A 282,095-nucleotide genomic window follows, 5' to 3' on the forward strand; every position below is an offset into this window, starting at 1 on the left:
GCGCGAGGGACCGGAAGCCCAGCAGATGTCAGCCATCATCACTGCCCGTTAGTTACTCTGCAAGGCATCTTCCGGCTTTGGAGGCTGTGCCATGACAGCAAAACTATTTGGGACTGTGAGACGTGCTGGAGTAATGTTAGCGGGCGGTATCTGTCCAGCCTGGATGGTTAAATAGGGCTTGTAGCATGGTGGTTTAGATGCGTTTAGATCAGTACTACTTCTTCTTCTCACCCCGCCCCGCCCCCAAGGGGCAGAGGGAGAAGCAGACTCCCCGCCGAGCAAGGAGCCCACCGCGGGACTCGGGACTCGGTCCCAGGACCCTGGGATCATGGCCTGAGCCAAAAGCAGATGCTTCACGAACTGAGCCCCCCAGGCACCCCAGATCAGTACTTCTGCTGAGATGAAAAAGTTCTTTTAATTACAGGATAAATTGAATTGTAGAATAAAGAGAAACCACCAGGATTTCTAGCAATGCTCCCAGACATTTAGGATTCAGGCTCTTCTCTTTAGGAAAAGTCCCATCTGTTATTATATAACTAGATTTGAAAAAAAAAAAAAGAAAAATCCAAACATATGTATTAGGCCTTATCCCTCTTGGTTCATGTACACGCACGTTCTCTCATGTATGTGGCCACGTGCCGGGCCCTGTGTTAGCCGCTTTACATACATTGTCTCATCTGATCTCTTACAGCCCCAAGAGACAGATGTGACTTACCCCTGTGTTAGTGCCGAGGCATTGGAGGCCCAGGGCCACGCTGCTGGTGACCAGTAGAACCAGCACTAATGCCCACACCTTCCACTTTCTGGACCAACTGGCCGGAATAGGGAGACCTGGGCTGGGAGCCGGCCATGCCCAGGAGGACACAGATCATCTCTGCTCCGGTTCCTTCCATAAATCAGCTCAGAGAGGGGCTGCCTAGAGAAGGAGGTACTTGCTTGTCCACAAGACCAGGACTGTCGATCCTGACCTTGACACGTAACTTTCTAACCACGTGTACGGGGAGGTGAGGCCCACGTGCATCAGGGTTCCCGCAGACTTGCTGCATTTGCTAATTGCCGGCTCAGGCTCCAGCCTCGGCCTGGCCCGCAGTCAGTATTTGTCTTGATAATGACAGCGTGGGCTTCTAGCAGCGTACCAGTGTGTTCTTACCGGTCCCAGCAGCTCCTGTTGACTCATCCTCCCGTCTGCAGTCTTGCTGGCCATTTGGAAGAGGATGTGGAGGAGTTAAGACGGGGAGGTGTCACATTGTCAGTGAGACATTTCTAATTTGTGATGGATGGGTTTAAAGCCAAATCTCTCTCCTGGTTTTTCCTGTTTGCTACAGCACCCCTTGAGGAAAGACATTCTCTGCTCCCACCCAGTTGGCAGGGCCAGCTTCCTGAATCTCCCGGGTGTGTCTTAACTGCCAGTGCCAGCGCCTCCTGAAAGCCCCACTCTCTCCCTCCAGTGGTCACAGTGGAAGGATCATGGGAGAAACAGAAGGGAAGAAAGAGGAGGCTGATTATAAGCGACTGCAGACCTTCCCTCTGGTCAGGGTAAGCCGCAGGGGAGGGAGGCAGGGAGGCCGGCAGGGCCCGCACAGCTCGGAGTGAGACAAGGAGCTCGTTCCCCGCAGGACAGCAGGAGGAGGAAGTGAAAGGCTCTGTGGGCTCGGGTCTGGAGGTCTGGGGGTCAACAGTGCTTCGTTCTGTCATCCCTTCATTCATTCGACAAGTCTTTCCTGAGGCCCCCTACTACGTAGTCTAGGCACTGCAGTGATCAAGCCAGAGAGGCCTGGGTCACATGAAAGAGAGGCTTAAGGAACATAACTCAGGTAATCAGTGCTGTAGAGAGAAATAAAGCAGGTGTATGGAGCTAGTAGTGGAGAGAGGTTAGCTTCTGGGAGGAGTTCTCTGAGCTCTGACTTGAATAAAGCTGGGGAGATAGGCTCGCGGATATCTGGGGAAGAGCATTCGAAGCAGGGAAAAGGAGCACAGAAAACCCTAGGTGGGAGTGAGCGCAACATTTTGGAGAAACAGAAAGATGGGAGTGCTGAGATGGGTGACGGGGCGCGAGGCCAGGCCTCACAGGCGGGCCGGCCACCCCGACAGACACAGTGACAAACGTGGATTCTGTCCTGACTTCAAAGGCGAACAGTGGATGCTTTAAACCGAGGAATAACGGGATCCGTTTCTTGTTCTTAAAAGCTCACTCCAGCTTCGTAGGAATGGATTTTCGGGAACAGAGTGGAAGTGGAGAGACCGTCACCGCAGACTGCAGGGGCCCAGAGAGATGAGGGGGTGGCTGGGGTCCAGGTCACGGTGTGGAGGTGCACATGGTCACACTCGGGACTGATCTTGAAGGTCGAGGCAGTAGAAGACACTGGCGACTTGGGTGGCAGGCACAAGGGCACGCGATAATCCAGATAACTCCCAGAGTTGGCTTTTTCTGGAACTTAGGAGAGAAAATGGTGTCAGTTACCAAGAGAAGGAAGATGGAGGAAGGTAGGCTTGTGGGGAGAGTCGAGTCATCTTTTAGACATCTCAGGGATTTGGTCAAGTAGACAGCTGGACGTCGGAGTCCGGAGACCCCGAAGGAGGTTGTAGCTGGGAATGAAAATGTGGGAACCCTCCGCATGTAGAAGATGGACAGAGTTACAGGATGGGGTGGGAGATTGTGGAGAAGAGAGAGGGCTGGAGATGAAGCCCAGGACTGTCCTGCAATCAGGGTGGTCAAGGGGAGATCCAGCAAAGTTGGCAAGAAAGAGCAACCATGGGAAGAAAAATCAGAACCATCGAGAGCAGCCGAGGTGTCTCTTCAGGCTTTCAGAGTGAGATCCAGCTGCATTCTGGGCCTGCTTCTAAGTTATTTTCCATAACCCGCCTCTCTCCTGCCCGGGCCAGGCTGCTGGCTGGAACGCGGTGTTCATGAAGCTTCATGCCCTTGCAGAGGGGCCTGGGTGTGAGAACCTGCTTGGTTCCACTGGACTCCACACCCCAAGTCTGGAGATGGGTCGCCTCTCTGGGCTATGCCCAGGGCTGTTCTGGGGCAGCTCCCCAGTATCCGTGCCTTAAGCTTGGGACAGAGAGGCCCAGACCACAAGGCCAGGTCATGGGCTAAGCTGCTCTCTGTTTGTCCCCCTGCCCTGTCCCTAGCACTCGGACATGCCAGAGGAGATGCGAGTGGAGACCATGGAGCTGTGTGTCACGGCCTGTGAGAAATTCTCCAACAACAATGAGGTATTGCCGTTGGTACAGGCGGCCTCTTGTGCCTTTGGTGACCCCCGTGGGTGAATCAAGCGGCCCCCGTCCCCACATCCAGCTCTAGAGAGCCATAATGGGACCTGGCTAGCACCTTCCTTGGAAGGATTTGAAGCCCGTGGAAGGCCAGGAAGGGAAGGGTCTGGTGCTGTGTCCCAGCACTGGTCTGCTGGTCACTCCCAGCCCTAGAGGGCTCTCCGTGATGCCCCTGCTCAGGCTTCCTGTCTCAGGCAGGTGTTTCTCTGCCCAGTAGATTACCTTTTTTCGCTTTGGCTCCATCCCAGTAGAGAACAGGACCCAGCCAGGCATCAATTCATGTATCCATTCATCCATTCCGAAAAGATGTGAAACGCCATTTCTCACACTAGTCGCTGTTCTAGGTGCTGGGGACATGGCCAGGAGGCATTGACGTAGGAACGTTGTTCATCAGTCTGGTGATGACTGAGAAAGTAGCATGGCAGCCGAGAAGAAGCCAGGCCCTGGCCAATGAGAGCCTGGGCTTTGAGCCAGCCAGGCCTAAGTTCAAATGCTGTCTCCAGCCCTTGCTGGCTCTTTAACCTGGGAAAAGCCATTTCTCAGCTCTGCGCCCCGGTGTCCTGATCTGTAGTGGGGAGTCAGATGCTGTGTCCGTGCTGGGCACTCGGGAGGAGGTGTGTGCCAAGGGGGCGCAGGCCAAGCGCCTGGCACGCTGCGGAGAGGTGCTCAGCACACAGCTGAGCCTGAGACTCCCCCAGGCTGCAATCAGGGTGGGTCCTCTGCCCCTCCCTAGACTTCTCAAAAGAAGCTTCTTGAAAGAGCCAGCACAGAAAGGAGTGGGGGCTGTTGCCATCAGTGAGGGAAGCAGTCCAACTTCTCTTCCAGGAGCCCCTCAAACCCATTAGGGGAAAGCTTCTCTGTTCCCTGAAGACAAAGCTGGCGGCTCGCAATGCTGACAGTCGCATACAGTCCGGAGTGCTGTCAGGCGTGTCACTGCTCAGTGTCATGTCCCTAGCGCAGCCTGCCGCTGCGGACACCAGAGACAAGCGCTAAGTGGCAGAGCCCACACTCGGACCCCCGGCTCTGTCTGCGGACCCGTGTCTGCTTCCCCTCCCTCTCCGGTGTCTTCGTGATGCTTGGGGTCATGTCTGTTCTTCTGTTCCTCTGTAACAGCCCCGCCGGTTGGGGGGGGGGTGCTGTGCATGTGGGGCAGTGTGGAAACCCTTCCTGAAGGTTCCAGGAGCAGGAGAACAACAGGAGGGCATCGGGCTCTTCTCTTGCCAAGATTCCCAGAGAGGGGGCTGACCCGTGCCCTCCCCTCCCCGCCCCTCCTGATGAACGTCCTCTTGACTCCAGAGCGCTGCCAAGATGATCAAGGAGACGATGGACAAGAAGTTCGGCTCCTCGTGGCACGTGGTCATCGGCGAGGGCTTTGGGCTGGAGATCACACATGAGGTGAAGAACCTGCTGTACCTGTACTTCGGGGGGGCCCTGGCCGTGTGTGTCTGGAAGTGCTCCTGACGCGGCCCCTCCCCAGCCCCCGGCCCAGGGGGGCCCAGTACTGCCGGCAGGTGTCACTGTCCTGGTCTTTATCGGCCATAGGCAGATGGCCCCAGAAGCAGCCTGTCTGCTCATGGGACACTGGCAGCGTCTCCCCTTGTCCTCTGGAGAAGTGATGCCCCCCGCCCCCAGAAGCCCCTTCCCCGATCTGACCCCCAGGCTGAACAAACCACTGCATCTCATGGGGCTGGTAGCACCCTAGTCCCCCAGCTTTGGCCTGAGGACCAAGCAGCCTTCCCCGGTCCTCTCCTCTCCCCACCCCCAGCTGCCAGGCTGTGAGCCTTTTGTACCTGCCTCCACCCCTGTACTTGCACTTGGTAGCCCGGGGCGGAGGGTGTGGACATCACTGAGCCTCTGCGAGGCTCCGGGGCCAGGAGTGCACTCGCCACGAGGCCTGTTTGCAGGGAATCCTGGCCTGCTGGCTACCAATCATCAGGGACCGCATGCTAATTTGTACTTCTTATCTATCTCTGCTGGGTTTTCTATATTCTTTTTTGAGCGTGGGGAGAAGGGTTTTAGTAGAAGGGTGAATCCTATTTTACACAGCGGTCTTATTTATATAAATGTCTTGGTTTTTACAATTAAAGTGACCAAAAATGGACCTTGATCTATAGCCTCTTGAGGTTTTGGGGGGATGGGCTCAGCATCCCCGGGCCGTGGTGGGTCTCGGGAGCCTTCCGGCTGAACAGCAAGGCTCCTGGAATGTGCGCCCAGGCGCAGCCCCACTCTCCCAGGCCCTGCTCCCTCGCCATTGCGTCCCGGCTGGGGGTCACAGGCTGTTGCTGGGGCCACGTGGACACTGACCGAGACTCCCTCGGTGGCCAGCTGCCATCGCCTTAAAGACGTTTTCAGTCTCACATGATGGAGTTTTAGTTCGAAGGTGTTCGTTCAGCGGCTGCTGAGGTCCAGGCCCCGGGGCCGGGGACTCAGGACAGAAAAGACCCAAACCCTGCCGCCTGCACGTTCCCGGTCTCACGTGGTTCTGGAGGAACACTTGAACTCAGTTGTTTCAACCAGACAGGAAAAGTGATGTGACCGGAGCTAGGCCAGGGCCCTCTGGGAGGAGGAAGGCGAGCCGCCACACCCAGCCCAGGGAGTGAGGGGGGCCTCTGGCGGCTGAGGCCTGAAAGTGACTCTTGAAGGGCGGAAGGGGGAGCTTCCTGGGGGAGGGATTGTCCCAGGCCAGGAGGCAGTGGGAGTAAAGACACAGGCGGCAGAGTGATTTGAGCACGAGGGGGGCCCACTGAGGGGCTGTGAAGCCCCTTCTGCTCAGGGGCTGTTCCCTCCATTCAAGTTCTCAGACCCTCAGGTACTGGGCGGAGCTGGGGCAGCCTGTCCTCTGCAGCCCTAAGTGCTCCCTGCTCAGGGGACCTTCCTGTGATGGCCCACCGGGGACACTGAGGCCTGGCAGTCCCCGCCCCCTGCGCCCTTCTCCCTTCTGAGGCTGAGCGTGTTTGTCCCCAGGTGTGCCAGCGGGTGTGCTGGGCCGTGTGGTGCGCTCGGGCAAAGACCAAGTTGGCTGTCGGGTCGCTCATTGACATAAGTGCTTGCTGAGTCGGTGCCCTCGGGGTCCTGACCTGAGTGCCGTGGGGCAGACGAGAACTGGACGTTGAGGTCCCCGCAAAGGCTGACCCCAGGCCGGAGAGATTGGGGCGCACAGAGAGGAGTGACAGGAGAGGGGACGCCGAGGCCTGGAATGGCTGGGGTTTATTAACCCGCCGCCTTGCATCTGTTCTCGCCTCCCATCTGCCTCCGCGGCTGCCAGGCAGGGAGGCTGGCTCAGCCTGCGACCGAGGTGGCGGGGGCGGCATTGGGGAGCGTGGGCCCTGAGGTCCACCGATCTGGCTCAGGCCTGGCCCTGCTTCCTAACCTCTCTGTGCCTCGGTGGTTTTGTCTGTAGAATGGGGATAAGAAGCACCAGCCTCCTGAGGCTGTTGGGAGTCTCCGGCCTGCCTCTGGAGCAGGAGAGCCCCTGGGGCTGTGTGCGGTTCCCGTCTGCCCTCCTGATGCCCAGCCCCTCGGGCCGGGGGGGAGACTCCATGAGCTGCGCGGTAAGCGGCTGGCCCTCGTGGGCATGTGATACAGGCGTGCTCCTCGGCTCCAGGCCGCGGACCCGCTCCCCACTTGTCGCCCCACTTCTGCTCCCACAGAAGGCCTGGTCACTGTCGGGCCGGGTCTCAGGTGACCGGGCACTGTGGCAGCTGTGTCTCCCAGGGATTTCTTCCTTCTGCTCGCGGAGGCCAGCGCCAGCCGTGGTCACCCCGGCCTTCCTCGCAGGGCCCTCCCCACCCCCGGCCAGTGGCCCAGCAAGCCTCTGCGGGCGGGGCTGAAGAGGAGAGGGACGGAAGAATGCACCGCCCTTGGCAGTGAATGGCTCGAGGTCCGCTGAGGGCGACAGACCCGGAACAGAAAAGCAGGATGCACTGAAGTCATCCACGAGGAGGAGAGAGGCAGCGCTCACGGACATAGAGGGTTCAGGAAAGGAAGCAGCCCACTGCCCAGGGCACGGGGAAAGCTTCCGGAGGAGGGGGCATTGAGCTCAGCACTGGCATTTTCCAGGGGTGGGGAGGCAGGGGAAGGTGCCATCTGCTGGGGGAGCAGCGTGTAGCACGCGGCCCAAGGACACCGCTGAGAGGCTCGGGGGAAGGGGCAGTTGGGCTGGAGTTGCCCAAAGGGCAGGAGGGGAAGGGAACGTGCGGAAGGTGAGGATTTGGCTGGGGTTGAGGAGGACGAAAACACCGTCTGTTGAGTGTGTCCCACTTGGCAGGCACCGGGCTCCCTCCCACATAACCACGGTGTCCTGCATCCTCGGCAGACCTCCCAGGGGCAGCCACTGTCCCCGTTTACAAATGAGGAACCTGAGGTGGAGAGGATGAGGCGTCTTGCCCCGGGTCCAGCGGGGAAGCCACGAGCCTCCCTCGTCCCTCCTTGTCTCTGCGCCCCGCCCGGCAGAGAGCTGGGTCCCCACGTCTGTCAGGGCCTCAGTCTGCCCACTGTCCAGCAGCTGGCGGCTTTCTCCCACTGGCCTCGGGCCTCCACCTGGCCCTCTGCTCAGACCAAACAGCCCCGGGCAGCTGCTTAGTGGAAGCAAGATACAGCCCTGCAGCCCCGCAGTCCTGCAGCGCCGCGGTCCTGTCTCTGCTGCAGGGAACCGGGCTCACCCGCTCACACCTCCGTCCCTGCGGCCAGGCCCAGCCGGAGTCAGGGTGGGAGACGCTGGCAGCCTTGTTGAGAGGCCGGCTGCCAAGGCTCCGTCCCTCTGCCTGGGAGAGCCGCGAGCGGCGGCTGGGCCCCATCAGGCCCCTGCCGCCTGCCCAGTGCTGCTGGCACAGCCTCCAGAACCACAGGCCCTCCAGAGTGGGGGTGCTGGGGGGCCATGGGGCACTGGGGCAGTGTCTTGGAGAAGATGAAGGGGGAGGACTTGGTGTGGGGTCCCTGGCGACCACCACATGCCACTGCCAAGGGGACAGGCTGCCTTTGAAACGCTCCGTGTGGCCTCATGAGAATATTTCATGTCCTCTTAGCAGGGAGGCCGAGAGGCTCCAGGAGCCCACTTCACCTACTTCCTGCCTCTCTGGAGAACAGGCAGGCAGGGGGGTGTCCCCCGGGGTTGTGGGGTCCCAGCACAAACCAGCATAAACCCCCTCACCCCCCCAAGCAGGGGTGACTGAGCCGGGAAGCAGGCTTCCAGCTCCTTAAAGAGAGAAGCGGGCAGCCTGAGTGCGCCCTGGGGACCCTCCCCCGGTTCAGGAGGGGGATCGTCAGGAGGGGGCTCATCGCCCTGTTCTATTTTCCTTTTGTTCTCCTCATCTCGTATTTAAAGCAACCACCTCCCACTGCCAGCTGCTGTCTTCAATCCTTCGAAAGGGCCCGCTAGGGGTGGGGGGGTGGAAAGCGAGCACGCTCAGGAGGCGGGAGCTGAATTCGTATTAATAATATTCCCAAACCACCAAGCATGCCAGGCACTTCCCTGAACATTTTCCAGACTCGAGCTCATTTAATTCGTCCACCCACTCTGAGGCGTACTGTCCACGCCCCTCTCTCCACATAGGCCACCGAGGCGCAGAGCGGCGAAGCTCCAGGTCACATGGGATTGGGGAGGCAGAGCTGGGCTTCGCCCGAGGCCTGGAACCCCAGAGCTCCCACACCTAAATCTCTCCAGCGGTCTGCCCACTGTCTCCTCGCCTGCACAGCAGGGCTCTCGGCCCCTGCGCTGCCTCCTTCCCAGGACGACTGTCAGGCCCTAGGGAGATGCAGGCCACGGACATGGAAGTCCTTTCAAGTAGGAAGAGCCAGTCCAGAATTTGGGTCAGGGTGTGTCTGGGGTGCGGTCCTGCATCCCTGGGCCTCCCGGTCCCTGTAGACATCGGCCCACAGCACTGGAGCTTGAATCGCAGGGTAACCGCGCATGTGCACATGTGCACGTGTGCAACCACACTTCCAGTGACCAAGGACCCCAAAGACCTGGACTAGACACCCCCCACCACCACCCTGAGCCAGGGAAGAGCCAGTCTCAGTGACAAGTGCCTGTGCGGGCTCCCCGGTTGCCCAAGCCCTCTCGGAACTGTGTCTGTCCTTCCAGCATTAAAATGGCCCCGGGAAGTAGGGTCCCCGCCACCACCAGCAGTGGGGAAATGGCTTCGCAGGGAACTTGTGACACACCGGCGGCGAGGACTGGCCCCGGGCTCAGGTTTCCCTGTTGCACACCCACAGCCTGGGAGACGTGGTGAGAGTGACGGGTTCTCCGGGACACCTTCCCCACTGCACCTTCCGGATCCCCCTTCTAGACCTTCACTCCTTGTCCCCAGTGCGTCGCGTCTTCTGTCACGGTGTCTACGTCTGCTACACTTGATCGACTTGATGGCAGGGACCGTGTCTTCTCTGTCCAGCACACTGCCTGCTACGTATCAAAGATGCTTTGTGATGAGTGAGGGAGTGAAAGGATGGATGGATGGACGGACAGATGGATAATGAATGGATGGGTGGGTAGGTAAATGAGCGATAAGTGAGGCTGATGGATGGTGATGGGCGGACGGTCGGACGGATGGACAGTGGATAATGGATGAGTGGAAAAGCCCTGAGAAACCGAGGGCAGCAGGCACACGAGGCGGGCATATCCGCCATGGCTGAGTCAAGGCCCGAACCTTGTCCCTTGAGTTCTGATACCCTCTGCCAAATGTTCAGACCCCTCACGGGAGGCCTCAGGTTTGTTTGGGACTCACAAAGTCACTCCCCTTTGCCCTGGTTCCGAAGAGACATGTAAAATCCAGAAGCAGCGTGAGTGGATTCCAATGGGTAGAAGAGCATTGCAAAGCAGGAACAGGGTGCTGGGTTTGCAGTTAGACCTGAAAACCAGTGCAGGCTCCACCACTTGCAGGCTGCGTGGCCTGGAGTGAGTCCTTTCGTCTCCTGAGCCCCATTCTCCTGTGTAAGATGGGGAGAAGTCCTTGCCCTCCTACCCAGAGGTCACTGTCACTGGGAGAATGGGGGATATGGAGCCGCAATTGAAAGGGGGCATCACAGGTTGGGTACTGTCATCGAAGCCTCTGCTAGAGGGTTGTCATTGGAAAGTGCAATGACAACTTGGCTCCTACACATACCTGGGTTGGCCTTTGATGACCATTTTCAGCCTCACCTTGCATCCTAGTGGTCTTTCCAACTGTTGCTCAGCAAATATTTGATGAGCTCTGGGGAAGTGCTGGGCCCTGGGCAAAGGACATGGGTGCCCACTCTGGTCCCTAACCCCCGGGGGCACACAGGCTCTAAAGGGGCTTCTAGGAGAAGCCTGTGCAGGCAGAGCTATGGGCAAGCCAGGGGACGTGTGTGCCAGGCCCCCTGGAAAGCTTCACCCAAGCCTTCCTGATCGCCCTGGTGGGGGCAGAGCCTCCCCTTCGAGCACTCAGAGGCTGGAGCACTTGTGGGAGCCAATGGGCTTTGCATTATATACCTGCTTACCGGGCTTAGCACAGGGTTGTGTATACAGCTGGTGCTCAGTAAATGCTTATTATGTGAACACCCTTGTGCATTTATTCATTTGTCAGATCTTTCAGCACATTCTTTGTGCCAGGTTCCGACGGGGCCGGGGACACAGGACAGCGTGACATGCTTGCCACCCTTCAGAGCTGGCAGCGAGGTGGACCTGAGAGCCAGCAGGGACGGCTCTCTGTGCAAAGTGTCATCCCGGGACACAGGAGTGCCAAGGAGGGGCGCAAAAGCCAGACAAGGGACATTTGAGCTGGACCCTGAACTAAACTGGACTTGGGGTTCAACTCACGGGGAAGGGGCTGAGGCAGAGCTGGGAGCGTGTGGATGAGCTCTGGGAGAATCGCAGGCAGAGCGGGGGGCAGGGGTACGGGATGGGGGGGCAGGAGATGAGAGATGGTTCTGGAGAGGCGAGCAGGGGCCTTTGTGGGCCTCACTCGCTGAGATGAGGAAGGGAAGCAGGTGGCCGCGGAGGTGGTGACAGCATCCACAGGCAGAGTCCAGCTGCCCCGGAGATGCCGGGCTGGGGGCTGGGGGCTGGGGGGGCAGGCTGACACCAGGATGGAAGGAAGGGGCCAAACAGAGGGAGGCGACAATGTGTGGTCATTCACCAAGCGCTGGGAACGCCCGTGTGAGGAGGCGTGCCTCAGTCTCTGAGGGCTGGTCCTCACTTTCCCCGCCAGCTCAGAGCCCCCACGGAGTGGGAAGGGGCAGCACCCCCTGGGGACACACCAGCATCTTTGGAGGTTTGTCCAGGGCTAGGGCAGGGAGGGAGACATTCTGTCACTGAGTCATCCGGAGGCCAGCTCTGCCTTCCCCTGGGCCCTTCTCTTATCAGCACTGATAACTGACCCCCCACCTGGCCAGGCCTCTCCCCCCACCCCGGCCTCCACTGCATCTCGGGGCACTTGGGCCCCCCCTGGACGACCCATCTGGGAGATGATCCCAGCCGCAGCCGGGGGGCTCCCAGAGACGCCGCCTCTCTCTGGCCGGCCTCGCTCACAGCCATCAGCGCCCCCTTCCAGGCTGTCGGCCCAGCCCAGCTCCAAGGCCCTCCCATGGTTTCCATAGTGGCACCTCCGCGGCCAGTGGCCCTGCAGCTGCGCTTGGCTTCTTCCTCTTGGGCCCCTTCAGATGGCCTTGTCATATTCAGGGCAACCCATGCCTGGCCCCCCACCCCTGCTCTGGAGCCTCAGGAGGTCCTCGGCTTCAGGAGCCAGGGAGGCTTCTGGATTCAACCTGCCTCCAGGAGCAGAGGAGACGCCAGGCCGCAGCCTTCCAGATGGCCGAGGGCAGACACCAGACACCCCTGTGTGGCACCCACGCCTGTCCTGGGGGAGGACAAGCTCCTCCAGGTCACCCCAGAAAGAACTTCTCGCTGACTAACAGCAAGAGTGGCGAACGGAAGTTGTCCAACTCCTGGCCGATGCCACGTTCCGCGGCCAGAGATCAAGCCTCTCCCACTGCCGCATCGGTGTGTGACGTCTGGAGATCCCTGTGCGGCCGGCACAGCTCAGACTCCAGGATGCGGGCTGCTCCCTGTGATTCAGGCTCCCTTCTTTGCTCTCCTCCTCGTCCCTCTTGAGTGTTCCATCCGCTGCTGAGCCCTGGGACCCTGGAAACGGCCAGTCCCTGCCATTAAGCCGTGTTCCCTACCCATCGGGGCCTTGGCCACAGACCTCGATAACTGGTGAGAGCTGAGCTCCCACGAGCTGGGCGTGCCGGGGAGAAGCCTCCATACCCAGACTGGCCCAGAGGGTTTCTTGGAGGAGGTGGCGTTTGAGCTGGACCTAGGAGGCATTAGCATAGGTCCCAGGGTGGTGAAGAGGGGTCAGGCCTTGTAGCCAAAGAAGCTGGGGCTGAGGAGTGGGCAGAGCTGGGGCTAGGGCTGGGTCAGCCAGGAGTGAGCCACGGGGTGTTGGGGTGGGTGGGGTTCTTGCGGGATCGTGGCACCACGGAGTCGGGATCAGTGGCCCTTCCTCGCAGCCCTGAGGGCTCAGGAGAGGCAGCTAGGAGCTAGTAACCTGCTCTGTTCCGCAGGCGCAGGAGAGCTGGGCTACCTAACCCAGCCCCCCACCCCCATCCCACTCCCCCCTCAGCAACCAGAAGGACCACGCTACTCCCTAGCTTTCCCCCACCTGACAGTTTCCCCGCTGCCCCAGGATAAAGCCCAACTTCTTGCCCTGGCCCACCAGGCCCAGCGTGGCCTGGCCTCACTGCCCATCAGCAGGGTCCAGCTGCCTTGACAGCCAGGGCCAGGCCTGGTCCTCAGGTTGGCCGAGCTGCCAAGCCACACCCTGGGGCACCCACCCCCACGGTGGTGCTTCCACACCTATCAGATGAGCTGTACCCCAGCACGACTGCCGGACTCCCCCTGTTGTAAGAGGTGCCTACCAAGACGATCGTGGCCTTGGCTGTGGTCAAGTCTACCTGCATGCCCCCCGCCCCACATTCCCCACGCCCCACCCCTGCCCACCCCAACGCTGTCTCCTCTTTGCAGTCTGTCTCAGGGATCCCAGCTGAAGCTAACCCCAATGTGTGCCAACAATGGTATACCGTCTTCAAACCCGTGAGGCGAGACCAGGGAGGGGAACTCGCTCTGCCACGAGCTGGCTGTGTGTCCCTGGGGCCAGCCACCCCCGTCTCTGGGCCCATCGCCTCCTCTGTGGCCAAGAGCTGATCTCCCACATAGTACAATTCAGCCCTGCTCCTGTTCAACCCCCACCACCCACCCCCAGTCCACTTCTGTGCGGTCCTATTTCTCCAAGATGCGTTTCCTCCTCTATCGCTAGGAGCCCCTCTGGGAGGCTGTTCTCCCGGGGTTGGCGGTGCGCGGCGACCTCTTGTGGCCACATGTGGGCATAACATGGCTCTGCTGGGACTGTTCCCGCCGGGTCCACACGAGGGCGCTGGGAGGGCAGGAGGGGCTCTGCCTACCCCTTGCTCCTCTCCCAGGCCCCCGCCAGGCCCGCTCAAGTTCATCAGGCCCAACTGGGAAAAGATGGGGTGGCGCTGAGTCAGCTCCAACTGCCTTCTGATCGTCATTCACAGACTTTTATTAGGCATCTGCTGTATGCCCTGCCTGTGTGGGTGCTGGGGCAGCGAAAAGAGCAGGCGGGTCCCCATACTCCCTGGAGTTAGGGACCAACGAGGCCCCAGCCCCTCAACTTCAATCTCGGAGCCCCGTATCCCCTGGAACCGCGCCGGCTCCACAGTCCCCACAGGGCCAGGCTGCAGGGGTGGGACCTGGCCCAGGGCAGACCTCGGAGATGCAGCCGTTCCCCACCCACCTGCGCCTCCACCCAGTCCCACCCCCGCCCTCCACCGTCACCCCTCGGTGCAGAGGCTCCTCCCAGAGCTTCCACGGAGACACCCCCCCACACTCGGAGCACCTCCTTCCACGCTGGGGCGCCTCTTTTGGGACATCAGGTTGGTGCTGACTCTGACTTTACCCTCCAGGGAAGGGGCCAAATGATTAGAATGTGGGAAGCTTTTTTATGGAAGATCCTTTTGTAGAGCGAGGGAGCACTCTAAAATTTATCTTTTCAGCCCCTTTGGATTTTCTGCTTAGAGGGTCCCCCCACCCACTCCGGCCAACACAGGCAGAGGGCCTGGACACAGAGGAGAATGAAGGCAGGGCCAGCTCCTCACAGTCCCCAGGGAGCCCGCCTGGAGAGCAAGAAGGGAGACCCCAGCACGTCTCCATTCCGTGCCTGGAGCGTTAACTCCAGACCAGAGACCCCCTGCCCTGAGCCTCAGTCCCCCTGGGAAGGGACATTTACCAGGCCCCACGTACCACCCACAAAAGACCAAAACAGGACTTTTCTTCCACGGCCACTTGCATATCTGTGATTGCACCTGGAGAGGCAGAGTGAAGACCCGAAGGCACAGAGAGGTTAAGTACCTTGCCCAGGGTCCCACAGTCACTGGGAGCTGAATAGAGGGGTGAGTCCAGGGTCTTCAGAGACCCCATACCTTCTTCGCTGGACCATCTGTCTTGACTTTTGAAAGGCCCTCCTGTGGACCACTTTTGGAAGGAAGCCAGAGGAGGGAAGGCAGCATAAGGGCCAGGCTCTGGGCCTCATTATCATTCCGTCCGCACCGTGGTCCATCAGAGATGAGGAAATGGAGGCCCAGGGAGGCAAAGCTACCCACCTCCCCCCTCCACCGGCCATGCAGGTCTCTCACAGGTGCAGGATTCTGTCTCTGGTAGTGTGGGCAAGAAGCCAAGACACCCTCCCCCCGCCCCCACCAGGACCAGCCGGTCTCTAGCCTAGCATGAGGCTTCCAGCTGCTGGGACCCCGGGGCAGAGGGCCTTTCTGTCTCGTATCGGGCTGACCCAGAGTCAGGAGGCCCCTACCCGCCTCTGTTACTTCTCTGACTTTGAGCAGCACAGTTCGAAAGGGCAACTTTTCTCCTGGCTAGGGGACCCTCTGTGGCCAGCTCTCTTGCAGCCCGGGGAGGGGGAGAGCCAGAGCACAGCCCAGACGGCAGGTCTCCTCAAGCTCCCCCTGCCCCTCGATGGCCCCGCCTCCCACCCTGCTCTCCCTGGGCAGATTCCACCCTGGCGCTTGGCTCAGAGGGGGCCAGTAGAAAGGGCACCTGCTTTCAGACCCTCCGGCCTCACCATCCATCAGACGCTTACCTTGGACAAGTCACTCGGTTTCTCCAAGCCCAGCTTCCTATAAAGGTGACGATCAAACAGACCTTCCTATAAAGGTCTCAGAGTAATTTAACTGAGCTTACAGGTGTGAGGAAAGTGCGTAGGGCCTGGCCAGGGCGTGTCCTTCTTTGCCTATCTTCGGGGACAGAATCCTGGAATTCTGGAGCGTTCGCCCAGCCATGGGCCGACAGCTGAATAATGAATGTCAGGGTGATATGAGGTGGCCCTACTGACAGAAAGCTCTGCGGAATCTTCTTCACGGGCCGCAGCCTGGGGAAGCAGTAAATCCAGAGTCTCCTCGTCTGAGCGCCACCCCCCCCCACCCACACTGTCCTCCACACGGACCGTATCCCCCTCTTCCTCCCAGAAACCCCGTGTCCAAAGTAGACCCAGACTGCGCCCGCTCTGCCTGTGAGCCTTCCCTGCGCCAGCCCCAGCCAGAGCCTTGTACGCCGACCCGTCTCTGATGGGGGACAGGGGACAGGACCAGTAGTGAAGGCAGCAGAGGGCACAGAGTCCTGTGAAGGGACACAACCCCACCCTCGCATCTGGGGTGGCTTTCTAGAGGAGACATCATGGTCACTAGGATTTGAAGGATTTAAGAGGGTGCATGTGAGTTAGTGGCGTGTTAGCCGAGACAGGAAAAGTGAGATGGGCCACCAGGTAGAGGTCACAAGGGTGTGGAGGCTGGCCGGTGCGGGAACCGTAGTAAGTTGCCGAGGCTGTAACTGGAAATTGAGGAGAGAAAGCAGCAGACTGGGGACCGGGACATGGGGGAGGCTTTGGGTGGGGCTTGCTGGCCTGAGTCAGCCCAAGGTAGGGGTCCCCTAATCTTGCCTCCCAGGTAAAGGACAGGGACCCTTTTCATGTGCCCTGCCCTGTGTTCACTTATGCCCTGGACAGTGAGCCCCAGGGGCCGTGGGAGGTGGCTGGCAGGCCATCGGTCCGTGGCTGAAAAGGATCATGTGTTCTGTGGGCCATCCAGGTGTCGCCCTGTCCCTCAACTTCTTCCAGGACGCGCAGGAGGCCCCAGCCGACTCCAGCCCTCCAATCAATGCCTGTTCTCACACTCCGCTCGCGCTCTGCAGCTGGCCGGGTCCAAGTCCTGGCGCCCCACTTACCAGCAGGAGCCCAGACCGCCTGTTCATGTTGTGTACTTGCTGGGTCTCAGTGTCCTTATGGGGGAACTGGAGTCAAGAAGACCTGTGTGCTGAGGCTCATAGGCCGTGCTCATCGCTGTGAGTCCCCTTCCCTGTGTGGCAGGACCTCCCTCCCTACCGAGGCCAAGGGCAGGGACCTAGGCTGGTGGTGCCCTGGTGGACACAGCCGGGGGAGGAGGGCGTAGGCACAGAACCAGATGCAGGTTGGGGGGGGTGGGGTCAGGGGAGGCCATGGCATCCACCCACAGGGGCAGTCTGGGCACGTAGCTGCCAGGGCTAGGGGTGGGCATCTCCCTGGGGGCCACGGGGCTGCCCTGCCAGGCAGGGAGCTCAGTGAGAAGGAGTCGGGAACCAGGAGCCCTGGGAATCCAGGCTGCGCTGCTGTCAGGGACGGATACGTTTGCTGATCCCTAGGGTGGGTGATGAGAAGGAGCAGATCCATTAGTCACTTTGCCGGGATGATCCTTCCCTCCCCTCAGCCACCCCAAGTAAGGTTATTGCGCCCATCTTACAGGCCAGGAAACGGAGTTTCACCTGCCCCTGGCCAGTTATAGAGAGCAGCCAGGTCAACAGAATCTGGGCATGGGTGTATCTGGATCTAGGGAAAGTGGCAGAAATCCAAGGTGGTGTAGAGCCAGAGCCCAAGGGAGTCACCGCTTTAGGGCAGAATGGGGGGCACTGGTCCTGCCCACACCCCATCCCCAGCCATTGAGTGGGCTGAGCTCAGTAAGGGACAGGAGCCAGGCAGCCTCTCCCAGGACTGCCCCCCGCCCCCAGCACCACCTCCGGCTTTGCTCCTCCTGCAGCAAGCAACCGTGTATACCCCTCCAACTCCAGCACAGAGCCCGAGCTGACTGGCAGCCCCCCACATCGGAGGGCACCATGAGCTTCTTTGTGCCCAAACCAGCCTGGGCAAATATGCGTGGTGCAACCCCCCTGGAGCAAGAGCCAGAAGGCCAAGTGAACGGGGACAGAAGAGCTCTGGTCAGGGCCGCGGGATGGGGGTATCTGCCGGGCCTCCCCCTGGTACGCACGTGGTTCTTGTGAGCCCCAGGGCAGGCACGGGCCAAATGGAAAGAGAAAATGTGCTCTGGGTTGAGAAAGCTCTGGTTTTATCAGTAACCGGCTCTGTGACCTTGAACAGACCAACCACATCTCTGAGCACAAATCCCATCAGATTTTTTATCTGTAAAATGGGGACAGCGAGGCCTACCGGGGATGGTGGTTATTCGTTCCTTCTGCTGGTGTTCCCTGAGCACCTGCGATGCTAGGTGCTGGGGAAGTTGCACCAGGAGTCACTCTTACTAGTCAATGGTGGGCACCTTCCAGAAATCCCAGTTCCCAGATGCCAGCCAATGGCCAGCCCTGAAGGCAGGCCTTTGTCCCAGGCCTGCTGTGTTCATTCTTTTCTGTATAAGGTGGAGAGGGGAGGCCATGAGGCTGGGGAGACAGGCGCCACGCCATGGGGGCCTTCTAGGCTGGACCAGACTTGACCCAGGGCTTGATGGAGCCATGGACAAGTGGTTAAGCTAGAGGCAACTGAAAAGCTCCAGCCTGTGCTTAAGGAAGATTGTTCTGGAAGTTTTGTGGAGGCCAGCAGGAAAGTGTGGTGTGGGGAGAAGCCAGGAAGCTGCAGAAATCATTCAGAAATCAACTCTGGAACTGGGGTTCCTTGGGGACAATGACAGCATGACAGGCCTTAAGGGGCAGAGGGACTGTCCAGTGGGGGAAGGGGCGGCACGGAGCTGAGGGGTCCCAAGGGGGAAGGTTGGAGCCTGGGGAGGGGTGCCGGATCCAAGCAGTGGGTCCTGGGGGGGAGGCTGGCCGTTAGGGGTGAGGTGTGGGCTGGGGCAGGGACGCAGTTTTGAAGAGTCTGGGATGCGGGTGACAGCTGGGAGGGGCCGGAAGAGGAAGACCGAGAAACTGCCTGAATTTCAAATAACCACAGCCGCTTCGTCCCCAAGAGGAAAGCAGTCAAGAATCCAGCACAGGAGAAGGAAGAGGAACAGAGAAGAGAAGTGGGGGGTGAACAGGATGCAGGGGAGAAAACAGAGGAGTTGGGAGCGTTCCAGACGCGAAGGAGAAAGAGATGCGACCTGCAGGCCCCTCAGAGCCTGTGTGGCAAGAGCGTGGGAGCCAGGCTGGGGTAGAGGGAGGAGGGAGGCCGTAGCAGGCTCAGGTCAGCCCCCGACTGCTGACTCACCACATGCGATGTCCCCCGGGTGGCAGGCAGGGGACTGGGTGCGCAGACAGGTACCTCCCTGTCCATCCTGGGGGCAGGGCAGCTTCGGGCAGGGGCGGCCAGGGCCCAGGTGGGGGGGCGGGGGCAGCCAATAGGGCTGAGCCCGGGATGGTCTCTGGAACGGATGCCTGCCGTGGCCACAGGAGCACCCCAAGGCTTGCCTGAAGCCATGTCATTCCCAAGTGACAGCCCGAGCAGGACAGAGGACTACATATGGCCCCAACAGTCCCCACCCATGTGCCACCAGAGCCAGCTGGATGGACCCCCCCAACACCTGGGGAAGTACAGACCTTCAGGAAGTGGGCCGTGGGGGCAGAGAGGAGCACAGGAGAGCGGAACAGACTGGGTCCCCAGATCGAAGTGCCCTCAGCCATGGGCAGAGGCTCCCGAGTCCCGCCTTCTATCTGGGAACCACACCGAGTGACTCATGATGGAATGTTCTTCCCCATGCCAGCTGCCGTGCTGACAGCCGGGTGCTGCGTGAGGAGGGCCCCTCTGAGGTTTGTCCCTGCATGTCCCCACTGTGAGGACGGCTGCCCCTGGGGTCCCATGCAGCTCAGCTCATCCTGACCATGGCCACCTAAAGGGCAGGGCAGGATGGCATTCTGGACCCTTACCCAGCAGTGGAGCAGGCTTGTGTGTGGGGGGGGTGTAGCCCTGGAGGAGCGGCCTGGGTGAGTGGCAAGTGGTGGAGGGTTTGTTGACATTGGGGAGGGGCTGGGGTGCTGCTGTGGTGTCTCAGGTTACCACAGGGGACAAGAGCAAAGAGTCCAGTGACAAGGCTGGGAGAGGCGGTCCCCACACTATGTACCTGGTGGGTCTGGCCAGGTCCTCTGAGCTGAGTGGTCCCTCTGCTATCCCCTCTGTCCCCTGGCTACTCCTCTCTCCGATTCAGGTCACTGTCCCTGGCAGCTTCCCTGACTCCCCAAATCTGGGCGAAGGGAGTCACAGCCAGTCCCTCCCTTACACACGATAGGCACCGTGCCAGGGCCCACAACACATTTAGGGCCTGCAGACATGTCTTCATTATTTTTTCAATGAGAAGAAAAAAAAAATGAATACAAGCCAGCCCGGATGATGTTCCCTTTTATACCAACACAGCCACAAAATAGAACTTTTAATATTTTTGTGGGGGTCAAATAAATAATCTTTTTAAAAAAAGGAAAGAAAGGAAGAGGCTATCTTTCAAAAAAAACCAAAAGATATTTTTATGGAGGAAGGGGCCCAGGAAAGTGATACGGAGGCCTTGATCATAGGGGCCCCAGAGGCCTGGGTTCTGGGGGGGGGGGGCACTGTGTGATCCGATCACTCACTTCTTTCTCCAGCAGGGCCGGGTCCTCCTCACTGGCCAAGCAGGCATATTTTGTAAATTAAAAAGTAATGGACGTTGACACAGCACTCACTCTGTGCCCGGCAACGGGCTAGGCTTCTGGGAAGTAGACACATCGGTGTCCTCCCCATTTTACAGATGAGGACACTAAGGCTGAGAAAGCCTACCTGATTGGCCAGCGCTGTTCACCGGGAGCGTCTGAGTGTCAAGCCTGCGCTCGGAACCATCAGCTGACAACGTCCCACAGCAGCTGGAGCAGCAGGTGTGGGTGTCAAGAGGCTGAGAGTCGTTTTGAGGAGAGACGACCTCATGGGGATATCAGGCCAGTCCCTGTGGATAAGTCCATGAGTCAGGAGCCGTGGAGGCCCCAGCGCCGCCCCCGACTTTCCTTCTGACCCCAGAGGCCCGGCAAGCCATTCCTCTATGCGTCCAGGCGCCGAGCAGGGGCCAATGAGTGGCCATCCAAGCTTACAGCGAGGGCCGGGCACGAGCCCTGCCCGTGTGCCTGTTGTCCCTAGGGGCCGTGGGTGACTGTTATTCCAATTCCAGAACACATCGTGGGACGTGCCTGGGTAGAGGGGGTGGGGACCGTGGGAACATGGTGCAGGAGCCATTGCTTCTGCCTCCGGAACCTGGAGACAGGGAAGCAAGCCTCTGTGGGAGAAGCGCCATCTGAGCCCATCCCTGCAAGCTTCGTAGTGTCTCGTCAGGCAGAGAAATGGGGAAAGAGCATTCTAGGCCGGCGCAGAGCCTGAGCGAACGGGCGGGAGTGCGGAGGGGGGGGGGCAGTGCGCACTGGGTGAGGCCAAGGAGGGCTCAGCTCTGGGGAGCACAGGGGGGGAGCCAGGGAGTGGGGTGTTTGAAGATCTGAAGATCGGGGAGCTGCGGTCAGGCAGGCAGTTGATGTGTGTTTATTGAGCCTGGCCCTGTGATAGGCGCGAGGGGACAGAGATGACCTCAGGCACAGTCACCCATGAGAGCCCGGCTGGCCTGATCGCTAACCTGGATCCAGCACCCTTCCTTCCTCGGACTGGCCTTCCCCTTCCCCCTTCCATAAAACAGGCTTTACTGCGCTTGTCACCAGGTGACAGAGCTCTTTGAGGTACTGGGATGAAAGATCCCATAAATATGAAGCCCTGTCGCCCGTCGGGGCAGGGTGTGGTAGGGAGCCCACATCAGATCCCCGAGCAGCCCCTGGGGGTGCAAGGGCACCAGGATGCTCTGAGGTTACCCACCCTCCCCATAGCTGCCAAACGTGTTCCTGCTGCAGGTAAGCCTGGCATTAAAGTCCTCCCCATCCTGCCCCCAGCAAGGATACTGTGCTTGGGGTGATTAAATGACAGACGCCGACACCCTGGCTGCTGACCTAGGCTAACAGCAGTGGGGAGAAGTGGAGGTGGCCTTGGCAGCAGCAAGGCAACTGGAGGCTCCACTGTCGCCCATGTGTTCCTCTGACATGTGCACATGGAGTCCCCAGCACATGAGTCATGGAGCAGGCACATAGGTACCTGGGTCATCCCACCTCCACATGAGAGCCGGGGTCTCTGGAAGCCCAGAGAAGCTCCCTGACGTGACCATGGCCATGAGTCCAGGACCGACCAGCAGCCCAACCTCCTCATCTTCCCAAAGATCTCCCATAGCAAAAGCCCTTCGTATCGAAGCAGTTTCTCTACTTGCTTGACCCCACGCATGAGGAAAGAGGCCAGGGGACCTTGCTGACTTGCCCAAGGTCACACACAGGATGTTATTATTTCAGGTGAGGAAAATGGCTCTGAGAGGCCAAGTGGCCACCCCAGGATCACAGAGTAAGCGAGGAAGACACCTGTCTGGAACCTGGGCTGCTCCTTGCTTTTTATCGTTGGTGCACTGACGTGACATTTCTGACACGCGGGGCCACCTTCTCTATTAAGCAGAGCAGCCAGGGCACGCAGAGCCCACGGAAATGTTTTCATTTTCATCCTTTTAACATCAGAAGAAAAATTCCATATAATAATAATATTTACGAATGAATCACACCTGGATGGTGGTCATCTTTCTACCTATGGGATCCTAACATACAAGTTTAAATACTTTTATTATGAAGGAAGGGGCCATCAAGGCAAAAGTGCCCCGTGACAAAGAAAGCCATCAATCATGTGGCCCCTGCTGCCGGAGCTGCGTGGTCAGCCACTGAGACCTTGTTCCAGGGACCGAAGCCATCCGCCTCCCACCCTGCCACTGTGGGAAGACTGGCCACAGGAATGACAGCTGAGCCGGAAAGAGCCCCCGAGGGCTGAAGTTGCTGAGTGAGTCCGGGGAGACAGCCAAGGGGCCGAGAGAGTGGGGAGACGGGTCTGCGTGTGAGGACTGGCACCCATGATGAAGGTCAGGGTGGGCAGAGGGGCACGGCACAAACACAGGAGAACCGAACTGTCTCTTACCTCTTTCCTGGGGCTGCTGTAACAAGTCAGCACCCATTTTGTGACTTATAAGCAACAAAAACATATTCTCCCACAGTTTGGAAGGCCAGAAGTACAAAATCAAAACCTCCTGGACGGAAATCCCAAGTGTCAGCAAAGCCAGGCTCCCTCCCGAGGCTCCAGGGGAGAATGGGGTCCTTGCCTCTCCCAGCTTCTGGGAACGGCCGGTATCCCTGGTCTCATGACAACACCACTCCAGTCCCTGCCTCCGGGGTCATGCCGCCCTCTCCTCTTCCCTAACGCTCTGTTTAAGAACACTTGTAATTACATGTACGGCCACCTTAATAATGCAAGATATTCCCCTTATCTCAAAATCCTTCATTTAAAGGTGTCTGCAAAGACTCACCACTTTTGCTAACATGCACAGTTTTGAGGGATTAGGACCTAATAACCTTGGGGCCATTATTCACCTTCCGCTGGCCCACGGAGGTGACATGGTCTAGGAGGGACCTCTGCCTCCACCAGGCAGAAGGCAGGCCCCAGGAAAGGGTCCTTCCGCCAGGATCCTAGGAGAGTGAAACAGGCCTGCAGGGAAGATGGTGAGATACAGACACTCCAGTGAAACTGACAGGATTGGGGAGATAAGCGGCGGGTGAAAAGGTGTCCAGAGAGGCCCTGGGAAGCTGGTGGCCCTGCATCTGATTTGCACTTTCATTTCACACATTCCACCCTCAGCAGATACTCAGACATGAGCCACGCCCGGTGCGTTCGAGGTCCTAGAAAGCCAGCCCTGTCTTCAGGGGGTCTGCTGTCTACCCTTGTCTTCAGGATACTACCAGGGCAGGTGAGACCCCTCTTTTCCAGGGGGAGCAGTAGACGCCCAGGAAGGGGTTTTGTTTTGCTGCAGTCAGCTTAGCACAGGGCTTCACTCTTCATGCCCCTACCCTCCTTTGCCTTCCTGTCCTGTCGCAGTGGTTTTGTAATTTCTTGTCTCTTCCTCTTGGTGCTTTTAAAAGTGAAAAAAGCACAGTTACCCATAGAAGAACTTGCACAGGAAAAGACTCTTCCCGAGCAGTGCCCTTGCTACAGCTGTGAAGTTGGCCGGTGGCGGACTGCTGGAGGCGGGCAGCATTTGACTCCCTCCGTTATCTATGTATCTATGTATCTATCTACACACACTTGAGTGAGGCCGAGGTAGAGGTAACCAGCCCTGCCTTCTCAATACCCAATGTAGCAAATTCCCTCCTTAAATTGGAGAAAAACTTCGCTGTGAAGCTTGGGGGGTGGCGTGGGGTGGGGGCAGACCCACATGTGACGGAGCCTCTGGCCCCGTCTGGAATCCCAAAATCAACCCTAAAGCAGAAAAATCAGACTCGGATGTAAAGACAAGCTCCTAATCTCAATTCTGCCTCCTTCAAGCTGTGACTTTAAGCAAATCACTTAAAACCTCTGTGAACCGGTCTCCTGATCTCTAAAATGGGTGCAGAAATGCCTGGCTGAAAGGATTACGCATGCGCCAGGCATTCGGCAAGCCTTCAACAACCGTAGGAGGATCGGTCCACTAAGGGCTAAGGACTCGCTCCCGGTCCAGATGGGCCTGAGGCCAGGGGTCTTCTACTCCCCTTACTCCCCACTTCCCCGGGCCATCCTCAGAGAGGCTGTCTCCCCCGTCACGATGCCTTTAAGGCCCTGGCACCCCGGCCGGCGGAGTCGGCTTGCGGAGCACTGGGACGCCGTGGCCAGTAGGTCACGGGTGGGACGAGGCGCAGAAGGCAGCGCTGGGAGCGGGATCAGGTGTTTAGCACCACCAGGCCCGGAGTCAAGTGCGCAGCCAGGCCCGGCCGAGCCCCCACCTGCGGGCTCCAGCAGCGTCCTCCAGATGCCGCCGCCGCCCCCGCGCCTCCCACGCGCGGACTCCAAGCAAGGCGCACGGGGCCCCTCCCCCCGGGCCCACGCGGCGGGCGGAGCGAACCGGAGCCTTTGTGTTCAAACCGCCCAATGGGCGGTGGCAGTGGGCGGTGACGTGGGCGGGGCCCGGCCAATGGGCCGCGGCCTGTCAGCGTTGATTGGCAGGCGCACACATACACACTCGGCCACGCGCGCGCCGGCCGGCCCCACTCGCGCAGCGCGGTTCTGCGCGGGTCGCATTGTCTGCCGCGCCGTCCCGCCCGCTGGCCTCGTCCGGCGTCGCCGCTGCCCGCGCGCCCCTGGCCTCTCACCGAGCTCCGCTCGCGGGATTCCGACGCGGGAAGGGGGCGCGCCCGGGCGGCGCAGCGGGCCTCGCACGCCCCCGGCCCCGCACGGAGCAGCCGCGGCAGCAGGTAACCGCCGGCCGTGGGCCTCTGGCGGGTGGACGTGCGGGGCAAGGGCGCGGGGCCGGCCTCGCTCGCCTCCCCGCGGGCCCCCGGCTCCGGGCGCGCCGACTCCGGGGTCAGCGTCGGGCGGCTCCGGCCAGGGCCGAGCTGCCCAGGCCTGGTTCTTCCTCTCCCGGCCAAGCTGGGCCGGGCTCCAGCCCCGCCCGGCGCACGCCCCTGGGCCGGTTGGGAAGGGCCAGCGCCGCGCCGGGGCCAGCCGCCCTGACTCATCTCCGCAGCCCGCCCACTGGCCGGCGCGGAGGGCGGATGTCTCCAGGCGGGACTTCCCCGCGCAGGACCTCCCCGCGAGGAGGGGAGCGACAGCCGGGCCACCTCCGACCGGCCCAGGGCAGTGCCCGTGTTTTCGTGCCAGGCAGGCAGTTTCCAGGGACAGACAGTTCCCTGCCTCTGCCTGTCAGACTCTGGGAATAGGAGGAAGGCCCATTTTGTTCCGTTCTTAAAAAAAGAAACCAAACAAACAGGAGGCGGGAGTGTGACTTAGAACAGAGCGGCAGGGAAGGCGCGTGGTTGGTTTAAAAAAAAAAAAAAAAAATGAAATGCCTGTGGGTTCAGCCCGTAGGGAAAGTGAAGGGAGAAGGGAGTAGGCACCGGGAGGGTTTTACGGGTCCCACGAGGCAAAGTAGTGTGAAAAAACCCCCATGGAAGATGCCGGAGGTCTAGGTTAAGTCTGCAGACTGGCAGCATCCCATCTAAGTTTGTGGCGGGGGGGGGGGGGGGGGGGGGGGATGGGGGAAGGTGCCGTTGAGAAAAGGATGTGGTTCAGCTCGGAGGTGGGGAGGGATGTTGTGTTCGAGGGTTTCTTAACTGGTGTGTTTGTGTTGGGGAGGGTGGGTTCTCTGCTGATATGCAAAAGATTTGAGCTCGCAGAGGCTCTTGTTTTGGAGGATTCCGGCCTTCACCTTTCTTACCTTTGAAGCCCAGACTCCGTTGCAAACTGCTTGGGGGCTACCAGAACTGCGGGAAAGATGGGGAGGGTGGAGGAGGGTGCCGTCTGCTCTGTTTTCACTAGCCCCTTCGACCCGCGCCCCCACCGCCCTGGCTCTGTCTGAATATTTATATCCTTGCCAACAGCGGCTGGAGTTTGGCAGAAACATTGTTTTGTTTCTGTCCCAGGGTGAAGGCTTCATTCCCTTCAGCCTGCAGGGTTAGGAGGAGGAGCCTATCTGGGCACGTGGAGCTTTCAGGTGGGAAGGGCCGGCAGGGGTGGAATTACCTTATAAGGAGTGGAATAAGGGCAAGGCCCCAGGTCAACTTCCTGCTTCTGCTACCACTGGTCTTTGCCAACACAGGCTAAAAACCACAGAGGGATGCCAGGTGGGCATCCTACCTGGGAGGATGCCAGTAAGACCAAGACATGGAAGTGCTTGTTTTTTCAGAAGAGAACTTTCTAGAATTCTCCAGCTAGACTAACCAGACCTTCTGGTTTCCACAGTCTTGAGTGGGAAATGCGAGAGTCGGTGCCCTCTGTAGACATAGGGAACAATTTAAGTATCACCCAGGAAGACCAGAAGGGATAATAAGTCACAGGTACTGGGGACTCTTGAGGGGGCCCCATATGTAACAAAAACTTTGTAACGTGGGCAGGCAAGGGCACCACATTGAGACTCTTCATGTTGGTCATCTGGGATTTTGAATTTGGGTTTGTTTTTTTTTTAATCTCCAGAAGGCTTCTTAGTCCTCCTCGGGTTGTAGAGCGCTGCCTTTTGCCTGGTTTCCTCTCCTTGGCCTCCACTCAGTCCTCCATATCCGTTCCAGAGCCTCGAGTTCTCACCCCACGCGCTGACTTGTTCCCTCCAGCAGAGACGACCTAATCCCACCCCGCTCTACCTCCCCTCTTTGTTTGTTAACAAGTACTTGTTGTGTGACAACTCTCTCTACAGCCTGTTCTGAGCATATTTGAGGCTATTCAAGACTCTAGTTGGGGACACATGACACATTCCGAAAGCACCTTGAAAACTTGACAGTAGAGGGGAACGACTCAGGCCATGCCACCTGTCATTCATAGAGCTAGGTGACAGTGGGCAAGGTCACCGATCCCCCCCTCCCCCACCCCGGTGTCCCAGGATGCTCTCTTGGACGATGGCAGTAGGCGTGTCTCCCATGCTCACAAGGATCAGAGATGGCTGTGTAAGGAGCCAGGTACCTAGGAGGCCTTTAACAAAGTATTTTGTCATCACCATCCCAGTCCTGTCAGGATGTCGTCACTGGGGGAGACAGCACACAGACCCCTTCAGGGACTTACTAGGAAAAAGTTTTCTCTAGTTCAGGTTGGAGTGGCACCCTGAATCAGAGAGCATAGCCACAAGGAAAAGAAAGCGTGTCCCCTCCAAGAGAAAGAGCTGGAATGAGTGTGCACACAGCTCTAGGGGGGAGGGCAGCATCACAGGCTGGGCGAGGGAGCAGCGATCAGAGGCATTCGGTCAGCATTGGGGTGGAGTGCCTGTCGCGTCCTGGGTGCTCTATTATGGGCCAAAGGTTGCAGAAGGTCCGGTTCTGCCTCATGTGCAGCTCAGCATCCGGTTAGCCAAAAACAGGAGAAGCTTGTAGAAAGCAGTGGGAGAGGCCTCCCGGGGCCCGAGTGAGCTTGAGCCTGGGCGGGGACACCAGCAGGTTGGGTGCCGGCTGCCCCATGTCCCCACCTGTCAGGCTGGGTCGAATGCACGGGGAGGGTGGGCTGGTCCCTGGGAGCCAGGGAGGCGCTGAGGACAACCCTCACGTGGCCTCCTTTCTCTCCCAAGAGTCTCTTCAGGAGGGTCCCCAGCCTACCTTGCCATGTCTCGCCGAAGCCAGCGCCTTTCACGCTACTCCCAGGGTGATGATGACGGGGGCAGCAGCAGTGGAGGGAGTTCGGTGATGGGAAGCCAGAGCACCCTGTTTAAAGACAGTCCTCTCAGGTAAGGGATTGCCCTCGTCCTCCCCTGCCCCCACCGTGGATCACGCTGAGCAGAGCAGAGGACTCGGGCAGGTCGCCGCGCTGCATCTTCCCATTGTCCCCTCAGTGGGCAGGGATCAGACGCCCTCTTCCAGTTGAGCAGGAACCTTCACGCCTTTGAAGATGCCAGGACCTAGCCCTGCTGTTCCTTCTCCCTGTGTTGTGAGCCCGGCCATTGCCCTCATGTTCAGAGGACAGGACGTGGGGAGAGGTAGCTTCAGGATTGGAAACCCCAAAAAGCCAGAAGCCCCAAAAGGCCAGAAACCCCAAAAGCGCAAGTGGGGTTCACAGGAGCCCCTTCTGCTATGGATGGGTGTGCCCTTCTGGCCCTTGTCCCCAGGCCCCCGTGTATGGTCTGTAGGGCTGCAGCAGGAGAGGCTCACGTCGGAGGGGCACGGTGAATGAGCTGAACCAGGCGCCTGCCCCGTCGTGCCCCGCTGACAGATAGCAGGACCACATAGCAGCTCTCAAGGCTTCTGCTAGTCCCGGGAGGCCCTGTCGGGTTGGTCTGGGTTTCCAGGAGGTGGGAGAAATTGCTACTGTGGTAAGAAGCCCAAGAGGAAACTGGCTTCAAGGTTAAGGACCTGGCTTTGAATCCTGACCCCATCACCTAACTGCTGGTGAGGCTGAGAGACTGTGGGAGAGGAGGAAGCACCGGTGGTTGGCACCTAGCTCGGAAGCTGTTTCCTAGCAACGGGGCTGACCCCCCCTCCCCACTAGAGACGGGCAGAGTGGCTTGCTTTCCTGTTCCTCGCTGGGCTCACCTGCCTGTTTCCGGCCTCCTCACTCCTGGTTGACCCCCCACAGGACCCTGAAGAGGAAATCCAGCAACATGAAGCGCCTGTCCCCAGCGCCCCAGCTGGGCCCCTCCTCTGATGACCACACCTCCTACTACAGCGAGTCGGTGGTCAGGGAGTCCTACTTCGGCAGCCCCCGGGCCGCCTCCCTGGCCAGGAGCTCCATCCTCGACGACCACCTGCACAGCGAGCCCTACTGGGGTGAGTATCTCTGAGACTTTTCTCCTCGGGCTTTGCTTCTGGTGGAAACGTAAGGTCCCAAGTGTTCCCTGAGTGGGTTCCTCACCACTGCTGGGCCAGAGGAGGGGTTCACTGTCTTCAGAAACCCTCAGAAGGGGAGCCAAGTGTCTGAACTCGAAGGCCATATCAGCAAAGCCCTCATGGGGCTGCTCCCGGCCAGAGACCCTCCTGTGGACCCAGGGAGCTCAGGAGAAGCGAAAGGCAGTGCCGTCTGTCCGTCAGAGGTGCTTCTCGGGGTGTCCCCACGAGGCCCTCTGGCACAGCCTCCTGGGCGCAGCTCTCGGCCCCTGGAGAACCCCACACTCTTGCCTGCGCAGGTGAGGACCTGCGGGTACGCCGGAGGAGAGGCACGGAGAGCAGCAAACTCAACGGGCTTGCTGAGAACAGGAGCTCCGAGGACTTCCTGGGGTCCTCCTCCGGCTACTCTTCCGAGGATGACTTTGCAGGTAGGCCAATGCCTGGGGCGGAGGCCAGGGGGACGTGGGGGGGGCCCAGGGAAGGGGCCCCCTGACAGCCCGAGAGCGCGCGGTATCTGGCAGGCCTCTCCACAGACCAGCCGGGCATCCCCCCGTGCCACCGTGGCTCCCGAAACGCAGGCCAGGGGTGGCCCTTAACACACTGTGGCTGCCCTGTCCCCACCTATCAGAGCAGCCTGTGGTCAGCTCCATCGTGTTTGACTTAGTTTCCAGCAAGTACTTCATGTGGGACTTCACATCGAGAAGGGGCTCGAGGCCTTTAGTCTAGCTGCGAATGGCAGTCTGAAGGACAGGTGGCCAGGGGAGGGACGCAGACGAGGGGCCCAAGGGAAATAAAATGTCAGAAACCTACCCCTTTGCTCCTTTAGCGGGCGTTTACTGACCGAGAGGCCAGGCCCGTGTGATGCTCCCGGGATGCGAAGGAGAATGATGCGGGGCTCAGCTCACAGTCTAAAGGAGACAACTGATAGGCAGTCTCCCTGCCCTGGGCCTGTGAGAGTGAGGACAGACTGAGCTATGGCCTCTCTGTCCCGGCAGGCTACTCGGAGACGGACCACCATAGTTCGGGTTCACGGTTAAGGAACGCCGTCTCCTGGGCAGCCTCTTGTCTCTGGACGCTTGTCACTTCTCCAGGTGGGTGCTGGCTGCTCTGTGCACCATTATTTCCATTCTCTACAGCTGCCCCTTCCCCCTGGGATGGGGTAGCCCATCGAGAGACCGTCAGGCCATCAGGGAAAGCTCATTCTAGAATAATCACCGGAGACCAGGAGCTGCAGTAACACTCTGGCCTTCTCAGGGTGGCAGCAGCTGTGGAGCTGGATGGAGGGCGTTGGCAGACTAGGCAGGTGGGATCAGAGGAACGGGGTCACCTCGGACGGGACAGAGGTGCCCCGGCAGCTCAGTGCTGGGGGTCGGGGCGGAGAGGGCGGCAGGTGGACAGAGCGGCGATCTGAAACCATGACCTGCAGGCCTCTGGCTCAGGGTGACACTTAGGGCTTGCCGGTCCCTCTTCTAGGCCGGCTCTTTGGCCTCCTCTACTGGTGGGTTGGCACGACCTGGTATCGCCTGACCACAGCTGCCTCCCTTCTTGATGTCTTCGTTTTGACCAGGTGAGCGCGACCCCCACTTTGACAAGGAACCCAGAAGCCCAGGGACAGAAGGGACCAAGAGAGCTCCTAAACCCACGTATGCTCTCTCTGAAGGTGGTCGTCCCAGTTCACACGTAGCTTTTATCACTGAGCAGGGAGTGGACCCCCCAGAGCAGCCCCTCTTTGCCCGACAGATGAGGGCCCTGGGTCAGGTGTTGTTTTCCAAACCAAGAGCTCTTCAGGGAGGATTCTGGAACTACAGGTTCCTTAGATTGTCTCTGCTAAATGCCAGCCCGCGCTGGCCACTTCCGTGTCTGCCGAGCACGGCTTTCCTCCTGTTGGTCAGGTTTTAGGCTCCAGCCAGCAAGTGGTGCGGCCCAGAAAGTTGGGCTTTCCTCTCGGCCTCATGGCAGTCTAGAACCCAGTGTTCTCTGAGGCGTGTTTCCAAAGCCAGGCGTAGGTGCTGCGTGAGGGGGGCTGTGGGTTTACTTCCCAAATCCCGGGCCCAGCAGAGCCAGGAAAGACCAAGCCAGGAAGTCGGGGTCCTCTGGCCGTAATCCTGGGTGGCCGGCTGGCCGGCTGGGCTGAGCGGAGGGGCAGGGGTGGATCTGTGTCATCAAAAGGAGGTTCGTTTTCTGAAAGAATGCTGTTTAAGGAGTTCTGTTGTTTTTGTTGTTTTCTAGATTGCTTGCTTAGAGAATCTCTGTGTATGAAAAGGTTTTTCAGAGACCCCACTTCGTTTGTTTTTAAATAACATCCATAAAATTCAGAGTGTCAGAATTCTCCCCATTATTCCAAGAAAGTAAAGTTCTAAAGTGTCCAATCCAGCCCAGGGAAGATGGGGCACTTCAGGGCACCCCGTCCAGCTCGAATTTTGCGCTTGGGAAAAGCCTCTGCAGACTCCCCATGGGGATGAAGGGGCCCGAATGCCCTTTTGACACCTCTGCACCCCTTCTCCCCGCCCTGCTGTCCCCTCCTGTGGTGTAGGCGCTTCTCATCTGTGAAGACATTCCTGTGGTTCCTCCTGCTGCTGCTGCTCACGACTGGCCTGACCTACGGTGAGCTCGCCGGGCTTGCAGGGGCGGGGCAGGATGCGCGTGCCAGGCTCAAATGGAGCTGGCGAGCCAGAGGGGCAGGGCAGGGTGTGGGTGGGGGGTGGCGCTGAGCGGCAGCATGAGAACCAAAGGGACGGTGATGACCCACAGGGAGGGGAAGGAGACAGGGTGAGTGGGATCAGACGGAGCCTGGGCAGCCCAATCCCTTGGCCAATCCTGTCTGGCTCTCCCAGGCCCTCACTGACCCATGTGGCATGCGCAGGGCACCCAGTGGGTGAAAGGGACTATGCCCCGGTCCACTGATTCTTGTCCTGTTTGGGTGGCTGCGCTGGACTGCCTTGGCATGTCTAGAGCATTCTTGGAGCCTTGTGGCTCGGGACCTGTCCTGGTATAGGAGCACTGTTATTAGTAGTCACTTTCCCTTCATTCAAAAGCAGGATGTCGTCTGGGTGAGTGAGTTCTTGTCACCACGTCTGGTTCGATCTTTAGCTGTCTTTGAGATCAAAACGGTAAAGTAGTAAAGAGAAGCTTGCCCTTTTTAAGATAGCTCATTTACAAGATGCTTGACGTTGTTCCAGTCTCTATCCTAGGATGATCTCGTGTGTTTTACGTGGTTGTAACCATTGTGTGTTCAGCTTGTAATGAATGGAGCAGCGCCACTGGGGGCCCACAGTTCCACAGGAGCTGCCTCTATGGCCTCTGGGCTGTTCCCCCCCCCGCCCCACCCCGGCTGTTTTAATGATTGTGCCCATCTACAATTAATTGATAGAGACCATGCTTTATTCTATTTTTAGAGTTGATTTTTTAAAGTTTTTATTTATTAGATACAGAGAGAGAGATCATAAGTAGGCAGAGGCAGGCAGAGAGAAGGGGAAGCAGGTCCCCCACTGAGCAGAGAGCCTGATGCGGGGCTTGATCCCAGGACCTTGGGATCATGACCCAGGCCGAAGGCAAAGGCTTAACCCACTGAGCCACCCAGGTGCCCCAAGAGTTGATTTTTTTTTTTTTTAGCTTTTGTTTATTTATTTGAGAGAGAGGGCGACAGAGATGCGAGAGAGAGCACAAGTGGGGAGGAGAGGGAGATGCAGGACTCGATCCCAGGACCCCGGGATCATGACCTGAGCCGAAGGCAGACGCTTAGCCCACTGAGCCACCCGGGCGCACCTAGGGTTGGTTTTATAGGGTTAGTGTCGCCTCAACTTGTATTTATTGAATAGCGAGGTGGAAAATTTTTCCAAGTGTTGATTTCCTTTTTGTTTCCTGTTATAAGAACAGCTTGTTCATGTCCAGTGGAAACTGGGCATCACCCGTAAGATAATAATGATCTTTTACAATTGGATCGTGCTTTGTTCACGGGTTACCTCCACTGAGTTTCACCGGGGCCTTGCGGGGTTGATGGAGCTGCTGTCCCAGTGGCATCATGGAGAGGCGCGTGGACAGTGTGAAAGGCCGCTGGGGTGGCCTGCGCAGGGAGGGGAGTGCAGGAAGTGAGGCATGTCCACAGGGATTGACTGAAAGCCTGGTGGGCGTGTGCTTCCTGCTGTGCTTGCTCCCAGCCCCCGGCTGAGTGGCAGCTGTGGGCCTACTCGGATGGACACCCATATGGCTTTGCAGGTGCCCTCACCACTGCCCCCCCCACAGACACGCATGTGCAAGCTCAGGAGCGAAAGCTCCACAAGCACGTGACCCCTAAAGCAACATGCACGTGTCACTGTGGCGGTGGCCGTCTTAGGTTGAAAGCACCTTCTTAGCAGGTGACTTGTTTTAGTGATTCTCAGTCACAGTCCCCATGGGAGTTCCCTGGGGAGCTTGTTTTTTGTTTGTTTGTTTTTATAAATAGGATCCCTGCCGGACAAGGAGCCCATTGCTGGACTTCAACTCATAACCCTGAGATCAAGAGTCAGGCACTTAACCAATGGAGCCATCTAGGTGCCCTTTTAAGCTTTTAAAGACTTTTAAAGACTTAAAGAGCTTTTAAGACTCACCTACAGGGGCACATGCTGGCTCAGTTGATTGGGCATCCAGCTCCTGGTTTCAGCTTAGGCCATGATCCCGGGCTCGTGGGATGAAGCCACGTATCAGGCCCTGAGCCTCCACACAGAGTTTGCTTCTCCCACTCCCAACTCCCTTGCTCTCTCTCCAAAGTAAGTAAGTAAAATCTTTTAAAAAACGAAAACACCTCACCTATAGAGGGAGCCCCCAGACCAATGAGTTCATGCTCTAGAAAGTGGGGCCAGATGTTTTGTATTTTGTTCTTTTATTTTTTTTTAATATTTTATGTATTTATTTGACAGATCACAAGTAGGCAGAGAGGCAGACAGAGAGAGAGGGGGAAGCAGGCTCCCTGCTGAGCAGATCGCCTGTTGCGGGGCTGGATCCCAGGTCCACGAGATCATGACCCAAGCCCAAGGCAGAGGCTTAACCCACTGAGCCACCCAGGCGCCCCGATTATTTTGTATTTTAAAAGCTTCCTGGGTGATTCTGATGGCAGTTGAGGGTGGCCCCCGGTTCTATCTGGGATCATTCCTAGCTCCTTACAGCCACATTCTCCAAGTTTTGCCATCCAGAGAAAGATGAGGGCTCCTGAGGTATGTGAGAATGCAGATACTCCGGGGCAGTCCGGTGGAAGCCTCCATCTGAGAATGACGGGAAGCTCCATCCCGCATCCTGATTTCCAGCAGAAAGCCAGCGCACAGGAACGGCAGGCTACCAGGAAGCCATGTTGACTGAGCCGCCGTCTCCAGCAGCTTGTGCCTTCTTGCACACGGCCACTAGCCCAGATAACCCCCTCTCCTCTGTGTACAGGTGCTTGGTATTTCTACCCCTATGGGCTGCAGACCTTCCACCCTGCTCTGGTTTCCTGGTGGGCATCGAAGAGCAGCGGCAGGCAGCAGGACGTCTGGGAGCCCAGAGACTCCTCCCACTTCCAGGTAAGGATCTGGGGGTCCCGGGTCCTCGCCCCGCCTGTGTGTATGGCTGATTTCCCTGCAATTAACACTTTACAGGGCTCTGAGAAGGGGCATGGTCCGCACGGGTAAACTGCTTTGTCTCCCAGGACCCCCCTCTCTCTACTGTCTTGGGTGCAGTACGGGGGGAGCCGTTTGCTTGTGCTTCAACAGGACTTCAAACTGCCCCGAAGGTAGTTGCCATCTTAAGCACCAAAAACCAAAGGAAAAAAAAATGGGACAAATTGTTTTTGTCTACTTTTGTTCCTTTGCGGTATAATTTCATAAATATTTACGAAGCATCCTTTACGAATAAGGTGATCACGTTGGTCAGTTACCACAAGTAAATCACCCCTAAAATCAGTGCCTTAAAGCTACAAGCATTTGATTAGCTCCTGAGTCTGTGGCTTCTCTGGTCTGAGCAAGGACAGGCTGGTCTAGGCAGGGCTCCCTGCCGGCTCTGCAGCTGGCCCGTGCGTCAGTGGGGCGGACCGTACCTCACACGTGCTTCCTCCTTTAGCTCGCCTGCGCTTGTTCTGTGGTTCCAGGAGAGCGAAATCAGGCCTAGATTCAGAACTGTCCCTTCTGCCACATTCAAGGCCGAAGGCCATCTCACAGCCAGTCTACATTCCAAGAGGGGGACAGAGACCCGACCTCTTGTTGGGAGCGCCTGTAAGGCCACACTGTGGAGGGTGCGGATACAGAGAGGAGGGTAGCCCGGGGGCCGGTCCTGCAGCCCAGGCTGTGTCCTCAAGGAGGCTGCAGTCCAGTGGGGCAGTGGGGGGTGGTGACAAGTGCCCAGGTAACCAGAATGTGTGCATGTGACAAGGAAAACTTAAAATTCTTTAATCCCTAAATCTATTTGTATTTTGCTTGTATCTTGCCGAAGCTGATTGGGGTAACCATTTATTTTGGTAGATATTACTTTCCTGACCATCATGTTATCATTTCATAAAACAATGACCTATTTTGGCATTAATAACTTTCCCTTTTGTAATCATTAGTAAAGATGTTAAATACAATTTCAGCACCAGCTTTTCTGTGAAAAGGAAGAGGAGATCTTTGTGCTTGCTTGTATGTGCAGAGACAGGGCTGAAAATCATTGCTTTGTTTGGGAGTGGATGGTGGCTGAGGGCACCAGGTGGATAGGGACACAGGTTAAGAGAGTGGCCTCTTACTGTTTGCTTTTTGAGTCCTGCACATGTACGGCCTACTTAAAAAATTTTAAAAATCAGAAGCAACTTCTGCGCTCAGGAGGCTCTTGTCTTTAACTGACAGTTGACAGATTATATCTTCCCTTGACAAAGCTTTTTGTTTTTAAGCCAGCAGGTTTCTCAGAATTCATGGCACGCTATCAGGAACAACCCCCAAATGACTCCAAATGACTTCTATTCTGTTTCCTTTGTGGGCCTTCTAATTAAAGAGAAGAAAGCAAGCCTTTTCAAATTATTTTGTCTTTTAGCCCCGGTTCTCTCGGACAGACTTAGTGGGAGCTGCTGAAGTCAGCGGCTGAACCCCTCGGCCCCTCACTTTCTGGCATGTGCATCCATGCAGCAGAGGGAAGGGGGCTGGGGTCAGCCCGGCAGGCCACCCAGCCCCTTGCAGGTCCCTCCCCACTGTGTCCCCACTCACCTGGCCGATACCCACTCCTCCTTGGGGACCAGACCCTTCTGGGCCATGTGTGTCCGGCGTCCTGTGCTGAACGGTCGCCACATGTCAGCAGCTTTATGGCACCCCAGCTGCCTGCTGGTGTCCACCCCCCCGCCACCCCCAGCGGCAGGGCACAGAGCATCCTTGAGCCAGTCCTCCGAGCCAGCGTGGGTTCACATTCGCACGTAGCTGGGATTCTCTTTCCTTTCCGTTGGGGAAGCTCTGCGTCCCAGGTCCCTCACCTCCATGGCTTTCCCTCCCCACCCCACCAGGCTGAACAGCGCATCTTGTCCCGGGTCCACTCTCTGGAGCGGCGCTTGGAAGCTCTGGCCGCAGAATTTTCCTCCAACTGGCAGAAGGAGGCCATGCGGCTGGAGCGGCTGGAGCTGCGGCAGGGGGCCGCCGGCGGGGGGGGGCCCGTGGGCCTGAGCCAGGAGGACACGCTGGCGCTTCTGGAGGGGCTGGTGAGCCGCCGTGAGGCTGCCCTGAAGGAGGACTTCCGCAGGGACACCGCCGCTCGGATCCAGGTCTCTGAGCGGGAGCGGGGAGGCGCGTGGCTGGCACCGTGGGGGTGTGGGGTGGAGGGGCGAGGCCCTGCGCACCCTGACACGACAGACAGCACTGTGCCAGCTGACAGCTAGCTTGTCTAACTAAGCCTTAGTTCCCTGTAAAACAGAGGCGCTCCAGGAGCGTGAGACTGTAGAGTGCTGGGCACAGGAGGTGTGCGGTAGACATCAAGGGAGTCACGCGGGTTTCCAAGGGGCACTGGAGCAGAGAGGCTGGGTCTGAAGTTCATGGACAGGCCTGGTTCAAGTTCCAGCCCCACCACGTCCTGGTTGTGAAGTTCCCTCTGCCTGTATCTCTGGGAGTCCTGAGCCGCTCTCCTCTCTCCGACAGGAGGAACTGGTCACCCTGAGAGCAGAGCATCACCGAGACTCCGAAGACCTCTTTAAGAAAATTGTCCAGGCTTCCCAGGTCGGTGGGGCCCTTATCCTGTTCAATGTCTGCCCGTGGCCTGAGACAGCATGGGTCTCCCGAAGGGGCTGCTTAGACACCAGCCGGGGTGGGGGTGTGGTCCCCTGACTTCTGCGGGGGCCGAGCCCATGGGCCCCGGAGTGCTTTGCAGGGACATGCTGGGGCACACTCGAGGAAGGGTGGTTTTCAGGAGGCCTCCCGTGCTGGGTACGGCGTGCCGAGTGCACGAGTGAGGGAATGATGAATGCCGAGGTGTGCCAGCTCGGGGGGTTCTCCTAGGGACCCTGACCAGGCGGTTTAGGTTTGCAGGGGTGGGGCTGTGGGGAAACAAAGACTCCCGCCCTGGGAGACCGGTCGCTGTGAGCCTGGCATTCGCTGCATCTGTGCCTTCTTCCTGCTTACAGGAGTCTGAGGCTCAACTCCAGCAGCTGAAGTCTGAGTGGCAAAGGTAATGGGTGCTGCCGTCTGGCTTAGGCCTGCCGCTCCCCTCCCCGCACCCAGGCAGGCCTGGGGAAGAGCACCTCAGAGCAGAGTGGGGGTGGCTGAAACCTGGCTCAGGAACAGCTGCTGAGAGCCTGGCCTCGGGTGCGAGAGAGGTTGGGTAGGGGAGGCACCGCAAGGAAAGTGGGATTTGTGGGCTCACGTGGAGACTTACCGTTTTTTTTTCTGCACACACGTGCAGGCTGCCTTCCCAAGCCCCAGACAGCTGGATGTGTGGAGGCTGGGAGAGGCCGAGGCAGGGGCTTAGAAAGGGAACAGGAGAATAATTCATTCCTTGGGATCGTAGGCACCGGGGCTGTGCTCTGCAGCCGGGGTCCCCAGGTGTTAGGCCTGACACGCGCCCGCGGGAGGTGGGCACACACTTCTGTCGGGAGCCGGTGAGGGGATGCGCTTGTGTTCTTCGTCACGGCCTCACCCCTCGCCGGAGACCCAAGGCTTACTCTTCTCTCCTCTCTTTGGGAGTAGGATGACCCAAGAGGCCTTCCGAGAGAACTCCGCGAAGGAGCTGGGGCGGCTGGAGGGCCAGCTGGCAGCCCTGCGGCAGGAGCTGGCGGCCCTGAGCCTGAAGCAGAGCTCGGTGGCAGACCAAGTGGGCCTCCTGCCCCAGCAGCTGCAGGCCGTGAGGGATGACGTAAGTTGGAACTAGGCAAAGGCCCTGCTGAACAGCCTGTCCTCTGAGGGCGCCAGTCCTAGGAGCCCGCGCCGCCAAGAGCCCGATCGTCCCGCCGGCCCCTGCTGGGGACCTGGCACAGACGCGGGCTTGCTTTGACCGGAGTTCTTCCCGTTTTTTCTTCAGTAACGTGGACGGTTGTGCCTGACTCTTCCCCCGGTGTCGGTCAGCGGGGCGTGCTGGGCCGGCCCTCCCCTCCCAGGCTGGCTTGTGCTCCTTCCCTACCCCCTCCACTCAAGCCGGCTGCCGCCCTGGCCTGGGCCGCCAGAGCAACAATGTCCCTGTGAGCTCCTCAGAGACCTTTTCTTCCGTCCCTAGGTGGAGTCTCAGTTCCCTGCCTGGGTCAGTCAGTACCTTCTCCGAGGTGGGGGAACCCGCGCGGGGCTCCTGCAGCGAGAGGAGATGCAAGCCCAGCTGCAGGAGCTGGAGAGAAAGATCCTCGCCCACGTGGCCGAGATGCAGGGCAAGTCCGCGAGGGAGGCCGCGGCCAGCCTGGGGCTGACGCTGCAGAAGGAAGGCGTGATTGGGGTGACGGAGGAGGTGAGGACTGGGTGGCCCCCGGAACAGCCCCACCCCTAACACAGCGGTCTCTTCCCTGGGAGCCACCCACCTGCACAGTCCCACACTGTCGGCTTTCTGGTATGTTCCAAAGCCTAAGGGACATGCGAGAGGCTCTCACGTGGGCTCTCATGTGGGCTTTGGGACTGGTCGGGGGGAACATCTAGGGAAGTGGCACATGTGGCTGGACGCCAGTGTGTGGTGCAGGCGGGGAGGGGCCCCCAGGCATGGGCGCTCAGGTGGACAAGTCTGCAGCTCTTGGCAGCCGCCCTGGGGCTCCCTTTAGCAGGTGCAGCGCATCGTAAACCAGGCCCTGAAGCGCTACAGCGAGGACCGCATCGGGATGGTGGACTACGCTCTGGAATCGGGAGGTGCGTGGGACTCCCCACCCTTGGCAGAGCCGGGTCCCCGTGCTGGCGGGCCCTCTGGCATCGGCCCGGGCAGCCGTGGTGCTGGGGCTGGGCCTTGAGATCAGCACACTGTCACTCACAACAAAGGCTAGTTAAGAAGCTTGGAGAAGTCTGGGGGAAGAGAACGCCGTTGTTGGCCAGGGAGAGGCTGACGCTCAGTTACTCTGTAGTCGGATAGAGCTGAGCGGCACAGCCGGGGCCCGGGGCACGTGCCCGCCATCCTCAGAGAGCACCCGGCAGTAGCCATCCCCACCTGGTGCCCTGGGCTGGCGAGGTGCACTGGTGTCTGGGTCTCCCACCCTCCCTCTGCTGCTGGGGTCCCGCTCCAGGTGCCCACACTGCCTTGCTTGCCTGTCCTAGGGGCCAGTGTCATCAGCACCCGGTGTTCGGAGACCTACGAGACCAAGACGGCCCTCCTCAGCCTCTTCGGCATCCCCCTGTGGTACCACTCCCAGTCCCCCCGAGTCATTCTCCAGGTAGGCACCCAGAGAGGGCAGCAGCGGGAGCCCCGAGCAGAGTCACCCGGGTAGCTGGGGGACTCCCGTCTTGGATCACCACGAGATGTGCTCAGGGTGGGCTGTCCTGGTCACCGGCCCTATGCTGACCCAGCTTCCTTCCCCTCCAGCCAGACGTGCACCCAGGCAACTGCTGGGCCTTCCAGGGGCCCCAGGGCTTTGCCGTGGTTCGCCTCTCTGCCCGCATCCGCCCCACTGCTGTCACCTTAGAGCATGTCCCCAAGTCCTTGTCGCCCAACAGTACCATCTCCAGTGCCCCCAAGGATTTCTCCATCTTTGTGAGTACCTTTTGGTGGGGGGCGGTGGCAGGGGGGTGGGGGACTGAGAGGGTACAGGACCCTGTCAGGCTCTACTGAGGATAAAGCTGGGATCTGTTCTTTGGGAGGAAGGAAGCAGGTTTGGAAGAGAGAGTAGCAGGGTGCAAAATGGTACCCCACTCCCAATTACCTTAGGCTGCACTGGAAGAAACCAGGTCCAGGGCTCAGGCCACCTACAGCCCCACCAAGGCTGCTGCCTGATCTGCTGCTGTGGAAAGGGACCGGTAGGGGAGCAGGAAGGAGAGTATTGCTTCCTGGGGGGGGGTGGCGAGGCACTCCTCTAAGTACAAGATTTTTCCTCCATCCCCTGTTCTCTTTTTAGGGGTTTGATGAAGACCTACAGCACGAGGGGACACTTCTTGGCCAGTTCACCTATGACCAGGATGGGGAGCCCATTCAGACCTTCTACTTTCAGGTACAGGACTCTGCTGTGCGAACAGACATGGCCCGTTCACTTTCTCACCCACTCAGCAGACAGTTTCTGAGCACTCAGCCTGGGCTTGGCACCGGAGGTTTGGGGCAAGCAAAAGTGCAGCCCCCGCCTCCCGAGAGCTCCAGGGAGGAAACAGGGACAGCTGTCCAAGGTGGCATCGGAGAAGTACCAGCTAGATGTCAGCACAGCGGAGGGGCCCAGCCCAGACAGGGAGCATGGAGAAGGCTGCCTGGAGAGGGCACTTATCTGAGGGCGGCCCAGCCGGGCCTCAGTGCAGCAGGACTAGGGCGTTTAGGTGGGGCATTTGCCTCAACCTGAGTGGGCATCAGTCTCCCTGGCCCTTGTTAGAAATGCAGACTCCCAGTCTACACCCCAGGAGGTAGGCTGTCGGGTTCCAACGGTCCTAAGGAATCAGTGTTCTGTTTTGTTTTGACGATTTTATTTGAGAGAGCAAGCGAGCATGAGTGGAGGGAAGGGGAGAGGGGGGAGAAACAGACTCCCCGCTGAGCAGGGAACCCAATGTGGGGCTCGATCCCAGGAGCCCGGGATCATGACCTGAACTGAAGGCAGATGCTTAACCGACTGAGCCACCCAGGCGCCCCGGGAATCCATGTTCTAACGAGCAGCCCAGAGTGAATGCCGTGCAGGGGGCTTGAGAGCTACAGCAGGGGTGAAGAACCAGACAAGGGGGCAAAGGGACGGTGGCGAGAAGGGAGGCCGGAGAGAGGCAGGCCTGGCTACCAGGCCAGACACCTTTGGCTCTGATGGGCACTGCCATGCTTCAGGCAGAGAAGCGACCAGACCTTACAGTATCGCTGTAGCTGTGTGCAAATGGTGGTTCGAGGGGACAAGACCAGGGAGGAAGTGGCTGCAGAAAGAGGGTGTGAGGAGGGAGAGTGGATACACAGTCGGGAGGCCAAGGGTCCCGGTGGACAGAACTGCAGAAGAGGCGGGGCGGGGGGAGGCAGGCTGCTGCAACAGCGGCTTTGGCCACCAAGTCTGAGGCACCTGTGGGCTGGTCCAGTGGAGCGATCAGGGCAACTAGACACAAAGACTGAGCGGTCCGCCCCAGGGAGGTAACTGAGGCAGCGGAGTGCTGGGGACTTCACAGGGTTGGGTGCAGACGGAGCCTTGAGAAGGTAGAGGACAGGAGGCTGTGTGGAAGGCCAGAGGGAGACAGGAAGAGTCGGACAGCGCTGTGCCTACTGGCATCAAAGCAGGAGAAATTTGTTCCAAGAGTTCACTCAAAAATTGTGGCTTTTTGAGCATAGAGGACAGAGGCCTGATGAGAACTTGAGAGAGAAAAATCCTGCCCAGTTCAGAGTAAAAGGATTCTTTTCCAGCATCAACATCAAACCTTTCATGAAGGTAATTCTGTCCACTGACAGGAATAGCTCCTGCGAATGTGTCAGTCTGGGATGAACCCTGCTGGTCCTCAGCTACGAGGCCATTTGTACATGGCTGTGGCTCAGTGGCCCCTGGAGGACCTATGAAGCCCCTGGGGCGCCGTGGCTCGCAGGCTGGAGGCTCTGCTCCATGGGCTGCAGACAGGAGCTCTGAAGCCCACTTTTCTGTAGAGGCTGACGGGGCAGGGGGCTGTCTCCCTTCCCACCCTCCTGTCAGTGAGGCTTGAGGACTGAACCCCTTCTTTCTCTACCCAGGACCCTAAAATGGCGACATATCAGGTGGTGGAGCTTCGGATCTCGACTAACTGGGGTCACCCTGAGTACACCTGCATCTACCGCTTCCGGGTGCATGGGGAACCCGCCCACTAAGCCTTCTCTGTGCTGCGGCCAGCCAGCTGGGAGGCCAGCCCCTCAGCGTGTGCCCCTTTCTCTGGGAGGGGGAGAGCAGCACCCCTGCCACTTCCCCACATGCTTGACCAGCACACAGACTTCCAGAAGCAGGAACCCCTGGCCTGATGGAGCTGAGAAGATGTAGGGCTGTCCTAGCAGCAGGACAGCTCGAGGGGGACAGCAAGCTCCAGTGTCCCTTTTCTTTGTCTTCTTTGTGCCAGGCACTGGGGGTCTACTTCCCCCTCTTGGAAGGGTGTATATATGTAGCATATCGTGGGGGATTGAGAGACAGGGAGAGAGGCAGTGAGTGGACAAGTTCCAGCAAAGGTGGGTGAAACCTGTCTGCCCTTTAGCCAGGACAGGGGCTGGCACCGAGGGAGCTGCCGTTGGTAGGCGTGTGCATGAAGCAGGTGCCAAAGCCATGGGTGGGCTGTAAGTGAGGGCCTGGGGCAAGTGAGCTGCCCCCAGCGGCTGGCGGGGAAGTGAGAGCCTCCAGGAGGAATGTGCTCGTGGTACAGGTTAGGATTGAGCCCCAGGCGGGCAGCTCCTTGTACAGGGTAGCCGGGCTCTTCCAGAAGTCTAGTGCCATCAACCTAAGGGAGCTTGACCCATGAGGTCCCCCAAAGGCCTCGCCACACTGTACTTGTTCTGGGTCAAAGTGGGCCCTTGGGCTTTCCAGACCCCTTACAGGGTCTGGCTCCTGTAAGCCTCTGAGGGGCCAGGGGGCCGGCCTGTCTGATTCCCCCTCTGCTGGGGCTAGTTGCTTTCTCTCTCCCGATGCTGAGACCGAGGTCCACTCCGCTCCCCATTCCTGCTAGGCCTGCCTGTGTGCCAGAGCAAGCTTGTCACATTCCCCCAGGGTGCAGGGAGCCCAGACCAGTTTTTTGAGGCCAGAAGCAGCTGCAGTCAGCTTAAAAGGGTGGGGAGCAGGGTATGCCCCCAGCTCTCATGGTGGTCCCATGAGTATGATAGTGACATTGAAGGTGTCACGGTGGCAAGAGGTCTGTCTGCTGTGGGTCCCCATCCTAGTCAGGCCCGAGTGTAAGGGCCCTAATTCTCAGCTGCCCCCTCGGGACTCTTCCGGCTCTTGCTCAGTTCTAGCTCATTTTCTACGGGGGTGGCGGGCTGGGGGAAGAGAGGGCTCTGCTGTATTATGTATATATTCTTCAAGGTCTGATTCTTAACTGAAAAACTTTGGGCTTGATCCCTAGCCCCGCTGTGTGGGGCACGGGCTGACTCAGCTCCTCCTTACCCAGCTGCCACAAGGGGCTGCTGTGGAGGCAGGCGCCCTGGGAGCAGGGCTAAGCCCTAGATGGGCTCCTGGGGGAGGAAGCTGGGAGGAAGCTGGGAGGAAGACGAGGCCCGAGACCACCTGCAGCCCTCTGGCAGCAGCCCCAGCCCTGACAACCAGGTTTCATTTTGCGCTCTCCTGTCACAAATGCTGCACTATCAGTTCTGAACTTTTTATCTCCAGATTCTAATTTATGCCTATGCAAAAAAAATAAATTATGCCCAGGATTCATGGCATGTGTAGTTTTTATCTGGCCCTGGCACAGGGACTCTGCTCTTGGCAAAACAAGAGAACGAACACTGAACCAAAACAATGCCCCAAAGACTGATCCCGAATTTCAGAAACCCTGGTTTCTCCCCTAAAACCCAGCTGGGTTGGGGGAACGGGGCCTGAGGCTGGCTCTGCTCTGGGATGCTGGACTGGGGGGTGGGGGGGTGATGTGGAGAAGGAAGGGAGGCGGCTTTATTGCCCCCCCCCCCCCCGGACATCTGGTATAAGTACGCAGCTTCGCCTGCATCTCTCGCTGCCACTTCAGCGGAAGGTATTAGAATTTACCTGTCTCACTACTGACCACATCTGCCTTCAGTGTGGGACTGGTCTCCACCGCAGTAACTGGACATTTGCCCCTTGTACCTATGCTGGGACGGCATAAGGAGATGGGTTCCCTGAAGAGCCAGAAGCTGCCAGCTCCAAGGGACAGGTCCTGGCCCTCCCCTTCCAATGTGTCCCCAGATTCAGTGCCTCCGAGGACCTGCCTGAAGGGCTGGGGTGCTTCCACAGCCACACTTTCCAACATACTCTGCTTCTAACCATGGCACCTGATCCAGGGCCGGTGCCCACCACAGCTGAGAAAACAGAGGCTGGGACAGGTCAGTAGGGAGGGGCGGGCGTGAGCGGCCGCAGGAACGGGCACTGGGCGTGTATGAATCCGCACTGAGGCCTTGGGCCAGGTAACCCCTCAGCCCTCCGTGCCAGGAAAGAGCTGGTCCGATGGCTCACTCCAGTGACCGCTCCATTTTTGTTACTTCACTCAACACCTGCTCTGCATCTAGAACAGTCAACAAAGGAGATATCCCCCAGCTGCTCCCCGAAACGGCTGCCTGGGACTGAACACAGTCAAGGCTCAGTGCCCCTGCTTGTGTGCTCCAGGCCGGACGCGTACCCTCTGCGCATCTGCACGTGTTCAAATCCTCCGGACCCTCGAGGCACAGCTCTCACCCCGTCTGCCATACCCCCAAAACCCTCATACCATGGCCTATTCCTGTTCCTTTATTCTGTGCCAGGGAGGCCTGTAAGCCAGAACAGGGGTCCTAACTGAACTGAAGATAACCACAGATGCTAGCTGTACATACAGAAGGGTCAGGACTGGCCATTTGAGATGATTAATAACTTTATTCTTTGTCAGCTACAAAAGGGCTGGTGTTTTGTTCCAAAGTGAGAGTTGGTAGGGCTGAGACCCCTAGAGGACCTGTGGAGTCCCAGTGAACCAGAGTAACACGCTGTATTGTCAGCCCCCATTAGCAGGCCGGGTGACCCGAGATCCAGACCAACCACCTGCATGTCTGAGGGCAGAGGCCAGAGCGGAGACCAGTTTCCAAATGTAAAGAAAGTGGTTACTCTTAGAATTCAAACCAAACAAGGTCCCACCCCGGTGAAATCCTGGGGAAACACGGACTCCACAGCACCTGCCACGGGGACCAAGAGCAGAGGGGTGCGCTGTGCTGGAGCCTTCCTCGTACGACGGCACCAGTGGGCAGCAGCCCCTCTAGGGAGAACCAGAGTCAAAAAGCAAGAAGGAAAGAGCACACAAAGGCTGGGGCCAAAGGCCATGGGGCAGAGCTGCCACACACCGCGGATGGGGTGGGTGGGTGGGGTGCTGGCCCCGCTGCTCTGAGCTTCAGCTGCCTTCACTAGGAAAACTGACTGCCACCTGTCTCCTAGATGGTGGCTTCAAAATCAAAGCGCCTAAGTGAGGGAGACACCCAGCAGAGACATGTCAACAGCCCCTTTCTCCCTGCACAATAGCCCACGGCCCCATGGAAGCAGCAGCGGCTGGGTCAGTGGCGCCTCCCACAGGCTGACGCCTTGAGCCTTGCCACACACTCTCTTGCTGAATCCTCGCAACCACCACCACACAGGCATTTTGTTTAACTCTCGCTCCAGATGAGGAAGTAGGTTCGGGGAAGACTGGCAACTTGGCCTGTGTCACATGTGCCACAGAGGCCTGTGTTCTGAAGCCATGTCCTGCCCCTGCCCTGCACCGCAGCAGGGGGGGCTCTGGGGCAGGCACAGCCAGCGCTCCCGGTGGTGCACCTCCACCTGGAAGGCCTGGGCAGGGAACAGGACACCATCAGCTTGAAACAAACTTTTATTTTTTGTGCTGGTCTGGTCAGTCCATGGCCATGGGTCAGTGGTAACTGGAAATAGTTGGAAGGAGGGGAGGTGAGGGGACCAGCAGTCCAGAAGCAGGAAGAATGGAGAAGGGTTAGGAATGGGAGGGAGGCAAGGCTGAGGAAGGGCCCAGCCAGCTGGTGTCTGCCCTGGCTAGAAAGAACATCTCCACCCACCAGTCCACCCTAAACCTAGGGCTTCTGGACAGTTCAGGCCAGGCTGGTCTGGGCCCCACAACGCCCTCACTGGCCTGAGTGATCCCCACTCCATCCCACCCCAGGAAGTGAATCTTCCAGAGGTTTTAATGCTCTGCGCTGGGCCTGGAAGAACCTTTTTCACTACCCCTACCTGCCCTCTCACACCCCAAACGGGGCTCAGGCCCTTCCCTGTTGTGCTCCTGTAGCAGCCATGATGGGGCAACATGGCGGGGCTGTAGTGGGGAAGGAGGGGTTCCAGTCCTGGCCTGACTCAGCAGAACCCCTCACACCCCCACCAGTAAGAGGTGCTGGTGAGCGGGACCCAGAACAAGCCAAACCCAGTCCAGGTCATCAGTGCCCCAAGGCCCAGGAAGATTCCTATCATATAAAGTTCGAGGACCAGAGCCTCCAGCTTAAAATTAACACAATGGGAGTTGCCCTGGCCTGGCCAGGCAAACACAGGATTGTCTCCATAGGGAAAGGAAAACCACCAGCTGTCTTTGGGTCAGGGCAAGGGTCAGAGTTAGGGGCAGGGAGGGGTCCTACAATCCAAGTGCCTCTCTCCTCCACACATCTAGAGGCTACAGTTTAAGAGCTTTTGGCATTACCTGTTTGGGGATGGAAGAGGGGGAAGGAGAAGAGAGAAAAAGGAGGCCAGCACTCTCCATTCTGTTAAAAGCCCCCCAGTCCCAGAAGGAAGGCTCCCTGCTCTGGCAGAACTTGTGAAAAGTCCCCAAGCCCTGAGTCCGGCTTTGTGGAGGGCCCTGGGTGCAGAGGAGTGAGCACAGGGAGGAGGGTGCTCTTTAGCTCCTGAAAGCCCCTAAAGGTTGTCACAGAGACACACAGACGGATGGACAGATGGGCAGGCAGCCAGCTCCTAGAGGCTGGTGGCCAGCCACAGAGGGAAAAAGGAGAAAGACTGCCAGGGCCCTGACCGGCTGCACTTCCGCACCACCATCCTTCTGCACGCACACACGGGCACACGCGCACACACACACGCACATACACACACACACTAAAGAGAGAGAGAGAGAGAGAGAGAGAGACATAATAAAAAGAATAAAAACTAAGGGCCCAGATGTACAAAAAATCTGAGTTAAGGAAGAAGGCGGGGAAGCTGGATGATGGTCAGTCCTCCGGAAGTCTGGCCACCTTCCTCAGCTTATAAATTACAACCCCCCTGGAAAATGGGGGTGGGGGCAGGGAATGATGAGGCTCCAGCTGTGGCCTGGGGGGGGCGGGTGGTGGTCAGAGCTGCTCTGGCCCATGTGGCGGAACAGTGGCCCGAGTACAAGGATCCCTTGGGTGGTGGGGGTGGGCCAGGGAGATTTCAGCAGCCGCTGGCAGGAGTCACGCAGGCCCCCTGGGACTTCACTTTGTGCCGCTGGCCCCCCCGTCGCCGGCCCCCGCTGCTGGGCTTGGGCTGAAAGGGAGAAAGAAGGAGCTTGAGAAGTAGTGGCCCACTGGGAGCAGGGTAGGATAGCAGAGGGGCAGGGGCGCAGGAATAGGGGTAGGAGAAAAGCAAGCAGGAAGGACGGTCCCAGCCTAGCCTGAACAGTCATCTACTATGTGACTTGGAGCCGGGCACACCCCCTCTGTCAGATGGGAGCCAGCACCCAGCCTGCCTTCCTAGCAAGCGGGGCGCACATGACGGTGGGCTGAGACAGAGGCGCTGCAAGAAGCACTAGGACGGCAGGAAGCACCACCTGCCCCCGCGGAGAGGTGGAAAGAAAAAGGCCCAACGTGGGAGAGAGAACAGAAAGGACAGGTCCACACACGCGCTTCCTTCTCCAAATGGGGGTCAGAGAGAGATGACCCCGGAAGGAGCAATATGAGGGGGCAGCAGGACAGAAGCAGGGGACAGAGCTAACAGGAGGCGCTGAGTGCGAGCCGCACGAGTACGGGCCCACGGCCTCCTCTACACCCACCCAGGAGGACCGTCTGCACCTTTCCGACGACCTTCTGGACCGCCACACACACATCCTAGTCCCACACGGAGACCATGCACTCGCTCTTGGGAGATGGAAACCCAGACATTTTCTATTGCTTCATTATCAAATGCTAATCACGACCAACTAAATCAGCTTTATGCAGGCCACACCTCAAAGGTCAAAAAATACTGCCCTAAGAGACAAACAGTGCTCACTTGGCACTTATGTGCTGAGAGTAGGGGGAGACACCTTCTATGCTCTGCAGACGTGGGAGTGAGACCCAGGCTGCCTGAAGCTGTCCTGTCACCTCCACCAACCAGAGTATCAGTCACCCTCCCACTCCCACCCCGAGGTGGTCAGGGGACCAGCCCAGCCCGAGCCACACACTCACCTGTGGCTGGAGACTGCTGGACACAGCCGGCTGCACAGTCCCCACAGAGCAAGCTTCATCTCCAGGTGGCGGTGCCCCTACTGCCGGCCCTCCAGAGGGACCTCCGTCTTCTCGTTTCGTTAAGGGACCCTTTTTTGTTGACTGCATTTTAATTTGCTGGGGCTTTGAATTCATCGGGGAGTTGTTGGTGGTCTGGAGGAGCTGCGGGAGGCGAGGAGTTAAGGATGAGGCCGGAGCTGCAGGCGGTGGCATCGGCTCGGCTGCCCAGGCCCCAGGCCCTGGCCCCCGGGGACTTCCCACTCCCTGGCCCCGCTGGTCCTGAGCAAGGTGGATGGAAAGGGGGCCATGGCAGGGGTGGTGGGCTAGAGAGATGTCTTCATCCCCATTCAGTGTCCCAGGGCAGCCCCTTCCCCCGCTGAAGTCTCACTGCCTCAGCCCAGCCCGCTCCATTCTAGTGCCTGCCCCAGCGGCTCTGCCCACTGACAGCCTGTGCATCTTGGCCATCCCCAACGTGGCCAAGCTCCTAGGCTCGAGTCTGGCCCACCCAGAGCCTTGGAAGGACCTTGAGGCTTCCCTGCTATGCTGGCTGAAACTCCTCAGAGCACCAACTGCATCTCTCCCACTGTGCCCATAACAAGAGTCTGCGGCAATTTTAACTTCAGGCCTCCCAAAGAGACCAAGTGAATGTTTGGCATCTAGAAACATTTAGAGCGTGGCTATCAGGGATCCTAACCAGGAGGGACTGATTCAGCGCCTTCCCTTGTGACCCAGGTTCAATCTCAAAGCAGGAGGGGGGACTGCCATACCCCCAAGGGCACTACAGCACGTGCCGGAAGCTTCTGCCGCTCTCAGTCAGTCCCAGAAGCAAGTGGCCTTCAGGGACATGATTAGGTCTGCACGGAAGGGCCTGAGGAAAGCTGTTCTGGAGGCAAGGCCACCCTAAGGCTGATACCAAGATTTCACACAGACTGTTTGGAGTAAGAGTCAAATCACTCTGTCAAGTGCCCCTACCCAAAGCCACGAGTGAAGTCTGCAGAGGGCATGAAGTGGGCTCCAGGACACACAAACAGCTCAAGCCCCAAGGGAACTCACGCCTAGGCACCCCTGCTGTCCAACCTTCACTCTGACCTGACCCAGTGCTGTAAGGGTAGCACCCCAGCCAGGCCACTGGAGCCTGCACCTGGGGCCTCACAGAGGCCGACCACAGCCACGTCCAGACACCACTGTTTCCTATGAGGACAGACAGGCCTCAATGCCACCTGCTCTCCTCTAGGGTCACCACCAAAGCCCAGGGAGGGCTCTCCGGGGAAAGAGAGAAAATGGCACTGAGGCCACACTTCAGCACTGTTCCAACTCTCCTAAGGCAGGAACTAGCACTTCTGTCCCTGGCAGTTAGGGGGACTTTGTAGGGCTTCCCCTGTTGCGCTCACAGTCTGCAACTGCCGTGACCTAGTGCTTCCTGGGGCTGGGCGAGGAGGACTGCCTGGCCATACCTTGGTGATGGTGCCCACGGCCTTGGTGCGGCCTTCTCGAAACACCAGCCGCTGGTCTATGTGCAGGTACTCAGGGGTCTTAATGAAGCGGAAGTGCACAGTGGCCTTGTCCCCGGTGCGTAGACAGTCCTTGTCCATGCTCAGAATGGTGGCCGTCTGCCTGATGCTCCCACAGTGCACTGCCAAGACAGCCAGGGCGTCACCACAGAGCTGATAGAGCCAGGGGGTCACAATAGAGGTCACTGAGCTCCCCAGTGGCCTCTGGGCAGGAGAAACGGGAGTGAGAATATAGAATATGCTGGAGCTGTGGTCCGCTAAAGGCTTCAGGGGGCCGCGTGTGGCCAAGTGAGTTGAAGGTCCGCTCTCAGGTCTGATCCTGCCCTACACACCCAGTTAGCCCCTGTCCCGGGACCCACGGTCCTGGTTCAGGAATACAGGGCACTCTGTTCACATGTGTGCCTTCTCTAGACTGTCGGCTTCTTGACGGTAGATCCCCTGCCCAGCACTGTGTCCCCAGCATCTTAGCAATACCACATGGAACACAGCAGCATTTTGAAGATGTTTGCTGAAGGAATGAAAGTGAGGTTCTGGGGGCAAGACTGGGTCTCCAGAGCCCGGCCAAGTCGGCACTTGGTTAATGTCTGCAGAACTGAATAAACACGGCAGCTTACGGGCAGGAGAGGGAGACCGACTCTCGGCTGCAGCTGAAAGCTCGGGGTTTGGGTAGCTGTAGTACTCTGCTGGGAGAGCTAGAGCAGAGGGCCTCTGATGACAGTGCCCTTCGACACCTACCCATGGCCTGGTAGCGTGGGCTAATCGTGGTGGGGTGGTGGAGCACAAGGATCTCGGCCTCAAACTCCCAGGATGCTTGGGGATTCAAGCGTGGGGAAACCATCACCATGCCCTTGCGGATGGACGAGCGCTTGATCTGAAAGAAAGAGGGAATACCAGACCTCAGGGGCAAATAATGCCCAGGGCTTCTCTCCTCTGGTCCCAGAGGACCAGGAGTTCTTTCTGGGAATGGAGACCACCCCAACTCAGCCTTGACCTCCTACTGCACTAGATCACAGGCCTTCTAGGGTGGATAATGCAGGGCCGACCTGAGTTCTGAGTGGGAAGCCTAAACACCGCTACTGAGGATCAGGAAAGGCTTTGGGCAGGAGCTGGCACTTCAGCCAGGTTTCGAAGGATGGGTAAGAATTAAGCAGTGGTGAGAGGGCAGAGGTAGGCAAGCATTCAAGTGGAAGGGACAGGGCGAGCATGATGTTGACTGTTGGAGAGGATAAGGAAAGTCCCACTCTGCTGGTTAATGTGGTTGGCAGGGAGGTAGGTGACCCTAGAGCTAACACTTACCCCAATTCCTGAGGGACAGAGGACTGACTGGGAGGAGGACTTGGCATGGACTCCAAGGATCCTACCTAGAGGGACCATCTGCACAGGAGGGTGATGTCTTTTTGATCTTACCACTGAGCTTGGAGCACCTATCTCAGGCACTAGGAGAAGGAAAAGAGTTTTTAGAAGGCAGGCAGTCCTGGGCTCAAGTCCTGGCTCTAGAACTTACTAGCTGTGTGTTCCTGGGCAAGTCACTGGGACTCTCTGAGCCTGAGTTTTCTGACCTATAAAAGTGAGGTCAGTAATCCCCGCCATATGGAACAGCCAGGATGACTAGAAATGGCCCAGAGTCTAACATAAGAATCCGAGGGGAGTTCTTGGTATTCTCGGCACTCACCTTCTTCAGTGCAAAGGAGGCTGTCTGGCCCCCTCGCACCTCCTTAACAGGCATGCGCTTGCGGTGGATTGATTTGACAGCAATGGACAGGAAGTTACCCAGGGGATCTGGGCCAAGCAGCAGTGTGTCATTCAGCTTGATCAGGCCTCTCAGTGTTGTCCCCGACACCACTGTCCCCACACCCTGCAGAGAAGGCCAGGGTCCAGTCAATCGATCCCACTTAGGTCCTCCCCATGACCTACTTGCCGTGATGTCCCTGCGGGAAGCACCCACGCAGCCTCCTACCCTGTTCAGTCCTCCAGAAGCTACTCACCGGCACAGAGTAGGTGTCATCGATCTGAAACTCGGCAGGCTCTTCCTCCCGGTAGCTGGTGCGGGGGGAGAGGAGGTTGAGGAACATCTTCAGCAGATCAAGGTTCTCACCTGTAACGTTGGAGATCTGGAATATCGGGCACATCCTAAGTGGAGGGTGAAGAAAGACAAAGGAGCTCAGGTGGTCAGCTCCTGTGTGACAGGGTGGGAGCAGAAGACCTTCTGGAACATGTGAGGCGGCTAAGGGCCCCCGCTGCCCCCTCACCAGCCTCCCAGGCCTGGACTCCACTCCCTGCCCCAGCCTTCCAATTGCTGGCCAGACCACTCTAAGGCCTTCTTCTTTCATTCAGTTTTATTTCTAACATCTGTCCCCTTGTCTCTGTCCCTCTACCACTGCTATATTTGGGGTTCGTATGGCTGCCTCTTCTTCCTAAAGCACACACATTTTCTTTCTTTCTTTTTTTTTTTTTTAAATTTTATTTATTTATTAGAGAGAGAGCACGCGCACGTGAGGATGTGAGGGGAGGTCAGAGGGAGAAGCAGACTCTCCACAGAGCAGGGAGCCTGATGTGGGACTCAATCCCGGGACTCCAGGATCACGACCTGAGCTGAAGGCAGTTGCTTAACCAACTGAGCCATCCAGGCGCCCGAAGCATACACATCTTAAAATTCTTAAATTGGCTTAGTTCTGCCTTTCCACTTCAAAGAAGTCAGACAAAATTTCCTCTTCCCAACATTTCTGCAGGTTTATTCCTCTCAAGTTCCTGTCTGCCAGGCAGACCAGAGAACCCTCTCCTCTCCCAAAAGCTTAGTACTTTTTTGCTTCCCAGGTATTTCTTTATTCTGATCCTGCTGCCTCAACTCCTTCCCTCTTACCCAACTAACAAATCCTCCAGGGCCCATTTCCAAGGCAGATTTTTCCAGGAAATCCTTCTCTGATGGACACTCCTGACTCCTCCCAGATCTAGGGAGCACTTTTTGCATTTCTGTTACACATAATTACACCTGATTTTCCATCAGTCATCACAACAGCCTCTATGTCTCCTATCCAAGGTTAATCACACTCTTCAAGATCAGGAATTGTAATACTCCCCACTGCTCCCAGAATAGCACCTGCACAGAACAGGCCCAGGAATGAATGGAAACGCACCCCCTCTGCTGGCCGCTTGACGGTACTGAAGGCAGCGCCGGGACACTGCCACAGGCCAAAATGCCGGCCTGCTCCGGGTGCTGCATACCCACCAAGCCAGGAGGCAGATGGCTCCAGAGCACCCCAAGACTCTGGGAAAAGGAACAAACTTAACAAAGTTTGCTATCATCAAGAGAGTATCTCTGACCAAGGAGGTGACCACCTTGAGGACAAGGATTATACCTGAGTCCACTCTGAATCCTCAATGCCTCAAAGACCTTAGTACAGAACATCTAATAAACATGTATGGAACCAAAGGATTCACTAATGAATAAATGCCAAATGCTACTCTGTGATTAGAGAGTTTCTGAGAGACAACAGTATAAAAAATTATAATAACAGTTATAACAAGGGCTGTGTATGTATCACACGGCAGCCAGCCACAGTGCTAAGTGCTTTATACACATCGTTTCTAACACTTCCGAGGACCCTGTGGGGAAGGGAATACTGTTCCCACTTCACTCGTAAAGACACTGAAGCCTAAGCCAGAATTCCAATTTCAGCAAGGCCAGCACATCAGAATCTGGGTTGCCTGATGCAGCTCCTAGGCAACATTGCCAGCATGGGAGAGCTTATACTGAGACCAGAATCTTCTATTCCAACCAATCTCTGCCTGCTCAGCAGTGAGTGCTCCCTACCCCATTACCTCTCAGAGCTGAAGTTGGAGGCCGTAACGATCACATCGTCCTTGCTCTGTACCAACACAGGGATCTTCCGGCAGCCTGGAGACTTCAGCAAGCGCTGTAACAGCTTCAGGGTTTCTTAAAGGTTGAAATGGAACACAATTAGGGGGACACAGCTTTCTCTCTGGCCAGGTTTCCAGGTCAAGACTGGTCCACTCCTTGCTGAGAGAAGCAGGGGACAGACGGACCAGTGTTAAATGCCATGCCTGGAGAAGCAAAAGGAGGATCAACTTGGGGTGGGCACATGCTTGCTAGAGGAGAAGGAACACAGATACGGCCTGTCTGGTAAGGTTACGAGTCTGAAATTTGTCATATTTCTCCAGAGTCTCTTAAAGACCCACATCCTGTAAGAAAGCGGGTCCATGGGGAAGGCAATGTTCTTCTCAGAATGCTCTGCTTCCTGGATAAAAAGTCATCTGACAAAGGATCTCTAGGATATTTACACATCTGCAGAAGCCCTTATGAGGCATTCCAAAAGGACACCTCTCCATTTCTCTTCTACTATCTGTAGGAATGAGGGAGAAATGTGAGGCTTTTCTGAAACATTTGCTGGTAGAAGGCAATCAGACCCTCTGCCCAAATGCCTCCGTATATATCCCGTTCAGATTTTAAAACCCAACATCCTGGCCCTGGGACCATCTGAAAAGAGATGTCAGATTAGGAATCTCAAGGATCCTATATTTGGAACCAGAAGGAACAAAGAGCAGTGGATAATTCTAGGGTGCTTAGACCAAGAGCTAAACAAGGGAGGAAGCAGAAAATTCTGGCTTGATGAAAACTCAGTCCAAGGTCTGAGCACAAGATAAAAAAAGCAGAAGATTTGGGCGGAAGCCCTGGCAGCACCACCAAGGAGCCACAGTGGGTGACACAGCCCCAAACGGAGATTGCTACTAGCCGCAGGCTTCACTTACCTTGCAGGATGTTGGCAGGACACATGTCAATCTTGGTGACCACCACAAAGACAGGCACATTGAGTGCCAATGCCAAGCCCAGATGTTCCTTGGTCATCCCCACGATGCCAGCATTGCTGCCCACCTGCCCCAACACAGAAAGAAAGGTCAGGACAAGGGAGACAAGTTGATGCTGGGTGGGCACAGGGCCTCAGAGAAGGCTGGGTTAAGAGAGAGCTCTCATCTGAGGCCCATCTGAGGCCTCCATCAGAACAGGACACATGGAGCAGAAGTCTTCGGCCAGAAACAAAAGATCTGTTGATGAAAGTGTGGCTGGGTACAGATGGCTTTAACCTCTGATTTAATGATGTGGCCTGTCAAAATCTGAAAAGACTTGGAAGCAATAAAAAAAAAAGACAAACCCAGGCAGTCCAGGGAAACAACTGTCTAGCATCATCAAGGCAGATTCAGTCTAACACCACCGGTCCCCTGTTTCCCCATCTGTAAAATGGAGGAATAATAACATCCCCTTTAGAGGGTCTCCTGAGGTTTAAGTGTCATAACGTAGGTCAAAGGTCCTGTGCATGACCAGCGTGATTTAGATACTTAGGCAATGGCAGCTCTCTATTCCCTCCCAGAACAATAAATGTTTTAAAATATCACCATAGGGGCGCCCCGGTGGCTCAGTGGGTTAAAGCCTCTGCCTTCGGCTCGGGTCATGATCCCAGGGTCCTGGGATCGAGACTCACATCGGGCTCTCTGCTCAGCGGGGAGCCTGCTTCCTCCTCTCTCTACCTGCCTCTCTGACTACTTGTGATCTCTGCCTGTCGAAGAAATAAATAAAATCTTAAAGAAAAAAAGATAAAATATCACCATAAAGGTTGGCTAAATAAACGTGGGCATGGGTGTAAGTGTGCCATACAAAATGTACAAAATGTGCCATACAAAATATACAGACAAAAAAGAGGAAACAGTTATCTATTGTCATGGGATAATCCCTAAGGTATGTTTTTAAGAGAGGAAAAAAAGCAAGGTGTATAGCATGCTACCATTAAAAGGGTGTAGAATGGATCACTGTTTGAAAAAGCGGCTGTGAAGAGCTGGAAGACATCTGGGGAACATCTGAGATCATGGAGGCACGTACAGCCTAGATATTAGGGGACTCTCGCTCATCTTCCCGGCCGCTGTACCAGCAGGAGATAGTTCTTATTTTTGGAGCTGTGTGCTGAAGGATTTGGGGGTCAAGAATCACAACTCCTATAATCTATATAGATTATATAGACAAAACAAAAATAAACATACGCATCTGAGACATAGAAAGATGAACAGAGCAAACGTTAGTGACTGCTGAATCTGAGTGGTGGGTCTATGGGATTTATCATATTATTCTTCCAACTTTTCTGATGGTTTTGAAGCTGGATGGAGAGAATATATCCTCATTTGCTGGTACGATTACAAAATCTCTTGAGGAATACCTAAGAAACTGGAAATACTGGTTGCCCTGAGAGGAAACTGGACAAGGGAGGAAGGGAAACTTTTCACTATAAGCCCTTGGCATCTTTTTGTTTTGTAGCACATGAATACCACATGTACCACATGAATGAATGTTACAAAAACAAAATTAAAGTTGCCGTAACACATTTATATAGTATTTAATACATTCCAGAAGGTTTTCAAGTGATGTTCTCACTTGATCCCAAGTCACAGGTGAGCTGCTATCCCTCCAACACCAACGTCCCTTGCATATTCCCTTCTGCTGACACCAAGATACCTCCTCTTTCTGCCTTCTAATTCTTCTCGTTTCTTCCAAACACCTTTCCTATCCAACCCAGACTTGCTTTTGTTCTTCCCAACTGGGATAAAAGAAGTCTCTATCACTCAGTTGTCTATATATTTTAAAGCTTTTTTCCCGCTCTGGAAATTGATTGTCATGAGGCAATAATAATTTCAGTGTTTTCTACAGAAAATGTTTAATATTTGGATTACTGCCTAAAAGTCAGATAATACAGAACATTTCATCTAGGGTGAAAGTATTTCCTTTAATTGGCTTCGTTCCCTATAGCTCAGTTGGAAAAATGCTCATTTGAGACTGGCTTCTGAACCTTTCTTAATACAAACTCGACAACTGCCCCCAGTACACCCTACGGCTCCTCCTCTGAAATCCCTTCTCATAGAACCGCTTTCCTTAGCCAAGTTGGTGGTGGCCCCTTGAAATGCTCAAGGATATGGGAGATGAAATAGTGCTGAGATCCCAGGAACCTTGGGCAGAGCGCTGACAAGAGCGTTCGCACATATGCTCGGCCTCCTTACTCTCCAGTCTGGGGAGAATTTGCCTGAGAAGCCGTGTTTGTGGGGCAACTTGATCAACTCCGCTCTCAACAGATGCCCGTGTTTACTACACTTATTAATACAGGCAGCTGGAGGAACTGGGAAATGGGGAAAGGCTTGGAGAAGGACTTGCCAAAGGAAAACTTGCTCACTTGTGCTCTCCATGAAAGCTGTGAAGCTGCGTGCAAGGCTGTGGACCCCCCAGACTCCCTCTCTCTGTCCACAGAAGATGAGTGGGACCCGAAGGGAAGCTCTGCGGCATGATCCAACATGGAAGCCTCCGCTCCCTCCCCTTCTCAGGTGAACTACAGGATGAGCTGCTGGAAAATCTTACTAGACTCAACTGCTGTATCTCCAGGCCCAACACGGTGCCAGGCACTCAGCAGCCTCTCCACAAGCACCCTGGACTGGCTTTCACTCCTCCCAGGCTTTGAAAGAGGCCACCTCCCCGGCCCCTCTTGACTGCGGTCTGTGCTCTCCTCCATGTCTTCCAAGGCCTCCCCTTCTCTGGGCAGTGCCACCTGGTGTCACCTCCACAGAGCAGCCTAACCCCAGGAGAAACGTTTCTGAAGGCAGTAAGCCAGCCCCACGAGAGACCCTCCTCTGTGCCTCTCTGGAAAATGAAAGAGGACCGCAAATGGCACCAGGAAGAGAGATCAAGGTACAGCCCTTGAGAAGGTCATAGCGCTCAGAGGACTGGGCATCCCTATAAAATGTCAAAGCCCCAAACCAAGAGGCCTCCGTCGCAGCACAATTTCTAACACTTGCGCATAAGCACCCCCAAACAGCCCACGGAGCCTCCCCTCGTCAGGAGCGCCTCACGCTTACCATGAGCATGCAGAAGTCCGGCAGATGACCTGTCATGCCAAAGACCGTGGTCTTCAGGTATTTCTCATGGCCAGCCAAGTCGATGAAGGTAATCACCTTAGTGGACTTCTCACAAATCTTTGTCCATTCCAGGCTGCCACCGTGGCTGTCCGGCTTGTTCACCACGTTGCCTTCACTGTCAAAGCCCAGAATGTCGTTGCCCACGCTGCTGGTGCGACCGGATTCGATCTCGTGTTTGTGGCGGAAGAGCTTCTGGCGGGCAAAGCCTCGGCCATTGTCCAGCTCCCCGTGTGTCAGGACCCCCAGAAGTGTGCTTTTGCCAGCATCCACGTTGCCTACTACTGCTACCCTGCGTGTACATGAACCCAAACGGCCTTGTGAGAGTCAGCAGCGGAGCAAAAATGAACCCAAGTAACTGGATTTCTAAGGACAGACTTGCCCCTGAGCCCCTCTAGCTCCCGCTCCTCCCATTCATGGCTAAGCGCGTTGGGGATGGCCCTGGAAGGACACCCAGAGCAGAAAGAACTATTCAGGAGGAACTAGGCTCCTGTCCCAATGCCTTTCTCTCTTAACTTCCTCAAGCCTCTTCAAAGCTGCCAGAAAAGAGCCCAAGAACCAAGAGAGGAACAGAATGCTCTCCTCCAAGACACTGGTTTTTAGTCTTACAGGCTGACAGGTAAGAAAACGCAGCCCACGCAACGGCCACAAATGTACGGCTAGCCTCCCACTCTGACCAAATGGAAATATTTAGGGATGGGCAAGTACGGAAATAGCAAATGGGACGATCACGTCTCTGGACACTCCTTCCGTGCCTCAGAAGGGGAAGGAGTAAAGCTGGTATGCCAGGCGCCGAAGGCTCCAGCACCGTTCTCTCGAAGCCCTAGACCAAAGGTCAGGCTGCAGAAAGCCCCTGAACTGTTCTGAGGCCTCCTCACCTGACCTCCAGGAAGTCATTGTCTCCTACTCGTTTCCGGACCAGGTAATCACGCACACGGCCCCCAGCCTCTTGACGTTCCCGCAGGAGGATGACATCAGCCTCTATCTGCTCCGCCATACTCTTCACCGTGGCGTAGGAGGCCTCCATGTCGGCTTCACTGAGCCCATACTCAGTCCCATCTGGTGACAAGAGCCCAGACATCAGCCTGCCAACAAGCCAGCCGGTCAACCACCCCTACCAAAGGCCCCACCCCAGGCACTGGAGAAAAACATGGCTCTCTCTACCAGACACTTCAAAAACTTGGGCATACATGGAGTTAATAAATAATCGTGCCATGGGCTTCCCTTTCAAGCAGGGTGCTCATTAAATAGTAATCACTAAGACTCTCTGAGGTTTTATGCCAAGCCTCATGCTGGGTACTGGGAATACAGGTGCCCTTGGTGAGCTCCCAGCCCAGCAGGAGAGACAGAAAATTAATTAATTGTAATACAGCTTAAGTGCTTTACTATAGAACTGTACAAAAAGAATGTAAAGCGTGAACAACTGGCATTGCCTGGGGAAGCCGAGGACAGCTTTGCAGGGTGCTGACTCCAAGCCGGGTCTCTAAGTATGGAAAACAGACCTACAGAGAGAGGAGTAAAAACACCCTAGGCAGAGGAACGAAGCATGGAGCATGGCAGATCACGGCACATTCAGGGACCAGTAAGCAGCTCGGTATGTTGGGGAGCAGGATGTCACGTGGTGAGAGACCACACAAGAGGTGGGAGCTGTTAAGCAGAGATGTCAGAGAGCAGCAAAACACAGTATGTACCAGGCAGTGGGAAGCCTTGGGGGTTTAGGCAGGGGAGTAACATGACCAGATTGCTGTGGGTTAGAAAGATGTCTGGAGCAGCAATATAAAGGGTGCACTGGCAAGCGAGAGACCAGAAAGGGGGAGCCCAGTTAGGAAATAATACTAATAATCCAGGTAAGAGATCAGGAGGACAGGAGTCAAAGAAAAACGAGGAGAGAATTTAAGAATGATTTTATTTAGGGACAGATTTTTTAAAGGAGGTAGCTCAGGTGACATATCCAGCAAGCGGCTGAAAAAATAAGTCTGAGCTCAGGATGAGGAAGGGCGTCCAAAGGAAAGTCAATGGACCAGGCACTCCCTTGAGTGCTTACTGTAAGGCAATCCCGGCAAGGTGCCTTCCACATGGTGTCATTCAATTTCCACAACTGCTCCCTCAGCTTTTCCTCCAGGCTCAGGCTCTGGGTCTCACAGAGCACCTCCACTGCTTCGCTAGGCTGACCCCCGCAGCATGACCCCAACCTCTCTTCTCTTCTACTGTCTCCCGAACACCCTGCAGTACCTTTTCTTACCTTCTCTTCCCTCCTCCATGCCTCCCCTTAGAAATGAGCTCGTTCTTAAACCACGAAAAGGAAACCCACCCCCTCTTCCCTTGCCCCTGCTTACTAAGCTACCATCTCCCCAGTTCCTCCTCTTCCCACCAAGCATCTCAAAAAAGTGACTGCACCTGCTGACTATTATTTCTGATGACTGCAGAAGAAACTGGTTTTCAAGATATAAACGGACTTCAACCGCTCATCTAATGCCCTTTTCTTGACCCCTCCAGCCTTCGACACTGCTGGCTATCCTACCGTAACCTTTGCTTCTTGAAGCACTTCCCTCCCACTCCACTTGCCTATTGCCTGAACTCTCCTGATTCACCTCTCTACCCTCTGCTTCCTTCTCGGTTTCCTCTGGCTGCTCTTCCTGCTCCTATCCCCTAAATGCCAGTCTTTTCTAGCAATTAGTCAGTGGCCCTTTTCTCTAGCGTCTAAACATTTCCCTTGGGCACCTCATTCTACGGTTCAAACTGTAGTTTTGCAAACCACAGAAACATTCATTTCTAGCACTGTCCTCTTTGCAGAGCTCCAGACTGAATTTCCAGTGGCCTGGACGGTAACTCTTCGAAGCCTGGCATCTAAACTCAACCACTCCACCCCACCTTGCAAACAACAGCACAAAAACTAACAGCCCTAACAAAGCATTTGAGACCTCCCCCGCCCCGCAATCCTAAGTAGTAAGCATTACTGTTCCCATTTAGCAGTGGGATAAACAGAACCCCCAGAGGTCTCAGGGTTGGTAAAGAGCCAAGGGGCTGCGTGAGCTCTTGGGTCTTCTGATTCCAAACCTAGAGCCTTCTCCTCTGGCAAGGATTCCTCCTTGTGCCCGACTAGTTCCTCCCTTGCCTTCCTTCCTTCTGATGACACCACCACCCTCCCGGTCACCCCAGCTCAATGCTCATCCCTCCAGTCCTGCTGATTCTAGCTTTAGGCCTCGCCCTTCCGTCCTTGTCCTTGCTCTCTTGTTGCCAATCCAGTGCCACCAGCCTGTTTCAGGGTCTGTTCTACCTCATCCCTGCAAGACCCCCAGCTTCTCCTAGAACACCTGGGCTCTGTTCCCTGCAGCCCAACCTCCATACACACAAGCTTAAGCTCCTAATCCAGCCACAATTCTGACATTCTCACTTCTAACTCAAAGCTCTGGAATGGCTCCCCCAGCCCAGCAGCATCTGGTTCCAATTCCTTAAAGGAATCCCACACCCCCTCCTCAGTTTTGTCCCAGTGTTAGTGGCCCAGTCGCCACCCCCCATGTTCCCTGTACTTCTTCAGCTTTACACCTTTACCTAGGTATTTGCCATTCTAGAAAGCCCCTCAGTGCGCCACATCCCACCCCTTATAGAGCAGTGTTTTGGATGCATCTACTCCCCTACTATACACAGGCATCCTGAGGACAGGGGGTATCTCAAACATTCCCCGGATGCCCCATGAGGGTGCTTCTCCTCCATCAGGCTCTCTAATGTTTGCAAAATGCAAAACAAATGAACAAAGAGGGAGCAGTTGGGCTGAGGAGTTTCCAAATACATGGCCAACTGAGTCTGGAAATCTTCTGGTTAGAGAAGGGCTTGTTGCAAGTGTTCCTAAGAGGAAGTCTGCTAACCCTACCATTCTTGCCAGACCCCCAAGTTCTATCCAACCTTCCCTGTTTCTGGTAAAACAAAATGCTTTCAGGTCCTGTTCAGGTCCATGATTGCCAGGGGGCAATCATGAGTGTTGCCCTGTCCATCTAGAGCTCCCGGAAAATGCTCCCAGTCACATCACCCTTCACCAGCACGCACTGCATTCCTCACTCTGGAGGAGTAGAGACAAAGGTCAAGGAGAAAAGCTGCAGAGGTCCAATTACCTAACACCACATATTCAGCCATGTCTGTCCTGCCATCTGACTTACCTTTTCTGTACATACTCTCCTGCTCAACATGCGTTTAGAAGTCTTCACTCTTTGACATAGTATTCAGAAACCATCAAGATCTGGGCCCTGCACGGGCTCTCTGCTCAGCAGGGAGCCTGCTTCCCTCTCTCTCTCTCTCTGCCTGCCTCTCCATCTACTTGTGATTTCTTTCTGTCAAATAAATAAATAAATAAATAAATAAATCCTTTTAAAAGGGGGGGGGGGGCGCCTGGGTCCTGGGATCGAGTCCCGCATCGGGCTCTCTGCTCAGCAGGGAGCCTGCTTCCCTCTCTCTCTCTCTCTGCCTGCCTCTCCATCTACTTGTGATTTCTTTCTGTCAAATAAAAAACAAAAACAAAAACAAAACAAAAAAAACCTTTAAAGATCTGGGCCCTGCAACCTGTCTAGCCTTCACCCTCCTGATACTCCCAACCTCACACTCTATATTCCCACTTTACAGAAGTAAAGTAAATATAGTGGGAATATTGGGGCGCCTGGGTGGCTCAGTCGGATAAGCATCCAACTCCTGACTTCAGCTCGGGTCATGATCTCAGGGGGGTGAGAGCCAACCCCCTGTTGGCCTCCGCACTCAGTAGGGAGTCTTCTTGAGATTCTCTCCCTCTGCCCCTCCCCCAACCCACTCCCCTAGTAGCTAAGATAGATACATTTTTAAGAGAATCACTTCTGGCTCACCAAATATTCCACAATCACCAATGCCTCTGTGTTGTGCATGTGACTTTCTCTGCTCACTTACTACTGCTTCCATTTACCTAGAAAACTCCTATTCACCCTTTAGTACCAATTCAAGGAGCACCTCTTCTTTGAAGCCCTTCCTGACTCCCCCAGAAAGACTTTTAACACTCCTCCTATGTTCCCTGAACTTTTAATATAGTAGCTGGCTCTTGTAAGCCATGACTTAATATGGAAAATGGACAAAATGGTTCTTGAAAGAAGTCTCATGGTAAATCAACTATAACTTGGAATCCTTAAAAAATGATTACTGCAAATTACTAATGCTAGGTAACATTTATATAATGCTTACTGTATGTCAAGTATTAACCTTCACCATGACACCATGGGATAGATTCTATTATTAACCCCATTTTAAGACAAGGAAAAGAGCCAACAGGCAAATGCAGACCTACCAGGCTCCAGACCCTGAACTATCAGGTCAGGCTGCCACCTTTTAAAATTAGGAATGTATACTTAAAGAGCACATTACTCTGCTTAGAACTTTTTAACACCTAACTTATCCATACAAAATCTCTCTGAGGTAGGGTAAGGAAGTATGTCATTATCCCCATTTTACAGATGAAGGATGGGATAAACAGAGGTGAAGCACCAAGCACACACAGGAAGTCAGTAATGAAGCTGACCCCTGGGGGCCTCACACCTGGTGTAGTCTTCTGATGTTCAACTTGTTTAACTAGTTATGATGGCCTTCTCCCTCTAAAGAATTCCAGCAGGAAGGAGTCACTGTGAATGTAACAGCGTCCAATTGGTAGATGCAAAGATAACACTTGGGTGTGCAGATGCGACAATGAGCATCTCACATTTTCTTATGCTTTGCCATCGGATGGTTAATTAGTTGTGAGTTGCCAAGGCATGGTAAAATTCACTGAGTCCACATTAAAGAATAAGGGGGAAAGGGTGGCGTCTTAAGAATTTAGATCATCAAAGAACAGTCCCAACACTTGTCAAAATCGATCTAGATGAGGTTCCTTCAATGCTACAAGCATGGCGTGGCCTTGGAGTGGTTCATCCTGTTACAGTAGGCCAGATGTGCACCTGAACAAAAGCTTTCAAAAAGCTACCAACAATGCCCTAGCCACCAAACAGAACAGCTTTTTCTGAACCTGACTCTCCTTAATGTCTTTAGCACTTGACAACGCTGACCAGTTTCCTCCCTTTCTTGACAGGCAACTTCTCAGTTTGCCTATCTCTCTGACCACGCTTTCTTTAAAGTGATAAGCCCTGAAACGGGAAGGTGGCAGCAAGAATGGAATGGAAGGGATAGATAGGAGAGACAGTTCAAAGGACGGCACAGCAGTATTTGGAGATCAAACCTTTCTTCCATGTGTCAGTCTTGAAGCATTTCCATATATTATTTTCTACTGAAGTTATCTATTTATATGCCATCTCTCTGGGACAGAGACCTGATTATAAGTATCCAAAAGTACTTTGCAACAGTATCAAGCCCTTAGAAGATACTTAATAGATATCTGTCAAATACTTAAAGAATGATTTTGAGATTTCTCCATCTTAGACTAACAGGAATTACTACCTGCCTTTACAAAGCCTACATTCAGCAAAGAACTGTTCCTTTAATGATCCATCAAGGCCCACCAAGGCTTCCTGCAAAGATGACAGAGACAAGTTCTGGTACCAGCTAAATCTGATTGTTAATAAGCCCAGCTGCCATTTCAGCAAAGATAATGTCATAATGAAGCAAGGGTAAGTGGGCCTTGTATCGAGGTTATAAACTAGAAACAACCCCCCAAAACTCCCAAAGCCCCAAAAAACAAAAGTCCAAATATAATCTGCAATGCGGACGGTCTTTCTCTAAACTGGTGGGCCCCATTACAATGCAATAAGCAGGCGGGAGGACATTAATCAGCCCCTTCCAGAACAGTAACAAGGCTACATGTCTGACAGGATCTCAGAGAGAAAAAGAGGACTTCTGTTATCACAGCTATGCACACTGAATGGTCACTGTGGTTTAAGCAAGGTAGCCTCGCAGAAGAGAGGAATTCTGGGTGTCCCTTTCTTGCAGATGTCAAGAAGAATCACAAAGGTTCTCTGCAAAGCAGGCCATTAAGTAGCAATGGGATCTGTAACCTGGGCCTGGAGAGGGAAGACCTAGGGCTGCCTAAGGCAGGCTTAACTGTAGATCTAACTACTTGTTCTATTACCTGAGATAAGAAGTTTCCTTGCATTGTACTTTCCCTTTATACAAATTGAGAGTACTGGAGGTAAAAAGAAGCACCTGTAAAACCGCCCGGAAAGTGAATCTTTGAAGTGAAGCATATTATGACCACTAAGGTGGGAATTAGCATTATCATTTTGTACTTTAATGTCCTCCAAACAGTTCTGCGGACACTAAAGAATCACTGCGACTGAGACACATGAACAGGAAGTCAATAAAAGAGGGAAAATGTGCTCTAAATAATTTTGTAAAAATAAAGCGTAAGGAAAACTATGCTCACCTGATCCCTGCCCAATGACATATATGGTCTCTCCGCATCCCTCGTCCATCCTCTCCCACATCTGCCGAAGTAGGCTGTCATACTGCTCTGATGTAGGGCTCACTAGAACCAGCTAGAAGAGAAACCAACAGCCTTAAGACCACACTTACTACAAGAGCACCACAGCCAAAGTAGATCAACAGCCTGACCAAAGACCCTGACTGAACCCCATAGCACCCTGACCTAAAATAGCTACACAACCCCCTCATGCCCTCTCTGCCTCTCCTGAAATAGACTCTGAGCCTAAGCCTTCCATGAGTTAAGTTATATGATGGACTAAAATGAGTATGTCTGAACCACAACCCACAGAAAAGAGGGTGTGAGGAGCCTGCTTCCTGCTGCTTAACAGGAGGGGCGGGACCCACAGTGACTGAGAATCTGGACTGTGGGCAGAAACTGATGAACACTGCTTTACTACCTACATGTCAAAGTCTCCCCCCTGCGGCTTGCAGTTCACAGGACACAGATCTCATGCACTGACATGCACTCCCCCCAAGGCCAATGGTTCTTACAGTAACGGGAGAATTCCGTGCCATCTTGCCTTGGCTGACCTGATTATTTAGGAATCGGCAGTTAAAACCGCTGCAAGACTCATCTTCATCAACAAACACCATTACACTGAGATGAGTATTAGCACCATCACTTTGCAAATTTCTGCCAGTAACATTAAAATAGGAACTACTTATTTGGGGAGGCCAATTACCAGTAGGTATGTCAGATTCCATCCTCTGACTACTTGTGTGTGACCTTGGACAAAGAGCTCAACCTTTCGGAGTCTCAGTTTTTCAACCTACAAATAGATATTATACTACCTACATCCTAAGCACACTGTACAGACCAAGTGAGGTAACATGCAAAGCATCTAGTCCACAGCTCAATAAATGGTAATTAGTTTCCTTTATCAAGTCATTCCTAGGAAAACCTTCTTGGATGAAACTAGCCACTACAGTCAGCTAATTGTTTCTCCCTTTGAAAGCGCTCAGAACTTTTGGTCTTCCCTGCTAACTGTAGCAAGTATATAAACTTAGAGCTTCCAGTCCTTTCCTCAGCAATCAATCTATTCAACACAGCCCTTCTTCCCCTCCACACAGTTTTTCTTTTCAGTATCATCAAAATTTATATATATACACACATATATACATATATATGTATATATATACACACATATATATGTAGGTTCTCAACTTTAAAACAGTAAGGAAGACTTCCCCAGACCTGAGATGAAGTAACACTTCCCTATCCCGGGACATTAAATAAGTTGGCCAGGAAATGAAGGTACTATTCTCTTTGCAACTCTGCCTTGAAATTTCCCACTATGTTTTCAGGATTCTCCAGCATCTTGTCCATGAGTTGATATCCAACTCATCTGCTTTTGAATCAAGTGCATTTCTTACAATTTCCTGAGTTGACTCACTAGGGCTTATACTTGTAACCTGGGTGCTGCCTGGGTGTTTTGCATCACGTCACACCACCTCACACATCTCCTCTGATCATCCCTCTCTCTGAGCTTGGCCATTCTCGTTGTGGCAGTAGACACATCAGACAGGAAAACTAATAAGGCAGATAGCTGGTTTCTAAGTAGATAGTTGAGACTAGAGGGAGAGCGAATAGTTGAAATTTGGCTGCCTAGGTTGCAAGGGAAGTTATCTCCAGTTTGGGTCAAGTTTCATGCTGTTTTGCCACCACAGACTTTGAAAAGTCACAAATGTTTTCAATGTTCAATAAACGTCTTTTTATCGTAACTATCCAACAGTCAGTAGGAGGTGGCATTGGTGTTCTCTCTTCCATAGGCTGCTATTTAATCTGCACAGGGAATTATCAGTTATTCGGCTCACTTCAAACATTTACTGAGTACTATGTATTAGGCACTGTACTAGGTGTCTGTTAGAAAACAAAATTCAATCGAGTACATTTCCAGATCTAAATGGCTTTATTCTAAATTCATGAATCAGGCAGCACTCTACTGAGCAAGGAGAAAAGAGTTCCAAGTAGCTGTACAAAACCCAAAGATTTTATAGGCAGAAAGGGGGTGAGACAAGGTTATCAGGGGAAGAAAAGAAATGATCATCTCAGGCAGGGTTATCTTCCCTTTGGGAAAGGCAGGGGGTCCTATCAGGTAGATTACCTCACTAGTACTGACCCAGAAACTTCACTCCTGGGGAGAGAATGAAGCTGCAACTAAGTACTGCTTTGTAGCCCAGGGGGCAAACGACCCCATCTTGGGCCTGTTGTTATCGCTGCCGTTGTTTTAAACGTCATATACATTTCTCATTTTTACAACACATCTCTACTTTTAAAATGATGCAGCTGGAGAAGCGAGAGGTTAAGAAACTTTCCCAAGGTCACAGAGCCTTTTAAAGTGGCAGGGCAGGAAAGGGAACCCAGCCCTGCCTGACCCTCAAGTTGGCATTCTTTCCTTTAGTGATGTTTAAGCGCCATCAAAACAGCAGTCACATCTTATACTTACTTCTTCATCCTCCCAATGCCAAGCAGAAGCTGAGCCCTTAATTCCTGCCTACCTTCTCACAAGCTCAGAAGCCCCGATTCCAAAGGTCCTTCATTATTCCATTCATACACGATGAGGTCCCACTCCCAGCATGGCGAGGCTATGGGTCCTGCCCATCTTTCAGTTTTGGTTTGGGAAGGAATTCCTCGGACAAGCCTCTCGGCGACTGAGCGACTACTTTCTGTCTCCTACTCCGACACCAGGAAGAGCCCGGCCGCCTTCCTGCTCCCCGTGGGGTGATCGTCCCGCGCCTCCGCTCCCCCTGCCTCGGCCACCTTCCACTCTCGGTTGCCGGGGCCAGTGCAGGGAGACAACCACCCACTCGGGCTCGGGGGAGTCGGCACTGCTCGGGGACGGCCATCGCGCGGGGCGCTCCGGGCGTCGGGCGCCCCCGTTCCACGTGGCGGAGCCGAAGGGTTGTGGTCTCGGCGGGAGCCGGACGGCGGGAGGCCGGGGTAGGCGCCGCCGGGAGAGGACCGCGGTGCGCGGGCCTCGGGGGCCGCCCCTCTCCGGGGAGCCCCAGACGCTTCCCGCACCGGCAGGTGGGCGGGCTCGGCTCGGCCCCTCCCGCCTCCACCCGCGCCGTCGCCGTCGCCCCGGAGACCGCTCGGCCCGCCGCCCCGTCCCCTCAGCGCCCGCCGGGTCCCCTCAGCGCCGGCGCCCGGGCCTACCTTGCTGGTGAGGTCCAGCTCCGGCTCGCCGTTGAGCGCCTCGCCGTCCTCGCTGCAGTCCGAGTCGAAGCCGCCGTGGAGCCGGGCGGCAGCCGCCGCGGCCCTGGCCGCCCCCGGGGAGCTGGGCTCGGGGGCGAACATAGAGGCCGGGACCGGCGACTCCATCGGGGAGCGACTCCGCTCAGCCGCCATCTTTAATAACTTAGGCTAATTCGTAGCCGGCCTCCCCTCCCTCCTCGGCCTATTTGCTTAATCTATGCGCGGGGGGGGCCCGCCCCGCCCCTCATCGGATAATATATGCGAAACTTCTCCAGCCGCGTAGAGGGTGACACGTATCTCTAGCTAAGAAACAATCGACCAGGCCTCCCAGCCACCAATCACTGGAGCCCTTTCAAGTACCTAATGAATAATTAATGAGGTCCAAACCCCAACAACAAATGTCTGAGACGTCACGCGCCCGGTTCGCAGCTCGGGAGGGGCAGCACCGCGTCCACGCTACCTGCCTGGGGCCTTCCAGCCAACGAGACTGGGCAGGGTATGATTGACACAGTAGCCATCCAATGAATGGGGAAGTACACACAACGTTTACCCTCACCTCCCTCTTTTCCATAGGCGGTGCTCAGTTTCCAACTCTTACGGCAAAACAGTCTCCGCGGAGTCCTTTCCGATGATGGACAGGGGCAAGGCCCAATCTAGTCACCGGATAGGTCCCGCGCCTCGGGCCGCGGGCGACCGAGATAGTAAACTGCGCAGGGCGCCTCCCTCCTCTCAATTTAGTGACTCCCTCCCTGGCTGTCCTGGGTAGATCGAGGTTTGACGATCTGGCAACCTCCAGGCAATTTTAATAGAAGGATCGATGCCTGGAATACTGTAGCAGCCAAAGCGAGGCAATTAATTAAACGCTGACCTTAGGGAGAATCTTCCATTCACTGCCTCTGCGGAGAGAGCAATTACAGAGCCAAAAAGAGGCAACCAGCTAAACGCAAGCCAAAAGTGTATCACCACATTTGTGAACTGAAATCTAGGGTCTCTTAGGGTAGTTTCTTATGATTTTTCCAGCGTATCATCAGTTTGTAAAGTCCCAATCCACAATACCATCAGCACAAGTTTTAGAGTCTTTCCCTAAAAGACCCTAAAAGGGAGGGGTCTTTCCCTTTCAGTCTCAAAAGTCTGAAAAGCTTGATAAAATAAGGGATTAGCCAAAACTCGCATAATGCTAGCCGCGGCCACCAGTCCCAGGCAGCAATCAAGAAAGAGAGGCCATCGAGATAGTAACATAGCCAAGATTAAGGGTTTGGAACACAGGATTTAGTAAGAGTCAAGGTTCAAAACGGCCTCCGGTTTCAGAGATCCACCTGAAAGAAAAAAACAGGCAATCTCTGCTTTCTCTTGTTTCCAACTACCTACTTTTGGTTTTGTTTTTAACACAATTAAGTCTTATGTGCACAAACACAGCTGGGAATCTGGGACGAAAAGTCACTCAACTCCAAAGGTCTTGATAATAGCTTTTCGAATGTGTTTTTGTTTTCTTGGTAAATTGCTCATCACTGTCCTATATATTTCTCTAGGAGTAAGTTAAAAACATTAAAATCTTGATTTGGCAGAAAAGCCAAATATCATGCCTTAGTAGTCTAGAATAGTTGGTATTTACCATTTTACCAGCTGGCTCTTCCAGAAAGAGCTCAAGTTCAGAATGTGCTGACACCTATTGGTAGACTAAAAAACTGTCCTTCTCACTACAGGGCTTGCCCAGAAAAAAACTCTCAAGAGTAGGTGCTTCTTGAACCGAGAAATCTAAAATTACATTTTGGGAAGGGAATTCCCCACCCATTTTTACATCCCCTTTCTGAAGACGGGTTAGAGTTCAGGTTCAAATTCTGGGTCCACTACTTACTAGCTGTGTGATCTGAAACAAGTTAATTAACTCTGAGATTCGGTTGTCTCCTCTAAAAAAAAAAAAAATTAAAAAAAAATATATACATATATGAAACAGCCATCTCATGGATCTCACGGCATAGTTAGCAGTAAATAAATGAACAGCGCTTTCAAGCCTCCATTAACTAATCTTATGAAAATATAACTGCAACACTGAGGTGGTTTACAAATTACAATAATTTAAAATAATCCAAAAGTTGTCTGGATTAGGGCAGAACTACCAAATATATGGTAAGCACTCAAGTGTGTGGTGAGTGTAATGGTGTTAGGACAGTCTTGTTAAAGAAATGCCTGAATTATGTAATCTGTTTTTTCAATTTTCTGCACAAAAATCCCAAAGAAGGGCAGCTAGGTTAGATAATGTCTTCCACAAGACCTAGAGGTAGGTAAAGGGGAAGAAAGCTCTTGCGGAACTGGGTGTTCACCTTCCTGACACACAAAACACCTTGAGAAAATCCAGGGAGTAAGGTTTTGTCAGCCACCGTGAGACCAGGTGGAAGCCCGAGGGCAAGAGGACCGCGGTCGGTGTGTTGTGCACTGAAATTCGACGCCGCTGAAACAGGACTCTCCAATCCACCTGAAATGTGACTCCGGGCGAGGCACTTACCCTCAGCGCTCCCGGGGAAGTGCAAGGCGGCCGAGCCCACTAACCAACGCAATTTACGCCCGAATGCATCAGTAAGGTTCTTTGAAATCACCTGGTGAACTGCGCGCTAGACAAACATAACACGGTCAACGCGGGAGTAGCTAGTCGGGTTCTCGAAAGCACTCCGCTGGAGGCCCGGCCCACAGAGGGAAAAGGGAGGGGAAGCCGGCGAAGTGCAGCCGCAGGCCCGGTCGCCGCCCCGGAACGGCGCCGCCGCCTGGGGAGGGGTGGGGAACGGCTGGCATCGAGGCGAGACTCCCTCGGGCCGCGCCGCCCCACTCTACCAGCCCCGGAAAAATACCGAACCTAGGAGCCGAGAACCAGCTCCAGAGGCCACCGCCACAGCCCCCAGACGCCGGCACCCGGCCGCCTCCCCCCGACACCCATTCAACCGACGGCTGGCAGCAGTAGCCTTAAAGCCGGCGCCGCCTGACGACAGGCTGACGTCATACGTGACGCTGCGGCGGGCGGGAGCGGGGACGGCGCAGGAGGGCGGTTCCGGAGCACGCGCCCGGCGAGGGCAGCTGACGTCGGGCTCAGGTGCGCGCGCTTGCCCGCCCGCCCGAGCGCCGCCCAGGTGGCGGCCCGCAGCGCCAGGTGGCGGCCGGCAGCGGTGAGGGGGCGACCCGCGGCGCGGGTCGGGGCAGCGGCGGAGGGCGTGCCGGCTTGCACTCACGTGACGGGCGGGGAGTTGGGGTGTGGGCGGCGGGGCGAGCCGGGTGGGCCCGACCCCACCCCTCGCGGGCCTGCCAGTCGCTGCGCAGGACCTTCCCTCGGGCTGGGGCCGGACCCGCCCCGCCACTTACCCCGCCAGCCTTGTCCTCCGCGGCGGTGTCTCCGACCGCAGGAGCTGATCGGGGCTTGTTTCCTCCGCAGGGCCGCGGCGAGAGGGTGAGAGTCCGCGCCTCCGAGGGAGCCGCCCCCGCCTCGGCCCGCGCCCTGCGGGGCCCCACCGCACCCGAGGGGATGGAGAGCCGACCCCGAGGCCCCAGCTCGGCCCGCGATCCCACGCTGGCCGGCCCTCGCTAGCTGCTCGAATTGTGCGTTTTACCCACCACCTTAGGCCTTGTCTCCTGAGTCTGTGGCGTTTGCGGTTTGAAAGAAATGGAAGAAAAGGAGCGATGTGACCAATTCCGTTCAATCCTCCTGCATTGAGGCCTGGTTGGCATTTGCAGAGAGGAAAATACGGCAAGAAAATTGTGGGTTTTGTTTTGTTTTGTTTTGTTTTTTGAAGGGGAGGGTGGGAGAGGGGAAACAGGGTCTTAGATCCTCTATGATTTTTTAAAAATTCTGCACTTTGACAGTGGTGGCGAAATAACACTAATCCAAAAGTGATCTTTTCTTTCGATGGAGGTGGATTTTTGTTTTTCCTTTTGATTCCAACCTTTCTCTCCGTGACAAAGCATAAATCATGGACATCAGAAAATAAGGTGGACCTCAGGAATCCTGTAAAGACTGAGAAGCTTACATTCTTCCTCTGGAGGGAAGGGTGGGGTGTTTTTAGCCCTCTCTGGAACCTAAAACGAAAACATGAGTTGCGTGCCATGGAAAGGAGACAAGGCCAAATCTGAATCTTTGGAGCTGCCCCAGGCAGCACCCCCACAAATCTACCATGAGAAACAGCGCAGGGAGCTTTGTGCCCTGCATGCCCTCAATAACGTCTTCCAGGACAGCAATGCCTTCACCCGGGAAACGCTGCAAGAGATTTTCCAGAGGTAGGGGACCCCCTTCTCCTTGGCATTTTTACACTTCTTGCTATTTCTGAATTTCTGTGGGTGGGAACCTTCAAACCAACAGGTAATATTAGCTAGATGTTGTTAGCAGGTGTAAGGGACACAGAGATGGGGAAATAGTCACTCTCGATCACTTACACAGGGAAGGCACAGTGCTAAATCCCTCAGTTGTGTCTTCTTGTGTAATCCCCTCAGGGATCCCACGGAATATGTGCAGTGATTTGTCTGAGGTAATATGACAAGAGATGGAGCAGAATTTGAATTCAGGTTTGTATCTGTGTTGTTGACCACTATGCTGTAAGGCCTCTCAAGTCTTGCCCCCAAGAGGTTAGTTACAGTCTGGAAGGGGGAGGGTATCTGTCACCTCTCATCAGAGGTGAAATGCTGTGGGTTTTATAAAGGAAGGTGCTCAGCTCTACAGTGATTAGTTTTTCTATGAGGTTCTGTGGTGGCCTTGGTGCTTTTCCGGGTTGCTTCGTATAGCCCTCCCCAGCAGTTATTTTACTGATAGAGCAACAGGCAGAAAAGTCAGGTAGTTTTTCCAAATGGCTTCTAAGTAGCAAAACTATGATTTGAAGCCTATTCTCTAGATCTCTTTCCCTTTCTGCTTCGTTCTCGATGGCCTTTTTTTTACCCATTTTGTTAAATGCTGCCTGACAGGTTAATAGAAATTCATCTTTTTCTCTCTCTACTTTGATGTTCTAAAATTCTTTTTTTTTTTTTTTTTAGGATTTTATTTATTTATTTGACAGATCACAAGTAGGCAGAGAGGCAGGCAGAGAGAGAGGGGGAAGCAGGCTCCCCGCTGAGCAGAGAGCCTGATTTGGGGCTCCATCTCAGGACCCCGGGATCATGACCTGAGCCTAAGGCAGAGGCTTTAATCCACTGAGCCACCCAGGTGCCCCTAAAATTCTTTTATCAAAGGTTTTGAGAATTAGTTCTGCAGTGCCTGCTCTGCTACCTCCTGAGTATCGGCACGTCAAGCAATAGTATCATCAGTATCCTTTCCCCCTGCTCGTAGGTCGGGCCTGGGTCTAAAGATATGGACTATGATTATAAGCTGTTTGTGGATAATTGTTGTTTGTGGATAACTCTTTGAGTTGTGTTTTCCCTGAATGAAAGAATGCTGAGTATTTGCTAAACACTCACTTGGAACCAGGTTCTATTCCTGGCTACTAAAACTAGCAAATTGGCACTACACTCTCCAATTTACTATCAGCACAAGGTAAAGATCCATCTTTCAAAGTAATAGCAGACCAGTACTTAAGAAAAGGTACTCATTTTCCGCTCCAGAGGGGGAATTCTGTGTAGAACATTTTGTATGGAAACATTTGGTACGGATAAATAGAAACAAAGATGCATGAAGGGGATCAGAGGAGAGAGGAAAGGGAGAAAAGGTGAGGAAGAGAAGATGGAATTTTATAGACAAACATTCACTGGCGGCCTGCTGCATGCCAAGCACTGCTAGGCACCGTAGAGAAAAACTGAACAGCACTCAGCTGCTAAGTACATCCCAGAGCTCTACATTGACCAGACCTTGAGAATGAACTTGAGTGAAGTTAGAACCCCGGAGTTGAGAGCTGTTTGAAAGGGAAAAGATGATCTCTTTGGATCTTAATGGAAAGAATAGTAATGTTGGCAGGTTAAGCCAGATAATTGAAAATTCCCAGATACAAGGTTTTATGCTCTTTTGAAGATGGGGCTGATAATGGGAGAAGTGGGAGAAAAATGTTGACAAATGCTGTAGAGAGAACGTTCATCTGAGCAGTCGGATTTTAGCCAGATAAAAGCAGAGAAATACAAAAGCAGGGTGGAGTTTCAGTACGGTTGTGGATATGAGATGACTCATGTTTGGAACAGAAATGAGTAGGGACTGAGGAAAAACTAAAGCCAGTGGCCCAGCAGCATGGGGATGGGGAAGAGAGGACTCAAGGTGGCAGTCAGTCCGGGATTTGAACCTAGTGGTCACAACCACAATGATGGCAGAAGAGGTCACTGGTTTGAAAAGGATCAGTTTTCAATATGTGAAATTCGAGAAAAGCTCAGAAACTGGGCAGGCATCATCATGCAGCTATACAGATGTCTTGATCTCGCACATCTCATCCTGTATGTGCTTGTGCTTTGAAAAAGGAAGGATGTAGAAGTCAAATGATGTAGTAGCAGCTTTGCTGAATTGTTTGGAAAATCCTCAGCCTCAAACCATTTTCACTAGACTCATCTCAATTGTTTAGTGATTAAACGTTCTTGCAGTTAGGTATGCCTTCTACCCCACCCCCCAAAAAACTGTTAAAATCTAAATAGATGAAAACAAGGTCGGTACCCCTGGAAAAGTCTAATGCAAGCTAAAGGGACAAAAGATTTTAGATATTGGTGAACAACCAGCATTCTTCCACCACAGAGAAGTCCAGCCTCCCCATTAAAAGGTCCCCGAGCATGTGGAAGGAGCCACATTTAAAGGTGCGGTGGTGGTAAATTGCTAAAAGGTGTAGAGTGTTCACCTCTAGAGATGTAAATCATTTTGTCCACGGGCCAGGCAAACACATCATCATCATTGCCAACACGTACAGAGTACATTGATGTGCTGGACCCTGTAATCTGCGCTTTATATATTTAATAATTCAAAGACACATGGTGAAGTTCTGAGACCTACTTTCTAAGGTCACATTTCTTGAGACCTGATAAAAGGAAAATAATAATTAGGAGAGAAAAGGAATCTTGATGAATGTCTCCACATCTCCTTTTTGTTAAAATCTGAAACCCTCACCATAGCCAAACACGGGAGTAACCACGAGGGAGGACCAGGAACTCAGCTGAGGGCGTAAGCATTAGTGAGACCTGGCCTGGAGCCCATCTTCTTACTTGGAGATCACTTCAAATCCCGTGGCTCCAACCTGTGGCTGTTGACAGAAGTGAGAGGCTTGCTTTCTAGTCCAGAACTTCCATCCAAATCACGAACGGCTATCGTGAAAGGGAGTTTGCCAAGGAGTCTCAAGAAAATCACGGATGCCATGGAGGTCAGTGGGACCAGTTTGTCGAACTCGCTGGGAGACCATTGAGTGTATAGGTGGAGCACAGCTCTGGCACTCACCAGCTGCATGGGGCTGTGCAAGTCACTGTAGCCACACTGTGCCTCAGCTTCCTTATTAACCCAGTGGAGTTACGTTCTGTTTAAGACTGCTGGAAGGATTAAGAGATAAAGCTCTTAAGAGTAGCTGACACAGTGGGCACCTGGTTATAACTCAGTAGAAGTGAGGACTGCTACGATGGCACACTAGGTGGACCCCACTGGCTTGAATGCCCGCTCTAGGAATGAGATGGAGGCCATTCTCCGCATTCCCTAGCGTGATGTCATCTAGGCCAACACATGTTTATTCAGTTGCCAGTGCTGTGCTGTGAGGGCTAAGAGAGGAGAAGAGCCGTCCCCTGTGCTTTGGGAATTTGCTCTCTGGTCGGACATGAGTGAGAGAATGGAATTCTTTAATGGTCGTGTAAGGTGCGGATCGTGCCCATCGTTGCAGATAAGCCAGCAGACACGAGCATTAAATCGCACAGTTAGTATTGGTGCTGCTTGCTAGGATAATGTGTGGTCCTCCCCATCTCCCTGTATTTTCTACACAGAAGCCAGGAAGGATTCCATGGAAGAGGTAGGATGTGACATTGACCTTGAAGAAGCTTTCGCATTTGGCTTGGAACAGGAAACAGGATGAAAGAACACAGGCCGCCTGGTCATGGTGTCTGAAGTGCACTAAAAGCCCAAGGAGAGGAGAACGCAGGCCCGGGGGCGGGGGGGGGGTGGGTGGGAGTTAGCCAGTGGGCAGCGGGCTGCAGCAGCAGTTCCTGCGTGAGAGAGTGAAATGGTGACTTGGGGAATGTGGCAGGAACATATAGGTGACTTGGTGGAAGGGGAGTTTCGGAACAAGGAGATCAGTTTAGCAGCCTGTTTCAAAAGCTCAGATATGGGGCAAGGAAGCTCCATTTTGGGAAGAGTGAATGGGAATAGAACAGAGAGGGTTGGAATCTGAGATCGAAAACGTGGGACATTGGAGTGCTTGGGTGGCTCAGTGGGTTAAGCCTCTGCCTTCGGCTCAGGTCATGGTCTCAGGGGTCCTGGGATTGAGTCCTGCATCGGGCTTTCTGCTCAGCGGGGAGCCTGCTTCCCCCTCCCCTCTCTGCCTGCCTCTCTGCCTACTTGTGATCTTTCTGTTTAAATAAGGAAATAAAATCTTTTAAAATAAATAAATAAAACCTATGAAATGGGGGCACCTGGGTGGCTCAGTCGTTTAAGCATCTGCCTTCAGCTAACGCTGATCCCAGGGTCCTGGGATTGAATCCTGCATCAGGCTCTTTGCTCAGCAGGGAGCCTGCTTCTCCCTCTACCTGCTGCTCCCCTGCTTGTCCGTTCTCTCTCTCTGACAAATAAATAATCTTAAAAAAAATTTCTCTTAAGCCTATGAAATAGAAATAATTTATAATTTCATAGGGTTATTTTGGAAATTAAATGAGATACACAAAAAACCATCTTGCATTGGGCATGGCATGGAATTTTTCAATAAATGGCGGTTATTGTTACAGTAAAATACAATTTGGTTTGCAGAGTGAAGTTTAGTGTCCTCTGATCCCCTTCTTCGCTAGCTCTGGAGACAAGCACACGAGCTCTTTTTAAGGGTCTGCTACCAGTGTTTACAAAGAGAGAGGGTAGCAGAGTAAACATGGCAAACATGTCAGTAGACATTTCTCTCCTTTTTCTTTAAGATTTTATTTGTTTATTTGACAGAGAGAGAAATCACAAGCAGGCAGAGAGGCAGGCAGATGGAGAAGGGGAAGCAAGCTCTGTGTTGAGCAGAGAGCCCGGTGTGAGGCTCGATCCCAGAACCCCGGGATCATGACCTGAACCGAAGGCAGAGGCTTAACCCACTGAGCTACCCAGGCACCCTCAGTAAACATTTCTTAAGCACCTCCTGTATGCCAGGCTCTCTTTGGGTCCTGGTGATAGAGTCCCAACAGGATACCCAAGGCCCCTGCTGTCATTCTAGTGTGGGAAGCAGATGTGTCTGGTAGTAACGAGGGCTGTAATTAAAGCAGGTGGAATAAAATACGGTGCCTGGAAGAAACTGAAGATCGGGTGGTCAAAAAAAGCTTCTAAGGCACTAGCATTTGAGACTCAAATAATAAAGGAGCGAACCAAGTGTAGATCTGGCACGAAGAACATTCCACATTGCTGAAATGGTGTGCAGAGGTCTTCAGGTGGGAAGGGTTTTTTGTTTTGTTTTTTTAAGATTTTATTTATTTTATTTGGCAGAGAGAGAGACAAGAGCTAGAGAATACAAGTGGAGGGAATGGTAGAGGGAGAGGGAGAAACAGGCTCTGCACTGAGCAGGGAGCCCGACGTGGGGATCGATCGCAGGACACTAGGGTCATGACCTGAGCCAAAGGCAGACACTTAATCATTTGAGCCACCCAGGGGTGCCAAGAAGGAGTTTTGTGTGTTAAAGTCGTAGGGAGCGGGTGTGTGTGTTAAAAGAAGTGGGGTTGAGGTCAGTAGTGTTCTGAGGGCCTTGCAGGGAGAGGAAGTAACCTAGACTATTTAAGTGCTTTGGGAGCCATTGGAGGGTTTAAGCAGTGGAAGGATATGTTTTATGTTTGAAAAATAATATGCTTACTGTGTATCAAGAAGTTTAAAAAAAAAACTTTTTGTAAGATTTCTTGAGTGTTTAGAGTTGACCTAGTCATGATTCTCTTCTAGAAATGGCTCTTTAAAAAAAAAAAAAAAAGATTTTATTTAATATTTATTTGACAGATCACAAGTAGGCAGAAAGGCAGTCGGGGCGGTGGGAGACGGGGAAGCAGGCTCCCCCCCAAGCAGAGAGCCCAATACAGGGCTCGATCCCAGGACCCTGGGATCATGACCTGAGCCGAAGGCAGAGGTTTTAACCCACTGAGTCAGCTAGGTGCCCCTAAAGATGGCTCTTAACAGCCTCCTGGACTTTTATTCCTGAGAAACTCACCTAATTTCCCTTCCCCTTCACACCAAGGTGGAAGCAATCTACCCCATCCTTCAAGATGGCCTTTCCTCAGTCCTAGGTGACAAGCCTGTAAAAGCAAAATCACAGGACCGGAAACACCTTTAGAGCTGCTGCCCTTGCCTTGACTTGAAGGCTAATAAGGCCTGGCTGAAAATGACTTACGGGCGGGTGGGCAAGTTTACTTTTGTTTGGTACATTCTTCCCCTCCCCCCACCCCAGTTAGTTGTGTTTTAATTGTCTTTAATTTTTTATTCAATCATTCTATACACATGTATATTTGAAATACTATAGGTGGCTTATATGTTCCGGTTTAATATAGGCCTTACAACTTCCTACTACTTTAAATTTGGCTCCAGTTCATACATTTATGTTACCTGCCTGAGCCTCTGCATGCCTTGGAGTGTTTAAGGATTAATGATTACCAAGTGTGCCAGCCTCAAATAGAAGGCATCTAAACTGTTAAAAAAAAAAAAAAAAGGAGCGAGTCCAAGATGGCAGAGATGTAGGAGACCTTAGTCTCATCGGATCCCAGGAATTCAGCTAGACTGCTGTCAAACCATTCTGAACGCCTGCAGACTCAACTAAAGATCTAAGAAGAGTAGCTGCAACTCTACAAGTAGAATAGTGACTGCCTTCATCAAGTTAAGAGATGCAGAGGACTAAATCCGGGGCGATACATGGGAACATAAACCATGGGGGACGGGAGCCTCTGTAAGCTGGCCCAGGAGAGTGATATGGCAGCGGAGCATAGAATCAGAACTTTAAGTCTGCTCCGGTGAGTGGTGTTGCTGCCTGAAAGATGTTTGTGTGGCAAGGTGAGCAGGAATCCTAGCTGGGACAGTGTGGTCTCAGGGGTCCCAGGAAGACCAGAGGTGCTTGAGCGCCGCAGAGCTTCCGGGCATGGGGTGGGGAAGCTGGCTGCAGTCAGTGAGCCCAGGATTGCCATAAACCGTGAACTGCAGCACAGTCAGCTGACCACTCTCCAAGCAGGGGCCCAGTGAGCAGCAGAACCTAGACAAGACCCTCCCCCTTTCCTCCCCAGGGGAGGAGCAGGTGCAGGTGTGCACTGCAAGAGTCTGCAGGGTTTGGGGACTCAAAAACAGGTCGTGTACCTGAGACAGAGACTCCTGGTCACAAACTGGGTGAGCATGGAGTGCAGACAAAGACTGCTTTTCCTTGAGGGTTCACTGAGGAGTGAGGCCCCAAGCTCTCAAAACCAGGGTCTCTCAACACTAAGGTTGAGAGATTAGGAGACTACCATTTTCATTCTGTCTCTAAAGCTGCATGGAAAGCCTTCAGGAACAAAAGACACCGAGAGCAAGAGCAATCCTACGAAAGCAATCCATTTACTTAGCCTGGCCCTAGGCAAGGGTGGTGCATTTCCACCTGGGGCAAAGACACCTGAGAATCAGTGCAACAGGACCCTCCCTGAAAGAAATGAGCAAAAACGTCTGGCTAAGACCAAGTTTACTGATGACACAGAACTGCAAAATGCCGGGGCTAGGGGAAAATAGTATATAGAATTCATGGGTATTTCTCAGGATTCTTCAGTCTTTCAATTTTAATTTTTTTTCTCTTTCCTTTTTCAGCCAGTATGTTATTTTATCAGTTCTTTTTTTAAATTTTCATTTTTTTTTTAATTTTATTTATTTATTTGAAAGACGGAGATCACAAGTAGGCAGAGAGGCAGGCAGAGAGAGAGAGAGAGGGAAGCAGGCTTCCTGCGGAGCAGGGAGCCCGATGCGGGGCTCGATCCCAGGACCCTGAGATCACGACCCGAGCCAAAGGCAGCAGCCCAAACCACTGAGCCACCCAGGCGCCCCTAAATTTTCATTTTTATGATTATTACATTTTGTTCTTTCATTGTATTTAACTTTATTTTTGTTTTTCTTTCTTTACAATTTTGGGATCTAGTTTTCTAACAAACAGAACAAAATAGACACAGGATCCCAAGTATTGCTCTGTTCAGTTCATCTGTCTGATTATATTCTCTTTCCTTTTTAATTTTAACTTTTTTCCTTCAGTTTTGGGTCTCCTGATTTGTTTAGTATGTACTTCTCTGGTGTCCTTGTTGCCATTTTAGTATTTTTTTCTCTTGTTCATCTGTTTTTTTTCTTGGACAAAATGACAAAGAAGGAAAAACTCACCTCAGAAAAGAGAACAAGAGGCAGTACTGACTGTCAGGGACCTAATCAGTATGGATGTAAGATGTGGGAACTAGAGTTAGTAATGATTATACTAGCTGGACTCGGAAAAACACATAGAAGACACAAGCGAATCCCTTTCTGGAGAAATAAAAGAACTAAAATATAATCAAGTTGAAATAAAAAAGGCTATTAATGAGATGCAGTCACATATGGAGGCTCCAACTGCTAGGATAAATGAGGCAGAAGAGAAGATTAGAGATATAAAAGACAAAATGTTGGAGAATAAAGAAGCTGAGAAATACATAAACAACTACTCGATCATAAGGGGAGAATTTGAGAGATAAGTGATACCATAAAGCAAAACAGTATTAGAATAATTGGGATCCCAGAAGAAGATAGTGTGGAAAGTATACTGGAGTAAATTATGCTGGAAAACTTCCCTAATCTGGGGAAGGAAACAGGCATTCAAGTCCAGGAGGCACAGAGAACCCCCGCTCAAACTCGGGAAAAATACATCAGCACCCCAACATAGTGAAACTTGAAAATCCTGAAAGCAGCTTGAGACAAGAGGTCTGTAACCTACAAGGATACAAACATTAGACTGGCAGCAGGCCTAGCCACAGAGACCTGGCAGGCCAGAAAGTACTGGCATGATGTATTCATGGTGCTAAATGAGAAAAATATGCACCCGAGAATACTTTATCCGGATAGGCTGTTATTCAAAATAGGAGGAGAGAGAAACAGTTTCCAGGACAAACAAATTAAAAGAATTTGTCATCACTAAACCAGCCCTGCAAGAAATATTAAAGGGGATCCCTTTAGTGAAGAGAGAGCCCAAAATTAAAGTAGACCAGAAAGGAACAGAGACAATATACAGAAACAGTGACTTCACAGGTAATATAAAGGCACTGAATCCATATCTTTCAGCAGTTACTCTAAATGTAAATGAGCCAGATGCTCCAATCAAAAGACACAGGAGGGGCACCTGGGTGTCTTTGTGGGTTAAAGCCTCTGCCTTCAGCTCAGGTCATGATCCCAGGGTCCTAGGATCAAGCCCTGCATTGGGCTCTCTCTCTGCTTGGTGGGAAGCCTGCTTCCCCCCACCCCCCCGCCCCTCTGCCTACTTGTGATCTCTGTCAAATAAATAAATAAAATCTTGGGGGAAAAAAAAAAAGACAGGATATTAGATTGGATTTAAAAAAAAAGCAAGACTCATCAATATGCTGCCGTCTTAAAGAGACTCGCTTTAGACCCACACACACCTACAGATTGAAAGTAAGGGGTAGAAAACCATTTATCATGCTAATAAAGCTGGGGTGGCAATCGTTACATCAGACATAGACTGTAATAAAAGATGAGGAGGACACTATATCATCATAAAAGGGTCTCTCCAGCAAGAAGTTCTAACAATTGTAAATATTTATGCCCCTAACATGGGAGCAGCCTGTTATATAAACCAATTAATAACAAAATTAAAGCAACACATTGATAATAATATAGTAGGAGACTTTAACACTCTGCTTGCTGCAATAGACAGATCATATAAGCAGAAGATCAACAAGGAAACAATGGCTTTGAATGACCCACTGGACCAGATGGACTTCACAGATATATTCAGAACATTTCCATTCTAAAGCAACAGAACACATTCTTCTCACGTGTACATGGGACATTCTCCAGAGTAGATCATATACTGGGTCACAAATCGGGTCTCAACTGGTGCCAAAGATTGGGATCATTCCCTGCATATTTTTGTACAACAGTGCTTTGAAACTGGAACTCAAACATGAGAAAATTTGGAAAGAATTCAAATATATGAAGGCTAAAGAGCATCCTATCAAAGAATGAATGGGTCAACCAGGAAATTAAAGAAGAATTTTAAAAATTCATGGAAATAAATGAAAATGAAAATAAATGTTGGGGATGCAACAAAGGCAGTCCTTTGGGAAGTATATAGAGGGAAGTATATGTATAAGTATATAGAGGGAAGTATATAGCAGCACAAGCCTTTCTCAAGGAACAAGAAAGGTCTCAAATACACAACCTAATCTTACACATAAAGGAGCTGGAGAAAGAAGAGTATTAAAAAAAAAAAAAAGCCTAAGCCCAGCAGGATAAGAGGATTGATAAAGATTAGAGCAGAAATCAATGAAATAGAAAACAAAAGAACAGTAGAACAGATAAACAAAGTAGGGGCTGGTTCTTTGAAAGAATTAATAAGATTGATGGGGCGCCTGTGTGGCTCAGTGGGTTAAGCCTCTGCCTTCAGCTCAGGTCATGATCTCAGGATCCTGACATCAAGCTCCGCATCAGGCTCTCTGCTCAGCAGGGAGCCTGCTTCCCCCCCTCTCTGCCTGCTGCTCTGCCTACTTGTGATCTCTCTCTCTCTCTCTCTGTGTTAAATAAATAAATAAAATCTTAAAAAAAAAAAAAAAAAGGAATAAGATTGATAAACCCCTGGCCAGACTTACAAAAAGAAAAGAGAAAGGACCCAAATAAAACATGAGTGAAGGAGGAGAGCTTACAACCAACACTGAAGAAATACAAATAGTTATAAGAACATATCGTGAGGGGTGCCTGGGTGGCTCAGTGGGTTAAAGCCTCTGCCTTCCGTTCAGGTCATGATCCCAGGGTCCTGGGATTGAGCCCTATATTGGGCTCTCTGCTCTGCAGAGAGCCTGCTTCCTCCTCTCTCTCTCTCTCTCTCTCTCTCTCTGCCTGCCTCTCTGCCTACTTGTGATCTCTGTCTGTCAAATAAATAAATAAAATCTTAAAAAAAAAAAAAAAGATTCTCTCTCCCCGTCTTAAAAAAAAAAAAGAACGTATCGTGAGCAATTATATGCCAACAAATTAGTCTGGAAGAAATGGATGCATTTGTAGAGATGTATAAGCTACCAAAACTGAAACAGGAAGAGGAAAACCTGAACAGACCCATAACCAGCAAGGAAATAGAAGCAGTAGTCAGAAGTCTTCCAACACACAAGAGCCCAGGGCCAGATGGCTTCCCAGGGGAATTCTACCAGACATTTAAAGAAGAATCAATAACTGTTCTTCTGAAGCTGATTCAAAAAAATCAAAATGGAAGGAAAACTTCCAGACTCTCTTAAAAGGATTATTCACCATGAACAGGTGGGATTTATTCCTGGGCTGTAAGGTTGGTTCAACATCCACAAATCAATCAATGCAATAAACTACATAAACAAAAGAAAGAATAAGAATGAACCTTATGATCCTGTCGCAAGATGCAGAAAAAGCATTTGACAAAGTTCAGCATCCTTTCTTGATTAAAACTTTTCAAGATGTAGAGATAGAAGATACATATCTCAATATCAATAAAAGCCATCTATGAAAAACCCATAGCGGGAGCACCTAGGTGGCTCAGTTGATTGGGTGGCTGCCTTCAGCTCAGGTCATGATCCCGGAGTCCCAGGATCAAGCCCCGCATCAGGCTCATTGCTTGGCAGGGAGCCTGCTTCTGTCTCTGCCTCTACCTCTGCCTCTCTTCCTGCTTGTACTCTTTCTATCTCTCTGTCAAATACATAAATAAATAAAATCTTAAAAAAAAAAAACCCCATAGTGAATATCATTCTCAGTGGGGAAAAACTGAGAGCTTTCCCCCTGAGGTCAGGAACACAGCAGGGATGTCTGCTGTCACCACTGCTGTTCAGCACAGTACTAGAAATCCTAGCCTCAGCAATCAGATAACAAAAAGAAATAAAAGACATCCAAATCAGCAAAGAAGAAGTCAAACTCTTTTTGCAGATGACATGATACTGTCTGTGGAAAACCTAAAAGACTCAACCCCAAAATTGCTAGAACTCATACAGAAATTCAGTAAAGGAGCAGGACAGAAAATCAATGTACAGAAATAAGTTGTGTTTCTGTATACCAGTGAGCCAGAGGGAAGAGAAATTAAGAAATCAATCCCATGTACAATTGCACCCAAAACCATACGATAACCTAGGAATAAACCTAACCAGAAAGGCAAAGGAGTTGTACTCAGAAAACTATAGAACACTCATGAAAGAAATTGAGGAAGGCACAAAGAAATGGAAAAACGTTCCATGCTCATGGATTGGAAGAACAAATATTGTTAAATGTCTAATCTATCTAGAGAAATCTATACGTTCAGTGCAATCTGTATTAATATACCATCAACATTTTTCACAGAGCTGAAAAAAGTAATTCTAAAAGTTGTATGGAAGCAGGAAAGTCCCCAAATAGCCAAAGGAATATTGGAAAAGAAAACCAAAGCTGGTGGCATCACAATGCCAGATTTCAAGCTGTATTACAAAGCTGTAATCATCAAGACTGTATGGTACTGGCCTGAAAACAGACACATAGGCAGTGGAACAGAATAGGGAACCCAGAAATGGACCCTTAACTATATGGTCAACTAATCTTTGAAAAAGCAGGAAAGAATGTCCAATGGAAAAAAGACAGTCTCTTCAACAAATGGTGTCAGGAAAACTGGACAGCCACATGCAGAAGAATGAACCTGGACCATTTCCTTACAGCATGCACAAAAATAAACTCAAATGGATGAAAGATCTAAATGTGAGGCAGGAATCCATCAAAATCCTAGAGAACACAGGAAGTAACCTCTTTGACCTTGGCTACAGCAACTTCTTGCTAGACATGTCTCCAAAGGCAAGAGAAACAAAGGCAAAAATGAATGACTAGGACGTCCATCAAGGTAAAAAGCTTTTTTTTTTTTTTTTTTTAAGATTTTATTTATTTGACAGAGATCACAAGTAGGCAGAGAGGCAGGCAGAGAGAGAAAGGAGGAAGCAGGCTCCCTCCTGAGCAGAGAGCCTGATTTGGGGCTCAATCCCAGGACCCTGAGATCATGACCTGAGCTGAAGGTAGAGGCTTTAACCCACTGAGCCACCCAGGCACCCCAAGGTAAAAAGCTTTTGCACAGCAAAAGAAACAAAAAGAAGATAAAACAAAAAGATAACCCACAGAATGGGAGAAGATAATTGCAAATATCTAGTATCCAGTATCTATAAAGAAGTCATCAAACTCAACACCCAAAGAACAAATGACCCAATCAAGAAATGGGTAGAAGATATGAACAGACATTTCTCCAACGAAGACTTACAAATAGTCAACAGACACATGAAAAAATGCTCAACATCACTTGGCATCAGTGAAATAGAATCAAAACCACAGTGAGATACTACCTCACACCAGTCAAAATGGTTATAATTAACAAGTCAGGAAACAACGGGTGTTGGCAAGGATGCGGAGAAAGGGGAACCCTCCTACACTGCTGGTGGGAATGCAAGCTGGTGCAACCACACCAGAAAACAAAATGGAGGTTCCTCAAAAAGTTGAAAATAGAACTACCCCAGAACCCAGCGATTGAACTACTGGGTGTTGTGATGTGAAGGGGCACCTGTACTCCAATGTTAATGGCAATGTCTACCAGATGTAGCAGTAAGGTCTACAAGAGCCAAACTATGGAAAGAGCTCAGATATCCATCGACAGATGAATGGATAAAGAAGATATGGTGGGTATATAGAATTGAATACAACTCAGCCATCAAAATAATCTTGCCATTTGCAATGATATGGATGGAACTAGAAGGTGTTATGTTAAGCAAAATAAGTCAAGCAGAGAAAGACAGTTATATGATCTCAGTTATATGTGGGATTTAAGAAACAAAACAAGATCATAGAGGAAGAGAGGTAAAACTAAAACAAGGTGAAATCAAAGGGAGACAAACCATAAGAGGCTCTTGATGATGGGAAGTGGACTGAGGGTTTGCTGGAGGGAGGAGGGGTGGGGAGATGCGGTGACTGGGTGATGGGCATTAAGGGGGGTATGTGATGTAACGAGCACTGGGTATTATATAAGACTGATGAATCACTGAACTCTACCTCTGAAACTAATAATGTTAGATGTTAATTAATTGAATTTAAATTCAAAAAATTTCAAAACCTGTAAAAGAAAAGAGTAGCAACAAATACTACCCATGCAAATGAAAATATCAATTACTATTTTCTAATGATAAAATGGCCATACTAAGGCAGGAAGATCAGCAAGGAGGAAGACTGCAGAAGTAGGTGGGCTGGGGGTTTCATAAATGAGACCTCTTGTGGAACATGGTTTGGGTCCATTGACTTTCTGAATGACAGCACGTAGGCCCCACCGCTGCTGAGTTAAATGTTCTGCATAAAAAGAAGGGTAATCTTTAGGACGGTAGGAGCCCAGACTATAATACTTGAGTAAAAAAGTGGTTACCTTGTACTGAATGGGAGACAGAAGCTTCCAGGGGCGGTGGTGGATGGTGCCGTGGAGTGCCGGGCAGGAGGGGTTGGACAACCCACACATCTTAGCCCTCCTCCTTTCACATTTGTAGGTTGTCTCCAAACACCATGGTGACCCCCCACAAGAAGAGTATGCTGGGAAATGGGAACTACGATGTGAATGTCATTATGGCAGCGCTTCAAACCAAAGGCTATGAAGCTGTCTGGTGGGACAAACGCAGGTAATCTGAACCAGGCTCGCCTTGATGAGAACCAGCACTCAGGCATGAGTGGGGAGGTGCTTCTGACGGGAACCTCGGGGAACTGACGCTGTTTCTCTCCTGCAGGGATGTCAGTGCCATTGCTCTCACGAATGTCATGGGCTTCATCATGAACCTGCCCTCCAGCCTGTGCTGGGGTCCACTGAAGTTGCCTCTCCAAAGGCAGCACTGGATCTGTGTCCGAGAGGTGGGCGGTGCCTACTACAACCTCGACTCCAAACTGAAGATGCCCGAGTGGATTGGAGGCGAGAGCGAGCTCAGGTAGCGGTTGTGAGTGGGCCGGGCTCCTTCCTTTGCTGTGTTGGGGAAGTTGAGCCCATCTTTGGTTATTTGACAAAGGAGACGAAATCCTAGCTCCTTGGATCCTCTCCCCACCCTGCGTAGAATCAGGGTCTCAGAGTTGAAAGACCTGTATGTTTGATGGCTCATGAGGGTGTGAAGTCCCTTTGGTAGAGACGTTCCAGCAGCCAGAACGCTGGCTTCTGGTCTGGTGGGACAGGCATCGGAACATTGTCTACGCTTGGACAACTGGGGTGGTCTAGCTGCCACTTCAGAAGAAGGCAGACAGATATTTAGACCGGAGAGGGCTAAATTTTCCTGAGACCAAAGAAGCAGCTATTTATTTATTTGTTTGTTAAACAATGAGAAGTCCTTTGATTACTTTGGGGCAGCTCTGTTCCTCACAGAATAGATGCTGGTGGCAGTTGTATGAGGAGGAGTGGAAATTCAGGGTGGAAATGAGCTGGGCAGCTTGAAGGGGGAGCCACATGTGGAACCCTGTAAGAACAGATCCCTCCAAGAGGGTCGGAGGACTGCCAAGGGCATAAATGAGGTGACTGGGGAGCACATGGCCCCGAGACTGGAATGTGCAGTTTTACCAGCATTTCATTTTCTCTCTCATCTACCTTTGTTCCCGTAGGAAATTTCTCAAACATCACTTGCGAGGAAAGAACTGTGAACTCCTGCTGGTGGTGCCGGAAGAGGTGGAGGCCCGTCAGAGTTGGAGGGCCGACGTGTAACGCAGTGCTACCCAACCTTCCCTCACCTCGGCCCCCCAAGTCCTCTGTCATGTGCTGTGGCCTCTGCAGTGGGTCTGCCCTTGCCACTTCCCCAAACATCTCACTGGGTTCCCCCTCAGATTTGACAGTGCTGTAGGGCAGACAGACGTGTGGGCTGTGACGAGAACCACCATCCAGCATGACAAGGGACAGGAAGGGAGGAGCTCTGTGGGCTTAGGGTAACCTGTGGAAGACCCTTGTTTTATTTGAGGAGAAAGGTGGGTCCTAGCTTATCTTCGCCATTCCTGCAAGAACTTGACAGAGGCTCTGCTGGAGTGCACTGCTGCTGTGACACCTCGAGATGCTGCCTCTACTTCCCCTTTCCTGATCTGGAGACACAGGACGTGCAAAGCCCATGTGACTGGCTGGACGGACCCAGAGTATGAGGGCCTCTCAGGAAACCATCTCCAAAACCCCAGCAGTGGTACAGCATGCCATCTCCAACCCTTAAGGCCACCCATTACCCCCATTTTTGAGGGTGGTTCCTGACCATCCTTCAAGTTTTCTAATGAAACACTCTCTAGTATTCCATGTCGGGTGGTTGAATCCTGCGACATCCTAGTATGACAGGGTGAGCTAGATACCGAAGAGGCTGTGGTGGAAGGCAGCCTGGGGCAGGCGCAGAGGGCCTGTCGCCTCCCCCCAGCATTGTCCCTGCCACTTGACTACACTAATTTCCTCTGGGGCACAAGACAGGTCAGAGGGCAGTGTTCCCAGTTGACACACACTGGCAAAATCAGGAAACGCCTGAGTCTGTTCTCAATATCCACTTCCACTAGTTTGAGAAACAGTTGAGTGAGGAAAGTATTACAAAAATAAGCTCCTGAGAGATTAAGAGCAGCTAGAATTGGCAGAAGCCTAGGCTCCGAGTCACTGTGGTGACAAGAATCAGAATCCTCAAGTTGGGTGTTTACGCGCATTACGTATGGCACCTGGACTCGTCATCTTTATTTAATTTCCTTTACAAATCAGCAAGAATCCATCTACCCCCTACCTCTTTAAATAGTTGTAGCCCACTTTTCTCCTGTAACTTTGGAAAACAAGAGAAGGGGAGGGGAAGTATCCCACCACATTGGGTGTCACCAGGGTGGTTGTGGTTGCCTCAAGGCAGGGGGACAGGCAGAGAGGGCCTGTCTGCCCTTTCCACATGGGTGGTCTTGGTGGGTCTGAGAGCTGCCCCCACGGGCCAGACGTCTCTCCAGCAGCAAAGCCAGCCTGGGGCTTGCATGTCAAGCCTGAGCAAGCTTAACAGGATGAAGCTGAGGCTTTCTCCCCACTGTGACTGGAGTGCATGTTTACACCAGCACTTTTTCTGCACATGTATCTTCAATCCAACGAGGCCATTTTTTATGCTGAGTAACTGAGGCCACCAAGCGGCTACTGCATCACACCTTCTCGGCAACTGGCTGCAGTCTCTTCTGCACTGTTTTCCATACCAGACCTGCTTGGCACCACAGGGAGCTCCTTACCCTTGCACAATGACATTCCAACCACCACCAGCCAGAAGTTACAGCCAACCTGATTGTCACAAGCAGGACCTTGGGTCCATGGGCACTGTCAGTGATAGTAAGCCATTTCCTGGGAGGAGGGGGAAACTCCTCTCCACCCATCTGCTTGGGCCTGTGCAAATGGCACTTCAGAGGAGTCCCTGTGCACTTGGGAGTCCATGAGCCAACAGGATATGCAAAGACGCTTAAACATTTCAGGGCTGGTTTCTCTGTTCATATCCAATTTTGGTGCTTAGGAACAGGGACCCATGCTGATGCCCAAGGGCAAAAAGCCCACTTCAAGGAAGGGGGCAGGCCTGACCCTGATGCCCAATAAGGGGCAACCCTAGGCTTTTTGTTTTTCTTGCTTTTATTCCTTTTTTTGTTGGCCTTGTGCTGGGTTTGTTTACAAAAGATGTATTTTGTTTAACCAAATATTAAAAATGGAAAACTCCGTACATAAATCACATCTGTCTGCCTGAATTCTGTAATTATGTATGTGGAGAGAAAAAAAGTAAACTTTAGCATGATGATCTATAGAAGAAAAACTCAATACCATCATAAGCCATCTTTTAGAGCTGTATGGTGCTTTGGTCAAATCTCTCGCTTCAAAAACCCAGAAAAGATACTCACCTAGCGGGATTTGGTTCAAAAGCCTGATGCATTTTTCAGTTTACAAAAACTAGACTCAACTATCTGAGGAATCCCAATTTAAGTACAAGTTTTCTTTACCAGCACTGACAAGTGACCAGTGTTTTTCTCTGGTTAACAAGGTGAAGGGCACAAAGCAGAGGGCCTGCTGAGTATGAATTCAGATCCAGCATTTCCTAGGCAGTCTGGCAGATTACTTAACATTTCTGTGACTGTTTGCTCCTCTGTAAAATAGGAATAGTACTACCCCCTAAACTGTACAGTAATACTCTGATAAATACAAAAGGCTCAGTACTGTTAAAAGAGCACAGTACTAATAGAAATTTTTTGTTAAATGGAGAAACTGCAAAGTTCAAAGGGCTACAGTTGGATTCATGATCAGCTCAGTGCAGCAATTATTAAAAAAAAAAAAAATTTCTATTTGCTATTCTTCCCTCCCTAGGCCAGAAATCAGTACTATGTCATTCCCTATAAATCCTTTATGACTGTGTCCCTGTAGACTGTACAAGTACATGGACCCAGTCCCTTGTGGATCTGAAAATCATGGCCTGAATTAGGACAGAGATTACTATTATGAGGTTCTTGGCCAGAAATGAAACCCCTTTTTCACTTTTTCAAGTTTGACTAACTTGGACAGTGAGGGGTCGAACTGTTAAAAGATGGTGCTAGCTGAGCTGAGAGGAAATGTGAGGACCAGTCTGAATAAGTGATTTCGAAGTGTGGATCACAAGTACATAGATGACAGTTTCCATTGGAATCGTTTTTAATATTTAAATACAAAAAGTGAGCACTTACTTTGTTTTCTTTTTTAGACAGACACACAGGTCTCTCATAGCCAAAATGGGCAGAGGAAATGAGCTCCTGCTTTGTCCTCCACAGTCCCCATCCTATGGTTGAAACTGCTGCCCGGCCCTCCCTCCTTTCCGACATAGAAATTCACAGTGGCTGCTTTACACTATGGCTGTAACGCATAATGTATTTCATATCGTGTGCATGTCCCTTCCCAACATCTCCATGCTTAAAAACAAAAATGGTCATGGGGATATCCTTCCCAGTGGCGTCAGTTCCTATGCCACAATGGGACAGTGAGATCTTCTGGTCATGAGGGATTTAGTGAAAGGGGTGGGATGGCCAGAGCTGGAGTAACCGTCTGCACTGCTGCATTCTGGTATCGGAGTGAGAACAGAAGAAATGGGACAACGTGGAGGGCACAGTTGCAAGTTGGGAGTCTCTGTGAGACACTGGGGAGAATTCTCCCCACCAGGTTTAGATAGATCAATGTGCCAAAGTTTAAAAAAAAAAAAAAATCCAAATAATCAGCAGTTCAAACACTATTGAATTTTCAAACTTGTCCCATCAAGACAAGTCTAGCAGTAGCAATCTAGATCTTTCCAGGAAGTGAAGGTAGAGCTCCTGGCATTCCTCCTGAGAGCCCTGTGTTAGGCCCTAGAAGTATCTGAAAAAGAAAAGGAAGGGTATAAGGCATCATACAAGCCTAGGGATCACATTTCCACCATAACGGACAGGGCAGACAAGGTCTACAACACACCAGTGAACACAGTGTGGTTCGTAAAAGAGCAGGGGCTGGATCCCAATCTCAACCCAGAACTGCTGGTCTACCCAGGGCCTGGGCTCACCTGCCGCTGCTGCAGTTGTTGCTGTTGCTCCATTTGCAACTTCTCCGTCTCAAAAACAACAGGAAGAACCAGGATCATGAAGGAAGTGGTCCCAATCCACAAGGCTGCCCTGGAAAACCTGCAGAGGCAGTGTGAGCATGATAGCCAGACACAAAACCAGATTGCTTCACCAAGGAACCAGCAACCAAAGCTCTCACACTCCCATGTTTTTGATAGGCATGTTCCACCCAACCCTTGCACCATACTCCTACCAGAAACAAGACCGGCAGTTCTGCTGGCTGTTTATCTAATGCCAGCAGTACTAAGATTCTGTGTTCTTACAAAGCTACTTATACAGCACAGTAATTACCTCACATGATGTGAAACGATCCTCCCAACGACCCTGTCCCATAGGAATTACCACTTTAAGGAAAGGAAATTGAGACCAAGAAAGGTTAAGGTCCCCACCAGCCCAAGGTCACTCCGATCTAAGTGGCAGGCTGGCCTCCAACTCCCGCCTCCTACTCTGAAAGCCCACGCTCGTTCAGTCACCCCAGAAACACCCCAACGTCTTTGCCCTCGTCCCTTACCTGTACATTTTCTGAGCCACAAAGAGGGAGAGATCAAAAGTGGCTCCAGCCGCGGACCGGACCCTCTCTGGGAACATCTCCGTCAGACCCCACAGTCTCTCCGATAGGGTCTCATCTAGCTGTGGTGGAGGCGGCGCGGGTCTTCACCGAAGCAATAGCAACCACCCCGTGTGGATAGGGTATCCCGCCCCGACCCACTGGGGGCCCTAACCCCGCCTCCCGGAGAAGACACCTCCCCTCCGACCTCTCCCGGCTCCGCGACGCGCCTTCGTCCGAATCCCGCAGCACGCGGAGCTCACACCCCCGGGCGGGCCGCTGCCCGCCCGTAACCTCGCACCCCGCCCCACACCACAGGGCCCCAGTACCTCCTCGTCGTCTTCCTCCTCCAACTCCTCCTCAGTCTTCTCGGAATCGCCTTTCGGAAGCAATTCGTCCGGGGACAGGGGCGCCCCGGGACCGCCAGCGGCGGCGGCGGCGGCCATGGCTGCAGGGGAACACCGGAAGCGGAAAAGAGGAGGCAAGTGCAGAGGCCCTGGCGGACAGAGGTACTCTTCCGGGAGCCGAAGGCTGAAGCGCTGTGGAAGAGCGACGCCTCCTGGCCGGCGGACTTCGGCTTTCCGCCAAGTCAGAAACACCTGGGAAGTTTTGTCCAAGTATAGAGTCGTGGTGCTTCCGCGGTAATTCTCTTCCGTTTAGGGTGGGCCCAGAAACCCTCATTTTAATAAGGTCCCACGGGTTACCCTGAGACAAACACTAATGCAGTCTCATTTCCCGGAGGTGTGTGTTATCTGGTAGGTGTGTTACCTGGTAGGTAGACACTTGGAGGTTTATTGGTCTTTTGGTGAAACGTTGAGTGAACAGTAGCAAAGTACTAAGACAAAAGCAAGAATTGGCACTTAAATACTTGAGTACCAGACCTTGTGTGTGTGTATGTACTCATTTAATCGTCACAGCAACCCACTGAGGTAAGTACTATCATCCCTGGCTTAGAAATGAGTAAGCTGAGGCACAGTAAAGGGGTGCGCGGCAAGTCCTTCTGGAGGATAGATTTCTAGAAGTAAGTTTGCTGGCCAAAACGTATGAACATTTAGTACTTTGCCAGATATTAGATAATTGCCCTCGAAATCATATACTTTTCCCACACTGTTCCCAGCATTAGGTATTATCCATATTTTAATTTTTTGGCTTGCTGGATTAAATGCTTTTTATAATGTGCCACCACGCGTTTTTTTGTGTTTTGTTTTTTTGTTGTTGTTTTTTGAGAGCGCGCGCCCACAAGCAGGGGTAGGGACAGAGGGAGGAGGACAAGCAGACTCTCCCGATGTTCAAGGAGCTGGATTGGGGGCTTGACCCCAGGACCCTGAGATTGTGACCTGAGCAGAAGGCAGGCACTTAACTGACTGAGCCACCCAGGTGCCCCTCACACAAGTTCTTAATACAAGGGTGATCTGATAAACACTTCGGCCAGCTGACCATGGAATCAGAGACTCCTGGGACTGAACAGTCCAGGTCTCTATCTGATGCAGGACCATGTCCTTCGTTCTGTGCTTAGGTAACAAGGGGCAGGCATGTTTGCACTTCCTTCAACAGTCCTTGGTCCTTTACAGCTCCTAACAGGGCAGCACTGACTATAGAAGGTTTTTATGTCCAAAAGGGTGAGTTCAAAACCTGGCAAAACCAATCTATGCTGTGGATTAGTGGTTCCCTTTGAATACCTCGGAGGGGCTAATATTTGGTAAGGGGCAAGAGAGTGGCTTCCAGGGTGCTGGTAAAGTTCTGTATCTTGACCTGGGTGGTATTTACCTGGGTATGTTCATTTTGGACACTCTAGCAGGCTGTACACTTACGAATTATGTCTTTTTGCATTTGTTAAAAGCATTTATGTTGGCTTGCACTGTATAAATGCCAGGACAGCTTAAGAGCCCAGTACCAATGGCTTTCAGTTCTTTTGTGGGCTCTTTTAGGAAATGCTGGAAGACCAGCACTCTTGAAGGGAGAGAAAGCAATCTATTTTTTTTTCTTTTTTTAAGTAGGTTCCACACCCAGCCTGGGGCTTGAATTCATGACCCTGGGATCAAGAATTGCATGCTCTACCAAGTGAGCCAGCCAGGTGCCCCTAGAGAAGGCAATCATCTGTGGAAGCTACAGGCATTAATGCCTTCAAATTGAAAGTCACAATACTAATGTGGGGAAGTTTTGGGAAAACTTTAACCAAGTAATTTTGTTTGTATTCACAAGAGCAATACATGATCTAAAAAGACACATGCGGGGGCACCTGGGTGGCTCAGTGGGTTAAAGCCTCTGCCTTCGGCTCAAGTCATGGTCCCAGGGTCCTGGGATCGAGCCCTGCATGGGGCTCTCTGCTCAGCGGGGAGCCTGCTTCCTCCCCTCTCTCTCTGCCTGCCTCTCTGCCTACTTGTGATCTCTGTCTGTCAAATAAATAAATAAAATTAAAAAAAAAACTTTCAATAATTCTGTCACTGCAGAGGGATAAGAAAAAAGGGAACCTTGCAGAAAAGGCTTTGGAGAGATGTGATGGTCTAGAAAAGGCAGAGTGAGAAGGGAGGCCAGAGGCCAGGACCCTACAAAATCAGACATTTGAAGGTCTGTGAGTACGTAGTGGTAATCATAGACTGTAGACAGGTGGTTGCCAGGGGCTGGGGAGGGGAAACCAATATGTATATCCAAAAAAGTAACAGGGCAGCTAAAGCAGCTGAGAACCTGCTTGTTCTCAGAATGCTGTCTACCACCATGTATCCAGAATTTTCCTGCTTGACACCATGATAGCCAACTGTTAATTTAGTTGTTTTGCAGAAACACAAGGTTTCATCCAGAAGCCAACTGGAACCAGTCAGGATACTGACCGCCCCTTAGAGTCCAACATAATGCAGTTAACCCTCCCTTCGTATCTTCCTTGATCTGTTTTTTGGGTCATCTAACTCCTCTCCCTTTTACTCAGACCCTTTCCACTCGCTTTTTAAAAAATCCCTGGCTCTCCTGCTTCAGGGAGGTGAATTTGAGGCTTGTTTTCCCAGCTCTCATTTGGGAGCAAGAATAAACCCTTGCCTTGTTGTACCCTCGAGCCCTCAGTGATCAACTTTACTGTGTGTCGGACACTTGAACTTGGGTTCAGTTACAAAATGGGGAGTAACTGTTTGATGGGTAGAGTTTCAGCTTTACAAGATGAAGCGTCTGGAGATGGATGGTGGAGGGGTGGGGGCACAACGTTATGAATGTATTCAGTACCACTGCACTAATTAAAAATGGTGAAGATGATAAATGTTCTGTGTATGTTGCCACGATAGAAAAAATTTTAAATTAAAAACAAGTAGAAAATCCTAACTAAAAAAAAAAAAAAAAAAAAAAAGACAGTGGGGAAGGGGAGCCTCAAGGGGTTCAAGGAGGAGGTGCTGGAGAGGAAGAAGGGAAATCGGGGGAGTCGCTTTACTGAAGGTTTGGAGGAGAAATGCAGGGAAGACATAAGGCAAGAATGAACCCGGCCAGGGGGCCTGTGGGAGGGTAAGGAGTCAAGCACCGGGAACAAGTGAGTGTGGATGCCCCACGCAGACACACAGCTGACTTTGACATTTGGATGGAGATGGGGTGTTCTGGAACCCCAGCCTCTGGCTCCTCTCCGACCCCATCCCTCAAGTCCACGATTCCGCCTTTCCTTTTCTGTCCTATCAGAATTCACAATTGGTGATATAGCAATTCTTTTTTTTTAAGATTTTATTCATTTATTTGACAGATAGAGATCACAAGTAGGCAGAGAGGCAGGCAGAGAGAGGGGGAGGAAGCAGGCTCCCCACGGAACAGAGAGCCCGATGTGGGGCTCGATCCCAGGACCCTGAGATCATGACCTGAGCCAAAGGCAGAGGCTTTAACCCACTGAGCCACCCAGGCGCCCCAGTGATAATAGCAATTCTTTTTTTTTTTTTTTTAAGATTTTTTATTTATTTATTTGACAGAGAGAAATCACAAGTAGATGGAGAGGCAGGCAGAGAGAGAGGGAAGCAGGCTCCCCGCTGAGCAGAGAGCCCGATGCGGGACTCGATCCCAGGACCCTGAGATCACGACCTGAGCCGAAGGCAGCGGCTTAACCCACTGAGCCACCCAGGTGCCCGATAATAGCAATTCTTAACGTGGGTCAGTGGGCAGGCACAGATCCCTTCAAGAATCGTAGAGAAGCTGTAAGTCTCTCCCATAAAAACACATGTATTAGCCTGCATCTGCACAATTATGCGGGTAGATCCCCTTTCGCCTGTAGGACCTTAAGGACTCCCTCCGATAGCCTCTAATCCTGTGTGCTTCCTGACACCCCCGAGTTCTCGTGCAGCATCCCCAGTAACTGCTCCCCAACCTGACATGCAGTGCGGAAATTCACAAAACTGTTGTATTATCTATAAGGTCTAGTAAATGGCACTATGTATTTGGGTGGCCCCTGGGCAGCAGATCTGGTTCATAAAGTCTAATTTTAACCAGAATCTTAAGGATGTATGTGACTAGAAAGGGAAGAACTTGAAAGTAGATAGCATGGACAGGGGGACGACAGACACAAAGGCTGGGGTCGTGAGATGTGACCACCTTCCTTTCTTTCTCACATCCATCACCCAACACAAACTGATTGGTGGGGGCGCCTGTGTGGCTCAATTGGTTAAGCCTCTGCTCTGGTGGTGATCACAGGGTCCTGGGATCGAGCCCCACATGGGGCTCCCTGCCCTGCGGGGACTGTGCTTCTTTCTCTCCCTCTACCTGGCGCTCCCCCTGCTTGTGCTCTTTGTGTCAAATAAATAAATAAAATCTTAAAACACACACATTGATTGGGACACCTGCGTGGTTCTCAGTTGAACGCCTGGTTCTTAACTTCAGCTCAAGTCCTGATCTCAAGGCTTTAAGATCGAGCCCCCACGTCGGGTTCTGCGCTCAGCAGGGAGTCTGTTGGAGGTTCTCTCTCCTCTCCCTCTGCCCCTCAGCTGTACACTCTCTAAAATAAACAAATCATTACAAAAAATTGATCGTAGCACCACTCCCCTGTTCAAACTCAGCAACAGCTTATTGCCCTTCTCACTCAAAATTAAAGTCCTTCTTCACTGCAGAACTGTCCCACATAACGGCTCCAGTCCTGTCTGGTGGCAGGGAGACTCGGGGACCCACATCTTTGTGACAACCGAACCCGCCCCTCCTGATTCCCAGGGCCCCACCCCTTCCAGCTGTGTCACCTCGAGGGGCCTTGTTTCTTCCTCTAAAACCAAGGGCTGGTAACAAACCAGAATCCCAGGAGATCCAGCAACAGGTGTCTGGCCTCCGAGGGCACTCAGTAGATGGTCGCCACTGATGCCGGGCCAGGACGAAGCCAGCCTTCCCCTGCTGCAATCAGTGGGAGCGCTGACATCCTGCTTACATTGGTATCGTCCCATTTCTTCTGAGTTATTCTCTCCTCGGTCAGAAAGTGAGCTTGTGGGCTGGAGCGTCTAGCCATCTCTCCCAGAGCTGGCCCATGAGGCCGTTCCCCACCAGCCCTTCCCTTTCACCAGGAGCGGCGAGTCATGGCACAGGCTCTCACACTTCTCTGCCCTATGATCCTGGACCAGTTTCTGAACCTCCTGGAATCTGGCTCCTTACCTCTGAGGACACCTGCGTCCAGTCCCCCACTCACAGGGCTGAGCTGGGGGACACTACAGTAGGAGGGCGAGGTGCTGAGGTCCGTCCCACGCAAGTCACGGGCTTTCAGAAACCGCTGCCCGTCGTAGCCGTAGCCAGGCTAGAGCTCTGGGCTCTGCCCCCATCTCAGTGCCCTCTCCCTTAGCTTTGGGAGCTGGGCTCCGCTCCCTCTTACTCATTCCCTCCTCCAGCCAAAGCATCTCGGCTCACATGGACCTAGGCACAAATTCCCTCTCTAGGAATGCGAACTCCCCCCACACCAACCACGACAGACCCCCCACATCAGCCACTCCACGACTCCACTGGGTCCCTGCCAGGTCTGAGCTAGCCCCCAATCTCTGACAGACTGATGAGGGGAACAGAAGGCAAGCTGAGGACAAAGCAGAAGCTGACACCCCACAAACCGTTCCCCCATGGGCTGTATGTGACAGTCCTCAGGCACCCCTGGCTGCCCCAAATGAAAAACAAATCGTTACCCTGTAGAGATCACAGTCCTGCAAGACCTGAGCCTCCTCAGTTTACAAAATGTCCTCGTGATTGACAAGGAAGGAGCTTTCTTATCAACAGTCTAACTTGCAGAGAACTGTAACTCAGTTCTTGACGTCCTGACATCATCTTCCCCTCCCTACAACTGAGGGAGGCTGAGGCAGAGGGAAATGTAAATGAAGCTAAATTTCTTCTAAACCTAAAGCTCACTGGCCAGGATGTGTGATGGCAGGAGTGGGATATTCCTCCAGGAAGCACCCAACTATCTCACGGTTAATGCCTCGCCAAAAGGAAAAACCACCTTAACTTGACCATAGCAAAGCCTCTGGGATCCTGCGTGTCTTCTTTAACACAGGAAAGTTCTTTCAAACCCTCCCTTTTTCCTTACATCCCCCAACCCCGTAGTATATAATCAGCCGCCCCTCACAACCCTGGGCAGCAGCTCTTTTCTGCCCACGGGTCCTGTCCCCGTGCTTTAATAAAATCACCTTTCTGCACCAGAGATGTCCTAAGAATTCTTTCTTGGTCATCGGCTCTGGCCCTCACGTCTATTCTAAAACTTCATCAGGACTGCAAAGGAATTTGGGCAGCAAGACGGTTTCTGTTCCCGGTAGCTTCGGCGGATGCTCAGAAAGCTGGAATGCTTTTCCTGCCAGGGTGACATTTCCCCACCACTTTAACTTTTTAAAACTGTGTCTCTGGACAGCCAACGAGACGCTTAGACTCCAGGCTCCACTGACTACTTCAAGACCTGCTGCTTTCATTTCTCAGTCACTTTGGCCACAGACAGATGATATACCATCATTTAATTGTGAGAAAGTACACAGGAAAGTAGCACAAAAACAGAGTTTTCGTGGAAGCCTGGGGCTCGCCACCAAGAAGCTGAAGCCAGATGAGGGGTGGATTTGGAGAATAAATATTCCTTAAGGGATCCCCAGGGAGGTGGTGCAGAGCCAGGAGGGCTGTTCATCCAAGGGCCCCAACACAGGACTCTAGAACTGCTGGCGCCACGTCCTAGATACCAGCATCAAGGGTGAGGCAATGAACTTCAGCTGCTGCGGCCAGCAGCCTCTGTCCAGTGAGGCCGAGCCTGGGAAGGTGCGTACGAACGTGAAGTCACCACTGGACAGCACCCCAGGGCTTGTTCCGGCCCACCGCCCTGGCCTGGGGTCCCGGTTTCCACCAGCACGTGGTACCTTCCTGCTGCCAACCCAAGGGGGCCAGGGCCTGCTGGATCTATTATATGACCCTCTCTCCCAGGACCTAATCCCCTAGTTAGGCTACAAAAGACCCTCAGCCACATCCCACTCCTCTGGTCGGTGGGCTTCTCCCTTTTCTCCTGATGAAGGCCTTCACGGGCTTCATTTCCTCCTACGGCTGACGCTTTTCAGCTCCTCCAGCTCCTTCTCCATGAGGTGGGACTCGGCGGTGGTCTCAGACAGCTGCAACGAAGCAGGAGGCGGTAATAGACTAGCGCCCTCTGGGCTGTGCCATGACTCCAAGGTGCCCCGTGCCCTGGAGAAAGGCCCCCCTGGCCTCTCTCTACCCTGCCCCCCCCCACCAAGGGAACCCCTTGGGGAACCCCGAGGGTCTCCAGTACACAAAGAACAGCCCTGACCCTCCCTCCCAACATTGTGGTCACGCGTTCACTGCCTTAAAGACAGCGGGCCTCGGGAGACGATAAAGGCAGACCATGGGCCCTCCTAAGGCTAAAGAATTAGGGGTCTGAGTGGTTTCTGAGCCGTAGCTCACATAATGGTGATTAGGGGGAAAATGCCTGAAAAAGGGTGCCACTTTCCTCATTCGGGTCTTTCTACATACTTGGGGTGGAGGCTACTCAGGACATGGACAGAAACTTTACTCTGAAGCAGAAGACAGCTTACTGCCGGGCCGTGGGGGGCAGAAGGGACGATACTCCTGAGCACTTCTCTAGGCCAAGTGCTTTACTTGGGTTATTAACTCAGTACGAGGCCACTCCTCTTCTGGTGCCTGTTTCACCCATGAAGACACTAAGCTGCGACACACAGAGCCGTGAAGGAATTTGCTGAAGTCACAAAGCCCATGGTGCGGTTGCGCAAGGACCGTGGCGGGCTGGCTCCAGAAGGCAGGACAGCTCTGCCGCGACCCGGACCCATCTCACCCGCACCCCAAGGCCCAGGAGCCTGTGGAGCTTCCGCAGCCACAGGAAACCGAGACCCGCACAGAGTGTGCTCCTTGGCAAGTCTGGGCCCGCTCGATAGGGGCCCCCCTCCAAGCCACGGGCAGACTGTGCTTCCTGGAACGCCTGCATCCCACCCTCCGTTCCTCCCTTTATCCACATTCAGTTCAAGTATCCCACCCTCCGACACGCTCCTGACTCGCAGAACGGCTTGCTCTGTCCCCTGCGCTGACGCTGATGCCCGGCCCGACGCAGACTCCAACTGCTCTCTCCCGCAAGGAGAGTACGAGGCGTCGCTTGCCATCGCCCCCCTCACCATGTCCAGCAGGATGTCCACCTTTAGCCGCAAGAGATTGTTCTCTTCCTCCAACTGCTGGTTCCGCCTGCGGAGGCGCTGGGCCTCCCTCCTGTCCACACCGCCGCTGATCCCCGTCTCTGGCGGAAGGACAGAACGGGCAGTTACACGGGGGCTCTGTTTCCACGGTCTTGGTGGACACCACGGCGGATCAGCCCACCTGCTATCCACTGTCCGTTTTCAAACTTCAGGCTTTGCCCGGCCAGGTTCATAGTGGGGGTGCCGTAGTCGAGGCCCAGCTCCACCTCCCGGGTTGACCGATCCAGCTGTGGACGAGACATCGCCCGGGGGTTCAAGAAGCACATGGACTCCAGTCCCTGCGCCTCTCCTGCTAACAGCGTGACCCTGGCAACTCATTTCTTTTCTCTAATCATCACTGGGCACATTTCATAACTTTTGTTCAAAGTCAGAAAATCAAATAAGGTACAACAAAAACTTTTAATCTTAGAAGAAGGAATCTTCCACTTTATTATACATGTTTCCCAGAAAAACTGTAAGCCGAAATCTGAATTATTTGACATCTGCTGGGCACTTCACAGTTTAAGAAATCCTACTATAATTTTTTAAAAAAGATTTTATTTGTTTATTTGAATGAGAAGGGAGAAGGTCAGAGGAAGAGGCAGACTCCTGGCAGAGCTGGGAGCCCGATGTGGGACTCGATCCCAGGACTCCGGGACCATGACCTGAATCAAAGGCAGTTGCTTAATCAACTGAGCCACGCAGGAACCCCCTACAATCAATTTTTAATAGAGCAGAAAATCCTTTTTAGAGGTAATAAGCCCCTACATTATTCCTTGTTTACCATGGAGCTCTACAGGTCACAGAACAGGCATGAAATGGGGGCGCCTGGGTGGCTCAGTCGTTAAGCGTCTGCCTTCAGCTCAGGTCATGATCCCAGCCAGGGTCCTGGGATCAAGCCCCACATCAGGCTCCTTGCTCAGCGGGAAGCCTGCTTCTCCCACTCCCACTCCCCCTGCTTGTGTTCCCTCTCTTGCTGGGTCTCTGTCAAGTAAATAAATAAAATCTTAAAAAAAAAAAAAAGAAAAGAAAAAAGAAAAGGCGTGAAATGCTAACACCCGATCTGCAGTCGAGCTGGTCCGTAATGTAGTTTTCAGAGTTTCTACCACTCACTCAGCAGCCCTGGGGTTGTGGGACCAGGCCTGGGCATTTCGGGGTACATGCGACCAGCCCTGCACTCCAGAAGCTGCATCTAGAGCTTCGACACACCCCTAAGCACCACTAATGATGGCAAAACATCGTCCTTCAAGGGGCGCCTGGGTGGCTCAGTGGGTTAAGCCGCTGCCTTCGGCTCAGGTCATGATCTCAGGGTCCTAGGATCGAGTCCCGCATCGGGCTCTCTGCTCAACGGGGAGCCTGCTTCCCTCTCTCTCTCTCTGCCTGCCTCTCCAACTACTTGTGATTTCTCTCTGTCAAATAAATAAATAAAATCTTAAAAAAAAAACAAAAAAAAACATCGTCCTTCAAGAATGAATTTGATTCTCAGACACAATTAAAATCAATTCCTGGCCAGGTTTTGGGAATAAAGTGAAAGCAAGTTGGATAATACCATTTGGGGACAAAAATCATCCTGAGAACGACTGTTTTACTAGGTTCTTGAACATGCTCTGATGATGATTTCCAAACAGGAGTTTAAAATGGTTTTTTTTTGGGAGGGGGTACGTGGGTGGTTCAGTCAGTTAAGCGTCTGCCTTCGGCTCAGGTCGTTGATCCCAGGGTCCTGGGATCAAGCCCCACATCGGGCTCCCTGCTCAGCAGGGAGGCTGCTTCTCCCTCTCCCTCCCCGACTGCTTGTGTCCTCTCTCTCTCTCACTCTCTCACTCGCTTGCTCTTGTTTCTGTTCTCAAATAAATAAATAAATAAATAACAAAATAAAACCTTCTTAAAAATGTGTTTTTTTAAACTCGTAACTCCAAGGCTCGCACACTCTTCTGACTGAGCCAGACAGGTACCCCAGGAGTTAAAAATATTTTTAGCAATGGCAATAATACAAATTAGAAGGATGTCTTCCTTACAAGGAAGCCTGCTGGGGCTTCTGCAGCCGCAAGAAACCAGGACCCACGCAGAGTGTGCTCCTGGGCAAGTCTGGGCCCGCTCGATATGGGGCCCCCTCCAAGCTGTGGAACGCCTGCATCCCACCCTCCGTTGCCACTGGAGGACCACACCCTCCGTCAGCCACCAGGCCTGATGCTCCAGTCCCTGCATGCTGGGATGGGCCTCAGTGGTGATACTCACGTTATGCAGGTTGGAGAGAGACGCGGACTTCCGAGGGGGCGTCTTCTTGGGACTGAACGTGTTCCCAAAGAGAGGCATCTTGGGCCTGATGAAGGAAAGGTCGGTGCTCTCTTCTACTGTTAGAAAAAGTCACAGAGACAAACAGATGGGTCAATGACCTTATGCCACCATCCTCTGATCACGGAAACATACATCTTTCCACGTGGCTCTCAGCCCTCCTGGGGAGGGCGCCCATGTTGAGAGCTTGCTAGAACAACGCTCCGTGCAGCCCTTGTGTGAAACTCCTCAACTCACAAGCACCCCGTGTTTATTATTCTTCTTGTAATCCCCCACTGAAGAGAGGAGGTCTAGAAAGACTAAAGTCCTAAGTGGGCATGAGCATTTCAGTGCAGACCTGTGGGGGTCTACAGTTTTGTCACCATGGACAAGGGCCTAACTTGCCTGTTTGGAGTTTTGTCACACAAGGTGACATCACCAGATTTATAATCTAGAGCAGGGAACGCAGTCCTGCTTGTTCCTGGATGCTGGGGACAATCACACATGGGGCAAGAGCCCCTGCACAGACTCTATCTTAAAAAAACGAAGCTCTAGGGGTGCCTGGGTGGCTCAGTCGCTTAAGTGGCTGCCTTCGGCTCAGGTCATGACTCCAGGGTCTTGGGATCGAGCCCATACTGGGCTCCCTGCTCAGCGGGGAGCCCGGTTGTCCCTCTCCAGCTCCCCCGTGCTTGCGTTTCCTCTCTCCATCAGAATAAATAAAATCTTAAAAAGAGAGAGAGAGAGAAATGAAGCTCTATACTTCCAGAGAGAGAATGGTGCCCCTCACTCAGTCCGAGGTCAGAAGGTCTCCTTTCTGTGTGGCCGGTGAGGTGTCCAGCTGAAGGAGGAGGCCCACCATGTGGCAGCGCTGACAACGGCCACCATGTGCTTTTAGCCCATCGCAACCTACTGCCATTCATGCTGGCCCAGTGAAGTCGATTTACCGACACTGCCCATTTGGGGGGTGGGGAGGTGGGGTAGATATTTTCGTATATTTATGTGTAACACAGGAAAGTATACAGATAGTAAATGTATGGCTTCATGAATTTTTACTCCACACACACACACACAAACACACACGCACACACATGCACGCACACCCTCCAGACCAAGATACAGAACATTTCATCACCCTCAAGCCTTGCCCAGCAGCCCTGTATCCATGGATTCGTGCAGGATGTCTTCTGTGTCTGGTTTCTTCCCACTCAGTATCATGTGTGTGAGACTTGTCTATGTTCTGTGTAGCTACACTTTGCTCACTCACATTGCAGTAAAATAGTTGACTGAGTAAGCAGACATTTGGAACTGTTTTCAGTTCTTGTCAATTAGAAACACGACTGCGGAGAACAGGCGCGGACATGAACTTCTGTACGTGTCAGTACGCTTCTCTGACTCTACTCCCGGGGGTGGAACTGTGAAGCTGTCAAACCTTCATATATTCAGCTCTAGCAGGACACTGCTAAATGGTTTTCCAAAGCGGTTGAGACAACTTCTATGTCCTGCCAACAGTGAACAAATTTTTGAACTTTGGGCATTTCCTATCTTTTTCATTTTATTTACTCTGGTAGGTATGTAGTTATAATGATTGAGTGCTTAAACTGTTCAATTACATTGAGTACCTTTTCATATATCCATCAGATGTTTGGATAACCTCGTTTTGTGACATAGTTGTTCAAGTCTTTTGCCACTTTTTTATTTTTTAAGATTTTATTTATTTATTTGTCAGAGAGAGTGCAGACAGAGTGGCAGAAAGACAGCGAGAGACGCAGGCTCCCTGCTGAGCCAATGTGGGACTCGATCCCAGGACACTGGGATCATGACCTGAGCTGAAGGAAGCCGCCCAACCAACTGAGCCACCCATGAGTCTCTTGCCACATTTTTTTTAAAAAGATTTTGTTTATTTGACAGACAGAGATCACAAGTGGGCAGAGAGGCAGGCGGTGTGGGGGGGTAGATTTTGCCACTTTTCTATTGGATTTTCCATCATTTTCTTACTGATTTGTAAGGGCTCTTTATTTATGCTGAATATATGTCCTCTGTTGTAGAGAGAGAATACTGAAAATATTTTCTCCCCATCTGTGACTTGTCTTCTTGCTTTCTTATTGGTTTCTTTTTGATTAAAGAAGTCCTTAATTTTAATGGAATCTATCAATTTTATTTAATGATTAGTGTTTTGTATCCTATTTTTGTATTTGTATCCTATTTGTATCCTAATAAGCAATTTTGCCTACTCCAAGGTCATATTTTCATATATATAACCCTTTGCAAATTTTATTGTTTTAGCTTTCACATTTAGGACTATGATTCATCTGTAATTAACCTCTGTGTAAGGTGTGAGACAGAGGTCAAGGTTCATTTCTTCCCAGATATTACCCTATTTTAATTTATAATACAAGTAGTGGGGACACCTGGGTGGCTCAGTGGGTTAAGGCCTCTGCCTTCGGCTTAGGTCAGGATCTTGGGGGTCCTGGGATCGAGCCCGCATCGGGCTCTCTGCTCAGCGGGAAGTCTGTTTCCCTCTCTCTCTCTGCCTGCCTCTGCCTACTTGTGATCTCTGTCTGTCAAATAAATAAATAAAATCTTAAAACAAAAATACACAAGTCGTTTAAAAAGATCCTTCCAAGAAACTGCAGAGTGAAGATAATCATAACAAAAGCACAATGAACAGAAGGAAACAGAGCTCTCAATTTTCCTACTCCTACGTATAAAATCTTTTCCCACCACATTCTGAGACAAAAGCAGTAATGAATTAATTGGGTGCCTGGGGGGCTCAGTTAGTTAAGCATCTGCCTTTGCCTCAGGTCATGATCTCAGGGTCCTAGGATCAAGCCTGACACCAGACTCCCTGCTCAGCGGGGAGTCTTGCTTCTCCCTCTCCCTTTGCTCCTCCCCCTGTGTTTTTTCTCTCTCAAACAAACAACACACACACCACCCCCCACCCCACCCCGGCAAAAAAACACACAGTAAGGAATTAATCACATCTGACAAGAAGCTGGCCAAAAAAAGGAGAGAACTTCTCAAGACCAGTTGAAACAAGGTTTATATCAACTATCATTAAAAAGATAACTCACTGTACGAATCCATCAGTTAGGAAGACATGCACTCTATGAGAACGTGACGAAAAACCATGCTATTTTCAGTGATGTAAAAATTAATGTCACTAAGATTAAAGATGAAAGTCTAGAAGCTTGTTTGGAGGTTTTACAATAATACAGACGTTCATGTCCGTATGATTTATAAATAAATAAAAATAAAGATATTTGGAGCAGGTGTACTCATGAAAGTTTCATTGGTAGGTGTGTATTTTTAATTAAAAACAACAGTAGAGTGGCTCAGTTGTTAAGCGTCTACCTTCAGCTTAGGTCATGATCCCAGGGTCCTGGGATGGGGGCCCCGCATCGTGTTCCCTGCTCAGCGGGAAGCCTGCTTCTCCCTCTCCCACTCCCCTTGCTTGTGTTCCCTCTCTTGCTGACTCTCTGTCAAATAAATAAATAAAATCTTTAAAAACAAACAAACCAGCAGTAGATTCACAACCTAGGGGATGGCATTTGGGCCAACACAACACAAGGGCTTGGACAGAGAAGAATGCTTCCAGCATGGGGGCAGATGGGACAGCGCTGGGGACCAGGATGCTGAGGGAGACTGAAGCTGCACTACCATGTCATCCAAAACAGTGGAAGGCTCTGGCCTCGTTCTGCTGGACAAAAGTAAAAGGGTGGGAGAGGGAAAGACGATCTGATGACTGTAGAGGGCAGAACAGGAATGGAAAGGGCCTATCTGGGAAGAAAGAGTTTAACTGCCAAAAAGAAAAGAGTGCAGTAACACAAACTAGTATCACTTTCCGCAGAGCCACCATGGGTTGGGCCAGATGCTGAGCACACTGCAGCAACCCTATTAGGTAGGTATTTTCTTTTTCTTTTCTTTTCTTTTTTTTAAAAGATTTTACTTATTTAGGGCGCCTGGGTAGCTCAGTAGGTTAAGCCTCTGCCTTCGGCTCAGGGATTTTATTTATTTATTTGAAAGAGAGAGAGATCACAAGTAGGCAGAGAGGCAGGCAGAGAGAGAGGAGAATCCCTTCTAATCATTAATTAGCAGAATCTCAGCTCTCTGCTGAGCAGAGAGCCTAATGTGGAACCTGATCCCACACCCTGAAACCATGATCTGAGCTGATCCCACATCCTGAGACCATGATCCGAGCTGAAGGCAGAGGCTTTAACCCACTGAGCCACACAGGTATTTTCTACCCATATCAGGGATGAAAAGACTAGACTAGGGCATGGACAAGTTAGCCAGTTTTCCCCAAGGTCCACAGTCATGGTCAGTCGGCTAAAGGTATATATTGCCCTTGTATAAATAACTAGTGGGGTTCATCATAAAAGCATTTTCATTCACCATACTGGCAAAACTTAAAAGATAAGTAATATCCAATGCCAGTGAGGGTGTGGAGAGAAAGACACTTTCGTTTTCTTTAGGTGGAAACAAGATGTTATAATTTCCCAGTCAGGCAAAACGTAGCAAAATTTTAAATGTGCACACTTTTTGGCTGTCAGATCTTCTAAAAATGTATCCTCCAAAAAGAATTGGACATATACACACATATGTTCCCTGCTGTTGGTAACAGTGAAAAATAAAAAACAATCCAAAATGTCTGCCAATGGTTGGTATAGGCAAATACATTGTAGCACATTCTTCCAATGGAATGCAACAGGACAAGTAAAAACACTGAGGCAGCTTTATATGAACTGACCTGGAAAGACTTCCAACGCACTCTAAACATTAAGAAAGCAAGATGCAGAACAATGTATATAAAGCCAGGAGAAGACAGAAAGAAAAAAAAAAGGGAAGAATATATGTACATTAAAAAAATAGAAAAAAAATTTGGAAAGATACACCAAACTCTTCACTGTTTGGAGGGAGGTAGGATGGCTGGCTTTAGTGAAATCGTCATTTTAAAGGTAAAAGGTGGTCAAGTGGTAGAAATTTTATATGTTACAATATCAAATTATATTATGTAATATATTAAATGATATATATTATATTAAATCATATTAAATTAAAGAAATATACTTCTGAGGGTGCTTGGGTGGCTCAGTCGGTTAATCAGCTGCCTTCAGATCTTCATGATCTTGGGGTCCTGGGATCAAGCCCTAAGTCGGGCTCCCTGCTGAGTGGGGAGTCTGCTTCTCCCTCTCCCCTTTCCCTACTCTTGTTCTCTCTCTCTCTCTCTCAAATAAATAATTAAATCTTTTTTAAAAACTAAACAAAAGAGGGATGCCTGGGTGGCTGAGTTGGTTAAGCCACTGCCTTCGTCTCAGGTCATGAACCCAGGGTCCTGGGATCGAGTCCCGCATCGGGCTCCAAGCTCAGCAGGGACCTTGCTTCTTTCTCTCTGCCTCTGCCTGCTTGTGCTCTCTCTCTCTCTCTCTCTCTCTCTCTCTGACAAATAAATAAATAAAACCTTTTAAAAAAAGAAATATACTTCTGGATTTAATAAATTACAATGATGTTCATTATGAAAAAAAAAAAACAAAACAAATGAACAAAAAACCAACTAAAAAGCAGCCCCTAACCTTCCAAACACCTGGAGACGTCTGAAGAAGGAAAAATACTTGGCCAGGTCATTCTTGGAAAGCCTGCCACTGTGCTAAGAGTACTAGGCCTGAGCATATCACTTGGACACAACAGACCAAGTTCCAGGTCTGGCTCTGCCCCTCAGTTGCATCCTAAACCTTGGCCAAGTTACTTTCTCTCCCAAGGTTTTAACAGGGGCACTTCCCTCGTGACCTCATTCTCATAACCCTTAAGCAGAGAACTATCATGAATATATTTCAGATGAGGAAAAGAAAGTGTCTGGACCAAATGCCTTTTAAGTCATAACCAATAATCCACAAACAACTTTGGCTGAGACCCTAAGATCTGGAACACAAGTGTGGACCCTGAGGTCCCAGCTGAGCTGAGCCCCTTGGCACAAGGTAGCGCTCTCTCTAGTGAAACTCCCTAGAGTTGAGGGGGCTCAACTCTAAGTGAAGTTGGTTCCCATCATGGCTCTGCTGCTCAGCCCCACTGGGACACACCCCCTCCCCAGCTTAATGCTCTCTGGGCCTCAGCCTTATTTGTAAACAGGGATAGCAACAATACTCACTTACATGTAGTTCTAGTGTTTATAAAAAGCCGGGGCATCTGATGTTCACAACAACCCTGAGAAATAGATCGAGGTAAGTATGCCTCAGGAAACAGACAACTGAGTGTGAAAGAAGTAACTCGTCCCCATCACAGGGTGGGAAGGTGGTGCAACTGGGCTTCAAATAAGGTCTACTCCTCTGAGTTCATGAAAATCACTTCATCGCTGTGCAATGCTTTACAGTTTGCAATGGGCCATAAAACACATTATCTTTTTAAAATCTAACAAGAAGGGAGGGATTCTCAAAGAATTCAGAGCTAGCCAAGTACGTGCCACACTGATACTCTGCCTCCCCGAGCCGCTGGGCTCAACTAACGGTAGAGAACAAACGTGCGCCCGCACGCACTCTCATCCTCTTCGCAGCCGATCTGCGGTGAGGAATTACCAACCCAGTTTATAATTGAGGAAACCCACTTCGAGGAGGGCGACGATCCGCCTGGGGCGAACCCAGCCTCCGCCCTCTGTCCCGCGCCCTCCGGCCGCTCCAGCGGCTGAGAAGCCCTGGGTCCCTGGACAACGCCCGGGCGTCCCACCCCCTCCTCGGGCTCTGGGGCGACGCGGTGCTCAAACCTAAGCGCGTCCCATAAGGCCAGATCCACAGACACACCAATACTTGCCGGAAACCGCGTGCAGGGGTCCGCGTCACCCGCCGCGACCACGACTCTGGCGTTGCTCCGCCCCCCCCCCGCGGATGTGCGCACGCGCATCCCCGCCCAGGACTTTACCATCGCGGGCGGTGGGGGCGACCGGCGCGGTGTGGTGCACAAGGGGGCCCTACGCGAGGCACCAGAAACGCTTGAGGATTGCGCTAGGAATATTAAAGAGACTCTGGAGGGTATGTCTCCTGGAGCCACTGACATTCCCCGTGCTATAGACTGGGAAGAGGAACTACACTCTCCCCACAAACCCATTGGTCTGGTCTCCCCCGCCCCCCACCCCGAGCCGTCACCGTGGTAACGGCGTCCCGCGGACGCCGCCGAGGCTCACCAAGGTTCCATTGTTGTGGCAAAGGTGGAAGTGGTGACCGCGCCTGGCGTTGCCTTGAGAACGCCAGGACTCACAGTGGCAAAATGGGCCTCTCCCCGACGCCCCTCTTCCTCCTCACCACAAAGCAAAGGGCACCCCTTCCTGGTGGATGTGGGGGCAACAGGTGTCGGATGTCCCATCCAGAACTTTGCGGGGTCCGCTGAACGACCCGTGGCGGAACCGGCCCCAAGTTCGTCAGATTCCGCCGATGTCTTCAGGTAAGACGTAAAGACAGACGGTGACCCGCCCTGCCCTCTTCCGCAGACTGCCACCTCCCCACGTCCCGGCACTGATCTGCTTTTACAAGCAGGGGAAACTGGGGTCCAGGGACCACTTCAAGGTGACACAGTGAACAAGGGCAGAGAACTGAGCGAGGATCAACGCCAGATCTCCTAAAGTCCCAACAGTGTGTATTATTGGTTCCATTTGAAAAATTAAACTAAGAGCCATTCAGGGGATGTTTATTGGGTACGTAGTACGTGAGTGCACCGGGTCATCCATCCAATGAGGACCAGATCCCATGGGTCTCTAGCTGCAAGTCCACTTTTCTTCCAGCTGCACTTCAGTGCATTGAAAAGGGAGAGTTCTATGTCCTAGAATCAAACTGCATGGTCTAACCCATCACTATCCAATGGAAACATACGGGGGCCACATATGTCACTTAGAATTTTCTAGTAGCCATATTTTAAAGAGTTAAAAAAAAATCAGGTTATATTAATTTGAGTCTTTAACTCATGTGCCCCAAATATTATTATTTCAACATATAGTCAATATTAACATATAATTATTTCAACATATAATCAACTGCTTCAGTTTGTAAGTTTAACTTAATTAAAATTAAAATTTCTATTCTTCAGTCACACTAATCAGATTTCAAGGACCTCAGTTGTCACATGTGGTTAATGGCTACCGTGACACACAGATCTAGCCTTTTCCTACCTGTCTACACTAGCTCCCCTCTGCTTGCATGGTATTTCCCCCACCTTTATCTGATTAACTCCTGCTCTTCCTTCAAGCCATAACTGGGTCCATATCTAATTTCAGCTCATCTCACAGCACTGCATTCCTTCCTTCAAAGCAGTGGTTGCAGTTATAATTCACAATTATTTGTGTAATCATTTGATTATTGCATGTCTCCCCTGTAGACATAAGGTCTTTAAAGCTCATTAAAGCAGTAATAAGGTCTGGCTTAGCTGACCACCCTCTCCCCATTAAGAGCACACTGCTGGGTTGTGTTGGACACTCCATAAATCGAGTGGCTGAAGTTTAAACAGAACAGAAGTCTGATTCCAAAGTCGGCACCTTTTTACTTATTTAAACATGCTTAAAATCGTGTAACATGTTAACTTCAAACAGGAAACATCCCAGCTGTCAAATATGTGCTACATGAGGGCAGAATGTTTGTTACTCTTGCACTTGTCTGCCCCCGACACAACAGTGAAGCCCGCAGGGTAGAGAGTCAGCAAAATTCATTTTCTCCCCCATCGTTTTTTCCTCCCCAAGGAGTGCTGGTAAAAGCGTTTCCTGTTTCAGAGAATACCTAAAATGGTATGCTGAAAAATTCAGAAGAGAACAGTATGTATTTTAAACATTTCTTTTAAGAATCATAATAATAGGGGTGCCTGGGTGGCTCAGTGGGTTAAGCCTCTGCCTTCAGCTCAGGTCATGATCTCAGGGTCCTGGGATCGAGGCCCACATTGGGCTTTTTGCTCAGCGGGAGCCTGCTCTCCTGCCCCCCGCCCTGCCTGCCTCTTTGCCTACTTGTGATCTCTGTCAAATAAATAAATAAAAATATTTAAAAAAAAAAAAAAGAAACAATAATAGGGGCACCTGAGTGGCTCAGGTCATGATCCCAGCATCCTGGGATCAAACCCTGTGTTGTCGGGCTCCCTGCTCCACGGGAAGCTTGCTTCTCCTTCTCCCACTCCCCCTGCTTGTGTTCCCTCTCTCGCTTGCTCTCTCTCTGTCAAATAAATAAATAAAATCTTAAAAAAAAAAAAGGGTCATAATAATAGCCAATTCTTCCATTAGGCATGAGGGAGAATGTTAAGCTAAAGCAAGAGGCTTCTTGACAGAGTCGTCCTAAGCCTGCTTCTCAGAGAACATGCCATAATTTTGCAGTCATGCTGGGGAGTGGGTGGGAGGAAAGTGAGAAGCCCAGCAATGCACCTGTCTCCTCCTTACCCTCTCCCCCTTGCCTACGTAGTGAAAGACTAGGAGCTGGAAGGAGGAAAAATAATATTAACCTGGGCCTGAGACAGCCTTTCCTGTGATCCAGCTGACTTGGGACAGCCCCAGACTTCTTCAGACTAAAAGTAGGTATGGTGAGTGGGTCTAAAATGGAATCGAATATTGAGGGTACCTAATCCCTAGGGATCAATTTGCCTAATGGAGAAATACGTGGAAGCAAATAATTCCAGTTCAGAATTATAAGTGCTGTGATGGAGAGATGAAAGCAGAATCCAAAACTTGCCAGAGGAGGGGCGGTAACTAATGGCCTGGAGTGATTCAAGAAGGTTTTCCAAAAGAGCACCTGAGTGGCTCGGTTGGTTGTGCCTGACTTTTGATCTCAGTTCAGGTCTTGATCTCAGGGTCATGAGTTCAAGCCCTGAGTTGGGTTCCATGTTAGGTGTGGAACCTACTTAAAAACAAACTGTTTATAAAAGAAGGTTTTCCAAAAGATACGTCATGTGGGATGAGCGTGGAGCAGAGGGAACGGCAGGTGAAAAGACACAGGGTCACAAGAACATAGCGGAGCAGGGGCAGACATACGGGAAGCATGACTGCGGAAAAGAGGCAGAGCAGAGGGCTTGAGGGCTTGAGGGAAATACAGTGTGGTAAGCCCTTGGGGTAATTTTCCCACTAAACTACCTTTTCTCTCTCCTTCCATTACATAGGAGCTTACTGAGGGCCGATCTGAGTCTTAACTTCTTTAGAACCGGCCTGTGCTCCCAGGCTCTGGCCCTGGAAGACCCGCAGGTGGTAGCAGGAACTCCTGGCCTGTAAGCAAGGACCCAGGAGAACATTTCAGCCAGAGTGTCCTGAAACCAGGAGGAAGAGCAATGACAGGGCCAGTTTTCTGGGAGGGAGCAGGAAGCCTTGAGTAGATCAGCAGCCCATGCTGAGGAGATGGACCTGGGGTCACAGAGTCCAGCATCTGAGAGCTGAGAAGGGTCAAGAATCCAATCCAGAACTCTGACTTGGCAGAGGAGTCTCCGAGAGACAAGGATTTGATTTCCTTTCTAATTTGGAGACTGGTTTGCTGGGTGGCCTGGAGCCCTGGCCTTTTCATCCTTCTAGTGTCCTTGTTTAAAAAAAAACTAAAGGGGCACCTGGGTGGCTCGGTCATTAAGTGTCTGCCTTCGGTTCAGGTCATGATCCCGGGGTCCTGGGATCGAGCCCCACATTGAACTCCCTGCTCAGTGGGAAGCCTGCTTCTCTCTCTCCCACTCCCCCTGCTTGTGTATCCTCTCTTGCTGTCTCTTTCTCTCTCTCTGTCAAATAAATAAATAAATAAAAACTAGAACCGTGTTCATGGGAAACAGGGCGGAGGAGCATCAACAGGAAAAAAAAGTATGTATGTCTGGAATCGCTCAGAAGGGCTTGTCAGATGATGGCCTTCATTTCCCACGTGGCAGGCAGCATGTGCCTTGTCATCAGCCCCACTTTACCAGCTGAGCATGGTTGTGTTTTCTAAGATGGTTCTATGCTATCTGTGATTTCCAGCAGGCTGGTTGAACAGAGAGCGAGCTTGGAGTAGGAAATGGGGGGCTCTTAGGCAGAAAGTTACTATTTTGTCCTTCTCCGAGAAACCGGACAATGGCTTATTTCAGGAACATGGATGTCATCAATGTCACTGCCTTGCCCATGTTGCCAATGGATGAGCACCTGACCGTCTCCCTCATGACCCGGAACGCAGTGGAGAATGCCCTGAGGAAGAGTCTGGAGGACAACCCACCCAGTATCCTTCTATGGTGCCGTCTACAATCCAGGCCAAATACACCTGCCCCAGAGGGGTAACCACTGCCTATGTCTGTGTCACGCACGATCAGCTCCTTTCCTTATGTGCTCGTTAATTTTTTCAATCAGTTAAGCCCTACCTGTCCTCTGAAAGAATCTGTTGAGACTGATGGATTGTTTGGTTTGAGTTTATTTTACTAGGATAATCAGAAAGGGCCTGGACGAAGAAGTACTAGAAATAATGGTTGAAAGGCTAGGGAAGAAGAAGGGGGGGGGAGCTTATTCTCTCTTTTTTTTTTTTTTTCATTTTCTCATTCTTTCTCTTCTGTCTTCCCAGGAATTATAGATAGCAACTAAGAAGTCCCAGTGTAGCCCTCTGTCCCCAGATAAGTGACCTTCAGACACAACTTTGTTGTTGTTCGCACCCCAGCTGACCTCACCTCTTGTCATCACCGGCCCTCTCCCTCTTCCTGGCCTCCGAGTTTGCCCATTCTGGCATCTTCCAGACTCTTCCAGCATCTGATTTCTCTTGCCCTGCCTTCGTTGATCCACATCTCACTTCTGACTCTGAACTCTCCGCCAGGGACCCTCAGAAGCCTCTCTGTGGAGGACCTTAGAGCTCATTTGTCATATAACCCTTTTGGGTTATAAATAACCCCAGGTCGTCTTGTCTCATCAAGAGCTTGTTGCCCTTCAAGTCCCGCTGCTGCCAGCCAGGCTGGCTGGGTCTGCACCTCTCAGGATCCCTTCTCAAGATGAGCACAAGTGATCCCATCAGGGTCTGCTTCAAGGACTTACTTTCCTGGGCCTTTTTCTGATATCCCCTCTTTCTTCTTAATCCCTCACTCATCTCAATGTAACTAACCCATTTCACTTTCTGTGATTCGTCATGTCCCTCCTGGGCATCTTCATTTGTCAAGTATCCTCCAATCTGTGAGAACCCTTGAGAGTAATGGAAGTAAGAGTGACCCTGCTTTATGTGAAGGCAGTGAGGAGTGATAGGATTATGGGGCTACTACAGAGGCTATATCCTAGACTGGTTGAGGCCAAGATAGAAAGAAATGCATCGATGGAGAGGGTAACAAGAGGGGCCCTTGAGCTGAACAGAGATTTCAACAGTGATAAACAAGGTCAAGATACCCTCTGAGCCAGTCATCCCTCACCTGAAAATCTCTGTTGGAGGAATAATCCAAAATATGGAAACAGCTCTCTTACTGTGTACATCACGGCATTATTTTTAATTGTAAGACACGACGATCAACTTAAATATTCAGTAACCATGGAACAGTCAAGTGGTGTGTTCTCTAAATAGATTCATACAATGCCATTTAAAATAGTAGGATTATTTAGCTTTTTGGAAAATGATCATAATAACGAGTGGAAGAGAAGTCAGAGCCCTAAAATAGACATTTGCTGAGATTATAATGATAGAAAAAAACGTATGTATATCAAAAATACCGGAAGGAAATCTCCCCAGATCCTAACAGAAGTTGTTAACATGGGAGTGTAATGGAAGAATCTTTTTGTCTTTTCCAAGGTGTCTAGGATATGGTTAATTTTCATTTAGAATTCATAAAGCAGCTCATTTAAAACGATCAAAGAGGTGTGAATGTTTGTAAAAAAGTTAAGTGGAGAGAGACAGCTCAGAAAGAGAGTGAGCTAGGCCAGCCTGCCCCATGGCCGTGTGTGATCAATACGCAGAGAGTTTCCTTACAGACTCCCCGCCCCCAGCCTGCATTATTGGCTCCCTACGGCGCGTGAACCAAAAGATTGCCGAACTCAGTCTGAGTCCCAAACCGTTGGCCAACAGCCTGGTGAGTTATGGGTGCTAAGACAAGGCTTCCAGGCAGGAGGGGACTGGGGGCTCCCCCATTTGTTGGAAAGCACATTTGCGCAATAGAGATGTCAAAGATATATTTTAATACTTAGTAAACTTTATTTTTTTGGAGGAGTTTTAGGTCCACAGCAAAACTGAGCGGAAAGTAGAAAGTTCTGGCCTTCTTCCCCTGTCCCAGCCCATGGACAAGCTCCCCATGGGTTTGTTACATTTGTTACAATTGATGAACCTGTGTGGACACATCATTATGGACCCCAAATTGTTTACATTATGGTTCAGTGCTAACACATACTGTGAGCTTGGGCAAATGTGTAATGACATCTGTCCATCTTTGTAGTATCATATGGAAGGGTCTCACTGCCCTAAAAATCCTCTATACTCTTCCTTTTCATGCTGCTGTCTCCTGGCGACCCCTGAACTTTCTGCTGTGTCCATAGTTTCCTAGAGTAAGAACCTCCAGTGCGCTGGCTTCTTGCACTTAGTAATAGACATTTAAGGTTCCACCATGGCTTTTCATGGCTTGGTAGCGCATTTCTTTTTGGTGCTTGAATAGTATTCCTTTTCTCTGGATGCACCACAGTTGATTTACCTGTTCACCTCTTGGTTGTTTCCAAGTTTGGGCATTTATACATAAGGCTGCTGTGAAGCAGGGTTTTGTGTGGATGTATATTTTCAGTTCATTTGGGTAAACCACGAGGAGTGCAATTCCTGGGCCATCTGGTAAGAGTATGTTGAATCTTGTAAGAAACTGCCAAAATGTCTCCCAACGTGGCTGCACCATTTTTGCATTCCCAGAAGCCACGAATGAGAGCTCCCGTTGCTCCCCATCCACATCAGCCTTTGGTGGTGTCAGTGTACTGGATCTTGGCCATTCTTTTTTTTTTTTTTTTTTTTTTTTTTTGTTAGAGCGAGTGAGCACAGGCACAGGCACAGAGTGGTAGGCAGAGGCAGAGGGAGAAGCAGGCTCCCCACCGAGCAAGGAGCCCGATGCAGGACTCGACCCAGGATGCTGGGATCATGACCTGAGCCAAAGGCAGCTGCTTAACCAACTGAGCCACCCAGGCGTCCTGATCTTGGCTTCTAATCAGTATATAATGATATCTCCCTGTCATTTGAGTTTTCAATTTGCTAATGACATGTACTATTGAACATCTTTTCATATGTCTGCTTGCCATATGTCAGTCATCTTAAGTGGGGTGTCTATTCAAGTCTCTGGCCCATTTTTTGATAGAGTTGTTTGTTTCCTTCTGGTTGGGTTTTAAGAATTCTTTGTATATTTTGGGTGACAGTCCTTTACCAGATGTATCTTTTGTAAATGTTTTCTGCCACTTTACTCCAGCTAAATCTCCTAATCACATCACCCTTAGCAGCTTGCTTTCCACCAAGTTTCTCTGTCCCCAGGGCACTGAGCTGGTGACTGTCTCCACAGATTTCAGCTTCACCCCCTCCTCTAACTTTTCTAGTGCTGACTTTTGGGGTCAGTTCATCTCTGGAGTCTGTCTTTTTTGGGGGAGGGGTTATTTGACAGAGAGAGACACAGCGAGAGAAGGAACACAAGCAGGAGGATTGGGGGGGAGCAGGCTTTCCACCGAGCTGGAAGCCTGACGCAGGGCTTGATCCAAGTACCGTGGGATCATGATGTGAGCCGAAGGCAGACACCTAACAACTGAGCCACCCAGGTGACCCCCTTTTTCTTTTCTTTTTTAAAATTTAAGTGGCAAGGCATGCATGTTTATCCTAAAATATTCAAACCGGGGCACCTGGGTGGCTCGGTCAGTTGAGTGTCCAATTCTTGGTTTCTGTTCAGGTCATGATCTCAGGGTTGTGAGATCGAGCCCCGCATTGGGCTTAGCGCTCAGCATGGATTTGTTTGGGATCCTCTCTCTCTGTTTCCCTCCTCCTGCACCCCTCCCCCTGCTCACACAGTCTCCTTTTCTAAAAAAATAAATACTTTTAAGTAAGTAAATAAATAAATGGCTCAAACCATTTACAAGTATACAAGTAAACTTTGAAAGTTACTTCACTCCCAGCTCTATTTTCCTCCTTAGAAGTGACCATCATTAGTCGTTTGGTGGGTATCCTTCCAAAATCTTTTTTTATATGTTTAGAAATATAGAACACATATTTAGGGTTATTGTTTTCTTTTTTTTTTTAAGATTTTATTTATTTATTTGACAGATCACAAGTAGGCAGAGAGGCAGACAGAGATAGAGGAGGAAGCAGGCTCCCTGCCAAGCAGAGAGCCTGATTCGGGGCTCGATCCCAGGACCCTGAGATCATGACCTGAGCCGAAAGCAGAGGCTTAACCCACTGAGCCACCCTGGTGGCTGTTTGTTAACCTGCTTTTTTTTTTTTTCCTTATTCATTTTTAGAATTATTTTAGAATCTCTTGCAGATTCTTCAAAGTCCGTGCTGTTGCCCTGCCCCTTTCTTTTTGTGGCTGCGTAATCCTGGAGAGCCCCTGGGGAGACATGCCAATGCTGGGGAATCTTGAAAAGCCCATAGCTGAATTTATCCATAGGGAATATGCCACATCGTGACGTAATAAATTCAACTGTTCCCTACTGATAACTATTTCAGTGGTATTTTCATCAGAGTGAACATGGGAATGTTTCCGTATATGTATCTTGGGGCTCATTCGCAAGTATTTCTGCAGGTAGGATTCTAGAATTGAAATTGTCAAATTTTGGTAAAAATGGATTGCTTTTTTTTTTTAAAGATTTTATTTATTTATTTGACAGAGATCACAAGTAGGCAGAGAGGCAGACAGAGAGAGAGGAAGGGAAGCAGGGTCCCTGCTGAGCAGAGAGCCCGATGCAGGGCTTGACCCCAGGACCCTAGGACCCTAGGACCTTAGGACCCAGGACCCCAGGATCCCAGGATCATGACCTGAGCTGAAGGCAGAGGCTTTAACCCACTGAGCCACCTAGGCGCCCCAAAAATGGATTGCCTTTTACAGAGGCTAAGCTGTTGGTTTGCTCATGCCGAAGTCAGACCACTGGTTGCAGTGGCCCCTCCCCCACCAATTGTGAGTAAAGGCAAAACACACACGGGGTATGGAGTGATGGCATGGACTTTAAGCAGCCTTGTACCTGTGTGTGTGCATGTGTCCGTGGGAGAGGGCATAGCCCTAGAGGCGCAGGCTCCAGAGTGAGACTGTCCAACCTTAAACTCCCGCTCTGTTGTTTTCTCACATTGTGACCTTAGGCAAATTATTCAACTTTTGTGAATCTCTGTTTTCTAGAAAATGAGGATAACAGTAATAAACGTTCTCATGGGGCTGTTGCAAGAATTAGAAGAGTTAAAACTCACCAAGACCCCTAAACCAGGGCTGAGAAGAGTGCTTGGCTCACAGGAGGGACATTCTATATGTACAAACATGTAAGAGAAAAGTCTGGAAGGTTAATCATAATCCATGGAGTCAGTTCTGTAAAGTGGGGGGGATGGGAGGTGAGTAAAACTTTTATTACTCTAAATAATTCTGTAGTATTTGGGTATTTTACAACAGAAATGTATTTGTATGTCCTGTGATTTTTTTACCCCCAATGATAATGTTAAAAGCAGGAAAAGAATGTTTTGCTCCCAGAAGCAGGATCCAGCGGCTTTTTAAGAGTGCCCAGCGTGGGCATATCTCCTTGGGTGCTCTCTGTCGCCAGTTGGATGCAGGAAGGGGCTGGCTGGAGCAGCCTCGGGTCCTCCTTTGACTAGGAGGAAGGGACCCCTTGCCTGTCCTTCCTGTCCTCTGCCCAAGCAGCTGGTCAGCTCTGTCGGGTCTGCCTTCTGCCCCCAGAGCCCATCCAGGGCTACCCCGCCCACCCTCTGTTGGCTGTGGTTTCCCCCGCTCTCTATTCACCAGGCCTTGACTCTGTGGCTGCTTCTCCAGAGGCAGCCCCTTAGCCAGACTGGTTTCTCCAGCTTCCATGCAGCCCTCCTGGCTGGCACCTAACATGGTGCCTGGGGCGTGAGAAGTGCTTTCTCGATGTGTACTAATAAATGAGGAAGGGGCACCTGGGTGGCTCAGTGGGTTAAGGCCTCTGCCTTCGGCTCTGGTCAAGGTCCCAGGGTCCTGGGATCGAGCCCCGCATCGGGCTCTCTGCTCGGCTGGGAGCCTGCTTCCCTTCCCTTCTTTTTGCCTGCCTCTCTGCCTACTTGTGATCTCTCTCTGTCAAATAAATAGGTAAAATCTTTAAAAAAAAAAATGAGGAAGCCCCATATCCCCTCCCCGCATCCCACACGGCCACGTCCTATATCTCTTCCTTCCTCCATGTGCTCAGTGTGGGTTTCCCTCCTCTCTGAACCCTGCTTAGCTCTTCTTAGCTCTCCTTTCCAGTCTTCCTCCCTTCCACGCTCTGCCCTCAGATCATCACTCTGGAAAGGCCTTCCCTGCATCTTAGACCCCAGGAGTAGCGTCAGTGCTCCTTCTGGGCACACGTCTGGCATTCTGTCTCTTCCCACGGCAGCATCCGTCACCTCATAATCACTTGCTTCTCCCCACCAATCCTCAAGCCCTTGGAAGGCAGGGATGGCTTTCACTGCTCACTGCTGCACTTGACCTGAGCATGGCATTGGCCTTTAGCAGGGGCTCAGGACATATCTATGGAATGAGTGATACGGTTGCAAATTCTAGCTTCTCTCCTGTGCTTCAGCCTCATAGCCCAGCTACCTGGAGCAGTGACACTGAAACCTAACTGATCATCAGACTTCCCTGGGAGGTTTTTAAAATCTAAAAGTGAGGGGAGCCTGGGTGGCTCAGTCGGTTAAACATCCGCCTTTGGCTCAGGTCATGATCTTGGGGTGTCAGGATGGAGTCCCATGTTGGGCTCTCTACCTAGTGGGGAGTCTGCTTCTCGCTCTTCCTCTGTTCCTTCCTCCTGCTCATCCTCGCTCACTCTCTCACTCTCTTTCAAATAAATAAATAAAATCTTAAAAAAAAAAAAAAAAAAAAAACCTAAGGGGCACCTGGGTGGCTTAGTTGTTAAGTGTCTGCCTTCGGCTCAGGTCATGATCCCGGGGTCCTGGGATGGAGCCCCGCATCAGACTGCCTGCTTGGCAGGAAGCCTGTTTCTCCCTCTTTCATTCTCCCTGTTTGTGTTCCCTTTCTCACTGTGTCTCTCTCCATCAAGTGAATAAATAAAATCTTAAAAAATAAAAAAATAAAAGAAAACCCTAAAAGTGAAAAAGAACATTGCACAGAACTGTATGTTTTATGTGCTCTCATTTGAACATGGAGGGTATGCAAGAACTGAGGGTGTTGTGGGGAGTAGGGGAATTAAGAGGGAGACTTCTGACTCTACTATTTGATTTTATACCTTGTAAAATAGTACTGGTTTTAAAAATTTAAATAGAACTATTCAGGCGCCACCATAAATAAACAGTTCCTGACCCAAGGCAGATGTCAGGAGCGAGCATCTCTAGTGAACTGGTCTATGTGAGTAATTCCCCAGCTGTGCTGGCCATCAGCCAGGTTTGGGAATTGACTTGGCACTTGTAGGTACCGCTGTCATCTCCAAAGCAAACAGCCCCACGCTGGTCTCATTTCCCCCTAAAACTTGTTTTTCTTCCAATGTTCTTCTGTCCTTTTCGCTCTCTCTGTGCAAATCTCATCCATCCTTGCAAGACCTAGACAATCTTGGCTACAGTGGCATCCCAATAAGGTTCAGAGATGCTGCTGTTTTGCTACATTGGGTTATACCCATCCAAGTCGCTCATTGTGCCTCCTCTTGGACTCCTTTTTTTGGAGCAATAGTGTTGACGGACATACCTGTGTGACCCTTTTTCCCATCCGCCTACAGCTGCACACATGTCAGTTTCCGTTAAGGTGATGGGAAGCTGGAGGGGCATTTCACAGGGTATCAAGCACAATAGACACATGCCTCATCATGTCCCCCAACACTCGTGTCCCGCCTCTTCTGGGCAGTCCTCTGTGATTGCTCCAGCTCACACTGCTCTCATTTGTTCCAGTCCCAAACGTAGCAGTTCAGGACTTAATTGGTCCCTGTGTACAGATGTGAGTGTCCAGATCGATTGTAAATTCCTAAAGCAAGAGCACAGAGTCCTAATTCTTCATTAGCTTTATCATCCAAGAACGGTACCGGGCTCATGGTTGAAAATCAATACAACTTTTTGGGTCACTGACATTCATTTTTCTTTCCTTTTCTTTCCCCAAGAAGGGATTGGGGTAGGGAGAGTCAGAGATCAAGAGAAATCTCTTGAGAAGTCAAGGGTATAGTGATTAATAATATTAATGATTACCTTTTATTGAGTCGCTCTTACCTCATAGCCTCTGTGCTTGTGTTTTAAGATGTGTTCAGTATTTTATATCTGATCCTTACAAACACCCGAGAAGGTAGATATCATTGTCCCCCTACAGAGGATTTAAACAATGGCTTTTAACCCATGGAGCTTGATTGGACCCATTCCAAATTCTATACCCCTCAGAGGTATACACAAGAGGAAGCATAGCCAGGAGGAAGGGCAGCACAGGAAAATGTACTGGTGGTTGACACTTGGTGGGGGCGGGGGCAGTCAGTGACACCAACGGCCACCACCAAGGTAGCCATGGAGAGAATGTGAGGCGTGCCACCAACTTTGCTCCAGGCCTTTTCCACACCAGCAGGAGAAATGGCCTGCTCTCCGACACCCCCCACCCCAAGATCTGCATGAGTTCCCTAATGCTCCTTTTCTTTTTGATTTTTGAAGGCAATTGAGAGATATGAGTTGGAGAAGAAGGCTTTGAGAGAGAAAAGTCAAGACAGCCTGGGAAGCAGAGGCAAATATCCTTTCTCATATAGCCTTGCTGGTGTTTTTGTGGGGATCGGCTTTCATTAGGATCCCAAATGCAGTTAATCAGGAATCCAGCATATCAGCTGAGGATGTTTTCATCCTCTTCTGAAGGAGTCTGAGTTGCTAGCATTGGGCAAGTTAGGAGGGAAGGACAGCACACTTAGAAACAGCCTGCTATGTGGTGCACTGCGCCACAGCATTTGGGCGGACTCCTTTGTTAAAACTTCATAATGTCCCCACCTGTGGGGCAAGTGCCACTGGACCTAGTTTACAGATGAGGGGACAGGCTCAGGGGTGAGCAAGGGAACAGCCTGTCTGCAGGCAGGCCTGGATTCGGGTCATAGCCTGCCTTCACAAACGCATACTCTGTCTGCTCCTCCTAGGGCAAGGAGTCTAACCCATCATGGGGGGAATCTTAGTGAGTCACCAAATGCAGGTGGGGTCCAGTGAGACTACCAGTGTGGCCATCACCTGGCAGCTCAGGCAGAGTGAACAGTCATAGCCATAATTAGCGCACAGCTGGGGCCAGACCCCATGGCTACTCACATCCTGTTTCTCTCCCATTCTTCCGCAGACAAGAGTCGAAGCAAATCAGAGTTCATCTGCAGAGGCTCCGAATCCAGGAGCGTCAGACCTTTCATTTCTAAAAGGGTAAGGGATCTATTGCTGGGTCTCTTTCTGACTGGTTTCCACGGGGCACAAAATTAGATTTCATTCCTGGGGAGGGCATGCTGGGCACCTGGCTGGTGATGGTACGGGGTGGGGGACCCACAGGGCGCCCCTTTTTAGAAGATCTTAAGGTATCTGAAATTTCTCATATACCACCCCCATAGGGGTAGAATGAGGAGTGTTCAGAAGTCATTTGTCTGTTTCTTTGTAGAGAATCAAAGGTGAGTCCTCCGGGTACTTGGGTGGCTCAGTCATTAGACATCTGCCTTCAGCTCGGGTCATGATCCCAGGGTCCTGGGATCGAGCCCCACATCCAGCTCCCTGCTCAGCGGGAAGCCCGTTTCTCCATCTTCTACTCCCCCCTGCTTGTGTTCCCTCTCTTGCTCTCTCTCTGTCAAATAAATAAAATATTTAAAAAAAAAAAAAAAAAGGTGGGTCCTCTTAGAAACGGTAAGTTCAAAGGAGCCCTGGTGCTGCCCCATCCTGAGAGACCGGTTCACACCCAGTGCACGTGGTGTCCATCACTGGGACACCACAGGAAGCTGACAGCAGCCTGTCCAGCCTCATTACCTGGCTGATGGCAGAGCCCCCACCGCCCGCCCCATGTAGGGGCTGGCCGCTGCCTCTGGGGCTGCCGTCTGGCCCCACCTCGAAGCCCCCCCAGTGAAGAGTCCTCTGAGCTCCCACATCATACATAATCAAACCACGCCAGAACCCACAAAACCACCTATTATTGTCACCACGTTTTCACTTCTTGGCCTAGGAAATCCCCACGCAGTGGAAAGCCCGATGCTCGACAGTGGGTCGCAAGTGCCACGCTGCCTCTGACAGTGGCCGAGCAGTTGTGAAGGCCCAGCCCCAGGGGGCACAGCTGGTCAGGTGGTCTGGGTCCGGGTCAGAACAGTTCTTCGGGGAACTGCCAATGCCAATGTCATAGGCCGATTAGAAAGTTTCTTGATGCCACAGAACGTTTCCAATAGGTGCCTTGGGTGATGGCGATCAATTTCCTCTTTCCAATTTTCTGTCTTTTCATCTATTTTTTGGTTATTATATTGCTTCTTTCAGAAAATCTTTCTAAGTAAATAAACCCCAAAGGAAGGAAGCTGTATGCTCTGATCATTAATGATGATAATATCAATTAGAGGTCATCAGTGAGTAGTTAATTAAATGATAGCACATCTCCTTAACAGGATCTATTATCTTTTTTTTTAAGATTTTTTTTTGAAAGATTTTTTTTTTAAGATTTTATTTATTTATTTGACAGACAGATCACAAGTAAGCAGAGAGGCAGGCAGAGAGAGAGAGGAGGAGGAAGCAGGCTCCCCGATGAGCAGAGAGCCCGATGCAGGGCTTGATCCCAGGACCCTGGGATCATGACCTGAGCCGAAGGCAGAGGTTTTAACCCACTGAGCCACCCAGGCACCCCTGGAAAGATTTTATTTATTTATTTGACAGAGAGAGAGAGAGCAGAAACACAAGCAGGGGGAGTGGGAGAGGGAAAGCAGGCCTCCTGGTGAGCAGGGAGCCCAATGTGGGTCTTGATCCCAGGACCCTGGGATCATGACCTGAGTTGAAGGCAGACGCTTAGCGACTGAGCCACCCAGACCCCCCAAAAGGATCTATTATCTTAAGTGATAAAGTTGAAGACAGTGTAGCAACATGGAAAATCTGAAGTGGAGAGAGCAGGGCATAAAAGAATGTGCATGTGTTTATGTTTTGTAAAGTGAGTGAAGTTACACATACCCATTTGTATACAGGTGTTCAGAGCCTGAAAGGGAAAATAAAAATAACACAAATAGGGGTGTGGTAAGAGGTGCTGGGGTCATGAATGCACCCCCACTTTTGTTCAGCGTTGTAAAAAGTGGTTATGTCATCTTCGTGATAAAACGGGGAAGGTATCTTATTATTAGTTTTAAACCATCAAATGGCAAACCTCATTTCCATATTCTTTTTGTTTCAGAAAATAGCCCACAAAAATCTCTTGGCAGAACTGTACCAGTACACATCGTTTAACAGCGCCATACCAAACAGGCTTCCAAACGGGGTGAACTTCTGTGACATGGTGGGTAACGTGGTCCGCTCTGAGAGACACCCCCTCAGTGGCAAGGTAAGGAAAGACGGGGTTCCCCACTGTTCACGCTCAGCTCCAGGGGGCCCGGCTGTACCCCGGCTTTATAGCAATGCGCATGGCAGGCACACGCAGCTGTCCCTGTCTTATACCCCCGGGAAGGGAAACGGAGTCCAGGTCACTAAGTCAGCCAGGGCCACGCAGTTTGCAAATGACTGAACCGAGATTGGAACCCAAGCCCACACGTTCCCTCCGGAACCTAGATTCTCCCTCCCAGGGGACTGGTTTCCACACTGTTTTGATCACGTATCCTATATCAGCAGGAAATTTTGATCACGTGCCCTCACCGTGTATGTTTCTTTATCAATGATACACATGCTCTGTTGTCAATAGCTACATTGTATGTTAGTAATCTTAATTTCTTGTTTGTTTTTTATAATTAGATATTAGTTAGAATATATTCCTAGAATATATTCCAAGGGGTGCCAAGGAGTGTGAGGAGGGGTGGGGAGGGGGAAGGCCAAGGAGGGGATCTGTAGCCCTAGCTGTGCCTCAGCACCCTTCACGAATGTTAACTACCGTTCATTGTCCAGTCATGGTCCCCGCGGCTCCTAACTAGTCACCCCACCATTGCGGGGACCCAGCTTCTTAGTCTTAACTAGCCACGCTTCCCACTGCTGCTTCAAACCCCTCACTCCCCCATCTCTCTCTCCCTTCCCTCCCTCTGTCCTCTTTCTCTTTCCCTCCCTCCTTCTCTGTCCCCTCCCCCTACCCGCCTTCCCTCCTCTCTTCTTCTCTGGTCCTCCCTGCTGCCTTCTCTCCAGCGCAGCCTCTGTGCCTCTGCGTCTGTCCCATCTGCTTCCCCGTGTCTTGCGTTGACTTTCTAAGAGTGATGACTTGTTCTGACCAGTTACTGCTCAGCATGGGGATGATGTTTGCTGGAGTTCCAGTGCCTGGTTCCAGCATGGACTGCGGTCAGCAAGTGGACCGAAGCCTTTGACCAGGCAGTAGTGGCTCTGCGGTTGGGTACCTGATACCCTGCTGTCCTTAGCTCAGAGGTGGAGGAGTGGCCTGCTCTCAGAGCACCACGTTGACCCCAGGACAATGTCAAGAGACGCTCCCCACAGGATTATCTATGATGGCAAAGACCGGGAAAGTAGCTCTCTGACTCTGGTTTCTTCTATAAAATACGGATGTGAGCGGTCTCTACCTAGAGGTGTTATTATAAAATTGAATACAATAAGGATCTTATTAAATGTATAAAAAGCACTTAGGGAGGGTGCCAGAGTGGCTCAGTCAGTTAAGTGCCCAACTCTTGTTTTCAGCTCAGGTCTTGATCTCTGGGTCATGGGATAGAGCCCCATGTTGGGCTCCACGCTCAGCAGAAGTCTGCTTGTGCCCCACCCCACCCCCTTGCCCATGGGAGAGAGCACACATGCACGTACACACACACTCTCTCTAAAATAAATAAATAAATCTTAAAAAAAAAAATGAAAAGCACTTGGCACCATGCTTAGTTAAATCATGAGTTCTCAAAAAATGGTAGTTGCATTATTAGAAATTGTTTAAGGATGATTAGTAGAAGGTCATCTCAGTCATTTTGGGTACATAGATCGTGGCCTAGCTAGCCATTGAAATGAGTGTTTATAAAGAGTGTATTTTGCTCTGCTGTGATGTTAAATGAAAAATATTAGTATATAAAACTCTACAACACAGTATTCCATAAGCATACACATAGGAAAATCTGGGGATGAAACCATACATAGATATTACCAGTGTTCACTGAGTGATAAGGTTATAGCTTTTTCTTCCCTCTTTCTCTGTACTTTAAAAAGAAAAAAGGGGTGCCTGGCTGGCTCAGTCAGAAGAACATGCAAGTCTTGATCTCAGGTCATGAGTTTAAATCCCACATGGGGCATAGAGATTACTTAAATAAATAAAACACTTTTGTATTTTTTTAAATTAACTTATAATGTGTAATTTGCTTCAAGGGTACAGGTCTGTGAATCATCAGTCTTACACAATTCACAGCACTCACCATAGCACATACCCTCCCCAATATCCATCACCCAGCCACCCCCAGTTTATTTCCTGGAGATTAAGAGTCTCTTATGGTTTGTCTCCCTCCCTGGTCCCATCTTGTTTCATTTTTTCCCTCCCTATCCCCCACGACCCCTGACCTTGCCTCTCACATTCCGCTTATCAGAGAGATCATATGATAATGGCCTTTCTCTGACTGACTTATTTCGCTCAGCTTAATACCCTCTAGTTCCATCTATGACATTGCAAATGGCAAGAGTTCATTTCTTTTGATGGCTGCATAGTATTCCGTTGTATATGTATACCACATCTTCTTTATCCCTTCATCTGTTTAAGGACTTCTGGGTTCTTTCCATAGTTTGGCTATTGTGGACATTGCTGCTGTAAACATTCGGGTACACATGTCCCTTTGGATCACTAATAAAACACTTCTGAATTAGATAGGTAGAGGATAGACTTGAGAACAAATAAATTGTATGTTTCAGGGACGTGCTGTCCCTGCGTAAACTTCCTGCCCCCTGGCACAGCCACACACACACTCATGTTCCAGTTTGCTTTGTGGGTAGCCCCAAGGACAGTGACCACTCTTACTTAATGTCCTGTTTTGGAGGGCCCACAGGGAGTGTTCTCCTTAGGCCTTAATCCCCAGAAAAACTGTGCATCTCCTGGCATGCTTTTCATCTTATAACTGGTGCCTCTAACTAATGCTTTTCTTTGGCTCCCAGGAAACTCTAGGCAAATCTCTGTCTTACTGTTATTTTAATTTAATTTCATTTCATTATTTCCTTAAATTTTTTTTTTTTTTTTATTGAAGGAATCTCTACACCCAACATGGGGGCTCCAACTCACAACCCAAGAATCTCACACTCCACCAACTGAGCCAGCCAGGCGCCCCTTTGTCGTACCTTTAAAAGGCCCCTCTTTGGTCCTGCTCAGGACCATCACAAGCCACGCCCTCTCCTTGTCACTTCTCGCCTCTCTTGGCAGCAGGGGTGGGCACCGGCCTGGCACCGAGCCTCGCCTGGGACGCTTCCTGCCCTCGCTTCTCACCGCCGCTCTCTCCCAGGGCTGCCGCAGCCTGCCCCCATTCCCGTCCCTGAGCGTAGCCCGAGTCCCTCCGCCCTCCGCTCTCAGAAGGCCAAGTCCAATGGGTGTGTTCGGTTGTTCCCTTAGATGGGCTGTCTGTGGAACTGACCCCGAGGATGACTCTCTGTATCGGAAGTTCCATCCTTCCGTGGTTTCTCTGGCAGCTTCCCCGTCTGCTCGAGCGGCACGTTTGGGTCTTCCAAGCCCACGTTCTTCAGGACCCCGCCTCTGTGCTGTCTTCTCCCTCCGCACAGACTCATGGGGGACGCAGAGGGTGGGCAGCAGTCATCTTCTCCGCACGCGAGGCTCCCCACTCTGTCATACCTCCAAAGCCCATGCTGTGCCCCCAACTCCCAGATTCCTGGTGCCCAGACTTCTCAGCCTCCTCAGACCCGCTTGGCCTCCTGTCTACCGAAAACTACCACCTTCCACCCAAGCATCAGCCGGTCTCCTCCCTTCCTTGCCCCGCTTCTGAGCCGGTCCTGAGATTCACTTCCTGTCTTTACTGCACCTCCTTCTCCTTCACTGCCACTGCCAAGTGCAGGCCCCACACCATCCTGTCTAGATCGCTGCCCCTGCTGCTCGGCATGCCATCGGCCTCACCATCTCAGTCCCCTCTAATGCACCTTCTGTGCTGCCTCCAGGTATCTTTCTAGAACAACAGTTTCATGGTGTTTGCACTCTGCTGAAAATTCTTCAGGGCCGGCTCTTCCCTCTCCCCCTGTCCAGTGACGGAAGAACCCTAAGTCCCAGCCCCCAGGAGTCTCACAGCCTGACCTCTCAGTGCCCATACCCAGTGCCTTCCATGGTCCAGAAAGCCCTTGAACCTCCCCAAATGTGTCCTGCTGTTTCCCAGCCTCGGCACATGCTTTCCCCTGTCTGTGCAGCTCTCAGCAATCCTTCTTCATCCGGTCATTTTTACTCTCAAAGCCTCCCCTGGTACCCCAAGCACAGGTTAGCTGCCCCTCGGGGCTCCACGTCCCCCTGGATTCCTGCTCTCAGGGCACCCATCACACTAGATTACAAATGTCTGCTTACCTGGGAACATCTCCAGGGCAGGAACTCTCCATCACCATCCAAGCACCTAATAGGTGCTCAGTAAATATCTGTTGAAGGGCTGAAATGAAATCCTCTTTGAAAGGAAACAGAAGTGTGAATAAGTAAATAAACAGGAACTAGCACACCCTTAGCGAGTGTTTCCCAAGTGCCTGGTTCTAAGCACCTCTTATGTCTCATTGCTCATGGAATCATCGTATCAGTCCTCGAGGTCAGGACTATCACTGTCACCTTCATTCTCCGTGATGTCAGCAGGCTGTGCCCCAAGATCCAGAGAGGGGTCCCCAGGGCCAGCCAAGAGGGGCCCTGGCTGCTCACAGGCTAGAAGTCAAACTCAAGCCAGCAGGGTGTGAAAGCAGGATTTATTGAAGGAATTGAGAGAGGGCAGGTAGAGACAGAGCATCCGGGAGACTCAGAAAGGAAAAGGGTAGGAGTCTTGTCTATGTTTGGGGTCCAGGGTTTTTGTTGAAGGTGGTGGTCTGGTGTATATGTCCTGTCAGGCAGCCAGGAATTGGTTTGAGCAATGACAGAGGCCCAGACACTACTCCTTGAAGCCAGGGTGTCCTGGTGTCAATGTCCGGCACCCGTGATCTAGAAAATGCACATGACCGCATGTCCGGTCATTCTCACTTGGTCCTTCCTTAGATGTTGTCTATTCTAGAGAAATTGTTAACTTCTTGTCGTTTACAAGGAGGACATACAATATTTGCATTATGAGGCTTATGTAAAGTGGGTGGTGCAGGTCCTAGCAAGACTAGAAGCAGGGAAAAGAGCAAAAAGCAGATTTCTTATGGAGATTCCCTGTCTCATCTGGTTGGGGAAAATGAGCACATACAGGTTCAAGAACATTGTTCAAGATCACACAGTTTTAAAGTCTAAGAGCTGGATTTGAATCCGGGCTGTCTGGTGCTGATGTCAGTGCTCTTAACTGCTCTGAAGCTACTTTTCCTCCAGGGAAGTGGGAGGCATGGTGATATAGACAAAGCAGATACCAGGGCTCAGAGAGCTCCCTGCTAATGAGGGAGGCTTGCTTATCAACTCACCATGCCCTCCACTTCCGTGGGCCTGAAGGGAGGCCAGAGGGGGGGTCTCTCCCTTTGCATCCAGGAGGGGGACAAGCGTGGGATCTCTTTACTCTTCATAATGCTAAGGGGTTAGGTAACCCTACTTTAGAGCCTCCCGGGCCATGTGACCTTGGGCCAGAATCCTAAACTTTCGATCCGTACTTTCCTCTTCTATAAACTGGGGATGCCTGTGGTATCTACCAGACAGATTGTGAAAAATGAAGTGGGACAGGGAGGGAATGTGCATAGCCCAGTGCCTGACGCATGGGCTATGTATATTAGCCCATATATAGATTACATGTATATTATCAAAAAATAGCAGATGTATATATCTCATATTTTTATGAATATACGTAATATATAAATACACATATATGTAAAATATACATATGTATATATGTATATTTTAAAGATCTTACTTATTTGAGAGAGAGACAGCACAAGCATCTGCCCTGAACTGAAGGCAGACATTTACCCAACTGATCCATCCAGGTGCCCTGACATATTATTATATTATTATATATTATATTATATATATTATTATATTATTAAGGTAGTAGCTTTGGAATCAAGGTTCAAGACCCTGTTGCAGCACAATGAAATCTGATATCTAATTTTAGAATTCCATAGGCTTACTAAGAGCCCAACAGAATCCCCTGGTCCAGTGATTTGCAGTTGTATAGTATCTGTGTTTGTTGATGACATCTGATCCAAGTAGGTGAGAGCTTGGGGCAGGGGCCTGGAGTGGCAGGTCTCAGTCCTCGCTCAGCCCCTTGCTGGCTGTATTACTTTGGGCAAGTAATTTTAGCTCTGGGTCCTCAATGTCCTCATCTGTAAAATGGAGATTATCATAGTGGTTAAATGAGAGCGTGTAAAAACACCTGGAAAGGCTAATAGTTGGCACTCACTGGAAAGGATAAGTGTTGTTTTTTTTTTTTTTTAAGATTTTTATTTATTTACTTGACAGACAGAGATCACAAGTAGGCAGAGAGGCAGGCAGAGATAGAGGAGGAAGCAGGCTCCCCGCAGAGCAGAGAGCCCGATGTGGGGCTCGATCCCAGGACCCTGGGATCATGACCTGAGCCGAAGGCAGAGGCTTTAACCCACTGAGCCACCCAGGCGCCCCTAAGTGTTGTTTTTAAGTTGATGCCAACATAGGTTCATTCCAAAGATGACTTGCGGGAAGACGGAGTGATTAGTAATAATAGTAACAAGCTGTGGAAAGTAGGAGGAAAGGCGGGTCTTGGATGGAGAAGATTATTAATCAGCCTTTGACCCAGGTGAAAAATGTTTTTTTCAAAAACAACAGCAGTAAGGGCGCCTGGGTGGCTCAGTGGGTTAAGGCCTCTGCTTTCGGCTCAGGTCAGGATCTCAGGGTCCTGAGATCAAGCCCCGCATTGGGCTCTCTGCTTGGCAAGGAGCCTGCTTCCCATCCTCTCTCTCTCTGCCTACTTGTGATCTCTGTCTGTCAAGTGAATAAATAAAAAAGATCTTAAAAAAAAAAACAGCAATAATAATGTGATTTTCTTTTTCTTCAAGTCTTTCTGTTCGGATAAAGAATTAGAGAAGTTTCTCTCTTCTCCTTCTCTAAGAGCCATATGGCTGGATAGCTTCTGGTGGATCTTTCATGAGAGGTACCAGGTAAATGCAATATGATCGCTTCTCTCCCTGCTTAAGTTATTTTTCTGCAGAACAAACTCCAGCCTCTTTAACGTGGGCTGAGCCTCTCTGATTCTGGGGAGCAGCCCTGCAGCCCCATCTGCCATGCCCCCTCCCCCCGGGCCTCACCCATACATCCTGTGCTTCAGCCACTGTACACGTAGCCCCATGAGCACCAGGAACCGGTCCCTGTCACTTGCCTGGTCAAGCACAGGGCCTGGAGCAGAGTCAGGACCTGCCAGCTCAGAGTCTGGCTGGGCGCTTACTTCAACAATCAGCCTCTACGCATAAATCCTCTAAAAATTGGTGTACTGTTTCAGAAATCACATGAGGTTAAACATTTCAAGAATAATATTCCTAAACATGAGAGAAATGCATATTTCAGCATCGCAGCCATTGGCCATTTCAACCAGGGGCTCTAGTAATTTCTTCTCCACTTTTTTCCTGGTAGCCCAACAAGGAGTTCCAGAATAAAATGTTTGACCGGATAGCCCAAAACTATGCCTTTCTCTTATTGTGTGAATCCAAGTCCCACTATGAAGAGGCGCTCTTAAAAGTAAGCATCAACCACTGTTTGGAGGGGGGGGGGGATCACACTAGATATTTCTGCACTTCTAATGCTAATAGAATGCCCTGAGCGTTCTTCCCATGAGGCAGTAAGTAGTAAGTTGTGCGACATCCATACACCTACTTGTAATGCAGCAGTGACAGTAAATAAAGTAGATCTATATACCGTTTATTTTAAGTGAAAAGCAGAGCAATTTATAGAACTCTGTGCTTAAAAATGTGTATGTGTATGTATATATGTATGTGTGCCTATGAATAGAAAAAAAAAATCTGGAAAAATTTGTACCAAACTCTTAGCAAGGGTTATCTCTGGGGAATGAGATTGTAAGAGACTTCCTTTTCTATTTTAAATATTTCTGTAGTATTTAAATAAGTATGTAATTTTAAAATTATGAATATATATATTCACAACGACCAATTTAACTACATAAATTATTTAAATTACCACAGTCAGACTTAAAAGGCAAAGGAGAAACCGCAGAAATCACGTGGCATATACATCACACAATGTAAAAGAACTCTTACAAATTGGTGCACCAGGCTGGCTCCGTCAGAGGCGCATTCGACTCTTGATCTCAGGGTTGTGAGTTCGAGCCCCACATTGGGTGCAGAGATTACTTAAGTAAATAAACACTTTAAAAAAAAAGAATTTCTACAAATCAGTGAGAAGAAAATGCAACACTGCACAGACCAATTGACAAAGTGCTTAAACTAGAAATTCCCCAGGGAAGGAATACAGATTGGGGCGGGGGAGGGTTCACCCTTAACAACAGCCAAACATACAAATTAAAACAATAATCATTTGATACCCCTCTTTACCTGCTAGAGTGCATGGATTAAAAAGAGTGGTTCCCATGGTTGTGAAGGATCTAGGGAAATGGCATTCCGACAGTCTGGGAAGTGAGTTGATACATCTTTGCTACAAGGCGCTTATACTAATTAAGTGTGCGCCTACCAAGTCACTTAGATTTTCCGTGCCTCAGTTTCATCATCCATAAAATGGGCACAATGATGGCTCAGTCCCAGAGTTGTACTAAGGATTAAATGAGATGATGTTTGTAAGGCCCCTGACACAGTACCCAGCACCTGATAAGCCCCCAGTGTATGATAGCTGCTATAATTACTATCATGATTGCGTCTTCTGGAGGTCATAATCAAATACTCAGGAAAAGCTGCTTTCACACATGCTTTTCACAGATTTTTGACTGCCTGCTATGTGCCAGACACAGAGATACTTAACAAATAAAAACAACTAGTCCACGTAATTTGTAAAGTCTTAGAAACAAGGCAACAGCCATTGATGGGGGATGTCGAAGTAAATTTTGATATGCCAATCAGCCCAATATTATGAAGGTCATTCTTGGGGGAAAAAAGTTCCAAAGAGTTGATAACAACCCGAAGAAGTGTTTACATTATATTGGTAAATGAATAAGGCCAGATATAAATGTATAATTTGAGATCAAGTGTATAACTTGAGATCATAGTTAAGAAGGTCAGATATAAATGTATAGTTTGAGACCAACCATAGTTAAGAAGAAACAACAGTACCAATTATGCATAGGAAAAAACCGAAACAGTAGTAGTACAGTTAGGTATCTGGGAGGTAGAAAGATGGGCAGATCAAATGTATCTTGTTGTATAGGCTACACTTTGGCAAAATGGGCTGAGCCGCAGATGGCGAGCAGAGGACCTGGGGGAGGGGGAGGTTCCTGGCCAAGCCTCTCATGAGGTTTAGGTGTGGTCCCCAGGTAGGGTGAGGAGTCCAGCACAATGTGGGCCAGCAGCAGATGGAAATCGCTCCCTCTCCCTGGGTGGAAAGCAGTGCTGTATCAGGTAGAGAGTTTTATCACAGATCCTTTCTGCAGTTCAGAGCTCTTTTCTGGGTCTAGAAATGTCCAGGATGTTGCCTGAGTTCTGTTTGCCGACCCACAGAAGCTGCCATCGCTGCTGAGTAAAGCCGTCTATACCAGCTTCTGTTGCTGCTTCCCTCAATCCTGGTTCAACACGCACGAATTCAAATCGAGCATCTGTAACACGGTGAGCCTGTGGATTTCAGGTAAGAGGGGGCTGCTCTGGGGTCGGGGAGGTTGCGATTCTAGAAACACACTCCTGCCTGAGCCTAGGGGTGTGGTTTACCATCACACCCTTCACTGAAACCCTTGTCCCTTTCTCTTGTTGACATCAAAGAAGGGAAGATGTGCGGTTACAGCCCCCAGGAGTACCAATTTCCTTGCTTCCACAAAAAGACAATTCTGAGACATTCCTAGTCCCCTCTTTGTGCCCGGTAATCTGCAGAAAGGAGGTTTCAGCAGAGTGTAGTTAGCCACATGCTGTGGACTAATGGACCCAGAGCTCAGGAACCCAAGAAAGGATGCTGGTTGGAAGCATCCCAGGTGACCCCATGTGACCCAACTGTAGTCCCCTAGTCCCTGCCACACACAGTGCCAGGCTGATGTTCACTTTTAACTACTTGTCACTCCCGTTCCCTATTCCCCTCTTCTTGACCGAGCTATTTTCTAAGGTCATTAACACCTACTACCTATTAAGAAGCTCCCGTGTACTAAGTACTATCCTAAGTCAGCACTTCTTCCCTGCTGTCTTGGGGGTCTCCAGGTTCATTGCCACATTAGGATATTTTCTGGGAGATCTCATAGCCTCAGCGTGTAGTTACATTCATGGCTAAGGTCATAGCAACTCTTAGGGGAAAAGACAGAGTCTGGAGGAATTCATGGGCAGGCTTCCTTCTGCTCCCTCCCTTCCCTGAAAAGTTAGGCAACGTGCGCTCATCCCTCTGCAACAAAATGTAGCAGCGCGTGTGATGTCTCTGCCCGGGGAAGCCTACTAGAGACACATGACCCAAGGTCTATACTGGGGGCCGTAGATACCTCTGTCTATCCTATACCAAAATGCCAGAAAACCAGATGTTCCGCAGAAGCCTCATTGTTCTGCAGCTAGCCTGGGCCCAGTGAGCCATTCTGATCAGTTAGGAAAAAAATTGCACCCCAGCTATAGTGTTATAATTGACATATAAATTGTTTAAGTCTAAAATGCCCAAAGTGATGACTTGATGCAGGTACATGTTGGAGATGTTAACCATAATAAGGTTAGTGAACACATCCTTCACCCATAATTACTGTTTTGTTGTTATGGCAAGAAAACTTAAGGTCTACTCTCATAGCAGCACTCAAATATACAACACGGTATTTTTTTTTATTTTATTTAAGTTTTATTATTATTTTTTTTATTTTTTTAAAGATTTTATTTATTTACTTGACACTCAGAGATCACAAGTAGGCAGAGAGGCAGGCAGAGAGAGAGGAGGAAGCAGGCTCTCTACTGAGCAGAGAGCACGATGCGGGACTCGATCCCAGGATCCTGGGATCATGACCTGAGCCGAAGGCAGAGGCTTTAACCCATTGAACCACTCAGGCACCCCTTAAGTTTTATTATTTGAGAGAGAGAGAGCAAGAGAGAACAAGTGTGAGCATGAGCAAGGGGAGGGACAGAGGGACAAGCAGACTCTCTGCAGAGCTGGGAGCCTGATACAGGGCTTGATCTCAGGACCCCAGGAATATGACCTGAGCCAAAGGCAGATGCCTAACCGGCTGAGCCACCCAGCCATCCCTACAACACGGTATTAGTAAGTATAGTCATCACGCTTGTACATTAGATCCTGGAACTGGTTCCTCCCATAATGGGAAGTTTATGTCCTTTGACCAACATCTCTTCCTTTACTCCCGCCCCAGCCCCTGGCAACCACCATTCATCTCTCTGCTTCTATGAGTTTGGTTTTTCAGGTTCCACCTGTAAGTGAGATCCTACAGTCTCTGTCCCTCTCTGTCTGCCTTATTTCACTTTAGCATAACGCCCTCAAGGGTCATCCATGCTGTCCCAGTGTCTGATTTTCCTTCTTTTGTTATGGCTGAATAATATTCCATCATGTAGCTGTACCCCTGTCCTTCTCCATTCATGCATCGATGGACACCCAGGTTGTTTCTCTGTCTTGGCTGTTGTGACTAATGCTGCAGTGAACATGACCCTACAGAGATCTCATGGAGACAGGGATTTCATTTCCTTTGGACATCTGTATTCAGGAGTGGGATTCCCGAATCGTACGGTAGTTCAGTTTTTAATTTTTTGAGGAGCTTCCCTACCGTTTCCCACAGTGGCGGTACCAGTGTACATTCCTACGCAGGGTTCCTTCGCCACGCCCTTCCCCACTCTTGTTATCTCTTGTCTTTTTGATAATAGCCGTAGAACAAATGTGAGAAGGACATCTCCTTGCGGTTTGGGTTTGCATTTGGGTTTGCATTTCCCTGTTGATAAGTGATGCCGACTCCTTTTTCACGTACCTGGTGGCCATGTCTTCTTTGGAAAAATACCTGTTCAGATATTTTTTAATTTGCCCATTTTTTAATCAGATGATGTGTTTGTTTTTTGCTATGGAGTCTATGAGTTCCTTATACACTTTGGATATTTAACTCCTTACCAGATTTATGGTTTGCAAAGGTTTTCTTCCATTCCAAATGTTGCTTTTTCACTTTGTTGTTTCCTTTGCCATGCAGAAGCTTTTTAGCTGGATGTAGTCCCACTTGTTGATTTTTTGCTTTTGTTGCTTGTGCTTTTGGTGTCGTAACCAAAAAGTCATTGCCAAGATCAATGTCAGATTTTCCCCTCTATTTTCTCCCAGGAGTTTCGTGGTTTCAGATCTCACATTTAAGTCCTTAATCCATTTCAAGTCGATTTTTGTAAGGGGTGTAAAAGAAGAGGGTTCAGTTTCATTCGTTGGCGTGTGGCTTTCCTCTTCGCCCAGCACCATATATTGAAGAGACGGTCCTTTCCGCATTGTATAGTCTTGGCCGCCTTATCAAATTTTACTTGACCACATTTTATCTCTGGGCACTCAGTCTGTTTCATTGATCCATGTGTCTGTTTTTATGCCAGGACTGGACTATTTTTTGATTTCTTAGCTTTGTAATATAGGTTAAAGTCAGAGAGCGTGATGTCTGTGGCTTTGCTTATTTTCAAGATTGCTTTGGCTGTTCAGGGTCTTTTGTGGATCCACACAAATTCTAGGATGGTTTTCTCTACTTCTGTGAAAAAGACTGTTGGAATTTTTTTTTTTTTAATTTTGATAGAGATTGCATTGAATATATAGTGGCTTTGGGTAGTTTGGATATTTTCATAATTTTAATTCTTTTGATCTATGACATAGCATATCTGCCCATTAATTTGTTTCTTCTTCAGTTTCTTTCATCGGTGTCTTACAGTCTTCAACATATAGATTTTTCACGTCCTTAGTTAAATTTACTCCTAAGTAGTTTGCTGTTTTTGATGTTATTGTGAGTGGGTTGTTTTCTTTCTTTTTTTTCACATAACTCATGGTCAGTGTATAGAATATAGAAACCCAACTGACTTTTATATGTTGATTTTGTATCGTGACAATATACTGAATTTGTTGATTAATTCTAACTTTTTTTGGTGGACTCTAGGTTTTTCTATATGCAACATCATGTCATCCGCAAACGGAGACAAATTTACTTCTTCCATTCTGAGTTGGATAGTTTGGATATTTTCTTTTTTTTCTTTCTTTCTTTCCTTTCTTTTCATCTTTGTTGTTGTTGTTATTGTTTTGTTTGGGGTTTGTGGGGTTTTTTTTGTTGTTGTTGTTGTGGTTTTTTTTGTTGTCTAATTATTCTGGGTGGTGAGAGTGGATATCCTTGTCTCATTCCTGGTCTTAGAAGAAACACTTTTCATCATTGAGTATGATATTAGCTGTGGGCTTATTCTATGTGGCCTTTATTACATTAAGTTACGTTCCCTTTGTACCCAAATGTGGAGAGTTTTTATCATGAAAGGATGTTGAATTGTGTCAAATGCTTTTCCTGCATCTACAGAGATGATCGGGTGATTTTTATTTTTCCTTTTATTAATATGGTGTATCACAGTGATTGATTTGTGGATGTTGAACCATCTTTGCATCTCAGGGCGCAGTCCTACTTGATCATGGTGTACAGTCCTCCTAATGTGATCTTGAATTCTGTTCGCTAATATTGTTTTGAGAATTTTTATGTCTATATTCACCAGGAATATTGGCCTGTAGTTCTCTTTTCTTGTAGTGTCCTTATCTAGCTTTGGTATCAGGGTAAAGCTGGCCTCGTAAGATGAGTTTGGAAGTGTTCCCTCCTCTTCAGTGTTTTGAAAGAGTTTGAGAAAGATTGGAGTTCATTCCTTAAATATTTGGTAGAATTTGCCTGTGTAGCCATCTGGTCCTGAGCTGTTCTTTGTTTGGGAGGTTTTTTGATCACTGATTCCACCTCCTAACTCGTTATCGGTCTGTTCAGATTTTATATTTCTTCATGATTCGGTCTTGGTAGTTTGTACACTTCTAGAAATGTATCACTTCTTCTAACTAGTTAGGGAAAATGGTATCATATAAAGAAATGTTTACCAGCCAACTTGCACATGCTGGCCAAAGGCCAACCTCACAAGCAAGATTTTTCAAGGATAACAGCCCAGGGCCTGCTAAGTCTCCCCCCCCACCACACACCCATTTGATCCTCTTAATATATGCAAAATCAATGAGGTCCCGCAGCAAAAATAGGGGCGTAGGCATTCAGATCCAGGCTGTCCCACTGCACAGCTAGGTCTTTGACCACTACACCATCTTTTTTTTTTTGAAGGTTTTATTTACTCATTTGACAGAGAGAGAGAGATCACAAGTAGACATAGAGGCAGGCGGCAGGGTGGCGGGGAGCAGGTCCCCCGCTGAGTAGAGAGCCCAATGTCAGCCTGATCCCAGGACCTGGAGATCATGAACTGAGCCGAAGGCAGAGGCCTAACCCACTGAGCTACCCAGGCACCCCAACCACTCTGCTATCTTGCCTCGCATTCTCTGACCTTTTTCTTTTTGTTCCTCCTTTTTTATTCTCCTTTTTTGTCCAAGGTTGTACCTCTTTCCCCTAATCCATCCTCAATAATAAACTTCTTGTCCACTTACTTTGTCCAATGGAGACAGCGTCTTTGCATGAGAGTTCAAGATTTCTCAAGCAATCCTTGGTCTTTTCCTTTCTAAACCAAAGAACGGAGGGAGATAGTGGAGTCCGTCTAATGTCTGAGGGTTCAGGTTCCAAGAAGCCAAGACTCTGAAACACATGGTTTGCTTACAAGAAAAGCATTAGGCCCATTAACATCACCATCAAATGTTTAGGGAGAGCCCTTTGGGTTAGCAAATACTAAGCTCCTCTCTGTCATGCTCTAGGTCCAGTGCTAAGCCCTCGAGGGGTAAAAGTGAGTAAGATCCAGGTCCTGCACTCAGGGGGCTCATAGTTCAGCGAGAGCAGAGAAGATAAGCAGGAAAAGGAATGATGACAATGCCTGCCTTCACATCTGTGCCGCACAGGGTCACATGTCCTGGTGTGATCCAGTCATCAGACCCATCCATGCTTTTGGGGGGTCGGAGGGGTGGGGTAGGGCAAACCTAACCATTTCTTTTCCAGAAGAAGGCACCAAAGCCTCCCACAGAGGAAGTGACTCCCCCAAGACCACAGGGCCAGTGTAGGGCGAGGCTAATGCTAGAAGCTCCCCCCCCCCCCCCCGCCCCAGGACCAGCAGGGGGGTGGGGGCTCTGTCTTCAGCTTTCTGCCTCCTTTCTCCTTTATGGAGGTTTTCCTCCTCATTCTTCACTCCTTTAGGCATCTACCCTTGCCTACAGAGCTACAACAGCTGGAACTACTCAGAACTGGATCCAGAGAGATTCCGGAGAGAAAAATTAATTTTGCAGAGAAGACTGTTAAAGAGTAAGCTACCCCTCGTGCACCTAGCGCCCACCCACCCCCCGGCCCCCCTGCCGGCTCCCCTGCCGTGCCAGCTGCCATCCAGCTGGGGCAGGATAGGGCCTTGGTATGTAAGTACTCAGGCCAGGTTCCCTCTCACACTCCCCCACATTAGCCACCAAAATGACTGAAATGCCTCGTGCTTAGAAATTATAGTTAGACTCCGCAGCATCACCGCTGGGATGCAGGGGTGGGACTTGGTACTGTACTCACGGATGCCAGGGACTGGGTGTCTGCTCTGGGTCAGGCTCCTTGCTGGCCTCCTTATCCTTTTACTTAATCCTCACACCAACCAACTCAAGGACACACTAAATCCATCTCACAGATAAGGAGAGTTAAGAGTTCAGAGAAGTCAGTGGCGGAAGACTTCCTTTCTTATTGATGCCACAGATGAGGAAAGGGCTCTCCGCCCCGGATGCACAGCCCGGTGGCACAGTGGGAAATTTAGGCCACACAGCCACGTCCCTAGTAGCCCCAGGGTCTACCTCCCTTAGGGAACGTGAGGCCGCTCAGCAGGACAGAGGGGCCTCCTGAGAGGCGGTACTGTCCACACCAGTACTGTCCACACCATGGTGATCTATCTTCCTGACCCTGGAGGGGCGCAGGCAGAGCCTAGAATGATAGGCCGCGTCAGCATCTCTGGATAGGCGCCCCCTGCCCCCCGCCATGATCTTTGAGTGTTGTCCAGTTTGGGAAGCACTAGCCCAGGGCACAGGGAAGCCATCTTCTTTCCCAGGAATCACCAGGAAACACACAGAAGTTTCAAAGTGAAAAAAAAAATGTAAACTGTAAACTGTCTCCAACTTTAATGACCCTCCCTCAGGTTGATAGACTGTTACTTTTTTTTTTTTTTTAAGATTTTTATTTATTCATTTGACAGAGAGAGATCACAGAGAGAGAGGAAGGGAAGCAGGCCCCCCACCGAGCAGAGAGCCTGATGTGGGACTCGATCCCAGGACCCTGAGATCATGACCCGAGCCGAAGGCAGCGGCTTAACCCACTGAGCCACCCAGGCGCCCTGACTGTTACTTTTTTAAGCGTTTAATTCAACATTTACTCATTTTGATATTTCAGGGTTTTGAGTTTTTTGTTTTTCTTTTGAAGCCAGTACTTTATTTATTTATTTATTTATTTTTTCATAGGAGTTGAGTGCTTGCCCTGGGTACTGGCCTCTGCTTACATTATTTACTTTAATTGGTTCACCAGCCCTGCAAGGTGTTTAGTACTCAAACCTTTAACAGGATCAGGGGTTAGGTAACTTGCCGAAGGTCACACAGCAGAGGGAATGATTGAGGGGCTCTGGTTTGCCTGAGGTTCATTGTCCTGCTGTTGCTGTGGCCTCCAGGGAGGGGGCTGTGTCAGAACTTGTGGTCTGCAGTGTCCTGTCTGGGAAAGAATAAAGCACATTTTTCTTTCTCTTCCCTAGAAAGAGAGTTCTCTTTGTTCACTTCTAAGAGACCTGTCTCTCAGACATCTATCCAGTACAAGAAAGTTTCCTACCCTAAGGTGAGTAGAGGGGCACAGACCCAGACCCCTTGCATCCCCAAAAGCTTCAGTGACTTCTAGTTGGTGCCATGTCTCTGTACTCCCTGTCCATCATCTTGGGGAGGGGTCTTGGTGGTCCTCTAGATCTGTGCACATGAGTAGAACCACCAGAAGGTCACCACAGAAATGCAGTGATTTGGGGGTGAAGGGGATGGAAGCAGTTTCTAAGCATAGGCTCAGCTCAAAGTGTTTTCATAGCTTCCCCTACCACTCCTCACCATAAACCCGCAGCTGGCTGTCCTATCTGATGTAGGAAAGATGTTAGGATTCAAAGCTGCCGGCTTCCTTTTGAAACAATTCTTGAGACATCTTTGGTGCAAAAGGGTGGTTTTATTAAAGTACAGGGACAGGACCTGTGGGCAGATAGAGGGGTCATGAGGAGTGGCCCCTGATATAATTTCAAATTGGGAGGGGGCTAGGGAGAGCATAAGTCTCCAGGGAATTTTGGAAGCAAGGTGTCCAGGACTTGAGGGGGGGCTAGCTACTGTTGAAAAAATGTCATTTTAGTGTCTAGTAAAACCTTAGTCATGAGACCCTTTAGATGTATATTAGTGGGTGTTAGGCTTGGGGGATGATTGCCAACATATATCTTGGGGAGCAGAGACAAAGGAAGTTTCCAAAGAATTTTTACATGTTAAAGTAGATTCACAGGATCCTGGGGGTGGGGTTGAGATTGCATTTTGCCCTTCCCGAAGCATTAACATTGAGGCAGCTGAGTTCCTAGAGGAAGGTCACTGCCCGTTTCAAGGACTCATCAGTGGGTTGTTCTCAGGGAATTTAATTTTTCTTCTGCCATTGTTTCCTGCATCAAGAGGCTTGCCCCTCTCTGCCCTGCCCTGTGGTGTTCCCTCCCAGGCAGCTCCAGAACCATCCTACCCTTCCCCCCCCCCCCAACAGTCCAGTTGGAGCTCCTTCACCATTGCGGTAAGCTCCTGGCTCCCTCAGGCTCCCCAGTACCCCTGCAATCTTTTCAAAATGCAGATCTAATTATGTCATACTGTCCCCCCACCCCCACCCCGGCCCCAGCCTATTCCCCTTCCCCTAAACACCCTTCCCCAGCCCAAATGAAAAATACCTCCCTAGCTTCACCTGGCCTCTGATCCCTCTTGTCCCCAAGTAAGCCCCCTCCCCTCACTGCCACCCACCCCGCTGGTAACACGAAACCTGCCAAACACTCCCTAGCAAGACCTCCTTTTTCCAGAGAGTTGGAAAAAAAGTAAATGCCTGGGAAAGCCACGAATGAGGCCTGCTGCTGCCCATTTTTGTAAGTAATACATCACTGGTACCCAGGCGAGGTCACTGGTTGACTACTGCCTTTGACCATCTTCGTAGGGTTGAGTAGTTGTGATACAGACTTTACGGCCTACAAAGCTCATTTATGTTCCGGCTCTTTGCAGAAGGAGCCCAGTCATCCTTCTACCTCAGCCAAATCCATCAGGGTGGGTAGTCTCCACTCTGGTCCACATCTTGTTCTACCACTCAGAGCCCTCTCCTCCCGAGCGAGGGAATTATTGGGTCATCCACTGATCGTGGCTGTCTCTCCCTCACTAATCTTTAAGCTGTAGACCGACGTCCTCATTTCTAATACCATGTTAAGTAGCCTGTGAGGCTTGATTCACTGTCAGACCAGCCTTTGCCCTTAGTCTGGTGCCAAGTTGGGGCTGTTTCCACCCTGCAACGGTCACCCAGTGTTTGGAATGGGTGAAAGGTGTGCCTTTTCTTTTGTAAAGTGGGATAGAGGCTATCGCTGACACCCACACATGGTCAGGATGTCCGCTTTCAGAAAACAGGAGGTGAGGACACTTGGGGATCTGGAAATCCAACTGGCCATCCCAGTATTCCTTGGAAAGTCTGTGTCCCCCACAGGGGCTGAAGGTGTTGGGTTAAAACCCTGCTCTCTGTTCTGAAGAGAAGATTCACAGCAGCCACCATACTCTTCAGTTTGACTGGGGGAGACACTTTATTGATTATATAAAATCAATACTGGGGGAGACACTTTGTTGATTATATAAAAATCTAATAGAAAAGGGAAATCTGTGCATAGGTGAGGGCAGTAAAGGAGAAGACAAAGTTCCATCAAATAGGACACTTCAGATATCCAGCCTCTTATTGGCTAGGGCAGCCCTGTGGTGACAGCCAGGCAGGAGTCCCCAGGAAAGGCCTGGGCGGAGTGTCCTCCCCTCGGTGAGAATTCCAATTGACTGTGCCCATAAGGGCCGTATTTATAGGGCACATAACTATTTATAGGGCACATGGGGGTCTGAAGTTAAACACTGTTTGCCCACGGGCAGTTTGGAAAGCTGCATTTCTCTGTTATATCTTTACGTCTCCTGGGAGCCTGGTTTAGAGGTGCTCGCCTCCCCTCCCGGATTCCCATCCAGGGGTCCGGCCCTGCCTGGATCTGGAGGGTCTTGGTGTCCAGACCAGAAGGGCCAGTTGGGACCTGAAGGTCAGCTAAGGTCAACGAATCGGTCTCCCAGGGTCACTCATGCAGCACGAGTCTCACAGACAACATGCGGGACACATCACAGAAACCTCCACACAATACACTCTCCCGGCCCTCACCTTCCTACCCAGATCTGTACCCTCACCATCCACCAGCCCCTGATGCCTGTGGAGGAAGGGCCCTGCCGCACTTGGGTCTGGACCTCGTCCCCTGTGGGCACAACCCCGTCTTTCATCATCTTTTCCCACTGTTGACTGGCTTCCATCACCCAACACTCCTGCTCTGGCACCTCTTGCCTTTGCCTCTGCACCCCCATTTCCTGCCACCCTTCCCACCAGGCTTTCTCAAAAGCCTCATCTGTACCCACAGATCCCGCCTTCAGCGCGTCCTAGTAGCTGCTCCTGCCTCCGTGGTTCAGCCCTGATCTGCTCACCACTCTAGTCCCCGTCTCGTGGTTGGCTGCTCCCACCTTCACCAGACTTCTTTTCTCTTGGCTTCTATGTTGCCAGTTTTGCAAGTGCCTGCCTTCCTGTCCGTCAGTCTGTCCTCCCCTTCCCCTCTACCTGTTTTCCCAGGTGGTCTCATCTAGTCCTCCTTTTTTTTTTTTAATTAAATTTTATTTTTTTATCTAGTCTTCTTGATGTGGTTTTGGACTATAGGTGAGGTTCAGTGGGGTGAGGTCCGGAGCCCATGACCAAGAAAAAATTCTTAATACTTCTTTGGTGCAAAATGGTGGTTTTATTAAAGCACAGATACAGGACCCAAGGGCAGAAAGCGGCTGGGGGCAGGGGGAGGCGCCCTTTTGAGGAAGGGCCCATTCTATGCTTGGGACTTTGCGGAGTTGGAGGAACTAAGGAAAAGGGAGGATTCAAATGAATTTTCATACGCTGAAGAGGACCTACCATATAATAGAGGCTTTGCCATTGTCAAGTTAAGGTTCTTTACCCCTCTAGCAAGGCATTAACAAGATACTTGGGGGATTCCCGGAATAATGTCCAGTAAAAGCCTCCCAGGAGTGGGGGTGGGAGTTCCTGTAGGGTGTCAGCTCATGCTTTGTCTTCAGCTAGCCTTCTGCTGGCTCCTTATCTGGCTTTTGGCACCAGTGACACTCAGATCTCTCTCCCTGCCCTGGTGTATCCAACTGCCCCTGGGGCCTCAAGGTGGGCGTGGGGAGCTCAATGAGCAGGTTTGGGAATATAGGTAAGGCTAGTGGGGTGGGGTTTGGAGCCTCCAGCCACGAAAGAATTCTCAAGACGTCTTTGAAGCAAGGGGACAGGACCCCAGGGCAGAAAGAGCTGCCCCGGGAGTTGTGAGGAGCAGTTGGTTTTCTACTGTGGGGTTGGGGGGACATAAGGCTAGGGGAGGTTTTCCAAAGAACTTTCTTGTGCTAAAATGGACCTATCAGATACTGAAGGCTTTATTATTGTCAAGTTCAAGTTGTTTTCCCCTCTGGCAAGGCATTATCAATAAGATAGTTGAAAGTTTCCTGGAAGAATGTCACACGTGTCCCACCCAGGCCTGTGGGGGAGGGGTGGTTTGCAGGGCGTCAACCTCACGCTTTGCCTTCCGCCAGCCTTCTGCTCCCCCATCATCAACAAGGCAGCGGGGAGGAGGTCATGGATTCCCAGCACCCAGCGTCTGGCTGAGGGCAGCAGCCTCTTCCTGGGCTCCTCCCTTTTACGCTTGACCCCAGACCCGTCTGTACACAGGGATGAGAACCACTTTTTCACAGACACACACCAGATCAGACTATTCTCTGCTTAAAAGCTCCAGCGCCTTCTCCAGTGCACTTAGAATCAATCCAGATGCCTTAGCCTGACATGGACCGCCCTGCAGAATCCGGCCACCACCTCTCTCCCCAGACTTCTCGCCTCCTTTCACTCCCTCGGCACCAGACATCAGCCCGCCAGACTTCCTTCGGCCTCTTGGACACTCCAGGCCTATGTCCGGTTGGGCCTGTGCACTGTGACCTTAGCCTGGAATGTGCTTTCTTCTCAGAGTTCTAGGGAATGGCTGGCTCCTTCTTGTCCTTCAGATCCCAAGTTCACTGACATCACGCCAGCAAGGTGGGTCCTGACCGCCCAGCTACTCTTATCATCATTGAGGCCTTGTAGGGTGCTTCTCATAGGCAGCTCTTCCCCTGGGGGGGGGGGGGTTGTTTAGTGTCTGGCTCTATCAGGATGCCAATTCCAGGAGTGATGAAGTTCCAGAACCTAAGTCAGGTTTGGTGGGGTGAGGTTCGGAGCCGACGGCTAAAGAAAGAATTCTTAAGACGTCTCTGGTGCAAAAAGGTGGTTTATTAGAGCACGGGGACAGGACCCGTGGGCAGGCAGAGATGCGGCTGCCCCGGGTTGTGAGGAGTGGCTGGTTATATACACAGGAGTTGGGTAGGTGAGGACAAAGGGTTGTTCAGAAGGGCTATTGGGATAAAGAAGACTGTCAGGATATTGAAGGCCTGGTTACTATCAAGCCAAGGCCACTTTCCCTCTAATGAGGCACTAACATAAAGACAATTGGGAGTCTCCTGATGGAATGTTACATTCCTGCTATCAAAGGTCCTTGTTAGTGAGATTTAGGTTTTAAAAGAAATTTAACTTTATTTACTTTTCCTTCTACCTCCGTCTCGTCTCCTTCGGTTTTTTATGGAGGGGAGGATGACGTTAGGGCTTGAGGAACTGAGTTCTGTATCTTTGGAAATTGGGCTATTGATAAGCAACTTCTTTGTTGTAAATCTCAAGGACATTTGTAAACCAAGAGAGACTCCTGCCTTGCAGGATTGTGATCTCTGCAAGTTAACTATTTGTTCTTCTTTTAGGGCAGTCAGAGGTGCCTGTGGAATGTCACATATATTACCAAGGGGAGTGGGTAGAGAGGGGGTGCAAGGCACCAGCCCCTGCTCCATCCTCAGCCAGCCTCCTGCTCCCTCATCAGGAGGACAGGGCCGTTTTTCTCACTGTTTTATCTCCAGCTCCTAGGACAGACCTAGCACAGACACTCAACGGATACCTCCTGACCTCTCACGCATGGGGCCATCTGTGTGAAGTCTTGGTCCCGCACTCAGCATATGATGATGGTCTCCTTACAAGTGTCCGTCCCCAAGAAGTAGAGACAGAGCAGGCACTGCAGAGGGCTGTCACTCGGAGACCAAGATCACATCATTTAACGTTTCTGCACTGCCTGTCACCACCGTGCAAAACAAAATGTAGTTTCTTTGTACTGAAATAACATAAAATCCCCCTGAGAGTTATTTCAGAAACCCAGCTAAAGATTCAGTTTTCTGCCCCAGAAATAGAAATAATCAAAAGCTTTCCAACTGTGAAATTCGCTGAAGTTTTACTGGGGGAACCAGGATGGACTGGTGGGATTCCATGGTGAGGACAGAGCCTCTCTCTCATTTTTAGCAGACTTACTTTCTCATCTGCTCACGGAAATAGCAGTCTTTGTTCAAAATATGTTTTTCAATGGCAACAATCTGTCTAAGAGTCCGCAGTTCTAAGCTGCTTTAAGTCCGACCTGTGGTCTGTCCTTTTCTTATCTAGTGTTGGGGGATTCTGCCGAGTGGGAATGACAAAGCTTCTAATGGTATATTGGGCTTCTGCTACGAGGCTCCGAGGCTCCGCTATAAATACGGACTTCTGCCTTTTAGAGGCAGGGTCATTCATTCATTTAACAAATATTAGAGAAGATCGGCAAAGACAGTCTTTAGAAGGAACAGTCATTGTCAGATTTTTTACCTGCAATCAGTGGGATCTCCTCCAGGAAGAAATGTATTCAAGGAAAATGGTGGCGCACTGCTCCCCTGGGAGGGCCAGCTCGTTAGTTTCAGAGGCCGTGCCATGGAGAGCGATGCCCAAGATGCCCCATCTCTGCCAAGGGACACTGCTGGCCCCGGACCAGTGTTCCTGGGGAGTGGGAGCTCCAAGCTCCACTCTGCTTTCCTGTCAGTGGTCATCCCGGAACTGGAGTCTGCATGGTGCTGTCTCATCCCTTTGCTCATTTGTACCTCAAAGGATCAGGAAGGTGCGGTGCATCTGAAAGGTAGACCGTAGGTGAAATGTACGCATCCCAGCCACAGAAGCAGCTAGGGGAGCAGTGTGAGTCTTTCACCTTGGGGCATGAATCTTGTGTATATGGAGAAGCCAGGGCACACATGTGACAGGTAACATCACCAGAAAGAGCACTTTGAGCTAAGAACCAAAGATGAGGAGTCAGCCATTAAAAGAATGAATGGAAGAACCTTCCAGAAAAAAGGGAACAGTATTTGCAAAGGCCCTGAGGTGAGAAATAAAAACCAAAAAACCCTTGAGATATTCAAGGAACAGCGAGAAGGCCAACAATACTGTCACTAGCCCTTGTAGGAAAGGGGCAGGAGTTGAGGCTGGGGAAGTAGCAGGGGCTAGTTCCTGTACAGCTGGGAGGGTCATAGTAAGGAATATGGATATAATTTTAGTGCTGCAGGAATCCATTAAAACAGGAAGATGACACCCTCCGATTCATATTTTTACAAGATCACACTTGTCTTCTGAATATGGAGAATGTAACAGAAGGGGACAGACGACCAGTTAGGCTTTTGTGGTTGTCTCAGGAAGAGAAAGTGACAGCAGGTGGTAAGAGTGAAGACTTGAAGTGTGTTTTGGAGCCAGGTATTTCAGCAGGTGCATACCCACTGGCTTTGGGAATGGGGAGGAGGGGCAGGGAAGCAAAGGAGGGAGCCAAGGGGGATTCCCTGGGGTGTTGCTTAGGCATCTGAACGGTGCCCTTGTACTCAGAGAAGAGGGGAGATAAGGGAAGGTTACCAAGAGTTCAGCTTTGAACTTACCTTTAACATACATGTGAGAAGTATGGACGCAGGTATCACCTAGGTAGTTAAGTCTATAAGACTAGGCTTTGGAGGGGAGGTCTAGATTAAAGAATGAACAAGTCCTACCGAAGTCATCTATATCGGTGACAAAATATGGGAGCTAGGAGTGAAAGACCCTCATGGAGCCATAGGTGAAGACAGGAAAACAGACCTCTTGGTTCTGGAAGATCTAAATTTCCCTCCGGGTGATACTGCCTCTCAGTTGTACAGCTTTCAGCAAAACTGAGCCTCTGTGTTCTTAACCTGCAACATGAACATCACGACTGATACTCATTCTTGCAGATTGAGTCCAATGACAGGAAATGCCCAGGCTTTTTCAGTCGGGTCCTATTAGAATGTCTGCTCACTTTAACCAGTTTTCCCGAGTTACAGGGCATGGGTACAGTAACGGTCATTAATTGGAATGACCCCAATTCCTCCAGCTCATGCCCATACCTGCTAATACCAGATCTGTAAAGCCCACTGCCCTCCCAGATACTTCTGGGCAGCCCCAGATTGAATCCCACATTGGCTCAAAACCTGGCTCCCTGGCCACCCTGTCCCATCACAGCTGAGCCCTCGGCACAGGGGATCGGAGCAGCAGGGTGAGCACGTGGGGCAGAAGGGTTCCCTCTCCTCTGGGCCGTGGTGGGGAGAGGATCCCAGAGTGGTCTCAGCTTACCCCCCACCCACACAATAGTTGCCTTACCTCACAGCTCAGACCTGGTCATTGGTCACAACCCAAGAGACTAAATGGGAAGTGTCCGCTCTAGGCCTTCCGCACCCTTGCAGGCAGGTAATTATTATTGTTATTTGAAAAAGGAAGCTGTAGACTCAAGAGGTGAACAACTTAGCCCAGACCACGGACCTGACCTCTACCAACATGGGGACCGCCCCACTGCCTGTCCAACAGATTTACACCCAGGATTAGAGTCTGTTGGAGTGCATTTATTCTCTGCTGGACTACAGATCTCTGAAGCCTGTTAGCAAGGAGCTGTGATGCTTCCTCGAGCTGGGAGCATTTTCTCTCTCGTACATCCCAGGACCCATTTCTATGCTCTAAAAAATCAGTAGCCATTGGACAGCCAGCTGCATGGACACGGGAAGTCCTCGCAGCGTGCCTCCCATTCAAATACCGTATTTCTATAAAAGCAAAGTGGCTGCTGCGGTTGGTGGACTGCTTGTCTGCGGCGTGGTGGGCCATCTGTTCAACATCGCCCAATGCTTTTTCCTCCTCAAAGACAGAACAGAAGTGTCTTCTCTCCTTGGAAGCCCTCCAGTTCCCCCCAAGACAAAATCCTGAGCGTTCCCCACCCTGGCTTCCGATGATACTCTGCTCGTATAGCTGTGGCAGACTGTGTGTTGTCGCCCAATGTTGGAGAGCGTTGGCTGCCATCTTGGATCCTAAGAACAAGCCTCCTGTCTTAGGAATGTGGTAACCACGAGCTGGGAGAAATCAGAGTCCCTAAGGATTTGTCACCGCCGAAATACCATATTAGCCCCGCAGTGCCTACCTTCAGAATGTTCTGTGGGAGGGAAATTTCTACCTAGTTTGAACCACTGTCATTTTGAGTCTGTCACTCCCCCAACCCCAACTTACATCACCTCTCTAAGAAATAGGTGAGACTTCCCACCCCTCAGCGTAACTGTCTTATTTCCTGCTCTCTCCTGTGGCTCAGTGGGGAGCTCCTCGGGGCAGGGCCCAGGTTCCAGGGTGCGCCCAGTGGCAGACCCAGCGGTAGCTGCTCAGTGAAATGTCTCCTTAGGGAGGTGGGGTGTAGGAGTGTGTAAGCAACGGCAGCAGTGCTCATACAACACTTCCCATGAGCTTTGCACGCACGTGCTGACTTCATCCTGCTAGGGACCCAGGGGGAAACCAAGACCACCAAGAGGTTCAGGGACTTGTCCAAGATTAGCAGCTACTTTGAGGGACAGGGGCTGGGACCGGTGCCCCGGGCTGCTCCATCTCTAGGATGTGCGTTTTCCATATCAGCCACCTCTTGGCCATGCTCCCGGGTTGGAGGGCTGAGTACTGGTCTCCCTCCACGTGTTCTGTCTCTAAGAACAATGAGATGTGTCTAGGAAATTTCATATGCTCTGTATTCCTCTCAGAACCGGTTTTATGAAATTTTTTCTTTTTCTCCTCCCCTCCCCTGGAGTCTCCTGGTCTAAATTCAACCACTGAGAAAGACTCTTCGGGCAAGAAGAATTCAGCAGATACACCCCAAACCCAGAATGCCACAAAAGGTAAATTAACAACCTAAAAAGGAAATGTAGGTGTTTGACATAGTTATGACCTCCCAAGACCTAGGTGCCTGGGTTTGTCCAAACATAGTTTGCCACCCTAGTTTACACCTGTAGTTCGAGCCTGGGGCCTCGGCACCAAGTAGTATCTGAGGAGAGGACAGAATTATTTTTCAGGGGGCGCCTGGGTGGCTCAGTCAGTTGAGCATCTGCCTTCAGCTCAGGTCATAATCCCAGAGCCCTGGGATCGAGTCCCCCATCGGGCTCCCTGCTCTGCGGGGAGCCTACCTCTCCCTCTCCCTCTGCCTCCCTCTCTTTCTCTGTCTCTCATGAGTAGGTAAATAAATAAGCTCTTTTTTTTTTTAAGATTTTATTTATTTATTTGAGAGAGAGACAGTGAGAGAGAACATGAGAGGCGAGAAGGTCAGAGGGAGAAGCAGACTCCCCATGGAGCTGGGAGCCCGATGCGGGACTCGATCCCGGGACTCCAGGACCGTGACCAGAGCCGAAGGCAGTAGCTCAACCAACTGAGCCACCCAGGCGCCCCATAAATAAGCTCTTTAAAAAAAAAAAAAAGAATTATTTTTCAGTTCAACAAGCACAGATTAAGTTCCACTTTGATGATGAGTTTAGCACAGTGCTAATATCTGTGGGAAGAGAGGTTGTTAGCAATGGAAGAAGAAAACCTAAGACAGGATTACTGCCCCCTCCACGGTGCCTTCAGAAACCAGCATTTATTGAGGTAGGAAATGATTTGTGTCCAGGTGTTAATTTATGAAGGAGACTGAGTGACTACACAGAGAGGCCGATGCCTTTGAAATAAAAGTTTGCCACTCACAGTTCTGCTAGAAACAGAGGCCTGGTGCACCACGCAGGGCCATGGGGGAAGCAGCTGGGTCCATCAGGAGGCAGAATGGAGCAAGGGGAAGCCATAGGCCATGGCCTTTACCAGAATTTCTTTACAAAAGATAAGGCATGTAAGGGCAACAGGTTAGGGTTAGCTAGTTGGAGTGTTTCTGCGGGGATTTGGGGCATAGGGGCCGTCCCTCGTTATCTGGCACCTGGTGTCTGGGTGAATTAGGGCATGGGGGAAAAAAACCTGCCGTTGTCTATGAGAGTTAGAGAAGTAGGTGGCCCAGAGCATGGGCTCTGGGTTACAGGAGAGACATGAAGAACTTTGGCCATTAGTTTTGCCCTGGAACTACAGGATGCCAAGTAGACAAATACAGAACCTGAAGGAACAAAGAACAGGAACTCCTAAATATCATTCTAGACAATTATGTACATGTCATCATTATTCCAAAAAAATTAAACAATCCTTTTTCTTGATGGAGAAATAAAGGCTCAGAGTATGTGAATTATATTTCAATCAAGCTGTTTTTAAAACAACAACAGGGGCGCCTGGGTGGCTCAGTGGGTTGAGCCTCTGCCTTCAGCTCAGGTCATAATCCCAGGGTCTTGGGATCATAGGGCCCTCTGCTCAGCAGGGAGCCTGCTTCCCTCTCTCTCTCTCTCTGCCTGCCTCTCTGCCTACTTGTGATCTATGTCTTTCAAATAAATAAATAAAAATTTTTAAAACAAACAAACAAACAAAAACAAAACAACAACAGCAACAACTGGGGAACTAACTACCCTTGAGAGATATAGCCAGATTTCAAACAGAGGTAAATATTTGTAGGAGACTTTCCAAAACATAAACATGCATTGACTCTTGAACAACACAGGGGTTAGGGATTCTGATCCCACCACTCAGCCAAAAATTCATGTATAATTTTGACTCCCCCCGGCAAAACCTTAACTGCTAATAGCTTAGTGTTAACTAGAAGCCTCACCAACCCCATAAACAGTTGATAAACACATTGTAAAGTTTTTTCCGGCGAGATAAACACAACACCAGGCAAAGTGGGTGCAAGGCAAGATTTATTAAAAACACTCTCCGGCGAAGTTTCAGGGCTCAGGAGAAGGGGAGCCAGGAAAGTTGCGCCGGGAGGAGGTGGACACCCTCGGGCGAGGTTCCGCCACTCTGGAAAGCAGAGTGGCGGAAGTCGCGCCCAAGGCAGGGAGGAGGGGGCTTTTAAGGGGTCTTGGGGAAAGCTCAGGGGTCTTTGGGCAAGTTTCCCTTATTTGGATATCCTGCCTGCTCATCGGGATCCCATTGGTCCACAGGAGCCCGGGGCGGGGGTCTCAGGTTCCTGCTTGGGCCTTTGTTCTCCTGTCCGAGCTCAGGTCTTGTGGCGGGAACTTTCGCCATCTTTGGTAGCCCTTCCTGCCAGCCCAACACACATATTTTGTATGTTATATGTAGGATAGGCTGTGTTCTTACAATAATGTAAGCTAGCAGAAAGAAAATGCTGTTAAGCAAATCATAGGGATGGCGCCTGGGTGGCTCAGTCAGTTAAGCATTCAACTCTCAATCTCAGCTCAGGTCTTAATCTCAGGGTCGTGAGTTCAAGCCCCACGTCTGGCTCCATGCTGAATGTGGCATCTACTTAAAAACAAAAACAAAGGCCAATTGTCTATTCAGTTCATGAAGACCCATGAGTCAAAGAGGAAGATGTAAGGGGCCTATTTAGCCAGAGTAATTCCATCCGGTTAAACAGTGATTTTGTTGTTTATGCAGTAAAACTTAAACTGACCCTGCCCCTTCCTCAGGGAACTTACTTAAAAGTAAGTCCAGGAAACCAGTCCCAGGTAACAAAGCCCAAATACAAGGGTGGTTCAGGTCAGGTGGAGACATGCAATCAGTAGAGCATGCATACTGTCTCCCTAGCTACCAGAGTGTGGGCTCCACCTTTTGGGTGCCTTTTGGGCGCCAGTTCTAACCAAGGTTATATGCTAGTTCAAATAGTTACTATGGGGTGAATTGTAATTCAATTGGCCACCCATGTGTAACCTAGCATGACTGTGCAGTTTTCTCTGTGTGTTACAATCTCGTTGGCCACCTGTGTGTGGCCAGGCTCAACCACATGGCCTTTGCTCGATAAAAGTTAGTCCGTGAGGGGGCGCCTGGGTGGCTCAGTGAGTTAAAACCTCTGCCTTCGGCTCAGGTCAGGATCCCAGGGTCCCGGGATCAAGCCCTGCATCCAGCTCTCTGCTCTGCAGGGAACCTGCTTCCTCCTCTCTCTCTCTGTCTGCTTCTCTGCCTATTTGTGATCTCTGTCAAATAAATAAACAAAATCTTTAAAAAAAAAAAAAGTCTGTGAGGCAGGGTGGGGTCGCCCTCTCTGTAAGGGGTGGCCCTGAAAGGTCAGTTTGACGGTTGGTTTGATTCTTGATGCTTGGCGTGAAGTAAAGCTTTGCTTAACCTTAGCTTTGTATCAGTCTCGCTCCTTTGACCATGGACCCATTATTGGGGGACCCAATATTGGGGACCCAACAGTCTCAGGGTCCTGGGATCAAGTCCTGCATCGGGCTCTCTGCTCACACTCTCTCTGCCTGCCTCTCTGTCAAATAAATAAATAAAACTTAAAAAAAAAAAAAAAACCCTCTTCATCAGTGTGGTTTGGTGAACTTCCAGGTTGCTGGGCTCATCAGCAGGCTGGGAATATGGTTACACTCTGAGGACGGCGTGGACCTTCCACCCCCATACCTTGCCCTATGTATCTCTTCCATCTTTCTGAGCTGCCCGTTTTCTAAAAGATTTTATTCATTATTTGAGAGAGAGAGAGAGTGAGTGAACACACACAGGGGGAGTGGCAGAGGGCGAGGGAGAAGCAGACTGCCCGTGGAGCAGGGAGTTGGACATGAGGCTTGATCCCAGGACTCCGGAATCATGACCTGAGCCAAAGGCAGATGTTTAACCAACTGAGCGACTACCCAGGCACCCCTCCCAAGTTTCATTTTTTATAATAAATCAGTGATAGTAAATACAGCACTTCCCTAATTCTGTGAGTCATCCTAGTGAATTATCAAACTTGAGAGTGGGTCACAGGAACCCCCAAATTTGTAATAGCCTGGATAGAACTATGGGTTACTGGGCATCCCATTTGAGACTGGTGCCAAAAGTGGAGATGGTTTTGTCAGACTGAGTTTTTTAACTTGTATGATCTGAGGCTAACTCAGATTTGGTAGATTTGGAACTAAACTGAATGGAGACCCAGTTTGTATCAGAGAATTGGAGAAGTGTAGAACCACACATTTGGTATCAGAAAATCACACAAATTGGTAACTTATCTTTTAAAAAAATGTTTAAGTTAAAATTCAAATAATTAACATACAAGGAATTACTAGTTTCAGAGGTAGAGGGCAGTGATCCATCAGTCTTACATAATACCCCCTGCTCCTTACATCGTGTGCCGTCCTTCATGCCCACCACCCAGTTACCACATCCCCGCCCCCTTCCCTCCAGCAACGCTCAGTTTGTTTCCTATATTAAGAGTCTCTTATGGTTTGTCTCCTTCCCTGATGACTTCTTGTTTTATTTTTTCCTCTCTCCCCCTATGATCCTGTTTTGTTTCGTCAATTCCACATATGAGTGAAATCACATGATAATTGTTCTTCTCTGATGGACTTATTTCCCTTAGCACAATACCTTCTAGTTCCATCCACATTGTTGCAAAGGCAAGATTTTATTATTTTTTTTAATGGCTGAGTAGTATTTCATTATATATATATATATATATATATATCTCACATCTTCTTTATCCATTCATCTGTTGATGGACATCTGGGCTCTTTACATAGTTTGGCTATTGTGGACATTGCTGCTATAAACATTGGGGTGCAGGTATCCCTTTGGAGCACTACATTTGTATCTTTGGGGTAAATACCCAGTAGTGCAATTGCTGGGTCATAGCGTAGCTCTATTTCCAACTTTGAGGAACCTCCATACTGTTTTCCAGAGTGGCTGCACCAGCCTGCATTCCCATCAACAGTGTGAGAGGGTTCCCCTTTCTCTGCATCCTCTCCAACATCTGTTGTTTCCTGACTTGTTAATTTTAGCCATTCCGACTGATGTGAGGTGATATTTCATTGTGGCTTTGTTTTGTATTTCCCTGATGCCGAGTGATGTGGAGCATTTTTTCATCTGTCTCTTGGCCACTTGGATGTCTTCTTTGGAGAAATGTCTGTTCATGTCTTCTGCCCATTTCTTGATTGGATTACTTGTTCTTTGGGTGTTGAGTTTGATAAATTCTTTGTATATATTGGATACTAGCCCTTCATCTGATAGGACATTTGCAATTATATTCTCCCATTCTGTCAGTTGTCTTTTGGTTTTGTCTACTATTTCTTTTGCTGTGCCAAAGATTTTGATTTTGATGAAGTCCCACTGGTTCATTTTTGCCTTTGTTTCCCTTGCCTTTGGAAATGTGTCTAGCAAGAAGTTGCTATGGGCAAGGTCACAGAGGTTGCTGCCTATGTTCTCTTCTAGGACTTTGATGGATTTGCTCTCTCACATTTAGGTCTTTCATCCATTTGAGTCTATTTTTGTGCATGCTGTAAGGAAATGGTCGACTTTCATTCTTCTGCATGTGGCTGTCCAATTTTCCCAACACTATGTGTTGGAAACTGTCTTTTTTCCATTGGATATTCTTTCCTGCTTTGTTGAAGACAAATTGGATTTCTGTTGATCTATCTTCAAGTTCATTGTCTCTTTCCTCTGTCACCTCAGTTCTGCTATTGATCCCACCCAGTGGATTTTTTTTTCAATTGTTTTATTTTTCAGTTGTAAAATTTCTATTTGGTTCCCTGTCGTAGCTTTTTTTTTTCCCCCAACTGAGACTTACTATTTTTTTTTTAATTTGTTTCAAAGTGTTCGCCTTTACTACTTACAACTTTGTTATAATGACTGATTTACAGTCTTCATCTGATGGTTTCAACAGTGCCCCTTCACCTTTGTTTTTGAAGATAGTTTGCTGGGTACAGAAGTCTACCTCCGTGCTTTGATGATTTCATTCTATTGTATTCTGCCTTCCCTTGTTACTATTGAGAACTCTGCAGTCATTCTGATTGTTATCCCTTTATTAGATGATCTGTTGTTTCTCTCAGCCCATCTTTAAGACAGTCTATTCACTTTTTTCCACTGAAGAGTCATAATTTTGTGCAAGAGTTGGCTCTTTTATCCTCAACACTTTTCATGATTCTGCTTAGCATTTATTTATTTATTTGTTTATTTATTTTGTCTGTCTGTCTGTTTGTTTGTTTGTTTGTTTGTTTTTAGTAATGCTTCACCCAACATGGGGCTTGAATTCATGGCCCTGAGATCAAGAGTCGCACGGTCTACTGACTAAGCCAGCTAGGTGTACCTCTGCATAGCACTTTTGAGGCCATCAAACCTCTCCTTCCTTATTCTGTGGCCACTTGTAGAGAATTCTGTGCACAGCCTTGAGTTGGTCTTACCCTTATTATTGCATGCTTTTTTTCCCCCTCACTCAACCATGAGTTCCTTGAAGATAGTCTACTTCCAGCACTGAGCACAGGCCTAACACATAGTAGATGCTCAGTAGATATTTACTGGATGGATTAATAGATGGATGGAAAGATAAGTAGAAGGACAAATATATGGCTGCAGGTGTATATCTGGCTAAAATGCAAGTAAAACTGCATGAATTTACCTCAGCTGCTACTTCTAGCACCTCCCAATGATCTGAATACACGCAGGCATTTTCACAGTAATAGGAAGCTGAGGTCTGCCATATGTGCTTTCCCATCACAGCTGAAAAGCTCCAATGAGCCCTTTCCTGTTAACATTGTATTGACAGAGCATCCTGGTCAGACTCTGGTCCTGAGGAAAGCTTCAAAACTAGTCAAGAGGATATCAGAAGCAAGAGAACGTGAGAACATGCTTCCCAAGCAGGTGAGTACATGATTGGAAATTTAATAGTAGAGATGATTTAAGAGGAGCTAGGAGATCTGGTGAGAAAAGCTGGCTCTGTGAAGATGTCAGAGTAAGAACTGCTGGGGTATTTCTTTTTTCTTTTTTTTTTTTTTTAGTTTTTTTTTTTTTTTCCTTTTAAGATTTTATTTATTTATTTGAGAGCAAGAGAGAGAGCATGAGAGGAGAGAGGTCAGCAGGAGAAGCAGACTCCCTGCCAAACAGGGAGCCCAATGTGGGACTCAGTCCCAGGACTCCAGGCTCATGACCCGAGTCAAAGGCAGTCGCCCAACCAACTGAGCCACCCAGATGCCCCTAGAACTGGGGTATTTCTGATTGTAGACTAAGGTGATACAGTCAGGAAGCTCCTAAGGGTGAGGTAGGTACTAGTTAGTTGAGTGAGCATTTCATCTGGATTTCTGCAGGGATTTAAGTTATCCGCTTGGAATTCAGGAGCCTTGGTTAATAAAAAGAGCACTGAGCCTCCGTTTCCTACTCAAGAAAATGGGGACAATAATTTCTAGGTCCTGGTGTTCTTATGAGGTTTACCTAAGGTAGTAATGATAATAAATAATGATCAGTTACTGTATATCAGATATTAAACTAAACCTATATTTGCAATATATTTTATTTTCCTGTCTCAGTTCTCTGGGATAATTAGTCCTGCTCTTCTTTAGCTTATTAGTGAGGTAAGTGATGCTCAGAGTATTATCCAAATTCACAAAGCAAATAAGTGATAAAGCCAAGACTTGCAGGCAAGCCTGTCTGACTCTGAGCTTGAGCTTTTCATCTCTGAGCTTTGCCACTAGCAAAGTCCCCAGAACTTGAAAGACCCTGGGTTAATATGTGTTCTTTCCTCTTCTTTCCACCCCTAACTCCCCCACAAACCTCTGCAGACGGTAGTTTACATCCATGGCACCTTCCAAGTTCTTGAACTTTCTTCATTTCTCCATAGTTTACCTCTGCCTCTTACTTAAGCAGGTTGTTTAGCTTTTCTGACCTTATTCTGTAAAATGGACGCATGGGTGGCTCAGTCAGTGAAGCATTTGTCTTTGGCTCAGGATCTGAGCTGCACATCAGGCTCCCAGCTCCTCTGGGAGCTTCTCTGCTTCTCCCTCCGCCCCTCCCCCCTGCTCTTCCATGCCAGACCCTATGCCCCCTACGCAGAGGCAAAGGCTATTTTCCCATATATCCTTGTAGAAATGGCTGACGGATGTCAAGGGATATAAACACTTTTTTAAATACACAAACTGCAATAGAAAATACATGATTTTGCACTTTGGTTTTTCAACCTAAGACAGTATAGCTAATGCTTACTGAGTACGTAGTGTATACCAAACATTTCTAAACCCATCATATATATTAACTCATTTAATCCTCCCATAACCCTATGAAAAAATTCATTTTAATGTACAATTTAGTCGCTTTTTAATTTCTTCACAAGGTTGTACAATCATCACCACTATCTAATTCTAGAACATTTTTATTGCTCCCCCGAAAAAAACTGTATACTCATTAGCAGTCATTTCCTAGTCACCTCTCCTCTAAGCCTCTGCAACCACCAATCTACTTTTCTATCTGTAGAGATCTGCCTACTCTGGACATGTCATATAAGTGGAATCATACAATATGTGGTCCTCTGTGACGGATTCCTTTCACTCAGCATTATGTTTTCAAGGTTTGTCCGTTAATGGCATCTATCCGTACTTCATTTCTTTTTTTTGACTGAATAACATTCCATATATGAATAATCCACATTTTTAAAAAAAGATTTTATTTATTTATTTATTGACACAGAGAGAGACAGGAGAGGGAGATAGAGAGAGAAACAGGCCTCCTGCCGAGCAGGGAGCCCAATGTGGGGCTCCATCCCAAGACCCAGGGATCATGATCTGAGCTGAAGGCAGATTCTTAATGACTGAGCCACCGAGGCACCCCCACATTTTGTTTATCCACTCACCAGTTGATGGACATTGAGGTCTTTTCTATCTTTTAGATCTTAGTGAACATTCACGTACAAGTTTATGGGTGCATGTAGGTTTTCTGTTCTCTTGGGTACATAGCCGGCAGTCGCATTGTTGGGCCATGGGGTAATTGTGTGTCTCACTTTTTGAGGAAATGCCAAACTTGTTCACACAGCAAATGCACCATTTTTTAAAAAAGATTTTATTTATTAATTTGACAGAGATTATAAGCAGGTAGAGAGGCAGAGCAGAGAGGGAAAGGGGGAAGCAGGCTCCTCACTGAGCTGAGAGCCCGATGCGGGGCTCAATCCCAGGACCCTGAGATCATGACCTGAGCCAAAGGCAGTGGCTTAACCCACCTAGGCACCCCAGCAAATGCATTATTTTACACTCTGACCATCAACATGTAAGGGGTTTGTTTTCTCCATACCCTTGCCAATACTTCTTTTCCATTCGTTCATAACCATTATCCCAGTTGGCATCAAGATGTATTTCACTGTGGTTTGACTTCCACTTCCCTACTGGCTAGTGAGTGATACTGACCATCTTTTCATGTGTTTATTGGAAGTCGTATATCTTCCTTGGAGAAATGTTTATTCCAATCTATTGCCTTTTTTTTTTTAAGATTTTATTTGATAAAGAGAGACCTAATGAGAGAGGGAGCACAAACATGGGGAGTGGGAGAGGGAGAAGGAGATGCAGGCTCCTCGCTAAGCAGAGAGCCCAATGTGGGGCTTGATCCCGGGACCCCAGAGATCATGACCTGAGCTGAAGGCAGACGCCTAACGACTGAGCCACTCAGGCACCCCTTACGCATTTTTAGATGAAGTTGATTGAGCCAGAATTTTAACTTGAGCCGTCTGACTCCAGATTCTATGCTCTAAATCAGACTCTGTTCTGACTTCAGTGTATCTTGGGTAATATTCCATATGAGAGCACCTGGAGATCCATTACATGCTGTTTTCATGTTTACACCTGTGTTCCATAGTTCATTAACCATTTCCTAGCAGTAGACATTGGGTGCTTCCAGTCTTTGCTCTTATAAATACTGCTACCTTGAACATCTTAGTGTTTAAGTGTTTCTTGGCTCACATGAACAAATACACGTGTAGGAAACATTCCTAGAAGTGGAATTGCTAAATCAAAGTACATCTTAATTTGCTCTCCAGTGAAGTTGTGCCAATTTATATTCCCACCAGCAGCATGCAAGAGATCTTCCATGTACCGTTTCCAGTGTCGTGCATTATCAAATTTTTTGTTGCTATTCTCATGAGGGGGAAATGGTACTTTTTATTGTTTCAGTATTAATGCTTTAATTATGAGAGAAGTTGTCTTTTTTAAAAAAAGATTTTGTTTATTAATTAGAGAGAGAGAGAGATAGCACGAGCGAGGAAGGTGGGGAAGGGATCCCATGGGCCTCAATCCCAGGACCCTGAGATCGTGACCTGAACTAAAGGCAACATTAACCAACTGAGCTACCCTTCTACTTATTTATATATATATGTATATATATACATATATATATACACACACACTTATTTATATAAGTATATAAGTATATATATTTATATATAAGTATATATATGTAAGTATATAAGTATATGTATTTATATATATATAATAAATTATATATACATACATATATATAAATAAATAGAGGGTGGCTTTATATATATTTATATTATATGTATTTATTTTATTTATATTTATGTATTTATAGATTTATATATATAAATATATATGTATATACATATATAGATACATATACATATATAGATATATACATATATAGATATAGACTTAGTATATATAAGCCACCCTCTATTTATTTATATATATACATATATATGTATATATATAGATATAGACTTAGTATATATAAAGCCACCCTCTATTTATTTATATATAGTGGCTTTATATATACTAAGTCTATATCTATATATGTATATATACATATACATGTACTATATACATATACTAAGTATATGTATATAATAAGTATATATCTATATAGATATATACTTATATATACTATATATATAGATATAGATCTAAATCTATATATAGATATCTAGATCTAGAACTAGATATCTATAGATATATACTTATATATACTATATATAATCTATATATATAGATATATACTAAGTGTATATATATATATATACTTTTATATATATATATATAAAGCCACCCTCTATTTATTTCTATTTATTTATATATATACTTATATATATATATAAAGTCACCCTTTATTTATATGTATATATATATATACACATATATATATATGACTTTGGAAGTTATATTTCTGTGAAATGCCTGTGTCTTTTTAAAATTTTTTTTCCGAAGTAGAAATATTTCAACTTCTGAGGTTGAGTTTCTTAGTCTTCTGCTCATTATTCATTTGTAGAAGCTCAATTCTTAGTCATATGTTTGGCAAAAACGTTTACTATTTAATCGTTTTACTTTATGATATTTTTTATGAGAAAATTTCATTTTTTTTACAGTCACATTTATTGGTCTTCTCATTTATGGCTTCTCGATTTTGTGTCTTACAAAGAAAGATATTTATCACTCTAAGAGTATACGAAATATTCTAACTTTTTCTACAATATTTTTATTATCACCTATTCACAATGCAGAAACTCTACTCACATAACCAGATGTCACCAGGGGTCACTCTGCTCCTTTGAATTTAGTTAAAGACTGGCTCAAGCATTTGCTATATGATTTGTTTGAAGCCCAGTCCTCTCCCCACGTGTCTGTGAACTCTGGGGCCTTGTGTTTTTCCTGGCGCTGAGTTCCTCTTCTGCTCATATCATGTCGCCCAAAGATGGAGCTCACCTCTTCCCTTCAGTTTTGCAAAACTGCCCACACAGGCCTGCATGTGTGTAGTGTGGATAGAAGGTATTACTGGGTTTAAAGAAGTGGAAAGAAGGGGGACCCTATCCCAGTACTGCCGAGAACAGTCGTGTGAGTTACCCTTCTTACAGACCCTGCAGTCGCCCAGCTGGCTAGACCCCATCCCCAGCCTTCTCCACTCTCCTTTCTTCTCTTTCTGGAATCTCCAACTCCCGCTCATTTCTGACTCAGAGCAGCATAGCCCTCCTCTGCCTTTGGCTCTAAGCTTCTCACCAAGTGGCTAATTGACATGTGTTCCTGAGCAAGAGCAGTCCCCTTGCTGTGGGAAACAAAGGCAACAGAACAAAATTGAATTTCCTTACTGCCTACAGCCCAATCCTCGAGACAGGCGGAGTGACCTTCCCCTGGGAGCTCAGCTGCCTCAATATTGGCACTTTGCTAAGGGCAAAGGCAATCTTAGCCCAACCCCCAGGGTGCTGTGAGTCTAACATATAAAAATTCCTTTGGAAATTTCCTTTATCTCTAACCCCAAGATAACATGTTGGCAATCATCCTCCAAGCATATGGCCCACTGATATACATTTGAAGGGTCTCAGGACTAGGGTTTCACTAGACAGTAATAAATGACCTTTTCCTGACAACAGCTCACCTCTCAAGGTCCTGGAAACCTTGCTTCCAAAATTCCTCACAGACCTACGCTATCCCTAACACCGCTCCAAACTTGAAAGCATTTAATCCGCCACTCCTCACGACCCCAATGCCTCTCTTTCTGCCCACGCATCCTGTCATAAATAAAAGCACCTTTTTAATAAAGGTGCTTTAATAAAACCACCTTTTTGCACCAAAGATGTCTCAAGAATTCCTTCTTGGCCGTAGGCTCCAGACCGCAACATTCTCTACGTCACCCTCTGTGTGTGGTAAATTCTGGTACCAGCTAACATGGTTTTTTTACATCCCAGTAACAAGAGGAATGGAAGGGGACATCGGTAACTGGAGAGAGACATTCGTATCAAACAACCCGCAGACCAGTGAACAGTAGAGCCTTTGGCTTAGCACCAGGAGCAAGGAAAGGACTCTCATCTACACCTCCCTTTGAAGTTGTTCTCAACCCAGACATCCAACATCAGGACTCCCTCACTTTCCTAGACCTCAAAGGATTTTCCTTACTTTCTTGCAAGCTCCTCCATTTATTGAAAAGGACTTTAAGGGGCACCTGGGTGGCTCAGTGGGTTAAGCCTCTGCCTTTGGCTCAGGTCATGATCTCAGGGTCCTGGGATCGAGCCCTGCATTGGGCTCTCTGCTCAGCAGGGAGCCTGCTTCCCCCTTTCTCTCTCTGCCTGCCTCTCTGCCACTTGTGATCTCTGTCAAATAAATAAATAAAATCTTAAAAAAAAAAAAGAAAGAAAGAAAGAAAAGGACTTTAAGGGGCACGTGGGTGGCTCAGTTGGTTGGGTGTCTGTCTTCGGCTCAGGTCATGATCCTGGGGTCCTGGGTTGGAGCCCAGCATTGGGCTCCCTGCTCAGCAGGGAGTCCCCTTTTCCCTCTCCCTCTGCTTGCCACTCTGCCTGCTTGTGTTTGTGCATGTTCTCTCTCTCTCTCTGTCAAATAAGTAAGTGGAATCTTTAAACAAAAGAAAAGGATTTTTAAAATAGTTACTAGCATTTTTTATGTTATATCATGAGTTTAGAGCATCCCATTAAAATTTTAAATGTATATACCTATGACCTAGCAATTCCATTTCAGATATTCTACCCTGTAGAAATGTTCATATGTAGGGGCACCAGGGTGGGTCAGGGGGTTAAGCCTCTACCTTCGGCTCAGGTCATGATCCCAGGGTCCTGGGATCGAGTCCCGCGTTGGGCTCTCTGCTTAGTTGGGAGCCTGCTTCCATCTCTCTCTCTGCCTGCTTGTGATCTCTTTCTGCCAAATAAATATATAAAATCTTTAAAAAAAAAAAAAAAAAGAACAAAAAAGAAATGTTTATCTGTGGCCATCCATTACATTAACCTGGACTGGGGGAAAAAGAAAAAAAAACAACAATGAAGAAAACTTAAATTTCCATAGATAAAAAAGTAAATTGTGAAATATCCATAATATGGATGCTGCTGCTATTAAAAACAATGAGAAGGGGTTTTTGTTTGTTTGTTTGCTTGCTTTTGGGTGGTTTTTTTTTTTTTTAAAGGTACAAACAGGCACTCTTATTATAGCATGGGGACAGGACTCGTGGGCAGAAAGAGCTGCACGGAGATTGTGAAGAGTGACTCATTACATACTTTTTAAGTTTTGTGGGGGAGAGAGTAGAGATAACAGAAGTCTCTAAAGGGATTTCTGCCTGTTAAAGAAAACTCACAGGATCCTGGAGCTCTGGGGTTGTCAAGCGAAGGCTGCTTTTAGTCTCTCACAAAACTTGACATTGAGGCGGCTGTGAGTTTCTTGAGGACTGTCACGCTCTGCTTGTCTCAGGTATTTTATCAGTGGGCTGCAAGCTATAAGGAAATATAATTTTTTTAAGGAAATTTAATTTTATCTGCATTTCTCTTGCCTTTATTCTCATCATTTTCCCTCCCTGAACAATCTTAAATCTTTAAGATTGCCAAGGGCGGCGGAAGGTCTTACCTTCTATAACTTCTTCCTGCTGAAGAGGGGCGTGGAGATGTCCCTACCTCTGGTCAACACTGGTCAGTTGGGGAATTTATTTAGAGAGGGATTTTGAAGGGCAGAGGGAGCCAAATCCAAGGTAGACAACATACATCATCCAATGAGACAGATATATAACTTCTGATAGGAAAGAAGTCAGTTGACAATGACTAAAGTTCATAAATCAAGAGAATATTACTGGTAGCATATTTAGTTACTGGTGAGTGGAAAATAAGTAACAACACATTATGTAGAGTATGATTCCATTTTTATTTTTGAAATATATTTTTGGTATAAAATCAGTATGTGCAAACAAGAAGGCTTGGAAGGATACCCAGAAAAGTGTTCATAGTATTTATTCTTAGCACTGCAAGTGGGGATGAGGAAGACGTTTGTCTTTTACTTTTTATCTTTTTTAAAATATTATATGGGTTTTTCACAGTGAACATGAATTTATTTTGTTAAAAAGAAATAGAGGTTTTCATCCTCAGAGATATCTGAAAAATGATCTTCAAGTGTCAAAATAAAAAACTTCCAAAAGGGAAGCTCTGTTGGTGCAGAAGGAGAAAGAGGACAGTTCCACTTCAGAACGTTTCACCGAACATGTCTGCAGACGGAAGCATCTGCCTTGAGTCTGTCTAGGAGTTATTGGATTGGAGAAGACAAGACATAGAGAAGGTCAGGTGCTCTCCTCCAATATTTTAAGGACCATTCCGTAACACATGGTTCTGGAGGAAGATGGGTTAGAATTACAGAGAGTCAGATTTTTATCTAGGGTAACAAAGAACCTCCTAAGGGCCCAAGTGGTCATTTTAAACCAGCTTTACCCCCGGGCTCTCCAGCAGACCATCTGCTGGGTTTGTCCCAGCTCTGGCTCTCAAACCAACTCTTTCCTCTTGCCAGATGTCTGATGCCAGCCCTTCACTCTACCTCCTACTCTGCTTTCTCCCTGCCCCTTGGATCTGATGTTACAGAACTTCTCATCTCGCACACTGGCCAGCCTTTGCCCAGTGCTGTGGCTAGGAGCCAGTCCTTTCCACTCTGATCCCCCGGTCCCTGTACCCAACGCCCATCCCCCTGACTCCCACCTGTGAGGAGAAGTCAGATGCTTAGCAACAAGGGAACTGGATGTTTCTGAAGGTAGTATGTCCCCCCATTTCAAAGTTAGGGAAGCAAAATGGACAATATCTATTGAGAATTTTAAAAAATTTTTTATTTATTTACTTGTCAGACAGATATCACAAGTAGGCAGAGAGGCAGGCAGAGAGAGAGATGGGGAAGCAGGCTCCCCGCTGAGCAGAGAGCCCCATGCAGGGCTCTATCCCAGGACCCTGGGATCATGACCTGAGCCGAAGGCAGAGGCTTTACCCCACTGAGCCACCCAGGCACCCCACCTATTGAGAATATTATTGAAAGGAAGTATATTAGTTGGAATTCTTTGTAAATAACAAAATCTGGGGGTGCCTGGGTGGCTCAGTGGGTTAAATAAGCCTCTGCCTTTGGCTCAGGTCACGGTCTCGGGGTCCTGGGATTGAGCCCTGCATCGGGCTCTCTGCTCGGCGCGGAGCCTGCTTCCCCCTGTCTCTCTCTGCCTGCCTCTCTGCCTACTTGTGATCTCTGTCTGTCAAGTAAATAAATAAAATCGTTAAAAAAAAAAAAAAGAAAAGAAAAAAAATTTGTCCTTGGCCAACTTGAGCAAAAATTGGAAGAACATTGAGTAGCTAGAAAGTCTGAAATTGAGTCCAGGTATCGGGAGAAGAATCGTGGCAGTTTCAACCCTTGAACCATCACTTCAAGGTGACATGTCTGGAATGGGTGAACCCCCATGTGTTGTCAATCTGTATTTTACCCCACTGAAGAGTCAAAGTCCCAGGAGCAGGAGTTTTGACTGACCAAGCTTATTCTATGTGCCGTGGCTCGGGCTGGGTAGGTGAGAGGCAGGCTGCCTCTGAGGATCCCTCCAGTGCCCTTTTGGGGGAGCAGGACTTTTGACTTACAGTCCCTTCAAGCCCAAATGTAGTTGGGGGCAGGCAAACTCTCCTAAGCACAAGAATCAGGGCCTGTCAGGAAAGGAGGTTGGATTCTGGGCAGCCAAAAGAACAACTCTAGGATAAATTTAGAACTAAATTAGTAGATCCTGGAATTTTGGAATGTTCAAGACTTTGAAAAAAAAATTTCTAACAAAATAATTTCATTAAAGGAAAATGACTGCTATCTACCATCACCATTGTTTCCCAGAAAGAAGGTCATTAATACAAAAAAGGAGAAAAGGTAATATCAGAATAAAAGAAAAGCCTTCAAGCACATAATCTTACTCTGTGTCAGATTCATTGTAATATTTTCTTCCCTTGTGGCCCTCATTTCACTGGAGACCAGTGAACACAGATCAGCAGTTTGGCGGTAGGGTTTTAGGAATCATTGGGCTAAGTGGTCTGTAGGTTCCTTACTAGCCTCAAGTTTCTGTGAACCCAGTGGGACCCTGCTGTTAAACAGTGTTTCTCCACTGGGGGCAAGTTTGCCCCCCTAGGAGACTTGGCCACACCTGGAGACATTTCAGGTCATCACAGCTGGGTGGTGGTGGAGGAGATAAAGTCCTACTGGCATCTAGAGACCAGGGATGCCATCGGGCATCCTGCTGTGCACAACACAGCTCCCGCCACAAAGAATGATCTGGCCCACCATGTCAAAGTGGTGAGGTTAAGAGACCATCTATAGATAGAAAAAAAAAAAAAATCTCATGAAGTAATTCAAATGGAAAGTACTAGAGAATAGTGCGCTCAGCTGTTACCACAGCCCTTATTCACGAGGCAGACCTTTAGTTAAATTTTATCAGTTTCTTTAACAACAAAAGGAGTACATACTCATTACTGACATTGTTGGAAAAAGGCAGAGGAATAATAAGCAAGGAAAACAAGTCACTCTTGGCCTCAGCCACTCTCTCTCTGGAGATACTTCCTCTCAACTGTAGCGCGTCCAAAGCAGATGTTTTGATTTTCCCACCCCACTCACCTGTTCCTTCCCAGTTCCTCTCACCGGAGCAACTGGCACCTACACCTTCAGACTCCTCCTTGACTTCTCCTCACACTCGCTTCGAGTCCTGACAATTCTACTTTCGCAGCCGATTGCCAGTCCCACCCCTTGTCACCCCTCTCTGCAACTGCTCCACTCAGTCCCAGCCCAACACCCCCCACCCCTGCAGAGACCTCTGGACCACTCCTCACAGCTGCCTTCACCCACGGCAAGGCTCTCTCTCCACACCAGTGAAAGGGAGCGGTAAAAAATGAATCTAATTCTGTGGAACCTTCCAGTGGCTTCCATGACAAAAAGATCCTCATTCCTTACCTCCTCGTAGCCCTCCCTGACCACCCCGTGGAAAAGATTCCTCTCCTCCCCAGGCTCCCTTCCCACAACCCTCCACCCTCCACCCCTTGCCCAGCTTGATTCTTCTTTTTTTTTTTTTTTTAAAGATTTTTATTTATTTGTTTGACAGACAGAGATCACAAGTAGGCAGAGAGACTGGCAGAGAGAGAGGGAGGTAGCAGGCTCTCTGCTAGGCAGAGACTTGATTCGGGACTTGATCCCAGGACCCTGAGATCATGACCTGAGCCGAAGGCAGAGGCTTTAACCCACTGAGCCACCCAAGTGCCCCCCCACCCCCCCAGCTTGATTCCTACCCCAAACATTACTTCTTCCATAATGTCATCCTATGCCTTTATTCGTGGAATTGTTTATTGTCTTCGTCTCAACTCTAATGCAAGCTCCACGAGGGCTGGAATTTGTCCTCTTCTCAGCTGAGTCTCTAGCACCTAGAACAGTGTTTATACATGTTCGTGACCCAATAAATATTTGCTGAATGAATCATTAACATTTTGGTAACTATGTTTTCCAGTCTTCTATCTTCCTTTTGAACTGATTTGTTTCACAGAAAACATATAATGCTATATTCCCAACTTTGCATCTCAATTTTTAAATTATTTTTTAGTTTATTTTGTGTTTTTAAAGATTTTATTTATTTATTTATTTATTTATTTATTTATTTGAGAGAGTGAGCGGGAGACTGCAGGAATAGGGGGAGGACCAGAAGGAGAGACAGGCTGTCCGCAGATCACAGAATCCAACTCTGGGTTTGATCCCGGGCCCCTGAGATCATGACCTGAACCGAAGGCAGATGCCTAACTGAGCCACTCAGTGACCCCTGCATCTCAGTTTTTTAATCTACTATTAGATCTGAAGCTGTTTCTTAGGACCAACTCTTCATAAACATTTTAATGGCAACATAACTTGGGATAGAAATATCATTATCTTCAGGGTGCCTGGGTGGCTAAGTGGGTTAAAGCCTCTGCTTTCGGCTCAGGTCATGATCCCAGGTCCTGGGATTGAGCCCCACATCGGGCTCTCTGCTCAGCAGGGAGCCTGCTTCCTCCCTCTCTCTCTGCCTGCCTCTCTGCCTACTTGTGATCTCTCTCTCTGTCAAATAAATAAAATCTTTAAAAAAAAAAAGAAATATTAATATCTTCTTGAACATTTGGGTTATTCTAATCTTTTGCTGTAGTCAGTATCTCTGCAGCAAGCATTCTAGTACTTAAATCTTTTTTCTTGAATTTGGGTAATTTCTTTAGGATAGCATCCTAAAATTGGAGTTACTGGATAAAGAACATTATTACCTTTATGTTTCTTAATCCATGCTGTAACAGTGACAATATATAATTTTTTTCCACCCTTTTTCCCAATCAGTCTCACCCAGCGTGCAAAAGCCCTGAGCTGACTTCAAACATCTTCAACATTTACGGGAAGAGCCCTCTGATTGTGTACTTCCTCCACAACTACGCCCATCTGCCCCAGGGTGGTGAAGACGTGTTGATAGTCAGGAGGGAAAGAACCAGGAGCATCCCATATCCTTTCTGCCACAGGAGGGGCACATGTGCCTCCAGGCCCTGCTGCTTCCACCTCTGAGAAGCCAGGGTCTAGAAAGGCACCCGGCCCTTAGCTCAGTGCCTGGTACCCATCAAGGGTAGTCATTGATAGGAGCCGAAGGTTCAGAATGTTGAGCATTTTAGTTCCAAGCTGGCTTCTTAAACTGGCTGCATGGGATCCCAGGCAAGTCAGATTTCCCTGGGTGCAAAATCTCTTCCTGCTAACTAGGTTTTCGAACATACTTTGCCATTCACTAATGACTCCCCTGTGCTCATTGACCCTAGAATCTGTATTGATCGCGATTTGGGGTCCAGATGTGTGTTTCTTGTAACATCCTCTTCATACACACACACACACACACACACACACACACACACACAGGCACACACGCACGCATACACCCTCCTCCAGACCCATCAGCAAATCTCTGGCACAAACCAATTGGTATTGGTTACCAACTTAACCAACCAACTTAAAGATTCAGTAACCCAACTCAGATCTTAAGAAAACAGATGTGACCAGTTGGTGTCCTGAGACCTAGCATTTTCCTCTAGTGGGTCAGACATGGGATCAAGTCAGCCCAGACTCAAGCACCAAGTCAGCGGCTGACCTCACTGCTCTGTAGTATAGTACAGTAGGAGGAGCCTGGGTTGGGGATACACAGCCCCAGATTTGAGTCCAGCTCAGCAACGTACTGGCCTTAAGATCTTAGGTGCACTGCTTGACCTCTGAGCTCAATAGCTTTATCAAGTTCTTTGTAAAATAAGGATAATTAGGGGCACCTGGGTAGCTCGTTCAGTTAAAGCATTCAACTCTTGGTTTTGGCTTAGGTCATGATCTCTCAGGGTCATGGAATCGAGTCCTGCCTCGGGCTCTGTGCTCAGTGTGGAGCACACTGTCCCTTGCCCTCTGCGCCTCCTCCTGCTCTCTCTGTCTCAAATAAATAAATAAATAAAATCTTTTTTTTCTTTTAGATTTTATTTATTTATTCGACAGAGATCACAAGTAGGCAGAGAGGCAGGCAGAGAGAGAGAGAGAGAGGAAGCAGGCTCCCCACTGAGCAGAGCCCAATGCGGGGCTCGATTCCAGGACCCTGGGATCATGACCCAAGCCGAACGCAGAGGCTTTAACCCACTGAGCCACCCAGGTGCCCCAATAAATGAAATCTTAAAAAATAATTATAAGACAATTATAAAAAATATAATTTATATAATTTATATTATATAATTCATAATAAATTATTAAAAATAAGTATAATTATACCAAAACAATAGTGTTACAATCAGGATTAAATGGCATATGACTGGTTCTAAATAAACAATAATGATCATAATTATTATTAACATTATCGAAGGAGGAATTATTATCCTTATTTTATAGATCGGAAAATAGAGACAGAGAGGATGACTCATTTTGGATGGAAATCCTAAACGCCTGAGACTCTGACCAGTGCAGAAGGGGTAGAGAGGTGGGGGAGGTCCAGAGGGCTTTCCAACATATAAACATGATATTGGGAATGAGGTCTTGAGACTGAAAGTTGGAATCCCTTCCTCTTCATCACTGTGATCATAGAGTAAGAATAGTATTTATTTGCCTATTTTTTTATTGAGGTATAGTTGACCCACAACATATTAGTTTCAGACGTACAACCCAGTGTTACTACGAAGTGATTCCCATGATAAGTGGAGTCGCCACTTGTCACCCTACGGAGTGAGAATTTTATTTATTTATTTTTAAAGATTTTATTTATTTATTTGACAGACAGGGATCACAAGTAGGTAGAGAGGCAGACAGAGAGAGAGAGGTGGGAAGCAGGCTCCCCATTGAGCAGAAAGCCTGAGGCAGGGCTCGATCCCAGGACCCCAGGATCATGACCCAAGCTGAAGGCAGAGGCTTTAACCCACTGAGCCACCCAGGCGCCCCCAGAGTGAGAACGTTAGATGACAGTCTGAAAAGAGGATTTCCTAGCCCTTCCATCAGCAGGAGGAGAGAAGGGCTGTGTTAAAAGATCAGGAATGGCCCAGACACTGGGGAGGATAGCCCCTTGCCTTCACCCATAGTCAGAGGGCAGGAGTCCTTTCCTGCTCAGATTTTGGTGATGTGGTCCAGAAGCAGGTCATTTCCCCCCTCTGCCATCTCGCCACCCCCTTCCTCTCCATGCGGTAGGCCGTCTTGCTGGTAACACTCAAGAGTCAATACCAACCGACAGTGTGAACTTTTCCTTGACGGCCAGTGCCACTGAGTCCGTCCTGACATATGCTGAGGTCATTGACCTGACCCTGAGCAACATGAAGAAGCGGAGGGACAACTTGGAACAACTGAAATGGCTCCACTGGAATGAATGGAAGTATTTTGATGTGTACCTAAGGGAACTGCAAGAAAACTTCCTCAGGTATTTAAGGGGCTTTAGGGAAGGGACGTTGTTTGGGCATCTGCCTGTTCTTGCACATGACAATTTAAAAAAATTTTTTTAAGATTTTATATATTTATTTTTTAAAATTAACATATAATGCATTATTTGCCCCAGGGTACAGGTCTGTGAATCATCAGGCTTACACGTTTCACAGCACTCACCATAGCACATACCCTTCTCAGTGACCATCACCCAGCCACCCTAACCCTCCACCACCCCCCCACAGCAACCCTTAGTTTGTTTCCTGAGCTTAAGAGCCTCTTATGGTTTGTCTTCCTCCCCAGTCCCATCTTGTTCCATTTTTTCCTTTTCTACCCCCCACCCCCCCCGTCCTGCCTCTCAAATTCCTCATATCAGAGTGATCATAAGATACTTGTCTTTCTCTGATTGTCTTATTTCACTCAGCATTAATACCCTCTAGTTCCATCCACGTCATTGCAAATGGCAAGATTTCATCTTTTGATGGCTGCATAGTATTCCATTATATATACATAGTCTCCTTTATCCATTCATCTGTTGATGGACATCTGGGTTCTTTCCATAGTTTGGCTATTGTGGACATTGTTGATATAAACATTGGGGTGCATGTGCCCCTTTGGATCACTACTTTTGTATCTTTAAGGTAAATACCCAGTAGTGCAATTACTGGGTTGTAGGGTAGCTCTATTTTCAACTTTTTGAGGAACCTCCATGCTGTTTTCCAGAGTGGCTGCACCAGCTCGTATTCCCACCAGCAGTGTAGGAGGGTTTCCCTTTCTGTGCAAAAGATTTTATTTTTAAGTAATCTCTACACCCAGTGTAGGGCTTGAATTCAGAATCCTAAGACCAAGTAGCACATTCCACTGACCAAGCCAGTAAAGCACCCCTGCACATGAAAATTTCTTTTTTACATGCATTTTATTTATTCTTTTAAAATATTTTTATTTATTTATTTGACAGAGAGAGAGCACAAGTAGGCAGAGTGGCAGGCAGAGAGAGAGAGAGGGAAGCAGGCTCCCCGCTGAGCAGGGAGCCTGATGCTGGGCTCGATCCTGGGACTCTAAGACCATGACCTGAGCCGAAGGCAGAGGCTTTAACCCACTGAGCCACCTAGGTGCCCCTTTTACATGCATTTTAAAGATTTATTTATTTTATTTTGAGAGAGAGAGAGCAAGAGCAGGAGCGGGAATACAGAGGGAGAGAGAGAATCTTGGGCAGACCTCCAAGTGTAGAGCCCGACGTGGGGCGGGTCTCATGACCCTGAGATCACCCACGACCTGAGCTAAAACCAAGAGTCAGACCCTTAATGCACTGCACCAGCCACTCACCCCTGCACATGGTAATTTTTAATTGGGGGCCTAGTCCTGGGACTATCTTAGGCATGTTTCTTGTGGTCAGAATATAAATGCCATAGTAACAGAGACCAGATCTTTCTTTTAAAGTTATTTTTCCCTAACTACAAAAGCATTTATGTTCAATGAAAACAAACAAACCTGGAAAAGCACCTGGAGACATATGTTGCCAACATTTTTCTATAAATCCTTCCAGTCTTTTCGCCTGGGCCTATAGAGGTGTATCTTTAGACAAAAGTAGTAGAGTCATATCATCAATCTGGTTTTTAGACTTTGTTTTCCCACTTAGCTGCGTATGATGGGTATTTTCCTGTGCCTTCTGACTTTTTCAGTATTTTTATTTTCTTTAGAAATTTTTCAGACCTTCCAGAAATGTTGAAAGGATGGTGCAGTGAACACCATATGTCCACACTGCGTTTACCAATTATCCACTTTTTGCCACATTTTCTTTCTCTCTCTAGTAATTAGGTCAAATTCAAATTTCCCCAGTGGTGCCCAAAATATCCTTTTTGGTTTTACTTGCTGCTCCAGGATCCGATCAAGGATTGGGAACTAGATCTTGCTGTTATATCTCTTTGGGGTCTTTTCATTGATAGCAATGCCCTGCCGCCACCTTTGTTATTATGCCATGAATCAATGGTTACATTATTATTATTATTATTATTTTATGACACAGAGTCTTTTGAAACACTCAAGCCACATTCTGGATTTTTCTAATTATTTCTTCAGGGTATCATTTAACTTATTCCAAAATGCCCTATATTTCTCATAAACTAGACATGGGGTGATACTAGGTGCTTGATAGAATTCAGGAAACACCTCATAGATGATGATGTGTGTGCGCAGTACACGGCATCAGGAGACACTCAATGTAGTCAGCCAGACAAGGTGGTCTCTGCTAGACCTCTCCATTCTAAGACCCCTGTTTTATGTAGTTAGTCTGTAATAACTGGTGTGATTCTTTGAGGCTGAATGAATCTGCTCTCCCCAAACCAAAGCCCAGCGGTTGTAGCATCCACTGATGCTCTTTGCCTGGATCAGTTATGACAGCTGGGGTTGCAAAATAGTGATTTTCTACTTCCACTCCCTTCTCCCTTTATTAGCTGGCACTTTTTTTTTTTTCTAAAGAGCTCACCTTCTTCTTTTGCCCCTTATCTCTCTCTCATGTCTTCTCCACCTATTCCCATAAGTCTCTCACGTGGACATCCGGCTGCAAAAGAAGCTCAGGAAATACTTGGCAAAGAGAAATGAGATTTCCATGCCTGAACCAGAGTGGAACTGCCTGGGCACTTCATTACCCAAAATAACACTGGATTTAGTTAGCAGGAGAGAAAGGGGGAACTGCTGTTGGCCAGACAGCCGTTGGTATCTGCCATCGTAGGAGAGAAAGGAAACAATGAACACATTGGTAACTGCTTTGTTTTACAAAGTGATACAGTAGCATTATTGGTAGCATTGGTAACTGCTTTGTTTTACAAAGCATACAGTAGCATTATTTCCAAATGAGATACACACACAAACACACAAACCTGTTAAGCACCAGCCCCACAAAAATGCAGTTCTGCCTAAATGTCCATCAAAAGGTGTTTGGTTAATCAGATATCATATGTATGTGCTCTGCTGCCGAGAAAAATGGCCGTGTCGATCTAGTATTCTTATTTTATAAGGAACGATGGTCATAAAATATTATTGAACCAAAAAAAAAAAAAATCAGGGTATAAAATAGTGTGTGTAAGAAGCACGGTTATTTATCTCCATTTTACAAAAGCCAAGGTCAAAGACAGAAACTTGGAGGGCAACCACATTTGTGGGGAGGACAAAATGTGGGGCCACAGAGAAGGAGTGGCCAGAAGGAAAGGAGAGCCTGTGTGTGAAGGCACAGCAGCCACGAAGCTGAGGGAGGAAAGGGCCAAGGGGAGTAGCAGTCAGCAGTGGGGGGGCCACATGTAGAAGCCCTGGGCTGAGACAGGTTTGGTGATTTGGCAGAGAGTGGTCTTAACTGGTCAGACACCAGAACCTGGGACGTTGGGGGAAAGGTGTGGTGCCCCATGGGTGAATGAGACTACTAGGAGGCAGAAGGAGCAAAATTCTGCACCAAAAAGGACAAGATTGGACGGGGAGTAGCAGGGCTCTTTCATTGTCAAGTGGAAGACCCAAGGCCATGGGAAGCCAGAGGGATTGGAGAGATTGGAAAAATGCAGGTAAGGGAGGACAGGGTCAGGATTGAGGAAGGGAGAGGACCCAGGAGCCATTTGGGGTTTTTTTGTTTTTGTTTTTGTTTTTAGTTTTAGTTATTGAGGCACCTGGGTGGCTCAGTCAGTTAAGCATCTGCCTTCGGCTCAGGTCATGATCCTGGAGTCCCAGAATCTAGCCGCTCATCTGGCTCCCTGCTCAGCAGGAGTCTGCTTTTCCCTCTGTCCCTTACCCTGCTCGCTCACGTTCTCTCACTCTCTCACTCTGTCCCTCTCTCAAGTCAATAATAAGATCACAAATAAACCTTCCCTTTTCTATTCCTTTGGCTGGAACTTAGTCCCATAATTTAAATTTAATAAAAATAATATTAAATTTATTTAAGATTAAGTCTACAGCATATATATTTCAGAAATGTATAAGGACATCCTTGTTTAATAAAGGTGTCCTTATAGGGTGAATTATAGTATACATATTTTAAGTCAGTAGAAACTTTGTAATTATGTGTTAGCAATCTCATTGCTAAATATATCCACTTTTTGTTGGGTAAGGCATTATCAAGAAGTTCAGCATGCCTTCTGTTAATAAAGTGATTCTCAAAATTTGTGTCTACAGAATAAAATGGTGGCCTTGAAACACATCTGTGCCATTAGGGGCACCTGGGTAGCTCAGTGAGTTAAGCATATGACTTTTGATTTGGCTCAGTATAGACATTTTAACAATATTTATTCTTCCGATCCAAGGGCATGGAATGGTCTTCCATCTTTTTGTGTCTTCTTCAATTTCTTTCATGAGTGTTCTGTAGTTCCTCGAATACAGATCCTTTACCACTTTGGTTAGGTTTATTCCCAGGTATCTTATGGTTCTTGGTGCTAGAGTAAATGGAATTGATTCTCTAATTTCCCTTTCTGTATTTTCATTGTTAGTGTATAAGAAAGCCACTGATTTCTGGACATTGATTTTGTATCCTGCCATGTTGCTGAATTGCTGTATGAGTTCTAGTAGTTTGTGGGTGGAGTCTTTTGGGCTTTCCGTATAAAGAATCATGTCATCTGTGAAGAGAGAGAGTTTGACTTCTTCATTGCCAATTTGGATACCTTTTATTTCTCTTTTATTTCTTTTCCCAGCTGTTGCTAGGACTTCTAATACTATGTTGAACAAGAGTGGTGAAAGTGGGCATCCTTGTCTTGTTCCTGATCTCAACGGGAAGGCTGTAAGCTTTTTACCATTGAGGATGATATTTGCTGTGGGTCTTTCATAGATAGATTTTATGAAGTTCAGGAATGTTCCCTCTATCCCTATACTTTGAAGCGTTTTAATCAGGAACGGATGCTGGATTTTGTCAGATGCTTTGTCTACATCAATTGAGAGGACCATGTGGTTCTTCTCTTTTCTCATATTAATTTGTTCTATCACATTGATTGATTTGCGAATGTTGAACATCCTTGTAGCCCAGGGATGAATCCCACCTGGTCATGGTGGATAATCTTTTTAATGTGATTTTGGCTCAGGTCATGATCTCAGGGTCCTGGATGGGGTCCTGCATTGGCAGGCTCCAAGCTCAGTGGGGAGTCTGCTTGAGATTCTCTCTCTCCCCTGCCCCTCTCCTCACTCCCTGTGCTCTCACCCTTGCTCTCTAAAATAATCTTAAAAAAAAAAAAACCCAAAACCCACATCTGTGCTGTTAGACATCAAAGCAGATCTACACTCAGGGAAATAGGGCTTGCCTGAGTAGGGTACAGATGAGGGGGCTTCTGGGGAGCTCACAGTGTTCCATTTCTTGATCTGGGTGCTGGTTACATGGGTGTGCTTAGTCCACAAAATCTCCTAGAGCTGCACATTTAGAGTCTATGAATTCTTTGCTATCTATGTTCTGAAGGAACATATTAAGGAACTCCTTGTACTGGTGTATCCTTTTTCTTTGTAGAGATATTATAATGGTTTTGTAGTTACCTATTTTTTTATTTTTTTCTTATTTTTTAATAAACATATAATGTATTATTAGCCCCAGGGCTACAGGACTGTGAATAGCCAGGTTTACACACTTCACAGCACTCACCATAGCACATACCCTCCCCAATGTCCATAATCCCACCACCCTCTCCCTCCCACCACCCTCTCCCTCCCCCCTCCCCACCAGCCACCCTCAATTTGTTTTGTGACATTAAGAGTCTCTTATGGTTTGTCTCCCTCCTGATCCCATCTTGTTTCATTTATTCTTTTCCTACCCCCCAAACCCTCCACATTGTATCTCCACTCCCTCATATCGGGGAGATCATATGATAGTTGTCTCTCTCTGATTGACTTATTTCACTAAGCATAATACCCTCTAGTTCCATCCACGTCATCGCAAATGGCAAGTTTCCATTTCTTTTGATGGCTGCATAATATCCCATTGTGTATATATACCACATCTTCTTTATCCATTCATCTGTTGATGGACATCTAGGTTCTTTCCATAGTTTATCTATTGTGGACATTGCTGCTATAAACAATCGGGTGCACATGCCCCTTCGGATCACTACATTTGTATCTTTAGGGTAAATACCCAGTAGTGTGATTGCTGGGTCATTGGGTAGCTCTATTTTCAACTTTTTGAGGAACCTCCATGCTGTTTTCCAGAGTGGTTGCACCAGCTTGCATTTCCACCAATAGTGTAGGAGAGTTCCCCTTTCTCCACATCCTCGCCAGCATCTGTCATTTCCTGACTTGTTAATTTTAACCATTCTGACTGGTGTGTGGTGGTATCTCATTGTGGTTTTGATTTGTATTTTCCTGATGCTGAGTGATGTGGAGCACTTTTTCATGTGTCTGTTGGCAATCTGGATGTCTTCTTTGCAGAAATGTCTGTTCATGTCTTCTGCCCATTTCTTGACTGGATTATTTGTTTTTTGGGTGTTGAGCTTGCTAAGCTTTTTACAGATTTTGGATACTAGCCCTTTATCTGATATATTGTTTGCAAGTATCTTCTCCCATTCGTAGTTACCTATTTTTTAAAGGAGTCAAATCTGGGGCCGCCTGGGTGGCTCAGTCAGTTGAACATCTACCTTTGGCTCAGGTCATGATCTAGGGTCCTGGGATGGAGCCCCACAGCAGGCTCCTTGCTCAGCAGGGAGCCTGCTTCTCCCTCTGCCTGCTGCTCTCCCTGCTTGTGCAATCTCTCTCTCTCTAGCAAATAAATAAATAAAATCTTAAAAAATAAACAAAAAATAAAAGTGTCATGTCTGAAAGAGATTCCTAATGAAATGTTTCTGGATGAGATGACATGGTATCTAGGCTCTTCTTGAAAATCACCCATTTGGGGTGGGAATGGAGGGGTTTGAAGGGAGTAATGGATGTTTCAAGATTAATCTTATGTTGGTAACTATTGAAGCTAAATAATGGGTAAATGGTGTTGATTGTGCAATTTTCATTACTTTTATATATTTTTTGAAGTTTTTTTTTTTAATGGTAGCTATAACAAAAACAAAAGATGTCAAATGCCCATATGGACTATTACTTGCACATGGGCTAGGACTCCTTTGGAACCTCAGTTACCATCTTATTTCCCAAATAGAGCATATCAGTAGGAAGCACTGGCTTTGTAGTTGGACAGACTGAAGCTCTGTCTCACTCTCTATCTGAATTATGTCCATCACAGCCTGTGTGAGGCTTGGATACTGACTGTAAACAGGGACACAGAGTAGCTGTGGGGGAATGGAGATGTCTAGCTCTGTGCCTGGCTCAAAGAAAGTGCTCAGTAAATGCCGACGGCCAGAGATAATACCTGTGACCCCGTGCCATGGAAATTGCAGGGTCCAAAGCAGTGCAGGACTCAGATTTGAAAGTCTGTGATTGGGGAGTCCTGGAGCAGCCCCTATTAGAAAAGGCAATCCACGGGCGCCTGGGTGGCTCAGTAGGTTAGGCGTCTGCCTTCAACTCAGGTCATGATCTCAGGGTCTTGGGATGGAGCTCATGTTGGACTCTGTGTTCAGTGGGGCATCTGCTTCTCCCTCACCCTCCGCTCCTCCCTGACTCATGCTTTTTCTCTCTCTCAAATTAGTAAAATATTTAAATAAATAAATAAAATAATAAAATAAATGGAGTCCCTTCAGCTTCCCTACCTCAGTTCAAGGCCAAGTTCACTGCTATTTTTTTTTTTAATACCGATCTTTCTGCCTCTATCCTTCTTCAGCAGAGAAGTGTATGGCAGACTCTTAATTCATACAAATATATTTTTTTAAGATTTTATTTATTTGAGAGAGAGAGTGAGAGTGAGCATGAAAGTGGCGAGGGGCAGAGGGAGAAGCCAGCTCCCTGATGAGCAGAGGGCCTGATGTGGGACTTGATCCTGGGACTCCAGAATCATGACCTGAGCCGAAGGCAGTTGCTTAACCAACTGAGCCACCCAGGTGCCCATACAAATACATTTCTATTGCTATTCTGTCTACTCTGAGTGCCCGCAACCTGCTTCGTCATCAAGTAAATGTCTGCTCACGTTCTGAACGTCTACTCACGTTCAAAAGTCAGCTGATGTATCACCCAATTCCTTTTCCCCATTGTGTGCCCCATGCTTATCTCAATACACTCCACGGAAAACCGTCTTCTGTAAGAACACCAGCAGCACAGGGCATTTCTGGAGCACTTCCTTTATTTATGGTGTACCAGACACTGAGCTAAGCACTTGAACTGTGGCAACTCAGTTAACCTTCGCCACAACCCTAGGTTCTACTATCACCAAGTTGAGATGGGTACACTGGCAGGGAGAGGTTAGGTAATTTGCCCAAAGTCACACAGCAAGCAGCAGATCCCCAACTTGAATTCAGCTTGCCTTTAGTATTTGGCTTTCTTTCAGACTGCTGATTTTTTTCCTGTCCTCCTAATTTGAGTGTATGTTCCTTGAATTCAGCGACCACATCTTATTCCTATCTGTGTCACCAAGCACTGACATGACCCCTAGCACACTGCAGGGGCTCTGGACTTAGAGTCTGCTCTCTGCTTGCTCTTAAATAAATAAGTCTGTAAATATTTCTCTCTCTTTACATATGAAAATAGGAGTGAAAATATCATGCTGACTCTTCAGTATTTTTCCATATATGCCTTTGTGATTTCCCCACAGGGAGGTGAAGAATATCGATCAAAGAGCATTAGAGCTAAAGAAGACAAACCACATGTTCATCCCACCTTCCACCTTGGTTGAGGACTCCTTTGACAAGAAATCTAGAGGAAGTCCTGAGAGGGAGACTGCATTTCTTTTAAGGTTTGTTCCGACAAAGACCATGGACAAGTTGGAAATATGAATACTGTTAGAATTTTATATTTTAAGTGGGCTCCACACTGGGTGTGGAGCACAACATGAGGCTTGAACTCAGAACCCTGGGATCAAGGCCCAAGCTGAGATCAAGAATAAGATGCTTAACTGACTGAGCCACCCAAGCGCCCCGTTTGAATACTTTATTTTTATTTATTTTTTATTAACATATAATGTATTATTTGTTTCAGGGGCACAGGTCTGTGATTCATCAGTCTTACACAATACCTAGCACTCACCACAACACATAACCCACACCACTGTCCATCATCCAGCCACTCTCTCTTTTTTTTTTTTAATGATTATATTTATTGGGGTGCCTGGGTGGCTCAATCAGTTAAGTGTCTGCCTTCAGCTCAGGGCAGAATCCCAGGGTCCTGGGATCAAGTCCCGTATTGGGTTCTCCTGCTCAGTGGGGAGACTGCTTCTCCCTCTCCCTTTGCTCCTTCCTGTTGATCATGCTCTCTCTGTGTCAAATACATAAATAAAATCTTAAAAAAAAAAAAAAACATTCCTTTAAAAAAACCATTTTAAGTGATTTTTTAAATATTACTATTACTTAATAATATTACTGAGGGGGTAATTTACCATAAAATTTGCTCATTTGAAGTACATTAATTTTAGCAAATTTACAGAGTTTAGCAACAATTGCTGCCATCCAGTTTAAGAACTTTTTCATCACCCCGGAAAGATCCCTCATGCTCAGTTGTAGTCAACCACTGTTACCCTCTCCCTTTCTAATAACCTCCCTGGAAGTACCATTTAACATTGCCACTTTATTTCAAGGGTTGGATATTAGTCACATGGTGATGTTAGTTTCAGTGGAGGCTGGGAAATGTAATTTATTTATTTATTTTTAAAGATTTTATTTATTTATTTGACACAGAGAGATCACCAGTAGGCAGGGAGGCAGGCAGAGAGAGAGGGAAGTAGGCTCCCTATTGAGCAGAAAGCCCAATGCAGGGCTTGACCCCAGAACCCCAAGATCATGACCTGAGCCAAAGGCAGAGGCTCAATCTGCTGAGCCACCCAGATGCCCCTGGGAAATGTAATTTTAAAAAAAATCTGGGGACATTGCCATTTTAAACAAAAGCTGGCTCATTCTTCCATCAAAGTAAAAGTAGCCATCTCAACACAGATAGATGGTGTTATACTATCCATTTTAGAGAAGAAACCAAAGCTTAATGAGTTGAGAAAGTTATCCAAGGAAACCTTCCAATCTTAAGTCTTCCAATTTTAATTTTCCTTTGATCGAGAAGACCACAATTTTTTGATAATAGCCGTTTAGCTTGAGACCCACCTGTTTGAGCCATGGAATCTTAAAGGATCAGTGGTAACTCAGCAGATCTATCAGAAATAAGCTTTCTGATATCCACCTTAGATTCTCAGAAATCTAAGCCAACGCAGTTTAACTTACCAATATTAATTATTCTTCCCTCAGACTTGATTATATTTCAGATAGTTCTTAATCTAATGAACTCCTCACAGACCTTTAAAACCCAGCTGAAAAAAATAAAACCCAGCTGAGGCATCACCTCCAGGAAGTCTCCCCTGACTTGCCTACTCAGGGTACCCGTATGTGCCCTGTGCTTTCCTGATCATGCTCCATAGATCTTAGCCTACTTAATCATAGACTTCCTTGTCCATTTCCCTAGACTGAATATTTGGCCTCAAAGAATCTTGCCCTGGGTGATCTTGTTTTCCTGGGACCAAGTCCAGAGCCTTTTAGGTACCCAACAGTGCCTAAAAGACAGATGATGGGATCGTGCAGTGCATTCAGCATTCTGTTCTGGTTATTTGCTGTCGCCACTATTGGTCCCTTTGTAAACATCTCTTGTCACTATCTATCAAGATTCCAGTGACACCTTTGAAGAAATCACACTGAATTTTTGAGCCAATTTTTGTTAACTGTTTTTTTTTTTTTTTAATTTCCCCCACAGGAAGAAAAAGGAGGAGAGGGAAAGAGAAGTAAGAGAGAAGCTGGACTGCTCTCCCTTGTCACTATCAGACCCTGACTAATTCTCTCCCCCTGGGAAGCTCCCTCAGGAGCCCTGATATTTCTACCAGGTAGGGTAAAACAACAGGAGAAAAAGGAAACTGTGGCCAAAGACTGAGAAACAAAAAGAGCTATTCCCAGGATAAGGGAAATATTCCATCATAGTTGCTCCTAGGCTGAGTGAAAAGCAGGAGTGAGGAGTTTTTGCTTGGGACACTGTGTTTATTCACGCCTTTACTCTTTTACCCACTGATTTATTTTAAATATTACAACTCATAGTATTAAACTATAATATAATAATGGCTTTAGTTGTTAACTAAACAAGTAAGCTCAATGCATGACAGACATCACCTCATTTTGACCTTCATAACAGCTGTATGAGGCAGACATGACCCACTGCATTTTACCCAGCAGCAAGCCCAGGTTAGAAAAGTTTTCAGGGGGACGCCTAGGTGGCTCAGTCAGTTAGGCGTCTGCCTTTGGCTTGGGTCATGATCCCAGAGTCCTGGAATCAGGTCCCTCTTCGGGCTCCCTGCTCGGCAGAGAGTCTGCTTCTCCTTCTGCCTGCCGCTCCCCCTGTTTGTGCTCTCTCTCTCTCTGACAAATAAAATGAATTTTTAAAAAAAGAAAAGGTTTCAAGGATGCCTGGGTGGCTTAGTCAGTTAAGCATCCAACTCTTGATTTCAGCGCAGGTCATGATCTTAGGATAGTAAGACGGAGCCCTGTGTCAGGCTGTGCGCTCAGTGTGGAATCAGATTGCGATGTTCTTCCTCTCCCTCGTCCCCTCCCCCGCTCTCTCTACATTAAGAAAATAAGAGGTTTCAGAAGTTCCCTGAAATAGATACTGGGTTAAAAAACAGTCGCTAACACACAGTGCCTATTTTCGAGAAGCTCACACTCTGGTAGAGAGAAGGCAAATGGATCAATCAATGAACACCCTCAACTCCGGAGGTGCTTTAGACAGAGGGGACCCCAGGAGCCACGCAGAAACACTCCTTTCTTTTTAAAGATTTTTTTTTTAATTGAGTAATCTCTACTCGCAGCATAGGGCCCAAACTCACAACCCTGAGATCGAGTGTCGCACGCTCTTCTGACTGAGCCAGCCGGGCGCCCTCAGAAACACTTTACAGAGGTGGTGTTCCTTGAACTGGGTCTAGAAAAGATAAGAAGGGGTTTGCCAGGCCGAAGGAGGAGGAGGAGGCAAGAGGCTAGCGTGAGCCTGTGGTGGACAGATCAGCAAAGGCGAAGGCTCAGAGGCAGGAATTAGCATGGCAGGGGATCAAGAAGGGGTTTGAAGGGGGTTCCAGGAGAGGTGAACACAGAGATCTCCGAACAAGCCATGGGACACTTTTTATTTTCTAAGTTTTCAGGAGTTGTAGATTTTAAAAATATTGGGGTTTTAAAAGTCCTGATGGGGGCGCCTGGGTGGCTCAGTGGGTTAAGCCTCTGCCTTCGGCTCAGGTCATGATCTCAGGGTCCTGGGATCGAGCCCTGCATCGAGCTCTCCACTCAGTCGAAAGCCTGCTTACCCCTCTCTCTGCCTGCCTCTCTGTCTACTTGTGATCTCTGTCAAATAAATAAAATCAATCTTAAAAAAAAAAATAAAAGTTAAAAAATATGTCCTGATGGCACGGGGTGCAAGGGTGGCTCAGTGGGTATTTGTGGAGCATAACAAATAGCATGGAGGACAAGGGGAGATGGAGAGGAGAAGGGAGTTGAAGGAAATTGGAAGGGGAGGTCAACCATGAGAGACTATGGACTCTGAAAAACAATCTGAGGGTTTTGAAGGGGCGGGGGTGGGAGGTTGGGGGAACCAGGTGGTGGGTATTAGAGAGGGCACGGATTGCATGGAGCACTGGGTGTGGTGCAAAAACAATGAATACTGTTACGCTGAGAAGAAATAAAAAATTTAAAGCAACAACAACAACAAAAAAAACTCTGCCTTCCGCTCGGGTCATGATCCCAGAGTCCTAGGATGGAGCCTCTCATCGGGCAGGAAATCTCTGCTCAGCAGGGAGCCTGCTTCCTCCTCTCTCTCTGCCTGCCTCTCTGCCTACTTGCAATCTCTGTCAAATAAATAAATAAAATCTTTAAAAAAAAGAAAAAAAAAGTCCTGATGGCAGATGAAGCAGTAGGCTCTACAAATAGAGTAGACTTTATTCTAAAAAGATCTGGGTTTTGAATCTTTGCTCTGCTCCTTCTGCAACCTCAGGTCAATTACCTTTGTCCTCTGGGCCTGTTTCATTGGCCCTAAAAGATGTGGATGGCGGTTACGTGTGGAGAGCTCAGCTATAAAAAGAACCTGCCGTAGAACCCGACAGTTACTAATAGTCGTCGTATCATTGTTTCATAAAGCTTCCTACCTTCCCTTATCCACAACATCTTTGAACATGCCTGTTTGAGACCACTGGTCTACCCCAGCCCAGAAGGACTCCCAGGCTTTCTGGGCCCTGGACCAACTGAGTTCTTAGCTCTTAGGACAGTCCCCTAAGCCACCCCTGGGCACTGAAATGGTGAAGCTCCAGAAAACACAAATTCTTAACTTGCAAGGAAGAGCCTCCAAGCTCCAAGATTCTCACATTTTTTAAAAAAGATTTTATTTATTTGAGAGGGAGAGAGCAAGAGAGCACAAACAGGGGGAGAGGCAGAGAGAGAAACAGACTTCCCGCTGAGCAGGGAGCCTGATGTGGGACTTGATCCCAGGACCCCGGGATCATGACCTGAGCCAAAGGCAGATGCTTAACTGAATGAGCCACCTAGGCGTCCCTATGATTTCACATGAAGAGAGGGCACACACAGGATCCAAAAATGTCTCCCCAGACACTTGTTTCAGAAATCACTAAGGACTGGCCACCCCAGAATTTTCAGAGCCTAAGGAAGAGCAGACCCGTTCCCCCTATTACAAATACTAGAAGGGGAATTGAGGGAAGTTGTTTTGGCCCTGTGCTAGGCATGTTCCATTGTCCCATTCAAGTCTAGGTAAATTTTCTTTTCCTATTTTTCAAAGGAGGCAGCTGAGGCTTGCATGAGTCGAGGCCCAGGTTCCTTATGGAACAGTTCCAACTGTACATTGGACCATTCTGTACTGGGAGGTTTGAGGCAGACCCAATTTGGAGAAAGCATCTAGCCATTATTTTATAGGATTACTGCTCTAGTGTGGAGGAAGAGGTAGGCAGACCATTTTCCTGAGCTCAGAGCCTTGAATCTCCCATGTTTTGGGGGCAGGACTGCCAGAAGTCATAGTACTCTTTGCAGAAACCCATCAAAATATCACCGCTTTAAATTCTGCCACCCAAATAAGTACTATTGAGTAGCATAAAATATAGAATTTCAGTATATCTGAAAACTTTGGTATCTTAAAGTAACATATAATATGTTAAGAAATTATAACTTTTTACAGGTTATTTTTTCTTTTTTTTTTAGTTTAATTTTTTTTCTTAATTTTAACTTTTACTTATTCATTCATTTTATCACTTTGAGCAAGGGCACCCAACGGAGTCATGCCAGCTAGATATTACTCTCTTCTAAGCATGGTCTGTGTATGCTTTAAACCCCACAACACTCCTATAAATTCTGGGGTGGTGTTGTCCTCATTTTATAACTGAGGCCAGAGAGGTTTAGTGATTACTGCCCAAGCTCTCACCTTTGGTAGACGGAAGAGCCAGGATTTCAAACCCGCAGCCAGACTCTAGGGCCTGCCCTACAGCCTATTTCTAAGAGAAGTGTTAAGAAGTAAACTTAATATGAAGGCAAGTTTTATCAGTCTATTTTTTTCCCTTTGATTAGAGAAATAGCCACTGTGACTGGCATATAGCCGCATGGTTTTCAGCCCCACTGGTTTGGGCTGTGGAATCTCTCAGGTTAAGAGAGGCTTGTACATACTGTTGTTTCTGACCTTCTAATGTTTCAGAATGGAAGAAGAATGCCACTAATTCATTTCACTTTAATAAGTATTCATTGCTCTGTCCTCTTTCTTAAATATCCTTTAGCCACTTTTTCATCTGGCCAACTCCTACCCGACTGTTAAAACCCAGCATGGGGGCATCACTACCTCCAGGAAGTCTCCCCAAACTGCCCTAATGACTTTCTACTTTGTGTTCTGTGCTTTTCTAAGTTTTCTTCCCTGAATATGACTGACTTTAGTGATGGACTTGTCTATCTTGCTCTTTGTGCTAGAAGTCTCCCAAGTTCAAGGACCTTGTCTAATTCAGCATTGAATCTTTTGTACCTGTTCCTATGGCTTGCTCATAGTAAGGATTCAGTAAATTTTTGGTGAAGGCATTAGTGATTGGCTAATGTGTGTTTAGCATTCTGCTTCAGTTCATTGCTTATACAAAAATTGATCACATTTTAGAACTTTGCCTCTCTATACCCATGAAGTTGAATAAATCCTCTTAAATCCTCTTAAATTTCTTTTGCTTATATTTGAATTAAAATAATTCATATTCATCCTTTAAAAATTAAATAGAGAGGCAACTCTGGGGTCAGATCACCTGGGTGTCAATCCCAGCTCCTTGACCTATGACTGACTAACTCTGTGACCTTGAGCCTTACTTAATTAACTTCGCTGTGTCTCAAATTTCTTCATTTGTAAAATGGGAATGATAATGGTATATATAGCGTAAGAATTTAATTGGTTAACATTTGTAAAGCATTGTGAACAGTGCCTGATGTAAAGTAATATATAAGGTGCCCATTAAATTAACTGACTGATGGGCACCTGGGTGGCTCAGTTGGTTGGCCATCTGTCTCTTGATTTCAGCTCAGGTCATGATCTCAGGGTCCTGGGATGGAGTCCCTCATTGGGCTCTCTGCTCAGCAGGGAGCCTGCTTCCTCCTCCTCTCTCTGCCTACTTGTGATCGCTCTCTCTCTCTGTCAAATAAATAAATAAAATATTTAAAAATAAATAAAATTTAAAAATTAACTGATTAACTATGAAAAGCATAATGTAAGTACTTATTAAATTAATCAGTTAATAGTTGGACAAAGCTCATTACAAAAGATTGCACTCCTCTGGACCTGCTTTCCATTCCCCGGCAACACATTTTCCACTTTCTTCACTGATTGTTTTGGTGTTTGTTTTCCTGTTCCGGTTGAAATACCATGGTGCTCTGGCTCCTTGATTTTTCACTGTTAGGCACTGTGCATTGAGTTCTCAGCAGGGAAGGGAAGGACTGGGCTCTCTCTCATATGCACATACCTCCTATCTCATCTTCTCGGTGTGTTTCTGTGGTGGTTTGGTGTGGATCGCTCGCTAATCAGCGTTGTTATACCATCAACACAATTGCCATGAGCCGTGGAGAGTGATGCAGTGATTTTTGTTTTCCTGTAGAACCTTCTGCTATCCCTGGACCTAAGTCTCTCTCTCTCTTTTTAATCTGCCTGTTTTCTTGCCTTTTTCTTTTGTCATGTTCGTATCACGATTTATCTCCAAATTTTCCCTGGGTTATACAAATCTGCCCCACCCTACATTCAGACACATTACATAGTCCATTCACCTTCATTTCCCAGTCTTCTGACTAGTTTCACTCTGGGTGGTTGATTTTAGGCTGTTTATGTAACCCTGCGGACTCACTTCCATTCTCTTCTTCACATAGGCCTTTTAATCTTTTTCTCTTTATATTTTTATGATTTATCTACAGGGAGGAAACCAAGAAGTGAAAACCAATGCAGAAAAGTGAATCCAGCTTCCTTAACCCCTCACCTTCTAGCTCTCCTGGATGAACCCTTGTCCAAGAATGGGGACAACTATTGACTGAAGCCTGCCCACATTGTTGGGTCTCATCGAAAGCAGAAGCAACACAACAGTAATACCACCACACATGTAGTTGCTTCCAGTCCATGGGACAAAGAATATTAAAGTTCACTTCTACCCCTGGACAAAGTCAGTATTTAAGTTGAAGTTAAGTCACCTCACTCCCTCATGCATTCACTTACTAATTCTTTCACTCACTTACTAGTGGTAATACTATGGAAGATTTAATATTACTATATAACACAGTAATAGTAGTCATAGGAGACAGTTACTGAGTACTTATGATATGCTGAGTACTCTGGTAAGTCTGGCTTAGACATGATCTAGGTTAACCCTCCTAGTGGCTCCCCACAAGGTGAGTATTGTCACCTCCATCTCTCCTGGGAAGACACCGGGATTTGGAGGGGTTGCGCAAGCCCTCTAGATGTCTATTTTCTACCATGCCTGCAGTGGTCCCAGAGGGTACAGAGATGAATAAAGACACAGTACTTGGCCTTAAGGTGCACCACGGCCTGGAAGAGAGGGGGAAGGATATAGAAGCCAATAAATACATTAAGCTTTGCCAGAAATCTGTGTGGAATCCAAGAAAATCCAAATGGAAAGCGACTTCCCAAAGACTCAGAGGTGCAGGGGTGAGTATGTGGAAGGAGCTGGGCTGACGGGTGTGGCTTTTATCACTTGGTCCTTAGGGCACTAGGCGGAGACCTGGTCTGTGTTATAGCAGTCTGCCTGCTATAGTTGGAAGAAAAGAAGCAGATGGCTATTTGCCTGAACCAAGAAGAAAATAAGTACCTTCTTGGGATCTCCAGTGTCGCCCACAGATAACATATAATCATTTGAATAGTCCTGGTAAAGGGATGGGAGAAGGGTGATAAGGAAAGAGTTCAAGCGTTGGCCCCCCAAAATTCAGGGCTTAAGTCCCTACCCTGCCTCATGATAGATGTATGACGTTAGGCCTAGTAGCTGTGAAACTTGACCTTTTCTGAACTTGTTTTCTTGACTGCAGAAAGGGAATGCCTGCCTCACAGTAGTGTTGTGATCATTAAATGAGATAATTTATGCAACGTTCTCGGCACAGGGGTATTTCACTTGGCCATTGCTACCCGCTATTGTTGTCATTGCTGTTAATTTACACTTCTCCCGAAACCAGGGCGTACGGAGCCCTTGCCATGTGCAAGGCGCCACATAAGATAACCAGAGGTTTCTCACGCCTTCCCTTCCCACTCAAATTGCAGTTAGCCCTTTATTTACAGTTTCTCTAAGGAGCCATACTCTCTCCTATTGCTGAGTCTTTCCTCTACTTCTGTACCTGAAAATCCCTTTCCCTCCTCACTATGAAGTCCCAATAACACTCATTCCTACTCCACCTTCTGGACCCCACATAGGCATCCTCTCCTTCAGGAAGCCTTCCCTGATACACCGCCAACAAAGTTGGCACAGGGACCCCTCCTGTGCACTCCCACAGCCTTTCATGCCCCTCCATCATGGTAGCAGTTACCATAATGGATGTAATCGCCTGTCAACCTGTCTGTTTCTACTAGCCCCCACCCAGAAGCTGTCCTGGTTTTCTGGACCCAGATTGTCTTACGGGACAATCCTTTGCACAGCTTGGGGCCAAGATCTCTGCACAGACCCCTTCCAGAAATTACTGAGGACTCCTAATCATTGGCCTCTCAGCAAATTCCAGATCAAAAGACCTGTCTCTGTTCTTTGTAAATATTAGAAGGGAAAATTATGGTGAAGGATACTTTGCCCTTTATAAGGGGAAGGGGGTAGATAGAGTGTTGCAGGGAACTAACATTTAAAAAGCATTTACTGTAAAACAAATGAGTAATTGTGTAATACTCCAATTCTGTCATTCCCAGTGTTGCTGAGAACCAGCACCCTCAGCACATTAAAGTAGAAGAGATGAAGGTAAAATCCTACTGTCCTGATTTTGAACTGATGATGAACTAAGGATGTATTTAATGTTTAAAAACAGTTGCCTGAGTAACCGAGAGGAGGGATGTCTAGAAAGGGGAGGGGAGGAGAGAATGGAAGGGTGGAAGGGCTTATAAAGAAGCCTGAAGAAGCTTTTGGGGTGATGGATATGTTCACTTCATTGTGGTGAAAGGTTCTCATGAGTAGATACATTTTAAATAAATGCACTCTCTGGGATCAAGCCCTGTGTTGGGCTCTTTGCTCGGTAGGGAGCCTGCTTCCCTTTCTCTCTCTGCCTGCCTCTCTGCCTACTTGTGATTGCTCTCTGTCAAATAAATAAAATCTTTAATTAAAAAAAAATCCACAAAAACATTTTCACTTAGATATTCATACTATTGCTTTAAAAAGATTAAATGGTCGCCATTGAAAGATACTAGGGAACCAATTCATTATTCTAAAATCTGGCAAAAGTCAGCATTTACCATGCCATTTCCATACAAACCTTATTACCAGCTAACCAAACAGTAGATGAGGGGAAGTTTCTCTTTTAGAAGTATTCCACTTAATAAATTAAAAAGGAACAGAATTAACTAATCTGTACGCCCAATGTGGGGCTCGAACTCACAAGCCCAAGATCAAGTCACTCGCTCCACTGACTGAGCCAGCAAGGCACCCCTGAACTAAACACTTTTAAGCATATTTCCACATTATTTCCACATTATTGTCTTCTCACTATATTATTGTCTTCTCTGTGAGTGAGGTGCAGTTTTCCCCATTTTCAAAAGGTCTTTTTTTTTTTTTTAAGATAGATTTATTTGACAGAGAGCGATCACAAGTAGGCAGAGAGGCAGACAGAGAGAGGGAGAGGGAAGCAGGCCCAACTCTAATGGGGGCTCCATCCCAGGTCCCTGGGATCATGACCGGAGCCGAAGGCAGAGGCTTCAACCCACTGAGCCACCCAGGCGCCCCCCTGTCCTTCACTTTTGAGAGCTATTTTCCCCCTAGCACTTTTCCAACCCAGCAGAACCACTTGCATTTCCCTAAATAAGCCTCTGTGTTGTCTCTGCCTTTCCCACCCTGCCCAGCTGGCAAATCCTCCCTTGTCCTCGCAGCCCCAAATTAAGGGTCACCTCCTCTTGGAAGATCATGCGGTGAGACACCTACCTGTTACCCAAATGCACGTATAATCCCTCTTACCTTGCCCTGTGTGTGATTATGTTTCAGTGTCTATCTCCCTTACTAGACTCATGGCTCTTGAAGGGCAGAGACCTGTCTTCATCTTCTTATCAAGCAGAAAGCTGGAATCAAGCTGTGCTTATTAATTTTTAAAGATTTTATTTTATTGAGAGAGAGAGAGCACAAGCAGGGGGAGAGAGAGAAATGGTGCTTGATCCCAGGACCCTGGGATCATGACCCAAGCCAAAGGCAAGACACTTAACTGACTGAACCACCCAGGCACCCCATCAAGCTGTGTTTAGTAAATATTGGTTAAATAACTTGTCAGGGACATGCCTCTCTGGGCAGCTATGTGCTGAAGTTGCAAGTTTTTCAAATTTGGAAATATAAATAAATGAGAAAGCCCCCAAATGACTGATGTGTGTGTGTGTGTGTGTGTGTGTGTGTTTCAGTGTAATTGCCTATAGTAATTGCCTATATACATACCAATCTATAGCCCCCATTAGGGTTTGTATCTTGTTGGTTGTTGAATCTCGGGTACATAACCCTTAGCACAGTGTCTGACAGATAGTAGGGATTCAATAAACATCTTTTGAACGGATTAAATTTGTTGAAGGGGAGATACCCAGTGAAATTCTTTTGTGTGTGATGATCTTTTCATTCTTAAGTTCTCTACCAAAGCATTTCTCATATTTGAGCTCTTGAAACTTCAAGAACATATAGTCACAGGCACCAGTTTGAGGAAACCCGACTGCAGACTGTGGGATCATATGACTTTATTTGATTATAAGGCGGTTGTCCACAGAGGGGCAGTAAAGTGTAATGGTTTAAAATTCAGGTACTCCCACTGCCTAGTTGTTTTCAGAATACCATAAAAATGAAACAAATTTTTAAAATTTTGTAGAGGATTTGTAGACTCACTGAAGGATTTGAGAAATTGGGAAAGCTGTTTCACACAATTACTAATTAGTTACTGATTGCTACAAAAGCTCTGGCTCCCCATACTCTATATCTAAAATAGGAAAGTAGCATTTTACGATGCAGGGTTTTTTTTTTTTTTAAAGTAGTCATTTTTATAATTATTGTATGGCTTCTGAATTTTGTGTCATATTTTAAAAGATTTTTCTTATTCTGGGATAATTAAAAAATTGTCTCATTTTCTTCTAGCACTTTTGTTATTACATTCAGATTTAATCTATTGATCCATCTGGAATTTATCTTGGTATAAGGTGTGAAGTAGGGTTCCAATTTTATTTTTCTTCCAGATGGCTACCTAGTTGTTCCAACACCATTCCCTGAATTCATCATTTCCCCACTGATCTGAAATATCACCGTTGTCATATTCAGAATTTTTATATGATATGAAAGTCTAGTCTTTTTTTTTTTTTATTTTTTTGGCCTGATTTGAGTGGATAAGTCTTCAAGTATACTTTTTAACTACCCACAGCTTTTGGGTTAAAAATTTTTTTAAGTTGCCTATAACCATCATTACCATATCCAAACACGATTTTTATCCTCATTTTATGAATTTGTCGTTCCCAAGCTCATTTCTGTTTCTTTAAGTGTAGTGCACACAACCTTCAAATATTATGAACATTTCTCTCTCCCAGCTGTCACTACACCAAACTACATATGTTAGATTTCCCTAAATCGTCTTGCTGTGCTCTTTGCAGCTCTTCCATACACTTGGGTGTCCTCACCTAACGAGCTGCTCGAAAGTTCTACAGTCATTAGGTGAGGTGTCAAGGGGAAGGCCTGTCACCTCTATCCAGTTCGTCCATCCCCAGACCAGGCACTGATTTCCATTTAACACGAAGGACAGGCTCTGTTTCTGGAAAGTAAGATCTTGAAGGAGCTACAGTAGTTATTTGTTGGCTTTTTAAACAATCCACTCTGAGGGGGGAAAAAATGTCCTACAAAATGCCAACTGCTATTGTGGGATTTTTTTTTTTTTCTATTTATTCCAACAAAATGATTCAGACACTGAAGAAAAAGGGTCGTCCTGTACTAGGTCTTGAACTCCGAGAACTGTTTGCACAGACACCCATGCTAGCCTCCACCTCAACAGATGCTCTTTCAAATGTTTCATGACTCTCTCGTCAACAGTCAGTCTCCATTTAAGGGGAGCAGGATGACGCCGCCAGCGACGGCTGTGCTGGCAAGAAGGCGGGCCCCAAATTTCTATTTAAAAGCTGGACCAAAATATGCTTGGCTTCTGTTGTCTATTTAAAATTTCAAGTTCAGACGCAGAAAAATTACTCTCCATCCTGAATGGGCCCTGGGTGCCTCACTGCCAGAGAGCGAGCGGCTGATGGTACGGGAGCCACAGAGAAGGGATGGAAATCAGCAATGCTGGGGTCTCAGTGAGGATCCCATATTCCACCTCCTGACCTGAGGGTCCCCAACAAGACAAGCATTTTGCGCGGCAACCGCCGCCACGTCAGCCACCTCCGCTGAGGGCCCGCTCCCCGCCTTGGTTGTCCACCTCACGACCCTTTCCCAGCGGCCTCTCTTCATTTCGAACAACCCCCACCTCAGGGCCTTCTTTCTCACAGCAGCCTGTCTTCACCTCAGCGCCCTCCTCAGTGGCCCCTAATTTCCACACGTCTCCTCAGGGTCCCCACTCTGGAGTCTTCTCCCCACTTCAGCATCTCCCTCAGCTCAATGGAGACCCCCAGCCTCTGCTCGTATCAGGGTCCCTCTCCTCAAAACATTTCCTCTGCCTCAGAATCCCTCCCTCTCCCCTTCGAGCGCTCCCGCGAGGTTCAGGTGGAAGCGGCTCCTGGCGGCTGCTCCCCTATACCTACCCCACCGGTGCCTCGCCCCGCCTCCCTGCAAGCCCCGCCCCCGCCCCGCCCCATATAGGCCCGCACTCTTGTTCCACGCCCCGTCTCTGTCTCAGCCCCACCATATCCCGCCCCCACTGTGGACACGCCCCTGTGTCATCGCCCGGCCCCGGCCCCGCCCACGCTGGACTGGCGCCCAGACTCTCGTCCGTTGGCGCCAAACCTGCTGGTCAGTGACGCGAGGGCTCCCAGTCTCAGCGTTCTGGTTCGGGGTCAGAATCCCTGAGGACGGGAAAGCCCGGGTGGGGGGCGGAAGGGAGTGACCTTGAAAACTTCGCGGGACTGTAGGTACGAGCGGGGTCTGTGGCAAAAAGCGCGAGCGTGTGGAGAATGTGAGGGGAAAGCCAAGGCTTGCTTCCTTTGGTGGGGCTTGGTGGTCGTCGCTGGGCCCTGGGCTCGTGACTTTCTGCGTTCTGTCCGCACCCCCAGGAGGAAATCTCAGTGACCCCCGAAGGATTTCCAGCAGCATTATTTTAAAGCAAGTCGGACCTAAGTCTTCACTCAGCCTCCTCGGCCTCGTTTGGGGGGAACCGGGTGTCGGGAAGATGCCCATGGCGGCTCCCCAGCTGCGACGCCTGAAACCGAGGTGGCAGGGAGCCTGCTTTTAGGATCCAGCTCTAACCCCCATCCATGGCCACTTGAGAAAGAACTCTCTTTCGTTTTATCAAGGCGAGAAGAAATGAAAGATTTTTTTCTTCCATGAGGGCAGTGTGGAATTTAGGGTCGTCCTGTATGTGTTGACTGTCTGAGGGACAGTATTCCCGAAGATCCCATTCACGTCGTCTTCTCTTTGCCTCAGATTTTGTGCTGCTCAGCGGAATTAGCTGGCGGCAATCATACGTCTACCGTAGTAGTTGGTGTTCCTTCCCCTGGGCCCCAACCGTGACTTTGGTAGGAAGCGAGAAAACACAATAAACCAAGAAAACTGATTGCTTGGGCCACATTGTATTCTATGGTCATGCCTTGTAGATTCCCGAGATCTTAAAACAACTACTACAATGTTTAAGACTCCATTTATCTGCTTATTGGCCCTCATGTTATCATAATATTGGGTATCTACCATAATTTTAAATCTTAAAAAAATTTTGAGACTAGTAAATATTACAAAACAAAATAGAGCTAATGTTTTAAGAAACAAAGAAATATGTTGCAAGAGAGCCCATTCATAATTAGGAGGCAGAAAGGCATTCATTTTATATGAGAAAGTTAAAATCTATTGATTGAGGCTAGACTAAGTTCTAGGAGCCAGGAGAGATACACGAAGATTGACATGAGGTCAAAATTCGTGTTAACAAAATTGGTATTGTTAACATAAATGTGAAAGGTTAAACAGCAACATGGAATACTAAATAGTATTCCAAGACAACAAAAAAGATATTAGCAGTCATGATATCTGTGCTTTAGGAAATCAAAAGATGAGAAAAGTAACCAATTTTCAGGAAAAGGAGTAGAAACTAAGTTCCCCACCCTCACATACATACACCCACAAAAGAAACAATGTCACATGCCCTGCAAAAAGCAGATAGGCCAGCCCATTCATTCTAAATGAAATGTTTCTCTAATTCCTCTTCTGGTCCTTGGTGACTTTGAAATGAAATCAGGGAGGTCTCTGAACAAAGGATTTTTATCTATGACTATTTCCTAAATAATATTTATTTTCTCAGAACTGATTATTTTTCTGCTGCTCACCTTTCACAATGAAGGAGGATCAAGTCGTGCTGGAAGAACCAGGATTCCAAGATGAAGAGGTATGGCTAGAATGCTGAAACATGGGTAGACGTTCAGTCATTCCACAAAAATGCTGCTCTGTTGGCTATTATTTTTAGACTGAGAGTGGAAAGAAAACATAGTTCTAGGGAGAGGCAATATTACAAATATGTAACGACTTGTTTGGCAAGGGGGTCTAAGATTAGCTACTTCGCAACTAGCATGAAAGTATTTTAATAACCGAACTGGTATGGCCATAATGGTATCAATCCATGCTGGTACTGAAGGAGTTCAAGGTCTGGTGGGGCAGAAAGTTGAGAAAACATATTTTTAAAAGGGTTAACTGTTGGGGCGGCTGGGTGGCTCAGTGGTTTAAAGGCTCTGCCTTCTGCTCAGGTCATGATCCCAGGGTCCTGGGATGGAGCCCCACATCGGGCTCCCTGCTCAGCGGGGAGCCTGCTTCTCCCTCTCTGCCTGCCTCTCTGCGTACTTGTGATCTCTGTCTATCAAATAAATATATATATATTTTTTAAAAGTAAAGAGGTTAAATGTTCCACTCCTTTGGGTTAAGGTCTTAAAAATCTGGACAGGACACAACTAAAATACTGGGTTTCCCAGCCCTTTCAGTGTTGGTGCATCTTTTAAGTATATAACAATGTGTTTGAAAAAACATTATTGATCCCAACTCGCTCTGTCTAGGAAAGTGGAATTTGAGGCATTTTGGAGTGACTCATAATACTGAATTAACTCTTTAAAAGATATGATACAACTGGATATGAAGAATCAAAGCTCTTTTTTTTTTTTCTGTTCCATCTCCTCCAGGAATCTTTGTTTCAAGACATTGACCTGTTACAAAAACATGGGATTGTAAGTATTTTTTCAATTTTCCATGTAAGTAATTTTTCAATGTGAAATTGTTCAATTTGGAGTTTCTCAGCCTTGACCCTACTGACATTTGGAAATGGGCAATTCCTAGTGGGCGGGGAGGGGACTTTCCTGTGCATTTGTTGAGTGTTTACAGCACCCCTGGCTCCTAACCCCTCATTAGATGCCAGTAACACCCCTCTTAGTTAGGACAACCAAAAACTTCTCCAGACGTTATCAGGTGTCCTAAGGGGGCATACTGTCCCCAGCCAAGAACCACTGGTCCAACTGGAGGCATTCAGAGCTACCCACCCCTGTCTTCATCAACAGAAACTTCAGTTCTGTGGCAGATGATCAGAGTAAATAATGTTGACTGAAATCAGACTTTAAGTAGATGCATTTCAGCAGCAGTTCACTGATAGTAAAACTTCCCTGACATTATCTTTTGAAGCCCTCACATTTAATCTCTTTCAGTTGGATTTAGAAAATAGGAGCAAGAGAAAATCCTAGTCCTTTGGTGATGTAGCTATTTGCATTTTCCAAGGATCGAGGGGGAAAAATTTTAATTTTAAAAGAACATAATCATAATGAAGTTCTCTAGAAGGAAAGAGATGAACTGAGTGGGCGAACGTGTGATACATTTGCTAGCTTTTCCACCAACAGACTTCTCTTTTGAATTCCTTGTTACATTGCCATGGTCTCACTAACATTCTTGGGAAATCAGGGCACAGCCAGAACATTTGGCAGCGTGCTGGATATGTTCTACTCAGATATTTCCAGAACATTTGGCTACATGGTGGGTGGGTTCCACCTGGCTGCTTGGATAAAATTGGCATCTTGGTGGAAAGAGATGGACTCAAAAGCACATGACATAGTATGGGAGCCTTGCAGGCTGGCATTTTATCAATCTGCTGCACCCATTCTTTTATTTACAGAACGTGGCTGACATTAAGAAACTGAAGTCCGTAGGAATCTGTACCATCAAAGGGATACAGATGACAACTAGAAGAGCACTATGCAATGTCAAAGGGCTCTCAGAAGCAAAAGTGGACAAAATTAAAGAGGCAGCCAACAAACTCATTGTAAGCAAAATCAGTTCTTTGTTGTTTTAGCTTAGAAGGGTCTGTGAGGCTCTATAGCCTTTCTCATTGGACCTTAGACACTTCTCATGAACACCAGAAACTACTGTTGGGACCCCAAATTTCTGTAGTTCACAATCTATTATACCCCCTCACATTAACTTTTTATCACTTCAGTTTCAAAGCAACAACAACTAATTTTTGACAGACTGAGACAGGTATTAAGAGACTTGAATACTACTAAAAAGGTAATTATTTTTACCAAAAAAATTTTTTTGGTCTCCTTTTATATTTATTTTTCTCCCTTTCTGTTTCTCTGCCTTAACTCCTCCTTGTTTTCACTTTGTCACCTCAAATATTGTATCTTTGGTTGTTGCAAAGCACTAGCACCAAAGACATTGCTGTCTCCTGGTATAGGCCAATTAGTAAGAGAGAATCCGGTTAGAGAAAAACTAAGTGTGGGTCTGCATGTGTATGGTCGAGATAAATATGACCAAGAATATGGTCACTGAGGCAGACCAGCTAAAGCTGAACTGAACTCACACCTTGTAGCTGGCCCACGCACACTGAGTGGCCCATACAACGAAGAGGCTCCAAGCAAAAACATGTCTTTGACTCAAGCTTTTGTGTTGTCCTTTTGGGGGATCTGTGGAGGAACTATCGCTGGAAACAGGAATGTGCAGAGTCACCAGTCTCTCTTTTTGCAGAAGAATAAGGCTCTCCATGTATGTCTACGTATGTATGTAAGAGTCTCGTTCCCAGCAAGTCCTAGAAGCTCTCTTCACTGACAGCCATTTGATTTGCTCACCCAGAGGCAGCTGAAGTGTGGCAGTGATGACAGCGGTGGTATGGTCCTGAACTTGGAGAGCGCCTAACTGAACTGCTCTGAACTGAGCTCAGCTGCTCTAACTTCTGAGTAAATTCAGACAGTATACCCACAGGCCAGCTCCACAACTGCCCGCAAGCAGTACCCAGAGTTTGCAAAACTGCCACGTTATAGCTCATAGGAATTAGTCTTATTTTCTTTGCAAATTAAATCCCATTATCAAAGAAAAGAATCCCTCTTTTTCTCAAGCATCCATTACTATATCCAGAGTCTGCATCCTTTCTTAACTAAAGCTGTTTATTCTTAGAGAGAAAGAGATGGGCGGGGGGGAGGAAGTTAATTTCATAGTACAGTGGTTCCAAACATTGTTGTGTATCAGAATGACCTGGATTGGCTAATAAAGAACAAATAGTCCCAGACTCATTGAAATAGGATAGGGCCTGGGTTTGGTTTGTTTTTTTGTTCTGTTTGTTTTGTTTTGTTTAAGAGTTGTGATTTTAGGGCACCTGGGTGACTCAGTTATAGGGTGCCTGTCTTTGGCTCGGGTTGTGGTCCTGGGGTCCTGGGATCGAACCCAGTGTTGACCTCTCTGCTCTGCAGGGAGCCTGCTTCTCCCTCTCCCACTCCCCCTGCTTGTGTTCCCTCTCTCACCGTCTCTCTCTGTCAGATAAATAAAATAAAATAGTTGTGAGTTTAAACTTTTTATTTATTTATTTATTTTAGAGGATGGGGGAGGGGCAGAGGGAGAGGAAGAGAGAGAATCCCCAACAGGCTCCATGCCCAGCCCAGAGCCTGATGAAGGGCTTTCTCCCACAACTCCGAGATCATGACCCGAGCCAAAATCAAGAATCAAACACTCAACTGACTGAGCCATTAAGGTACCCCGGCCTGGGCTTTTTTTTTAACACCCTCTTAAGTTCTCCAAAGTTTGAGAGCCACTGTCATAGTATAAAACAAAAAGGGAAATACATTAGGGGTACTTGGGTGGCTCAGTCAGTTAGGCGGCTGCCTTTGGCTCAGGTCATGATCCCCGGGTCCTGAGATTTAAGTCCTGCATCAGGCTCCCTGCTTAGTAGAGAGGCTGCTTCTCCCTCTTCCTCTGCCCCTCCCTGCTGCTTGTGCTCATGCCTCTCTCTCTCTCTCCCTCTCTCTCCATCTTAAATAAATAAAATCTCCTTATTTTAAGGGGAATACATTAGACCATGTCATGAGAGCACATCGGGCCTCTTCTTGCTAGTTAGACTACTGCATCAGCTATAGCTCATTGATTTGTCAAATAAGTAGTATTTCTACCATTGCAATATATATTGTCTCATGAATAGTGAACACTGGAATTTTTGTGCTCCTTGAAACTTCCAGAGCGAGTGGAAAATGATGCTGTTCAATGAAATCAATTGAGTCATTCGGTAAAATACCATTCTGCTTTATGCCATAAATATACCCCATTTAAACTTTACAACTACCCTATGAGAGAGACACTATTCTTTTTGAAAAAAATTATTTTTATTAACATATAATGTATTATTTGTTCCAGGGGTACAGGTCTGTGAATCATCAGGCTTACACACTTCATGGCTCTCACCATATCATATACCATCCCCAATGTCCATAACCCAACCACCCTCTCCACACCCCCCTCCCCTCAGCAACCCTCAGTCTGTTTTGTAAGATTAAGAATCTCTTGTGGTTTGTCTCCCTCCCGATCCCATCTTGTTTCATTTTTTCTTCCCTACCCACCAAACCGCCCACTCTGCCTCTCAAATTCCTCATATCAGGGAGAGCATATGATAACTGTCTTTCTCTGATTGACTTATCACGGTTCTTATCCTGATTTGGTCCAAGCAAGGAAACTGAGGAACAGCACGATTAAGTAGGTTACCCCAAGTCATACAACTAATAAGTATTAGACACTTATTTTGAACCTAGATAGAGTAGCTTCAGAGTCAGTTTTCTTAACCACGATCTTTTGCTGCCTTCAAAGACTAATGAACTGTAGCTCATATCAAATGATTACCCTGATAATCAAGTAGAGAGTTTTGGGCAGTGTTTGAAACGAAACTATCATCTTATACCCCTTTGAACCTTTCCTTTTGTCTTTTTGTAGGAGCCAGGATTCTTGACTGCCTTTGAGTACAGTGAGAAGAGAAAGATGGTTTTCCATATCACCACTGGGAGCCAGGAATTTGAGTGTGTACCTCATATTTTTTATGACCACTAGACACAATCTTTGGATTGTTGTATCTCTTGAGTTTGTTAGAGATAGTTTCTTTTTCTGTAGTTTTTTTTCTTCCAAAAGTCTACTGAAGCAAACAAATTCCAGACAATTTGTAGAAGCAAGATTAAATTTGTTACAAGAAATCCAGACCCAAAATATAAGTAGTTTCTGAGTCAGCCTGTATTTTAAAAAACCGTCTTGAGAATCAGTTTAACTTTTCATTTTCTTTTCTCCTTGTTGATAAAGGAGATTCCATTTCACTTTTGGTTTCACTTAAAAATCAGTTGTTTATATTGAATATTTTAGAAGAAATAATCCAGTGGGTTTTTTTTTTCTCTTTAGCATCAACTGCTTTAACTTCCCTTTTTATTTACTGCCTCAAGATTCCTAAGACATAGTTATCATCTTCCTAATGCAAGTTGACTAAGTTGTGTTTTTTTCCCCTTACCTTCCTAGGCAGAATTACTAGATCATAGGTTAGACGAGTGGCCAAGAGCAATTTGAACAAAAGCAGTATTTCTACAAAGTATTCCTCAAAACCCTGTCCTCATAAGGTATTCCAAGAAAAAAGGATTTCATAGTCAAATATTGCTTCCAGTTGGATGTCTCCCAGGCAGTTCAGACTTCACAGGTCCAAATCCAAACTTCTGTTATCTGTCCCAGATCTGCACCTCCCAAAGCCTCCCTCCTCTCGGATTTGCCTCTTTTCTAATCCTCAGAACTAAAACCTTGGTGTCATCCTTGGCACTTTTTTTTTTTTCATCTCACACCGTAACTCTTACTCATTAAGAGTGTGCTCTACCTTCTACAACAAACCACCCAGTTTCTTCAACAAATAAATTACAAAGAATCAAAAAACAGATGCAGTCAAGGAGAAGACCTAGAGATTAAAAGAGATTTAAAAGACATATTACCTAATCCCCAATATGTGGTTTTCATTTGGATCCTGATTCAAGCACAGTATTAAAAAATAAGCTAAATATGAGATAGTTGGAAAATTGAACACCTACTGTATAGTTGCTATTAAGGAATTACTACTTGTTTAGGTAATAATGATGATACGATTATGTTTAAAATAAGAACATACGTCTTTTAGAGATACCTACTGAAATATTTAGGATGAATGATATGTTGTCCTGTATCTGCTTAAAATAACAGGAAAAGGGAAGGATGTAGTTGGAGGTTTATATGAAAAGAGATTGACCATGAGTTCATAGTTGATAACTGTTGAAGCTAAGTGAGAGGTACATGATGGCTCGTTATTTTTTTTTAAGATTTTATTTACTTATATGACAGAGAGAGATTACAAGTAAGCAGAGAGGCAGGCAGAGAGAGAGGAGGAAGCAGGCTCCCTGCTGAGCAGAGAGCCTGATGTGGGGCTCGATGCCAGGACCCTGGGATCATGACCTGAGCTGAAGGCAGAGGCTTTAATCCACTGAGCCACCTAGGTACCCCTCATTATTTTTTTTAAAGATTTTATTTATTCATTTGACAGGCAGAGATCACAAAGTATGCAGAGAGTCAGGCAGAGAGAGAGGAAAGCAGGCTCCTTGCTGAGCAGAGAGCTCGATGTGGGGGCTCGATCCCAGGACCCTGAGATCATGACCTGAGCCAAAGGCAGAGGCTTAGCCCACTGAGCCACCCAGGTGCCCTTTGATGGTTCATTATTATAGTGTTTTGTCCATGTTAGTTTATGTTTGAAACCTTCCATTATAATGTTTATATCTTTTTCCTGTGTGTGTATAGAAAAAAAAGAGGAAATAAGAATTCAATCACTAGATTAAATTACCTATTAACTTCGCCTCTGGAGTAGTATAACTTCTAACCTCTCTCTTTTTCAGACCTTGCCCCTAGTATTTAGTCTTCACACAGGAGCCAGAATGATCCCTTTAAAACTTAGGTCAGGGGCTCATTTGGTTGAGCCTCCAACTCTTGTTTTTGGCCCAGATCATGATCTCAGGGTCATGGGATTGAGCTCTGTGTTCTCAGCCTCTGTGCTCAGCGGGGAGTCGGCTTGGGATGCTCTCCCTCTGCCCCTCCCCCAACTCTCTTCAAACAAACAAACAAACAAACAAACAAAAACCAGTTAGGTCAGATCATTACATTTCTCTGCCCAAAACTACTCTAATGACTCATTTCAGAGCAAAAGCCCAAATCCTCTCAAATCTAATCTCATCTTTTATCCTTTTTTCAGTTTGCTATGCACCACACTGACTTCTTTGCTATTTCTAGAACATGCCAGATACACTCCTGCGTCAGGGCTTTTGCCCTTACCATTTCTTCTGCTTGGAACACTTTTTCCTCCTATATCTACCTGGCTTGCTGTTATCTCTTTTAGATCTTGGCTAAAATATCTACTCAGTGAGGTCTTTTCTGGTCACTTTATTTAACTATTTAAACTCCCTGCCTTGGGGTGCCTGGGTGGCTCAGTGCATTAAAGCCTCTGCCTTTGGCTCAGGTCATGATCCCAGGGTCCTGGGATCAAGGTCCACATTACGCTGTCTGCTCAGTGGGGAGTCTGCTTCCCTTCTTCTCTCTCTGCCTCTCTGCTTACTTGTGATCTCTGTCTGTCAAATAAATAAAATCTTTAAAAAAATAAATAAATAAACTCCCTGCCTTCATCCTCTGCACTTTTTATCTCCTTTCTGGATCTAATTTTTATTCATAAATTTAATAACCTCTGACTTATGACATATTTTGCTTATTACTTATTACTGTTTCTTATCTGTTCTCCCACTGAATGTGTATTCAGTTGACTTTTGGAAACATAGTCCCAAGCACAATGTGAACAACCCAGTTAATAACTAAAACCATTTGCTCAAGCTTCAGTTCTAAAGAATGATGAGACCTAAGCCTATGTAGCCTATTTCCTATTGGTACCTAGAAGCTAGAACAAGAACAACGAAAGATTTTTTTGACCTTTTGTTGATCCACTGCCCATATACAGCAGAATCTGTGTTCTAAAGAGTTAGCATGTCATTGTTCAGCCAAGAATTCCTGCCCATGGTGGATAGAGAGAGAGAGACAGACAGATACAACATTAATGGCACACTCTCCTTTCTTGATCTCTCTGTTTCTGTTCCTTTTACTAATGCTTACTTTTTATTTCCAGTAAGTTGCTAGGAGGTGGCATTGAAAGCATGGCAATCACAGAAGCTTTTGGAGGTAAGTAGAACCTTACTGTTTTGTTATATGAAAGAAATTATATACACACATACATATATAATTTAAAAACAACCAATAGTATGTTGAATATCTACTTTGAAACTTATGTTGAAATCTCAATTATAATACAGGATCATCCTGAGCTTAAAAGACCTTCCATCATTAACAGAGAGGTCCTATTGGCATTTGTCATTTTTTAAATCTCTGACTTCCATAAAAAGAAAAAATAATTTTTTTTCCTCATTCCTTCAGAAAGTAGCTGGGTAATGAGACCAATCTTATTTCTAGCATATGCATGTTCCATGGACATAGTAGATTTTTTTTCTTCCCTGATTCTATCTTCTCCTATTTTTCTTCTCCTAAAAATAAAATCTTAAAATTTTTTAAAGATTTTATTTATTTATATATTTATTTATTTATTTTACAAACAGAGTGAGATAGCACAGTAGGGGGAGTAGCAGAGGGAGAGGGAGAAGTAGGCTCCCTGTTGAGCAGGGAACCCAACCCAATGCAGGGCTTCATCCCACGATCCTGAGATCATGACCTGGGCCAAAAGCAGCCACTCAACTAACTGAGCCACCCAGGGGCCCCTTTATTTTTCTTCATAACAATTCATACACAGGTATTGTATATGCTGCGCCTTGCAACTCCAGTATCTGCAATCCTTGGGGAACTAGTCTGTTTTTTGTGGTTGCTGTTGATATTTCTGTTGACAAAGAGAAATAAATCTGCTTTTTATTATTCCTGTCAACTGTCAACTGTCAGGGTTGAATGGCTTGCTCTCTTGTGTATTTATTGATATTTCTGAGCTTATTGCCTGATTTTGATCTACGAGAGCTCACTGGACCTAAACTGGTGAGTGGGGAAGTTTTTCTCCAGAGAGAATGTGCTTCTGTTGGAAGGTAGGGCATGCCACCAGTCTGAGACTACTTCAGCCTTCCTTTGAGGATCTCAGTACAGTGGGACAACCCCAGGCTTTCCTTCCTTGTGGTAGGGTCTTAAACTTTCATTTCTATGACTAAAATGAAAAAACTCGGGTTTTTTCCCCTATATAGGGAAAACCCAGTTCTTTCCTACTGTGTATTTTTTTTTTCCTGTAAGTCTCTTTCACTATTCACACAAACACTTCACTTCTGACACTTCTGGTCACCAAATATATGGACGTTTCCCCCGACAACAACAAGCAATTCTTGGACACCTGCAGGGTATCCAAGAATTCAAGTCAATTCTGCCACTACCTACCCAGAGACAGTGCCAGATTCCACAGGCTAAGTATGGACTCAGTCCCATAAGAATCCCTCCCCCCCTTCAGAGGCCAGTCACAAGCCCAGATTAAAAATGTGCTTCTGACAAACTGGCTGTAGGTCCAAAGTTCCTGTGTCCCCTTCCTTGGGTTTGATTAGTTTGTTAAAGCAGCTGACTGAACTCAGGGAAACACTCACTCATGTTTACCATTATATTAAACGTGATAAAGGCTACAGATGAACATTTAGAGGGAAAAGATGAGTAGGAGAAGGTATGAGGGAAGAGGGGTGGAGCTTCCATGTCCTCTTTTTCATTACCTCACAATGACTAAGGAAAACTTGGTTTAAATAAATTTTTTCTAAAGGACAGTTCTATGAACAAACACCTTGTATTGCTGGCTTCGTCCATGACACAGTGGTACTTTAGGTGTAAGATTTGACAGTTGGAAAGAAAATCATACTCTGAGACTGTATTTTGTTCTTTATGAAAATATCTAGAAATTAACTATGTGGTTTTGCTTTTTTCTATATTTCACAGAATTTCGTACTGGAAAAACCCAGCTCTCTCATACCCTCTGTGGTAAGGATACATAACAACCACAATAACGATAATAATCATAGTAGTCACTTACTAATGTACTTTGTGCCTAGTACTTTATATAATCTCAGGTAATCTGGAATTTGCAAGGAAACTAACCTGCCTATGGTTACACAAATACCAAAGCCAGTCTTTGAATGTTTGACGCTTGAGGTAATGTTGTATGTGCTGAACTCTGCGCTCTGAACACCTGAATGGAAACCAGGAGGAAGTGAAAGGGTATATGAGTGTAGTGCTGGTGGTGGGTAGAGGCCCTCACTGTCTCCATTTTTCCCAATCCATCTTTTCTATATTCTATCAACAAGAATGTCCCAAAATCAGTTGAGGTCTAGAATCTCTAACTTTCCATGAAGTAAAGTTGGCCTTAGGAAAGACTTAAAAATAAAATTTTCTAAAACAGAATAAACAAAAATACCTCCTTTTGTACAAAGATGTTACTCCACATTTCTTTGACCTAAGCAGAAGGAGCATGGCCAAGCAGTTAAGAAGTAGATTCTGGAGGCGCCTGGGGGGCTCAGTGGATTAAGCCTTTGCCTTCTGCTCAGGTGCTGGGATGGAGCCCCGCATTGGGCTCTCTGTTCAGCGGGGAGCCTGCTTCCCCCTCTCTCTCTGCCGCCTGCTCTGCCTGCTTGTGATTTCTCTCTCTGTCAATAAATAAATAAAATCTTTAAAAAAAAAAAAAAAGAAAGAAAGAAAGAAAAGAAGTAGATTCTGGAATCAAAGCACCTGGCCCCAGTCTTGGCTCTACCATTAATAACTGTGTGACCTTGGGCAAATTCTTCACCTTTTGAATTTTCCCTGTCAGTAAAATAGGTATAATGATAGTGCCAAAGTTAGGGTTGTCTTGAAAAATAAATGAAATAATCCATGATTCTAATATAAAGAAATTCCTTCGTGTCAATTACTAATACCTATAAAGAAAATGCATTTTAAATTTTGACATGCATTAATTGAAAGGTGACTCAAATGGGTTATATAGCATAAATTATATTTGTGATTATTTCTTATAACAAAAAAGTAATATTTAAATTCTATTCTTTAGGAGAACTAAAGATTGTGAGAGATATGGACATTCTTTGTTAAATTATCATGCTGATAGAATACTTACAGTTTTACCACTGGTTAGTAATATAAAAATATAACATGCTGTTTAGAAATTAAAGGATCATGATTTTTTGCCAGATTGACAAAAGGGTTGCAACCAACATAAATCCTGTTAATTTATATATTTGCTTGTGCAAAGTTTATTCAATTCTATTAATATTATTGCATTTTTTTTAATTGCTTCCTAGTGACAGCTCAACTTCCAGGAGCAGGTGGCTATTCAGGAGGAAAGATTATCTTCATTGATACAGAAAATACTTTGTAACCTTTTTATTTAAATAAGTTGCTTGCAGAGTAGTGTGATGTAGTAGTGTTACTATAAAAGAAAGTTTGAAGTATATCATTCATATAATCATCCCCTAAACCAGCAATAATGAGAAGAGCCACAGGGAAATCAGTTGTTGGTAGAGTTTTCAAGTCACTTTTTATTTTAAAAAAGTCTCACTTCTCTAGATGTATTTGGTGTAAAATTCACAAAATGAATACATGAGAGGGACTTATATTTTATTTGTTTTTAGTCCTCTTACTTCTCCAAAGATGGTACTTAATAGGTGGAGGAAGATTGTTGACTCAAAGTCATGGTTCAAAATAAAGGGAAAAGAAAGAAGAGAACAAAAGTACAGGATGGGAAAAGGCAGAATGTGGTTGGGTCACAGGAAGAATTGTAGTTTAATTGAAATGTAAGATGTTTCAGAATTAAGGCTGGAAAGATGATTTGGGTCTTAGATATGAAGGGCTTTAAAAACCAGATGATGGGTATAAATTGATATTTTTGCAATATTCTAGGCAAGTAATGAGAGCTTGACCTAGGCTGGAAGCCTGTATAAAAAGAACAAGACAAGGGGTGCCTGGCTGGGTCAGTCAGGGGAGTATGTGATTCTCGACTTCAAGGTTGTAGGTTCGAGCCCCATGTTGGGTATGGAGATCAAATAAGGATCTTAAAAAGGAAAAGGGGACAAGAAATATTAGGAAAATTGATAGGACTTGATGACTGTATTTGGTAGGCAAATCAAAGAGAAGTTTGAGAAATTATCAGGTGTATTATCTAGCTATTGGGAGAGAAATGATGCTAAAGACAGAATTGGAAGGGTCATGATTCAGACAAAAGGTGTGTTTCATTTCAGTGTGTTAAGTATGAGAAACAGGAGGACATCCACATGGCAGTTGGAAATGTTGGACTCTGTCTGAGAAGGGGTAGAGCCTGAGATATACAGATGGAATAAACGAAAGGGCGGGAGAACTTAGACAAGAGGAGACCTGAGACTATCACTTCCCTGTGTGCCTAAGTTTAGGAAGAGGGACTCAAAAAGAGGATGCCATAGAGACAGAGGAAGTAGAAGGAAATCTGTCGTAGAAGCTAAGCAAAAGGAAAGTTTAAAGAAGAAAAGGGTAGTCAGCAAGAGAGAGAGAAAAGGCACAAACTGAGAAAGATCACTGAGATTTGAAATTAGGAATCCAAGAGAGCATTTGCAGTTCCAGAAGATGATGGAAGCTTGTTGCAAATGAACAGTAAAGAATGGAGCCAGTGTGCTATTAACCAATAAATAGAAAAGAAATACAGTAGTTTGAGGTATCAGGTTCAGAGGAAATTGTTTTTAACAATAGAAAAGACTTGCACACAAGTTTGTAAGGCCATTCACAATGAAGCCCCAACCTAGCTCTCCAAGCTCACTACTGACTATTACCACTAGTAGAGGCAAAGGGATCCAATCTGTTCTCTAAAATTGTCTCTAAAACATGAAAACTTTGTACATCAGCAAACTTTGTACATTGCTCAGGCATCCCTGGGCAATCCGGATTTTATCAAGAATGATAGAGAGGAACAGTTAGTCTTAACTATAAAGGTATTTATTAATTTTCTTCCCCGTATCTTTGTTTTCTCTGCATACCTATTCAAGTCATTCTTTCAGAAAAGTAATCTGGATGGTAAGCTTTGAGCCCTAGCATGTCTGAAAATGCCTTTATTTTGCTCTCACTCTTAAATGTGAATCTGATTAGTCATAGAGGAATTTCATGGTATATTTCTATCCTCCTTGGATATTTGATCCGTCTGTCTCTACCTCAGTCTTCCTGAATCACACAAATCCTTTAAGGCTCTCCTTTGAAGGCCTACCTTTTCTAATCTTTTCTAATTACCCAATGTAAATAACCTCGTCCTTCTTAATCTGTTATAGAATTTACTATCTAGGGACGCCTGGGTAGCTCAATTGTTAAGCGTCTGCCTTTGGCTCAGGACATGATCCCAGAGTCCCAGGATCCAGCCCCACATCAGGATCCTTGCTCAGTGGGGAGTTTGCTCCTCCCTGTCTCCTTGCTTGTGTTCCCTCTCTCGCTGTGTCTGTCTGTCAAATAAAAAAAAGATTTTATTTATTTATTTATTTTACAGACAGAGATCACAAGTAGGTAGAGAGGCAGGCAGAGAGAGAGAGGGGAAGTAGGCTCTCTGGGGAGCCTGATGGGATCGATCCCAGGATCCTGGGTCATGACCTGAGCTGAAGGCAGAGGCTTTACCAACTGAGCCACCCAGGCGCCCCTGGGCAATCTGGATTTTATCAGGAATGATAGAGAGGAACATTTAGGAGCCAAGTCTTCTGCAAGAAGGAGTAGGGAGGACAGCTTAGGGGAACAAGGACATTCAAGAGCCCCAATGGAATGTTCTCATTCCTTTAGTTTCTTTCTTTTCTTTTTTCTTTAAGGATTTTATTTATTTATTTAGAAAGAGAGCGAGAGAATGAGCAGGGGGAAGGGCAGAAGAAGAGGAAGAAAAAAACCTCAAGCAGACTCCACACTGAACACAGAGCCTATTGTGGGGCTTGATCCCAGGATCATGACATCATCACCTGAGCCAAAACCAAAAGCTGGCCACTGAACCCACTGCACCACCACCCCGGTGCCCCTCCTTTAGTTGCTCTTACGTATACACTACTCTCTCCTGATATTTTCCTTTTTAAATGTTTATATTTTGCCTTCTTATTTATGTTTTACATTTACTTGTAATACAGATGGGTTTTACAACTCCGTATAGGATACCGCAATGCACTGGTAATTGGTTAAAATAGTAATCAATTCCATATAGTAATCGGCTAACAAATACTTAAAAATTGATTTGAACTTCCCTTCAGCATAAGCCCAACTTTTACACTTTCAGTCACATGGTAACCAGATTCTGTAAAAAGTGATGTGCTGAAAAGCATTTTTACTGTGTCTTCTAATTCTCTGCTGGCTTTGACCTGTCCACCAAAAATATCTCCTGGGTAAACTCAGGAGCAGTGGAAGATTTTAGTGGTTGTCGCTGAAGCTCTGAAGAAAAGAACACACGTAGTGCATTAGGATATAGATGGCTGCGGAATTGGAAAGACAATCTAATTCTACATACACGGAGCTAGTTGTAAACATCACAAATAAAATCGCAAATTGTCCTCATTTTACAGTTGTAGTGTGATCAGTACTATACAAACACTGTAAACAAAGTGAAATGAGAACACAGACATGGATTTTATTTTAGCTCACATCAATTCAGAGAATACTATAGACATATTTGGATCACCGAAGACCTAAAAAAATGTGGATTACTTCTTTATTGTTTAGATAGCTTTTTTTTTTTTAAGATTTTATTTATTTATTTGACAGAGATCACAAGTAGGCAGAGAGGCAGGCAGAGAGAGAGGAGGAAGGAGGCTCCAGGCTCCCCGCTAAGCAGAGAGCCGGATGCGGATGCAAGGCTCGATCCCAGGACCCTGGGATCTTGAGCTGAGCCAAAGGCAGAGGCTTGAAACCACTGAGCCACCCAGGCGCCCCTATTGTTTAGATAGCTTTAAGTGATTATTAGCATCTTCCAAAAAACGTTTGTAGGTACACTGAATTTGCCTCCCTATGAATTTTACTAATTTCAGAAAGCTAACACAAGTCTTTTAGAAGAAGGGAGATTTTAAACCCTAAACAGACAAAAAACCATAGGTTGCTAATTTCCTTCTGGTCCTTGAAATTCTTTTTTTTTTTTTTTTAAGTAATCTCTACACCCAAAGTAGGGCTCGAACTCACAACCTCGAGATCAAGAGTCACACGCTGAAACGACTGAGCCAGGCACCCCATGATCCTTGAAATTACTTACTGATTCTTTGGTTCATGTAGTCAAATTTATCATTTGTTGGCAACTCATGGTTAACAGTATGTTAAATTACTTCATATTCAACAAGCGAGGAATTTAAAGAGAGTGAATTAATTCACTTTGAAGTGACTTGAATTATAATTCAGTGATATTATCTTCCTAGAATAGATCTATTTTTATACTGAAATCAAAAGAGAGTCACAAATCTTAGTGTCTGGTTTTTTCCTTGTAACTGATTTGCTGCATAATCCTGAGTCATTTGCCTAATCTCTGTTTGTCAGTGTCCTCATTTGTAAAATGTAATATAGGCCATAACAACTAGGTTCCAAAGCTATTGTAAAGATCAGAGTATTCTGTATTTAAATCCATCAGTGCTCATCATTTCTATCATTGTTATACACTGAGTTATTTATTAATTTGGGCACTTATGAAAAAGAAAAATCTGATGTAGATTTTAAGTGGTTATTAGCATCTTTCAGAATCCCTTTCCAGTATGATGTTTGCCTCTCTGTTAGTTTACTTACTTAAGATATTATTTTTTGTAGTTTTTCTAAACTTTTTTTGAATTGATTTATTGGATCCTTAATCTTGGCATGCTCCAGCCGTCCAGATCGCCTTCGGGACATTGCTGATCGCTTCAATGTAGACCATGACGCAGTACTGGACAACGTCCTTTATGCCCGTGCATATACTAGTAAGAGCTCCATGTAACTGATGCTTGGGCTGTTTCAAGGTTGGCAGCACTGATTTGCTATTGAGTTGATCCTTACAACATTTTGATGCTGTTCTGTTCTCTTTGCATTTTGCTTTCCTCCAAATTTATTTAATCAGTCCACAGATTTTATCATCTGGCTTGCCCTGAGGTATTAAAATGCCCTAAAATGACTTCTTGTTCTTGTCTTTGAAATGGAGAGTAACATTCTTTTTGGATAATGTAGCCTTTGGCATGCATGCTAAGGCAGAATGTGAAATCATATTTAATAAAGCCATGAATAATGAAGAAAATCCTTTCAGGACTCTCTTTTGCTTGCCTCCAGGACCATAAATGATTTTAGCCTCTGCTTCTTCTAGCTGTTATAACATTTTCTCACTGCATTTCCCACCAGGTGAACATCAGATGGAGCTACTTGATTATGTAGCAGCAAAGTTCCATGAAGAAGCCGGCATCTTCAAGCTATTGGTACAAGCTTTTCTATACTGCTCCCTCGCAGAGCTATTTAGCGTATTATTTTTCTTCTATTGATTCCAATCCAAATTAATTTCTTTCCATTTCCATATTTATTTTTACATTAATCCTGTGCAGATCATTGATTCAATAATGGCACTTTTTCGAGTAGATTTCAGCGGTCGTGGGGAGTTGGCTGAACGGCAGCAAAAATTGGCCCAGATGTTGTCACGACTCCAAAAAATCTCAGAAGGTAGATTTTTTAAAATAAGTGGTGCTATCAGAATAGCATCTGTGACTCTTGAGTAGGCTTCACAGAGAAGCTCAGAATAATGTCAGGAGGCAATACACATTTAAAAATAAATTTACCTTCATGGGAATGCAACTCCTTTTTTTTTTTTAAATCAAAATACTGTTTCTAATATAGTAAGTACCTAAATAGTAATAACAATAATAATTTTAAGGAAGTTAATCTATGTTACCAATGAAAAATTGGAATGTGATATTGTTTATAAAATCAATTCATAGCACAGTATTCCTAAATTCTGAAGTCTAAGCAGTGAACTTTTTATATTGCCATCATTAGTTTCTTAATTTTATTTCTTGATGCAGAATATAACGTGGCTGTGTTCGTGACCAATCAAATGACTGCTGATCCAGGAGCAACTATGACGTAAGTCCCAATATTCTGCTTTTGTATTTCCCAAAGGTTAATATCAAAAGGGTTAGAATGAAGAACAGAAAGTAATTCCAAAATGATCAGTCCCAATGTGGGCACAAATATATCACAAATTACTCTATTGCACGGTGAATATTACTTCATAATTGCAAATATCACTTGTTATCCAGAATCTATTTTTCTCTAGTTCTCTATCGAATAAAGCAATAGTTTTAACCATTTTCAGAGATATTTTGGGCTCCTCTTTTGTCTAGGGCTAAAAGGATATTAGAGGACAATAAAGAAAAGATAAAAAATTATATCCCATTTACATGAATGGCTTTTATTGTACTGATAAGCCATCAGCCTAAAAACAAAAAAAAAAAAAAAGGAGGCTCTCTGCAGGATGTACAAGGATACATTTATAAGAGGTCCAATGAAGAGAAGTCTCCTGTTAGAAGAAACAGAATTTCAGTTCCCACTTAGGCATGTTCAGAATCTGTTGAGGTGTTCGTGCACATCATATACTTTTTGATGGCTTTGCTTGACAGATGGCGGTGAACAGAAAGGCAAGGAGAGCTAAATAAAGTAAGATGATGAAAACAGAAAATTCAAAGAATGATTAGTTGCCATGATCAAACATTTTGAACATTATGTATCTGAATAAGCAATCAAAATAACCCTGAATTCGTGATGTCAATCTTTCCAGCAAGTTTTTATTTAAAAAATTGTTTAACCAGAGAAAAGTTACAAGACTAGTACAATGAATACACATATATCATTCAGCTAAGTTCTTCTGTTGTAAACATTTGCTGCATTTTTTTCCTCTGATGTTTTGTGTGTCCCTGTGTGTGTGCATATGTGTAAACTCTCTCTGTACACACACACACATACTCAAATATACATGTGTGTATTTTTTGGTGAACCATTTAAGAGGTTTTCCACCTGAACTGTTGAGAATTATTTACAGATTAGGACCCTTCTCCTCTTAATAATTCAGCATATTTCTTGCAAGAACAAGAAGATTCTCCTGCATAACCACAGGGTAACTATCACCATCAGGAAATTTAACAATGGCACACTCGTGTTTTCTAACATACATTTATATTCCAGCCCCTCCAATTGTCTCAAAAATGTCCATTATAGTTGCCGGGGTTTTTTAATTTTGTTTTTGATTCAAGACTAATTTAGTATCACACACGGCCTGGAGTTAGTTGTCTTGTCTCTTGAGTCTCCTTTCATCAGGACGGCTCTTCAGCATTTGTTAAGCTTTTATGACACTGACAGGTGTGTGTGGTTTTTTTTTCTTTTTTAATTTTATTTATTTATTTGACAGACAGAGATCACAAGTAGGCAGAGAGGCAGGTAGAGAGAGAGGTGGAAGCAGGCGCTCCGCTGAGCAGAGAGCCTGATGTGGGGCTCGATCCCAGGACTCTGGGATCATGACCTGAGCCGAAGGCAGAGGCTTTAACCCACTGAACCACCCAGGCGCCCCGACACTGAGTTTTGAAGAGCACAGGTCAACTGTTTCTCAGAACGTCCCTCAATTTGGAGGGTATTTTTCCTCATTATTTAAAATGTTAAATACTTTTGGCAGGAGGATTACATAAGCAATATTATGGCCTTCTCCCTACATCATATCAAGAAGCACACGATGGTGGTTTGTCCCATTATTAGTGATGTGAAGTTTGGTCATGGGATTACAATGGTGTTCACAAAATTTCTCCATTGTAAAAGACCTTTTTGCTTTTATAATGAATAAGTGATTTGTGTTAGAGTAATCTGAGATGTGTGTGAATATCATGTCCTGCAGTTAGCTCTTACCAGTTGGTTTTAGCATCCATGGAAGGTTCTTGCTTAAATCAGTTATTACTCTGATGAGCGCAATATTTAAAACCAAGGCAATACATTGGTTAGTAGCAGTTAAATGGGTCAATGACATATGTATTTGAAGATATTCAATCCAATGTAAATTATGTAAATTGTACTGAAACGAATGTATCTCTCTTTAGGCATTCTCTGTTTTATTCTTTCTTTCTTTCTTAGATTTTATTTTTAAGTAATCGCTACAACCAAAGTGGGGCTCAAACCCACAACCCTGAGATCAAAAGGTGCATACTCCACTTACAGAGCCAGCCAGGCACCCCTATTTTTTAATTTTTTAAAAAGACTTTATTTTTAAGTAACTTCTATACCCAGTGTGGGCCTCAAACCAACAACCCTGAGATCCAAAGTCACAGGCTCCCCTGATCAAACCAGCCAGGCACTCCCCTTCAGGCATTTTCTTTTTTTTTTTTTTTTTCCTTTCTTTTTTTTTTTTTTTTGAAGATTTTTATTTATTTATTTGACACAGAGAGAGAGAGAGATCGCAAGCAGGCAGAGCAGCTGGCATAAAGCCTGATACAGGACTCAATCCCAGGACCCTGAGATTGTGATCTGAGCCAAAGGCAGAGGCTTAACCCACTGAGCCACCCAGGTGCCCCCTTCAGGCATTTTCTAAACTCACCCTAAGAGTATTGTTGCATCTTCTGCAATTTGTATTTCTCACTTTTCAATACCCTTTTTATGAGTATTTAATCACAGGAGAGTCCAATGTGAAAAATATTAACTACATGAATGGTATTAAGCAAGTTAAAAAGACTGAGGAGGGGGAGATCAACCATTTATTCGTGCAGTAAATACTTATTGAAAATCCATGTATCAAGATTCTGGGAATTCACTCCTGCACAAAAGAGACTATGTGCCTTGACTCCATAAAGAAGAAAATAAGTGGTGTCCATTTAACTCAGAATTGTGAAGACTTGGTAGGTCATGCATTATCTGTAGTCCTTGCGTAGTTAAGGCAATCTTCTCCATTTTATAGGGTGTCTTTCATACACAGGACATGAAGTACTTCACAAAGAGAATAATTTTAAACTGGAGAGAAATGGAAGATTTTCAGGGCTCACTTTAAAAAGAGAAAATGACTCATTGGCTCAGAGGGAGGAAGTGGGTTGCATTCAAATAAAACAGTACGAGTTAAAGAGCAGTGTTCTTTCTTCAGGTGTAGGGAGGGAACACTGCAGAGGCCAAAACTGTCTATCTAGGGTTAGAAGGCAAAGGAAATCTGTGGAAATTAGGTCAGATAGGGGTTCTTTTTCTTAAACTCGTAGACAGTTTCAAAAAGAGTAAAACCATTTTGAATTGACTCCACTAAGACAACGAAAGGGGACAGAGAGAGATGACAGAAAGAAACAATTGTAGGAGCTGGGGAGGGGACATTTATAGTGAAGTGACCTGAGAGCCAGATAAGGTAGCAAAGGCTAATACTTTTGTTGGATGACTCTGCTTTGAAGCTTCATATCCTTCACCAAACCAAGTTGTGAGGAATCTAGGTTCACTATAATTAGTATATTCTAAAGTATATTAAATTATAACAATATAAATTAAATGTGTGTCTTTATATAAAGCAATAGATTGCCACCACTAAATGAAAAAAAAAATAGTACAGTTTTAAACTAAAGGAACTCAAATGCTATTAGAAAATCTCCCATAAAGAAAAGCTTTGTTTCTCGGTGTTAAAGAACTCCAAGCTGCAGCTTGCCTGGGACCTGTCAGAGAAATATCACCATAATTGGTATGAGTCCCCAAGTATGCTGACAATAATTGAGGCTTATGTCCCATGCATTATACTTGATGGCACATCGTATTAAAAAGGAACAAAATTACAGAGGCGGGGAGCTGCTGTATGATACAGCAGAGAATTAGCTCCTAGACGAAGCTTACAGATACAGATTTTAGAACTAGAATGATCCAGTTGATGAAGGCCTGGAGATAAAAAGTGAGAAGTATCAGCCTGCAAATCTCCATACTAGGACAGAGAATATGAGCGGCTGTGTATCTGTTTAGCTAAAACCAAAAGTCATCTTAGAACATTTGCATGTCTTGTAAATGTGCAGTTTGCTCTCTAAGTGTGTCACTCACTGATCCAACAGCGTGCACGTAAATTAAGAAGCAATATGGTTAAAGAAAAAACATTAAGCCAAGTTCAGAAGCATGGTGACCTTGAGCAAGTTGTTTAAACTGAACTTCGGGTCGCACAGTCAGAAGAGCATGTGACTCTTGATTTGAGGGTTCTGAGTTTGAGCCCCACTTAAATAAAAGAAAAACTTAAAAAACAAATAAGTAAAAATAAACTATATGAACTCCATTAAAAGATTAAGAGGGCTTATATTTATTGATTGCTGCCAGGTGCTTTTATGCATTGTCTTATATAATTCTCTTATCACCCCAGCTCAGCCTCCCTGTGCCTCCCTCTTCCTTCTATGAAACCAGTCTCCAAATAGTGCTATCTATGTTCCCTGCCCCAGAATTCCGTCTTCAAACTTTTGAAAAAATTTTAGATTTTTCTGCCGATTTTATGAGAAAAGTATCAGGGTGGGGAGATAACTTAACAAAACTTCTTAAACATACCTCTTATTATTATTTTACTTTTTTTTTTTTTTAAAGTAGGCTTCATGCCCAGTGTAGAGCCCAACACAGGGCTTGAACTCACAAGGCTTGAACTCCAGGGCTTGACCTCATGATCCTGAGATCAAGACCTCTGAGCTAAAATCAGGAGTCAGACACTTAACTGACTGAGCCACTCCGGTGTCCCTAAACATAGCCCTTTTCAAAAACCATCTCTTCTTGGGGGTGCCTGGCTGGCTCAGTTGTTGGAGCACGTGACTCTTGGCCTCAGGGCTATGAGTTCAAGCCCTACATTGGCTGTAGAGATTACTTAAAAATAAAATCTTAAAGTCTCTTCTCCTTCCCCCCCAATTTTCTTTTTTTTTGCTGTACTCTTCTTTCCCTATCTTCCCTTAATCTCAAAGAATCCTCCTCATTCCTGGGCATGTTCATTCAGCCTTTCTCTCCTCAATAGATCCCGTCTCAAAAATTCCATCCAAAGCTTCCCCTGCGGCAGGTCCAAAGGACCTGGAGTTCTGCTGTCCCTCAGGGACAGTACCAGCTTGCCCTTGTGCTGGCCCCTGAAGGCCCCTGCTCCAACCACTATTTGACATAGATACTATTATTATTCCTAATTTGAAAAAGAGGAAACAGAGGCTTAGAGTATCTACTTCTTCAATCATCCAGTTTAAAACCGGAGTCAGGGGGGACACCTGGGTGGCTCAGTAGGTTGGACGTCTGCCTTCGGCTCAGCTCAGCTCATGATCCCAGGGTTATGGGTCCCAAGTTGGGCTCCTTGCTCACCGGGGATCCTGCTTCTCCCTCTGCCTGCTGCTCACCCTGCTTGTGCGCTCTCTCTCTTTCTGGCAAATAAATAAATAAAATCTTTTTAAAAAGAAGATTTAAGAATGGGAGTCAGGATTTGACCCCAGGTATCTTTGAATCCAAAGTTTTGCTCTTTTAGCCTCACTGTGCTACCCTCCGTATCCCCCTCCTAGGAAAATATCACCTACCCTACCATCACCATCATTTTGTACTACGTGACCCCAACACCCCAGTTTGAAGCTGGGAGATCAGGCTGCTCTGGGTCTTACCCTCAGCAGTCTAATACACTATGTCCAGTTTAGCCAGATGGGGATAAATGGCAGTCTCTCTTGGCCCCTCTTTATTCCTAATATCCATGCCTCTCTCTTCCTCCTGCTTGTCATACTCTGCCATCTCCTGAGAAAAGGAAGAAAGAAGAGAAGAAAATATGAAGGGAAAATAAGAATAGGTTGAAGGAGGAATGTGGGTGGTTTTCTGAATCTGTTTTTACTAGGTCAAAAATAGAAGTAAATTAAAGCCCTCTGAAAAGATGCGGAATGCTACATCTTCTCGTACTTTACCTCAAGCCCTGGTTGTAACTGTTAAAATACTCAGGAAGTTCAAAGAAACTTTAAGAAATTTTCTTATTCTACATGTCCCTGAAAGAGTGGCTGTTTTAACTGGATCATTTAATTAAATATCTCTTATGTGCCAAGATTAGTGCTAAGGGTAGAGCTAATGTACATAAATGACCTAGCACGGTTCCTGGCATGCAGTAGGTATCACTGAATTATATTAAATATATCTTGAATGCTCATGACAGCCCTTAGTGGTAAGATATTTTTGATCCCATGTTACAGGGAAAGAAACTGAGGTTCATGAACATAAGTAACTGGCCCAATGAAAACATTGAGTCAGGATTGGGAAAGTAGATAATTATATTCACCAGGCTAATGCCTTCCTTAAACTATTTTATTTTATTCTTACATATACCCTACCAGTTAGGTACTTTTATTACCCCCCATTTGATATAAAGAAACAGACACTTACAATGCTTAAGTAATTTTCCTGAGGTCGCATTGTTGGCTGGTAATCCGAAACCAGAACCCGGGTCTAACTCCAATGATCATACACAGTACATCAGAGCCATAGATGCCTGGAGAGAGGTTGGCAAGCTGTCATTTGAGAAACTTTGCAGGGATGTATCCATTACCCTGGTGAATTGACCAGAGTTCAACACCCTTAGCCTTATACGCAGAGATCTGATTTGGTCACCTACTGAGAACCAAGAATCTCTAAAGGGTAGGTTCATATTAATCAAGCTCGGGAGACTCCATGATAGTTCAGAGGGCCAGTCTACTGACAATGAAAAATGTAACTGTATTTGAATTTCTTGTGACCAGTGCATTCTCTCCCTGTAGGCAGACTTTTATAGGAATTTAAGTTTTAATCTGAAGTTATTCACTAAATGTGGAAGCAAAAGAAAATAATTGGATGAGTTAAGAAATGTGTCTGTCACATAGTACAGACTCAGTAAATCTTAGGTGTTATTATTTTTTTAAATACATTTTTTAAAAGATTTTATTTATTTATCTGACAGACAGAGATCACAAATAGGCAGAGAGGCAGGCAGAGAGAGAGGAGGAAGCAGGCTCCCTGCTGAAGAGAGAGCCCAATGCAGGGCTCTATCCCTAGGCTCCATCCTAGGACCCTGGGATCATGACCGGAGCTGAAGGCAGAGGCTTTAACCCACTGAGCCACTCGGGCGCCCCAGGTGTTATTATTATTACTAATACTCATCTGCCTCAGAGGAGAGAGAAACCATGAATCCCCTAAACGAACATGAAAAGTTCATGTACATACAAATGTGCATTTTTCTGGGAGAGAGTCTATATCTTTTATTAAATTATCCAAGTGTTAGTGACCTATAAGAAACGTGAAGAACCATCAGTTCTACACGAAATTTTCCACAGAATCCTGACACCTTGATGGAGCAAGTAAAATTCGAGTTGGCATGATATTCTCCCAGAGCTAAGGTTGTTACAATATGTGGCAATCAATTTTGGTTAAGTACAACCTCTGTTTGAGTCACTTTTTAAAAAAAGATTCTATTTATTTATTTGACAGAGAAAGAGATCACAAGTAGGCAGAGAGGTAGTCAGAGAGAGGGGAAGCAAGCACCCCGCTGAGCAGAGAGCCTGATGTGATGCTGTGATGCAGGGCTTGATCCCAGGATCCTGAGACCATGACCTGAGCCGAAGGTAGAGGCTTAACCCACTGAGGCACCCAAGCACCCCTGTTTGAGTCACTTTTGAGGACATTTTTCTTCCCATGATATCTTTCCTATTTTTTTTTTTAGTACTTTTGCACATTCTATAATTTATTTCCCCATTTAGTTATTTAAAATCTCCTCCCTTTGGAGATAACCTTTTTTTTTTTTTTTTTTTTTAAGATAACATTCCTAACATTCAGGCTCTTCACCTGGAGTCATCAGTAACAAGCAGTAGTACATATTCTTTTTTGTGCATAAGGTATCACATTGGTCACAGCAAACAGTAATTTGCTAAGAAAAAATCATGGCTATGCATCTAAAAGCTCCACATTCCTGCTCTTCTTTAGATGATCAGTAAATTGGGGGGGGGTAGGATTACTTGAATTAGAGAGAAATTCTGTCTCCTTCTACATTTGCCTTTTGGTCAGAACACCCTTCAAAAGCTCCTTAAATTACATACCGTCTTTGGAGATGTGTATCCAGATCTGTATCCAAAAGAATGTAGACCAGGGACACCCAAATTGTCCTCCCTTCTAGTCATTCAGCAATATTTATACAGTGCCTTTTATATTACACACACTTTTCTAGGAGTTACACAGCTGAATAAGGATTTGGACTATAGTAGGGGAATGGGAACTATAAATTATAAAAATCATAATGTGGAGGTGTCTGGCTGGTTCACTTGGTGGAGCATGTGACTTTTGATAGCAGAGTCGTGAGTTTAAGCCCCACATTGGGTGTGGAGCCTACTTAATTAAAGAAAAATTACAATGTAGTGTGCTTTTACAGAGGAATATACAGTGGTATGAGAGCACAGACGGGAAGGCTTCACTCTGTTTCAGAGGACCAGGCAGGGTTTCCAAAAAGGGCTGACACTGGATGGGTGAGTAGGAACTAAATTAACAAACACGGTGAGAAAGGGGCTTTTGTTTACAGGGAATTGTGTGTGCAAAGGCATCAAGGTGTCAGAGGATTTATTGGAAGAAGGAAAAAGCAGAGTTTGAGAGGAAAGAAGGCAGGATGACTACAACTATAGAGAAGTATTTAAGCAGCAGATAGAAAGAAGGGGAAATTGAAGGAGCTTCTTCCTGAGAACACTCATTTCTTTTCTACAAAGAAGCAAGCTTTGTTGGGGTGCCTAGGTAGCTCAGTCTGTTAAGCATCTGCCTTTGGCTCAGGTCATGATTTCAGGGTCTTGGGACAGAGTCCCACATTGGGTCACTCCCTTCTCCGTGGGGAGTCTGCTTCTCCCTCTGCCTGCCCTGCCCCTCTCTTGCAAAAATAAATAAAATCTTAAAAAAAGAAAATGGTGAAAAAAAAAAAGAAAGAAAGAAAGTTAAAGGTGGGGGGCACCTGGGTAGCTCAGTCATTGGGCATCTGCCTTCAGCTCGGGTCGTGATCCCAGGGTCCTGGGGTTGAGTCCCATGTCAGGCTTCCTGCGCAGCAGGAGGCCTGCTTCTCCCTCTTCCACTCCCCCTGCTTGTGTTCCCTCTCTTGCTGTCTCTCTCTGTCAAATAAATAAAATCTTAAAAAAATAAAAAAAGCAAGTTTTGTCATCCAAGATAAAGGGACAAGAATGGAAAAGGGGGCTTAAGGAGACTCACCAAGCTCGTACAGGAGAATTATAAAGAGTACTGAGAGACCATCTGTGAGAAGCAGTAACATAACTGTTGAAACTTCTCTTCACCATGTAGCATCTTGTCTCCTCTTGATAGAAATTTTTAATAGGTCTACCTTCTGTGGCAGCACCAATCTTTCTACAGTCCAATATTCTCCTTGATATTTTTGTAACTTCCATATCTTTTCTTCAAAAATATTTTTGAGCATGCACTATGTAGCTGGTTGCTCCAATGTTAAATACAGTGTTGTCTGCCCTTAAGGAGCCTAGTGACAGGTAATAGAAGAGAGATTGAAGGGAAATATAAAAGGTGCATAATAGTGGCACTAAAGGCACAGTATGAAAAGTGCATTAAGGAAATGTAAGTATAGTATTTGCAAGTTCAGAGTCCTAGCCCTGTTTGATATCATCAGGACCCATCTGTATAGAACCATAGGATTCTTTTAAGACCTTGAATAGGATCACCTGGAAAATTTAGAGCCATTCCATTAAGAGTGACGTTAATCTGAAAGCATTACACAGACAACTCAAGTTTAGCTATTTCATCCAACTGAGATCACATTATTGTTTTTTTTTTTTAAGATTTTATTTATTTGACAGAGAGAGATCACAAGTAGGCAGAGGGGCAAGCAAAGAGGCAAGTGGAGGAAGCAGGCTCCCGGCCTAGCAGAGAGCCTGATGCGGGACTCAATCCCAGGACCCTGATATCATGACCCGAGCTGAAGGCAGAGGCTTAACCCACGGAGCCACCCAGGCAGCCCATATTATTGTTTTACTCCCCTTCAGCTGCCTGCAGAAAGCAAACTAGCCTTCTGACTTCTTTTTTTTTTTTAACTTTTATTTATATTCCACTTAATTAACATTCTGTGTAATATTAGTTTCTGGTGTACAATTTAGTGATTCAACACATCCATGCCTTGCCCAGCGCTCATCACAGGTGCCCTCCTTAATCCCCATCACCTATTTAAGCCATTCCCCACCTTTCCCCTATGGTAACCATCAGTTTGTTCTCTATAGTTAAGAGTCTCTTTCTTGGTTTGCCTCTCGTTTTTCCTGCTATGATCATTTGTTTTGTTTCTTAAATTCCGCATATGAGTGAAGTCATCCAGTGATTGTTTTTCTCTGACTGACTTATTTCACTCAGCATAATACTCTCTAGCTCCATCCACATCATTGCAAATGGCGCTATTACATATTTCCCAATGGACACAAAAACACTAATTCGAAGGGATTCGTGCACCCCGAGGTTTATAGCAGCATTATCAACAATAGCTAAGTTATGGAAAGAGGGCAAATGTCCATCGACAGATGAATGGATAAAGACGTGGTATATAGCCTTCTAACTTCTTAACTGCTGTCCCTCTCAATGGCCTGGCTACTACTTTCTTGATGGTAGTTCACTCCAAAACCAACTTTCTGTGTCTATTTCAACATTGGACCTACTGAATTTTAACCAGTCCTATCCAGCCCCAGCCAAGGATCTTCTGGTCCTAACTCCTGAGCCATTTAAACAAGCAGAAGTTTATAAGCAAATTCCTGCTGGTATCAGCTGACTCCTTCACCAGAGAACTTCTTATTCACCAAGAAGCTCTCATCCCCACCACCCTGCTACCTACTCAACCTCCTGCCAGTCAGCTACATCCTTAGTACACCATGCCTCATGCTTAGAGTAACCAGAATCCTGAGCAGGCTCATGAATCAAGCAGAATTTAAACTGACTTGTAACCATATTCTCCCAGAGCTGAAGTTATTAGGCTCTGTCACAGTTTATTTTGATCAAGTATAACCTGCTAGTCTATATTTAGTTCCCCTATTGATGATTTCAAAGCCTAGGTTTTCTTCTGCATCAACCGGGATGAGTATATGGGGATCTTTTCCTTTCATTCTTTTGATCTGGTATGTTACACTGATGATTTTCCTATGTTGATCCACTCTTACATTTTTTAAATAAATCTTCCTTGGTCATGATGTATAATCCCTTTAATATGCTTCCAGATTTGGTTTGCTGGCATTTTGTTGATGATTTAAAGCACCTGGGCTTTTTTTTAAAGGGTTCACAATTAGGGCTATTAAGGACCCTTCACTTCTTGCAAAGTGATTGTTAGTACCCTAGTATGTATATATCTCAAGATGAGTGTCATAACTCATGCAATCATAATATATTTTTAAAATTCACACATAGTCAAAACTTATCTCTTCTGTATCCTCTTTTAGAAGAATAAACTTTGAGCATCAGTGATAAAGACAAAGACATTTCCAAGATTATTCTCACTGCAAATTCATAACGAGTGCAGCATTGAAGGCTTCCAACATACAGTTAGTGAACAAGAAGGAGGTTCTCAGTCTGCTCTCAGTTGCGTCATGACCCCTTAGGGATAATTGGACATTTCTTATTCATGAGACTAAAATTGTGTTTGGCATATAGTAGGCCATTAGTAAAGATTTCTGGTAAATGAATGAATAAATAAGTTTGGTCTTGGTATTTTGTAAAGAAGAAAAATTGCTTACCCCCAAGAATTATCCTAAGACAGTGAATAACATAGTATTTGTGTTTTTTTTCTTTTTAAAAAAGCAATCAAATTGTGAACTTTACATCAGGAGCCTGAATGGGATGGCAAGGGGATATATGACAGCTCCAAACCATACCCCACTTCATAGTTAATGAATGAGCCCCTGCTTCCTTAGAACACACACCTACCCCATCTCCTGCTGTGATCTGGAGAAAAGTTGCCTTATAATTGCAGATTTTACTGTATATAGTCCCTATGATGAAACCTGAAAAAGTGTTTTATTATTTTAGTTTTCAGGCAGACCCCAAAAAACCCATCGGGGGACACATCCTGGCTCATGCTTCAACAACAAGAATAAGCTTGAGAAAAGGAAGAGGAGAACTGAGAATTGCAAAGATTTATGACAGGTAAATATTTTCTTATTTTTAATCAGATTCTTAGGCATATGGCATTAAATAGAATTGCCTCTCCTCAGAAGCTTTAATTTTTTTTATTTTTATTTTATTTTTTTTTAAAGATTTTATTTATTTATTTGACAGAGAGAGATCACAAGTAGGCAGAGATTTAGGCAGAGAGAGAAGGGGAAGCAGGCTCCCCGCTGAGCAGAGAGCCCGATACGGGGCTCGATCCCAGGACACTGGGATCATGACCTGAGCCGAAGGCAGCGGCTTAATCCACTGAGCCACCCAGGCGCCCCGCTTTAATTTTTTTTAAAGATTTTATTTATTTATTTGACAGAGAGAGAGAGATCACAAGTAGGCAGTGAGGCAGGCAGAGAGAGAAGGGGAAGCAGACTCCCTGCTGAGCAGAGAGCCCAGTGCAGGTCTCAATCCCAAACCTGATCCCAGATCTGATCCCAGACTCTGAGATCATGACCTGAGCTAAAGTCAGAGCTTAACCCACTGAGCCACCCATGAGCTCCATGAGAGGCTTTAATTATACCACTGGCAGATCCTACATGTTAGAATTTCCTTCTCAAAAAGTATTTACTCTGGGTTGCCTGGGTAGCTCAGTTGGTTAAGCAACTGCATTAGGCTTAGGTCATGATCCTGGAGTCATGGGATCGAGTCCCCTATCGGGCTCCCTGCTCAGCAGTGAGTCTGCTTCTCCCTTTGATCCTCTCCCCTCTCCTGTGCTCTCTCTCTCTCTCTCTGAGATAAATAAATAAAACCTTAAAAAAAAAAAAGTATTCACTCCATTGGGAAGTCTCTACTACAGACTAGGTTCTAGGGATTAAGGGATTCTTTTGATGAATGGACTTGGTTCCTGACCTTCCAAAGCTTACGGTGAAGCTAGATAGCCAGAGAATGATTCCAACTGAGGTTTGTTCAGTGTAGGGAAAGTACAGAGTATGACAGAGAAATATTCTTCTCCTTTCCTCTGCCAGATTTGTTTTTTGGGAGTTTTGTTTTGTTTTGTTTTATAGGATTCAATTTAAACATCACTTCCACAGGGAACTTGTCTCTAACCCTCCGGTCTAAGCTACACTATATTGTAATTTATATTCTTTCATGATATTTTACTTATTTAATTAAGAATTATAAACAAGGGGGTGCCTGGGTGGCTCAGTGGATTAAAGCCCCTGCCTTTGGCTCAAGTCATGATCCCAGGGTCCTGAGATCAAGCCTCACATCGGGCTCTCTGCTCAACAGGGAGCCTGCTTCCTCCTCTCTGCCTGCCTCTCTGCCTACTTGTGATCTCTGTCTGTCAAAAGAATAAATGCAATCTTTAAAAAAAAGTAATATAAACATGGGGCTCTTGGGTGCTCAGTGGGTTAAGTAGCAACTTTCGGCCTGGGTCATGATCCCAGGGTCCTGAAATCCAGCCCCACGTTGGGCTTCAGCCCCACATGGGGCTCCCTGCTCAGTAGAGACCCTGCTTCTTCCTTTCCCTCTCCCCACTGCTCTGCCTACTTGTGTGCTCTATCTCTCTGTCAAGTAAATAAGTAAAATTAAAAAAAAAGAATTATAAACAAGAAATTTTTACAAGAGATGTATTATACACCAGCTGTTCTAGGTTCTGGGAATAGAGCAATGACTAAAAGAAAAAGACAAGGCCCTCATAGAGCTTATATTTCGCTGGCAATGATTTATATAATGCATGCCATCCATGCTAGACCCCAAATACCCAGAGTACAGGAATCCAATTCTCTTGCTCACTGCTGTATTCCCAGTACCTGACCCACGATAGATGTACAATATTTGTGATTGACTGATTAGCCAACCCTGATCAACAAGGCAAAGATTTGTGATAACTATACTATGGAGGAAAAATCAACCAAAAAGAAATTACATGAGCTCTTAATCTGGTATTTGCTATGAATCGCAGTACTTATTATGGGCTGTCACTGAATAAATATTAAATAATCAGTTCTCTCATCTGACTGTTATTTAGACCATTTTGCTTTTTGTGACCTATCCCTGTAGGCTATAATATACAAATGCTGTATTTTATGGATTTCAGAAATCTCTAGAAATTTGCTATGAATATGCTTTGTTGAATTCAATAGGTAGTAAGATTGTTCCATCTTTTTACACAATTTCTTGGTCTGTATCTTAGATTGCTATGCTTAGAAGTTTCCTAGGAGTGCCTGTGTGGCTCAGTTGGTTAAGCATCTGACTCTTGGTTTCTGCTCAGGTCATGACTTCTGGGTGGGGAGATGGAGCTTGGGCTCAGCTTGGAATCAGGCTTCCTGCTCAGCAGAGACTCTGCTTTCCCTGTCCCTCTCCCTCTGCCCCTCCCCTCAACTCATGCATACTCTCCCTCTGTCTCTCTGAAATAAATAAATAAATAAATAAATAAATAAATAAATAAATAAATAAAATACTCTCCTAAACAGTTTTCACTCTGAATTGCATCAGCTGATTCCATGTAAATCTCCCTCACAGCAGGGGCTGAGTCTGATTCACAAATGTCCCCAACACTAACATGGTACTTGGCACATAGTAGGAACTCAGTAACTATTGGTCAAATTAACAAATGAACACCATCTACATGTGCAGTCATTCGCATATTTTATCAAATCCTCCATATTTGCAGGACCAAGTAACTCCTACAGTTCTTACAGTCTTTAGAGAATACGAGCATTCTGCAGACTCAATAAAGGATAATTAAAGGGATTGTAGGGGTTAGAAATTCAGATTTCCAAAAATTTGAATTAAAACAGCAAAACTAGGGGCGCCTGGGTGGCTCAGTGGATTAAGCCGCTGCCTTCGGCTCAGGTCATGATCTCGGTGTCCTGGGATCGAGCCCCGCATCGGGCTCTTTGCTCAGCGGGAGCCTGCTTCTCTCTCTCTCTCTGCCTGACTCTCTGCCTACTTGTGATTTCTCTCTCTGTCAAATAGATAAATAAAATAAATAAAAAAAAAAAAACAGCAAAACTAGTCGGAGCAAAAAGTATCAAAATTTAGTTTGCTGTGCAGCATGTCCTCCCTTCTTTCTGGTTCCTTAAGATTTCCTGCAAAGAATTCTTGACTTCAGAGAAAACTTTTTAGTTGAGAAGATGATGATGCTATTAGCTATGTTGCTATTAGCTAGATGATGGTGCTCTTAGCTATGATGGTGCATTAAGCTATTAGCTTAATTATAGCTAATACATATCGAGTGGCTGCTGCATACTAGGCCTTCCACCAAGTACTTTATTTATATACATATATATGTATATATTTAGAAAATATATAATTATATATAATATATTTTATATTTTTATATAAAATTTATAATTTTCTATAATTTATATAAATAATATCTGTAATTATATGTAATATAATTATATATATGTTTCATTGTTTATGACAACAACTCTAAGAGGTGGAGGTCATTATCCCTGTTTTTCACATGAGCAAACCAAGGGCTCCAGCAGCTAGGTAGCCACTGTCCCTTTACAGTCTATTTTAAACACAGAAGCCAGAGTGATCCCTTATAAAATTGAGTCAGATGATATCTGTCCTCTGCTTAAAAGCTCCAGTGGCTCCCCATCTTAACTCAGAATAAAAGCTCAAGTCTCTGTGATGGCTTACTTAGCACTACGTGCATGTCCCTGTCCTTGTCCCTGCTCTCCCTCCCTCACAACACTGCGACCTCAGTGGCCGTATGATATTCTATAAATGTGCCAGGCGCAGTTCTACCTTAGGGGCTTTGTACTTGCCTAGAATCATCTTTCCCCATGCAGCTTTCATTCTGGTTATCATTCTCCGCCCCTCCAATCTTTGATCAAATAGTACCTTCTCCACCACACCTGTCTAGATCTCCCTATTTAAAATCGCAACTCCTCCCAGTTTCCACACTTCTATTGTCCCTCACCCAGCTCTGTTTTTATCTTTCCCCATAACACTTACCATCTTCAAACAATTACATAATATATTATGTTCATTATTTATTATCTGATTCTTCTTCTCCCCAGATATAAGTTCCACAAGGACAGGGATCTTTGTCTGTTTTTTCACTTCTAGATTTCAAGTACCTACAACAAAGATTTAGCAGGTGCCCAATAGATACTTTCTTAGTGAGCGCATGAATGGCCTTGCCCAAATCACACAATCAATAAAAGATGGAACCAAGATTAGAATCTGTACTGCCTGAATCTAGGACCAACACTTTTAATCATTACACTATTTCTTAGTTTGTTAAAGATGCTCTATTTTGGACAGTCATAGCATCTGCTACAGCTACTCCCATGCCTTCAACTACTAACTTACGCAGATGTAAGGGAAAGACAGTTCTCATTCAAAGAAAACACAGGATTCTCGAGGAATAGAGCAGAAAGGGGCTATCAGAAGAATTCCCAGATATATAGGAGTGACTACAAAAACAGACTAAGCTCTTTCCCTAAAGTGTCACTATAGTTTATAGCTTCCATAAGTAAATATAGCTGGACCCCAGTATGCATTTTTCTCTCTTTAAAACTTTTTTTGGGGTGCCTAGGTGGCTCAGTGGGTTAAAGCCTCTGCCTTCAGCTCAGGTCATGATCCTGGTGTCCTGGGATCGAGCCCCACATCGGGTTCTCTGCTCAGCAGGGAGCCTGCTTCCTCCTCTCTCCCTGCCTGCCTCTCTGCCTACTTGTGACCTCTGTCAAATAAATAATAAATAAAATATTTTTAAAAAAACTTAAAAAAAAAAGATTTTATTTATTTATTTGACAGAGAGAACACAAGCAGGGGGAGCAGGAGGCAGAGGTAGAGGGAGAAGCAGGTTCTCTGCTGAGCAGGGAGTCTATGCAGCGCTTAATCCCAGGACCCTGGGATCATGACCTGAGCCGAAAACAGTCGCTTAACTGAATGAGCCACCCAGGTGCCCTGCTCTCTTTAAAACTTTTGAGTGAAGAAAAAAAAAACATTTATTTTATTCCATTTAGCATATTTGAGATTGGTGAACATTAAAAACAACTCAGGGCATCTGGCTAGCTCAGTGGGTTAAGTGGCTGCCTTTGGCTCGGGTCATGATCCCAGGGTCTTGGGATCGAGCCCCGAGTTGGGCTCCCTGCTCAGCAGAGACCCTGCTCCTCCCTCCCTCTCTGGGATCTGATTCTCCTCGGGCCTTCTTACCCAGCTCTAGTTTTAGTTTAGCAAACAGGCCTTATTTATAGCCCATTTGCTATCCTCAGGGGAGGCCCCCCTACTATTTCCTAAGGGAAGTAACCTAACCCATAGTGTGCTCAGAATACAGTGCCTAATCTCCACCCCTCTAACAAAACAAAACAAACAAAACCAAAAAACAAAAGCCAGCTTTGAGAGGCAGTAAAGTCTGGTGGTTAAGAACATGAACTTTGGGACTCTTGGGTTGTCAGTTGGTTAAGTGTTTGCTGTTTGCCTTTGGCTCAGGCCAGGGTCCCAGGGTTCTGGGATCAAGTCCCACATCAGGCTCCTTGCTCAGCTGTAAGCCTGCTTCTCTGTCTGCCTGTCCCTCCCGCTGTTTATGCTCTCTCTCTCTCTCTGACAAAATAAATAAATAAAATCTTAAAAAAAGAAGAAGAAGAAGAACATTGAGCTTTGGAGTCAAATAATTTAGTCTCCAAACTGGCACCTTCCTTTACCAGCAACTGTGACTTTGGGAAAATTACTTCTCTCTGAACCATGATTTTTCTCATCTATAAAATGGGGATAATAATGCATACCCAAGAGTTCTCATAAAGTTAATATAAAATCATAAAGAAGACCAACATGTAGTAAATTAGTAAATACTTCATAAATGAAAGCTATTAATGTTACTAAACAGTCACCATAACCTGAATGTAATAATAACATAAAGTAGCAGTAGGCTCTTTCTCTCAGGATTAGTGATTTTCAAATTTTTATTTCTTGTTTAGTTTACTTGAGTTTTAGATATTTGTTTCCAACTGCTTACAGAACTCCTCTGCAGGACTATCACGCAGGTACTTCAAACACAACATACCTAAACCTAACTTCTTATCGTTTTTTGTTTTGTTTTGTTTTGTTTTTAGATTTTATTTATTTCTTTGAAAGAGAGAGAGAGCACACAAGCATGGGGGTTGCAGAGGGAGAGGGAAAAGCAGGCAGATGCTCAACCGACTGAGCCACACAAATGCCCCATTCTTCTTTCTTACCTATTAAACAAGTATCTAGTTCTCTGCTTTTGTTCAGACTATTCCTTCTGCCTTGAACATCCCCATTTCTGCCTCAAAAAGCCTCTATGAGGCTTTATATTATCAACCTTACTGGTATAATCAACCTTTCTTTAGAGTTCTGTAACATATATATTGACTTTATGAAATTTATCTTACTTTGCACATTTGTCATATGTCATACATAGTTCACCTGTTAGACTTCTTGATAGTAGGGACTCTGTCCCATTTTTGTGAAATCTATAGGATCTAGTACCTTCTAATGTATGATTTTCAGAAGTTGAAAAATGACTTTCTTTCAAATAAATACAAAATAAGAGTGTGTCAAAACATTAATTCAACTCAGGTAATGGAGAATCTTATTCAAAGGATAATTTGATAGAGATTTGTGTAGTCAATCAGAGGAATGCAGAAATAAATTTGCAAATAGATGAAAAACTGGTTAATATCTTACAAGGCAATCAATTGTAACATTTGAAGTTGTTTTCTTTACTGGAGGGAAATCAGTTGCTTCTCTACACAGAGAAATTCATTTCCAGTGCTATAGACTGGAATCATCTGCAACACCCACAGACAGGAATTGCCCGCGTTGCTGTCAGTTTTCCACAAATTAACCTCTATTCCTACGGTGTTGTAGAAAAAAGTAAAAGGTAAAATCTAATAGATCATATAATCACATACAAATATAAAATGTCAAATATTTTATTTAATTCATTAATTAAGGCAGGAACTAATAAGACTTTTATAACCAGATCAAAGAAAAAATCAAATTAACACACATACGGAGCCAAATAAGGAATGCTAAGTGAATTAGAAATTGACCAAAAACAGATCAATATCCATAGGACAAGAATCAATTGCATTCCTTCTTGTACAATTCATATTTCTATGGGCAAGAATAATTTGTATCATTCATGGTTACCTACAACTTGCAGAGTTGTCAAGTAGCTCAAAGACAACAAAAGGCAGAGTCCTTACAAAATAGGGGAACCTGGAAGGATGTGCTGGGCAACCTGTTTTCCACTGAAAGTACATGGCAACCTTTTAGTTCACTTCAAAGTCTTTCACAATTTTGCCCTACATTGGTCTAGTCACAGAAATGTGCGCCCCCCTTTTGACCCAGGCGCTGCCACACTGTGCCTCAGAGTATACCAAAAGAAAACCCAGTTATTCCTTCTGCCTATTTCCAGATTTGGGGTCATTTCTCTTGACATTCGGAACCTTAAAAATGGAAGCTGTTCAATAAGTGTTTGTGAGGCTTGGTAATACTTGTAGGTAAATTCTGTAGTCCACATTTAGCTATAGCAACTCTGAAATGTCTCTGGAGACTCAGACTGATAGAGGGGTGTGATGCCTGTGACATGAATATGGTATTTATAGAAATAGAGCTTTTTATAAACTTCTGTTCCCTTGTATTCTGCTAGCCCTGAGATGCCTGAAAATGAAGCCACCTTCGCAATAACTGCTGGAGGAATTGGGGATGCCAAGGAGTAGGTGGCAAATTGATGCAAATTGCTTCTTAGTGCTTATTAGGAGCTGAAGAAATGGAAAAGCAGTCTGAAATTTCAGAACTTGAAGTAAGAGTTTGTTTTTTTTCACATGCTATTAGAGGAAAGTCAACAAAAGAAATTGAAATCTTATATTTATCCTAAAAGTCCCTGATGTATAATCCCTATACATTGTATGTCAATTCAGGAATATATGTGTACATATATAGATGTATATGTGTATATATGAATAAAGCTATGGAAAACTAGTTGGGAAAGGGGTACCCGAACCCATCACTTTAGCTGTCCAAAGACAGCCACTAAACAGAAAATCTACAAGCTCAGACACGCCCCATTCTCCCACCATTTTCCCTTGAACACTTACAGAGGTGGACACACTTCCAAAGGAGGGAGCCAGTTAAGGAAGGAATGTTTACAGAACACACAAAAAAGCTTTTTTTAAATTTACAACATCAAACTGTACCTTCACCTCTATAGCAATGGAAAAGAAGTATTAAATTAAGTTTTAATCCATTTGACTTTTTGATGAGTTAAAATTACTTTGAAAAAGAATATTTCTGATACAGACATATTTTATGGGGGATAAAAGAGGAAGCTAACTAGGAACTTTATAGTTTGGGGTAATCAGTATAGCATGAGTTTTATATTTTAAGCTCAGGGTAGAGAATTCAAAATATTTTGTTAAAAATACTAAGGTTACTCTCTCTCTGCCTGCCTCTCCGTCTGCTTGTGATTTCTCTCTGTCAAATAAATAAATAAAATCTTTAAAAAAAAAATACTAAGGTTAATTTACATGTAAAATTTCTGAACACTAAATTCAGAAATGTGTAAAAGAATATTGTTTTTTTCCTGTTAAACAAAAATAAAATCTGGTTTTCAGAATGAATGTATGATAAAAGTATTTGAAAATTAAAATATGAATAGTATTTATAATGACAATCTTTATAGATTTCAAAAAGATTTCATCTCTTATGTTGCATCACCTTGTATGAAACTGCAAGTATTGAAAGTACCATTTATTACAAAAAGTATTTGATTATCCGTTCTCATTCACTCAGCAATGCTTGGAACTAAAAAATACACAAGGAAAGTATGGTTCCTGCCCTCAAAGGATATGTACACTGGTTAAGAGAAAATACAACATTTATGAAAGAATGAAAGAGAGCAAATGATTATATAATTAATTTATCTGTAGTGTGGTCTTGGATTATAGGATTCCAAAAATGGGATAGGAAAGGGGAAGCTGTGAGACAGCATGTGCAAAGGCAGAGAAGCTGGGATTTGGAAACAGAGACCAGCCTGACAAGCAGAAATTGTTTAGTATGGGGTCCTGGGAAATTAGAGCTTTTTTTTTTTCTTTTTACTTCTTTTATACCACAGAAGCCACTTTCTCAGTAAGCAGAGATATCTAGGAACAGATTTTCTGTATTCAGCAAAGTCACTTAAATGACTTTTTTTGGTATACAAATATAAATGCATACTTTTGTCCTGGAGAAGGGAAGATTTTGTTACTTGATAAAAACTGAACAACAGCTAAAGATTCCCTGGTATGCGGAGCACTGGAGGGAATGGACTAATTTATGTAGGAGCCCAGAGCCTTTTGGTAGGAAAGGAAACAGAAGTCCCAAGACTTGAGATTCAGAAAAATTTTCTGGATTAAACTGAGTAACCCCCTCACCAGTGAGAATTTACCAAAAGGTAGGCAGTATGTTTGGAAATCAGGGCCTAATCCAAGGGCACACAGCCCTGTGGGGAGGCTAGTTATAATACAGCATGTAGCTAAAGCTGGAATCCTGTCTGGGTCCAGCTGCTCTGTGTGTCCTGCTTTGGAGAACAGTAGCTGAGAACTGAGGACAGTAAACTAAGAATCTGTAACCTTGAGGCCCAGCTTTGGGAAAGCACAGCAGATGGTGCAGTGCCCATGGAACTCTGCTGGGCCAGGGTTCAATTTGCTGGGGCTTTCCGGTCCTTCCAGTTCACCAGACTGCAAAAGCAGCTCTCACTCCTTATTCTAAGGGGGACAGAAGAGCTCAAAAAAGAGCTTGTATTGGTCAGGACTCTTTTGGTTGCAAGCCATCAAAACTCAAAGTAGCAAATGAAGATAGGAATTCATTGGCTCATGAAACTGAAAAGTCCAGAAGTAGTGCTGTCTTTAGCCATAGATGGAGGCAAGATATCAAACAGCATCATTAGGACTTGCTCTCCCTACCTCTTTTTCCTGTTCTGATCATTTCCATGCCGCTGTTGTTCTCAGACAGGCTTTCCCCACATAGTAGCCAAGATGTTGCTTGCGGTTCTAGGCTTACATCCCACTAAGTTAGAAAACCCACTAGAAAAAGCATGCGTTTTTCCTCCATAGAGCATTCATTCCATGGCAAAAAAACAAACAATGACTATCAAGTGAGAATAGAGGTTATGTATTCAGAGTTTGCTACAGCAAGAGAGTCAGTGAGCTCTATTTTCTTTTCATAGAGACTCAAAGGCAAGCAGAGGAATGGGAAAGCTTTATTGTAGAAAAAAGGAAAGGGTATAGGTGTGCTCTGATTGGAAGTTTGTTGGCATTGGGAAGCTGGAGCATTAATCTGATGGAAACACAGAAAACGGATAAAGGACATAACACCGGCATCAGGGATACAATTTAGGAAACAGTTATAAAAATTCAGTTCTGAGAAGGTATAACCTGGGACTGGAGTAGCAGTGAAACAGACATTTCAAAAATGTGGTTCAGGGGTGCCTGGGTGGCTCAGTGGGTTAAAGCTTCTGCCTTCGGCTCAGGTCATGATCCCGGGGTCCTAGGATTGAGCCCCACATCGGGCTCTCTGCTCAGCGGGGAGCCTGCTTCCCCCTCTCTCTCTGCCTGCCTCTCTGCCTGTCAAATAAATAAATAAAATCTTAGAAAAAAAATGTGGTTCAGTAGGTTAAGTATGGGTATGAGATTGAATAAAAACAGAAGAGGGGCGCCTGGGTGGCTCAGTGGTTTAAGCCTCTGCCTTCGGCTCAGGTCGTGATCTCGGGGTCCTGGGATCGAGCCCCACATCGGGCTCTCTGCTCAATGGGAAGCCTGCTTCCCCCTCTCTCTCTGCCTGCCTCTCTGCCTACTTGTGATCTCTCTCTGTCTATCAAATAAATAAATAAATAAAATCTTAAAAAAAAAAAAAACAGAAGAAGAGTCACAGGTGACTGTTGACAAATTTCTCTAACCTATGAGAGGAGATTATATTTCTATCATGATCAGGAATGAGGAAGTGGCAAGCAGAGGTGAGGGCTTGTACCTGGGAAGGTTTGTGTATTAGTTTGCTAGGACTGCCATAACCAAATACCATAAACTGGATGGCTTAAACAACAGAATTTTATTGTCTCACAGTTCTGGAGGCTCTAAGTCCGAGGTCAAGGTTGGTTCCTTCTGAGGTCCACGAGGGAGATTCTGTTCCCTGTCTCTTCCCTAGTTCCTGCTGGTTCTCTGGTGACCTTCAGCATTCCTTGGCTTGTAGAAGAATCACCCTGTTTCTGCCTTCATCTTCATATGACATTCTCATTATGTATATGTCTTTGTGTTCAAATTTCCCCCTTTTATAAGGATACCAGTCATGTTGGATTAGATGCTCACCCTACTCAAATATGACCTCAATTTAACTAATTATATCTATAATGACCCTATTCCGAAATAAGGCCACATGCTAAGGTATTAGGGGTTAGGACTTCAATGTATGAATTTTAGTGGGGACAGGGACCCAAGCAGTAAGAATTAGGTACACTCAGGGGTCAAACACTGTTGGCCATAACCTCCTCAGGAACTTCCCAGGGATTATCTGAAATCAGCCCCCATTGGTGGAGGGCAGGGAGAGACTGAAGAAAGAGGCAGGCCACTCTCTTGGTGGGTGGCCATTTTGGTAAGCAAAGGGAACTTACACATGACGCTTTGTCTTGGGCAACAGCAAGACAAGTTCAGATCCCTGCGCCTGCCTACCAAATCTTAAAAGCTCATGTAGAGGCCTTGACTGGGTTCAGTCACGTATATTGTGCAGGTGTTCTCAACACCATACCACTCTCTCAAGTCTATCCCTAGAAGAATACCCCAAGGAATGGGGTAAGGGCAAGGAACTCTGATTGCCTGAGTCTAGCTTACAGGTCAACAGGCATTCATGACTTCTTGATGACTTCTCCTAACAAACGCCAGTATGCACAAAACACAATCTGTACTCGATACTGGCTACAGAAACATGTAAGTCAAGATCTAGGGAAACCTAGTATCCACTTAGAAAATGAAGAGGTTGAAATAGAATATCTCCACCATTCCTTTCTAACTTTCCTTTTCAATCATTCCTTAAAGAGCAAAGAAAAAAATAAGGCTAGAAATCCAGATCAGAATAGGGTGGCCAAGCCAAAAACAGGGAATACAGTGGACTAGACAATTGAGAAGGGATGTCTTTCATGGTGAAAAGAGGGATTGGGACCTTGGACACCAAGCTGTGCCCAGTCAAGTCTTCTTCACCTGACTCTGGCTTGGACATAGTGAATGTTTCTAATTTTTTGGTTGTAATAAGATCCTGGTTTTTTTTTTTTTAAAGATTTTTGTCTCCCCAATTCATGTAGTCTGTCCTGAGACATTGGATACTGAGTGACAGTTGCCGAGGATTAAAACATGGGTTCGAAGCCACTCATTCGTGCAGTGACAGCAGGGTGGCAGGGCCAGCAGCAGTGCAGTGACCTGGCAGTCTGTTCATGCTGCTAGACTGCAGGTTTCTGACTCCCAAACTGCAGTGTTGTTCAAACTCCTGTTCATTCCCCAGCTGGTTTTCCAGCCTCCTGCCAACCCAATGACTCCTAATGTCCTTCTGACAAATTACCCTTTATTTCAGTTAGCTGGAGTTGGACTCTACTACTTGCAATCTAGAATTCCAACCAAGGTGCAGAGAAAGTGATTCCCAAATGCTGCTTCAGGGAAATGGAAAAAAAGGAAGCAAGGAAGGGCTTGCTTAACACCCAGATGAGAGATTCCTCATTATTCATACTCTTCATATACTTTCCTATGCCAGCCTTTTCTTGTTTTGTTAAGCGTGTTGCAAAGCCTGAACTCAACGACCCTGAGATCAAGACCTGAGCTGAGATCAAGAGCCAGGCACTTAACCCACTGAGCCACCCAGGCACCCCAGCCTTTAATATTTTAAAAGAAAAGTTGGGATTTTACTTAGCTGAATATAAAAGAAAAACTGAAAATAACAGTGTCTTAAACAAAATCAAGGTTTCTGTTTCTCTCGTTAACAAGCAATCTGAAGCCAGGCCGTCCAGAGATGCTCTGGGGCCTCCATTTTGTCCTCGGGACCCCTACTTTGTCATCAGGCTTCTGTCTTTCTGCTTGACCATCCTCGCTCTTGGCTTCCATCCTCAAGGTCACCTTATGGCCTAAGATAGTGCTTGGAACTCTTGTCAGAGAAACCAAGCTGGGGGAAGAATGATGAAAGGCAGAAGGGCAGGAAAAAAGTTCCTTGCAGCTGAGTCAGCCCCTGTGAAGCAGTTCTCCCACACACTTCTGCTTGTATCTCATTGGCCTGAGCTCAGTCACGCAGCCATATCTACACACAAAGAAGTTGGGAATTAGTCTTTTGTTCTAGACAGCAATATGCCCAGCTAGAACTGAGAGTTCTTTAATTAAGGGGGAAAGCAACTGGCAGTCTCTACCACAAAATCTTTTACTTCCTCAGCAGAGATAAACTCATTGAAGGTCTGTTACATACAATGCAGGGCATTTCAGAAGTTTTCTATTTGTACCAGTGGAGCTGGTTGAGGAGCCTATCAATTAGAATGCCTTCAGCTGCCGAGCACCAGGCTGGTTCAGTGGGGGGAAGATGAGATCCTAGATCTCAGAGTCATGACTTCCGAGCCCCACATCTGCTGTAGAGAATACTTAAAGAAAAAAAGAAATGCCTTCAGCAGCAGGTAACAGAAACCCCACTCAAAGGACTTAAGCTATGAGGAAATATGCCTTCTCATATAATGAAGAGTCCAGAAGCTGACCTTCATTAATTAACTAGTCAGTTCATTAATATAATTAATATAGTAATTAAGTTAATAGCAACTATATAATGTTGCTATTATATAGCAACAACAAGAAACAGAAAGAACGTCTTTCTGTTTCTTCACTTTCCCATCCTCAGTGCTGGTTGGTTCTCCAAAAGCTCCCCTCATGGTGAAAAGATGGTTACAGCACTTGTGCTTTACATCCTAATATGGCAACATCTAGATAAAAGGACAAAGAAACAAGCTGCTCACACAGCCACCTTCAGCTCATGGGTTGGCTGGAGGGTCTTAGATGACTTTACCCACGTGTCTGGGATATTGGCAGGGATGGATGAAAGAGTGAGACTTCTGTCATCTTTCCATAGTCTAGCCTGAGCTTCTACATGGCACCTGGGTTCCAGGATGGCAAGAGCTTATCAAGCTTCTGCTTGTCTCATACTTGCTAAGGTCCCATTGGCCAAAGCAAGTCATTAACCAAGCCCAGATCCTTGTGGGAGGGGACTATGCAGGAGCTCGAATGTCAGGAGTTATGGTACCTTGGAAGTCATCCGTGTAACAGTATTCTACAGGATACAATGTTGGGCTCTTATAGGCTGGGAGAATTCACCTTCAAGAGCTTACAATAGGGCGCCTGGGTGGCTCAGTGGGTTAAGCTGCTGCCTTCTGCTCAGGTCATGATCTCAGGGTCCTGGGATCGAGTCCCGCATGGGGCTCTCTGCTTGGCAGGGAGCCTGCTTCCTCCTCTCTCTCTCTGCCTGCCTCTCCAACTACTTGTGATTTCTCTCTGTCAAATAAATAAATAAAATCTTTAAAAAAAAAAAAAAAGAGCTTACAATATGGTCAGAAACATGAGACACAAGATATTAGAAAGTTAAATGGCAACATGGGATTTAAATAACATTTTTAAGACTATGTAAACCTGGGCGCCTGGGTGGCTCAGTGGGTTAAGCCGCTGCCTTCAGCTCAGGTCATGATCTCAGGGTCCTGGGATCGAGTCCCGCATCGGGCTCTCTGCTCAGCGGGGAGCCTGCTTCTCTCTCTCTCTCTCTGCCAGCCTCTCTGCCTACCTGTGATCTCTCTCTGTCAAATGAATGAATAAAATCTTTAAAAAAAAAAAAAAAAAGACTATGTAAACCTAAAAGCAGGCACAGACAAAGGGGTTTTGACCTGGGAAAGCTAGCTGAAATGTTCTCAAGAGGTGTCATATGGTGGCAAACGCTCCATGCCTCAGGGTCAGGCCTTCGGCCTTCATCTTCAGTGTATTTAGTTCTCCAGTACTGATTAATTTCTAGAGAAATAGCTCCATCTCGGGGCTCCTGGGTGGCTCAGTGGGTTAAAGCCTCTGCCTTTGGCTCAGGTCATGATCCCGAGGTCCTGGGATCAAGCCCTGCATCAGGATCCCTACTCAGTGGGGAGCCTGCTTTTCCCTTTCCCTCTGGTGCTCTCCCTGCTTTTTCTCTCTCTCACTCTCTCTGTAAAATAAATAAATAAAATTTTTTTAGAAAGTAAGATGAAAAGAGAGAGGGAGACAAACCATAAGAGACTCTTAAGTATAGGGAACAAAGTGAGGATTGTAGGAGGGGAAGTGGGGGGTGGGCAGATGCTGGAACTGGGTGACGGCCATTAAGGAGGGCACCTGATGTAGTAGCACCGGGTGTTACATGCAACTGATGAATCACTAAATTCTACCCCTGATGCTAATAATACAATATATGTTAAATTGAATTGAAATTTTAAAATCTTTTTAAAAAGAAGCTCTATCCCAGAACAATAAAAAAAAAAAAAAAAACATTGTTTGGATATAAACCTTGAATTATTAATGGGCTCAGAGGACTCCCTACATAAAACCTTATTCATTCATCCATATGTATATTTTAATGTATTATGGAGTATTTAAGACAAAAAGGTATAAAAAATAATGCAGCTGATACTTGTGAAATGAAACATTAGCAATACAATTGAAGACCCCTGAATATCCTCTAGAATTGAGTCTCTTTCCTCCCCTCAAAGAATTAACCATTTTTCTGAATTTGTTGTCAAACACTCCCATACATTTCTTTGTTCTTAGATATCTGTGCATATTTAAGTTAAAAAGCATACTGCCTTGTACTCCGCCAATACAAAGACACCAGTTAGTTGCCAAGTTCAACAGATATAAATAGGAATGATTAATCAAGACAGTCCCTGAGCCATGGATTTGCAGGGGAAATCACCCAAATGATTCCAAATGTGGCTAAGAGACACAAAGCAAAAATACAGGTAGCTATGAGATCACTCATGCAGGGAACTGCCTCGTCTGGGGTGTGCTTGAGCAAGTTTGGGGCAGGTTCAAAGAACTGCCAGGCAGCCTGGACATTCACATTATCTTGACAAGGCACCCTCCACCTTGAGTAGCTCTTGCCAACCTTCCCTCCACCCCTTTGCCTCAAGGAGTTCCGCTCCTTGGCAGAGAGCAAAGAGCCTGTCCTGAACGTTACAATCCCTATTGGATTTACAAGTACTGCCAAGGGAGTCAACTCCCTCATTTCCCAATTTAAGAACTGGTCTTTGCAGCCATTTCAACGGGTAGAAGAGGGAAAACCATGTGAAACTACTTACAGGGACTTATTTCCTCTGAGCACGAGCCCTTTTTTGGGGGGAGAACCCTGTAAGTTCTCAAACATAGATGCCTATGTATGCAAAAGCAAAGGTCTCCTCTTTTGACTCTACCCAGGACCAATGAAAACCACCCCCAGATCAGGTAGGGTGTGTGTGTGTGTGTGTGTGTGTGTAGGCTTGGTGTCCTTGTTTCACAAAGTCCTTCCTAGGAGATCACCCTGATGCTGGTTGGTTTTCCTCCAAGTGTGTGCAAACTATATTTTGCCTCTGTGATCAAAATTATGTAAACACCAGAACTTTCCTTCTCATTATATAATACCTTAGAGACACCAGTTGGTGTTTAACTGACCCATCGATGTTTTCACTGTCTTGGTCCTTATGTTCTGATTTTTGGTGCCAGCCTGTTCTTCTTCACATTATTAAGTCTATGTATTTCCAAAGTACAATTGTAATTCTTAAGTGCAATTCTAAAGGTACAATTAAAGTACATAATTATATACTTTCTGGTCAATTCTCTTCCTTTCCACTCTGTTCCTCGGCAGGTCGCTGCCTGCTCTCCTCTCAGACACCCCACTCGGCTCTATACCTGATCAACATCCCTGTATTTGTCTGGAGAACACAGAGGAATCTATTTGAAAACATGACCTGGTCCCTCGACTTCCTGTTCAGTCGCTCTAGCATATAGCTACTCCCTCCCCTCCAGCTTGCAAAGGCTGATGTTTCCTCTCTAGGGTTGTCAAAAGTAAACCAAGGTTGCCAATCCCCTGTTCTTTGGGTCTGGATTTCCCAGCCAAGACAAGGCCCTGCTGTAGTTCCAGAGATCATCAGAGCCTCTGAAACACGCACAGTGCCAGTCACACAGCTCTGGCAGGTCTGATCTTTAACCTTTGAGCCACACCCAGGGAGCTCAGAGACTGGGGCCCAGCATGTGACATGCCAGATGGTCCTTGGCCGCAGTGACCCAGAAGTTTACTCGGGTCCGTTTTATGCTTCTCCAGAACCAAAAAGCCACCACGGAAATGGCCTCAGTCAGTCAGTCTGTGGTCAGGCCAAGCCTGTGATAGTTGTTTTTCTATCGCTAGCATGCGAGGAGGGGCCCATTAATGTCAGCCGTACCCGTACCCGGATTCAACTGCTGCAAAGCCTGGGATTGGCTGCACACTTGGCAGCCGTGGTCATGGGTGGGGGACAGGGACTGTAGGAGTGAAGAGTAACAGAGAATTCAGGGAGCTGGGAATCTAAAGAAAATTACATCACTGTGCCTTATAATCTACTGGAACTTCACGGAATTTTCTCTGTACTGAGAACCAGTTACCTCCCATGTGGCTGCTTCCGCGCAGACAGTCTCTGCTCTCAACCAGGATCCATCTTGAACAGGAACTCAGCCCTCCATGGGATCTTAACGGCCCCTCCGTTGAACACCCTCTACGGAGCTCTGGACAACATTACTGCTTTTCTGAAGGTAAAACATTGCGTTCTTGCCTCCTCCTCCATGTCCCCCGTGCAAAACATTTTTACTTCCTCTGGCTTCTCAGGTTTTGCACTCCCATACACACCATTTAACAGTCTTTAAATTCATTCATATTCGGCAAACCAAAGAGCCTTCAGCTACTAGGATCCCTTGATTTAGAAGGCTGCTAGGGAATTAATACAATTTTTTCTGTCACGAAGAAAATTTTTCTTGTCCCACCCTCGTTAGAAAGGTACTATTTGCTGAGGCAAAGGGCAGGGTGGATGCAATTCTGGGCTTTCCAAAAGATAAGTGCCAAGCATTGTGTATGCGAATGTAGTATTCGTCACACCTTGATAATTATAATCCCCTCTTTCTCATCTAGAGTTTTTAAGACGCAGTAACACTGTTCATCTCTGTGCTTGTGAGTCATTCTCTTTAATCCTTGACTATGTCACCCCTAGTGAGCTGACTGTAGAGTCGCGACTCTATTCCTCCTCGGCTTGCTTGCATGCTGCGCTGAAGGGAGGAACTGAACAGCTGCCCCCGTTATCTATCAAGAGAACAGAAAAAATATCGTTTCCAGGTGGTGACTAATACTTCTAAATGCCAGAGGACAGACATAAGATCATGTCTCAGGGGCACCTGGGTGGCTCAGTGTGTTAAGCCTCTGCCTTTGGCTCAGGTCATGATCGCAGGGTCCTGTGAATCAGGCTCTCTGCTCAGCAGGAAGCCTGCTTCCCCCCCCTCTCTCTGCCTCCTTCTGCTCTGCCTACTTCTGATCTCTCTCCATCAAATAAGTAAATAAGATCTTTAAAAAAAGAAGAAGAAGAAGAAAATCACCTCTCTAAGTTTCCAAGCAGAGAGGGGACAGAAGTAGACTTTGAGCATTTTTATTTGCATGTATGGACAGGGATTAACAAAAATCACAAAAGTTTGAGCGCTGTGAAGTGTGTAAACCTGGTGATTCGCAGACTTGTACCCCTGGGGCTAATAATACATTATATGTTAATTTAAAAAAAAGTAAAAATAATAAAAAATAAAAATAAAATCACAAAAGTTGGCATGAATAAATATTTTAAATGTGGGTCAAGATAGAGAACAGGGATTTGCTGAGGCAGGGAGGTGGTGAGAGGTTGGGCCCAGAATTTGGAAAACCTTCAATGTCAGACTATGGAGCTAAGATCAGATCTTCTGGTCATGGGGAACGATAGAAAATCTTAAGCAAGAGACTTATATAGAAGAAAGAAGTAAAAACAGTGACGGTGGGATTCTGTTCTTCTAGGTCTCTCTAAAACAGCAGCCACTAACACACACGTTCATCTGGAGTCAATGATTCACACCTCTCAGCCTGATTTCTGCCTGGCAGCAATTAACAGCACAGCGAGGCACCCACTTTAGATGGAGCATTGCAACATGGTCTGGGTTCATCTCTTTAAGATTAGCGGTCTTCAAAGAGTTCCCCTAAGGAAATTCTGAAAACGGATTTTATGTTGATGTGACTTTTTCATTGTAGGTTACATTGTTGGTTTTATTGTTTTGTTTTGTTTTTTTTTTTTTTTTTTTTTTTTTTTTAGTTAGGCTTCACACTCAGTATGGAGCCCAGTGAGGAGCTTAAACTCACCACCTTGAGAACTAGACCCCAGCTGAGATCAAGAGCTGGATAATTAACCAGCTGAGCCACCCAGGTGCCCCAAAAGTGCTTTAAAAGCTCAAATTTATAACATGGTGAAGTACTGCCATTTTAACATGAAACTGTCACCTCCACATCACTCTTTTGAATGTATCCCAGTGGAATTTAAATACCTTAGCAGTTTGATACCTAACATCATCCTTTAAAAATACACTCGGAAGAGGGCCCCTGGCTGGCTGAGTCCGTAGAACATGCGACTCTTGATCTTGGTGTTGTAAGTTCAAGTCCCATACTGGATATAGAGATTACTTAAAAATTAAAAAGTCTTTTAGTTTCTTTCTTTTTTTTTTTTAAGATTTTATTTATTTATTTGGCAGAGAGAGACAGCGAGAGAGGGAATACAAGCAGGCTCCCGGCTGAGCAGGGAGCCCAATGCGGGGCTCGATTCCAGGACCTTGGGATCATGACCTGAGCTGAAGGTAGACGCTTAATGACTGAGCCACCCAGGTGCCCCAAAATTAAAAAAAATCTTTAAAAATAATAAAAATACATGAATGGGTTCTTCTTTAAGAGTTGGACATCTTATGTGGTTCTATTTTCTCTTTGAACTCCTATTTTCTTTCCAGAATCTTATCCCACATTTTTATATCAAATGTGTTATTCCTCATTTATTTCTGTCACACAGAATTGTGGCACAAATACTAAAATATTTTTTCTCATTTCATTTTTTTTGAAGATTTTGAGAGAGAGAGAGAGTGAAAGAGCAAGCACAAGCGGGATGGGAGGGCAGAGGGAGAAGCAAACTCACTACTAAGCAGGGAAACCAATATGGCGCTTGATCCCAGGACTCTGGGATCATGATCTGAGCTGAAGGCAGATGCTTAATTGACTGAGCCACCCAGGTGCCCCTTTTTTCTCATTTCTTATGATCCTAACGCTCCACATACTAAAATTTCTTCTGGATTAAGTTACCATAATAATTATTAGAACACAAATAAAGCAACATAAATACATTAAAACTCTAAATAACTATTAAACAGAAACGTTTTATTGGGGATGTATCTTTTATTTTTTCATTTTTTTAAACGTTTTTAGTTTGTTTGTTTATTTTAGGAATCTCTACACCCAACATGGGGTTTGAACTCACAACACCAAGATCAAGAGTCACATGCTCTTCCTACTGGGCCAGCCAGGTGCCCTGGGAATAGTATCTCTTAATAAGATACAGGCAGATTAAGAAAAAAAGATCCTATATCCATGGAAGAATATTACTTTGGGCTATTTTCCCCCCCTGCCCTTCTATAGCTTATAGGTGCTGATAAACTTTTTTTTTTTTTTTAAGATTTTATTTATTTATTTGACAGAGAGAAATCACAAGTAGATGGAGAGGCAGGCAGGCAGGCAGAGAGAGAGAGAGAGGGAAGCAGGCTCCCTGCTGAGCAGAGAGCCCGATGCGGGCCTCGATCCCAGGACCCTGAGATCATGACCTGAGCCGAAGGCAGCGGCTTAACCCACTGAGCCACCCAGGCGCCCAGGTGCTGATAAACTTTGATCCATATAATTCCATAGGTAGAAATCAAAAAGAGTTTTGTTCTGGTAATGCCACTCAATTTTTTAATCTCCTTCCAAGTTATATGCCAAAAATCTCATAATCTTGTTACTTTAATGATCTGCCATTTTTTTTTAAGATTTTATTTATTTATTTGACAGAGAGAAATCACAAGTAGGCAGGGAGGCAGGCAGAGAGAGAGAGAGAGGAGGAAGCAGGCTCCCTGCTGAGCAGAGAGCCCGATGCGGGACTCGATCCCAGGACCCTGAGATCATGACCTGAGCCGAAGGCAGCGGCTTAACCACTGAGCCACCCAGGCGCCCCTGATCTGCCATTTTAATATGAAACTATCACCTCCACATCACTCTTCTGAATGTATCCCGATGGAATTTAAATACCATAGCAGTTTGATATCCAACATCATCCTTCAAAACCCTGAAACTTCCTAAAAATTCCACATAGCTCTCTTTTCATTTTGTTGAAAGCAAAAAACTAGAATTTTCCTAATTTGCAACGGGATGTGTTACCAAGTCATTAGGATCATTTACTTTTCTTACTTTTATGTCATCATTTCTAATTGTCTCTATATTCAGAACCTCTGAGATTGTACATACATGGCAAAGTCCATGGTCAGATTTGGGGTAGAAAAGTAGTATTCTTTTTGCTTATAAAATAGGAGGATGACATTTTATTTATTTTTATTTTTTAATTATTTTATTTATTCATTTGAGAGAGAGAGACAGAGAAGGAACACAAGCAGGGGAAGCAGGAGAGGGAGAAGCAGGCTTCCTGGTGAGCAGGGAGCCTGGTGTGGGGCTCAATCCTATGACCCTGGGATCATGACCTGAGCCAAAGGCTGATATTTAACCCACTGAGCCACCCAGGTGCACAGGAGTGTGACATTTTAAACAAATTTCTCAGTTTTATCAACTTTAGAAAAGAGTGTATATAAAAGTTCATGTTTTAGAAATAGATTTCCTATGTGTCCCTCCTATACATGGTTGGAAGGCAAATTCTTTAGGTTACCTTGTTGACTGAAGAATGTCAGGATTCTCATCCTCTTATATCCAAAGTACAGTTAGTACAATTAGTTTTTTCAAAAAACTAACCTCGGGGGGTGCCTGGGTGGCTCAGAGGGTTGGTCCTCTACCTTTGGCTCCTGTCATGATCCCAGCTTCCTGGGATCAAGCCCCGCATCAGCGGGGAGCGTGCTTCTTCCTCTCTCTCTCTGTCAGCCTCTCTGCCTACTCTGTCAAATAAATAAAACCTTAAAAAAAAAAAAAAAAAAAACTAACTAACCTTGGTCCTACCAAAGCAGAAAGCAGAGGCAACTGTATTTCACATTTGGGGAGTTTAATGACATGAAATTGCAGAGTTGTAACACTGAGAGGAGAGAATATAGGTACAGAACTTAGCATAGGTGGTTGACATTCAAAGTAGTGTAAAAGCCTAGGTTTTAAAATCTAAACAAAAGAAATAATTCTCTTAGTGGTTGGAAACTGAGTCTTGAATATAAATTTTACTGCTATAATAGCAAACAGATAAAATGAAAAATGGCATTGTATTGTTGGCAGGTGGAGTGCAGAAGACAAACCAAATTTGCAGAAAAAATTGACAGTTGAAAGAGAATAATCATCATCTTATGATCCCATGGGGAGGTAGTACAGCATAGGGCTTCTTGAGCAGCTGTCAATTAGAGTCATTCTCAGCGTTCCCTAGGAGGCATTTTCTGACATTTTGTTGTCACAGCTTGGAGGAGGGGGGAGATTCCACTGGCATGTAGTTGGTAGAGTCCAGAATGCTGCTAACATCTTATCGCACATGAGATAACCAGCACAACAAATTGACCCCAGATGTCAGCAGGACCACGTGAAAGCTGTGCTAGAGCACCTAGGGTTGCGTCTCGGCTAAGCCAATTGCTGTGTGACCATGAGCCCTCGAGTGACTTGGGCTCCTAAGCCTCAGCTTTCTCATCCAGGAAAGTGGAGGGATGATAACAGGTAGCATTCACTGAGTGTTAATGTGCCCAGGTACGGCTCGGAGTGTGTATTTTCATTTGGTCCTTCTAAAATCTTTTTGAGGCACTGTTGTTTCATTTACAGATGTTAGCAAAATAAAGCACATAGCACATGCCTAGGATACAGTAAGCATGAGTACACAATAGCTGTCAGTTCTTAGGGTTTTGTTTTTTTTTTAAGGATTTTTTTTTTTTTTAGAGAAGTTTTAGGTTTACAACAAAATTGAGAGGAAGGTCCAGAGATTTCCTATATACCTCCGACCCCAAACATGCATGATAGTGGAAAGATGTTGGGGTTCGGAGCTAATGCACAGAAAAGAATTCTTGAGATGTCTTTGGTGCAAAATGGTGGTTTTATTAAAGCATAGGGACAGGACCCGTGGGCAGAAAGAGCTGCACTGGGATTGTGAGGAGAGGCCGACTATACACTTTCAAGTGGGGAGGGGGTTAGGGATGGCCTAAGTCTCTAAGGAATTTTGGAAGCAAGGTTTCCAGGACCTTGAGGGGCTAGCCATTGTTTGGAAAAGGTCATTTATTACTGTCTAATAAAACCTTAGTCACAAGGCCCTTCAGATGTGTATCAGTGGGTCATATGCTTGGGGGATGACCACTAACATATATCTTGGGTAGTAGAGAGAAAAGAACTTTCCAAAGGAATTTTTATATATTAAAGTAGACTTACAGGATCCTGGGGATTGGGCTAAGATTGCCTTTTTCTCTTAGCAAAGTATCAACATTGAGAGTTCCTCAAGGAATGTCACTCTGCCTGTTTCATGGACTTGTCAGCGGGCTGTAGGTAGCCAGGACATTTTTTTCTCTTGCCTTTGTTTCCCTATCAATGCACAGCCATTATCAACACTTTCACATTCATTACAATTGACAAACCTACATGGGCATATCACCATCACCCAAAGTCCATAGTGTACGTTATGGTGCATTCTTAATGTTGTACATTCTCTGGGCTTAGATAAATGCATAATGATATGTATTCACCATCATGGTCCCATATAGAATAGTTTCACTCTCCTAAAAATCCTCTGTACTCTGTCTGTTGATCTCTCCCTCCCTGCTAATTCCTGGCTATCACTGATCTGTTTATTGTCTTCATAGTTCTACCTTTTCCAGAACGTTATGTAGTTAGAATCATACGTTATAGGACCTTTTTAGATTGGCTTCTTTCACTTAGCAATACACAGTTAAGATTTCTCAGTGTCTTTTTATGGCTCAATAGCTCATTTGTTTTTATTGCTGAATAATATTCCTCTACCCTGAGGTACCACAGTTTTTCTGAAGGATATACAGCTGAAGGACATCTTGGTTGTTTCTAAGTTTCGGCAATTATGAATAAAGCTGCTGGGAACATCTGTGTGCAGGTTTGTGTGTGGATGTAAGTTTCCAAATCTTACAGGAAATATCAAGGAGCATAACTGCTGGTAAGTACTTAGGTTTCAAAAAAAAGATGAAGTGAACAAAGCATATTTCCTTTTCCCCAACAGTCTTAGCTATTCCTAATGAAATTCCTAGGTTCTCTGACCTCTCTATTTAAAGAAAATCCTTCTCTGTATTTAGAAAAAAATGTAATAAACTTTTAACCATCTTGGGTAAGAAAACAGATATACCAAGAATGAGAAAGCATACTATGAATTCACTTAATAATAAAAAACTTGTCTGCCATAGGAAAACAAAGTTCATGTTTTTTGGAGGTGGTGTTAACCAAATAATGACGTAAATATATAATTATGTACTGCGAAAAGCCTTATGAAAACAAAGGAACCATGAGATTCTGTAACATGGGGACCTAATCAAGTAGCAAAATATTAATTATTTTTTTTTAAGATTTTATTTATTTGACAGAGAGAGATCACAAGTAGGCAGAGAGGCAGGCAGAGAGAGAGAGGAGGAAGCAGGCTCCCTGCTGAGCAGAGAGCCGGATGCGGGACTGGATCCCAGGACCCTGAGATCATGACCTGAGCCGAAGGCAGCGGCTTAACCCACTGAGCCACCCAGGCGCCCTAATTATTTTACTTCAGCAAAACATAGGGAGGGTTTCAATGGACCTACCTTACTTTATAAATTATTGTTATATAGAGAGCTTCAGATTTAATTACTTAGCAAATATGAAAAATAGGCAAAACGGTCCAAATTATTCCTTAAGTGCCTGTACAGTCTAAATCACAGGAGCTTAATTATTGTGTCACTCCTACAAGGTTACCCTGGAGTCTTCTTTCATATCCCACCCATTAGCAAATTATTGGTTAAATTTTCATTTAGACCATTTTTCCTTTACACATTGCCATTAATCTGTACCAAGCCCCATCATCTCTTGCCTGAACTACTACACTTGCCTCCTAATTAATTTCCTGCTTCTGCTCTAGCTCACTCTCAATTTATTATCTATACCGTAGTCATAGGGGTCCTTTTATTGTGTCACTCTGAGAACTTTCTAGAGATTTCCATTTTACCTAAAGGAAAAGGCAAAATCCAATAGCAGCCTACAAAACCTTTAAATCTAGTCCTCTCCAGTCTTTCTTCCTTGCTAAGTCAGCCACATTCTGCCTCAGGGCCTTTGCACTTGCTCTTTCCACTGCCGGCAAGGCTAGCTCTCTCCCTTTAGGGCTCTGCTCAAGTGTCACTTGATCAGGGAAGCCTTCCCCCAGGGCACCCCATGTAACACTATGACACCCATACACCCCCCCTCCCCCACAGGCACAGAATCCCTAACCCCTTTCCGTGCTTTATTTTTATGTTTTAGTTAGCAATATTTAACTAACATAGAGACTCATTGTCCTAGCTCCCCCCACTAGGGCATACACACCACGAGGGCAGGAACCCATGTGTTGGCCCTAGCACAGCGCTTGGCCCATGTGGCGTTCGACACCGGTCCGGTGCTGCTTCTTGCCCATCTGCATCTACAGCCCCAGAGACAATTGATGGGCTTGTCGCGAAGCTCCTTTCCTTACACTCCTTTTGCAATAATTTGGGGGAACATTCACAACAGAGTAGGAGACAAGACTTGGCCCCCACAGTGAGGGACCCCAAATCTCCCCCCGGCACCCATCTGTAGAGAGAAAGAGACGTCGAATGAACGGCTCTCCGAGGGCCTTAGCTCCTCGACCATTGTGGAGGCGATCTGGCCAGGCTCGTGAGACGGTCGAGTCCAGCTTGAGGGAGAAGGAAGCATTTGGTTTGGAAACCAGGTTAGAAGGAATTGAGAGGAATGCGGTCCGGCCTGATTAAAAACACGTGCTTACGCCTTCACCTTTTCTGTGTCCAAGGGCCATCGCTTTTAGCCCTTCTCGTCTGGGGAAAGCGCTAAGGGTCAGCCAGGGCCTCCTGAGGCAGGGCCGAGGAATGGCCACCAAGCGTCCCAGGTGTCTACCTCAACAGCTCTACCCACGTTTTGGTTGTTAGCCAACCGTGCTCAGCCAGGGACAGTGTAAATATTCTGCTCAGAAAATGCACTTCAGTGATAGTAAGAAGTGCTTTAACCTAACTGGGACGTCCTCAACCGATCACCTCCCAAAGAACGGACAACGTGCATCCATCATGGCCGCCGGCAACAGCGCAGCAACAGGCAAGCAAAGAAAATGGCGCCGGGGCGCGCGGCCAGTGACGGTAGGCCCAGGCTGGTGCGGCCATCTACGAGCGCCAGCCGAGGCCCCTAACGACCTGCCCGGGCTTAAGACGCCTGAACACCCTGACACTTGGCGACTGCAACATGGAGGACAGTTATTGTGTCCGCAAAGCCACTTGCGCAAGGAGGCCCGGGTTCCGGCTCGCGTTCGGAACCCGGCAAAATCCTCTATTCTCCAAACAGAATGCGTTACGCACACTGCGCATCTTCGCAATAGTGGGCCGGGTAACGACGCAAAGAATGTTACGTCGCACCGGAGGCTCTTCCCCCTCACCCCACCCCACGTTCTAGTTCAGGTGGCGCGAGAGCTCTACGCCCGCTTCGTACTTTATTTTTCTTCTATTGACTGCAAAACGTGCCCGTCTGCGCAAGTGACGTAAAGTGCTTCCAAGAATAACCGTAGTACTCCGCCAAGCCCTCGGGCTATTCCAAGACGCTGTTTACGTATCGTCTCCGACGTACGTAGCGTTAAGCTGGAGCAGTCTCAGCGCCGGCCGCCATTTTGTGCAGTAGCTGGGGAGGAAGGAGACGCCTAAACCGCGGCACTGCCGGGTTTGAGCGTAGCCAAACCTACCCACTGTTTTTATAACCCCGATTCTCTGTGTTTTGCTCCCGTCTCCGACGAGAGAGGCGGCGACGGTGGCGTCTGCGACGGGAGACAGCGCGTCGGAGCGAGAGAGCGCCGCGCCTGCCGCCGCCCCAACAGCGGAGGCGCCGCCGCCATCGGTCGTCACCAGACCGGAGCCGCAGGCCCTCCCGAGCCCGGCCATCCGTGCCCCGCTCCCAGATCTTTATCCGTTTGGGACCATGCGCGGAGGCGGCTTTGGGGACCGGGACCGGGATCGTGACCGTGGAGGGTAAGGGGGGAGGGGGAGAGGGAAGGCCTCGAGTGTGCGTGGGCCGGGGGGAGGGGGAAGGTTGTTTGCTGAGGGAACCGTAGCTTGCGGCCGAGAGGGGGACCTGGAGCGGACTGCGGGCCTGGGACCGACGCCTCCGACAACGGGAGGCGATGCGTTCCTGGGACATAAGAGCGGTTATGGTGGGTGGGCCTGCGCCCCAGGATCACGGGTGACCCGGCGAGGGGGGGCGGCCTGGCGACGCCCCAGCCCCTCCTTGCGGACCGCCGTCGTGGCGGGGAGCGGGAGCGACCCCCGAGCGCCGCGGACCTGGCCGGGCCTCGCCTCGCTGCCCGGCTTTCGAGCCCCGCCGATTTGGGCAAGTCATTTGATCTCCAGGCCTCCGAGTTCCTCTGTAAAACACGGATGTTCTTGCTGAGAAGAGGAGGAGGTCTCCGAATGCGGCCTGGGAAAATCTTGATGCCAAATGGCTTCCCTTACGTTATCTGTCGCCAGAGAGGACTGTGAATGGCGCTGCAAAGTAGAGACCAAGAGCCTGATCGCTAGTTTAAATACATCTTTAAATCCCCTTTAGTCGTATTTCAAGATAATTCGAAGGGAGCACATTGGACAGTGAAGCCCGGGAATTGTTCACCATCTAAAGGATTATATTTGAGGAGGAAGGGGTTTTTTGTTTGTTTGTTTGTTTGTTTAATTATTACTACAGGATTCCTCCCCATAGCGCGTTCTTTTTTCCTCCAGTTGGCCTGGGGTATTTTCCCAACGTGGGTAGAAAGTTTTCGATGGATAATGCCAGTTGAAAGTTAACAAGATTAAACCTGAAGTCTTCCCAGATAACAGATTGAGATCTTAACATCAGTTAAAGGAAAAAGTTGATTAAGAGATTGATGCTCCTCTGTGCTGTTACTTTTTTGTAATAAACCTCTTACCTCTGGATAAAAAGTAATGGAAAGCCAGTTATTGATACATACGTGACCTTGTGCAAGATCCTGGACCTTTTTGTGAGCCTAGTGGGCATCGTCATTGCCTTTACTTTGCATTGTTCTCAGGAATTGAGGTACTACCTGAAATTGTCTCTTATTAGTAGGTGTTCTGTTAATGATACTTTCTCCAAACATTGTCTTTTGTGGTTCAAACACAGGACTCCTGTTCTAGTCACAAGCACTTCAATTATCACCTGAATTACAAAATAAAAAATTTATACCTTGTTAGAAAGGAAAATACATAATGTTAAATTTGGAGGGCTAGAAGTGGAATATTTGCTTAGTGTTTCACAGTATAGCTATATTTAGAAGTGAATTTCAGTGCAACCACTTAAGACAAAGAACTTGACATTACCCAGCAGAAAATGACCCAGTAATTCCTCTCTTAAGCTTTATACCCCAGATGGTAAAGCCCAGAGAAATCCTTGTACATGTTCCCCGGGATTCACGGACAGAAATGTTATTACCAGCACTGTTTGTGACAGTTTTGGAAACCATTCTTATGTCTGGATAAAGTGGGGGTGTCCATACAGTAGAATATAATACAGCAGTGAAAAGAGAAAACTTATATCAAGTTTTCTTGATGACTCACAAGTGAAAACTCAAGTTGTGGTAAAAAAGGATAATACATATAAGGATACATACAACAAGACTCAAAAAGCAAAATTAGTGGTGGTAGGTACAGGGTTTGTAAACTTGAAATAGGTACAGGGAGCTACCAAGGTACTGATAATCTGTTTCTTGAATGTGGGTGTTTGGTTTAGAAGTTTAACCATAATACGTTTTAACAAAAATTAATTTGAAAAAGTGAATTATCCATACCTAACCCCATATTGACTATCAGATGACATTTTTTTAAAAGCTTTAAAAACTTGAAAACAAAATGGCAGTTTTTCATAAGGTCTGTGTCCTAATTCTCCATTTACCATGAAATTTCATTTATGATTTGAATAGATACATTCTTTTTTTTTAATTATTACTATTTCTTTAAAAATTTTTCTATTTTTTATTAACATGACGTATTATTAGCCCCAGGGGTACAGGTCTGTGAATCACCAGGTTAGATAGCTGTATTCTTAACTGAATGTTAATGAAGCTGAAATGGATTATTATTTTGAAAAGGAAATGGAAGTGTGGTCAGTGTACATGTAAAATCCAAGTTATGTGCCTTGTACATTTAAACGAGCATGATAATTGCATGTAAATATTCAGACCTGCATTTACTGCAAAGCAATCAAAATATTTAATGAGCAGTATAGTATGCCAGGGATTAGGATGTGTGCATCTTCGAAGGATGGCAAGAATGTGCTCAAAAATTCTGTAAGAGTAAGAGGCCATCTTGAATATTGAGGGAAGCTTTAATTAGAAAGGTGGAAGACAGCGTATTTTTAAAGAACCCTGTGTTTCAAATTACATCTGTGGTATAGAATGATAGATCTTGGTTAAATGGTCAGGGCAGTAGAGAGATAAGAGAAACCTCTTTCTTCCTTTGAGTAAGCCTTAAAAGGAATGTCGCTTTCCAGAGTTCTCTGTTCTTGTGGATCATTAGTTTAAGGTCCAGGTAGCATGGGAGTGCAGAAGCGTTGGAATGCAGGAGAAGCATTGAAACAGCATCTACTAGGAGCCACGTAAATTACTATAAACTAGGGTGACAGTCTCTAAAAATTGGTATTACAATTCTTCGTAAACCTGACGATCAAAAAACTTGGCTTACCTATTACAGATGTGCGATGGTTCATTTGTAAAAGGCGGAGGGGTTTATCCAGGTGGTCTTTAAAGATGATTATCTGTTCAGTATTGAGCTTTGGGCCTGAGGGCAAGGTGAAGATGTAATCGATACTGTTTCTTCAATATATGTATATATCTTAGCTTCTGTTTTGATTCCTGATCTCTCACCAGTTCAGTAGTGTAAATGGAATCCATCAAGTTCTACCTATTGAGTGAAGATACTTAGTGGTCCCAAGAAAATTTTCCTGCCATCAGTCATTGTATGTTTGTATTTAGAGAAATGTCTAGCTGAGTAAGTTTTAGGAACACTCTGAATTCCAGGAAATTGAGACTCTTTAAAATAATACAGCTACTGCCTGTTAATTACAAAGTGGAACCATCAGCAAGATGATGTTATGAGTGGCTTAGAGTGAAAAAGGGAAGTTAAATTCAAATTCAGGAGTAAGGAAACTGAATGAAAACACAGTGTAAGTGTATACTACTTGTATAAGAAGCAATGCCCCACACTTTAATAGGTCAAAGTATGGAAATGAGGAAAAGTTGGAACATTGTGAGTTTGTATTCCAGTTGAACTTGTCTGTTAGGAATGTTAGATAAAACAAAGATTGGCTTTAAACGTTAGTTTTTTAAACCTTAAATAAGGGGTGCCTGGCAGGTTCAGTAGAGCATGTGACTCTTGATCTTGGGATCGTGAGTTTGAACCCTGTATTGGGTGTAGAGATTACTGAAAAGAATAAACTTAAGGTAAAACCTTAAGACTTTATGGTAAATTTATAGTTACTAATACTATTTCCCTGGGAACAAAAAGGTGGGGATGAAGAGGAAAAAGAGGTCATAAAACCGTTCTGGCTGTTCATTAGCACACTAAATGGAAGAATAGCCTACTAGTCTTCGAGGGGGCCGAGTAGTTTTCTTTAGATTAGCAGGCAGTAGGAGTGCTTATCACAGTTCTAGATAAAAGGTTCAAGATACTCTTCCAAGTGTGGGGCGACAGGGCTTGAAATACATTTTTTTTAACCTGTCCACAGTATTGCCTTTAATATTGAACATAAGCTAATGTCTTCCCTTGCATATATGTCTGAATATTACACAGGAATAGAGACTTCTGTTATACTCAATATCTCCAGCACCACTTAAAACACTACTTGGTACAGTGACTATTTGCTCAATGAATACAGTTATGCCAAATTGTACTGAGTGATTACTATGCCAGATACTTTCTTAAGTACTTTATCTTCATCTCAGTCTCTGAAGTGATAGTATTTTGTCTACATAAGAAACGAGTACAGAGAAGTTAAATTGTTAAAAATCATACCATAAAAGGCAGAATAAAATTTCAAACCTTTTCAGTGATTCTAGAATCTGGTTGTAACCCCTATTAGTTTTCTAAACATAGGAGTTTGATTTTTTTCAGCTATTGTAATCATACCTATAACAATATTATTGGATAATAAAGGAAGTTCTATAAACTTTTCCCCATACCTTTGAATAAGAATTAAAAAAAAAAAAAAAACTTGTTGAAGGGGGCTGGTAGAATCCTAAGAGAAAATCTTTTGCTTGTTTTATGCCACCTAAGGTATATTGCTTTTAAAATACTAAAAAACTAAAAATTTTGATGTTTCTAGATTTGGTGCAAGAGGTGGTGGTGGCCTTCCCCCGAAGAAATTTGGTAATCCTGGGGAGCGTTTACGTAAAAAGAAGTGGGATTTGAGTGAGCTCCCCAAGTTTGAGAAGAATTTTTATGTAGAACATCCAGAAGTGGCAAGGCTGACTCCGGTAAGTTTTGGGGATTGATTTCTTTATTTACCTTTTCTATACACAATAATGACCAAGTTGACATATTAGGCATATGATGGAAAGAGTACTTGGTCCTAAATTCCACTATTTCTCCCTCTTCCTAGTTCTCACCATGGGCAGATTACTTTTAATATTTCTGAGTATCTGTTTTTCTCCTGGGGAAAATGGAACTCTTATCACTTGCTACATTGACTAACAAAGTGGGGGGGGGTTCTTACAAATTGGTTGAAGTTAAGTATGTACGAAAGTGCTGTTACAGCTATTAGAGATGTATTTTCCAGTGTAATCGTGGATTAGATCATTGTTCAGCTTCACTGGAACATAAAGTTTTGCATGTTTGGAATAACTTACTCTTTTTTTTTTTTTTTTAACTGTGTTTTCTTCCATAGTACGAGGTTGATGAACTACGCCGAAAGAAGGAAATAACAGTGAGAGGGGGAGATGTTTGTCCGAAACCTGTATTTGCCTTTCATCATGCTAACTTCCCACGTAAGTGTTCTTCAAACCAGGATTGTAAATTGTTAATTTTTATTGAACAGTACATATGGGTAATGGGTTATTTAAAGGTTTTGATTCAGGTTCAGTATTTTGTTGAAGAGTCCAGTAGAAACCTTTCACAAAGATGGTAATATATGTTCCGTTTTGTTTTTTAACTTAAAGGCTGGAAGTAAATGCTGTATTGTTGCATAAGAGTTTTTTATATTTGTAAGTTCTTTGTTTTAAAACTGAGTTTTTCATCTTCTTCTAGAAGTTTGCCTCTGCCTTTTAGAAAACAAAGAATTGGCTTTCCAGCTGGGTATAACTTGGCAAATAATATGTGACCAACAACCATGTGCCCATGCTCTGTTAGAGACACTAGGTCTGTGGTTTTAAAGTATTGAAAGGAAGGGGAATAGATAGCTAAGGCAACAGTCCTCTGAGGTAGTAGTCAGCAGGTCAGAGATTAAGTAACTATAGAAAGAAATGGCACTTTTCTTGGAGAGATACAAAGCTGGGTAAATGTTTCCCTTAATAAGTTGAACAGTTTTTTAGAGTTCTGGCTGTGTCCTTAGTTGTACCTAAAAGTGCTGACATCTGTTCCCTTACAGAGTATGTGATGGACGTGTTGATGGATCAGCACTTTACAGAACCAACTCCAATTCAGTGCCAGGGATTTCCTTTGGCTCTCAGTGGCCGAGACATGGTGGGCATCGCTCAGACTGGCTCTGGGAAGACTCTGGCGGTAGGTACCACCAGCAAGGGAATGTTAACATGATGGTAATTTATTTTGCTATTCTGATTATCCTGCTAATTCATAATTCTTAAAAAATTCTGGTTCAGATAGTATAGGTAATATTTCAGGTTTCTTAGCTATGGGAAATGTGTGCAAGTATTTTGTGTTCTAATTCACCTTGCACATAATGTGTATCAGCTGTGAGTTCTGATTTCACTTTTGTTGTTAGGTGTTATCAGTTAACTGTGATAATGTAGGATAATGGTTTAGTTTTGGAATAAAACTATTGTTTTATTGTTCTTTCTCCCCTTCTCCCCTAGTATTTGCTGCCAGCGATTGTCCATATTAACCACCAGCCGTACTTGGAAAGGGGGGATGGCCCAATTGTAAGTGTGTTCATAATTCTAAAAACAAGCATAATTTAATGATAACTGTTTCAGGCACTGTGCTTGGCCTGTGTTTTCAGATTTCATTCTCCAACCCACCCTCCATACCTGGAAATAAAGTTACCTCTACCTTCTTGATAAAATTTTGATACAGCGTTATTAAGTGATCAGTCTAAAGTCATACAGCTGTTAAGTGGCTGAGTTTGAATTTGAACCAGCCTTACTCTTAACCGCTGTGCGTACTGCCTTAATACTGCTTCATAATACTGCATTTATTCTGCAGTAAATTTTTTTTTTTTTTAAATAAAGATTTTTATTTATTTATTTATTTGACAGAGATCACAAGTAGGCAGAGAGGCAGGCAGAGAGAGGAAGGGGAGCAGGCTCCCTGCTGAGCAGAGAACCCGATGCGGGGCTCAATCCCAGGACCCCAGGATTATGACCTGAGCCGAAGGCAGAGGCTCAACCCACTGAGCCACCCAGGCACCCCTCTGCAGTAAATTCTAATACAGTTTTGAATTGCTTGTTGATTGTGTGAGGAATAAGGAAGTATGAAATGATGTCCCTACCATGTATATGTAAGTCAGATTTAGGCTATGTATTATTTGTGGTTAAGTAATATTTTTTTTGTAAAGCTTTTACTTATTTATTTGACAGAGATCACAAGTAGGCAGAGAGGTAGGCAAAGGGGGCGGGGCAAGCAGTCTCCCCGCTGAGCAGAGAACCCGATGCGGGGCTCGATCCCAGGACCCTAGGATCATGACCTGAGCCGAATACTGAGGCTTAACCCACGGAGCCACCCAGGTGCCCGGGTTAAGTAATATTTTTGTAAATGTTTATAGGGCAGTCTGGTTTTCTGGATTTACTATTTTCACTTAAGCTACTTTGTGTAAAATGTGTGTAGTGGTTATGGAACGTTTTTTAATACCTTCTTAACCTGCTTTTTAAGAATTGAGGCCTGACTGGCTCTTGAGCTCAGGGTTGTGAGTTGGAGCCCCATGATGGGTGTAGAGATAACTTAAAAATAAAATCTTTTTTTTTTTTTAAGATTTTATTTATTTATTTGACAGAGGGAGTAGGAGAGGGAGATGCAGGCTCCCCACTGAGCAGGGAGCCCAATGCAGAGATCGATCCCAGAACCCTGGGATCATGACCTGCGCTGAAGGCAGACGCCTAACAACTGAGCCACTGAGGTGCCCCTTAAAAATAGAATTTAAAAAAAAAAAAAAAATGAGCTTGCATTTGATATGTTTTTACAGACAGGTACATTGTTACAGTGTGTCTCAGAATGTTCACAGAAAGGATAATATGTTACTTTGTGATATGAAATCTATTCCCTATGGCCAGTAGAATTAGCTTCATTATTGCTGGCTAATATCTCATGTATTTGTACACAGAACAAGGTGTGTTGTTAACAGTGTATAGGATAACCTGTTTCAAAGAGTTCTAATTTTGTGGTGTTTATGTATAAGTCATTGTTTTTGCTTACAAGTCTAAGAGCTTAAGGTAGAGGTCAGAGAAGTATCTGCTTGTCTATTTCCTTATTCATTTGTTTTTTTCCTAATAGTTAATCCATGGTTAAAGCCACTTGTTCATCTTGTAAGAGTTGTTTAGTTAAAAGTAGGTAACAATCTGTAAATCCACTCAAACAGCACACAGACTATAATGCATCCTGTATCAAAAGTAAATTCCGGGGCAACTGGGTGGCTCAGTGGATTAAGCCTCTGCCTTCAGCTGGGGTCATGATCTCTGGGTCCTGGGATCGAGCCCCGCATCGGGCTCTCTGCCTAGTTGGGAGCTTGCTTCCCCCGCTCTCTTCTGCTTGCTTCTCTGCCTGCTTGTGATCTCTGTCAAATAAACAAATAAAATATTTTTAAAAAAGTAAATCCTGTATCAAAAGCACATGTCATTTTTATAAGCTAAATGTTCTCCATTTTTTGCCACACTCCAGTGCACTTGTCTTAACCTGTGCCTTTCCCATCTCCTCACATAATTTTAAAGTACCAGATTAGACAATACAGAAAGAACTTAGATTACCTTTTTGGGTTTTTTTCTTTTTTAACTTGGGATAGGTGTCTTAAACATGTGTTTGTTTTAGTGTCTAGTTCTGGCTCCTACCAGAGAGCTTGCCCAGCAAGTGCAGCAGGTGGCTGATGACTACGGCAAATGTTCTAGATTGAAGAGTACTTGCATTTATGGAGGTGCTCCTAAGGGTCCTCAGATTCGAGACTTGGAGAGAGGTAATTTTTTAAAAAATTAATGATTTTTCTCATTTTACCAGTTTTTATGAGTGAAGTTGGAGAGGAAAATAAAATAGTGGGTTCTTGTTGGGAAAAAAAGGTGTTTCAGCATCTTAGAAATTCTCAGGTGTGGTTTAATTGCTCTTAAAGGAATGCTTAACGTAGTTAGAGACTGAAACTTTGTGGCGATTTGATGATTAAACATAAACCTTGTTACGTCATGCTTTCCAAGTACTGTGTTAAAATTCAGCTGGTCCTCTGCAGCATCGAATGCAGCCACCAGAGCTGGCACTTCTTAGTTAGCTGAGACTGGTACAGTGTTCATAAATAATTCTTAATTGGCTCCATCTTTGGTGGTGTTTTATAGGTGTTGAGATCTGTATAGCTACTCCTGGACGCCTGATAGATTTCCTGGAGTCAGGGAAGACAAATCTTCGCCGATGTACTTACCTTGTTTTGGATGAGGCCGACAGGATGCTTGATATGGGCTTTGAACCGCAGATCCGTAAAATTGTGGACCAAATCAGGGTGTGTAAAACTGATGATACCCTGTCTTTATACTCATTGGCTATCACAGTTCGTTAGCCTAAAAGAAAGCTTTTCTTTTCCTGGTAGCCTGATAGGCAGACATTGATGTGGAGCGCAACCTGGCCGAAAGAAGTAAGACAGCTTGCAGAGGATTTCCTTCGGGATTACACCCAGATCAATGTGGGCAATCTGGAGTTGAGTGCCAACCACAACATCCTCCAGATTGTGGATGTCTGCATGGAAAGTGAAAAAGACCACAAGTAAGATTTTACTCTTTTGATAATGCTGTTAAAGCTTTCCTAATAATCCTCCCAAGAGTTAAAGCACTGAAGTCTGAAATTTTTTGAGGCCCCAAAACCGTAAAAGCAGCACTAGCTTTCCAACTACCCATTCTTTATCTCATTCTCCAGAGCATTGTGGTTACAAGCAAGGATTCTGCACCCTTAAAATTAAGTCCCAGTTCACATAGTTATCAGCTGTATAAAAAAACGTGAAAAGAAAGTACTGTGGCTTTGGAGAGTTGATATTGTAGACGTAGCTTTTACATTATGTATAGGGAGGTCATCTCTGAATGTGTTCATTTTTACTCGTCTTCAGGTTGATCCAACTCATGGAGGAAATAATGGCTGAGAAAGAAAATAAGACAATAATATTTGTAGAAACAAAGAGACGCTGTGATGACCTCACTCGAAGGATGCGCAGAGATGGGTGAGTCCTGCGCGGAAGTAATTAGCCACAGGTATATATAGTTCAGTAGACTTTCTAAGTTGGTGTGATGGATGTTCTATACTATTTCAGTAATATCTGACATGCACTTAGCTCTTCGGATGGACAGGGTAGTCTATTCATGTAGCGTAATAAACCTTGAGAACTCCATGTGGTAGTGCTTTTTAAAGTTTAATTCGCCTCTCTTTAAAGTATTTCTGAAATATTGGTCACTTTTCTTCTGACAGTTGGCCAGCTATGTGTATCCATGGAGACAAGAGTCAACCAGAAAGAGATTGGGTACTTAATGGTGAGTTCAGAACTGAACATTGTCCATATTCTGTTTTAGGGATAGGCAGACTTTCTGTAAAGGGTCAAGAAGTAAATATTTTCTGCTTTGCAACTGTACAGTGGCTTGTGTCACAGTCATTGGCTGTGATGTAATAGCAAAAAGATGGTCCTAGGCAGTGTGTAAAGAAACAATCTTGCTTTGTTGTAGTAAAATAGTTAAGACAGATATTATCAGATTGAATTTGTAGGCCAGAGTTGGCCCACCTTTGCTCTTGTTAAATGAGTATTAGGGACGTTTTGTAACATATCTCTACTGTCCTTGAAGGTCAGTAATACTGGCTGTTCATACTTTCTCGTAACTTAGACCACCCTTTATTTAATAAGATCTTCTCCTTTTTGATGTTCTGATGTTTATCGGCCTGAGAATTACCCAAAACCCTATTCTTCTGGGGCTTGGGGTTGGGGGGTGGTAGTGTTGTTTTTAAGAGAGAGCTGTTGAGCAGGGGGAGGGGCAGAGGGAGAGGGAGAGAGACTCTCAAGCTGACTCTGCGCTGAGCTCAGAGTCTGTGTGGGTGTCAATCTCACGACCCTGAGATCATGACCCAAGCTGAAACCAAGAGTTGGATACTCAGTGGATGATGCCACCCAGATGTTCCTACTTTGGGGATTTTTATGGAGGCTTCATGGCATAGGCCTGATTTTCTCTTCCCTTCCCCAAGGATGGGGGGGTGAGGCTGAAAGTTCCAAGCTCCTTTATAAGCATGGCTTGGTTTTTCTAGTGACCAGCCCCATCCCGAAGCTCTCCAGGATTCCACAAAGTAGTGTCTCAGCACAAGACAGCTCTTATCACTCAGGAAATTCTGAGGGACTTGGGGTCTCCGTGTCGGGAACCAGGCAAGGTCAAAGACCAGGAATAAAAGATTCCCCTAACCGTCTCTGTACAAGGGTTTTAGGAGCTCAGGGCCAGGACTAGGGGGCAGAGACTAATACATATACTTTGTTACTTCAAAGGAAAGTAGTGTTTCTCCTTTGATACCACATCTTAAAATTGCTTTCTTCCCTACCCCCTACTTCTGGCTTTATTTCATTTGGAAGGTAACCTCAGTGTCGTAATTCCAGGGGAAAAATTCTAGCTCATTTTAATTTTGTTATAAATTGCTACACAGTTAGTAGTACTTCATTATTAGAGGTGTTTTTTGGTCCGTTGTTCCTCTGTTACGAGTGAGTATAATAAAGCTATTCAAAGAAGTACTGTTTCCCTTGAATTTAAAAGAGCGTGGCATGTTCTGGCACCATTATTTGACGTTTAACCTGGTAAAATAAAAAGGCCAGATAGTTAGGAATGTTTGTATGGTCATTTTATAAAGGTAACCACTCAGCCTTGGTTGTATAACTTGGCTTTCTTGGCACTCTGCTTGTTTTACAGAGTTCCGTTCAGGAAAGGCGCCCATCCTCATTGCCACAGATGTAGCCTCCCGTGGGCTAGGTTTGTATAGATAGGGGTCTCTGTCAATGGTATATGTATCTTTCGGTTTAAAGATTTGTTTGTCATTTCAAACTAGAGTTTGTATATACGTGTGTTGAGATAATTGTTTACAAGAGAAGAATACAAAGTGTGACCCCCCCCCCCACTTCTTTTAACCTTGGTTCTTGTTTTTTTGTTTTTTTGTTTTTCCTTTTATTTTCAAAGTCTCTTCCTGCTCCTGACAAATAGGCTTTGGTCTGCAGCAAGGCCTAGGCATGACTGTGGAAACAGTTAGAGGGGCAGGAGACATTCAGTTGAACAGCTCAGCTTCTTCCTGGTTTTATTCTCTTCCCTGGCTGGGTGGAAGGAGCCTGATTGAACCTGGCTGATGGAAGCTGTGTCCACAGTTGTCCTCCCTGTGCCAGTCCATCTGTACCAGACGTGTGTGTGGAAGCCCAATTCCTTGAAGGCTAACATATATTCTTGGGACTTAATAAGTCTATAAATATGTTATCATTCAGCAGTTAAGTCTACATTGCCCAGTTTTATTTACTGGTATAAAATTACCATGGACACTCAGTTATCCCCTCTTCCCACCCATGTTCTATATCATCAATGTGCTGTTTCCCAATTTAAGAACTTCATTTGAAGCTCATGTTCTTCTGGAGTTTTCCCACCCATTATGATTTAAGATTTAAAGAACAACTTTGTGGTACTTTATCCCGTTATTCTGAGGTAAACAGGTATAACTCAAAACTTTTGTATTAGAAAAAGAGGACATTATCTCTATCACAAAGATCTTTTTAAATTATTGGCAGGTGTTTAATCTCTTGCCTAGTAAGGTCAGAAGTACCGTATTCCCTTACAGTATTTAACATAAAGGGGATAAGTGTTCAGCCGGAGTACAAAAGAATGAAGGCTTTCTATACATAGCATTCATCATTCCCTCCTTCAGAGGTGGTGACCTGCAGCCATGACTGAAACTTGTCTCTGCCCTCTGAGGTCATGTCTGGATCTGTGCGGTTAGAACTCGGGCCTGTTGGGAGAAGAGGCTGAGGCCTGAAAGCAGTTTACACAAAAGCTTTCAGTGATGGTGGTTTTTAAACAGGCTTGCTATGTGCTGGTAGCTTCTTTGTGCATCTTGCCTAGACAATTAAAAATATTTGTTCCTTTTCCCCCTGCATTTCTAAACCAAATCAATTGGCTGCCATTAGAATAATTTAGACTCTTACCCTGCCCCCACTCATCCATGTGAGGGGAGAGGGAAGGTACCTGAGTCTGTTTCTTGTTACTCAGCATCAGTGCTTGTTTCGGGCCCCTTGTTTGCTGCCTTGTAAAAATCAAAAGGAGGGGGAAAACCCACCAAAATGGCAGAATGCTGACCAAGGTCCTACAAGATCCTGGAAAGTGAAGGCTTCTACCTCACAGACAGGGGTGCAATTTTCAGCTGAGTCACCAGGCCTTTTTTCACTTCCTGTCGAGCGATGGCCTCTTAAATGTTCCCTTCAGGTAAGTTCTTCACTTCCCGTAGTTTTACAGTAGTCCTCCTCAGGAAGCCACTAGTCCCTTTCCACTGGGATAGTTTTAATTTTTTCCTTTTTCGTTTTTTTTTTTTTGTTTTTTTTTTTTTTTTGTTTAAACTACACACTGTGAAACTAAAAGTATTGAATTTATTTTGTTTTGTTTTTTAACAGAAGCTTTGCTAGCAGCTGCAGATCACTCAGTACATGGCCGAGGCAAATCTGCATTGGCCCGAAGCCGCTCTAGATGAGCCTGTTGGTTCCTTTCAGTCCCGCCCACTTAGTGAACGGATGCTCAGGCTATGTCCTAGGGCTTGTCAGACAGAAAGTTGTTCTCCTAGGCAGCTGGCCAAAACATTAACTTCTCAATTTCTTATCCTGCTACAGCATCTTCTCTAAAGGCAGCAAGATTATATTGTGGCAGCGCACAAGTAACATCAGGGCAGGCTTGACTGGAGAAAACCAGATTCTGCGCTTGCTCCTGTGTGCCCTGAGCCAGCCCTGTGTGTACACACAGGACACCATTCTAGTGTGAAGACCTGGCACCATGTCTGTCCCCTGTTGAAGCCCTCCAGAAATACTCCTAAGTCTTAGTTTCTGAACTGTTGACTCCAGTCCCCAGTGCTTTCTGCTAGGAAAGCACACATCTGCGCGTTCAGTGCAGTCCCTCAGCTTGCTCTGCTCCCCATGGTCAAACACCGTGGGACTGACTAAGGAGCATTATCCCAGCTCTGAAGACCTGGCCATGGAGCCTAATTCCCATCCCCTCACCTTCCGTCCATCCTGGCCGTGTCCATTTTTGTTTTTCCTTTGTTGCATCAACGACCCTAGCCGGAGACTCACGCTGCCCCCTGTGATAACTGCCTTCTCGTCTTTCTGGTGTGATTTCAGGACTTTAGGGGTCAGTAAAGACTGAGGAGCCTTTATTGTAATAAGAAACAGACATTAATGCCCCTTTCTTCACAGGCCCTTTAACAACAGCTGAATTTTTTTTTTTTTTTTTTAATCATCTCCCCTTTCCCCTGAAATTAATCCAGTCTGGGCAATAGATGCAGTCTGACCCTTTGGATGTAACTTACATTTTTTTATTAATTATTTTTTTCTACAATCACCCCAATTATCCTTGGGGGAGGCGTTGGAGGACCTGAAATTTTTACCCGAACCCAGGTTCTCCGGCGCTTGGCAACCAAATGGGGCTACAGAGAAGCATCTAAGCCAGTTCACAGAGCGAGCGTGTGTGGGGACTTCTCACTGCCACGGACCCTTGATGCATGCTCCCCGCGCTCCAGTGGTCCCGTGTCAGAAGGCGGAGTTTTCGAAAGGAGGCCGCCAAAAATAAAAGGCAAAGAGACGGGATCGGCTGCAGCGGTTTCCCAAAGGAGGAGGGAGTGTGCATCGGTCTGGTAACAAACAGAGAATGTTTTTTAATTATTTATATCACAAAAATCTGTGTTTTATCTAGGATATTTTCTGAATATTCTTTGTAAAATGCAGATTTTTTTTTCCACAAAACATTAGGATTCTTTGTTATATTAGATTTGTTTGTTTAAGTAGGTAAAAATATACATTTAGCTGAAAGCATTACACTAACATTTACATACTTGAAGCATTAGGAGGTTATTGAACCCAATTCCCAGCAGTGGATAGAACATTAAACTGGATCTCAAGGTTTCATGGTTTTTCCCACCCTCTTTGGCTATTTAATTTCCCAGGTTACGTAGATAATCTTCAGTAATTGAAGCAAGTACTGAGTTGAAATAACCTTGAGTTGAGCAAAAAACAAAAACAAAAACAAAACCCCTCATTTGGCAGAGCTGGGCTTGGTTTGGTAGTACAGTGAAATTTTAGTGTAATGTGCTCTTGTGGTAATTGAAAGGGGAAAGCTAATTCAGATAATTCTGCAAAGGAAAATAGGTGTGTACTTAACTTTGGCTTTGATGAGTTTTTTAAAATATGAGAGCAAACATTTTTTAATCTAAATATTTCAATTAAGTCTCCTTGAAAATGTAGTAATAAAGTATATGAAGTTTCTTTTCTCATTTTGCTCTGTGACTGGTTTAAAGGTAAGTTTGTTATACTACTGGTAGATTTTGCCAGGCTTCTCCCAACAGAGTAGAAGTAATTGGACCTCGTACCTTATCGGTAGTACCACTTACCTTCTGCATTTCCAGTGTTGAAAAGGAACTGGAATTTGGTGACAATTCCTGCCGGTATATTGGTTCAAATACAGAGGCAGGAGTTTGGATGGTTGGATGGGATTCCCTTGGGAGTTTTACAGCTTGATAAAGATGCCACTTCCTGTGCATGTCCTGAGAATCATTAATCCTCTTTTACTCTGTTGGGATGAGTCTTTTTTTGTTCCTGTTCAGAGTGGTTACTAACTTACTCTTCTTTCCTCTTGCTGTCATCTGCATTCGTGCTTCCCACCTGTTGTTGGCATGTCCTTTACCTTCTCTTTCCCTGCCGCACCAACCTCCGCACTGACTCGTCCTTGGCTTGGAAGATGTGGAAGATGTCAAGTTTGTGATCAACTATGACTATCCAAACAGCTCAGAGGATTATGTGCACCGTATTGGCCGAACAGCCCGTAGCACCAACAAGGGCACCGCTTACACCTTCTTCACGCCAGGGAACCTAAAGCAGGCCAGAGAGCTGATCAAAGTGCTGGAAGAGGCTAATCAGGCGATCAATCCCAAACTGATGCAGTTGGTGGACCACAGAGGAGGCGGCGGAGGAGGGGGTAAGGGTAAGTCCTGGAGTTTTCCAGGTACTGCCAAGGTATCTTTCTGTGCTTATTGTGCCCGTTTTGGGTTGTGTTGTTTTGTTTTGTTTTGTTTTTGAGTATGTTGCTTAATAACAGGATAGTGATTAGTAGTTTTTCATAATCCCTCTTAAGTAAGACCACGTGAAGGGTAGGGGCGCTGTCAGGACTGTCCTTTTGCAGCCCAGCATTTCCGTAGACGGCGCTTTAAAACGGACCTTTGTGTTTTGAAGTACACGGTGCATGTTCAGAATTAAGCTGAATTCTGGTTGCTTTTAATACCTTCAAAAGCCTCAGTGTATATTAATAGGTTTTTGGCTTTTCAGGGGAAGAGATGAGTGAGTTCACACTATTCTGTGGTCTTAGAAACAGGTGTAGTTAATGGCTCTGAAAACTGGGTAGTTGCAAAATATACTAGGATCAGAGCCTCTTGACTACCAGTTTGGTTATCATTTTGTCCCAAACTGAACTGCATGCTGAAGCTGTTAAAATTACCTAAGAAGTTTCTTAAATAACAAGGTTTTTGTTTTTTAAGTGGGTTTGGAATTGTGCCTAGGATCCCAAAGCTTGTGAGGTAACTGCAATGCCATCAGGTCCACGAAGGAACATTTGAGAACCACTGCGTACTAGTAGAGGGTCTGGGGAGGGGGGTCTGAACTTAGCCGCTTGTCTTGTTTTTTAACCTGTGGTAAGTCACCTAAACTAACTTTCCCGTTGTTCCTGCGTTTTGAAGATTGTGTTTCTTGGTAAATCCTCAAAGGGGAAAGGGACCTAAAATGGTGACGAGTGGAATGTTCATTCTTTTGAGTATGTCCTATTAAAGAACCAAATTATGGGTATAGTTTCAAAGTAACTGATTTGGAGGCTGGCCTAGCTAAAGATCAAGAAAGAATGTTGAGTACTTTGGTACCTCATAGAGTCTTTGCATCTGGTTGTGTTGGGTTGTGTATCTGGCGTTATTGGCATTAAAAATCCCTCGTGTCCTCCCCTCAGGAGGTCGTTCTCGATACCGGACCACGTCTTCAGCCAACAATCCCAACCTGATGTATCAGGATGAGTGTGACCGGAGGCTTCGAGGAGTCAAAGATGGTGGCCGGAGAGACTCTGCAAGCTATCGGGATCGTAGTGAAACCGATAGAGCCGGTTATGCTAACGGCAGTGGCTATGGAAGTCCAAATTCTGCCTTTGGAGCACAAGCAGGCCAATACACCTATGGTCAAGGCACCTATGGGGCAGCTGCTTATGGCACCAGTGGCTATACAGCCCAAGAATATGGCGCTGGCACTTACGGGGCTAGTAGCACCACCTCAACTGGGAGAAGTTCACAGAGCTCTAGCCAGCAGTTTAGTGGGATAGGCCGGTCTGGGCAGCAGCCACAGCCACTGATGTCACAACAGTTTGCACAGCCTCCAGGAGCTACCAATATGATAGGTTACATGGGGCAGACTGCCTACCAGTACCCCCCTCCTCCTCCTCCCCCTCCTCCTTCACGTAAATGAAACCACTCAAGTGGTAGTGACTTGTGCAGACTTACTACATTTAAAGGAACGCTGTCTTTCCTTTTTTTTTTTCTCTTCCCCTTTTTTCTTTCTTTTTCTTTTTTTATTTTTTCCCCAACCATTGTGATTTGTCTTTCATGCAGATTAGTTAGAATTCACTGCCAGGTTTCTTCTGTCCGCCAAAATGATCCAGTCTGCAATAACAGATTTTGTAAAAACATATATAGAGAGCTGACTGGAAGAAATTTTTTTTTTCCCCAACTTCTTGCATGTTGAGGATACTTGAGCTATTTTTCATCTTAAAAGAAGTAAGGTATTAGGCCCTTTTGTGGGAGCCCATTTTCTTGTCCTGAGTTGGGGGGGTGGGGGGAGGGCGAAGGGCAGAAGACGGCATCTGGGCTTGAGGTTGCTTTCCTTACTGGGTTAGAAAACCAAGAGGGAATCCCCGCACATTTTCTGTAATGTTTTTTAATGTTCCTCAGGCCTGATGAGTTAAGACAGTGCTTTCTTTGCCATTGTCATTTTGGCTGATTGCTTGTTAAGTGCATTTGACAGTTTAAAAAAAAATCCCGATTGGTTTTGTCTCCCTCCTATTCTGCCTTGCCCCTTCCCAATTACTGAAAAATAACCATTTTAGTCCAGATAGACATTGAATTTTTGAGTTGAGTGTATCTTTTAAATTAAAAACCCCAAGTGTTTATTGCAATGGTTAAATGTAGCATCTCAGCATCTGGTGGGAGCTGCCTGTCTCTCTTCCCCACATAACCAGGGACCATCTGTGAAATTCATTTTCCAACTAGATAGCCGCTCAGAGCAGAATGAACATAAATGGCTCACTGGAAATTCATTAACGAGTTAAATAACTTAACCAGTTAAGTATGCATTCACCCCGCAGTATAAAAACCACCTTTGATTATAAACAGAATATACTCTGGCAAATTTTCTTTCTAAACTCTTACCTGTAGAGCTAGAATGAAAGCACTTCTTTGCTAGCTGCTCAGCCCTTTTGGCCAAATTATCTTGAATAAAGAACCTTGGGGGTCTGTTAAGAAAGTTCTTAATTCTCTTCATACTCTTCTCTGCAGTGCTTTGTAACAGCTTTTGGATGCAAATTTTCTTCAGCATCCTTTTGCACTCAGCTTTTTACAGGTAGGTAGTGCTTAAGGAAAGTTACAGAGGACTAAAGCCTAAATCCTCACTTTTCTTCTTGAAGGTAGGTGAGTTTGTCCCCTTCCTAGTGATACTGTTTTACTGAGACCTCTGTAGCACATGGGCCTAGGAGAAGTTTTCTGCTCTCGTGTTCACTAACAGGACAGGGAGATCAGACAGCCCCAGACCCTCTTCCATATCCAGTGTTAAGAGTATTAATTTGTTGTGCTCTTACTGGGTGTTCGTGAAAATGTAGTTAAAGGGGGAGCGCTCCACTGCATCCTTCGGGTAAGGCCTGAGGGTGCCTGCTGGTTTACAATATCTAAATACTTGGGTTTTTTTTTTTCTTTGTTTTTCTTTTTAAAATTCTTCAGGGAGAGAAAAGGGATGGTTTCTGAGGGGTTCTGAAAAGTGTGGTTGAATGTGCAACATACAGGTAGGTTGTCCAGCATAAGCTGAAACGTACGCATGTAAGAACTCCGACGTGTTGTCTCTCCCCTCCCCCATTTTCTTCTTAACTTTACTTCCTTTTCCCCCTTCTTCCATTTGAGGCCGAGGGAGGATGGTAGGCACAGGAAAACTTGACAAAACTGCTCTGTGCTTGTAAAACCAAAGTGCCCCCTCTCTCCCTGCCAAAAAGAAAAAAAAAAATCACTGTTTTTTGGTCGAAGCTCTGACCAGTCCGTTATAGATAATTCTTCCTACACCAAAACTGTTTTTAAACAGGTGCCACCACAAGGGGTGTCGTCCTTACTCTTTGCAGGTCTTCAAGCATCCCTTTGTGGGAAAGGTCTCTGGGCAAGCACGTGGTATTTGGTCTGCTGCTTGCTTCCCTTTTTCCACCAGGGATGTTGTGATCATAAGTCAAAACAACAGCATATTCCAAATCTCAAAAGCTATTGTGGCCTGAGCACAATTGAAATCTAGCAGAGTTTTTCCTATGTAGCTTTAGAGTAACTCTTCTGCTTCTCTGTCACTTATAATTCAGGTTCTGCCTTTGCCTCAGAGCATGAGCAGAAGAGTCCTCATGTGACGCTAGTTCTATTGCAGTCCTGGGTGAAACTATTTAAGCTATGGGGCTGCTGCTCCCCAGTTCCTCCCTAACAATTCATTGTGTGGACTTCTCTCATCTGAAAGGTTGGTGGCTTTTGCTCGGGATCAGTGCTCTGCTCACGTTCTTGCTGGTCTCTGAACACATTCCTGTTGCGTTAAGACTTGAACCATGTGTAGATGCGTGATGTTCAGGCACAGGATGCTAAGAGCTATGTTACTCTTCTTAGTTTGTAAATTGTCCTTTTGATACCATCTTGTTTTCTTTTGTAGGTATAAATAAAACACTGTTGACAATAAGGTGTGAACTTTTTATTGCTTGAAAATTGCAACTAGAGTCCAGTGGTAGTTGTCTTAAACAGTTTATTTGCTTCAAGACCAAGTTTGGGGGTGTTGAACTGAGTAACCACCTTAGCACCTCAGACTGTGAAAGGGAGGTGGGATCAGTGGTCTTAAAGGAAGAACGGGAGTCCCAAAGCAGCAAAGCCAGACACTTGGTAGGTAAAAAACTTTGGGCAGTTTTTTTCTTATTGGTAAATGGTCGCCATGGTAAGGGTGCCCCCCCAGGTTACTGGGATTAAAGTACCAGGTAGAGCTGCCTCGAGCCGTAGCAAGACCCTCGTCTGCTTTACCAGTGAGGCAGAAAGCAGAGTCTAGCCAGAGTCGAGAAGTTTGGCTTTTACTTGTGGCTTGAAGACAGATGAGAAGTGAAGTAACACTTCACACCTGTAAGACCAGATCACCTGTGTATTGGTCCCTAAAACTTGATGTGGAAAGTGAAAATCAAACAGCATGTTCCGATACTTGAAGTCTGGTCTTTGGGGGCATCTGCTATATACACAGGTCTCTCTCCAGATGGGACTGACTGTTCCTAGCGTGAGGCTCTCACGCTCTCACGCTAGTTTGACCCATACGTGGGTTAAGCACCTCTGATTTATTGATACCCAGGTGACCTGGGGTCCCACTTGTATAATTCACCTAGGTTTTTTACTGCTGCTATAATTTATGGGACACATTGGTGAGAACGTCTTTTACATAGAATGATCAGTGCTTTGTGGAAATCCACACTAAGCATTGTTCTCATTTTAACATTTGGCCCAAGTCCTGTATTAGTCCAGAACATTTCACATAGTTTTGTTCAGTGTTCTTATTAAGGCGTAGAACCAACTCTGGGACCCTCAAATTGGCATTGGAAGACTTAACTTCTTTCCTTTAAGGACTAGAAGAAAATGGAGATAAATTAGAATTCATCACACTGATGAAAGACTCCCTTACTAACTGCAGTCTCTAGTTACCCGTTCATAATAGGCATCTGGCTGTGCAAGCCAAGGGGGACACTGCATCCCAGCATAACTACAGACAGTAAACACCCCCCCCCCCATCTTGGTTACTGATCCCACTTTCCCTTAGGCTGTAAACTTGACCTCCCTTTCTGTTCCACATGCCTCTCCACTCGAGATTTTCCCATACTTGGGTGACCCGAACAACTGCCCCATCCCTGGTCTCCCTGCGTGCTGCCTTTTACTCTCCACAGCAGCTGCCGGGCTGGTTCTTCAGCCTTCCAGTGGCTGTACTTGGCAATCACAGCGCAAACCGATAATCCCTGATTCTGCTTGACCTCTGAGCTCTCCAGCTTTATAGACTGTGACCACACTAGCTTTGTAGTCCTTGTCACACCAACCTGGTACCATTCTCAGGGCTCCTACGTAAGCCCTTCTCTGGAATGTTCCTCCTGTATTTTTCTAACCAAGTGTTGGGTCGGATGTCCTCCCACAGTTCCCTTCTCTCTACGCAGCATGCACGGTACAGCCAGTATGGAACTGCTCTGTGCTCTTTCATGGTGCTTGTTTCCTGAAAATGCTCATTTTCCATCACGGAAAATAAAAGCACCATGAGGAGCAGAGACTTACTTCTCTACATGCTCTTCCAGATCCTCTCCTACTGAATGGGTAGCTCCCTGTGCCCGTGCCAGCAACCCTGCTCCGTTCTGGCGCCTACCTTTGGTCACATACAGGTAGAAGAAGTCACAGTAGAAGATGGTCTGTACTACTCCAGACACCACTGCGATCTGGTCGTAGAAGTTCTCCGTCTGGTACCGTCTGATCCAGTTGGCCAGGTAGAGCGCCCGGTACAGCCCAAGAAAGAACAGGTAGTGAGTAGTGATGGTCTCCGCCTCTCCGGTTTTACTGATCATGAAGAGCTGGGGCAGGATGGCCACTGATTCCAGGTAGATGGAGAAAGTCCAGAGGATCTGAGCCAAAGAGGTGACCAGAGGAGGTGGATCAAGACCCTGAAGGGACCCATTTCTTTAAAAGAATGTAATCACTAAAATAGTAATATTTACTGGAGTAATCTAGTGAAGCAAAAAGAAAAGTTTCTGAAATAATCAGCGTGTCATTCTACCCCTGTCTCTAAATATAAAATATTTCTAAAAGAGGAAAGCAAACTGCTGTTTTTGTTTACCTCCCATGAACATTTCTTCAGAACATAGTTTTTAATTGTTGGCAGAACCTTATTGTCTAAACTGGTCTTAATTGAAGCCATCGTTTCTCAGAATGCAGTCCGTGAACAATGGCTGGCAGTCCCCCAGATTCTTGGGCTGCAGCCCAGATCAGCCCAGCCTGGACTGTGCTCTAGAAGCCACCTGTTGGACAGAAGTTCTCAGCCGTAAGTTGGTGCTGTGATGGGTGCTGCTTTGTTGACATAATGACCATCTGGATGTCCCCATTTTCAAATTACCAATTTTTAAACTTCTAACAATATAGGAGTCATCGTCTGGCTGTACCACAAAGCAAGCCCAGATACTACAGAGGATCCGGAGGGAAGGATGTCAGGGAACATGTTTACTTTACCTTTCAGAATTAATACTCTGGCTCCCTTCCCTTACCTCCAGGGGAGTAAAACTGTAGTTCTCAAGGAAGGAGAGGCCAATGACAGGGACCAGAAGAAACTCCAGGCGGAACGTGTCATTCTCACTGTCGAATGTTTTCCGAAATTTCCCATAGATCATGTACACTGTGATATAGGCACAGAGGAGAAAAACCACCTAACAAGGGAAAGAGACACATGGGAATCAAGTCATTTTTCCAACCTGTTTCCTGGGCTCCCAAGCCACCCTGAGTTGGGACCTTCCCAATCAAGAGCTAGTGCATTGGCCCAAGGGGGACAAAGCGAAATGTTTGTGCAATTTCTCCTGAGTCACTGGCCTAGATTCTGAAGCGAATGACCCTTTGGTTAAGCAACTTGATGCTTTTTTTTTTTAATTTTTTATTTATTTTTTTTTTTATTTGACAGAGATCACAGGCAGAGAGAGAGGAGGAAGCAGGCTCCCTGCTGAGCAGAGAGCCCGATGCGGGGCTCAATCCCAGGACCCTGGGATCATGACCTGAGCCGAAGGCAGAGGCTTTAACCCACTGAGCCACCCAGGTGCCCCAGTAACTTGATGCTTCTAATGACGACTGAAGGCACTAATCATGACAACTTGAAGGTGCCCAGGCTTTTCCTTAGTGCAGAGCATTAGGGAGAAGCCCAGTGTTGGTCTCTGTCCAGGGATTTAGCAGTGGCTAGAATTCCAGGGCTCTTAACTCAAACTCCTGGATCGGCCTCAGTGACTTGTGAGTACTCTTGCACTGGGACTGACAGCCTTTGAATCAGCTGATCCTTGCTCCTGCAGAAAAGTTCTCTTTCTAATCACAGTAGCTGCCCTCCAGCATGTGATGGTTTTATGGTTTGCCAGAAGTTCGCAAATTTGTGTGTGCATCAGAATCACAAATGGCTGCCTCTTTCCCTCCTGCCCCGAGTTCCTACTGATTTCGTGGGTCTAAGTGGGCCTGAGGATCTGCATTTCCAGCAAGTTCTATGTGATGCTGATGCCGCTGGGTCCAGGAACTCACTGGGCTTAGAGAACTCCTATGTGTACTTCAAAACTCAGATAGTTTCTCACCAGAATGCCAAATATCCTTTGTGTCACCATAGTCCCATGGGAACACATTCACTGCCACCTGGGATCACATGTCCTGTATATGTGTCTTTTTCCCCTCTGGGATATTTCTGTAAAAAGGTCCTGACTTGATGTCCACCTCCAAATCCCCAGCCACTAACTCAGGGCCCAGCACAAAACATGCTGGAAGGAAGGAAGGAAGAAGGAAGGAAGGAAGGAAGGAAGGAAGGAAGGAAGGAAGGAAAAAAGGAAAAGGAAAAGGAAAAGGAAGGAAAGGGTGATCACTTCCTAACTTCATAAATGGAAAAACGCTTTTCTGAGGTTCCTACAATTCATCTGTGCCAAGGGCTGGGTCTGCAGTCCGTTTCAGCGCTGTCCGAATCAGATCCTCGGGTAAAGGAATGAACTAAGTAGGCAGTATTTGCTATTTCTGTGTTGACTTTACATGAAGACCGTGATTTTAGGACTTCAGACGGAAGGTCACACTGTTAACACAACATCATAACATCTCTGATATGGAGGGGAAAGAGAACTTGCCTTGGTTAAGTATCTTCTAGGCCATTTACATATACTCTCTCAGATGAGAAAGTAAATGTATATTGTAAATATATATTCACAATAGTCCTGCAACACAGAATTCCCCTCACATTGCCTTTCTTAAAAAATGGAACTATTAGATCATGTGCCTAACTAAAAACGACATTTCCCAGCCTCCTCTGCAGATAAGGATGGTCACTAATGTGCAGGTGAGTTACTGGGTACAGTTTAGAGAAAGCTCTTTACAAAGGGCTTACCTGGCTGGCAGACACCCTATTGCTTTCTCCTCTTCTACCTCCATCCTACCCAGAATGTGGTGTGATGGTAGGGAGTTCCAGCAACCATTTTGTGACCCTGAGGCAACCTCGAGGGTAGGTGTCACATTTGGACTCTGTATAATTTGCAGGGCCTCTTAACTGAATTTCAAGATGGCAACAGCAAAGTGTTAAACCCAAGTGTGGGGCTCTTCTGAGCAACTGCGTGGGTCACACATCCGTGAGTCCTGGTCACACTGAAATGCTGCAGCAGAAAGTTAAAAGGAGCTGCCATCCCAGCCCTGGACTGCCTATCTCCAGATTCCATGTTAGGAGGAAGGTAAAGATAAACCTTAACTTTCTAAAAAGTATTTATTTTAAAGAGAGCACGAGCGGGAGGGGCAGAGACCGAGAGAGAGAGAATCAAGCAGATTCTGAGCTGAGCACGGAGCCCAAGGTGGGGCTCGATCTCATACCCCTGAGATCATGACCAGAGCCGAAACCAAGAGCCGGACACTTAGCAGACTGCACCACCCAGGCACCCCTAAAATAACTTTTATTTAATAAGTCTCTGTTACCAGCATCCAAGCAGTCACATTCCACTTTACTGACTTTGAAACCTGAGCTCCTTTCACTAACATACATTGCCTTCAAGAGTTAGGATGGCTGAAGGGCACCTGGCTGGCTCAGTTAATGGAGCATGTGACCCTTGATCTTGAGTGAAGAGCTTAAAAAAAAAAAAAAGAAAAGAAAAAGAGCTAGGATGGCTGATTAAAAGCTCAGAAAATGCCTCACCTCAACACAACCTCTAATGGTTATGGCCTAGACCCAAAGACCACTGAGTGGAACCAAGAAATGCTCAGTTTCTCCCATAAAACAGGGCCATGCTACAAAGCAACAGCATCCTATCACAAAACGAAGTCCAAGTCCAAACTGTTGACCTGCACCACCTACCCTCCCCCAGCCCTCTGACAGCAGCCCTCGCCTGCTGGGCTCCCTGCCTGGCCTGGAGTATACCATGCTTGTTCCCGTCCTCATGGTCTTTGCAACGGCTGTTCCTTCTGCTTGGAATACTCGTCCTCTGATCATCCCACAGCTGGTTCCTTGTGTCACACAGACCTCGACATTGATGCCACCTCTTCAGAGAGGCCCTGCCTGGTCATACTCCCTGAACAGCTTCCTGTTCATTCTCTATCACATCATCCATTTTTAAAAACTGTTTTTATGGGGCATCTGGGTGGCTTAGTTGGTTAAGCATCTGACTTTTTATTTCAGTTCAGGTCTTGATCTCATGGTCAGGAGTTCAAACCCCAAGCTCCACGCCGGGCACGGAGCCTACTTAAAATAAACAAGCAGGGACGCCTGGGTGGCTCAGTGGGTTAAAGCCTCTGCCTTCGGCTCGGGTCATGATCCCGGGATCCTGGAATCAAGCCCCGAATCAGGCTCTCTGCTCAGCAGGGAGATTGCTTCCTCCTCTCTCTCCGCCTGCCTCTTCTGCCTACTTGTGATCTCTGTCTGTCAAATAAATAAATAAAATCTTTAAAAAAAAAGGCAATAAAACTTTTTAATTAAAGGAAACGTCACCCTATTTTAATTATTTGCATAGGCTCACTCCTAATCAAAGGTTTTCTTGCTTATTATTTGTCTCCCCACTTAGAATAGAGGTTCCAAGGTGCCTGGGTGGCTCAGTTGATTAAGCAACTGCCTTCAGCTCAGGTCATGATCCTAGAGTCCCGGGATTGAGTCCCACATCGGGCTCCCAGCTCCATGGGGAGTCTGCTTCTCCCTCTGACCTCCTCCCCTCTCATGTGCACTCACTCGCTCGCTCTCTCGCTCTCTCTCTCAAATAAATTAAAAAAAAAAAAAAAGAATAGAGGTTCCATGAGAGCAGGAGCCTCCTATGTCTTCTTCAAGTACCTGGCTCATAGTAGGTGCTCAATTAATAGTTGTCAAATGGATGTTGGATGAATAATCTCTCTGAAAGCTCAGGGTTTGTGTTTTTGTTGGTTTTGTTTTTGCTTACTTTTTTTTTTTTTTTTAAGATTTTATTTATTTATTTGTCAGAGAGAGAGACAGCGAGCACAGGCAGACAGAGTGCCAGGCAGAGTCAGAGGGAGAAGCAGGCTCCCTGCAGAGCAAGGAGCCCGATGTGGGACTCGATCCCAGGACACTGGGATCATGACCTGAGCCGAAGGCAGCTGCTTAATCAACTGAGCCACCCAGGCGTCCCATGTTTTTGCTTACTTTTTAACCATTATAACCAATGCCAACCTTTACTGACTATTTAATATATGATGGCTATTGGGGCACCTAGGTAGGTCAGTGGGTTGTGTCTAACTCGTGGTTTTGGCTCAGTTATGATCTTGGGGTCGTGAGACTGAGATCAAGCCCAATCCCTGTTTCAGGCTCTGCACTCAGCAGGAAGACTGCTTGAGATTCTCTCCCTCTGCCCTTTGCTCCCTGTCCCCCTCACCCCGCAGGCTTACATGTCGTGCACGCTGTCTCTAAAAATAAATCTTTTAAAATATATGATGGCTACTGTGTATTTGCAGGTATTACCACAAGGCCTCTGAGGTGAGTACTAGTATTATCTTCACCTTGTAAATGAGGAAAGGGAGGTACATGGAGGCCAGATGCCTTGCCCAAGCCCAGGTCCCATGCAGCTGCTAACACAGGATTCACATCCGGGTTTGCCTGCCTCCACAGCCTGAGTTCCCAAGCACACGGTCTCAGTGTGCCGGGCTCCACAGGCCCTGCCACCATGGCCAACCCGCCCCTCACCTTCATGACTGTGTTGTAGATGGAGATGAAGTTGGTGAACAGGTCCAGGTACCTGGTGGTGAAGACAAGGGCAAAAAGGATCTGGCTCTTCCCGGAGA

General features: G+C 47.0%; 10 protein-coding genes and 1 long non-coding RNA gene across 27 annotated transcripts in view; 6 read left to right on the forward strand and 5 right to left on the reverse strand.

The window, feature by feature from the left end:
- The first annotated feature begins 264 nt into the window (after positions 1–264).
- On the forward strand, positions 265–5,377 carry DNAL4 (dynein axonemal light chain 4). The gene is made up of 3 exons (XM_082740102.1): positions 265–1,536; positions 3,136–3,219; positions 4,573–5,377. The coding sequence occupies exons 1-3, from the start codon at positions 1,468–1,470 to the stop codon at positions 4,735–4,737; spliced, it is 318 nt and encodes a 105-aa protein (XP_082596228.1). The 5' UTR covers positions 265–1,467; the 3' UTR covers positions 4,738–5,377.
- Positions 5,378–20,396: 15,019 nt separating this feature from the next.
- LOC309869296 lies at positions 20,397–26,843 on the reverse strand. Its single transcript, XR_014314096.1, has 4 exons — positions 24,978–26,843; positions 24,773–24,938; positions 23,390–23,559; positions 20,397–20,484 (listed from the first exon to the last, which is right to left on the reverse strand). It is a non-coding gene; the product is annotated as an uncharacterized lncRNA (long non-coding RNA).
- SUN2 (Sad1 and UNC84 domain containing 2) lies at positions 24,566–43,808 on the forward strand. 2 transcript variants are annotated; one of them, XM_082740103.1, is made up of 18 exons: positions 24,566–24,874; positions 27,667–27,822; positions 28,668–28,858; positions 29,215–29,343; positions 29,911–30,006; positions 30,389–30,482; positions 31,449–31,519; positions 34,322–34,446; positions 36,384–36,638; positions 37,009–37,086; positions 37,491–37,534; positions 38,053–38,218; positions 38,576–38,797; positions 39,102–39,186; positions 39,586–39,701; positions 39,851–40,018; positions 40,380–40,472; positions 42,152–43,808. In XM_082740103.1, exons 2-18 carry the CDS (start codon positions 27,701–27,703, stop codon positions 42,263–42,265), a joined length of 2,169 nt encoding a protein of 722 aa, XP_082596229.1. In that variant the 5' UTR covers positions 24,566–24,874; positions 27,667–27,700; the 3' UTR covers positions 42,266–43,808. The 2 variants fall into 2 exon arrangements, with proteins under 2 accessions (XP_082596229.1, XP_082596230.1); XM_082740104.1 differs by lacking the exon at positions 24,566–24,874 and adding an exon at positions 26,939–27,067.
- Positions 43,809–45,927: 2,119 nt separating this feature from the next.
- On the reverse strand, positions 45,928–71,579 carry GTPBP1 (GTP binding protein 1). Of its 4 annotated transcripts, none has more exons than XM_082740105.1 (13): positions 71,115–71,579; positions 68,573–69,927; positions 65,357–65,468; positions 58,875–59,055; positions 57,940–58,288; positions 54,805–54,928; positions 53,857–53,971; positions 52,023–52,167; positions 51,710–51,892; positions 50,773–50,908; positions 49,981–50,159; positions 48,488–48,688; positions 45,928–47,588 (listed from the first exon to the last, which is right to left on the reverse strand). In XM_082740105.1, exons 2-13 carry the CDS (start codon positions 68,762–68,764, stop codon positions 47,496–47,498), a joined length of 2,010 nt encoding a protein of 669 aa, XP_082596231.1. In that variant the 5' UTR covers positions 68,765–69,927; positions 71,115–71,579; the 3' UTR covers positions 45,928–47,495. The 4 variants fall into 4 exon arrangements, with proteins under 4 accessions (XP_082596231.1, XP_082596232.1, XP_082596233.1 ...); XM_082740106.1 differs by having other exon boundaries at positions 71,206–71,575; XM_082740107.1 differs by lacking the exon at positions 65,357–65,468 and having other exon boundaries at positions 71,115–71,572.
- Positions 71,580–71,628: 49 nt separating this feature from the next.
- On the forward strand, positions 71,629–90,601 carry JOSD1 (Josephin domain containing 1). Of its 2 annotated transcripts, none has more exons than XM_082740109.1 (5): positions 71,629–71,766; positions 72,030–72,868; positions 87,425–87,553; positions 87,659–87,853; positions 88,512–90,601. In XM_082740109.1, the coding sequence occupies exons 2-5, from the start codon at positions 72,684–72,686 to the stop codon at positions 88,609–88,611; spliced, it is 609 nt and encodes a 202-aa protein (XP_082596235.1). In that variant the 5' UTR covers positions 71,629–71,766; positions 72,030–72,683; the 3' UTR covers positions 88,612–90,601. The 2 variants fall into 2 exon arrangements, with proteins under 2 accessions (XP_082596235.1, XP_082596236.1); XM_082740110.1 differs by having other exon boundaries at positions 71,659–71,693.
- Positions 90,602–91,533: 932 nt separating this feature from the next.
- On the reverse strand, positions 91,534–93,534 carry TOMM22 (translocase of outer mitochondrial membrane 22). Its single transcript, XM_082740111.1, has 4 exons — positions 93,360–93,534; positions 92,995–93,113; positions 92,426–92,543; positions 91,534–92,244 (listed from the first exon to the last, which is right to left on the reverse strand). Exons 1-4 carry the CDS (start codon positions 93,474–93,476, stop codon positions 92,170–92,172), a joined length of 429 nt encoding a protein of 142 aa, XP_082596237.1. The 5' UTR covers positions 93,477–93,534; the 3' UTR covers positions 91,534–92,169.
- A 6,396-nt stretch (positions 93,535–99,930) lies between these two features.
- On the reverse strand, positions 99,931–110,834 carry CBY1 (chibby 1, beta catenin antagonist). Of its 7 annotated transcripts, XM_082740112.1 has the most exons (6): positions 110,695–110,759; positions 110,090–110,141; positions 103,908–104,023; positions 101,815–101,920; positions 101,616–101,734; positions 99,931–100,583 (listed from the first exon to the last, which is right to left on the reverse strand). In XM_082740112.1, exons 2-6 carry the CDS (start codon positions 110,121–110,123, stop codon positions 100,503–100,505), a joined length of 456 nt encoding a protein of 151 aa, XP_082596238.1. In that variant the 5' UTR covers positions 110,124–110,141; positions 110,695–110,759; the 3' UTR covers positions 99,931–100,502. The 7 variants fall into 7 exon arrangements, with proteins under 7 accessions (XP_082596238.1, XP_082596239.1, XP_082596240.1 ...); XM_082740113.1 differs by lacking the exon at positions 110,090–110,141 and having other exon boundaries at positions 103,908–104,020; positions 110,742–110,834; XM_082740114.1 differs by lacking the exon at positions 110,090–110,141 and having other exon boundaries at positions 110,742–110,829.
- Positions 110,835–114,969: 4,135 nt separating this feature from the next.
- On the forward strand, positions 114,970–193,165 carry FAM227A (family with sequence similarity 227 member A; the record flags this gene model as incomplete). The annotated part of the gene is made up of 19 exons (XM_082739026.1): positions 114,970–115,111; positions 116,842–116,924; positions 120,192–120,328; positions 120,369–120,397; positions 124,305–124,381; positions 126,360–126,506; positions 133,253–133,354; positions 133,824–133,928; positions 135,872–135,995; positions 141,634–141,738; positions 143,201–143,280; positions 152,765–152,852; positions 159,551–159,645; positions 171,864–172,020; positions 174,282–174,435; positions 183,076–183,216; positions 185,208–185,334; positions 190,907–191,651; positions 192,885–193,165. 17 exons carry the CDS (start codon positions 114,970–114,972, stop codon positions 185,284–185,286), a joined length of 1,845 nt encoding a protein of 614 aa, XP_082595152.1. The 3' UTR covers positions 185,287–185,334; positions 190,907–191,651; positions 192,885–193,165.
- DMC1 (DNA meiotic recombinase 1) lies at positions 191,733–235,662 on the forward strand. Of its 5 annotated transcripts, none has more exons than XM_082740128.1 (14): positions 191,733–192,933; positions 198,626–198,709; positions 199,491–199,535; positions 200,468–200,614; positions 203,542–203,624; positions 206,765–206,817; positions 208,600–208,641; positions 209,952–210,024; positions 214,474–214,565; positions 214,978–215,051; positions 215,175–215,289; positions 215,649–215,709; positions 227,617–227,733; positions 235,331–235,662. In XM_082740128.1, exons 2-14 carry the CDS (start codon positions 198,659–198,661, stop codon positions 235,398–235,400), a joined length of 1,023 nt encoding a protein of 340 aa, XP_082596254.1. In that variant the 5' UTR covers positions 191,733–192,933; positions 198,626–198,658; the 3' UTR covers positions 235,401–235,662. The 5 variants fall into 5 exon arrangements, with proteins under 5 accessions (XP_082596254.1, XP_082596255.1, XP_082596256.1 ...); XM_082740129.1 differs by lacking the exon at positions 191,733–192,933 and adding an exon at positions 196,319–197,173; XM_082740127.1 differs by lacking the exon at positions 191,733–192,933 and adding an exon at positions 196,320–197,130.
- A 19,060-nt stretch (positions 235,663–254,722) lies between these two features.
- DDX17 (DEAD-box helicase 17) lies at positions 254,723–274,785 on the forward strand. Of its 2 annotated transcripts, none has more exons than XM_082740120.1 (13): positions 254,723–255,170; positions 259,507–259,657; positions 260,068–260,167; positions 260,767–260,900; positions 261,212–261,277; positions 263,376–263,517; positions 263,885–264,045; positions 264,133–264,305; positions 264,643–264,753; positions 264,999–265,060; positions 266,468–266,527; positions 270,530–270,766; positions 271,781–274,785. In XM_082740120.1, the coding sequence occupies exons 1-13, from the start codon at positions 255,121–255,123 to the stop codon at positions 272,284–272,286; spliced, it is 1,953 nt and encodes a 650-aa protein (XP_082596246.1). In that variant the 5' UTR covers positions 254,723–255,120; the 3' UTR covers positions 272,287–274,785. The 2 variants fall into 2 exon arrangements, with proteins under 2 accessions (XP_082596246.1, XP_082596245.1); XM_082740119.1 differs by having other exon boundaries at positions 254,757–255,170; positions 270,530–270,772.
- Positions 274,783–282,095, reverse strand: part of KDELR3 (KDEL endoplasmic reticulum protein retention receptor 3) — a 12,013-nt gene continuing 4,700 nt past the window's right edge. Inside the window, exons 2-5 of the mRNA XM_082740131.1 lie at positions 281,998–282,095; positions 277,373–277,531; positions 276,484–276,736; positions 274,783–275,704 (exon numbers count right to left, since the gene is read on the reverse strand). The exon at positions 281,998–282,095 is cut by the window's right edge and continues 3 nt beyond it. Of these exons, the coding sequence (XP_082596257.1) occupies positions 275,664–275,704; positions 276,484–276,736; positions 277,373–277,531; positions 281,998–282,095 (551 nt within the window). The 3' untranslated portion in view covers positions 274,783–275,663. The remainder of the gene's footprint in view (positions 275,705–276,483; positions 276,737–277,372; positions 277,532–281,997) is intronic.

Source organism: Mustela nivalis (assembly GCF_964662115.1).
Source record: "Mustela nivalis genome assembly, chromosome: 7".
Lineage (NCBI taxonomy): Eukaryota > Metazoa > Chordata > Mammalia > Carnivora > Mustelidae > Mustela > Mustela nivalis.

Coding starts and splice junctions, on each gene's coding strand:
- DNAL4 (XM_082740102.1), top strand. CDS start 1,468: ATGGGAGAAACAGAAGGGAAGAAAGAGGAGGCTGATTATAAGCGACTG. Junction 1,537..3,135: donor AGACCTTCCCTCTGGTCAGG/GTAAGCCGCAGG, acceptor CCCTGTCCCTAG/CACTCGGACATGCCAGAGGA. Junction 3,220..4,572: donor AATTCTCCAACAACAATGAG/GTATTGCCGTTG, acceptor TCTTGACTCCAG/AGCGCTGCCAAGATGATCAA.
- SUN2 (XM_082740103.1), top strand. CDS start 27,701: ATGTCTCGCCGAAGCCAGCGCCTTTCACGCTACTCCCAGGGTGATGAT. Junction 29,344..29,910: donor TTCCGAGGATGACTTTGCAG/GTAGGCCAATGC, acceptor CTGTCCCGGCAG/GCTACTCGGAGACGGACCAC. Junction 40,473..42,151: donor TTCAGACCTTCTACTTTCAG/GTACAGGACTCT, acceptor TTCTCTACCCAG/GACCCTAAAATGGCGACATA.
- GTPBP1 (XM_082740105.1), bottom strand. CDS start 68,764: ATGGCGGCTGAGCGGAGTCGCTCCCCGATGGAGTCGCCGGTCCCGGCC. Junction 50,909..51,709: donor CCTCCTTTGCACTGAAGAAG/GTGAGTGCCGAG, acceptor TCTTTCTTTCAG/ATCAAGCGCTCGTCCATCCG. Junction 50,160..50,772: donor CCCACGCTACCAGGCCATGG/GTAGGTGTCGAA, acceptor CTGTCTTGGCAG/TGCACTGTGGGAGCATCAGG.
- JOSD1 (XM_082740109.1), top strand. CDS start 72,684: ATGAGTTGCGTGCCATGGAAAGGAGACAAGGCCAAATCTGAATCTTTG. Junction 72,869..87,424: donor CTGCAAGAGATTTTCCAGAG/GTAGGGGACCCC, acceptor TCACATTTGTAG/GTTGTCTCCAAACACCATGG. Junction 87,554..87,658: donor GTCTGGTGGGACAAACGCAG/GTAATCTGAACC, acceptor TCTCTCCTGCAG/GGATGTCAGTGCCATTGCTC.
- TOMM22 (XM_082740111.1), bottom strand. CDS start 93,476: ATGGCCGCCGCCGCCGCCGCTGGCGGTCCCGGGGCGCCCCTGTCCCCG. Junction 92,544..92,994: donor GTGGCTCAGAAAATGTACAG/GTAAGGGACGAG, acceptor CTGCCTCTGCAG/GTTTTCCAGGGCAGCCTTGT. Junction 92,245..92,425: donor AACAACTGCAGCAGCGGCAG/GTGAGCCCAGGC, acceptor TTTCTTTTTCAG/ATACTTCTAGGGCCTAACAC.
- CBY1 (XM_082740112.1), bottom strand. CDS start 110,123: ATGCCCCGGCTTTTTATAAACACTAGAACTACAT. Junction 104,024..110,089: donor TATAAACACTAGAACTACAT/GTAAGTGAGTAT, acceptor TTTTTCTAACAG/TAGAAGAGAGCACCGACCTT. Junction 101,735..101,814: donor AAACGGACAGTGGATAGCAG/GTGGGCTGATCC, acceptor TCCTTCCGCCAG/AGACGGGGATCAGCGGCGGT.
- DMC1 (XM_082740128.1), top strand. CDS start 198,659: ATGAAGGAGGATCAAGTCGTGCTGGAAGAACCAGGATTCCAAGATGAA. Junction 208,642..209,951: donor GCTCTCTCATACCCTCTGTG/GTAAGGATACAT, acceptor ATTGCTTCCTAG/TGACAGCTCAACTTCCAGGA. Junction 210,025..214,473: donor ATTGATACAGAAAATACTTT/GTAACCTTTTTA, acceptor GGCATGCTCCAG/CCGTCCAGATCGCCTTCGGG.
- DDX17 (XM_082740119.1), top strand. CDS start 255,121: ATGCGCGGAGGCGGCTTTGGGGACCGGGACCGGGATCGTGACCGTGGA. Junction 260,901..261,211: donor GCTCTGGGAAGACTCTGGCG/GTAGGTACCACC, acceptor CTTCTCCCCTAG/TATTTGCTGCCAGCGATTGT. Junction 266,528..270,529: donor TGTAGCCTCCCGTGGGCTAG/GTTTGTATAGAT, acceptor TTGGCTTGGAAG/ATGTGGAAGATGTCAAGTTT.